Source organism: Falco peregrinus, chromosome 3 (genome assembly GCF_023634155.1).
Source record: "Falco peregrinus isolate bFalPer1 chromosome 3, bFalPer1.pri, whole genome shotgun sequence".
Lineage (NCBI taxonomy): Eukaryota > Metazoa > Chordata > Aves > Falconiformes > Falconidae > Falco > Falco peregrinus.
In genome coordinates, this window is record NC_073723.1 from 113,381,037 (window position 1) to 113,664,097 (window position 283,061).

The 283,061-nt window shown below is 40.5% G+C and overlaps 9 protein-coding genes and 1 long non-coding RNA gene across 37 annotated transcripts; 3 read left to right on the plus strand and 7 right to left on the minus strand.

Annotated features, from left to right (window-relative positions):
- Positions 1 to 349: 349 nt before the first annotated feature.
- PEX14 (peroxisomal biogenesis factor 14) lies at positions 350 to 80,641 on the minus strand. Its single transcript, XM_055798874.1, has 9 exons — positions 80,093 to 80,641; positions 73,007 to 73,054; positions 43,000 to 43,084; positions 18,696 to 18,818; positions 11,716 to 11,801; positions 9,027 to 9,129; positions 7,660 to 7,757; positions 4,375 to 4,466; positions 350 to 2,172 (listed from the first exon to the last, which is right to left on the minus strand). Exons 1-9 carry the CDS (start codon positions 80,126 to 80,128, stop codon positions 1,707 to 1,709), a joined length of 1,137 nt encoding a protein of 378 aa, XP_055654849.1. The 5' UTR covers positions 80,129 to 80,641; the 3' UTR covers positions 350 to 1,706.
- Positions 80,642 to 80,914: 273 nt separating this feature from the next.
- Positions 80,915 to 84,610, plus strand: DFFA (DNA fragmentation factor subunit alpha). Its single transcript, XM_055798876.1, has 6 exons — positions 80,915 to 81,074; positions 81,332 to 81,493; positions 81,609 to 81,739; positions 82,200 to 82,389; positions 82,782 to 82,936; positions 83,657 to 84,610. Exons 1-6 carry the CDS (start codon positions 80,978 to 80,980, stop codon positions 83,858 to 83,860), a joined length of 939 nt encoding a protein of 312 aa, XP_055654851.1. The 5' UTR covers positions 80,915 to 80,977; the 3' UTR covers positions 83,861 to 84,610.
- Positions 84,611 to 88,671: 4,061 nt separating this feature from the next.
- CENPS (centromere protein S) lies at positions 88,672 to 92,449 on the minus strand. Its single transcript, XM_005237823.3, has 5 exons — positions 92,275 to 92,449; positions 91,898 to 92,021; positions 91,512 to 91,545; positions 90,211 to 90,277; positions 88,672 to 89,233 (listed from the first exon to the last, which is right to left on the minus strand). Exons 1-5 carry the CDS (start codon positions 92,311 to 92,313, stop codon positions 89,078 to 89,080), a joined length of 420 nt encoding a protein of 139 aa, XP_005237880.1. The 5' UTR covers positions 92,314 to 92,449; the 3' UTR covers positions 88,672 to 89,077.
- A 1,757-nt stretch (positions 92,450 to 94,206) lies between these two features.
- Positions 94,207 to 106,285, minus strand: PGD (phosphogluconate dehydrogenase). The gene is made up of 13 exons (XM_055798873.1): positions 106,157 to 106,285; positions 105,608 to 105,683; positions 104,989 to 105,168; positions 104,790 to 104,855; positions 103,537 to 103,655; positions 102,114 to 102,183; positions 101,627 to 101,761; positions 100,688 to 100,877; positions 97,926 to 98,056; positions 97,301 to 97,434; positions 96,847 to 96,946; positions 95,193 to 95,315; positions 94,207 to 94,495 (listed from the first exon to the last, which is right to left on the minus strand). Exons 1-13 carry the CDS (start codon positions 106,162 to 106,164, stop codon positions 94,376 to 94,378), a joined length of 1,452 nt encoding a protein of 483 aa, XP_055654848.1. The 5' UTR covers positions 106,165 to 106,285; the 3' UTR covers positions 94,207 to 94,375.
- A 1,100-nt stretch (positions 106,286 to 107,385) lies between these two features.
- On the minus strand, positions 107,386 to 204,249 carry KIF1B (kinesin family member 1B). Of its 21 annotated transcripts, none has more exons than XM_055798855.1 (51): positions 203,923 to 204,249; positions 198,347 to 198,534; positions 181,754 to 181,830; positions 179,583 to 179,762; positions 177,439 to 177,504; positions 175,383 to 175,561; positions 174,580 to 174,691; positions 173,460 to 173,537; positions 173,151 to 173,216; positions 172,360 to 172,377; positions 170,760 to 170,835; positions 170,379 to 170,457; positions 169,703 to 169,845; positions 168,511 to 168,552; positions 165,903 to 166,036; positions 164,728 to 164,807; positions 163,264 to 163,339; positions 160,297 to 160,376; positions 158,789 to 158,895; positions 158,225 to 158,308; positions 156,469 to 156,649; positions 155,979 to 156,051; positions 143,328 to 143,418; positions 142,410 to 142,558; positions 141,656 to 141,834; positions 140,542 to 140,679; positions 139,532 to 139,780; positions 133,986 to 134,104; positions 132,113 to 132,198; positions 131,840 to 131,969; positions 131,354 to 131,513; positions 130,625 to 130,715; positions 129,926 to 130,044; positions 129,024 to 129,079; positions 128,305 to 128,505; positions 126,220 to 126,328; positions 125,534 to 125,600; positions 124,030 to 124,114; positions 123,662 to 123,767; positions 122,156 to 122,182; positions 119,252 to 119,366; positions 118,554 to 118,687; positions 117,973 to 118,034; positions 117,125 to 117,270; positions 116,512 to 116,751; positions 116,043 to 116,114; positions 115,312 to 115,433; positions 114,364 to 114,513; positions 113,674 to 113,866; positions 112,931 to 113,049; positions 107,386 to 112,124 (listed from the first exon to the last, which is right to left on the minus strand). In XM_055798855.1, the coding sequence occupies exons 2-51, from the start codon at positions 198,450 to 198,452 to the stop codon at positions 112,082 to 112,084; spliced, it is 5,595 nt and encodes a 1,864-aa protein (XP_055654830.1). In that variant the 5' UTR covers positions 198,453 to 198,534; positions 203,923 to 204,249; the 3' UTR covers positions 107,386 to 112,081. The 21 variants fall into 21 exon arrangements, with proteins under 21 accessions (XP_055654830.1, XP_055654826.1, XP_055654827.1 ...); XM_055798851.1 differs by having other exon boundaries at positions 165,903 to 166,114; XM_055798852.1 differs by lacking the exon at positions 172,360 to 172,377 and having other exon boundaries at positions 165,903 to 166,114.
- Positions 204,250 to 208,974: 4,725 nt separating this feature from the next.
- On the minus strand, positions 208,975 to 249,608 carry UBE4B (ubiquitination factor E4B). 5 transcript variants are annotated; one of them, XM_055800650.1, is made up of 29 exons: positions 249,355 to 249,608; positions 243,702 to 243,888; positions 239,059 to 239,194; positions 238,431 to 238,518; positions 235,923 to 236,067; positions 234,882 to 235,110; positions 234,012 to 234,422; positions 233,026 to 233,139; positions 229,712 to 229,853; positions 229,113 to 229,213; positions 227,883 to 227,997; positions 225,929 to 226,012; positions 224,303 to 224,359; positions 223,813 to 223,929; positions 223,603 to 223,701; positions 223,009 to 223,122; positions 221,842 to 222,040; positions 221,468 to 221,606; positions 219,210 to 219,309; positions 218,354 to 218,481; positions 217,916 to 218,014; positions 216,869 to 217,104; positions 216,016 to 216,142; positions 215,573 to 215,717; positions 214,373 to 214,507; positions 213,795 to 213,986; positions 211,327 to 211,501; positions 210,692 to 210,838; positions 208,975 to 210,275 (listed from the first exon to the last, which is right to left on the minus strand). In XM_055800650.1, exons 1-29 carry the CDS (start codon positions 249,376 to 249,378, stop codon positions 210,214 to 210,216), a joined length of 4,047 nt encoding a protein of 1,348 aa, XP_055656625.1. In that variant the 5' UTR covers positions 249,379 to 249,608; the 3' UTR covers positions 208,975 to 210,213. The 5 variants fall into 5 exon arrangements, with proteins under 5 accessions (XP_055656625.1, XP_055656623.1, XP_055656624.1 ...); XM_055800648.1 differs by lacking the exon at positions 233,026 to 233,139 and having other exon boundaries at positions 249,355 to 249,607; XM_055800649.1 differs by lacking the exons at positions 233,026 to 233,139; positions 234,012 to 234,422 and having other exon boundaries at positions 249,355 to 249,604.
- Positions 249,609 to 249,925: 317 nt separating this feature from the next.
- Positions 249,926 to 266,456, plus strand: LOC114012274 (uncharacterized). The gene is made up of 3 exons (XR_008746649.1): positions 249,926 to 250,007; positions 253,055 to 253,126; positions 266,364 to 266,456. It is a non-coding gene; the product is annotated as an uncharacterized LOC114012274 (long non-coding RNA).
- Positions 253,478 to 257,167, minus strand: RBP7 (retinol binding protein 7). Its single transcript, XM_005237826.4, has 4 exons — positions 257,043 to 257,167; positions 254,407 to 254,585; positions 254,041 to 254,142; positions 253,478 to 253,713 (listed from the first exon to the last, which is right to left on the minus strand). The coding sequence occupies exons 1-4, from the start codon at positions 257,113 to 257,115 to the stop codon at positions 253,663 to 253,665; spliced, it is 405 nt and encodes a 134-aa protein (XP_005237883.1). The 5' UTR covers positions 257,116 to 257,167; the 3' UTR covers positions 253,478 to 253,662.
- Positions 260,759 to 268,544, minus strand: NMNAT1 (nicotinamide nucleotide adenylyltransferase 1). Of its 2 annotated transcripts, none has more exons than XM_055800652.1 (5): positions 268,395 to 268,544; positions 264,969 to 265,143; positions 264,360 to 264,543; positions 263,530 to 263,675; positions 260,759 to 262,235 (listed from the first exon to the last, which is right to left on the minus strand). In XM_055800652.1, exons 2-5 carry the CDS (start codon positions 265,090 to 265,092, stop codon positions 261,835 to 261,837), a joined length of 855 nt encoding a protein of 284 aa, XP_055656627.1. In that variant the 5' UTR covers positions 265,093 to 265,143; positions 268,395 to 268,544; the 3' UTR covers positions 260,759 to 261,834. The 2 variants fall into 2 exon arrangements, with proteins under 2 accessions (XP_055656627.1, XP_055656628.1); XM_055800653.1 differs by lacking the exon at positions 268,395 to 268,544 and adding an exon at positions 268,057 to 268,170.
- Positions 268,063 to 276,704, plus strand: LZIC (leucine zipper and CTNNBIP1 domain containing). Of its 3 annotated transcripts, none has more exons than XM_055800654.1 (7): positions 268,063 to 268,177; positions 268,743 to 268,885; positions 269,975 to 270,110; positions 271,188 to 271,286; positions 271,959 to 272,054; positions 273,840 to 273,921; positions 275,368 to 276,704. In XM_055800654.1, the coding sequence occupies exons 2-7, from the start codon at positions 268,785 to 268,787 to the stop codon at positions 275,424 to 275,426; spliced, it is 573 nt and encodes a 190-aa protein (XP_055656629.1). In that variant the 5' UTR covers positions 268,063 to 268,177; positions 268,743 to 268,784; the 3' UTR covers positions 275,427 to 276,704. The 3 variants fall into 3 exon arrangements, with proteins under 3 accessions (XP_055656629.1, XP_055656630.1, XP_013154974.1); XM_055800655.1 differs by lacking the exon at positions 268,063 to 268,177 and adding an exon at positions 268,336 to 268,360; XM_013299520.3 differs by lacking the exon at positions 268,063 to 268,177 and having other exon boundaries at positions 269,932 to 270,110.
- The last annotated feature ends 6,357 nt before the right edge of the window (positions 276,705 to 283,061 follow it).

A 283,061-nucleotide genomic window follows, 5' to 3' on the forward strand; every position in this document is an offset into this window, starting at 1 on the left:
AGGAGCGGGCGCTGCATTCCTCACCCAGGAGAGCCTCCTGCTGGGAACGAAGGAACCGGAATAGCTGCATTTTACTCACTGTATATAGATCCATCTCACCTTCTGCAACATCAGAGGAAACCGAGCACTACAGTGCTGCTGGAGCTACGCGCATGCACCTGGTATTGCACTACGCCATCCTCTACACTGCCTCCTGCTGACAGAACCTAGTATTGGAGCAGTCAGAAAATCAACCATAAATGTCCATCAGAAAACATTTTATAAGGACTCAATTTCTGGAATAGTTCCTTTTCATGCCTGCATGCATATTTCCTCCCCAAAATAAGAGCCACAGTAATCCAGTAATAGCTTGGTGTTAAATAGTGGTAACTCATATTTATTACAATTATATACAATCATATTTTATATTTGAAATCTATACATGATCACACGGACGAGCACACTTGCTTGGTGAGGACAGTGAGACTCAGTTGTTACAAGAATTGCTCTGCTAAGAGGCTCTGATGCAGTGAATAATATAATTGGATACCACCATTTTACCAGCTGAGAACACAATGCTGCAAATGAGAGGTCTCAAAATTCACCGATTTAATTTGTGTATAGCCCAATGAGGGGGAAAAAGGCTGAACTGGGCAAGAAGGGCCAGTGGCTAACCTCAAAACTGGAACCGTTCTCTGTTCTGTAAAGACTGCTTTGCTGATCACCAGGTAGGTGCAGGTCTCAGCTGATCATTTAAGATGGGTTTTCTCCTCATTTAGGGAGAAAAACAGGCTAAAAAACATTGCAAAGATTCAGAATTAACCAACTATTTCAGCATCTGATATCACCTCGTTCATTCATTCAGGGCAGCTACAAATAAAATGTAAGATGTCAAGAACTGATGTGAACTCCTTGTCTTTGGAGGAGGAAGGGTAGTAACTGGGATGAGTGGACTCAACTTCTTTTAAAGCCGTCTTTTACTGGGGAGCAATCAGTAACAAAGCCACTTGTTCCCATGGATTTTACTGTGGGCATGAAACCTGGACTTGGTCCCTAGCAAGAGGCCACTTGGATGAGCATGTGGGGTGGAAATAGTGTTCTTTGGACCCCACAGAAATTTACTGGTTTTAGATGCTAGGTAGTTTCAGTAATTTGAAGCTTGATATAAGGCTTGGAAGAGCCAAGACTGAGATCTGGTGAGGAATTCAGGGTTAAAACCTTCTTTTTTTGGCAACAGAATATCAAGTAATTTGAGAAATAAAACAGAGGGTTATTTTGGGAAACAGAGAATCAGAAGCCTTATGTGGGGATTAAAGGCTTCTGAAATCAAAGAGCTCGGGACAGACTGGTTTCTGAAACTGGACAGGACTCTAGGATGCAGCAAAGAGGCTGACTGTTTCAGCAGTGATAGTGTTTTTGTAAGAGGGCTTATTCTGTAGCTGTGGTGCATGGTAAGGCGATTGGTCTTCCAGCCTAGGCAATGACCCCAGCTCATGGGGAGAAGGTGGGTCTGGGAGGGGAGAAGAAGCCACTGCAACACTGCAAAGCCCTGTGGTGAAACAGGACCCACCTTGTTCACTGGGCAATCATGACCCTGCTCAAGGTCAATCATGGGAAAATCACTGGAGGGGATGGTGGCACCTCTCTCCACAAAATGGGAGAGGCGCCAGGGACAGTGCAGGAGGCTAGGGAAGATGTACAGCAGCAGCAGCAGAAGTCAGAGTGCCTTAGTCAATCTCATTCTCGTTGCTGGCTCCCTCAGGTCTTCGTAGCTTTTCCACCTGCTCATTAATCTGACCATCCCCTCCTCGCCGGTCCTCAGTCTGGACACCCAGACATTCCTCCTCATCCACATGGCTAACATCATCATCCTCATCGTCCTCTTCCTCCTCTTCATTCCTTTTGGTTTCTCTTTTCTCCTCCTCACCCTGCACTTCCATCCGCACTTGACTCTTGACGTCGATCACTGCCTTGTTGCCCTCCTCTGTGCTCAGCAGATGGCAGCTGACTTTCGAACCCTCGGGGCTATGGCTCTCCTTGACTGGTGATGATGTGGTCGACTCATTGCTGACAGGTGAGATGTCACTGCTGCTGTTATGGTTGGCAACAACAGGGTTGGAGGGTGAGCTCGGCTTCACTGGGATCTGCCATGACGGGATCTTAGGAGCCGAAGGGGAGGGAGGGAACTGCCTCCTTGGGGGAGGGGAAGAAGGGAAGAAAAGGAGAGAAAGGGGCTTTTATTAAAAACACTGAGGGGTTATCATTAGAGAGAACGGTATTTGCCCTGGGGAAGTCATGTAAGGGAAGACTGAAATTGCAAGGCTCCTTTGCCATAAATGAACAAAACCAAGGCCACTTCACTTCTTCAGCCAGAATCTCAAAGTGCTTTACAAGCACTCAGTTAATCGAGCCTGCACACAAGGAAAATACCACAGCTGGGCAACCTGAAGTACTAAAATGATCTGGTTTGGCCAATTTCACAGAGTAAGTTAGCACTCTGAAATGCTGCCTGTGGAAAGACATGGTGTCCCTTTATAAAACAATCACTAATTAATTGGTAAAGAAAATTCCCACCGGAGCAAGCAGTCAGACACACCAGGTCCTTGTGCCTCAGCCAAGGAATTTCACCACCTGGCTTTCACCTCCACTGTGATACACAGCTATTGCATTCCGGCTCTCTACAGTCCAGGGCCTATCTCCCAGTCCCAGCATGCACTTTACATGTTTGGGCCAGGTCCTGGCTGCTGCAAACTAGTTCAGCTTCTCTGACTTGAATGGAGTCATTACTTGCTTGCACCAGCTGAGAAAGCTGGCTGCTCTGTCCTCAGGTCCCTTCCAGGCGGGCTTTAAGGATCTGACAGTGGCAGTGGCCCAGCCCTAACAGGAGAATCCAAGTACCAAACAGGACAAATGAAAGTGCCGTGGGGAGCACTGGTGCCCTCAGAAAGTCATCAATCATGAAGAGCAAAGGAAAAAAGCACGTCTGACCTAGTACTCCCTCTGCATACCCTGCTTGTGTATGTGAAAAGTGGAGTATGAAGAGGTATCAGATCAAGCTCTGGAAAGGACGTTGTGTGGCTGGGAGTCCTTGTGCCCCTCAGGCGAGCTGGCTAGTGCCATGGACAAGACCAGAGCCGGTGAAAGCCGGCTGCTGTCCTACAGCAGGTACTCAACCCAGCAAATTACGTTTCCTTAGACTGAACTAGGAACAGTAGTTGCTCTCACCTCCCTCTTCCTGCTGCTAGCACCAGCCATCAAAGAACTCTGCTGATCTAACCCCCACCTCCTGTGAGTGCAATAAGCTAATGTCTGCATTATTCAACCAGTATCATAAATGCAATCAACAAGTTCAATCTGGAGACTGAGGCTTTCTTGGCTCCGGTGTTGCTGCTGCCTCCTCACTGCAGAAAGATTTGCCTTTTTGTTAAAAAAAACACCCCCACAGAAAGTTTTCTTTACTTCCAAAAAGCACTTACCCTCAACTGCAACCTTCCTACTGCTGAAGAGGTGTCATTAAGTAATGCTCTCTCCCCAGCAGGAATGCTAGTAGGACCCAATTTAACAGACAATAACTTAAAACATGTCCTCAGTCCTTCAAAGCTTTCTACTGTGACTCCTGGGAGTAATGGGAGGTGTAGCAAGAATTTAAAAGGATGTTAAAGACTTCTGAAAAGCCTGCTTGCTGAGATCCAGAACATGTCCAAGCCAATCTTAGATACTTGAAGTCCATCTCTTAGGAAAAAGACGACTCGAGACTTAGTTACATGTAGGAGGCAAGGGAGTTTGAATATCAGAGTGAAAGGATCAATAGCTGAAAAGCTAGATAAAGTCTTAAGTAATATACTTGGAAAAAAATGAACTTCCTCAAGAACTGAGATCTGATCTCTGTTCTTAGGACTGTCCCACAGACTGGGTTTTATATCACCTCATTTCAGACATCTACACATTATAAGATGTCTATACCTGACCTAGCTAAGAGAGAGAGAAACAGGCTATGCTGAAGTGTGGTTCTTTTCATCCTGGTTATGCCCTAACCATGAACAGGTCAGCTGAACTCTCTCTGTGACAGAATACAGGTGCAGAGGCAGTCAATACCTCAAACTAGGCGAGAGGCATCCTGACTGTGGTGAATGACAGAGGATTCCTCTATCGTAAACAAAAATGAAAAATCTTATTAACTACCCAAAGCAGTCTGTGATTTTAAAGCAAGTTTGAAAAGCATTTTGAGACCTGCAAATAGAAAGTGACAGTGACATGCAAAGTGTTGTTATTATTAAAATAGCAATAACAGGGTATAGAGCTAGCTCCTGTTGGAAATGCCTTTCCATGACTGAGAGAATCCCAGAAAGCAACCCTTTCCCCACACAATAATCTGTTCACATATTCCACCCATACCGGTTCAGAAGAAGTCCTTTTAATGAGTAGATCTCAGATTTCAATTCATTAATATTCTGCGACTCCAGAATCCAATTGGTGGAAGTTGTGGCCTAGAACATTAAAAAGACAACATAAAGATCCAAGTATGAACTGGGAGATAGTACACAAATGTAACTTTTTTCTGTTATCCTTCTCCTCCTCGCATCTGGGAATCTCAAGCCCTGGGGATAACACATGTAAGATCTATCATCCAAAATCTCGCAGATCTGAGCAAAACAACGTGCACAGTAAAGAAGGACCTGAATGGATCCCCATGATGATCAGAGATAATAATTGTCTCAAGGCGGCAAGACTATTCAAACATTTGCTTTCTGTTTGGGGGACTAATTAATGTTGTCTCCAACATACCATGCACAACCATTGCTGAAGCATCTCAAGGGGACATTTCTTTTTCGATTAGAAGGAGGCCAGCACTTAGAAGAAAGTTAGTCTACATAAGATGTTTTCCACTAACATATCAGATGGAGACCAACACACAGAGAGGTAAACTAAATCCTTTGACACTGACCTAATGAATGATTTCTAGAGAAGAACTAGAACTAGGATCCTGAAAGGCAGTGCCAGCTGCACTGAATCAGGTCCTTTACTCTTCTTTCCTGTGACTGCACTTAGCTGAGGCAACAGATTCAAGTATTTTATATTAAAAACTTTGTTCATTTCTCCTACATCATGAAATAAAGAACCTACCACCTGCACTCTGTGGTGTTTAGAGGTGGGCTGATAAATCAATGCTTGAAAGTCACAAAACTTTCCCCTACTAGATCAGAAGAATTAGAGCTATACTTGGGCTACCAGATTGTATCTCCAGGGAGCAGCTGGACTGGGCACTGTCTCTCGAATATTTCAAAGTATTGAATGCAATTTGGCGGGGGAAGATGGTAACTCACCCACAGAAGCCTGGCGCAGCTGCTGTCGGCACTGTATCACAATTGGTATGGGATATCAGGCAAAATTAGAGGAAGAACATCCGAGAAGAACATGCTGCAGATAATACTTTTGGCAGTCTTTCTTTTAACCCTTTTGGGAATTTGAGAAATGGGAGGAACGTTCTGAAAGAAGTATCATGGCCTATGGTTACCCCATCCTATCACTCTAGTGACTCCTGTAGAGATGGGCTGAATATGGGACCAAAGAACACTCATGTCTAGCACTTCCCATAGTAATTTCTGCTAAAAGCCATCAGGAATGAACCCATTTGTGCGCACCGCTCCAGAGATACTACTAATAAATCCCCTGTCAAAGGAAGCCACAAAACTCCTCCTCAGCAGTTCCTACTAAATGTAGGCAGAACTGGTTGTTCCTACTCATTCTTTAAACAGACTTCAGCTAGTGCTGAGTAACCCCGAACACCTTCACAGCCGGCGCTCCTCAGAGTGACTTCTGGGCTGTGAACCCAGTGAGCTGGGAGAGGCTCAGTCTGTAGTAGCTGTGATATACACAGATGCGTCCCCTTGGGATTCACACTCCCAGCCCTCAGACAGCAAGAATCCAGGAGCCACTGTTCTGGCTTTCCAAGACCTTGAAAGCTACAGCAGCACATTAACAAGGGAGTGATTTCCACTCACTGGCCTGCAAAGGACTCAAATTTCCAAAACACATATGGTGCCAGATGCCTAGGATTCGGAAATAAAATCTGACATCTGGGGCTTTTTAGCCAGTCTCTTTAAAAAACATTTGTAGAAAATTCAAGCCTTGAATTTTTATGTACATTTTTTAATTACTTAAAGTCCCTCTTTTTAATTTTTTACAGCATGCCAGTAGGAGTTTGAAAAGCAGATATAAAAACTTACATTACAGCTGAGAAAACACAGCTTTTATTCTTTGGTTTGTGGGGTTGCCCAAGTTTTTCTTTGTACACATGAGGTTTAGATATCCTAACAATGTGTGCTACCATTTCAGTGCAGGGGGTAGAGAGGGGGGAGGAAAAAATTCTTCAAGACTCTCTAAACCACCAAGTCTCTTATGCCCTTTTTCCTTCTTAAAGCTCAACATGTGGTCTTAATCTTAACACTTAAGACCTGAAAACAGTTTTCCAATTTCCGGACTGGCTCCAGGCCACTGACAGGCCACAGTTCCCAAGGAAAATTGAAGTAGAGTGTTGTGACCATAAACTGACTTTCATGGTTGGGTTTACAGCTGTGCCACTGAGGGATTCCTACTGTACAGCGCGCACACCACAGAGCCAGCTGTGGCCCACCAGTTACACACCATCAAAGGGTTTGTATGAGACTAAAGTATAGGTAAGGGGAGAAGACAACAGTTCGTGCTATATGTAAAAGACTGTAAGTACAATCTAAGGGATTTTACACTAAAAAGAAAAATCTCTCCTTGTACAGAGAATACCACAAGACAACTGGACCCTGAATAATCACAAGTTTGTCAGTAAAAGCAAGGCTTCATCTCTGTGTGACTGGTTCAAATCCATCCCACCTCACCTGTAACCACCACTTACTGACTGATAGAACGCTTAGGCCAAAGGCTGCAAAGTACTTTGGAGATGAAAAGCACTGACTCTCATGGCCAGAAAGAAAATCAATTTTGGTTAAAAGTGGTTACTTGTAGTTACACAACACAAACTAGTCAGAACTGATGGTTTTATTGCCAGGGTCAAGTCAGGAGTGAAGAGGAATGGGCCACTGTGCACCACTAATGTGGTTGTGATGAGGCCAGCTGTTACATCAAGATGACCAAAAACATTGAAACAAGAAACCACATAGTAAGAATGTTTGGCCTAGATCGGAACAAGTGACTCAAATAGAGTATTTCCAAGTGTGTGTTTGGCTGAACAGGATTAAGTGATTGTTTTGACAATGTACAATGGTACAGGAAAAATATAAACATGTAAAATTACATACGACACACAAATAAAACATCTGCACAACTGCCCTTTACTGCTTTTGGTCAGCGGACTAACAGCACAAGCCTTTCATCTCAAATGCAATGCAGAAGATACCAGAGCTGAGAACAGGTCTGAGGCCTCAGGCATACAGGCTGCACACAAAGCGATGTAGCAAAGCCCTCTCAGAAGTCAGATACATTTCACTGAGTACCCAGTTAATATCCAGTGCTTTAAACAGACTGCCTATGGAGAAGTTAGGTGCAGAGACACCGGCTGGGGATATCACAGAGCTGAAGGTTGGATTGTGAACCTAATAAGGTGCTGTCCATCTGCCCACAAAAGAAGCCATGCATGTTCCGAAGAAAATAGCGATGTTCTAAAGGTGAAGTGTTGGAAGTGGATACCTTAGAAGCAGCCAGTTCTTGGGTGAGCTCCTGGATTTTCTGCTGTTGCTGGATTAGCAGTTCCTGGACAGCTGCTAAAGTTGTCTGTAACTGAGTCACTGTGAGGGAAAAAGCAGGAGAGCGTGTTAAACTCGGATACATGCACATATCCGCACTCACACACGCCCTTCCTGCTGTCTAGCTACAAAGATGCCTCTATTCCTACTATATTTAATTTATCTACACCCGCCTGCTCACTTTAATCCATATGATTTATCTGCACTATGGGTAATCTACCTGCACTGCATCTAACCTCCAGTATTTCTAGTTTATCTTTCCATTGTATAGATGTCTATAGCCCACAGTATATCCGTCCAAAACCTCTCCCTTCTAATTATATTGGTTTATGATTTGTACATCTCCCTGAACTTACACAATGTTTGTATCATTTATCTATCTTGGGCCTCACGCAGGCAAACACCAGGGCTAGCTCCAATCTGGGAAGATGCTGGTCTCAGGATTGACCTCAGGATATCATGAGAAATGAAAAATGTTTTTTTGCTCACCCTCCACTAAAAAGTGTAATTAGCATCCTCCCACTCTCAACCCACCAGCTCCTTCAACCCCAACATCTTTAACAAACTTACTGCTGAAAATCACACTTTTTTCCATCCTGCCAACTGAATATACTTTGCACTTTTCCCTTTTCACATTTCAATAGAATGTCCTGTACTCCCCCCTCCTACACCCCAGCAAACATTGAAGAACTTCTGCTGGACTCCAACTCCAGCTGTAGAACTTTTTCTGCTTTTAGTACTTTATCCAAAGCTTCCAGGCGGTAAACAAGCTGATAAAATAAAATTAAAAACTCTATTGCTGTGACAGGTAACAGCTAATCCAGACCATCATTAGGGCATCAGGTAATGAACAGACACCCTATAGAGTCAATAACAGAGAAGGTGGCTAAGGTCAGGAAGGCACAGTAATTACAGACTCTCCTGACCCTTCCTTGGATTTTCAGATGGAAGGTGGGGGGAAAACACTAAAAAAAAGCCCCTGAAAACATCAGAGAAGCAGAAATTAAAAATGAACTTTACAGCCCTCCGAAAGGCTGTCATTTTATTCCCCTTATTAATATTCTGAGGTTGGGAGCCTTTCCGTAAAAACATAATTAATTGAGGCCGCGCCGACAGTAAACAAGCAATTTCAAATTAAACCGAAATGACGGCGGCTTCATTTGCAAATGTGAACAGATTCTCAGAGCAGATAAATGAAGTCACCACATAAAGTGGAGATGGAGGGAAAGAAAAGGGTGGGGGTCTTGGCAGAATGGAGGATACAGGGAGAAAGGCTTTGAGGGGTGAATTGATGGAGTCATTAATCTTTACCTGTCTGTGTCACACTGCCACTCATCTCAGAAATGTTTGACTCAATCCTCTGAAGTTGCTTCCTGTCTTCTTTGCCTCCCATGATGAGAGGAAGCAGGTATTTCTGCATGGAGTACAGAAACTTTTTTAGGAAAATAGGGATATGCAAAGCTGTCTTTCTAACCTACCTGAAACATCCTCAAAGCCCACCACCCAAACCTCAGCCTTTATCACAGAGCCAGTGACCATTTACCCACACATCTGGCTGAGAAAAGAAATTCGCTCTACAGTTAAGTGTTAAAAGAAGTTGCAGAAGAGAAGATATGAGTTCTGTGGTTTCATTTTTGGGGGTCTTAAAAACCAGTGCCTAACTCCATTTAAGGTTTCCTGGGCCCAGCTTTCAGTCCAGAGAAACATCCATCACACACAGAGTACAACGTCAGACCTTCACACTGACGTGTCACAACATCTGAGCTACATGCACAAGGCAAGAAATGCAGAAGTGGGAAGAAGAGGAGAACGGCCCAGGAAAGGCCAGAGGAAGCACAAGCTGAGGAATAAGGGGTATTATAAAAACCTTCTGAACCTTGGCAGGGGAAGGATTACAAGTCATGGAGGGGAAAGTGGAGATCTGAAGCACAGGGAGAAGAAAGGAAATGGAGCCGTTAACAACAGTAGGAGAGAACTAAGAAACCAGGGCTAAAGGAAGTGAGAACCAAGCTAGTATAGGATGGGAAGCACTTCAGTGACACCTGTACACAGTCACGAAATCCACCTCACTCTGCCCTTGCAGAGGATGGACTGGATGTAATAGGTCACAATGCTCCTCTAACTAGCACAGACCCTTCCGCAGCACTGCTCCTACGAACTGAACATGCACTTTAACAAGGGCACATCCAAGCACAACATGGCAGGTGAAAAAAAAGTGAGAGAAGGATGGTCTAGGGTGTGGCAACAGCCCTAGTAATGCCTATCAATTCTTTTTCATCCTGGCTTTTGATCCATGTACACCCACTGCAGGGGCATATATACTGGATGGTTCCTGAGACAGAGCTGATTATCCAAACTGACATGCATGGGACAGCCTTCTTTTACACTTAATAGCACTGGTTTAAGATTTCTGTGTTGCTGTACACAGCTCTTACCCTCACAAAGCACATGTGCACGTACCTATTTACACCCAGACATTCTGAAAAGCAAGTAGCTTTTGATGACTTTCACAGAAGTTCTCTATTATCTTCACAGAACACACATGGACAGCTATGTTGCATCCTAGTATCCTATCTTTCTTATATATCATATTTTTTTTTTATTTACTGCTTGCAAACTCCCTCAAAATCCCATGAAGGGCAGAGGGAACTTATCAACTGTTTCCTAAGATGCCCTAAGAGACCCAAAAGAATATGGGTCTCTGCTAGGCACATAATATGCCTTATGATGTTTGGACAGAAAGCAGAGCAAGTTCTGTAAACAAAGAATACAACAGTAGGATATATTAACAGCATCAGTGACATTATGCCAAAAAATTTATGTAAATCATCAAAAAGTGTTAGATGTGTGTCATTTACTAACAGCAATATGTTCAGGTCTGCAAGGCCCAGCAGCTGTTGTCTGAACATCTCTCTGGACACTTACCAGCTCCACCATTCTTTGCAAGAATGAAAAGATCAGTAAGGTTAGCAACACTAGTTTAATATAAAAACATAGGGAACATGTATCTCAATAAAAAGCCATTCTCTTTAAGTCATGTAAATTGCAGAGATGGAACGTGTTGCTTAATCTGGCCTCTCTCTCTTAGCCTGAGACCCAGAAAATTAATGACAGGATAAGCAAAGTAGTTTTAAACTAGGAGGCTAACAATTTTACTTGTAAAACAGATTTTACTAAACAAGGCAGTAACTGTTACAGAACAAACAAATGTGAAAACCATCAACCTCTTGCTAAGTCTTCACCTCTGTCCCTTTTTCAAAAATAAACCACAACTTCTACTGGACCAAAGCTCTTTACACTCTGCTGTGTTGACCTGAACCACTTATGTCTTTCTATGTAGCCACAGAACATGATTATTTACCAAAGACACCTAATGTCACTCACCACACTGCTGGAAAGCAAATCCAGAGTGAAAGAATATGTTCAACTGGAGAAACATCGCACAAGAAATAAGAAGGGGCTGCTGTCTCTGCAATGCACAGACAGACAGACACACACATGCCTGACCTTGTTCTAAGCACACTGGAGCAGAACTACAGGATGTATGGCAGACCTGGAAACTAGCACCTTCTTTCTGATATTCTGATCAGTCAAAAAAGATTCTTTTCTACCCACAGTGCAGGATTACCAGTGGACCAATCATTAGTCTGAGGCTATGACAGCAATGCTGGCAGAATGCCCTTACTGAACTGTGCTCAGTTTCCCCAATTTAAAAAAATTCCAAAACATATACATGATGAAAATGACCTTGTTTCTAGCAGTTTGAGATCCATTGCCAAAACCCAGCAGTTTGAGACTCACTGCTAAAAACTAGTTTTGCTTGCTTGCCACTTTTTGACTCTGCATTTTCATGTTGTCCACATTTCTCAAATATACCAGTGGCTGTGCCAGTAAGAACAGAGATGCTTTGCCAACTTGAAACCAACACGATCATTTGGACACAAGCAGCATAACATTGTTCTCTCAGAGTACCGTGTAAGAGTAGTATGGGAGATACTACCTTGTAGAGCTGGTGGAATCCAAAGGCAATTCCTGCCATTATGATAGCCAAAGCCCCATAATCTCGCCATCTGGAGCCAGGTGGACCTAAAGGCCAAAATCAAGAAACAACCATAGTCAGAACTGCAGCTGACAACATTTTCATACACCCATTTTGTCAGAGGAAGGAACAATGAACAATGCCAGTTCTGCTGTTTCTTAGCAGACATCGATTTACTGAGCAAGGGGCATTAAGATGCTGGTAGTACCTCAGGTACAGCGTGCAGTCTTCTGGCCCTAGGACACTGAAACATCTGTCCCAACCTCTAGCACTGACACTGCCTTGCACAAAGTGTCCAAGGGAGACAAATCAAAATGTTTTGCCCTACTCTTTCCTTGCAGAAGACACTCTGAACCCTACTGCACTTTCCCCAGATAACTGTCTGTGGTGTTAGTACTAGCTAAGGTTAACTCATAACTTGAATACCTATTGTTCTCCGCTGTCATAATTTTTGAAAATGGGGAAAGAGCCAGAAACCCAGAGGAATGCAGCAAAATAGAAAGAAGGAAGTGTTTTGAGAAAGAAATCTGTCAGGGCAATAAATGGGTTTATGAACACTGTCAGCAATTATAGACCATTTCAATAAGGAAGGATCCAGTGTCTTTCAACCCTGCGTTATGAATAGAGACCAAAGCACACAAACACAAGACAGCAAATATGCAATTAAATATCTACAGAGAGAGGTAAAGAAGTAGATAAAAGCTTGAGATATTTAAGACATAATTCTGCACAGAAGCTTAGAGCCTCCACAGCGCAAAGCAAAGACATAGTATGCTCTGCTCCTTCAAGCAGAATCAGAAGACACCTGTAGTTTTCCACCAGCTTTATCCTTTCACCTCCCTCGCAGTTTCCTTAATGAATCTTGTACTGCCCCCGGTTTTCTTTAATAATAAAGAGGATGCAGAGTGATCTTTCCTAAAGTTCAGTGGCAGGATGTGGGCAGAACTGATGAGGTGGAGGCCGGTGCACAAACTCCAAACAGACAGAACCAAATCTGCATGTGACCTACAATGTCTTGGAAATTCATTCTGTTCTCCAAACTTTCAATTCAGGTTTTCAAAGGGAGGCTTAACTAACTCAAATGGCTGGAAGCGTGTCTCCTTTCTGCTTTGCTCACCTACTGCCATTTTTCCTGTTGCTGAGACCTTCTACAAGCATTGCATTGCAAGAGTTATTCCTAATCCTAGCCCTCAGGCTCTACAGACAGGCACTGACTCTCAAACGCTGGCACTCATCACTTCTTGCTACATTTTACGACACAACTCCTCAAATTATCCACTGGCTAGAAATCTGAACAAATTAAAGCAGCTCTGTCAGAATTGGTGAATAGTGTCACCAGGAGTATTTTGGCTTGCTGCAGTTGCAGTTTTGGAGCTTAGGCACATGATCAAATTATCATAACTTTTTAACTTAATGAGTTAACACACATCAGCTAAGCTGCAGTAACTGGCTGTGTACATGTCAGGATTTAAAATGATCTCTGACTAATCTTGCTGCAAACCCCAGTCATTCATCGCACCTTCCCCTCCTCACCCTGCTCCCACCGTCATCTCTGGTCTCTGAAGTCTCTTGGTTGTCCAGTTTCTGCCCTGAACTTCTGACTAACACATCCTTCTATGACAACGTAACTCACACCAGGCTGAGCTGCCTATTGTAAGGGGTTAATTCATCTCAGAGGGTCTGTGGGTCCAGCTGTGCCCAGCCCATGGCAGCCTGTGACTGGCTGTCCCCAACTACCTCCCAGCTGGGGTGACCTCTGAGTCGACAGAAGAAACACCTGTAGGACCCTGTCCGCTTTGCCCTCTCACCTCACTCATCTCTCCCCTCCGTTCCTGTAATGCTCGAGCTAAGAACATTTTATTGCCCCCTGGTTTTCATTATTAATGAAAAGGGACCAGAATGATCTTTCCTAAAGTTCAGAGAGTCTATAAAGACAAGAAGCTGAAATGCCATTTTACTCATTTTAGAGATGTGTGAAATAATTCTGTCTTGTGGCAAAAAAAAGTGAGGCGGGTAGAGAGGGAAAGTGAGTGAGTGAGGGATGCAGTAAAGGCTCTGCATTGACCACATCAACTTTACAATGTTATGAAGAATGTCACAGCTCTACCTAAAACCCACACTCAATCTTCCTTTTTCTCTGCAATGCTCTAATCTATCATGTGGGGTGGAAAGGGGGTTAGAAGTTTCTCAGTTGTAACCTCAGTGCTCACACCGACTTCTTTGCATATCCTCAATTTCTTCCCTTGTAAAACCAGACCAAAATTCAGAGAAAGTGAAAAAGCACCAATAGCCCAGTTACTCTTCAGTTTAGACACCGGGGAAGCAACAAACCATTCTATGTAAGAGACCCTCAAAAGGCAAATGGAAGGGATACAGACATCTTCTCCAGCTGTAACTCTGCATTTTATGTAAGTATATTTAATTTTTGCAGCAGCAACTGTAAATTGCACTGCCAGAGTAAAAACACTTACTATTTTTAAGATCCCCATTCATCTCAGAATTAACTTTCCTGACATCAATTAATTAGGCCTTATGCATCCACTAAGGTCAGACTCACTAGTATCCACAATTAAAACTGTAGAAACCGAGGCTGGAAGAAGTGATTTTCCAGGAGCAAACAGTGAACCCATGGAAAGAAGTTGGGGGGCGGGGGGACAGCAGAAAGAGTTTGGATTCTAGTTACCATTTCTAATTGTAAGAGGAAACAGTCTGTATTCCACAGCCTCCCACATTATGAACACCGGAGTGGGAGAAGAAGATCCAAATGGCAAGAAAAACAGTCACTGGAGCTGATTTTTAAGCAGGTGTAAAATCTTCACAAAACCCCGTAAATGGAGACCGTAAATACCATGGGGAAGAACACAGACAATACCTGGATGATAAGCATGCATCTTTGCACACCTTGCTCAAAAACTCCCCTGAGTTTGCCTGTAATTATAGGGGTTAGAAAGGTAAAAAAAAAAATAAACCCAATTAATCATTTAAATATTTAAAGTCAGATTTTTGTCCTCACTGCTGGATTAGTATATTTCATAACGCCAACAGCTGACAGCCCTGGTTTTTTACTGGGGGTTCATTTTAGAGCATGTTTAAACTAGTCAGATTGAGTGATGCTTCCAGCAACTAATCGCATGTCAAATAAAAGATATTTTATGTAATAAATTACTGCTACAAGTAATTCAAATGTCATTTATCAGTTTTATTATCAGTCAGGCAAAGTCTTGTTTCTCTATATTAATCAAATTCAAGCTTTTTTTAAGCTTTTTTTTTTAAAGCAGTTTTGACACCTCTTGGCAAAAGTACAAACTGGAGGGAAGGAATTACTCCTCCAGAACAGGAGGAGAAACAGTAGAGATGGTACTGAGCTAAAATACAGTGCACAGAAACTTAATTCCTGTCTCTTTCGCCCAAAAGTTATTATTGTTTCTCTTAAACCAAACCCAGGAGTTCAGCATTCAAGAAAAGAACTATGCTACTCTGAAGGCTTAGAAGTATGTTTCTTTCTCGTTAACTCTTCATGAATAAGGAAGTACTTACATAGGTAACAGCTATTTCCAACAAAACATTAGAACCTTAAGTAATACCTATACTAGCAGTTTAATTTGTACAAAAGGAAGTATTTAGGTGGCATGAATTATTTCCTGCAGCTTCAAAAATCAGAACAGACTGAGTTTACAACAGCAGGAGATCAGGCAGGTAAAATCAAAAAGTGTGCACAGGATTTATTGCTCTGACTCACTAAAGTGGACATCTTACTCTAGTGTTGCCGCCCAGATCACCAACTCAGCTGTTTACTTCATTCCTGCTGAATAAACTCTTGAGATGGTTCTGAAGCCATCCTGAACTTCTGTACTCACAACCCACTGTTTTAACGTAATTTTTAAACATTAAGTGGCAACACCTTGCGGGGAGGGAGGACAGAGAGAAATTAGGTTTCTTAAGACACTAGCCACTGCTTTTCAGCACAGTACCCTCCTCAACTGTTTCTCCTTTTTGCTCTGTGCGGGGTAATTATCTTCCTCTAGTTTTGTGATTCTGTATAGAGGTGTCAAAAAAACCCAACTTAAAAAGAGTCAAAGATATCAAGCACAAAGTGTTTCACAGTCTTCGAGACCTAAACTCCAGCAGATTGGATGCTGCTTCATAAGAAACTCAGGTGTCTTCTTTGGGAAAGGCAAATATAGCTCATAGTCTTTTTCAGTATAAGCTCTTCCAATACGAGTTGTTCCCATCAACTAGTCAACTTACAGCTTCAGCAGTTTACCTATCTCATTAGTCCTTTAGTACTTTTGAACTTCAAACCTTGAAGCATTCCAACACTAGCATCATGAATACTCTGTAAGAAGATGAGCATAACGGATAGAAAAAGTAGTATCTGTCATTCTCTGTACGTGACAACCCCTGACAAACCTGTGAAAGATAAATTGACTTAGTAAACTATCAGAGAAACAACTGTCCTGGAGCAGATTTGGACCAATTCAGAAATAATCATTACAGGATTAGCATCCAACTGATGAAATAACCTACAGCAAACAAGGCACCTTGAAAGCGCACTGAGCCTTCGCACAGTCTCATCCATCAGCTCTAGAGAAATTCACATATTCTTTTTGCAGTTCTGATACCATGAGGACACAAAGATGGTTAACAACATAATTAACAACACCAGAACTACACCAGTCAAGGACTAGAACAGGGCACAGACAACAACTAATCAAAACAAATACTTTGGTCAAAGGAATACCGTGTATATTTAGCTATTTATTCTCTTTATACATCTATTTAAAGGTTACGCTTAAATAGGTCTAAAAAGAACAGCTAGAGAGGGGAGGAACAATACCTAATGAACGTATTGTCATCATTTCCCTAATTTTGGAGGCTGCTAAAATGGACTTGCTCACAGGCAAAAGCTTTTGGTTGAAATTATTTAAAAAGCACCCACCAGATCACCAGGCTAGAGCACCAGTTTACAATTACAACCCCTACAGCTTTACATTGGTGGTATTTTTATTCAGCTTTGGTTTCTGAGCATTACAGAGTGGTACTTTCAGACTTCTCCTTGGAGCTGTTACTGGGATCACTTTTATGTTTAAATATTAGTTAAGAGTCTTAACTAGTAAGAAAAAATTGGGAGCTGGTGCTTTGAGGAAAGCCAAAATAGTAAAAGGAAAAAAAACCCAAACAGTAATAAAGCTGCAAGGGTGAACAGTGATGACAACGTTTTCCAGTCTGAATCCCATACTTCTTTCCTGCCCTACTCATATTAGTGGAACACTATAAGGGAGGATTAACTCTTCCAATTTGGGTTGTCATAAGGGTTAGCTGAATAAGCAATGAATAGCACTACGAGGGATCTAGCACTGTTTCTTCGGCAAGAGAGCAAATTTTGCTTTTCTGGCATTTTCTGTGAACTACAGCAGGCAGGTATTAGCCCAGGAGGCAGAATTCAGTCCTGGAGTTCACCAGCACACCAAACACAACAGTCTGAAATGTTGCGGTTCTGAGCCCAACTTCATCACAAATGCTTTTCTTCCCACACTGTGCCAAACCAGAGTATTTAAAAACTCAGAAAGCAAGTCTAGTATTTTCTATAGCAATAGCAAAACTACGTCATAAACTAATAAACACAGCCCTAAGTGGACTGTTACATCAGTCAGTATCTGACCGAGAGCTGTTTAGGAGCAATATCAAAATCCTATTCTTAATACTTGGCAGGTAAGTGAAGTGATTTTCAAACTGCCACACACACATGTGAGCTGAACAGCTTTTTTTGATGGATTTTTAATGGTGTGTACTTTGGTTTTTATTGTTTGGAGCTTAGATACTTTTTTGCGAGGTTTGTTTTAAAATGCAAATACATATGTAAATTTTGAGTCTACACAGATTATGTTGGGACTTTAAAAATTCTTTGAGAGTGTACTTTGTACACAAAATCATACAATCACATCCACACAGTCTACACAGAATTTCTGTTGTCACCCTCAGATTATTTAAGATTGGAGAGAGAAAGCCTGTTAAAATTAAGGACACATATTAACAGTTTATTATTATTTGTAACCTGACAGCGCTCTTAAAACTCATTCAAACTGGGGGTCCATTGAGCCAGACCTTCAACTCACACAGAGTAAGTAACAGACTAAGTCCTGCAGACCTTGTATTCTAGCTTGCTGTTTGTGCTGAAAATACACCTCTTTCAAGTAACTGCTCAAGGCATTAACAGAGTTCAAGGAGCATCTGGATGACACTCTTAGTCATATGGTTTAGTTTTAAGTAGTCCTGCGAGGAGCAGTGAGTTGGACTCCATGATGCTTATGGGTCCCTTCCAACCCGAGACATTTTATGATTCTGTGAACTGATCAGTTGCCTGACTAGTTAAGAAAGTAAGTCCTCTAACTAAAAAACTAAACTCTGTGATGCTGTCCAACAGTTTCTTGAACAGAGTCTACCATTGCAATAACTAAAGACGTAATAGTGTTGCACTTTTATAATACCTTCTATCCAAGAATCTATCAGCTCTATCATGTATTAGCGAACTAAATATTAGAAAACCCTACTGATGAAGGGAAGCATGACCTGACATTTTAGAAGGGAAGACTTAGTCCTGAGTTGACTAAATGCTTTTTTCAGGTCCTTACAGTGGGTCAGAATCTAATTCGTATTGACTGTACACCTTCAGGTCAAGAGGTGTCACAAGCTAGTACTTACAATGTTTGTTTGTAGATGATGATTGATTGTTTGTATCTCATTTTCCTTGCATAGTATGATCTTGTTACAAGCATCAACAACCATGAAGTGCATTCAAAAGTAGCACTTGGTGTCCAATTCTGACAAAGTATGGCGTTAGCCGAATTAAAATCTAGGATCTGGCACAGAAATCTGTGAAAGTGCTGCAGAAATCACTGCAGAAAGCAACAGGACCAGATGTTTTTCAAAGTATTACTTACTGTACACCACAGGATGAGAGGGCTGAGTTGGCACCAGCTGTGTAGAAGGACCCGGGGACTGTGGCTCATCGGTGCTTGTGCCCGACTGCTGGAAAGCCAGGTCAATTTCTTCATCTGTCAGGCCTGGGGGAGCAGAGGAAATGAAATCAGTTTAGCACCTTTACCCACTTGATGCACGCATAATTAAATTCTGAAGCCAGGCAGAACCCTTTCAAGCTGCAAAGAATTTTGGCAATGACTTGAGCAGTAATGCCTCCCCAATTTTGGATTCACTGGAATGTCTCCCTCTCTCTTTCTCTGTTGCAATTTAACCTTAAGCGACAGAATATTAGCCTCAACGCTGCTTCCAAATGTGGCTCATTCAATTTCCTTAATTTATCCTTGAGTTTATTGCTGCTTTTGAAGTAGCTTTCTATTGCAATTCTCCATTCTTCCCCCGAAAAAAAGATACCATCAACTGCAAATGTGGCTCATTTTAATCTGTAATGGTGTAAAAAAAAAAAAGAGGGGAAAAAACTAACAATAATGCATGAAAACAGACAGGGAAACAAAAAACTAATTATTGGGTTAGACGACTAATTAGTCTAGATCGTTTCCGAAGACGGGAATAATTTGCTTTATTTTATGACAAATGCAGAAATAAAAAGAAAAAATCAGGACTGACTGTGATTAGTATGAATGGGACACAGAATGTAAGGAGGAAATAAAACTATAACAAAACAGATCAAAACAAGGCCAAGCCCAAACTTTCAGCTTAGCATTGCCCCGGCCTATTGCTGCATGATTAGATTGCCCTAGGGCAGCCTGGATTTTATTTCACGCAGAGCTGTAGTAACACTGCACACATGGTACATGTTGGTGCAGTCACTCCTGCCATCAGGAAATGCCAGGATGACCATCTGCAATTGGCCACAACATACGGAAAGGATTTGGCCAACATGGGGGAAAAGCAAAGCAGCTAAAGGATTCACGATGACCAGCATCTGTGAAGAAGGAAGCACAGCTGGATTGTTTTTTCCAACAGAAGAAAACAACCTCTAGAAAAAGAATTTAGTCCTCAGATGGCCACCATGCTGTGGGGCCTGGACAGCTCTGCATCATTTATTATGTTATTCTCCTGCACAGAGGCAGACAAAACCCAGTGTCCCTGCTATGAGGAACACGTGAAGTGACCCAGCACCTTTAACTATACATGCAGCACATATGCAACAGCATTCAGAAAGGCTGGAAGCGAGAATACAGATTTAAGGAAAGAGATCTAGAAAAGACAGACCACTTGATCCTCACACAGTTGTTGTAGGGACTGAGCACAGTGAGGAAAATGGTATGAATGTGACAGCAGTGGGAGAAAAACGGGGCATGCTTTCTCTCCATCCCCTCTACTCCAGATCCATGCTGGTAGATGAAATTCCTGAAACTTAATCCTTTAAAACACTCAGCTTTTTAACATTACAGAGAGATACAATAAAGACAATGGCCAGGCTTCTGGGTGTATTACCCAAGTTTCAATAAATTTGTTCAGGATCTTAAACTTCACTGCATACTGGGGGTCTAGACAGAATAATCTGCAGCACAAACAATATTGCCAGAAATATATATATACACAAGTCTGCCTCAGAAGTGTTATTTAATATCATAAAGCACTAACACAGTGTTTCTGGTATTCACAAGGCTTTATAACTATTAACGGGTCTTCTCCCTATTCCTTTGAGTACATGAGATACTGTGAGCTCCTGTGAGATAGTGTTCTATCTACTCTACAGTGCAGATACTGATGCACAGAGAAGTTAGGTAATTTTTCTACTGTAACAGAATATTGTCAGTGTCAGTATCAGAAATCTGAATTTCCTGATCTCTGGTCCTGCAATCTGAACAAATCACTCCTTTACTTGCATGTGATGCATGCCTCAAATAGTAAGGAACCAAAACCACACATAACAGTATGGAACAAGACTTGCAGTCAGAGTAATAAAAGGCACATGACACAACTCAGCCTACTGCTCTAGTCAAAAAAAACCAGTATTTATGGTGTCTAATCCATGTTAAAAGCAAAGTCCTAATCAGAAAGAAACCATTTTAGCCAGCTCCTGATTATCCAATGTTGGAGAAAGCATAAACAGATGCCAGCACTGCAGGTCACTAGCAACTATGGAATGTCATAAAGATGGAGACAACATTAGCTGCTGGGTGCAAATGTGGCTCCCAGTAGAGCAGGGTATTTTGTTCTGTTTCCATGCAAAGATAGCAAATCTGATAATATTTAACATTCTGAAATGTATAGAAGTTATGGAGGATCCTTACCTCATTCCACAAAAAGAGCAGGAACCAATGCTTATTGTTTCCTAACCATACTGCCCCTTCTATTCTCATCTTGCTTGAGAAAAAAAACAACTTAAAGCCTTTTGCAGTTAAAATGCACTTCGGGGACTATTCTGGTCTTGCCAACTAGGCACACTCAGGTATCACTGTTTCCATTAAAACCTTGCTGTACTGTGAACAAAAAGGTGATGTGAATGACAGAGTCATGAGAAACCTTTCACATTTGAATTCCTGGCCTGAATCCTGTGCAAAGTAGTGCAAATTAAAATTGTTATTACTTCCCTGGACTATTCTGCTGCCTTGCGAAGTGGTCTCGTTCATGGTACTAGTAGCATTACACAAAAGAACACCACAACTAACACCCCTTCTTAATTATCAGAGCAGAACACTGGGAGTGCCATCACCTCAGAACACCTCCTTTTTATTCTTCTGGACAAGATGTTTTTAAGGCACTGTCATCTTGGCCTCCCAAGCATCGAGGGAATAATCTCCAGGAGCCAATTCCTTAAGCACATATTTGGAATAAATCTGCACTGCAACTAGTCATCTGTGGATTCAGAAATACACCTCTCTTCATAGTTGTCATTTCTCAGACACAGTAACAAAAATACACAAGATATTCTAAGACTGTCCTCAGGCAATTAGAAACTAACTCATCAAAATTCCCTTTGGACGGAATTTTTTTCATATTCACCACCTACACACATGTATGCACACCGTACGAGTTTTCCACGCCCCAAATTATTCAACCGTGATATATTAATTGCATAGAAAAGTGGGCATTTCTAAACCAGATCAAAGTGTCATCTGTTCAATATCTCACCTTGCTTTATTTTACCACAGTCCTTCTGTCACCACATTATATAAAAAAGTATCCATGGTCCATTCATTGTTCTAATCTAGCAGGATGTTGGTAATCCAAAAATAATACCTTTTCCCTTGGATGAAAAAGCAGTGCCATGAAAACTGGAGCTTTGTGTCGAATATAACTCTCTAAGAGGTATGTGTCAAGAAAATCACCTCAGTTTAACAGAATTGCTCTAAATCCACTTTCTCAACACTTCAGAAAACAAATATTTTAGTTTATCTGGAGTTGCAGCAAGATCAAGACCATACAGAATGCAAAAGGTTAAAAGGAACAATAAAGGAAACTGCCAATTGTAAGTGAATTATATTTGGCTTTGAAAGCTGAGCCATGGCTATATTATAAAAGGCATCTCTTTGCGTTGTTTACCATCACCCTGACTAATGCAGACCTTTTTTTTTGTTTTAAATAATCTCATGCAAATTAGACACACACTTCCTTCCAGTTGATTGCTATCTGCAAGGAATAATCTAACCACAGAGGGTACTGAGCAAGGACTGAGCTGAGGAGAAGGATGTGAGGAAACTGTCTTCATAGCCCTACAGAATGCAAACCTATTCCCTTCCCCCAGCCATCCATTTCATTCCTCCACAGCACCACAGCCATTGCAAAGAATTAGTCATAATTTTCACAAAGCCTTAAAATTTCCTTTCAGGCTTCAGGGTGCTGATTTGAATAATCTAGCACCCATGACTGTTTTACACTTGAAGGTTCTTGCTGACCCTCTCCTGTGATTGTCACTGCTGCCATTCAATTTTCAGGGATTGCTCAGCCTCTGTAAATTGTAGTTAAACACAGAATCAGAGCAAGTCAGAGAATAAAATAGGTTGTCACATGCATCTCTTGGTGCCTGTACCTCAGGTGTTGTATAAAAAACTCCTTCGCCCAAGAACTTTAAGACCTGACTGTCTGTTTAGGCACTTCTATATAATATCAACTATTATTTAATATAAGGACCTCATGTACATCCAAATGCTGTTCCTCTTACAACCACTCTGAAGTAGAGGAGCACTTAGAGGAGTACTGTTACCCGTATTTCAGAGATGAGGAAGAAGTGAGACATACAGGTATGAGAAGTGCTCCAAGGTCAAAACCAAACCTCTGACAGTCTGAAAAACAAATTCAGATGTGAGCCCCAATCTATAGTTTTACCAAAAACCCATTCTTCTCTATTTTCTGGAAACACAGTAGCAATAATTGCAATGCAAAACCCTTGCATGAGCTTAACAAGATGAGCCACTAAGTTTTTCCTTCTCCTTCTCTGACACAGGCTCTGACATTCCAGTGACAACTCTTTTCCCTATCCCATCCACTGAGTATATCGTATACTTAACTATATTCTTCCTTGTGTTGCTCAATCCAGTAATTAATGCAAGATTTTCACAATCTGAAGGCAACATTAGTTTTAGGGAGAAAATTTCTGGTTAGGAAGAAATTAAGAATTCTGCCGTAATAGGGAAAGGTGGTGGAAAGAATTAAGTTACTTTTGTGGGTTTCCAAAGCCAGCTTTATTACCACTCTGACAGACCACCCTGAAGCAATCATCACACCTATCCTTTTGCAGGGACAAAAGGCAGGGGAGGGGTGCAGGGCGGCGTGGTATCTACTGTTGTTTTTCTCAGACATGCACACACTTTCCATGAAGAAGAAAACACAACAGGACAGGACAACTTGTTTAGCTACAACAAACTATAAGGCTACCCAAAATTAGAGCGTGGTATTATATGACTAAAAGGAAGATCTACGGGTAGACACCCTGATATGACATTACACTCCTGTTCCTGGAAGCCACTGAGTCAACTCTGCTCAGAAAGAACATGGCCACATTTTAAAAGAATCATCGTAAAAACCTTCTGGGATCTGATCCAGACTAACGGTTCCACCTGTTCCGTCAGTTACACACAGTGCTGGGTGATTCTTTCATCAAATGTTTGTCCTATATCCTACTCTGTGCTTAGCTGAACACACTGCAAAAAGGTCAGAAAGGCACAGTCTCCTGATCCATTTTCTTTCCCATGTCTTAGTTCATAAAGCATTTATAAGGCTGAGACCAACCCAAAGTTTTAACAAAACCTATGGTCTCAGAAACATCACTCTGATTTTTTTTACCCTTCATTTACATTAATACACACTATTTTAATGTAAACATCCTGCTGCTGGACTTCCAGCTCAAACTTTGTGTAAAGGAACCCAAACATCAAAGGCAAACTGACTAGCCTCAACTGTCAGGCCGAAAAATGCAAAGTAAAAGTAATTTGATAAGCTACTGAAAGAGCTTTGAATTCTTACAGCTTTATTTATCTACGAGACTGTTAATTATGTAATTGCAATCTTTAAGAAACATTATATACTTTAACCCATCAGGGTGACTAAGCAGCAATCAGAACGGATAAAGGTGCTCTAACCTCCCGTTGCACGGCACTAGAATAAGTAAGGGAAACCTGTCTGACAGCACAATGCTAACTACGAATTACAGTGAGGCAACCAGGAAGGAAAAGGTTAAAATAAAAAGTATTTTGGCATAACAAATGTAAATAAATAAATAAATCTGGCAGCAGTTTCTCTTCCTGGGCAAGCTTTTTGGAGTCTATAATAAAATGAAGTGTAATGGAGGAGAGGAGGGCAATGTCAGAGGGTGAGGGTTTGGGAGAGAGGTTGTTAAGTATCTCCCTCTCCTCAGCTGTGTTTACTCCATTTACAGGACCCCAGGTGATTGATAGACAGACAAAAGAAAAGCAAGCAGATAGCAACCCCCCTCTGGGAGCATCAGTAGAGGGGATAACTCCTGACACCATCTAGAGCCCCAAACTCTCCTTAGCCACTTGTAATTAAAAAGACAGAGCAAGATATGCAAACCAGAGAAAAAGTAAAAGAGGGATTTTTTTTTTATTTATTATTAACATTTTGTTGGAACAGTAGAGTGCAATAAGGACTCTCAGAGCCGTTAAAAGTCGTCGGGTGACCTGCAGACCCCTATTTCCCAGAGCCTTGTATAAAATTGAATTTTTTAAACATAAATTACACGTAATGACGACACTGTAAAAACTAACAGTAATGGAAAGCTGTGCTGTATTTCATTAGCCTGTATTATTCCGTGCCACCTGATCCAGCCGGGCCTTGTTTATGAGTTAGTGTGTTAGCAGATGCCGATGGAAGCATTTGCTTCGACCTTGCTCTTCTCATTGGGGCATGAAATTACGACGGCAGCACCTTGATATTACAGCCATAAATACAGTAAACTGCAAATTTAAGCCAACGGCTCCTATTGTCTCTGAACATAAAGCTGATCGGTATTTATTTAAAAGGAGAACGAAAAAAAATATTATATATCACCTTGTTTATGGGTCCAGTGTCCCCCCCCTTCCCCTAATCTGCCTTATTCACTTGGTTAAATACTAAACAAACAAACTAAATCCTCCCTATTTTCTACTGATTAAATATTCTTATGAAATGAGTATTGTCTTCAGAAAACTGGATCAAAGTATTTTCACTCTGCATAAGAAAGGGCAAGCAACTTGCTTAGCATGTCTTGGAATGCAAAAAACAGGAACAAGTACCACAACTTTTCTTCCCCATTTTCTATATATGAGAAGTTCAAAATGTAAAATGAAAGAGTTGCTTCTGGTCACTCATTCAGGTTTGTGTGTAACACATAGTAGGTGTGTGTACCTGAGACAGAGAAAGAGAAATATGTTTCCTTAGAGTTGTTTTCTATTTAAAAATATCTCCCTTGTTAATACTATTTCAAAACAAGGAGGAAAGATACAGAAAAAAAAATTTGCAGTGATATTAATGGGAGGGGAAAAAAAGCAGAGGATTCTTTCTCTAAGGCAGCAAACAGCAGGGAGAATGCCTCATTCTCCTATGGGCATTTTGGGTAAATACCCCCATTCACTGACAACATACCCACTAAAATGTATTAGAGGGGGGGGAAAATCAAACACAAAGGCGAAAGGACATTGTAATATCACAAAGTATATCACAGCATAAATCACAGCATTGTAAGTCAGCGCAAAATGTATTTCACTGGTAGTTTCAAGGCAGGGAAAATACAGTTTCACTTGTAGTAAGAGAGGTCAGGTCTCCCTCTTCTAATGTAAAGTAAGCTCCTTGCTTCTATGAAGTATGGTATCTCTGTTCCACATAGGAGACAAGGAAGGGGTATCTTAAGTAAAAGCTCCCAATACTAAGTTATATGTTTCAGGGGCCAAAGCACTAAGAGCAGAATACAAGGAACATCATGCAGGACAAAATGGCTGGGTAATGGGACTCGGACTCAGGATCCTGAAATGCAAAAGTCCTGCTAGATGCAGCGCTATCACAGCCTTAACGGGATTTGGACACCTCATTTCTCAATTAATCTACAACAAATCTTCAGGTAGCAGACAGCATAATTCAACACGCATAATTTCTGCTTCACAAAAAGTTCAAATTAGAAAAAAGGCTGACAGCAACATGACTCTAAAACCAACAAGACGTGTCCAGAAGTCCTCAGTAACCTGAATTACAGCACCAGAAGTTTTATTACAAAGCCCAGTTAAATTCCTACACAACAAGCATAGGCAAAAACACAGCAAAAATTCAGTCCTGGGTGCCTTCTTCTGAAGACCTGTGTACTGCAGAGTTATTCTAAGAATACCATGATCAGCAAAAAAGACGGAAGAAACAAGTCTTTCTGTAACATAAATAAAAATATCTCCTTCTAAAAACAGGAGGAAATTGTATTTTATCATCATCTGTGGGTTTTATTTTTAGTTCTCTTGCCTTCAGTTTTTCCTTTCTATTTTCATTCAAGCAGAAGAACAGTACCTGATGGAAAACCTCCTTAGCATGGACAATGGTAGAGTAAGTCCACCTGAGGATCATTCCATCCACTAGGGGTGAAAAGGCAACACATGTGACTAAGCTGGAAGCCAATGTTGTAACACGGGAACACAAGACATCCTATTCAGCCAGTACATGATGTGAAAACACTACACAGAGAACAAAAACCTCTGCATATTTGAAAGGATTTAAAATTAATGTCTATGCCAGGATCTCTAAAATTAAGACTCTATGCCAGGATGCCAATTCTAATGCAGTTTATCAGGAATAGAACATAACCAGGGCTCTGACATTTGTTTAAAAGAAGCCCATATAGGGCAGAAAATCCAGATAATGGAAGAGACACTATTCTAGTAACCATAGTGCTGTCATAATTTGTTACCACAGCTGACAACCTTCCTATGAATAAGACTATGCATTCAGAGAAAACCAGTATTAGATACACTAAACAGGTAAGTTTCCAAGCACACCCAACCTGTTATCTGCAAATGCTTGCTGTTACTCCTTCAAAGAAACAAGTCTCATGGTGACGTTTCCTGATCCTCATTACTTGTATTATAATACTCTTTAGAGACCCCAAAAGGCATTCACTGTGCAGGTATTGTGCCAGGTACTGTGCAGAAAAAGAGCAGAAGGCAGTCAGACCCAAAGCATTCAACAGTCTATGTCAAGGAAAGAAAAACACTGCATACACAAATGAATTAACTTACCCAGGGCAAACATCAGGTCTATGAAATTCCCCTTCCATTAAATTGGGAACTAAAACAAAAATCATTCTATAAAGGTGAAAGGCTATTAATTTCTTCTCCAAGTTCATTTCCAGAAGTAGAAGAGTTTGGTACACAGCACTTCAAAAACCTAGAAACTAAACTTCATTACCAAAACTTACCACAAATTTTAAAAACAGCAGTGTCAGAAAACATTTGTGCTTCAGATCATTTACTTTGCGTGGAAGAGAAATACTTCGTTAAGCAGCTTGTTGAGCAAGAGTAACAAAATGATTGGCCTTTGGCTACTCTTTGATCTGTGATATTATCTTCAGGAGCTTCTAAGGAGAAAGCTGGAGGTTGTCTTAAATTCAGGTGAGGTAAACACTCGCTATACACTGGCTATATAAGAGGTTTGGTTTTGATCTACCTTCGGAACTCTGTGTTAAGCTGCATTTTCAACAACTTGAACCAGCACATCACAAGAATTCCATCACTGAAGTAGAAGGAGCTGGCCTGGAGGATCTGCAGTCATCCAGACACCTGGGACTCCAAGCCCTCCTTGGTCAGTGCAGCAGAGGAGCGCCTGCGCCAGGGCCGTTCAGTGGCACGGCCCAAGTACAGTCCACGTTCCATCTGACCTAGCAGCCTGGCCCTAATGTGGAATTCCTGCAGGTTAGAAGTCACTGCTGATCTGTTGTTACTGGACTAGGCTGGCCTGCAATTCAGAACCAGCCTCTCCTTCCCCCCAGCTCTGCATTCAAAAGAAAGGAATTGTGTAAAACAGCAGCAATTTCAAGCCATTTTAAGGAATTCTTTAACCAAATTTCTTAGAGTATCTGGAAGGATGACTTTGTTTTATATATAAGAATGAGAAAGTCTGTCCTGATGCACCATTCCCAGTTCCCTATATTACTCTGGAATTACTGATTGCCCCAAACACACTACCAAGAGCATGTGGATTATTTTCTACACTAGAAACACCTGTCAGAGAGTAGCCTCTGCAGACTAAGATTAACTGTAATCTAAAGAGCAATTTGCCTCAATGTCATTCCTCTTTTACTTTCAAAACTTTGAACTTTAGAAAGGAAGAAAAGAAACCTGTTAGTCCAGACTTATCACACGAAAAAAAAACATATAAAATGTATACTAAATGAAGTTTTAGTGTTTGAAGAACGCACAGAACAGAACATCGAATATGCAGTACAACAGTGCATACTGTACACTCTCTCAGGAAGTTGCTATAAGGAGCGTGGAAAACAGTCACTACAGCTGCATGTTTCTAAAAAAAAGCAAAAATACATGCAAGTATGGTGCAAAAATATAAGGAAACGTAAAGAAGTCAACACTGGGTGAAGGAGCCACGAACGCATGAGTAAGTCCTTTTCCTGACAGCTATTTTCTCACAACCTTATGGCATGTTTTTGCTCCTCTAACCTGGTTTCTTAAAGTGGAATCGATGTTAGACACCTAGGAGTCAGGTACCCATACTGAGAAGATAAGCTCAATTAAGAAAAATACATCTAAATACTAGGTATTTGATTACTATAGTACAAATGTTTCAGGTAAATCTGGTTTGCACTTCCCCCAGAAAGACAGAGACGCTAATACACTATTATAAAAAGACATGTCAGCAAGTATTCATTACAGATTATAAATCACCCTCGTTCTTCTTTCGTTTTAGAGAAATTTTTTTACATGCCATTAAAATATTGTTTGCTGAATGCTACTACAAAGCTAGCCACCTGTAAAATTAAAGGCTGATGCTGCCAATAAGTGTTGAAATACCTTCTGTTTAAAAGGCAAACCTACTTTGTAATTTTTAACACAACTGTATAAATATTTCTCCACCCACCCTTCACAATTTTGTTGGTTACATCGCGTCCACTTAGACAACAACCATCTATGTCATCACACAGGATGTTAATCTTGGGTGGAGAAGAAAGAAACAATAGCAAACGAACTTTTAAGAAACCAAGATTACACATTCAAGCATGGTCCTTCGTGATAAAAGAAGAGCTAAGACAAAAACATTAGGGGACAAGTCAACAAAATAGCAGAAGTTTCAAAAGATCATTTTTCATCTTTTGGTTTGTTTATTGTTAATTTTTTCTCCCCATGTGCCTTCAACAGGTCTTCAGAGTTCTGGAGAAAATTAAAGGAGTCTGGATTAAATGCCCAAAGGACGACTAATGCTAACAATACTAAAAATAACGAGGTTAAGTGGTGGAAAAACTGTGGTGACCACACACAGAGAACTGGAGTGGTAAGGTAGGAAAGGAGTTTCATCATTGCTCCCTCGGGACATGCACAGAACATACTAACTGCTTCTAGTTCTCTAGGGTTCCGATTACCATGCCAAACACACCTCCAGAGTTTCCTTATTAGTATAATAAAAAGCCTTTACACATTTGTGTTCTATTCCCAGCCTTGCTATTGACCTTGTGTAGGTCATTTAACCTCCATCTGCCTCAGTTTCTACATCTGTAAAACAGGAATATTATTACACAATATCCTTTGTGAAATGTTTGAGACTGACACAATTATCACATACAAAGACTAACTGACAGTTTTGAGAAGCTATACCTACATCATATGCATTTGAGCTAGGTAAGGCTTTTACAATAAATGATTTATTCAAGTAACAAGTTTGTCCTTTTTCTTTTCTGGTGCTTGCAGATCATCTTTGGAAATATTTACAGATTTCTCACTCTCACCAAAGTACACAAGGACTCAAATTCATGTTTTGCTTTGACTGGGTGCTAAAACACATGGCATTTCTCTGGTCTCCTTTCAGCCAAGTGTTGCCCTCAAAATCCAGTCACTGGGATTGAATGTTCAAAATGGAAATACTAAAATATCTTTTTTTTTTAACACTGTCTGCTGTCTTCTGGAGCCTCACAAAAGCTCCAGCCCAGGAGTTAAAATGGGAGCGGCTACACAGAATTCACACAGAAACGGCAGTGAAGATTAAGAAACATTTATGGGCATGTTCCTGCAACGTAACGCAAGTCAGATCAGTAGGTGAGGCAGCTGAAGCAGCTGAAAAACTTGCTACTAGCACGAACTCATACTGTATGAGGATAGCTCTTGCGAGTTCCAGGACTAGGAAATATCCCCTAAACAAAGGAATTGCCTCACAGATAAAAAGGGAGTGAATAAAAATGGGAAGATATTCCCTTCTGGGCACTATATAAGAACGTGTCTCCTTTCTGAGGATGCTCCTCATCAGCACCACTACACAGGGTTGCTCAAAGAGCCTTTTGCAGAGTCGGGGTCAATGATGAAGGGCCAAGGATGCACTTTGCAGATCCCTCTCTCCATGTAATTTTGCACACTACAGTCTTGAAGCACAGAAATCATGTCAGGCACAGGCAGAACACTGTTGCAGGGGAAGCAACTGTTTGATGTGCTGTGCAAGGGGTAGGTCTCTGAGCAGCAGCTTTGCCCTTGGTCCCCCAGGGATGACAAAGCCCCCACATTCCTGACTGCCAAGTCCAGCAACCAGACAGAACAACTTACCCTTTACAGTCACTGCAGCAGATAAAGCTCACCCAAAAGGGCTTTGATTCTTTTCTTCCCCGATTTCCTCCCTGGTTTTCTTTTACTGCCACTCCTGTCTGTCTCAGGTGGCCTAGCGTGAAAAAAAGCTCTCCTTTTATGATGCAATATCTGGGACCAGGTGAGGCCCTGACTCTGCAGATAACCTAATAAATGGGCAAGAGCAGCTTGTGTTCTTACTGACAGTGCACGTGCTAGTTAATACCAACCTCCAGGGTATTCTCAGTAAACACACAGCCATCCCTAGCTTCTAAGATACACACACACACACAGAGGCACTTGCTTTACCCTACACTGAACTCACACCTCACAAACAAATTATTTAACTACTCTATCCCCCAAGGAAGACAGTGATCATTTCAAATGCAGCTCCCTGCTCGTCTCTCACATACACGCAACGGCCTGATAGGTTAAATGCTGCCATTTAATTACAGTAATGGAACCTGCTATTTTTTGGTTCCCTTGAATCCTCTCTCGCTCTCTTTTTTAAACACATAGAGTCATCTTTTAAACATGTATTTTACATTTCTGAGTTTAACAGCTGCATTCTCCTGGTTACTTGAAGAGCAGGAGGAATGATATTCTGATATGCTTCTCTGTACCTCTGAGCAACTAGCCTTTTAAATACTACCTAACAAGGAAGACAGGCTGGGGGAGATGCTCTAGAAGGGATACATGCTAACACTGCAGAGGCCAATCTGCCCCTTCATCTACTTAGATGGTTTGTGTTGATTTTATTGAACAAAACTTAAGTTTAACCTCTCCCACCCTTCCAAAGCAGCTGGGGCCTGGAGAGGATAAACACAAAAATGCTTTGAGCAATTTTACTGAAAATGCTATAAACATCAACACATCACCTTCACAGTATGGTTATATCTATTTTTATTTTTATATATATATATATATATGACTGGGAGTTAGAATTATCTCAGATCTAACTGTTCTTACTATACCTGACTCAGCTTCTCCATCTAAAATGGGGATGGTATTTCCTCTGTTACCCACTGAAATTCAGAGTTTGCAAACTGTTCGTAGAATGTAAAGGTCTAACAAAGAAGAGAAAATGTAATCAGAAATACATTAAATTAATCTTACAATCTTGCCATTCTACAAAAGATGTCACAAGCTTAGTAAGTTAATATTTGCAGACTACTTTGAATATCCAAATTGGTATAGAAATATGGGATATATGTTTGTTAAATTCTTGCGCATGCTGCAAAACCCTTTTTTTCTTGAGTGATTTCAGGAAGAGGGCTGTAGGTGGCCACAGACTAGATGGTTTTAAGGTTAGTTATTAGTGAAGGAGGACACGCAACACCGTATTACATGAGTAGCACAATAACTATTTGTGGATTTTACACTTTGTATCACATGGCAATTAGAAGAAGTACAGAAGTAAAGCCTAAGTACCTCCAAGCCAAAATAAATTCCAACTTATGCTAAGGCCACAACACTCCTAGAAAAATACCCATATTACACCTGTCCTCAGCTTTATTTATCCTCTGAATCTGAAAAGCTTATTTATTTGTTCCATGGCAGCTGGCTCACAATCAGCCAGCCAGCCATGCAGGGATATTGCCCATCTTCATTCTCTGGTACAGATATCCACTGGTGTCTCTTAAGGATGGAATCTTAAAAGGTGAGGCAAGGCAGAGACAAAGACAAATTTAATTTTATCACCATAAAAAGGGACATTTCCACATGGGCAGCAAGGACATGAATATCATGTGTATGCGGGGGCGGGGGGATTATAAACGCATTTTTGGCGAAATTCAATAAAGCTGATTCCACTGCATAAGGTCAGCAATTTACTTTTAAAAAATGATATGATTGCAACTTTTAATATAACCCATGTATTTGCTGCAAGATGCTCTAGAAGATTGTGTAATGTAACCACCCGACCTCTCCACAGGAGCAGAGATCACCCCATTTACCCTTTATTGTCTTGCTAAAAGCAGTGCACATTTGCACGGTATGACAAAGTCAACAGCTTTTACTTCAGAGAGCCTCAGATTTCATTGAGAATGAATTCTCTGCTCTGCTCCTAGGGGAGCGGAGTCTCGCCTGGACTAGGTTCCATCAGAAAGAAAAACTAAATTCCCCTTTTAGCTAAGGAAAGAATGATTGCACTCCAGATTAAAATCAAGAGGGAACAGTGTGTAGCAGAAAAGCAAACAGTAGGATTTCATGTTCATGGGTACCCAAGACATAGTTTTAAACCGAGCAGAAATGTTGTCTAAGAGAACCTAGAGAATTATCTCGTACAGGAACTTATTTTATCTTTCCTAGCAGGAAAGTATCATCAAGTCTGAGATGGATTTCAGCAGAAGAGCAACACCGATTATTCTAATTACACTCCTTGTTTTAGCCCCAAGAGAGAAAGCTGTCTCTTTAGACTTAAAATACCAGGCTCATTCACTGAGCAAATCAGGAACTGAATTCCTTTACTTGCTCCAGGAAGACTGTGGGGAAACCCTGGGCTGGATGACCATGAAGAGCAAATTCCTTCTATCACAAAAATATTTTATACAAATGAACATAAGATTCCCTTCAACTGTCTCAAGGTGAATCTTGCTTCAAAGGTCAGAGCTGCAGGGCTGGATTAGGATTGCACGCAATCTGCCTGAGCCTTGACATTGTGACATTCTAAAGTTTGTAGCTCTCCCATACACAGCTGACAGAAGTAAATTCTCAACCTCTCTGCAAGTGTGGATTTTACTGCAGCAAGCAGCTTCAAAAATCACACGCTGTAGCACCAAGAACTCTGAAACAAGCATATCAAAGCAGTTTATAAACATAACTAACATAAATCTTACTAAGTCCATAATGCAAAAGTGGTAATTAACCCCATTTTACAGATGGGCAAGCTGAGAATGAGTAACTTGCCCAAAGCCAAGCAAGCAGTCATATCTCAGATCTCCAATGCCTGCTCTTAGATTGTAAATACAGAAGTGACTTTCTTTTGGCACTCCACGTTTACTTTCACTTGAAATCATGATAAATAAGTTACTAAAATTAGAAGTCAGACTTAGGGCCTGGGACTTTTTTGCCCATCACTGAGGCTAACAATTTCAGGACGCAGAATATAACTGCCTACTTTAGCACTGTCTTCTAGAACAGACTTCAACTCACTCTGCTGTAATCATACTGGTTTTTCAATGCTACCAAGAATGGAAATATTATTTTGACAGTAAACAAGGCAGATATGACTCAAAACACACTCAGTGAGCAATAGGAGTTAATTTTGCAAAGCCATTTTTAACAGCTCTTTTACATTACATAGTTACTGTCAGACGGCCAAGTGGAGAGACATCATTAAACCCATGACATTCCAATTATTTGTTAAAATTAAGCTTACAACCAATATTTCGTAGCATGCACAACTTCCTGGGCACTAAACCAGTCTGTTCAATTTATCAATAATTTCCAAGCTACAAAAACATGGCAAAGGTGATTATGGACTCTTCGCTGAAATACTGAGGAATTTCTGTGGCCCAATGGAAACAGGAGATGTAGCAGACTGTTCACCCAATATACTCTAAATGAATCACCTCTCTTGTTCAGTGGAGTACAGATCGAAATGGTTCAAGATCACTATGGGTTGGGTTGAAGTGAGAATATTACCGCTAATGTGACTTGTATCCTCCATTACAGAACATATATATAGCAGTTAGAGGGTGTAAAATTTGAGAGTTGCTTCCTCAGTCTTCTTCACAAGATCATTAAACATCAAAGGGGTGCCTCTTGTGATACAATTTCTCAACACTTCACACAGAAACCAAAGAGAAAGTCACTGAGATTTTCATGTTTTTAACATTAAATAGCAGATCTTGTATCAAAGCCCTTTAAAATAATCTTGCTTAAACCAACACACTGTCCTTCTGTATTCCATGACTTTTCTTCTGCTCCCTTTAAATGGGCCCAAGTAGGACTTTTTCCCTCATGCTCAGAAACGTACTGAGTAGTCTAGAGTATTCAAGCCAAATGTGCAAGTACAAAACACTGCATGATGACAAGCTTGTTGGAACTATCCAGTAACAACGATACATTTTCCTGCTGGTGAAAAGCACTTCTATGAGAGAATTCTTTAGTTCCAAGCAGAGCTCATCAGCAAACTTCTAGGACAAATACAGAAAGTCTTTCTTCAAAAACCCCCAAAATGTTCTGGAAAAAAGTAATGATTTCAAAACAAACAAAAAAATTTCCAAATATTTTCACTGTAATATTATGGTACATATCATAATACTTCTCAATCTCTTTTAATATCAGTTACAATATTAAAGACTCCGGTCCAATCAATACAGACTGATCTGGGCTATAATATTTCATTTTTTCAAAAAAATCTGTGATTTTAAATGTTAATCACTATCTAATATAGAAACAAATTTCCAAATCTCAGAATTTCCAGTGGAATGGAAATGTATTGTTCAACCTAGTTTCTAGATACCACTGAGCTATAAAAAAAACCCTGTTATAAAACAATGAAATGTACACCGAGTACAATGTTATTCTAAAATAACAAACTCACTTGGAAGTAGTTTCTATCTAACACACACACACACACACTTTTCTTAAGCATCTGGCTATTACAAATATAAAAAGGTAGGAAAAAGAAAGCATTGCCTGCCTTTGTACACTGCATCACTTGGCTAGTTATGCCTAAACTAGTGTCAGGTGTTTTTCTGCCCTCTCGTGAATTACTAGTGACAGGGACAAGAGTCAAAGATGAGATATGAACTGATTTTTCCACGTGGACAGGGACTAGATAGATTACGTTTTCCAAACCTCCTTCCAAATCTTGTGGAATGATAGTGAAGGCTTTCTATCAACTATAAAGATTTTCTTCTAAAAACCCTGACAACCCCAAACGATAGCCATATCTGATTCTCCAGGTTGTCATAAGGTTGATCGGTTTTTTGCGTTTTGTTAGTGCTAATGCTGCAGGTCCCTTCTTGCCAAAGAAGCTAAGAAAAATCCGTGAAGTTTATGACAAGTTCAAATATCACAAACAGTGGTAAAATTGATGGGGGGGAAAAGTCAGCATGATGAATAGGCTGGTACTGAACAGTAAGTGACAGATATGCAGACGGAAGACTGGCAGGACAGGGAGACATCTCCTTCACAGCACATGGATAGGGATTCTCAATAATTTTCAGGAAGAAAAAAGAAAGCAACTAATGCAAAATACAGAAATGTGGAACTAATTTCTGGATTGTGACCACATCTATTCTTCTGGATTCTAAGGCTCCAGCAGTGAAAATCTTCCCTGTATGCTGAACATTATCAGCACTGGGCAAACACAGCAGAGCCAAAAACGGATGTGACTACTGATAACGCTGATTCAGATAGGAACTGCTGTGAGTTTGTTAGCAACAGAAGCATTCATTCTCGCACTCTTCATTTTTCAGATCCCTAATAAATTTCTTGGGAGACAACTAGATTTCCCCATTCATGCAGGGTTGTATTGACCCAAAGCTTGGATGGGAGGCCCCAAAAGAACAAACTGGTTGCATGAACGGTTTTAGGACATACTTTTCTTTAACCTAAGCAAAACATTATAAGGCACATTAGCTGTCTTGCAGTCATAAACAGAGGCCTAAGCATCTTTGGTAATTAAATATCCCATAGTGCTTTTCAAGAATCTTGGTAAATTTTTTACTCAGTAATTACAGTCTGTATCCCTAAAGCTCCCTCTCCCTGCAAGATCACTTAGGTAAAGTATTCTTCATTTCCTCTCCTAAAAACCACGTAGTGATGTTAAGCCACTGATGTCCTCTGCCTCAGAGGTGGATGTTTTTTAGTGGAAAGCACAGTGAGATCTAGATAACCCTATACACACCATCAACCATTCTCCATGCAAATAGCTGCAAAGTTTCAATAGTTAATGGGTACAATGTGCTCTAAGATCCTCAGATGAAAAGTGTTATGAAAATGTAGAATGCATGGACTTACGTTTAACCTGTACAGTCATTTCTGCAAGTCTACACAAGCTGTTAGACTGACTTTATGCCACCTGAACACCTGTTGCAAGCTTCCTTATTAATCAGAAAGCACACCCTCCCTGGTTCTACCTAAGGCAGTGAACTTTCTCTTGTGTGTTAAACTAATCTGTTCAAGGTGCTTAATCACAGAATCATAGAGTTTTGGTTGGAAGGGACCTTAAGGATCATCTAGTTCCAATCCCCTGCCATGGGCAGGGACACCTTCCACTACAGCAGGTTGCTCCAAGCCCTGTCCAACCTGGCCTTGAACACTTCCAGGGATGGGGCATCCACAGCTTCTCTGGACAACCTGTGCCAGTGCCTCACCACTCTCATAGTGAAGAATTTGATAACATACTAAGAATATTCTTGCAAAAACCTGGGAAGAAGGAGGAACAGGGGAACACTGGGAGTGACTGTGTTTGTCTTCCCAAGCAACTTTTATGCATGATGGAGCCCTGCTTTCCTGGAGATGGCTAAACACCCGCCTGGGTGGGAAGGGGTGAATGAATTCCTTTGCTCGCATGCATGGCTTCTGCTTTACCTGTTAAACTGTCTTTATCTCAGCCCACAAGTTCTCTCACTTTTACCCTTCCAATTCTCTTCCCATCCCACTGGGGGCAGAAGGGGGATGTGTGTGAGAGCAAGCGGCTGTGTGGTGCTTAGCTGCCAGCTGGGGTTAAACCACTCCAGAAAAGCAGGGCTTCTTCCCCCAGCTTTATAGGCTGAGCATGATGTCATATGGTATGGAATATCCCTTCGGGGTCGGGGTCAGCTGTCCTGCTTGTGTCCCCTCCCAGCTTCTTGTGCTCCCACAGCCCTCTCACTGGTGGGGTGCTGTGAGAAGCAGAAAAGGCCTTGACTCTGTGCAAGCACTGCTCAGCAGTAACTAAAACATCTCTGTATTATCAATACTGTTTTCAGTACAAATCCAGACCACAGCCCCATACCAGCTACTGTGAAGAATAGTAACCCTATCCCAGCCAAAACCAGCACAACAGTGAAATCTTCACTCCTTTTCTTCACCATCCCTTAAATCCATATCCTGTCAGCAAGGTTGAGAAGGGCAAGTCATCTAGCATTCCTTGAATAGTCTACATTCTTGGCCCAATCACACATTCATGTATCAAACACGGTCATATCTAGAAAAGCATAAGGCTTGGAGGGCCACAGCAGTTTGGCTCAAATAGGTATTTTGACAGCATAGGTTACTAGCTATATTTTTTGTACAAGTTGTCGCTGGACTCTATTGGCTTGCATTGTATTCTCTTCTCAAGGAAAAGCTTTGTAAAAACTGTTCAAGCTTCACTGAGACATGTTAAAGAATTAATTACAAAGTAAAGCTGAAGGAGAAAATTAATTTTGGAAACACAAGAGGTTACTTTTCTTTTCCTCCCTTTTCTGGAAGTGGGGGAGGAAAGGCAGTTATTTTCATCTTCATGCTGGGGGCAGGAGTTGGGAGCTGTCCAGTCGATAACCTGGCCATCAGAACAAGGTTTGTAATTAAAAGGTCAGTGACCTGGAAAGCCAGGGCCTCACTCTCAGGGCTTCTGAGTAATGATGGCGCTATTAAATTAAGACTGTTATGAAATCAATGCTAAAAAAGCTTTCATGGTAACGAGATTCCATTCAAGGACATGCAAACTGCCTCATGAAATGGACTTAAATTATAAAAAAGAAAAGTAATAAAAGAGGGTTAAATTGAAATCTGCTGAAGAGTTTAGTTTCTTTAAAGCCCTCCGGCAGTGGGCTGTGCCCCCTTGTCTCGGGTCCTTAAGGTGATCCACTTGGGTTTCTTTAGCCAAGGAGAAAAGCCAGGGGTTCAACTTCCACGAATGCAGACTACCGAAAGAGGAAGAAAATTATGTCAGTTTTCTACTGGAGATTCTAGGGATGACAATATTTGTTTCCAGAGAATCAAGTGTCTTTCAGCTTTGATTGTGGAGGGGTGTGTACAATTAAATAATTCATTCATCTCTTCAGAAATCACCATAGCCTGGCATCTTGACACCGGCAAAATTTTCTGGAACTCTGATGAGCTGCAGAATACTGCACAAGTCCTACAGGAAAACCTTGTGCAGTAACTCATTCCTACCAGACAGAGTAATGAAATAGGTTAGTAGATACAACACGTAAAAGAGCAACGCTTCCCACTACCTCCAACTCATCTCACCAAGCAAGAGTGTGACTGCATTTGGAAGCATGCAGCCCCTTATGTTGCATATATATATATGAAAGACTGATCCAGACAGTGTATCTTCTGAAGACTGTCCAACCTTCTGGGTGGACATTTTCCCAACATAACAATTACACATTTACTTGCCCTAATGCACTTCTGTTCTCCCATCACCATTATTTCTGAGCTCCTCATATGCTTATGTCTGTTTCCACAGTCACACTCTGGGAAGGCATTACTGTACTTGTTATACAGATGAAGACAACTAGCAACTAAGAAAAAAGTTCTTCATCCAAGATTACACAGTAAGTTTGTAACCTAGCAGTTTTTCTCTTCCCTGCCCCAAAAGACTAGTACCCTGAAAAAAGAGTTCCACATGTACAGTGCACTTCTACCCTTTTTCTCTATCTTGCCAGAAGTTACAGATTCAGAGTACGCAAGATTAACAACAAGCCACATGAGTTACTGGATGGGTAACTGAACAGTACAGGACATCTGAAGCACACCAGTTAGATGACAGACACATTTCCACAAGGGTTTAAACCCCACATGCTGTCTAATTATTCCCAAGGCGCCGCTGATTCTGTGGCATGTCATCAGCAGAATCAGCGAGTTGGACAAAAAACAAACAGCATCTTTTTTTCCTTTCTTTTCTCTGATACTCTGAGGGGAAACAGCTGTTTTTCCCTTCATCTGAAGAAGTTCATGATAAAAAGGAGGAAATGTCATAAATTACACAAAATGCCAGTGTAAGCTTCAAAGAAAATGATAAATGATTCTAATAACTTCATGTTTCTCATTAATGCCTCTGTATTTGGGAGTTTAAAACTGCTTAAGACAACAGAGAAATCTCATCCAACTTCTGAAAGACCTTTTACAAATCCAGGACACCCTCACTCTCCCAACTGTCATCAACACTATCACCCCGTGTTCTGGAGAGCGCAGTTCAGCAAACCCCTGACCTGCAAGTAACCAGGAAAGCCTACTTTCAGCCTCTGCAACTACTGTTTCACAAGAAACCAAACACTGTCCAGTTCATGATCCTGCATAAACTTTAATTTCTCACTGCACTGAAATGTATTGAACAAAATCCAGTTCCTGTATTAAATAATAATAAACTGAAAAAAAATGTTATTGGCCTTTTTTAGGAAGAAGATACTTATAAAAAAAAAGAAAAAAAATATAATTCAAGGTGGAACCATCTCTGCAAGTCTCAGAAGTGAAATTTCTTAGGCAAAGTCAGGATTGCAGGACCTGAAAGCTCAGCCACAGCTAATGCTCCAGTCCTATCCCTGCAGCCTACGCAGGCTGTAGCTGGGGTAGTGGAAGGCTCCCACAGGGGTAAAGCGCCTGGTCTTTTCCCACTGCATTCCCAGACACACGGTGATCCACTGCAGGAGTTTTTAACCAGACTTAATGGGGAGTCATACATCTCTCCTGTACAGTTCCACCAAAGTAACTACAAAAGACAAGTCCATACATGGTTCAACTACGTATAGATAGGAAAACTCCACTGAAATTCTTCCAGGGTCCATAAAAAGATCTTCCTACTCCAATTTCTGTTTGAAGAAACGTGGATCAGAATAACTGTGGAAAAAAATACAAGGGTACCTCTGCATTATTTCCTACAAAGATAATTTTAAAAGAGATTCTTGTAACTGAAATGGTTTCTCTACAGAAAATGCTTTTTTGACTGGCAGTGAGGACTTCTCTACCAGACAGCCTAACTATCTGTAAACCGGGGATGCACACTGTCCTGGGGATGACAATGACTGTATATTAGAGAACAGGGGAACAGCCTACCAACCTGTGCAATCCTTCACTTACCCAGGACTAAACTAGCCACATCTACATTTCAGGAATGGCTGCCTCCATCTGCTAGAGCACACAGGTACCATGACAGTACGTACCTTCTGCTCTCCAGCACGGAACAGAGGTCATGTTGTAAGCTCAGTGGTCAGATCCCATATGGACATATCTCCAGTGACTGCTGGCTAGAGGCACTACCGGACCCTGCTCCCTCCTATCTCCTACTGTTAAGTTTTCAAACAAACAATTAGCACAAAGGGAAGGAGGGCTAATTAACAAACAGGAACAAACAAACAGCTCTGCCAAACCATTTCTGCTCTTTAGTAATTATTAGCCAAGTAATTCATAAGAAGTATTAGTCGGGCCACAGTTTCTCTGTGCCTCCATCTCCCCACCCTTGCTCTTCTCCCAGTCAGGGATTTATTAAAATTAAACAGATTAGATGAAGCTCCTGATACTAAAAACTGTTCAGTGAAGCCTGCGGTGGGGAAGTGCAGAACAAACACCAGAGACATTTGTCTCTAAATTGCTCTAAATACCTTCTGCAAATGAAATTCTAACCCAGCTGTGTTGAGAGAGAAAATGAGGAATAACTGGTCATTGTCAGCACAGAAGAAGATCAGGCAGTTATAATATTGCACGATATACTGGGGGCTAAGGATCTCTCGGCAACAATAGATTTTGTATCAGGTTACCCCGGGTAATCAGCACAGCTTTTAGGCTCAGCTTTCCCTTGCTTCATTGCTTCAATGATAGAGTAGAAATCCCCAAGCTTTTATGATTAATTACTCCCCATAGGTCCACATATTTCAAGGAAAAACTCATGCAGCACAGCGGCCAACAGTCTCCAAATTTTAATGCCATCTTGATGGCAGGGCACGGCAAGCAACATACCTATGTGACTGGAATGTTCTCTAATTGGCACTAGGACAAGCAGTGAGAGGATCACACAAAATGATGCGCCCATGAAGTACTTGTGATGACATCATTGCTAAAACACAAGACTGTCATTGCCTTCTAGGTCCTTTGCTATTCAAAATGAGCAAAGTGGTGCATATATTTGGACCCTCCATCTCATGACGTCAGGTCTCAGGCGTCTCCAATAAACATTTCATAATCCCAAACAGAATAATTTATATTTCATAGGCTTCCCTACTTTTCAAAATTCAAGATCTTTAGCTATCAAATTTGATGTACCCTGAAGTACTTAGGACTTCAACGTATAAATGGGTCGCTCCCCTCTGAAGTTTGGAGTTTGTATTTTCAGTATCATTCCATCTGCTTAATGTGCTCCATAGTGCACGTAATTAACTCCGAGGTAAGGCTGTCATTATTTACATCTTGCGGTAAGGATCTAAGCAATATGGTCCTGGGAGGGTAGCATAATATGGAGTGAACTTCACCTGAAATGCACTGTAAGTTGTGGACTAAAAACTTCAGAAAGAAAAAGAACAAAAGATAGATTCACTGTGAGTCAGAAAGTAAAATAAATCCTTAGTAGGCAATGGCCAAACTATGTTCCATCTGTCTAAGATGATATAGGATCTGTCAGGATCTGTTCTATCCTTGCTATAGAAAAGGGCTAAACTCAGTCAGTAGTTTACCATTTCAATCTGAAAGTCAGGCTGCTCCCAAGCGTGACCTTAACCTGACCTTGTTTACTTTCACCAAGTCCTTTGCCCTTCATTCCTCTCTCTCACTCTCTTCAGAAACATTCGACCTTTTCACCTAGGTGGTGGTCACTCTAAAGCCGTTGTCACTAAGGTTAGAACTGACCAACTAGTCCACAACTCTAAATTCATTGCAAAAAAGATATGATAATAGTTAACCCACAAACTTCCAATGTGTCTTCTGTGTTCTGTAACTCCACATCTGGTGCCAATATTGCTCTAGTCAGTTTGGAAGAAAAGAGACTGATATTTCTTACAAAAGTCAATTTTTTTTTAAGACAGACTGCTTGCCTTGGCCTTAACATACAGTCTTCTATAGCAACACATTTTGGCTTTACACTAACTCAAGCTCCCTCATTATCACTGAGACTACAATCTTAAAGAGTCCATACCTTTCTTCTTCAGAAATGCTCTTCTGGTTGCAAGAGGACTTTGGCGGACTCGTGGATTCTGTAAAAACTTCACTGCTGTCACAATCTGATGAGGGTAGGAGGATTGGAGAAACAGAAGAGAGAAAAGATCCGTGTTAGGAATGGTCAGATTCCTATTTTACATTATGCATTCTGTACTGCAAAGTAAGGCATTGCATCCAACACATGGAGATGATCTGGAGCTGACACCGATCCAACTTTTAGAAACAGTTCAATCAAAGTTTGTGGCTCAACTTTAATCAGAAAGCACAATTATGGTATTCTAACGTAGGAGTTTCTTGTTGAATTACTCTTGGAGCATCTCAACCTGTACAAAGAACTCCATTAAGATTCCTAGGGGTTTCTGTCATTTATACTGTGATCTTCTCACTTAATTTGGCTCCTGTAGTTGAAAGCAACCTTGAGACAATGCACATGATCTGTAACAGTAGACTCACTAGCAAGAACGCTTCCTTTCTATCTTACTTAGAAATCCCTGCAAATTCTAAGAGATTAAGGCCTTTTCTGCCAATATTCTCATTTACCGAAAGCCATAAATAAACTTCAGCTTGCAATGACTGGAAAGAAGCAACTTCACATGTTTTGGATCACATAACAAAAATATCAAAAAAGTCACTTTTCATGACATAAATAGGCAGGTGAGTAGTTAAATTTATGTTCCATACCGGCAGAAATCAGAGATTACTTTTGTCTTCTAAAGACTTCTTCATCTTTCTACATCCTTCTTTAACGTGACAGTGCACTTAAAACCAACCACTTAGTCGAACAAAGGGTAAAGCATGGCATAACACTCAATGGCATCAATGACAATGGCACTAGTTTTTTACACTTCCATTTAGTACCAATGAAAGGTACTTGTTTTTTTTCTTTGTATGGTAGGCCAACTTTCCACACGCTCTCCTCTACTATTGCACACATTATTGCATGTTCCTGCACTAGTGATTCACTTTACTTTTACACAAAGACACAAAGACATCTGTTCTGATTGTGAAGTTAGCAGCACTTAGGAGATGGACACATCCATGTGAACTAGTGGAAGAGATTACTTCCCTCCTCTAGGGCCAAAAACAACCACGCATATGCATGGAAGAGGTTTTTCTCCCCAGACAGTGGCATAAACCTTCTCCTAAAATGGTGGTATATGCTAGACCTATGTTAGGTAGGTCTTGAAGAGTTTACCTTAAAATATGGTTTCTGGAATTCGGTTCCAAAAAGCTCTTCAAAACTTTTCACAGCCAAAAAAGAAGGGGGAAAATAGCACCACTACTGAAATCACCAAGTTTCACTTTATGTTTGAATCAAACCCTTCGAATATGCATTTCTGGTCAGAGAGCAAAGTTCTGATGGGTTTAATGGCACTTTCAATGTACTCCTCAGTGCATTCCATCAATGGTTTTTTTCTTTTAAATTGCATCTCTTATTTCTTTAAATACATTAATCAGCCTAGTGTAGGCAAAACGGATCCATTGGACAATGCAATAAACATGAATTATCATCTATCCAACACGCATAATGGCTTAAAAATACATAATAGCAGGTGTAGTTTAAATGATTAGTTATTACACCTGTGGTGGGTCTGATTCAATTGGGGAAAATCATCTTTAATAGGTTAAAAGGTTTAGATCACCAGGCTTCCCTTAAAGTGGCTGTAGAGAGGGTATGATGGAGTACGCTGTCATTACTAATTCATTTAAGAAAAACATGGGGGATACAGCAAAGAACAGCATAAATGAGCGAATCCAATTTAAACATCAGGTAAAGCAGAAAACACCTTTTAAAAAAGCATGATAAATGAATTTGGAAGAGAGATGAAATTGACATATTTATTTTAACGGGAATTTGACAAAGTCCCAGCACACTTCAAAGTTGGGAGGATAAAATGAATGGGGTATTTTTAATTCTTCTCCTTTTCTTATTTTCCTTCATTTTTTCCCTTAAGTTTACATTCAGTAATTTTGAACCATAAAATACTATAGCAAAATGCCCCACATAAAGTACACTTCGGCTTCATTTATGTGCACTTGATCTGTCTCCAGCTGAAATGCAGGTGACAGGCAAATCACAGATTTAAACTGTGCTGATATTGCTATGCCAGATGCAGAAATATAAAGCGCCCAAACTAATAACCTTAAGATAATATGCTGAATAAGAAAGATGCCCAAATGAGCAGACCAACAGATATGTGAACATATCAAAACCACTTTCCTTCTAACAATAATTACTTGTTTGTTTCTTCAGAAACTCCTCAACACTCCCTCCCACATTTAGTGAGCTACAGACACAGACACAAACGGCTCTGCAGACCTGAAATTCTGCAGGCTCTCGTATTTAATTATCAGGTTTTAAGCATTAAAAAACCTGTAAGAAATAAGCAGTATTTTTCATTTTGCTATTTCAGTCATAACCCTGTGAACATTTTATTGATTCTAACCCTTTATTAAAACTTATTTTTGCCTTGTAAAAATGTAAACATTTCAGTAGTAATTTTCACTCCAAAATAAACTTCTGTTTTATCTCTCCCCTGCATCACTTCCTCCATTATTCACAACATTTTTAATCTAGAAACAAAGTAAAATTACAAGCAACAACAGACTTCATAAAACAGAATCCTGGACATTATTCCTCTTCCCAATAATCCATGTTTCTCATATTTGTGTTTGCATTTACCTCTGAATATTCCTCCTATAGGCTCAGCCGAAATGCCTTCATTTTTATAATTCATCTTGTATACATGAGCAACTTACGAAGCAATTTTGGCCATGTCAAAATGCCAATATTTTCAACAAACATACACAAGAACTTTCCTACCTTCTATGGATCGTTTTCTTTGCACAAACAAGGGCAACTGCAGCGTCCATAATTTAAACAACAGAAAAAGGAGGAGGAAGATGAGAAGACTTTGCAGTCCTGTGTATAGCCAAAAAAATCATGCAGCAAATAGCACTCTGACTCAGCTGCTAACATTGTTCCATACTATTTCTGTATCGTTTGTAACTGTTCTCCAAATTTTCATAGTATTAGGACACTGCCAAATAACGTGCATTGTATCACTACTTTGATTCTTAAGATTGTCAGCACACGCTGGCCAGCAAACTAGTTTTATCTAGGGGATCAGGTACATCACACTCATCATGAAAGACAGCATACTTGGCTTTTAAAAGTCAGTCAGTTCCACCAATTTGCTATCCCACCACCACTTCTCCTGCAGCGATACAATACACAAAGATGTATTTCTGACTGGGTGGTGATGGGTAGAATCCTGCAGCAGGTCCTGTCCTACAGTTTGATTTTCTAATCAGAAGATGAATATAACTATTCATGGATTATATTTGTGTCTGGCCAAATTACATAAATTCAGGCCAAATATTATGCTTCAATGTCAAAGATATAAAACAGAGACAGGAACTTTATTGCAGATGTTGTGGGAGTGCAGCAAGCTGGCAAAATTCTGGGCCAAAGCACAGCACTGACATTATAGCCAAGGTCCCTCATTCCTAATTTCCCTCCCGTTTATGTTAATGGGGAAGGTAGAGCCAGCTTTATTTCTTATTATGCTCAAAGCTGCAGAGTTTCCAATGAAGCAATCTAAGCTACTTTTATCAGTTACTGGTATTAGAAAAATAAACCATGAAATTTAAAATACTGTGACAAATGCTCACTTCCTAAGTCTCAAAAAACCCCCAAACCCAATCAATTAACAAAAATGTAAAAGAAAATGACCTTCACCAATAAAAGTTCCACAGGATTTGGTGGCAGGGTTCCATGTGGAAAACAGAATCAAAAGGCACCAGGAGCACAGCCCATAAGAGCTCTAATAGATTTCCTAATACTGGGAACCCTCGGTAGGTTATTACTAAACAGCATTTGTTGATAGACTGAGACTTTGAGATGACCTGTGATGTAAAGGTTGGGTCTGAATTATACGTTGCAAGGGATGGTATTTTGTCTTTCTGAGTGGATCTGTATCTGTTTAAATGCAACACTTCTTTTCATTAAGCAGAGGCGGCACAGGCCATGAACTATGCACAGACAGTTTACATTACATGTGCGGAAGCAATCAACACTGGCAATATACATGACGTATGTAAAAGAAGTTGGAATTAATTTTTTTCCAGTGTATTAAAAAATAATAATATGGCAGTATCAACAAACAGTCAACCTATTTCAGCCAGAGCAGAAGGCCACAGCTATAGGGCAAATGGAACTGATCAATATATTAGCCTACAGCAACACCCCCTCAGTGTACGGCTGTATGTTTGCAAGGCTCAGAAGATTAAATTGTCTGTGAAAGGTTTCTGCACTCCTACTCTAAAGGAGATACCCAGAATCCTGTTAACAAGCATCAGGCTAAAGCCAACTTACATTTTAACAAGGGCTGACTTAAAAGCCTGGCACTGCAATGAACAAGAAACCCCCTTCTAACAGAAATGCTGCATTTTAGTGAGAAATCAGTGCTCTGCCAGGACTAACTTGACAAATATGGTTATTGGTGGCACAGGGAAATAGTTGCAAAGCAGCTGTTAATCAGGGAAACACATCATAGAACGCTGATGCTAGCACTCGCAAAAAAATGCAAGGGGCTAATTATGAAGCCATATATCTCACTAAAGAGGCACTGTTCCTTGAGATTCTAAGCATAGCTCTCTGAGTCGGGGTCCTGGGACACTACGTACACAATGTTCTCTAACACAAGTCTCCTTCTCCCAGGACAAACCTTTTCCCAGTTCAGTGTTCTGGGCCACAGGATTCTTATGAAATTCTTCTTTCACAGAAACTGCTTGTTATTTCTAAAGAAATTACCTGCCGATCAGTCAGGAGACAGGAAAGCTCCTATGGTTTCATTGACATTTGTATGAAACCATACAGAACCCCAAAAATTATTTCTGTTGTGAGAGAACCTGGACACATACAAAGTGTGGTAGATCTCAAAGTCAGATGAAGAAAAGTTTAAAAATGCAGTAACAACAATTTAAAAAACCCTCATGTAAAACAGAGCAAAGAAAAAAATACAATTTAAAGCAAGATTCAAAGGAGTCAAAATGAGAAAAGGACAAAAGCAAGGAAGAAACAAGCATCAAACCTTATCTGAGATTAGAACCCAGAACTTAAGGAACACAGAAGCATAACCAAAAAATGGTTATACAAGCTCAAAAGGAAAAAAAATCCCAGGTGCCTGGAAACTCAGACAACAGAGTTCCATGAACGACATGTAACTCAAAATAATCGATGTCAACAGCAACCAGGTGAAAGGTAAGAAAGCAAACCTTAGCCATGTATTTATCACCCAGTTTTCACTAGCAAGGCTCCCGATGGCACAGAGGGGTGAAGGCTCGGGGCAGGCGGATTTCTGCACAGGCAGCCAAGGGAAGCCAGGGCTGCGCCAAGCCAGAGGCAGCACAGAGCCAGAGCCAGTGCCAGTGCTGAGCCAGTGCCAGCGCCGAGCCAGCACAGAGCCAAAGACGACAGCGCAGAGCCAGTGCCAGCGCCGAGCCAGCGCCAGCGCAGAGCCAGCGCCAGCGCAGAGCCAGCGCCAGCGCCGAGCCAGCGCAGAGCCAGAGCCAGCGCAGAGCCAGAGCCAGCGCAGAGCCAGAGCCAGCGCAGAGCCAGAGCCAGCGCAGAGCCAGAGCCAGCGCCAGCGCCGAGCCAGAGCCAGCGCCGAGCCAGAGCCAGCGCAGAGCCAGCGCTCCCCCTGCCGAGACCCGCCGCGGGCCCGCACGGAGAGGCAGGCTTCACCCACCGGCGGAGCCCAAATTAAGTGTTTTCACTCAGTGGAAATGAAATGTTTTGCAAGATGAAACAGAAAGAAAATTGAGGTTTTAGGTAATTACTAGTTGGCATTTACATATCACAGGCTGGTTCAACACCTATTCATTTTCCTCTTTTATTTTCAATTTTTTAAAATTGCTCATTAAAATGAACACATGACAGGGACAGGGGGAAAAATTACTCTTCCTCTTTTTCCTGAGGACTACAAAATCCAGATCTACTTTAAATACATTTATCTATAATTATCACATACAAAAAAGCCTTACTTAATTTACATTAATAGGGTGACCCAAAAAAAAAAAATTGATAAAAGCCAGAAAAAATCCAAGCCAAGCTGTCTTCCTGTCACCTTGTTGTGCCTACTTAGTTCCAGGGACAGCCTCCACGGAGCCAGGACCCCTGCCACTCCCTACACATGCTGGAATGAGCAGAAATGAAGAGGCTGAAAAATCTTCAGCATACACTGCTATCCTATTCCCACTCATTTCACCCACCAGTTTAGCTACAGAGGCATGCTTTCAGATGCGTTCTTTCCCTTCGACATACTTCTCCCTCATTTCTTCTACTATTCTCACTATAAAGCAGTGGCTCCATATAGTCCCTATTCTCAACTTCTTTGTTCCAGCAGCCACTTCTCACTTCCTCCAGCTGTTCATAAAGGCGTGACCTTTCCACCTTCTTTATTCACACAGAACCAGTCTTTCCTCACGTAACCTTACCATTTCCAGGGATCCTGATCTGCAGCTCGAATCAGACTTACAGGCTGTCTTAGCTTGGTGGCCTCTCCATTCAGATTCCCATTGTTCAGTTAAATAAATATTTTCTATGCAAAGCCCTTAATTTTCCTGTGTCCTTCAGCTTTTTTTAATTTTAACCTTGTGAAAGTCTTATTTAACCCCACAATGCATTCTAGGATACAATTTGTATGAAAAATGCTATATAAAATAAAGTTTTATTGTATCATATGTTAAGGACATAAAACATCCCTGATAGAAGTGTACAGTAGCTGACATGATAGACTAATATATTTTAAGGTCTATTGTGTAAATATGTATTTAGGGAATTCTAAAGCATGGTATTATTGACCCAAGTCTCTCTTAAAACACATTGATATATGGAGTAAAAGCCCTTATGAAAAGTAGCAACTTCGTCTGTGTAGTAGTCACCTTTCAAAGTGAAATATCTCTGCCATCTTCAGTTTTTTCTGATTCAATTTAAAACATAGTGGACATGTTGACAAAATTCCCGTCTTTTTAAAAGGAATAATATACAAGTAATACTTATATGCATACAACTACGAAGAACAAGAAACTTTTAAACAAGCTTTAAAAGAAACACATGATAACTATTTTTATAGACAGAGAAAATGTGCTATCTACGTATTTATTTGAGGAAGAGATACACCTTCAAATGAGACTTCGCACACATTTAACACAATGCAAACCTGCAGGCAAGTGAAAAATGCTGGAAAAACATAAGAAATATGAGCAGAAGAACAAACTAAATGTATTAAACTGATAGTGCAACCATAATAAACTTTAACCAATGAGTAGCATGAACCTTTTTTTCTAGAGTTCAAAAATGTTAACTTTTAAAGATATAATCTCACTTTCAAAGGAAAAACAAACTTTACAAATCCCCTTCTTGTACTTCTGCCTAAGCTTAAGTTGCAAGCTGCCTATAATCACCACTACCACCAAAGAAGGTATTGCAGCAAGATGAGCAAGGTGGGGGCGCGGGGGACACACACTAATATTTGCAATCCAACTGGCAGCAAATTATTTGAAGTTCTGTTTACATAAAAACAGCAACAACCTCAGCACTGAATGTACTGTATCGTTGTGGATAATATATGGACTAAAAGGTCAGTGTCTCATGCAAGTAGGTAAGGTATCTAGCTTTCAAGTATGGCTGAAGCCAGTGTGCCATGATAAGGTTAACAAACCGATTCAACAGGACCTAAGAAAGATGCCAGAGAGAAGGTAAAGGGTCAAAACTTATTAAGGAGAATTTTATTTTTATAACTTTTCATGACAGTACCCAATTTATACGTCTTGTTTCTCCCTTCTTATAGAAGGAGGCTTAGGGATCACTGAGGCTCTGTGCTGTAAAATTAATGCAAGCGTCAAGCTTTTGAGCTGAATCACTCCAAAGGAATGTAATGACTCAGTGTCCAAGATGCTCACTACAGCAGAACTAAGATCATTCCATGGCTCCACAACTAAAAAAAAAGTTCATGATACAGCTTCCAGGGGAGTGGATGGCAGCACTTCCGCTCTTACCTTTTTAACTCCTCTCTCCATATTGCCATTACTAAAGAGTTAAAATACAACAGCTTTTGAAAGAAATCTCTTTTACCCTATTATCTTCACATGTGTGGAACATAAAAAACAATGAAGCTGTAATTTATTACATTTTCATTCTTTTAACTACAGGGCAGACAAGGACTGCTGGAGGTTCATTCACATGCTAGGGAGCTAGAAGATGACGTAAGGATAGGAAGTCCGTGTCACATCTAACAATTGTGCCTGAGTACTTAAAATCACTACTGAATGGCAGACTCCAGAAAGCTAAATCAATCAAAGAGATGCACCAGAGCAGGATCATTGTTCAGACTTACTTAGATCCTTCTAATTCCACAGTCAAGGGATTGGAAAATAGTAGTAATACAATGGTTTAGATTGAGTGCAAGAGGATCAAAAGTAGAACCCATCTGTGGAAGATGCTATAAAGATGTTTCAGACTGAAATGACTGAAACTGACAGGAAAAATCAGCAATCTATTATTCCTTGAACTTGCTATTTCAAGAACATTTAACGGAATTCTTAATCCATGGGAAATGTAGATTAGAAAGCGAGGGTTTTCCTTGCAGCAATAAAACCCCAAACAATTAGGACTGAAGTCAGGGGGCTATGATGGCATTATTACATGGAAGATCTGAATGATAGAATGAATAAGGAGGTACTGGAGGAAACTGCTTGGATCACCAGAACCTAACAAACAAAAGGTTAATGCTGGAAACAATTTAAGAAGCTGGAAATCGTGACAGGTGCACAATAAATCATGCAAACCACAGCAGTTGGCAAACAATAGCAAAAGAAGGACTTCGAACACTGGAAGACCTTTATATAAATTTAGTGTTTTACTTAGAGCTCTTTGGGACAAGAATCGTCCTTTTACTCTGTATTTGCACGGTGCCTGGTGCTGGTCTGCAACTGGCCTCCTAGACATTTATTACAACACAAATAATAATAAAGACTGAGCAGACCATGCACTTTGTTCCTGCTGTTAATTGCCCCATTAAGGGAAAAACTATGTAAGGGGCAAGAAATCTGATTGGCCAGAGCTGCTTAGTCTGTGGGGACTGCAAGTGGAATAATTTTATAGATTTGAAAGCAGCTGCGTCCCTTGTCTTTGTCCAGTTCTCAACAGGAAGAAGCTCGCATCACAGAATTTCTCCTTCATATGTAGGAACTTGCATGAACAGCCTCAAAAGCAACTGGGCTTCCCTGCAAATTCTTAGGATGCTTCCTCTACAATAGCAGTGAAACCCAATATAAGGGTAAACACACGGAACATACCCTCTGTATCTGTCCATACCATAAATGTTCTGCAAGCAGTGGGTCCACTTCATTTTCCCCTGGAGTCAGTTTGGCATTTTTCATGGATGTTATATTCACTACTTAAAGAAACAAAGCATATAGGTGTCGGGACAAATTCAGGATGCTGCTCAACCAATACAGCACTGTATGTACCAAAAAATCGCATGTACTGATCACCAGCTCCTCTCTGTTGAAACACTTGAGTAAGATCCCACCATTCTAAACTGAGTCAGAATGTCCAAGAGAATTACTTCTACAGAGAATTTTACTCAAGCCAAAGTGTTCCTGCCTAGTTTCTACACAGAAATTTGGGTCCACACGAGGAAGGCCTACAAAATCAGAGAAGGTTCAAAATGGCACTTTTACTGGTTTTTGTTCTCCTTAAACTTTGGCATAGCCAGCACATGTCAGGGACTATTATAATTATACCCTTTAAATGCTGAAAAATTAATAAACAATTACTCACTTCAGGAAAAAAAAAAAAAGAAAGCAGCCATTTCCTTGACAAATACCACAGAAAGCATCAACAATCTCTTTGAAATCTGGGTCCATACCACAGCAAGGGATTAACACCAATGTAAGAATGGCCATTGTTGCTCCGGAGAACTGGCACAACCAAAAGCTTGAGCCTGTAATGTTGCAGTTTTCTTAAGAATCTGCACCTGATCCATTGGAGCTACAACACATTTATCTATCTTTGAAACAGAAGAAAGTAGATGGACTCTTTAATGCTGCTTTGGCCCAAGTACAGGCTGTTCGATCAATTTCTACTAAGCTACAAAGTCCAAAATCGGGGGTAAGTGTTTGAAATGCGCTAGTTTCAAACCTGCTAGGCCAAAAAGGGCTTCCACACTGCCTTTGTGGCTGGAAACTAAGGGTGGCCTCTGCTGTGGTAGGAAGTCAAGCTCAGCTTCCCAGGAAACCATGAGAATGGTGAAAAACACAAGCTTTCCGGAACAAATAGGTGAGACAGCAAACGTGTGAGACCTTGATAAATTCTTACTGAAATTTATTTGCAGCATAAATCTTGACTAAAATCTGCCATTCAATTAGTTCTTTCCTAAAATATTGGCAAGTTCTATATTAACTTCCTTGAGAATCCAGAGGGAACTCAGTTGCACTTGCACTGAAAGGCTTCCAATTTTCTTTAAAAAATTAAATAAAGTTAAATAAAACCCACATATCTCTTTTTAAGCAGACCCATGCTACTCAGTCTTCTCCCCACCTCCAATCAATGGTAACCCAATTCAAATGCCTTACAGCTCTGTCTGAGAACTAGTGGAGAGATCAACGCTTTTTATCTTAAGGATTATGGATCACTATTTGGCTGACTAACATACCCAGCAGCCCATCAGAAATACCACAAAGGGCACAGTGTTTCTCCTTCCACCCCTCAGACTTGAGAAAGCAGCATATAAAACTTCACCCCTTCATTTGCAGTTCTTAGCCTGCCTGCCTTGTTTCATACTCTAAACATACCAAGATTTATTAACCTTTACAGTAAAAACAAATAAAATAATGATGAAGTAAAAACACAGTGATGTAAGGGCTGCAGCTAGCACCGTTTATCTGTGGAAATCCAATTAGTGCTCAAGTGGCAGAGATACCTGGAAAAGTGCTCACAATCAAATAAAAAAAAGATACAAAAACATTAACCTGATGGCTAAAAACTCCACATTTAAACATTTAAAGTAATAAAGGTGCTTTTATTGAGTATTTTCTATATTTCATTAGGTCCCAAATTGACGAGGAGCCCTAGAGATGCATTTCCTGGGCTTTTGGATCCTTAGACCAAACGCCTGCCTTTGTTATTGTTGTAAAAAACAAAAAAGAAAGAGTGTTTTTTGCTAGAATGGCAAACTTCTTTCTCCAGTAGCAACTACAGCAACAATTGCATAGGCAGGAAATGCTGAGAAGCCTATGAAGATATACTTCGATCTGACACGTTCATTCTGTACTTACCATGATGTGAGCAGAGATGTTGTCTGAATTACTTTTGCATGTAAGAGTATCTGGATTTACCTCTATTATTGTGCTCTACCAGAAATTCTTCTCTCAAAGCCATCACCTCCTGTCCCTTGGCTGGGAAAGTGACCATATTGATGAGACAGTTGCTAGAAAGTCAAGTACCTGCTATACACCTTGACGGTCTCAGAAAAGAAGATGGGAACTGAATAAATAATGAGATTAGCTGAACCCCTTGCAGTAAGGCCTGCTTACAAGACTTAAAGAAAAAGCATGCAGTACAATGTCGCTGCTCTATCTTTCCAGATATGGTGACCTGGCTGCTTTTTGTCAGCATTAAATTAACTTAAAATTTATTAAAAGAGAAATCAGGGGAGAGTCACTGTCAATGAACAGAAGACCAAACTTCGGAGTAAAAATTTTCTTCATTTCTCTAAAACCACAGAACAGGAGACAATAATACTTCATAAGTTTGGGAACATCTAATAGAACCCTACCCACTGGTTTGCTTCCAGCAACATGTTACACTTGCTTCTACTATCAATTTATGCATGCTGCTCTTAAGCTTTACACACAGGAGTTGAACATACACATTCAGAATAAACTGCATTAAATGCAAAACAAAATGCACTTAATTTCCATTCCAAGGTCAAATAACCGAGTTAAAAAAAGCAAACTTCCTTGAACTATACAGAAAGTACATTTGTATTTATATTACTGATTTTTTTATTTTGTATTTTGTCCATCTATTTTTAAAAGTCCAAAAGTCTTTACTACCCTCCTAGGGAGATTTCATGACAGATCACTGTCAGGATTTCTACCTAATGCTAACCTTTAACTTCCTTTTTTTTGTAATATGAATCCACTGCTCAGAAATAAATTTAAGACCTAAGAATGAACAGCTTGGATTGTACCGGATACCAGAAAAATAGTTATTTCCTGACTTCACTCTTTCATTGGGCTGCTATTCACACTCATGTGTTCTGAACTGACTGGCCCTATGTGTGGTATTCTCTTTCTGCAGAGAATATTCATGAATTAGCTTTTAGATGCCAAAGAGTACAACTTGTCTTCAGGGAACAATTTTTTCGTCTCTTTAACTTTTGTGCTTGGTATGTAGCAAATGATAAACAGGAATGTGATACCTAGAATTCGCACACTGAAATGTAAAATGTTTAAAATAAAAAATTATGGGGAAAAAAATCCTGTATCAAACAGATTCAACATAGTAATGTTTAGATTCCCCTCCTCTCTGTCCCCTGTAATCAACAGTGATGAGTACTGGGTAAGAATCAGTGGTGAGAGACCTCCTGCTCCTGTCTGGAGTATAAAGAGTCCTGGTTTATTATTCTGCATTTGCATGTGGCAGCAAATGTGTAAATGTTTTAATAATACAAAAATCCCAATAGAGTGGTGGAGGAGGATATGAAAGAAAGAAATACAAGGACATTTACTTTCTTGAGAGTGAGATAGAAAGGAAAAGAGAGAAAGAAGATGACATGATAAGGGACAAAGCAAGCTTTCTGGGGTATATCTGGAAAAAGCTAGAAGAGAAATCATTAGGAAGTCCATAGTGCATCTACAGTGATACAGTGTGGATCAATTCATTTAACACTGCCCTGTACATTTACAGAAAAGTACTTTTGATATAATAAAGGCTCATAAACACACAGAAATTGGGTTAGACCTGTTTCGAATTCCTGCCAAACAATGGTTCAGAAAAATGAAGCTCTATTTTAATTAGCTCGACTCAAGAGTGATTTGATAACAGCAGATGCTGTCTGGATGCTTTCAGCTTGATGGGCTCCACATACATGAACTTAGGAGTGGCTTTGATGCAATTAGATATCTCTCTCTCCTTTAACATGTGTTAAGCTGAACCAACGGCTCGTGTCTATTTAACATCTTGAACTAGGAGGATATTGACACTCTTCCTCACTCTTCTCCAAGTGAGTGGAGCTAAAGCAAAGAGAAGGCAGCTCATTTGGGGCTTATCCATTCAGTTTCAACTTGAGGACAGAAAGGACAGGGCACCAATATACTACTGTCAACATAATATTAAGGTCTTAACATTAGATCTGTTTCTACCACAAACCACATTTCCTGGCATGTAATTTTTACAGGATTGGTTAGTACCAGTCAAAAAAATTGCTGCTTCAACTTATGTCTTCTTCTGTAAAAACAACAGGGACTCAGTAATAATTCCATACATCCCTTTCAGTCCTATATTCCCAGGAGATACTCCTTACACACACTGTACCATTAGAGTAGCTTCCATTCAGCCACGGTACAGCTCTCCCACCTACTGCCTACCATTTTCTTTCAGAAACAACTTCACCTGTTCCTGGAAATATTTGTGCATTGACATCTTAAGAGAACCCTTTGCCTTTCTAAAGTGATCTACCTACCTCACTCTGTAGCCATCAAGTACAAGCATTTGCTAAAGGACACATGCAACATAGGAGCTGCTTTAATGCATCAGGGACAAGGCTAATAGGAGGTCTTGATTTGTTAATTATCTGTCAGTTTGTCACAGCTGGGCTGCAAGGAGTGGGTGAGGGGGAATTTTTCTGCTTGGTTCTTTCTCTAAATGCTGAATTAGGCTGTCAAAACCTTCATCCCACCACAAGAGGCTGTGAAAAGAAGAGCCAGACTACCCTTTTCTTCCTCCTTTTCCCAGCAGGATATGTTGCTTCACATGTCCTACCCTCCCCACCATGTCTACGGAAATGTATATGGCATATCTACAATGACCTTCACACCATCACACCATGCCCAGTTTAGTCAAGGGACATTAGCAGACCTGAGCATGATAAATCAGAGAGGAAATCCCAGTGCCAGGGGAGCATGCAGGAGGCACTTATTCTGCAAGGAGTCCTAAAGTTGCTACCTGCTTGAATCAGCAGTTCCAGAGCGGGATTTTGGAAGGCAGAAAGCTTGGCCCCAGTGAGAGCAGACAGATAAATATACATGGAGTTATAAAGAGGTGGAGTAGTGGCAAGATTCCCTTTCTTTTTACATCTCTGCCCCACATAATCCTCTACGTAGAGGAAAAAGTTCAGGCTGTGAAATGGGATAAAGCATGGAATACTACCATGGAGACAAAGCTAGAAAAGCAGAAAGCAGGCCGAGATGTAGCAGTAGAATTTACTACAAATGCTAACACCTCTTAAATCCAGCTAAATGTTGCCATTAAGCCATGAGAGCCTAGGGAGATCCCCACCTGCTCCTCTGTTCTCCCTGCAGGCCACGTCCAGAGCATCCCACCTCTCAAGCCCTCTCCTCAGCAGGCCCTGGATTATGAAAAATCCCCTGCAGGAGCTTCCCACATGCAACAGACACACCCCTTTTCTACCACCAGCGATGCTTCTCCTTTCACGTGTGGGAGGCTCAAAATTTATTCCAGGTACACAGGGGTACTGCCCGCTTGAGATGGGAAAATTGAGGGCATTCAGCTCTGGCTTTGTACAGGTGATCAGAAGCTATAAAGTCACCTGAACTGGAGAAAAAAAAACCACCATAAGCATTCCCCTAGTCCGCTACAACATATATCTAAAAAAAAAAAAGTGGTGGGGGTGGGGCTAGTGTCTCAAGTTAACAGTTGGGGTTTTACACTTAGGACAGCCAAGGAGCACATATGTATACAGTTGGTACACAAATCAAATTCTCAAAGCAGTTTTCTTCTGTGGACCATCTTCTGTAGTTTGACAAAACTGGTGCTTTTCACCTTTTGACCTAGAATCCCCTAGAACTAGCATTTCATTTCCTAGTGTGATCCACCTACCAGTACAGTACCTCAGCTGTAAGGGTAGAACAAGAGCTACAATCTCCTTGCCTCATTAGTTAGATCTAAGCACTAAAGCAAATGATACATTTTTGCACAGACAGTCCTACCTTCCCCAAATGGGGCCTACTGAGAAATCCACTGGGGACAAAATAACTGTCTTCATCATTCCTCAGGTAAAGTTACCAGATCCATTTTGGGCAACATTTGCAGAGCTTTTCCCTGGGAAACAAGATTTGCTAAAGCACTGCTTCTCAAAACTCCATGCAAACTTGACTCCCTTTTGCACTCACTCATCTGTTGTGGTGGCTCATCCCACATTCCTCAGCTGAGATGGCAGCAAGTTCCTTCAGGAAAATGAGAGTTACTGGAATAAATGCTAACTCTTCAAACTAGGAGGAACAGAACTCCTGAAAGCAATTACAAGTAGAAAGCTGTTTACTGGCTAGTGACTTTGTGACTTCCTTTGAAGCCTTTTGCATCCCTTTGGGGGTTATAACCTAAGTTTGAGAAACACTGCTTTAAGGAACTTAACTATCAAGAGACATTGCATTGGTAAGGACAATATGATGACACAGCATTGTTCCGCACCCCACACCTACATAAGAGTTTAGAAGCAATTTCCCAGCAGGTCCTGGTGGCCTCAGCCCCTTTGCCTTCAAAAGCTCTGCCCTACGGTGATACAGACTCATGGGTGTTGAGATGCTGCTTGAGATAAAGACCCAGTAGAATCGGTAATACCACTAATGCAGCAGTCAGCATTAATTATTCCAAACTACTATAGGGCAAGGCCTGTGTCTCTTAAAACATCTGTCTCTCAATCTTCTGGTCTTTAATAAAATCACCCTCCCAGCCATAGGGTGTAACTGGAATTGTACATACGCATGTGCATGCAAAAACATAAATGCATAGGGAGAGATTCAGGTCCTCATTAAAAAATGGAATAAATAAGAATTCACCAAGGAATTCTGCCAGAGTCTGATTTCCAGATCTGGTTTTGCTGCATTCTTGCCCACAGCTTGCAGAGTTCTGGGTGCCTCCCTATCCTTTTCCAGCTGCGCAGTCCTCTTCAAATTCAGACTTCTTGCACCTATAATTACTAGGTGCCCTGTGCCAGGCTCCTTTAATTAACCAACCCAACTCTTCTCCCTTTGGGATCAGACTAAGCTCTTTTTTATTAGTTCCATCAGTATTTAGGCCTAAGCAGGATACCTTATACCACTTTGTGAGTGGGACTGTAGGGTGCAAATGACCTCCAAAGCACCTGCCTGCAGAAGAGGCAAAGAAAGCAAGACTATGAACCACAGAGAAAAGGCATGAGGGGTTGATACACCACCAGCAAAAATGACACAATTCAAAATCCTCAGGAAAAGCCTGGCATGAGAGGGACCTCGGTGTGCCAGTTAGGTGCTACTGCAGTGCTGAAGGTGCTTCAATCCAAAAAGCAGAGGCAAGCACAGAATAAAATCCCTTACATGCCAGTGCGCCAGAGCCAACCTTGTGATTTTTAGGGCTCCAAGAAAAAGCTGAGCATTCCTGGAAAGCACTATTTCCCCAAGCCTCACTGTCTCCAACTGACACTCTTACCAACAGCTAGGATGGAGTCTGAATGACAGGTCCATGCGATGCCCTAGAAGAAGAGGATTCCCATTCCACCATTTGTACTTAAGACTCCATGTTCCTTTCTCCCAGGACAACAGCTAGATCGGAGTCCACACAGTGCCCAAACAGTTCATCTTCCTAATCTGCATGGTACCATGGAACCTCTTGCAGGCAGTTTCTTTAGCATTTAATGGTGTTTTACCTTTAGCCAAGACACTTTCATTCTCTGAAGCTGTTTCAACTAACTTCTAGACAAACTGCAGCACACATGCAAAAAAGAAACGGCAAAATGCACACTGGCCTTTTCTGGACCATGAGATGTTTTGTATGTAGTGTTCATGCATATGGTGAAGAGACAATGGGAGGTGAAAAGCGAAAGAGCTGGCTAATGTCCTGGGATTTCTCAGGACAGGCGGTCACTCTAGTTGCACAGCTTGACTTCCCCAGAGAGTTTTCTCAAGGAGAAACCAGCCATCGATCTTGGGACACACAACTTCCAGGACCGTTCCTTATCTCAGAACAGCTTCTGCCACGAATTCCTGAATGCGCTTTAATGTTTAAATTATTAAATGCATTAATGTATTTACATTATTCAAGTCTTACGTGCATTTTTCTAAGATAATTTATGTATAAGAGCTTGAATGTCCATGACTGTTAATGTCTACAACCCTTCCTGTTCATTATTGATTCTGGAAGGGGAAAAAAAAGGCAGTGTTTTAATGCCTTATTTTTAATGTATTAAGAGTCTGAATAAGTGCATTCTCTTTTTTCTTTTGTAATTTCATAATTTAAGTAGTGCATTTATTAAACTGACACAGTATGAATTGTGGTGAAGTCTGGCACAGGTCCATGCTGCCAATGCAGCCCAAGCGACCATCATGCTACTCTGCAAATCAAGTACAAGCTCAGCTCCTCTTACTCCAGCTTCTACTCCCTACCTGAAATCAAAAGGGACAGGGACTACCAAGAAGTCTTTTTAAAATACAGTTTCTTTGCTATTTACATGGCTTTTCTCTGTCATCTCTATTTTAAGTTGGTGAAAGTTTTCTTATGCTATTGATGAGCTGTTTTAAAACAAACTTGTTTTTTCAATGAGCTCTGACACGCACACTACAGTTAAAAAATTTCTACAGTACTTTTTAAGCCCACTAGCGCCAAAGCTCTTCAAAAACCTAAACTGAATATAATTTTCTTATTTCTACACTACAGTTGTGCACATCATAAAACCAAAAATTTGCCTACAGCTTAATGTTCACAGGCAAATTATCTACAGGGATCAAGTCACTTTCACTGTTGAACCACAGTCACTTCTAGAGCAGAATGCAACAGCTATTCAGCAGTAGCTGGCCACCTTGCATGCCAGTTTGGGACCAGAACACTGTAATAGGCAACAGAAACTGCAAAAAAAAAACAGCTAACACACAATAGATCTACTACCTCTGCTCACTCCACCCACGCATAAGTGGTGTTGTATGGACATGCACTTTATATATAAATTATGTGTAAATGGCTTACATGTTTATAGCCAAAAATACTACTTTCAAAGTCCAGTTTTTACTGCCAGACAAATCCACTGCCAGCTGAGCCTACACAGAGCAACAGTGACACCCGATGGCTTTCAGCTTAACCTTCAGACATGCGCTCCCTGCAAGGAGAATCCAGGGGCTCCGTTTCCTCTCTCAGTGCGGTAGCCCCAACTCAAATCACCTATCAGAACAACTCATCAAGAAGCTGAACTGCAGAGAGATAAAACTTGCTGTATGTAGGCACTGTATGTAATTAAGAGTGTGTGCATAAGTTTCACAGTGCATTCTGCATAATTACAGCCTTGCCTGGCACAGTTGCCAGTGCGAGCATGAACATACACGCACACACATAATGTATGCACAATATTGTGCATATGGACTTGGGAAAAGACAGAGAACAGTGAAAGTTGCTGGCTGTTGTTTTAAGAGCTGACTCTGCCATTTCTAAGGTTAAGTTTGTGTTTTTTTGCTACTCATTACCATTCTTTAACTGTTACAATTTATATCAGCATATAATGTTAAATAATTACAGGGAGCGGAGCTCACTCTAGCGAGGATATAAATGCGCTGTGGGATTCTACAGATTTAAACAAATAACACTCACAGCAGGGGGTGAGCAGATGAATTAGCATTAATATCCTGCCTGGGAGATCCCAGTGCAGTGTTATGGCTTAAATACAGATCTTTTCTGTAACAGTCAATATGACAGCTACTAGCAATACAGCCCGGCACATTCACTAGTCAATATAGCAGCTGCAGCTAAAAGAATGCCCTTGTAATAATCTATACAGCAGCCAGTTAAAATAAATAACTTCCCTTTAACAGTCTATATAGCAGCCAACTGCATTAAAACCTTCCCTTTTAAGGTCTATACAATAGTCAGCTAAATGGAAAAATTGGCATCCTTCTTGGCAGCTTCAGAGAGAAGCCAAGCATCAAATGGCCTAGAGACTGAATTCTCCTCTCATCTCTCAGGGGATGAGGGGGGTCCCTTCCATATCATGCTCGTGGGGAATCCTGCAATACTGCTATTACAGCTTGCAGTTTAATTTTTTGAGATGATTTAAGCCTCCAAAGCCATCAATTCACTGTCTTTCACAAGGAATTACATTCACTTTAAAAAATAAAGACCAAAACCTATTTCTTTCCTGATCAGAATAACTGATCAGGCAGACCACAGCTGTCCAGGAGTAGCCAGCACATACATCTGTACTTCCTCAGAGTAAAAGCACTATGCTTTTCCTGTCACCTTTACCATTTGAGAGATGCCCCATCTCAGTCTAAAAGCAGAACCTGAACTTGAACTCTCTGTTTTACATCAGTGGCTTCTTTTTTGCTCTCTAACAAGAAGCAACAGGCTGAGGTAGGCTAGGAGTCTACCTCCCTTGGACTATACCCCAGCACATCATTTTGCAATAGTAATTGCAAAAGGCCATAATATAAATCATAACAGAAATGGTTATAAAGCATCCAAATCTGAAAACTGAACTGTAGGAAAATCCATGACCACAATGAATTCTGTCATAAGGCCACTACATAATGTTTTTATATATGCAGGGTCAAATTCTGATCTCGCATACGTAGACTTTATACTGGTATACATCTGTTCTTCTGTGATGGACTGATGTAGATTTACACTGCAAACTAACTGACCTGCAAAACAAACCTGTAGAACTTCAACTAAGTAAAACAATGCTTCTTGAGGCAAATTAGAAAGTAAAACACAGAAAACTCATAAAGCACTTAATACTGAGCTTATAGTTTACAAACTGTTGTACAAGCAGTAATAAATCTCTAGAAAACTAAATGTGTAGCTATTTTCATATTTTCCATACTGCCGAGAGATTTTATTGACAGGGGATTCTGCCACTAAAATAATACATTTGCTAGCTTCTTATAAAAGAGATAGATGACTATTTTGTTAGAAAATGGAATGATAAAGCAGGAACGGCATTTATTCTTTAAAACTCCACAAATGAAAAACATCTGCCTGCTTTCTTTTTAAGAAATCTGTCCCTTTGGGTATATATTAAAAAACATAAACATAAACCAGGGGCCTACAATCCCACCAGATGTTTGGCACCTGGAGCCTTTTCAAGTAATTGATCAAGAAAATAAATATTTTCTCAGGTAACAGGAAAAACTTATCTCTAAAATCTTTCACATTGTCAATGCTTTAATTTATTTTATCTCAGATTTTAAGGGAAGACTGCAGCTACAAACACATTCCAGCTTATAGCCTCCCAAATTAAAAATAAATACACACCACCCCTACTGCAGAAGTCATGGTTTGAAGCTTTGACCATATTTTGCAAAATGACAGTTATTAAAAACAACAAACATGCATCACAGTGAGTCATCTGGTTTCCAACTTCTGAGTCAAAAGGGGCTGATTCCACACAAACTGAAACCTGGCGCTCTGACTACTTGCATGTTTAACGATTTGTATCTCTGCACCACAGCTTCAGAACAGGATGTGGAAGAAAAGAATGAAAAGGAGATGGAAGAAAGGGGAGGGGAGGGGAAGAGAAAAAAACCACTTCTTTACTGGTCCCAGTGTCATTGCAAATAAAGACCATGTCAAGATTTAAACCATAATAATGGAAAGGCTATAAAGGTCTCTGCTATAATGTTTCCTCTGATATTCCCTTTCATAAATGCTCTCTTTATGTTGCATGCTTTGCAATAATACATGTAATGTTTGTGAACTAGCCCCGCTGGGGAAGCTGTATCATATGAAGCTTCACAGAATACAACATTACAAGCTAAACAATTCATTTACCAGTTTCTCAACTTCTGTTAGCTGCACCTATCTTCTTCAAGAGAATGCAACAAACATAAGGAGACAAGTAATCTAAAGCAACCTCCAAATATGTTTAGCTGGAAACAGATCTGTATGTACCAACACATGGACGTGCAGTATGGAGTTACCTCTTCCTCCAATGCAATACCTTTCTGCATAAGACTAAAAGCCTCTTCCCAGATCCTACATGTATAAGCAAGATCCCCAAACTTGTTCACATCTATGCCAATCGGATCAATAGCATCCCGAGCTTCCCCTTGGCAGAGACAGTGAAGAACATCAGTGCCAAAAGTATCTGCACAGTAGATCCCTGACAGCCTCCTGACAGCAGTGCATAATATATGTGCAGGGGGTACTGGCTGCAACACCTCTTTCATTTTGCACGTGCATAGCAAGACCCACTCACTTCAGGTAACACACTCAGCTGCACAGAGCTCAGCCCTGCCTTCCAAAAGGAAGGACCATCAGCAGCCAGAGGCACCTGCATGCCTGGCAAGAGAAGCTTGCAGAGGAGCACCGCCTCTCTAAGAATTTAAGGTCAGGCTGAAATCCCATAGGGCTTTACTACTGAATTGCACTGAGCACTGAACACCACTACTTTGAAGCATACTGGGTGCTCGGCAGCTGACCACTAGAGTGAGAACCAAGCTCATCTTTATGGGATTGTAGCAACCTGATGTTGAAAAGGGTGGTGTCAAAAATATGGGGGGGTGGGGGGGTGGGGTGTGTAGCTCGTCTCACTCTTGACTGTAATTCTCAATCACTGCACAGAAAGTATTTATATCCTGTTGGCAGCATGTGTAACCAATGTGACTCTTCGTGTCAGAGCTGTCAATTACGGGCTTGACTTATGAGGAAAGATTAAATGAGCTAAATATGTAGAGCTTGGCTAAGAGACCAGGATGGGGGTGGGGGAAAGCAGAAATGATGTGATAACTGTCTGCAAACATCTGAAGGGTGCAGATGCTTAAGGAGGAAAGGAATCACTTAGGGTGGCACACAAAACAAACAGGAGAAGCAAGCTGGAAGGAAGACACAGGAAATTCTCACTGTACAGCAAAGAAACTCCACTCCAGCAAGATGTACTCTGCTGTAGAATTGTATCCCAAGGAATACTATCATTCAGGCCATTCACATGCTTGACAAAACACTAGGAAGTTGACAGCAGCAGAAAATCCTGCTCTGATCAAAAGACAAAACAGATCATGTAAAAAAGTGGGGCATATTGTGAGTGTGGCTGATGATACGAAGCACTCCCTCTTGCTTCTCTCCAGCTGTAAAATCCCTTTACTAAAAACCTATGCATAATTCCATTGTTGCTTTTCCAGAAATGCAAAATTGTCAAAGTAGTAGTGGTGTGTTATGGGATTACAACTGGGAAGAGGACATGGTCTGTAAAATTATAACATGGAGAAAAGCTATGTAAATACACATACAGAACCAAAATAACAACAACAAAAAAACAGCAATTAAGATGTTCAGAAGGATTTGCAGTGTAAGTGACACAGGGAGAAATACAAGAAACATGAAAAGCAGGGCAAGTCTCTTCCCCAGGTAAACTGGTTAGGAACTCCAAATCCAAGAATTATACCAACTCTCAACCTCCTAGTTTGGCAAATATTGGCTCTAAGGTTGCTGGCACTGGAAGTATCTGAAGGATGTATTTCTGTCCATCAAATTTGGGGAAAGTTCTTTCAAGCTCTTCAATAAGCCATTCTGCCCTTTGTGCCCCAGCTACCTTACTTAAGACGCAACATATCCTTTGCTCTGAGGCACCGCAAAGATGCCATAGACATTGCAATTTTTTTCTTACAGCATGATCTCCCTGGAGGAAACCAAGAAGTGAAGGAAGTTAGCACATGTAGGCAGTTAGAATCACTTGTAAGAATTACTAGATGTCACTAGACTCTTTTTGATTGCCGTAACAACAACACAGTCAACATCTAGACACAGGTGAAAGGAGTCCAGCTGTTCAGTGATATCAGAGGTAGGAGAGGAATTAAGAATCTCTGGCAACACTTTCCAGATTAGGGATTTAATAATGTGGAGTCAAGAGGCACTCCGAAGAACAAGTCTCCTGCATAAAGTTACTTGAAGAAACTAGAAAGGCAGACACTTCTGTAAAGTTCTTAAGCTGGCCCCTCCTCTCCCTAAGCAGAAATAACTGTGGGCAATTGCTGCCCTCTATAAGTTGTTCTGCACATAGCATATGTTCCACACACGTGCAGCTGAAATGATACTATTATGTCACCTTGATCACATAACCCATCATTACCAACGTGCACACTGTGCAGGCACCTCTCTGCTGTGTGCCATCACCTGTCTGAAATTAATAGGGACCCTCTCCAACAGCTGGGATGCACACAGCAAAGCACTCTCAATCTTTCTGAACAGGCAAAGAGCTGGGCTGTCAGCCCATACAGGACAGCCAGCTGACAGCAAAGCAAGCCATGATCTGTGAAAAATTGTTTGTAGGTGTAGCAGGTTTAGACCTCCAAAACACCATGTAAACATAAACAAAAAAATTAATTTCTCTCAAAGGGAAAATATTAAGCAAAGTATTTCCTAAACATGTGCCGGCGTTTTTTTTCAAAGTCACAAAGCACTGTAGCTTCCATTTTACCTTCAGTGAGAGATCTGGGATCTCTGGAAGGCAAATCATACCTAACATTAAAAAAGATTCTACCCTGACTCCTAGAGCTCTAATCTCCTTGCACATTTTGTGAAGCACAACCTAGAGAGTTACAACTATTTCAAAACCTTCTTAAGTCTTCTGACCAATAATATTGCATTGTCTGAAAAGCAAGTAGGAATGGCTTTCAGAGCTCTCTTACGCACAAGTGCACAGAAAAGATTATAAGCTGCTAACTCACCACATTGTTAGTAACAGAAAATGACTGTACCTGTCCTAGTTGTTAAGCTGGCTCTAAAGTGTCGTTTAACCTGTAAGCTCTTAGGGACAGGCAAAGCCATTATTACATTTTGTACAGTCTGGTAGGGTCTCTACCCGCTACTACAAGTTTCTAACTTTCATACATGAACATATAAAGCTGCAACAGAAGTTATATCCCAAACTGTTATAGCCCACCCTCTTTTAAAATTGGGGTTTAAAGGAATTCCCAGAAAACTTTCCCATTGACCTCAGATGGGCAATTTAACTTGACATGGCAGTGCTCCTTTAACCACGTGCACTAAGTAAATTTGTACCTGCGTGCTTTGCACATGTTAACATACTTGTCTAAATCAACAGAGTAAAAGGAATTGACAGATTAAGCAAGTACATTTTGCATGAACAAGAAAGTAAGTCAATGAACACACAGAAGTAAGAGACAAAACCACGCAAAACCCTAATAATCCCAAACTTATCAGAAGGTCAAACACAAGAAGAGGTCTGCTTAGTCAATAACAGAATTCTCTTTCCAGCAAATCAAAAGATACTGTGCTAGGCAGCCACTCATCTCTGGCTCCCTGTTCATGGCCCAATAAAACCAAAATCCGCACAGCAGTTGCCCTCCACACCCTGATGGAATTATTGTCCAGCTCTGAGAATCCACAGCAACACATTCAGGACCTCCCCAAACAAGCTGAAGCATTATCACCCGCTAAGGTTACTGCCCATATGGGAGGGCACAGAGCTGATAGCCTCTTTCTCGCCTGCTGACAGTGGTAAATTATCCTGACTAATGTTTCGCTGGGGGCTGTAAGTTAGTTGCCTACTGACTCTGGCTGTCTGGAAAACCCCTCTGGATAGATGTACTTTTAGAGAATCATTCAGTGTAGGCCACCATTCCGACAGACAGAAAATCTGTACAGTAAACAGGTAGAAATCTTGTCTTAAACAATATAGGGTGGAAAAATGGAAAACAAAAGTGTAATGGGGAGTGTCCATCCAGTACACTCCAGTCCATCACATAATTTCTGGAAACAAAAGTCCTTATGAAAGAAAAAAGACATTTTTCTACAGATCTAGACTAGGACTTCTGAACTTTAAAAGAAAGGATAAGGATACTACATGGTGCCTCTTGCATAAGAATGTGTTCCAGAACACAAAGTATGAATTTTTCAGTGAAAATACTGTTCTTGTCTTCATTTCAAACAACAATTTGAGGCAAATGAGAATCTTCTAAAAATTCCGACATCTCTCATTCTCTGTAAGGTTTGATAGGGCAGAAAGTGTGCCTACTACTTCCTAAGAAGAGGGACACGGGCTCTCATGTGTCCAAAGACTTGTTAATAAAAACTGGATTCTGAGTGCTCTCAAAGTAACATTAGCCCCAAGAAGCTCTCTCAAATCTTATGACATAGTTCTGTAACCTTTGCTCATTCCCACTCAGGGTTTTGTTGACATGGTTAAAGACAACCATGTTGTTAGTGTTAGGCTCCATCAACTTCTAATTACACCAGTTAGAGCTAAAAAAAAGTCGTCAAACTTAAAATCTCAATTGCAAAGCTCCTTCCTCAGAAGCCTAAATTAAATTCTCTTTAACCACAGTCTACATAAGAGGAAGCTTAACACAAGAGATGAGGTTTAAAAGGAGGCCACAGAACAGAGGATCTAATAATTCTATTGTCTGTCACTGAATGCCAAGCACCCAAATCCAGGCAGCAGAGAGAAGGGGAAGTAACTGTCCAGTTTCAGTTTCAATAGTTTTAACCATTATAAACACATATCCTAAATGTAACTGGTTTACTTCCAAGGAAACCTAGCAACTAAATACAAAAGATGTAGAGGAACTAAATATGCCCACAACCAAGCCCCAGTCATGGCTTCTATTTGAGATCTCAACTGATGGCTCAGGAAAGCAAAGCCAGACGCAAACACCAAATGTGCTCAGCACAGACATACCAACTGATGTGACTTCGTGCTGGTGGATATGCAATGGATATGAAAATGTCAAGTCTCTTAATTGCTCTCATTTTTTTTCATTATTCCTTGATTATCAGGAAAGTAGTCAAAACCAGAAAAAGGATGAACTGAAGAAGTAGCAGTATACAATAATCAGTTCTAAAAATGTAACGTGCAAGGCTAGAGGCTTTTCCAAAGACATAAATGGGGCAGAATGAAGCCCCTGAAAAAGAACTTACCTCATTACCCAGGCCAACAGACCAAGTCTCACATCTATGCCACCAACTTGCTGGATGAACCTGTCTAAAAAGTTAACCTGTATATCTCAACCAACTTTTCTAGAAAATGAAGATAAAACAGATATATTCCCTAAACACAACAATTAATGTCTGCAGCGTACCCTATGATGTTTGCACAAAAAGAGGTGTTAAAAAGTATCCTGATCATTATGATGACCCTTAAAAATTTGAAAATCAGTTTACCAAAGGGGAAAAGCCATGAGGGCTCTGGCACATCCCAACAAACTACATTAACTGCTATAGAGGCAGCAGTAATTCCTGTCACTTTGTCCCATTCAACAGCCTGTAAAAAAGGGAATAAAATGTCCGTATTTCAGTGCTAACTGCTACAAGAACAGAAAGAAATGGCACATGCTAAAAATAAAAGAAAAGTTAAATAATCCTGTTCCTCTTACTACAATCCAGGGATTTTGTAACTTAGTGAGAAATCCAGAGAGTGTTTTACATTTACAACCAGTACTTTCGTATTTACAACTAGTACTTCTTCCAGATATAAAGCACCAGCAAGGGAATGAGTATGTTTTGTGGCATGAAACAAACAAATGAGTAAGCAGCATGTGGAAAAGCCTCACTTGTAAGCTCTGCTTCCTTAGGTTCTTCCTACAACCCAGGCTCATGTTAAGAGGCTCTCATATGTATAACCTTCACAGCTGTACTGCAAGCAGATTCGGCAGGAAGCAAGGAGCAACAGCAAACATATTCAAGCTCTTGAAAACATGTCAAAAGCAGCACAGTATAGTTAAAAAGCTACAACATGCTGCTAGAGAGAGACAAAACAAGCTAAAAAGAGTAGAAAAAAGATGACGTAATTACACTGAAGAGAGAAATTAGACCAAAGAACTAAATATTCAAGAAGAAAAGGGGATTTTCTAATGCTTTGACCTCACAGAAACGGTTTTGTCCTATGTAGTTACATCCTTTGCACAGCCCAGGACCTTGCTTTGAATGGCTACAAAAAGACAAACCTATTCCAATTCCACAAGTGTTCGGAGGCTTATCAGAGGTGGCTGCACATACAAGCAGAAAGGGATGCAGCAGTGTTCACTGATAAGCTGGACTCAAGGAGAAGCTGATCCCACACTGACGATGACAAACGTGGCTGTAAACAGCAGCAGAGCGAGATGCTGACACTCTGCTAACACAAGGTTACACTTCCCACTATGGAGCTAGATGGCAAATTTTAATGGGCCAAAACCGACAGGTAGGGAAATGAGTGTCCGCTCTCTGCTGCAAAAATTATAGCTTTTCCCATCCCCCTTCAACTCACTCTCCACAGTACTACAACTCAATGACCTCTTACTAATGAGTATTTTTCAGTTGGGACAGTTTATTGTAAGAACACTGGATAACTCAAGGGATTAATGCATGGACGTGGAGACCCTTATCTCCAGTTTAGTAGTTCAAAACATCAGAAGTGGGTTGTGGGCTGAAGAAAGAGCAATTAGGAGTATGACATGAGCTTGCACGGCTCTGTTCTGAAGGCCTCAGTAAGGCCATAAACCTTAGCAAGGTGTGCTCTAAAGACCCAAAATGCATTACACAATATGATGTCAGACTGCTTCTGCTACATGATCTGGCATGACCATGCTGAAGCCTTCTGCAGACAACTAGAAACCATTGCTTCTGCTGGATTCCTGTTGAAAGCAGCAGGCTGAAGGCATACAGAGTATACAGAAAGAGCAGAAAGTATTTAGCACCTTGCATGATACGGTGCCCATTAGAATCACAAATGCAATATAAAGACAGTTTGAGTCTATAATGACATCTGCTGATACAATGCAAGATGTTTTAATTCTATGGCTTTCTCATATCAGTGGTGTGTGTAACAGTTCTATGTTCTAAACAGGTCTCCCAGTATTGTCAAGCACTAAGTACTTTCAGTCACCAATTAGGTCAAAAAAGTTGAGGGGGCACAGAGAAGAATTTGGTCATGACAGTCTCTTCTCCCTCCTCTGGATTCTCTAAGTCTTCAACTGTTTAACACCAGATTTGAAGTCACCAACGATATGCCTGAGCACATGGCTTTCCCATACAGAGCCATTTGCTGGATTCATGGCACAGTTTGTTCTGGTGTTTCTGTAAACTTTTTTATGACATGGCACCATGTGCCAACAAGTCTGCTTTATGGACCGAGATACTACATACATTAGAAGGCAGTATGCATGATCCTAGCTACAGAGAAGCCATAGCAGTGTGGTGGAAGTTAGGTCATCTGGCTCACAGAACTAAACTGCTCATTTAATAAGACTTCTACAGACACTCAGCTGGAAGCAATAATGACTCCTCAACAAACGTGACAAAGACTGTGAGAGTTTAATATAAAAAAAAACCAAAAAGCAATTAATGAAAATAAAAGGAGAAAACCTCCACCTTTCAAAGATCTCTAATTAGCTCACGTGCTAGACACACCATTGTGAGAGTAAAGTTTATGTAAGTGTATAAATATTTTTATGTGGTAGGAATACACACCTATAGAGAAAGACACACAACCGCTATGTGCTTCCTCTAAGCAACTCTTCAGTCGCTTATACAGTAAGAAATTAATTAGGTCAAAGGTAATGTTAGAATCTGCCTTGAGAAAGAGAACAAACTGTTGACCAGCATAATCTGCTGCCTGCTATGACATTCCAGGGCGGGGGGGGGGGGGGAACACACACCAACCCCCCCAAAACTAAACTACCTAATCCATTACAAAGCACACGGCATCAGTAACAACTTCAGGTAATCTCATGTACAGATGTCCACGCAATTAAGGGATGGCACAGCATTACTACACTAGAGAGATTTTCACTTCAGAGCTTAACAGAATTCAGGCACAGCACCTTCATTAGAAACATTTTACTGACCCTTCCCAGGTCACAGTCCTTACTCACATCTCTCTCCTTTAAAAATCATCTCTTGGGTTCTCCAGATAAGAGTTACAAGGTAAAAATACTTCGATGCGGTCAGTGCCACACCATTATGGAAAATACTTGAGTCTTCTCGCTGCAAACACTTGTATTCACTATGACCACTGAATGAAAGCCAGAGAAGAAATTAAAGTAGATTTATATGTTTAGGACAATAAACATGGCCTAAGAATTTTGGAAAGGTTTTGACTGAGTTATAGATGGCTGAAGAGGGAGGAAAACGAGACGAAGGTTGTAAAAAAACCCCACCCAAACCCATGCTGCAGCTCCAGAGAGTGGTAGCTAACTTCCTGCTCTGTGTCACCATAAAAAAGAAAACAGAACAGGGTTCTCTTAGTTATCTTCAGATGCAAAAATTCCCAGAGCTCTTTCCAAAATGGTTCTAGAGTGAAAACATTGGATCACATGCACTGCCAGCTGCCAGACACTTCTAAGCTCACTCTGAGTGCATCTGAACAAAAAGACAACTTGGATGAGGTCTTTGAGCAGCAGAGGGGTTTTTTTATTAGACAATAGCACTAAGAATCTCAGTTTAAATTATGCTGCACAGGTCTTTCTTCAGACTACTAAATAAGCACTGATCAAAAGCATACATTGCACACACTTAGGACAGGCAGTCCATGCTCAAGGACAGCTCAGTGGCCTAGATGACCTATGTCTAACCCCAGAAATACAGGAGGTTACAGCTACAGGTCAGAATTCAGAGGTCAACAGCAGGGCAACATAAGGTAGTTTACACCTTTTTCACCAAGCATGAGCTCCTTAGAAAAGCAAGACAATGGATGCAAAATGATGCCACAAAGAGAACAACTCATGTATGTTATATTATCAGCAAGAAATTATATGCTGCTTCTTGAAGAACTTACCAGTGGCTCCCGAGATGCTGCATTTTCAGTGGCAGGGCAGGAGCCAGCCTGTAAAATGAAAAGAAGAGTGAGGTTACATTGCCACCCGATGGACACAACTAGAAATACTTAGGATTTGGCAGACATACTTCTGCTATCGGCAGCAATTCTGTGATGGACTGAAGACAAAAAAGGTTAGAATCACAGAAAAAAAAATTAGTTCCAGCAGTTCCCATTTAAAACAACAGAATCCATAGAATCTTCAGAACTTGCTTTAGGTAGCCAGCAGTTAAGAGCCAGAGAGACTACTGTGAGAGATGTCATGAAAGAAATGTTCACCCCAACTCAAATTCTGAAATACCTGGCATAGTGAACCAACAGGGCATGAAACTGGGAGTCCCTCTGCTAAACTCTTGGTTGCAACCCTTGTCACATTGCATGGTATAAGACAGGACATTTTCATCATGTATGAAATGATAATAATTTACTGGTCTCAAAGGGACCTGATGAGTCCTCGACATCTGCAAGGAATTGTGCAATACTAAAGGGAAGAAATGCTGCAGAAGCCCAAAGTACTGCTATTGATGTAGATGCAAAAGTACCTCACTCCGATTCCATGGTTCACTTTTTCCTCTCTAGAAGGACTAAACCTAATTTGACACCCAGTTTCTCCCACTTCCGTGATCCAGTAAAGCACCCTTTGTCTTCTGCACTATTCTTCTAAAGATTTCCAAACAACTATGACTTAATGCCAGTAACCATCCTTGTTTCCTACACATAATGAAGAGACATAGTTGAAGGGCAGATGCTGAACACCTCACCTTGCACACTAGGAAAGGGTGGTACACGGGAGGAAAGCAACTGTTTGTTTCAAGCAGGACAGCAAGCCAAAGGCTGGACTGGACTTAAAAATTCAGGAGCTACCACTCTCCAGGCTCACCTGAAGTTTTGCTCATATTCACTCACTCATCAAGAACAGGCATAACACTTTAGCATAGTCCCGTGTTTTACAGAATTACTCTCTGGGCTTCCTTCACCGCCAAAAACCAGCAGTCTGATTTCTGTGTAACTAGCATGTATCAGCTCTCCCAAGGTAGAGACACCTAAGTGTTACCATACAATAAACTTATCTTGGTCAACCAGCTACTTTCAAATGGGAGTCACAAGATGTTAAGATGGTCTAAACCATATTGCCCTTCACTGCATGTTTTTTTTATCTTAGCAGAGGTGACACATACTGGTTACCTCAACGGTAAAAAAAAAAATATGCAGTTTTATTAGTAATGAAGACAAGTTTTAAGGCTCAGCTAGAGAAAAAGGATCTTATTCACTGAGTATAGGGAAAGATAAAACTCCCAAGTGATAGATAGCATCAAGGTCCCTAAGTGACTTTTCATTCTCCAATTCTATTAAACACTTCTATGCAACATACCACACCCTCGAAGTACCTCAAGACATTTTTTTCCCCGCATCTACAAAATATGCAAGCAAAAAAATATAGCTACAAGTAAGTATTCACCACAAGAGGGTGCCAGAAACTCAAATATACTGCAACCGGACTGCCTCCATGCAGCAGCAGCACCGCCAGGCCCGGCCGATCTCACACCCAGGCAGTGACTCTCCAGAGAAGCCCCTAGCCTCTTCCTGTCCAGTCACCACCATTTTTGTAACTCCAATATATATATACGCAAAAATTCCAGCCACTAAGAATTCACCTGACATAACCACTGCAAATATCAGCTTCAACACCATACTGGAAGCCACACTGCCCAGTTGGTCTGTAGCGGGGACAACGCTATGTCATACCAAGAAAAGGGCACTTCTCTCTTCAGCCTTGTCACTGGCTTCCCATTTTTATACGCATAGTTTATCTGCTTTCAAATCCTTTATAGCTGGATGAAGGAAAAATAAGAGCAATTTCAAGATCCACCCACTCCAACAAAAATATGAAAAACATGTAAGAATCAACACAAGAATATGGCTTGCTTGATTTATTAATAAGTTAACTGAACTTGTTTAGGTTGTGGATAAACTTATTTGGTGCATATCTCTACTTCTTGAGTCAAATCCCAGGACTAACACAGGTATCTTACTACAGCTAGTACTCTAAAATACTGGGGCCTGATTCATAGCACGCTGAAGTCAAAGAAAAGATTCTCATCAGATTCAGTTAGCACAGGGTCAGGATGGCTTAGAAGAGGCAGACAAGAAGAGCACAGATAAAACTCCTGTTGAGAACTTCAAAAAAGTACCTATAGCTGTTAACTACTATTTCCATGGAATTGTACCATCAAGCCACTTGTGTTAGGTGTTGAGTTTTCTAAGAATGTATGTATTTCACTGTTCTGTAGCATGTTTCAAGGAATATTCACAGCATTTTAACTACTTAAGCTGACTTTGCAAAGAGAAAAACTACAGAAGCATGGTGCAAACAGTAAAAAGTCACAAAGGCACAAAGAAAGAAAGAAACCACCACAGAATTCACCTCAGAAAATTCCCAGAGCATCCTAAGTACTAGGGCTTGTATGTTCTTGCCCTAAGGAGCTGCACTAGTATGTACGGACTGTCACTCCACACAGAATTTGTCCAACCCGGGAAAATGACCGATGGAAGATTTGAAAAGCAGCCTAGGTTACTGCAAGAAAACATGTGTTATATTGTCAGGTAAGAGAGTCTTTGTCCTGAAGACAAATAAGCAAAAATTCTGACGTTTTTGTAGATGATATATGAGTTGGATAATTTATGGTGCTTCGACTGCATTGTCCAAAGATGCCAACATTTTACATGAGATCTGCATTTTCCTTCCAGCAAGATTTCCAAGTACAAAGCACACTATAACAGCAAAAGAACTAGTCTTATAGGGTACGGGACAGTAACCCTTTAGAACATGTTAGCTCCAAGACAAGTCAAGGAAGATTGATTGCATCCTTTCCTCACAACAGCTGTTCAACAGCCTGTATTTAAGGAAAACAATGGGCATCACAGTCCAGAGACCATTTATCTTCAACATAAAAATCATCCTTCAAGGCAGAGAATCCAGTGGCTTAACAGGCAAGAGCTCAGGCAAGTGAGGGGAGGAATTTCCCTATATATTGACTAACAATGCAACTAGGGAATTAAGTCTCTGGAGCAACAAATCAGGCATCTTTCAGCATCTTTGAAATTTGCTTTAACTCCTTACATGAAAAAACACAGCTAGGTGGCAGACTACAATCCAAAGTGGGCATAATGAAGCTTTAGAAAGAAAAGTAAGATTCAGACTTTAGTACTCTGCCTGTTTCCCCACTAAACCACATATAAGAACATCACCAAGTACAGATGATATTGGAACAAAAATGCATTCTGTTCACCTTATCATCTCTCCCTTCTCAGTCTCTTACATTAAACTTAGATGTAGTCTGTTTTTAGCATAGTAACCCTTCCAGTGTTATGAAACAAATAAAAGAATCCCACATACAGAACCCATTCTGCTTATCCCACCTCAATGGCGGTGCTGCCATTTTGGTACCAAGTCCAATTCAGCCATTGCCTTTAACAGTTTCAAGCCTTTTATGACTCACGCAGACCAGCTACATACCAACCTCCAGGCTACAGAATTCTCAGCTTCTGCACGTAATCGTACAGATAATTAGGTATCATTTTGTGCCCCAAACTAAGCAGCTTCAAAAAATTTAGACATATTTATTTAAACTAACAACACTACTGCCAATTAACGTTAAAGAATTTCAATCTCTCACACTACTGGGATTTACAGTTAAACGGAATGCTGGAGGGCTGGGTTGCTGCTGGCTGGCTGAGCCAAGAAGACTCACCAAATACACTGCCAAAGTATTCAGCATCAAAGAAATACCGAAAGCCAAGAAAAATAAAAAATCCGTTATTCTGTTCACAGGCTATTCCATCACCTTGCTCTTCCCTTTCTTTTACTATAAGGAACAGTAACAAAGAGTGAGATCTTTTCTTCCATTTATTTTTTAATATAGACCTTGCTCATGGTACCAAGGAACATAACTTCTAAACAAAACCAAGTATTTCAAAATCTCTGGTAGAAATGTTCATTGCCCTTAGAATACAATTCTATCTATGTAAATGATTTCATTTGGGCTGCAGCACTCCCTCCTCCCCACAATCCTTAGGGCAATATATTAATTCAAAAGAATCAGAAAATTAAACAAAGAAAAAAAGATAATAAGCCAAAAGATATCTGATACTCCCTTTTCAGAATCTAAACTGACTAGATTTCTAATCGAAAACATGATAGGGCCCAAACATTAACATGTTAAGCAAGGCAGTGCTACCACTCACAGCCTTACGGTGAATGCTTGGCAGTAAAAAACATCATCAGTGGTAGACTGTAAATATTCTGTAAAATTCTCTAAACTTTTAGTGTGCAATGGGGACAACCTTTTACACGCATTGATACAGCACCAAAACTGCAATGGCTGCCTAAGAAAGGTGTCATTTACATTCTGCTAAACTAATAAAGATACTTTAATTGTTTTGTTTTATTCCAAAATTGTCCCCTTAAGAATTATCTACTGTGCTATATATTCTTCAATTACTACACCCCCTTGCTCCAGCCAAAGCTGCAAGTTGCTCTCAAATCCCGTCCAAGCCAACAGAATTTGAGAGCAATGAACACTGCTCAGCTAGAGTTCTGGATGAGGAATGTGCAACTAGTCTAAGACACACACTAGAGGGTGAAGATGGGGGTATCTGTCAGCAGCAGCCACCGATAGCCAGAACGACCTTCTGTCTCCACACAAGCACACAACGCGCAGAAGGAGGAAAGTTAATACAGAAGAAGGACTGCTCTGGATGTGTGAGTAGAGGGGGTAGATGTTTGTGTGGTCACCCTTTAGCTGAACTTGAGCACTAAAGGCAGACCCCCAGAGCTGCCCTTTAAACAAACTCTGCCACTAATGAAGTCATGACAGGCCAGGAGCCAAAAGGGGTGCAACCATTTTGCTGTTGCCGGAAAATCCAACATGTCTACGTACAACATGACAGAATCCAGCACAGGAACAGTTAATTGACCATTTTCACCCACAGTGGCTTCAGACCACCTCCCGCCTCATTAGAGCTGACACAAAATAGTCTCTCTGTGGTGAAAAATTAACTTTGTGGCCTGGGTATTCTGCCTTATCTCAGATTCTTCCTGATCTAGAAATTAACTCCAAGCATTAACTTGGATTATGTTAAAAATCACAAGCATTAACTGCACTACGTTCTTTACAGACAATACCTGGAAAACTCTCCACATTACACGTAAGGTAAGAGTTACTGCTCCCATTTTTCACTATGGAGACAGTGACAGAGTGACTTTCCTCATGTCCCTAATTTTAAAACCCAGGGGATGCTCTGGCTACACACAAGACTTTTAACTTTCCAAACATCAAACCTTCTTTTGAGGTAAAGCTACACTAAATAAATGTTAAAAAAAAAAGGGGAGGGGGGGGGGCAATGGGAGGATACTACATCTGAACTCAAGAGAACTTCAAAGTTTCTCAGGCAACCACATTTGCCAATTAACCTGATTTCTTTCTCAGAAACCTCTAGTCAACTGCCTTGCAGACTGACTGCTCAAGCGGCTTATGGATCAGTTGCAGGTTGTTTCAGGTTTCCTCATTCTGAAAGCATGAGGAATGGATTGTAATGCCTGCACCTCAAACTATGGCTGATGAAAGCACATGGCTGAGGCACAACCGCCCAGCAAGCTGAGTGTGAGTTTGGTAACTTGGCCTTTCATAACCTAGGAGGAGATCTGGTTAGTCAAGAGTATGAATTTTATGGAATTGATTTCTATTTCAGTTTTGTTCAACAACGTTCCCTACAAACTCAGCCCCCTCAGTCCAGAATAAAAGGTTCAACAGGGAGATTCACAGTGATCTAGTCAAATGCGGGCAGATTTGAATGATAGCATACCAAAGCGTGTCAGTGGCAGACTTTGCTGTTTCCTAACCTCTTGCTGAAACAGCCAGGCCTTTCATCTCCTGCAGACTGCAGGATGGCCCTCTGTGCCCACCTAAAGGATTTTATAAAACTCCTGCTTGGGAGTCTGTCCGAGATACAGGTAAGGTGAGAGAGCTGCCAGGAGGTCCCTAAACTTGAGCTAGGTGGAGTTTGCAATTAAATACAAGTTACCCTGGATCGTGAGCAGGCCAGTGAAGGGAAACCTATGCTGCATACAACTACCTCATAGTTCCATTTTTCCCTTTGGCTCCCCCATTCATTTCAGCTCCCAGTTTAAAAACATTTTAAGCTTTCAGTATGTGTCTTGAGCACACACTCAAGCCAGCACTTACATTTATTTTACCCTCCCCATTCAGTTTTTGACAACGCTTTCACTACATCCACCATTGCTTTGCCCTTTCACGCTGCTGCTTCGAGGACCTTCCCCCCTCGCAGTGGCGAGGCAGAAACATTTCTAACTGGTACTCCACCTCACCTCGAAATCCAGCCGCCCCCTGCCCTCTGGCTGCACTGCCCCCCCCCCACGCTCAAGAGCTTTACTGAGCTCCAGACTGACCCCCAGGATGGAAGCGCGCCTGCAGCCCGGGCCCGGCAGTCAGCACCCCGGCAAGAGTGGCTGCGGAGGGGCGGCCCGCACCAGCCCCCGCCGCCGCGCGGGGCAGGCAGCCAAGCGGCGGACCCGCGCCCCGGGAGGAGAGGCTGCGCCCGGGGCTGCTCAGGGGGGCGGCCTGCGTCCCCCCCGCCAGCCGGCCGTGAGGAGGCGCCGCCGGGCAGCGGCCCTTGACTCCCTCTCCCGCGCCCAGGGCCGCCCGCGGACGGGGGAGCGCGGCGCGCAGCCCAGAGGCCGCCGCCGCCGCCTCACAGGGCCGGTGCTGCCGCCCGGGCGCCCGGGCCCCCGCAGCCAGAGGCCCCGCGGCGGCGGCGACCGTTACGACAGGTGCGGGGGCGGCACAGGGAGCGGGGCGTGCGCGGGGAGGCGGGGAGGGCAGAAGACAGGAGGGACAGGAGGGACAGGCGCGGTGCCCTCCCGTCGCCCCCCCGCCCGCTTCCCCGCGGCAGCAGCGGCCTCACCCCATCCCAGCCCGGCCCCGCCGCCCGCACCGCTTCTCTCGGCAGAGCGCCGGCCCCGTTTACCTGGCCGGGCTGCTCCGTTTGCTCCGAAGCGGCCATCTTCCCAGGCCCAGCTAATCCATCCCCGCCCAACCGATGGAACGCCCTCGCCGCCGTTCCCCCGCGTGGCCCCACCGGCTCGCACTGCAGGCAGAACGAGTCGAACGCCGGCGCACCGATGAGCCCCGCGGGGACCCACTGCCGCCGTGAATCCCCGGCCTCTGCGGCCCCCACCGCCGGGACGGGAGCCAGCGGGTGGGGCGACTCGGGGCAGGCGTGAGGACGGCACGCCTGGGACTGCGAGACCGTGTGGGCCGCAGCGTCCTGCCCAGCCTGGCCAGCCGGGCCATTGACAAAACCGGCGCCGCTCTGGGCGGCGCGGCAGAGCCCGCCGTGCGCGGCCTCGGCGCGTAACCATGGATACGGCACCGCGCATTGCTGTCGCGCTACTGCGGCTGCCGGGGCCTGCCCGGGGGCACAAACAACGGCAGGCCCCGCTCTCAGCCGCCCGAGGGGCGCCCTTCGCTTGGCAGCGCGGGGGCTCGCGCCCCGGTACTGATACACGCCGCGGCGGCGTTATCACGTGCCCGGGCTTTTTCTGCTTATGCTACAACTGCGCCGCACCTATACGGGAGGGCCACGGGCAGCACAGCGGTCTGCGCGGGGCTGGGCGCTCTGCAGACGCCCAGGAGCGCTCCTCTGCCATGCTTGGCACGCGATCCAGCCGCTGCCGAGGCTGACGGGATTTGCCGCGGACTCACGTTACAACGGCCCGGCAGCGGCCGGGGGGCGGGCCCGGCAGAGCGGTGACGAGCGGCGAGGCCCCCGGCCGCTCCCCCTCCCGGCGGCCCGTCTCGGCCCCGCCTCCCCGCGCGGCCCGTCCCGGCGAGCCCCGCGCCGCCCGCCGCCATGGCCGTGCCGCTGAAGCGCTGCCTGGTGCGGCGGCGAGACGGGCGGCAGCAGCACGGCGTGGCGGCCTCCTGCCTACGGGAGCTGCGCGACAAGGGTGAGGGGAGGCTGCCCGCGCTGTGCGGCGGGCCGGGGCCCGGGTGGCGGCTGCCGCGGGCGGAGGCGTGGGAACGGCACCGCACCGCGCCTTCAGCGGGCTGCGCGGCTGGACGGGGGGCGGTGCGGGCGCAGCGCGGCCCCGGCCCCTGCCCCCTGGTCCCGGCTGCTGCGGGTCGCGGGTCGCCTGTGGTGGGCGCGGCACCCGGGCGGCGCCTACCTCGCTGCGTTCTGTTACGTATTTTTTCTGTTCTGCAGCTAGTGGCGTTCTGGCTATTGACAAGGCCAGGGAGCCCATCACCCTGGTCCTGGCAGAGGACGGCACCATTGTGGATGACGAAGATTACTTTTTGTGTTTGCCGCCTAACACCAAGTTTGTGGCGCTGGCCAAGAATGAGAAATGGTCTGGCAAAAGCTTAGGTACTGTGTGGATGAGGGAGCAGGGAAGGGGAGGGCGTCTGCAACACACCTGGTGACATTAGGCTGTCTCAGGTGGATGAGGAATGACCCACAAAACTGATGGCTCTTGTGTCAGATAGCGGAACAGCCTGGCTCTCGGAGCCTGCAGATGAAGTGGACAGTGGCACAGAGAAGTGGAAGCAGTTGGCCAGGCAACTGAAGGATGACCTGTCTAATATCATCTTGATGTCTGAAGAAGATCTCCAGGTACAGCAGGGAAACCTCTAATTCATACCGTTGGTAGTTTCCATAGCTGATGGATTTGAGCGTCTGGCAGCTTAACGCCTTGTATGTGGCGAGGCATGGCAACAGCTGCCTCTTGTCCCCCTGCAGCACACAGCTTCCCAGGTGCCAGGCTATCTGCTTTCATTTTTTTCATTTTCCCGTGCACCCTTACGAAGTTGTACTTTGATTGCCAGGAGTTAAAGGATTTCGTTAAAAATGCACATAATTTGACACCTTCCTGGATGCTTTTGGCTTCTGGCTGGTGGAGTGCCACTACAGCCTCTCATAACTAGGCTGGCTTGCTATGACAAGAAACCTTGTGAAACAAGCTGGGTTTCATGAAGGTGGAGGCTCTGTTGTTCAGGTGGCTCGCTGTTTGTTCTGTAATCAGTGTAACGGAATGAGTTAGTCTGTGTAACAGGAGCACTCCCATTTTTTAAAGGTGCTTATTGATGTACCACGTTCAGACCTGGCAGAAGAACTTGCCCAAAGTCACACCAAAATCCAAGTATTGCAGGGCACCCTGCAGCAGGTGCTGGACAGGCGAGAAGAAGAACGCCAGTCAAGACAACTCCTGGAACTCTACCTAGAGGCCTTGAAAAACGAAGACCATATCTTAAGCAAAGTCGCAGGTAGGGAGCATTAGGATGCTAGAGAAGGAGCTTATCAGAGATGTCTGAAATAGTTGAGTGGAATAAGCAAGGCAGAGTGAAGGACTGGAGTGAGTCACTTGCTTAGCAGCTGTTAATGTGGATGTAATAGCTGGCATTGCATAAGAATTCTCTGACTGGGTGAGACCCAGAGTCCTCTCACTGCTGTGTCACATTTTTCACAAGGCCTGAAAGTAGAATACTGGGGGAAAAGCTTAAATCATATTGTCATCCTTAACATTATGGATTTCTTAAGTCAGAGAATGCACATAGATCAAATGCGTATTTTATTAATCTCAAAATGGTCAAGCAATCCGGGCCACTTTTCCTGTCCTGTGTTTGTCACGGGCTGTAGTGATTCTGCTACTTTTCAGAATCCGAGACTGTACCAAGAAAGGAGATGGATGTGGTTGACACAGGTACAAGCAGTATAGGCACTTCAGCCAAAACAGTGCTCAGTGACCAGATCCTTGCTGCCCTGAAAGAGAAGCCTGCACCAGAGCTCTGCTTGGACAGTCAAGATCTAGAGGTAGGTGAGAATGACATAACCATATTCTGGCAAATCTCTCCCTCTGGAGAGAGAGGTTACAGGGGAAGCTGTCCTTGCTTCTGGAGGTGCTAATGTCAATATATCTCAGTCTCAAAAGTGGGGAGCTTTCATCTGTTTCTTTTCCTCAGTAACACTGCCCCCTGCTTGGAGCTCTGAGTACTCCCAAGTACTCTAGTCCAACCTCAGAAAAGCCACAAATATAATTTTGATCTCTGCCAAATCACTGTCAGCCAGTGCTTCACACAGCCAACTTAGCAGCAAGGGGATTTTTTGTACGCAGATGCATCTAGCTGTATTTCCTATATACATCCCAAGTCAAAATTAAAACTCATTATTTTGGAAAAACAGTGTAAATAAGCCCATAGCTTGGAAAAGAAATTCTCTGTAAACCTTAACCATTAGAAAGTGTATTCTTTCTAAGGCTATGAACTTGCTACTCTTGCTTTTCCCTGCTGTAGAAAGTACATAACTGCTTTCTATTCCTTTGAATGTCTGAGTATAGCTTCAAGCTCTAGGTGTTGGTAGAATATTGAAAATCCACTAGCCCACAGGATAGATGATGAAAGCTGGGAACATCTTCAATACCAAACGGCCCGTACTAAACAGGTGTCTCATTATGGGTGTTCTTAATGTGGGCAGAGGGGTCAGTGGTGGAGGAGCATCAGTAGCAGAGACTGTTAGAAATCTGTCTTGCTACAGCTGGTCTTGAAAGAAGACGCACAAGCCCTGGCCTCGGCTCTGAGATGGGACAAGCAGAAAGCTGAAGCGCTGCAGCAAGCCTGTGATCAGGAGCTCTCCAGGCGTCTACAGCAAGTGCAGACTTTGCATTCCCTGAGGAGCATGTCAAAGGGCAAGAAAACGCTACCCTGGGGAGACTGGCTTAGTTCAAAACGCAAAAAATAAGACTGTAGTGCTGCTTGCAATTTGAGTTGAATGCAAAAGAAAAAACAATACAAGCAAAGGTATATGCTGGGAGCCGTAGTTTGCTGGTCATACTGTGGTCTGGCTATAGAGAACTAAAATCTGGACATTGTCCTGAGGCTTAAAATCCTGTGATGATTCAAAATCATGTGTAACAAAAAGGATTTTGACTTTTTGCGGAATACTAGAACAATGGTATTGCTAAACACAGCATGTAGGGATTCAGCTTTGAATGCCTGGTTGGGAGCCAGAAGCTTCTATCTGATAATGATGGATCTACCTTCTGAAGCCCCAGGCAGTTTGCTTACTTTGTCCTCCCATTTTGCATGTGAAGGATGGAAGACCTCTGGAGGACGCTTTGAGGCACAGTTCATGAACAGGGCAGAGGGGTTAGCCAGCTGCTGTCTGGCTTTAAGCTCCAGCCTGGGGTCTAGGAACTTGAATTCTTATGCCGATTTAATCAGTTAAAGTAAATTCAAAGTCCCATCAACTTCTGTGCTTTTTCTGTAAGGAACTCTAGCCTCTTGGGTGCCGTGTAAGCACTAAGTTGTAAAATACAGCAAAAGTGGAAATACTTGCTTTCTAAGGCTGTGGGGAGAAGACTTGTATTTGGCCTGTCTGTATTACTCTCCTAATCATTAGTGTAGTATCATGATGCTTTTGTATTAACTGGCTTATTTTTAAATGTGTTGAAGTCATCTTTTCTAATACCATTAAAACCTTTTTACCTTACTGTTGGGACTAGGCTTGATATTTCCACCACCTGCTATGATTAAAGAATGTGCTGGTAAGTACCGTATTACCTTAAAGATAGAGGAAGAAGAAATTAAATACAGAAGTACTCTATATTTAACCTGTTCAAAGTATTTAGGTAGAATGCATATTTGTACTGGTTGCACTGCACCAGAACTCTCACCTGGCACAATCTCTTCTTCCCTTGTGAGAACAGAAGATGTGTATGAAAAAAATCTGAAAAGTGAGCTGAAACTCCTGAGACGGTTTTAGTAGGTGCCAGTGTTTTCTAATATCATGCAAAACCCTCTGATTTAACATGACCTTAAATGGCACGGGATGCCAACTGATCGGTATTCCTACAGCAGGCATTCAGATGAATGCACTGCATGGAGACATTCTGGTTGAATTACGGCACACAAAGTTAGACTGCCAGTGTAACTAATAAATATTAAGAACAGTTTAGTGCCTTTGAGCAGGTAAGCAAAAATACTGGGTGTAACTGCAGATGAACCTACCCATATGGGAATTGACTGGCTTTAGGGGGGAAGCTTGCAGGCAACTTTTTGGTCCATCGGTTTTGCTAGGGCAAGTAATTGCTTCTTAGAACATACACTTCTGCCTTGCAACATTATAGGCCATGGCAGGTAAAACAGTTTCCTGCTGCTTTAAATAGCTACTTATTACAAGCTTTTTATGTTCAGGTCTTTCTGAAATAGCATACATGTCTGTGCATTAACAGAATTTTTGAAGGACACTCTATTGCACTCAAAGCTAATTATGCTGGCTACCAATTGAGATAGCACGCATTGAGCAGACCAGCTGTCAGCAAGCTTTTTATGTGAGCTTATGTCTCAGCTTGCGGTTACTGTTCCCTCCATTGTAAGCCAGTTTTTCAGTCTTGCTCAAAGCTGCAATGCTTTTGCTTTTTTCAAGCTCAGCTTGGCAATGGAAATCCTACTCCTCAAGCTGTACAAAGAGGAAAGAAGGGTTTTACCTGTGGCTTTTCCACATCTACTTAATATAGCAGATAGCATAATTACTTCTATCCTGTGTTATTAAGAATATTTAACTCACCTAATTCCAGGCAAACTCTGACATGGAGTTACAGGGACCGTGCTGATCGTTGTTGTTAGGAAGGCAGTGGTGGTCCTTCCAGTCTAGCCTTAAGGAAAAAAACAAATGCAGGGTTTTCATTGCTGCTTTTTCCTCTTTTATCAAGGTTAGAGCCCTTTAGTTGTCTGTAAATTATTAAATGTTGCAGTTCTTATGTTACAGAATTCAATTTGTCAACTGGACCTAGCCCAGTATGATTTAAAACTGTTACTTTTGTCTTAAGTGTTCTGTTCTAATAGAACAAAAAATTTTAACAAATCAGATTTTCATAATCTGATAGGAGCTGCAGTTTTACTCTATCCTAAAGCTGAGCTGGCAGTTTAATAGTAATATTGACTATTATTTGCAAAAAGAGCAGGTATGTAATACTTAACTCTCTTTAAAGCTCAGAAGTTTCCATGAAGAATACGCAGCAATTAACTACTGGCTAAGAGACTTCAATGCTGCATATCACCTTGTAATTTCTATCAAAAATCCTTTTTGTTTTATGTTTTGGGGTTTTTTTATTTATAGACTATGTATTGCTTCTTGGATCTCTCTTAATAGCACAATAAAAAATGAAAACTGCTAGAACATCTCCATTTAATGAGATTTTTAAATTTTACAGTTACCTGTAAAAATTGATCTTTTTTTTACCGTAGACTTTACTATAGATCTTTAGATCATTACATTGGGAAAGTTGGTTCATAACTAGAATTCCCTGTTGGTGATAACAAGGAGATGCTGCCAGACAGAGTATTTCCACAGCAAATAATGAGAAAGCTTTTCAGTAAACTGTCTTTAGCCTTTAGCCAGCACCTTCTGTATTGTATACCATTAGTGTATGTGTATTTGGAGGCGAAGTTACAGGAGATTTAATATGAGGACAAGTGAGAACATCAGAGCTAACAAACTTGAAGACATGATCTCTCTTCCTGTGATGCTGGGCGTAATGACCTCAAAAAAAAACCCCACCAACAAACAGCTGTGTAACAAACATCCACTAGGCCTTCCTCTTGAAAGATAGTTACTATGTTTTCAAAATGCTTGATGCTTTTAAAGGCCAAGGAGTCCTGTGAAATAAATACCAATTTTCTACTCAAGAAAGGAATAGGATGAACAATAGAAGCAACTACAATAGAACTATGCATGTCTTAGTAACCAGATCCCTACAGAAGTTGCTTCTTCAGAGACAGAAGTGGATAAGAGCAAAAGATACTCGATCATATTTTGCTTATATTACCTACGCAAGTCAGGAGAAACCATCCACCTAAAACATGCTCTGTAATCTAATTTAACCTTAAACTAGATGTACATTTTGTAGACATGAAGTATCTTTGATTCACTTGAGCTTATTTAAGCTGCACAGACACTTTTAACTATGCAAAAATTAGCATTTCCTTGATTTTATTCCTGTAGTACTTAAGAAGCTGTAACTTTTGAACAGGATGACTGACCTGCCTATGATTCATAAAGATAGATTTTGTATAGGTGTTCAAGAGGGAAGGACACACTATGAAAGGTCTAAAACACAGCCAGAAGATGTGTGAAAACCTGGGGTGGCTGCCATGACGTTTTTCAGGGTAAAACTTTTAGAACATCAAAGCCTTGAGTTAAAGTCTTCATCATTAATACATTCAAGTAGACAAAACTACCTTGTAACAGATTCCTTCTTCAGCAACAGATTTGCCATGAATGAGTATCCTCAGTTAATGATCTTCAGCACTGCATTAGTGATTCTTCCCTTAAAGTACCAAGAAAAACCTTTTGTATCTCCTGTGGGATTGGGTTGATAACCAGGGCATATTAATGTAAATAAAGGCTCTTTATTTACATTAATACATGAACTTCAAGAAAGCAAGTAATGTATAGCAGCATTAAAACAATTAAAAAAATAAAAATTAACAAACAAACAAACCAACCAAAACCACAACTCAACCCAACTAAACCAACCAACCAAAAAAACCTAAACCCAAAACCTATATGAAAACTGAATAATGTAAGCACTGGTATGCCAAGAGGATTTACTTCCTGTTGATTACAAAATTACTGGTTTATTACCTACCTAGCCTATATCAGTCAGTAGAATTCTAAAAGATATCTCATCCCTGGAAGTGGAACAGGTTGGGATAGGGGAAAGGGAGGGTATTTAAGTGTCATTGTGTCAGATTTTCTGTATAGAGCCAGACACAAAGATTCGTGCCATTCCTATTTTCCTCTATGCAGTAGCACTTGATCGATATTGGATAGTTACAGCCTACAAAAGGCATAGGTTTTCCCCCCTATCCACTACTGCTTAACAGCTCAAATACAGAGCAAGAATAAAAGAGACCACATGTAAGCAGTCCAGAGCATTATTCTTTTTCTGTTGTGTCATGTATAGCTGAGTGACTCTACTCTAGAAAGTGCACTCTTTCGAGAGAAGGGCTTTAAACAAGGAGCAAGGCTACACCGGTAAGTTCTCAAGGGTGATAAAAAATGCTGTCATCTGGTACCTTCTTTATCTTGGGGTAGTATTTACGGTACAAGTCTTACTAAAATTAGAACCTGATGATTTTAAACTTGGTTTTGGGGAATTGCCCCAAGCTGTATCCTTCAAGGAGGAACAAGTGGCTTCAAGGAAGAGCTTGTCTCATGAGTCAAGGGCTGAGCAAGAAAAACAGTGCTTGAGTCTTTCCTCTCTTGCTGCCTATTTAAGACTATCCTTGGCAAGCATATTCTTGCTTGATAAAGTTTGCCCATGCAGTAGCTTCAACAGTCTTCTCATTTCACTTGGCTGTATCTGTCTAAATAGCTCGGGACTTGAAATCTGCTTCATTTGAATCAACAGCATTTGGTAAGCCTCTTTCAGTGCAGCAGAGGGCAACGGCGATGCATTTCTGACCACCACCCCAGAGCCATGTTACTATAGTAAAATCAGAAATGTAATGCAACTTGGTGAAAGCAAAGATTGTACACCAGCAGTGTCACAGGTGAAAAACGGCACAAAACTTTTAATTGTCAAGACAGTGAGAAATATGGCTATTAAAACAAAAATGGAAGGAAGAAGGAAGTCAGACTAGGAAGGTGTTGCACATACTGAGGTAACATGGTCAGTGAAAGTGTTCTGCTTTAAACTCTTTATTTGAAGAATTTTCTTTTTAATAACAGCAACATACCTTTTTGTGAGCAATTAAGGCATTTTGGCTGTAAGCTTTACTTAATTCTGGCAGGCTTTTCATTTTTGGAACAAAAAAAATTTAACTAATGTTCACCTAAAAACCTAAAGATTCATTACTGTTACTAACCTGCAAGAGGAATCTCTAATAGACTAACTTCAGTTCCTCTATGAGAGTAAGAGAAAATGACCAGAAACTTTACTTGAAAGGTAAATCATGCCATGTTGGAATCTTCACTTTCATTCACAGCTGCTTCTTGTTCCCCAGGAGTTTTCCCTCCCTTAGCTGCACTGGACTTCTTTTTCTTCTTCTCCTTTTGCTCCATGTTACTTGATGCAAGCTCTTCACTCTTCTGGGTGATATACTTTAGCTGAGAACAATAAACTAATCGGTCATCTACTGAGGAACTTCATGTGAAATTAGAGAGAAACATTTAAGAGACATTAACAGGGCAAATTCTTACTACAAAAAAGATGACAGACACTCCAAAAAGGCTTGACAAACATCAATTAGTTTTAATTCTTGCACAAAGCTCTCAGTCTAAGCTGAATATCCTCGGATACTGAAATGCCCTGGCGAGACTAGGATTTATAAATTATGTTACATCCATCTCTACTGCTGAGACAGCAATGTTAGCAGGTACTCAGAGCTGTAGTTTGCAGAGATACTATGTAAGTACAGAAATATTGCAAGACTACTCTGCACCCACTTGACGTAAGAGCACACAATAGTTAGGAACATAAAATTCAGCTCCAGCGTTTACTGTGCCTTCTCAGACAAGTTCACACTGCGTATTTCAAATCTCATGGAAGGAAAAAATCTCACATAAAATTAAAATTATTATTATGCATGGAAGCATTTACAGGTATGTTGTAACAGACCAGTGAATTTAAGTCTGAACATCATACAGATCAGCACGTGAGAGAATACAGTAACGTGAATTATCCCTGTATTAATGTTGGGAGACTTAGCACCTCAAGGTATTCCTGACCTTAGGCTAAAACAAAGGAACACAACATCAAGAAAAAACAGAATCATTTACTTCCAAGACTGCCAATGCTGTAATGTGTCTGTTTATTGCTCTTTCGTACTTGGAACCCCAGCAACCCTGCTGCAACCAGAACACTGCTGCTTGCAATCAGATCTGCATTCCCACACTGAAGCAGTGTCATGAAGCAAAATAAGACGAAAATTTAAAAATCACTGGGTTGTACCCATCCATCATCAATAAGCTAGTGAAATTACTGAAGCAACAGTCGCTTCATCTATAGCCTTCACTCAAATGCTCTTAGGAATTAACCAATTGATTTAAGAATGTTGCAAGACAGAATATACAGTGAATCTTACCAAAGAATTGCTCCTTCTAGCCAAAAGCTTCACATCTTCTGTAGTGACTGTGCTTCGTTTAGCATGCCTGCATAAAATTAAAGAAATACCGCTTAATGGGTTTGCCAACATTAGTTGTAAAAGGCTATGCAGCATCTAATTAAGAACACTAACTAAATGGGCTTAATAGGGACCCAGTAAACCAAACATGCCTAACTTTTCCAACTGTAATGCACAAAAACCTTTTTTACAAATTTGTGCATGTATATCTAAATTTCCACACTTCTTTGTGAAAACCCTAGAATTTCAACAACCAGAACTTTAAGCACCACTGTTCCATTCCCTTTTAATTGCCAGTAGGTCACTGTGTTAAGCTCTGACTCCTTAAAACATTCCTTTACCTCCTTGGAGCAACCACATGAAACACAGGCATGCTAGTAAGCATCTGTCACTCCCAAACCATCCAGTACTGCTAGGTATCAACACATTTAACAACTATATTGTGGTGGGTTGACCTTGGCTAGATGCCAGGTGGCCACCAAGCCGCTCTATCACTCCTTTCCTTAGAACAGGGGGGGGAAGAAAATAGGATTGAAAAAACCCTCATGCGTCAAGATAAAGGCAGTTTAACAAAGCAATGGCAAAAGGCTCACACACAGAAGCAAAGGAAAACAAAATACGTTATTCTATACTTCCCATCAGCAGGCCGTGTTCGGCCACTTCCCAGACACCAGGACTTCAGTATGTGTAGAAGTTGTTCCAGAAGACAAACATTATACATAACGAATGCCCCCCTATTCCTCCTCCTTTCTCTTTGCTTTTCTATCTGAGCAGACGTCATACAGTATGGAATATCCCGTTGGTCACTTTGGGTCAGCTGTCCTGGTTATGTCCCCTCCCAAGATCTTGCCCACCCCCAGCCTACAGGTGAAGGGGGGAAGCGTTGGAGAGACAGCCTGGATGCTGCAATCACTGCTCAGGAGTAGCCAAAACACTGCTGCGTTATCACCACCTTTCTAGCTACCAACACAAGCACATCCTTGTGAGGGCTGCTATGGGGCTCTGCCAGACCCAATACAGTCATTAATCTAAACAATCACTTGTACCACATAAATGAACTTCCAAGATCGGGGAGAACCTGCAGGGGAGTATGTTTCCTAACTTCACAGCCACTACTTAATCAGCCAACAGAATCCTTTAAAACTTGAATTACAAGACATATTTTAAAGATTATCTAGTTATTGCAGCTGAACACACACACACACACACACACACACAAACAAAAAAAAGCCTTTGTAAGAACTGAGCGTTACAATACCTACCTTGCAAACATTTCAAGGTCTTTTGCGAAGTTGTCTGGAGAAGACACAAAGACATCACATATTTTAAAATGCTGAGTAGGAAGAGATATATTGCAGTTCTAGCTGTCACAAATGTGTGACCGTAAACTATCCAAGTTCATTAGGAGAAGGGACCACAACTTGTTATTATGTGCCACTTGCACAGGCAGGTGGCCCACACAGTATTTCCACACACATTTAAATACTTTTCCGAGGTCTGAAAAAGCAAATCACTATTTCTTGTACTTTTAAAAGGTGTAACAGAAGAAACAAGCACCAGTGATACCTAGTTCTAGTGGTATCTTTTTAAAGTATCATTCCTGTGGCAACTACTCTTGAACAAATAGATAGAATGCAAACTTCTGTACCGCACTGCCTGAAGGTGATCTCTGAAATAGCTGCAATGGTTTGTTTGGTGAATTGCACATCTTTGTCTTCTGCCACATCCTGACACAAGCAGCCAACCGTGTAGTGAACTGCAGCCTTCAGCCTCTGAAAGGAGCCAAGGCAGCGAGAGTTCAGGTCTCTGCAGACTGATATGTTAGCTCTTGCATAAATCGTCAAAAAGGACCCAACATAAGCAGCCGTTTACGGACCCAAACACACCCCGCAACACCACGTTTATAACTCAGGGCCACATACCCCCTCACACACCCCCGCCATGGCTCCATCTTGTCCCGGGCGAGCCCCATCCTGCTGGCGCTGGGGACCCGGGGAGGAGGCGGAGACGCCAACGTCGTCGTACCTGAGTGAGCAGGAGCCGCTCCTCCTCCGTCGCCTCCATGGGGCGGGCTCCCCTCAGGGCCGCGGGCTCCCCTCAGGGCCGCGATCCCCCCTCAGGGCCGCGGGCTCCCGTCAGGCGCGCGATCCCAGCCGCCAGCCCAGTTTCCCGCCCAGCGCGGCGGGGCGGGGCCGCACCGCCGCCATGTCGGGAGCCGCCCCGCGGAGGGCCGGTTCCCGCCCCGAGGGAGAGCCGAGCCCGCCCAGCGGGCAGAGGAGGCGGCCGCCGCCGCCCCGCCTTGTTGCCGAACAGCGGCGCTTTGCAAAGGATTTTCTCCGGCGAGGAAAGGCAGGTGCCCAGGCAGGGACGGACCGGCAGCGGGCGGGCTGCGGGCGCCGCGCACTAACCGGCGTGGCGCGGCTGTCGGCAGCGATTCACGACACCCGGCCTGTTCAGACGCCCTGCGAGGTACCTGCACCACCGGATCGTCCCCGTCAGGAGTTAATCGTGCCCGGCAGAGATCAGACACCAGCCAGCTGGTGCCCGTGGGGCAGGGCCAAGCGTACGAGGTGCCACAGGGCTGAGTGCCGGGCCCCGCCCGCGGGGCACGGCCACAGGCACCGCCACAGGCTGGGGGCAGAGGGGCTGGGGAGCTGCCGGCGGGGGCTAGCTGGCCGCCCGGGTATGGGCCAGCAGGGTGCCCAGGTGGCCAAGAAGGCCAGCAGCATCCGGGCTTGTAGCAGAAACAGTGTGGCCAGCAGGACCGGGGCGGTGACCGGCCCCCTGTGCTCGGCCCAGGTGAGGCCGCACCTCGAATCCTGGGTTCAGGTTTGGCCCCTCACTGCAAGAAGGACGTTGGGGGCTGGAGTGGGGGACTGGGCACCAGTCTGATGGGGAGCGGAGGGGGGGTTCAACCTGGAGAGGAGGGGGCTCGGGGGGGGACCCCTCACTCTACAGCTCCCAGAGAGGAGGCTGGGGACAGGTGGGGTCAGTCTCCTCTCCCAAGAAGTGACAGGACAAGTGGAAACAGCCGCATGTTGCACCAGGGGAGGTTTCATGTTCATCACCCTCCAGTTATCAGTATTGCCTGCAATTTGTCACACATTTATTTTATAGAATTCCTAAATCTTACAACATAATCTGCAGAAAAGTTGCTTTAAACGCAAAGCAATCTTTTGGTAATTATACAGATACCCAACTAGGTAGCTGCCCTAACAGAAATAAATGGGGAAAAAAACACCCAGAAAAACTGGTGCACAGCACAAAATGTAACACTTGAGAGGTTCTGAGAAAAGCAGAAAAAAAGCTACAGGCACCCAGGTGAATTTTCAGAAATCCTAAAGATGACTGGCAGTGGGATTGCAGGAAGAGGATCTCAAACAGGGCCAACTTTGCATGCTAACGCAGGTATTTTTAATTGCCCCATGGAAAGAAGAGGCAAAGAAGCAGGGAGATTTGGGGAAAATAGTGCAGGTGCACAGCTAAGCCAACAGTTTATGCCAGAGCTTAAAACTACAAACAACACTTAGAGGAAGAACAGCTTGGTGACAGGAATATCCATCTTGACACCCTCTAAGCTGCATTCAAGTTTCTTCTCCATGATCCATCCCACCCTTCACACTTTCACAGAAAACAAACAGAGCTCACAGTGTGAAAGACTGCAGGTCAACACCCAGGAATTAATCTTTAAGCGCCAAGCTACTGCCTGTTATGAATAAATAGCAGAAACAAAAAAAAAGGCCCTTACCTCCCTGGAATCTTAGGCAGTGTTACTGTGCCATCTCCATTCTCCATTTTAGCAATTACTGAAACGCAGTCATCTCTATCTTGATCCCTATAAGTTTATGCACTATAATACAATAAAAATATTATCATTATAAAATGTATTCTATTAAATACTGCACAAAGACATTTTAGCCGGTTTTGCCCAACAGCAGTGGAAAGAAAACACTTCAATGCGTTCATAAGCAAATTTATTTAGCTTTCTTATAATATATATAAGTATACCCACAAGTTATTACAAAAGTGTCCAAACACAAGTTCTAGCACAGTACAGTAAAAAGTGGTATTCTAGGAGGAATATCTGAGATCTACAGTATCTTGGCTTCAAGAGGAAATATTTCCATTAGACATTGTAGGCAGAAGAGGACACATTTCCTCCATGGCCTGTCCAGTTAGTATGGATAAATACACCTGGCTTTGATAATAATTCATATGTATGTGCACCGAAGTAATCACGCTGAGCCTAGAATAAAAACAGACACACAAAATAGACACATGAATATCACAGTCATACGAGTACTAGAAGTTGCACCTACTGATACTTGACTATAGGAATTCTAGAAGTAAGATCCGACTCCGATATTATAACATTCAAACTTATTTTCTCATTATTAGCAAAACCACTGCAATTAAACACTTACTAATATCTAGTAATCTCAAAAACAAGTATTATTTCTGCTAGGTAGTAATCTCAAAAACAAGTATTATTTCTGCTAGGTAGTAATCTCAAAAACAAGTATTATTTCTGCTAGGTAGTAATCTCAAAAACAAGTATTATTTCTGCTAGGTAGTAATCTCAAAAACAAGTATTATTTCTGCTAGGTAGTAATCTCAAAAACAAGTATACATCCAAAGGTTCAAAGATACCTACTTCTTTATAAACTGTTTTGATTCAAAGATATCTTACCCTTGGTTTACAGATGGAGTAGTAACACTGTCATACCCATATCTCTGATGTTCTTTATCCAGGTATCTCATAGTATTTTATTGCTGTGAGTTTCAGGTTTAATAGAATTATGTTAGGCAGTCTATGCCTTTATCTTTACAGTGTTGGAGTGATTAGGACATATTGCCATTAGGGCCTTTAGACCAGTATTTAAGTAACAACATGATGGTATTTCAGTAGGCAGAAGACTGGCTACACTATTTCAGGCACCTACCTGAAGCAGGTTAGCTGGTAATATTTCATGCCTGTATCCATCATAAAAAGAAAGTGCTGTAGTGAAGCAGGGCATAGGGATACCAATCTGTATTCCAGTACTGATCACATGTCGCCAAGAGTCCTGGAAGAAAGGAAAGGGAGTGGGGGGGAACACAGAGAAGAAAGAAAGAAACTAATCAGTGCTTGCTCAGAGGTATGGGCAGGCATATGAACTATTCTAGTCTAACAGGACGTGCTATTTCACGTTATATGAAATCTATTGACCAAGTCTGAGCAAATGCAGCAGTAGATTCCTGATTTTACATAAATGAGGTTGATCCAAAAAAATGGCAAGTAAGATAGAGTTAACAAACAGGACATTAAGTGTGCAAACATATACTTCACGTGCAGTCAAACCACAGCCTCGAGCAAGGATGCTATTCTTTCATATAAACATAATCAGTGCATCCCAAAAACATGAACACAGTGGGGAACATGCTGAGGAAACACTGAGGCACTTTTAGGACCCCTAATCAAGCACAGTACAAAGCTCGCCAAAGGGCATAGCAGGTCAGCACAACACTTCAAAGACATGTGGGTAATCCCCGTTTCAACTGTACATCTGATTTAGTAACCTGCATGGAATACTCAGCTTCAGTTAAAAGAATTATTAATGATGAAACTACTTCTTTGTTGGTCAGATAATGTGATTTTAGTTCTGCCTGTCAACTCCATCCAAAAATCAGGACACTGTTTGAACAGACCTAGGTCAAACAAACAGCAGGTCTGGAACACTTACTTTGGTGCTCCTGCAAACAGTGGTAATAGAACAGAGCTTTGCACTCTGTACAGCTTAAGTCCAAATGCACAGTAGGCACAAGATGCAGGGCAGTGATGAGAATGTTCACAGAGGCTAGACATTTTTTCCTCATGTCACAATTCTTCTGAATGGCTAGATCTCTGCCTAAGGCTCTTCCGTAATACTAAAATGGAAACCTCCTAACAGCAGCTTGGCTAGCATCGGAGAGAAGAACCACGACACAACAAGGACTCTGTGTTTGTTTGTATTATCTTTAGGTCAACAGTACAAATATACCTTGCAACATTACATGAGATCTCAGTTCATCACTTGATGTATCTGGATGCTGATTTATAAGGCAGCGCTTCAGTGCTGCAACCCCCTTTTTTTCCTTCATTTAGAACTACCGTTCTCCAACTTGCTGATGAAACGGAGGCAAGAAGCATTTTTTCAAGAACAGGATGCTAACCCTGGTGTCTGGCAGAATTCTAGTTTGGACCTCAGCATAGCCTGCCTCATCACAGTAACTTTCTTGTTCAATTTCAGCCAACTCCAACTATGCAGTCTTACAGGATCAGGATGGGAAAAAACCCGATATGTTCTACTAAAGAAGGGTACCTTGAAGCCATAGATGATGAATTCCTGCACCCATACCTTATATGCGTACAGATATACATACACAATCCCAAAGAGCTTAAGGATTGTTTAGAAATCTTTTAGATTAAGGATGCTGTATAAATCAGTTTCAAGGGTGTTCTCTGCCTTTTCATTTTTCAGTCTAAATAGACCTGTAAAGGTAACTCCTAAGAAAGCAGCTGAGTAAGTCCAGACTGTAAACTATTGCTTTTATGTTCTCCCTTCCTTGGAAACTCACCTGGCAGTTTTCAACAGCTGTCTTAAAGAAATCATCCAACAGCAAATTCTGGAGCTCAGGGTTTCGATCAAAAGCATCTTTGATTTTTCCCAGGAACACACTAGGCAGAACACATGTAAACCAGGAATAAAATTTCAAAGCTTCCAACAAAGGCCCAGAACAAAAAACTTACAGTGCCAAAATTTGATTCAGCCAGACTCACATTCCAAACATTGAGAAAAATGCAAACAAAACAAAGACCAAAGAAAATCTGCAGTAGCTAAGCCACCAGAAAATTGGCTTCATCTGGTGACCTTTAGTGCTGTCTACAGAAACAGCATCTCAGTATCTTAACAGCAGATTGACTCCATAAATTTTCCAAGAGAGACTCTAGACCTGTCAGTCTAGAACTGCATAAACTAAATTGCCTGCTTTTCTCCCCTCCGCACCTAAGTTACCTCATTATCTTAATTACCTTCTGATGATGCAGCCTCCCCTCCACATCAGTGCAATGCCACCATAATTCAGTGTCCAGCCAAATTCTTTGGCTGCTTGTCTCAGCAGCATGAAGCCTTGAGCATATGAGATAATCTTGGAAGCATACAGGGCCTAGAAAAAAACAAATTCACATTCCCAGTGAAGTCCTACAAAGCTGAATGAGAAACTTCAGTGTCTGCATGCTCTGTTTAGTCCACATCTCATCAGGGATGAATACAGTAGGCACATCTCTGCTATTTGAGAACCAAAATATCCTTTCTAATTTTTGGAAAGTCTGGTCTCAACAGAAAGAGTTCAAGAGCTATTACCCCCACTACAGAGTGTTGAGGAGCGAAAAAGTAAGCTCCTCTGCATGAATTCTGACCTCCTGCACCCCAGCTAGTTGTCGCTGCCCACTGTGCCTTTGACTTGAATTCCTTCTTTGGTCAGGAAAGGAACTGGTCGCACTATGCTCGTGGACATCACTAGACAATGCACAATGGGACAGCCGAACCACTTGTCATGAAGTGTAAACACAGAAGCTCTTCGCCAGGGTTTCACCATCCAAAACCTGCTTTGATACACAGCTTGAATAGAGCACCCTGGCAAGCAGAGTGACTCACCTTGCGTATGTCCTCCAGAAAGGCCTTCTTGTTCCCACTGAATTGGGTCATTTTAGGCCCATCCAGCAGCTTACTGGCCTGTACTCTCTCGTCCTTGAGGGAAGACAGGCACCGTGCAAACACAGCTTCACCTTTAAGTATGGCAGGAAAGGGGAGATAATTAGAAAGTTCAGCATCGCTGTAAAGGCCCGAGATACTTGTCCTCAAGCACTCAATGAGCACGTCACTGAATGATGAACCACATACACAGCGAAACAGAGTCACACAGGAAGAGAGGTGTGCAAATGAATTATTTTAACAGCATTACTGAGGGACCAAACTGCCTGTCAGCATAACCAGTGGGTAAATATTGACTAATACAGCTTTCAAACAATGAAGAAAACAAGCCACAAGTCATCCACATGAAAGTTTATCTTTGGGAAACTTCAACAGCCCTTAGTTTTAAGAATTTACTTTAAAATCTCCTCTGATCTACAAAAAGACAGACAGCGCTGCATGACAGTCTAGGGACAGGCAAGGTTGAAGACTTCACTCAGTACTGTATCATGTTTTGAAGATAAAAAGCTGCTGCATAAATGCCAAGTGACATTAACTAAACGTGCTTTGAAATACACACATGCAAAATAAGAGCAATTAAAATCAAGAATAAATTCAGCAGGTTAACTTATAAGAGGAAATAAGTTTTACAAATCTGGTAGGCCTGTAACACTGGTATTCAGAAGCCCATAATGAAGTTTTATAACATCACTGAGCAGGTTACTAAATGTCATTTGCCAGGGCTAGGGAGTTAGCCAAGTAGCTCCTGAAGAGAAATCCCTTGATCTGGCTCAGTCAATTCCTAATCATGGTGGTTTAAGCTGTACTTACTTGCAATTGAAGACAGTATTGTTAATGGTAAAAAAAAAAAACCAAAACCAAATCAACGCCACACTCAAACAAAACAGTTTCCAGGGTCTGATGGAAGGTAAGTAATCACGTTTATTATAGTCTTCATACTGAACTTTTCTTCCACCTTTTAAGTGAGTCATGAATTACCAAAAAAAAACCCCACACCCCTCAAAACAAACTAACCAAAACCAAGATGAATGAGTAATGTTTTCACAAGATCCTGAATCTTCCCTGCAGTTCGATTAATAGATTGTTATCAAAATCAGAACTGCCTCCTCTCCATTTCTGCAAAAACTTCCTTCTGCACCGGGGAAGAGAAGGGGGGGGGGGGGGGGGGGGGGGGGGAAATGAGGAAAAAGCAGGAGCAGCGTGACTTGCTTTTACAAGCAGAAGTCTGCAAGTCATGCTTCTGCAGTAAAACCACATGCACAGCAACTGCCCTATGAACAGCCAAGTTTGCACAAGGGCTATTGCACATACTTCCTTATTAACACATCATTACCTAACACCACTCCCCTGGCACTGCAGAGGCCTAATTAGGGAGGGTTTCCTCCACCCTTAATCTTCGCAAGAACCCCAAACGGGAGAATATTAACAGCACAAGCGAGAAACACACTCTCAAGCCTAGAACTGAAAGACTATAGCTGTAGTAGAACATTAAAACCATTTACAAAACCTGTTTTGTAAAAATACATTGTTGAAATGCAGCTATATTTCTCTGATAGCTGTCACTGCAGTTACTCTTTCACCCTACTGAATACAGTTTTTCTTATCTTCTATTACAACACGACTCAACCAGCCAAGGCAAAGGAAATAGAGGTAGAGAAAGCATGAAAATTAAAGCCAATTTGAGAGCAAAGAACCTGTTGAGTCACCTTACTTACTCGGTGGGAAAGTCTACATTGGACCTGTGGTAAGAGAGCACTCTAAATGCGTTGCAGATGTATTACAACTCCTATGTCACACTTCCATTCAAAAGCCAGGCTAGATAAAAGGGTAAGCACCCAGACTGTTAGGTCTGTAGGTGAGCTGGTAAATTCTCACACGTTAGGGATACAATTCAAAGCAATTACAAAATACATGTCCATCACCTTAGTTTGGTTTTGGGTCAGCAGCCTTATTAGCCACAAAACAAAAGCCAGCAGTAGTCCGGAGTGCATGAAGAAACACCACAATTAACTGTTGTATTGGAAAAACAGCAACCATCATCCTAGGGTGGTGGTCTGCTGCTAGCCTCAAAAAAAAAAAAAAAAAAATCTGTCTGTGCTCCTCAACCCATAATACAGTCCAACCCTCGTGTTTCTGTTTAGTCACACCAATGCTGGGGCTAGCCAAGTTATAACAAAACACCAAAATAGAAGACTTAGATACCTGAAAAATAATCCTTATGCCTTCAGAGAAGTCTAAGTACTTATCAAGCAATGGTCAAGCAACAAGGTTTTCAGAGTGTCCTGCCCCAACTTTTTTCTTTTTTTTTTAATATTTCTAAGACTATGATGTGATTTGGAGTAGCAGATAAGGTGGAGTATTACTGAGAGGAGCTGACATTAATTTCATCAATCTAGTGTGACACTTCTAGCACTGCACTTACATTCACCTGTCACCGAGTCATCACCAGCACTATGAAGATACCACGGACGAAGGCATGATAACACTACTGCCAACATTTGAGAAACAAGGTAAAAACCAAGCCCAGCAAGAAAAACAGTAACGGCTCTCATGGGCAGAAAGACTGCAATGGCTACACCTAGAAAAGCCTCTTCGAGCCAAGCCCTAGCGTGGGCTTATTTCTGAGATTATCCGTTACCGTGCTCCTTACTGTGATGTGGTACATGCCAGCAGGAAAGACGAGGCCAGATCAAAGAACCAGTTACCTATGAGTGTGACGGGGACCCCATATTCCAGGGCAGAAATGGCTGTCCACTTTCCTGTGCCTTTTTGTCCCGCGCTGTCCTTGATCTTTGGGAGGAGGTATTTTCCATCGCTGTCTTTGAATTTGAGGATATTGGCTGTGATTTCGATCAGGAAAGAGTCTAACTCTGTTTTATTCCATTCCTGAAATACCTGGAAAAGGAGAAAAAAGCATATATATATATATATATATACACACACATATATGTACACACACTGATTTACTATGTATCTCAACCGATTTACTGATGTATGTGTACACAGACATACATATATATATATACATACAAAAAGGGGGTCATACTATCTCAGTTACTGGTTATTGGCACCCTGTCACATCTACCAACAATTTCAGCGCTGCTGGAAGGCCATTGTGCAGGAGCCCTGCACTGGAAGGAGCACAGCTCAGAGTCGGAGCCGAGAGCACCCATCTCCAAGCAGGAAGGCAGAGGCATAGCCCGTCCTGCTGCCTATCATCACAGGCACTGAAGGCTGGAAACAGAACTGCCATTTCAAGACACATCATACTTATTTGACTTGCTTCAACAAGGACTTTGCAAGATTTGCCAGCTTGATTATAACATTCGATGTTTTACTAGCTTTTTTCAGGCAAGATCATTCACTTCTCTCTACAAGAAGCTGCTCCCTGGGGAGAAACCAGCCATAGAATGGGAGATTTTAGACAACATTCAGGTGTACATGCTTGCTGCTCCCCGCCTCATTTAAAGCTCAGGAATATCGTGCTCTGCCCTTGGTAGAAGGCACATCAGAAAATTTAACTTCATGACGTACAAGCAGCTTTACCTTCAACCTCATGATGTACAAACAGCCCAGCTGCCTCCTTCAATGGCAGACACAGCCACTTGGCTCAGGAAGGCAAGACACCAAAAATGACAGATCACCTTTGACATCTCCTCATGCTCCATGCCCACCACATCTTTCATCAGGTGATAGGCCTCACAGATCAGCTGCATGTCTCCATATTCAATCCCATTGTGCACCATCTTCACAAAGTGTCCAGCACCTTCATCTCCTACCTGTCAGGGAATATCCAAAAATGGCATTGGCAACAGCACTGCCACCACTTCCAGTGTTTAATACCTGCCTATAGCTTCCTCCTGCCTAAAAAAACCCCATTACTAGCTGAAAACACTGTGGGTCACAGTTCCATTTAGCTCCCCCAGCACATGATCCAGCCAAAGAGCTTTTCCCTTCTGTTGTATGGGCTAAGTTACCAGAGATGGCAGATTTGAAGTGAATGCAGCCAGACAGAAAATCAACCCAGTGTCGCTGGCCTTATTAAGGACAAACGTGCATGAGTTTCAGCAACCAAACTATCTTAGCCTGGATCTAACCACAAGTTAAGGTCAGTATCAGATTAATATTTACCCAGTCACAACAAGGTTCCCCAGATCCCACTTTAGCAGCAATGCTTTGAAATATGGTCTTGATGTGGGGCCTGTGGGGAGAAATAATACGCCTCAGCAGATAGGCAGAGGTCACAAACACCACACGAAAAAAAGAAAAAACAACAAAAAAAATCCACCAGTATGATTCATCCTTCTGTAACCTGCCAAAAAGCAGTTCGGTGTGAGGGAATCCTGGTAGGTTGATAACCTACCACACAGCGATGTCAAATAAAACGTATGCTCTTCCCAGAACAAGACACTGTTCGCAAGAAATGAGGACAACCCAATGTCACACTTGCAACACTGTGCAACAAGCTTAATATACCTAAAGGAACCCAAATTTCTCTATTTTATTCTCTATATTCTCTATTTTAGAAATGGAGAAATAGAGAGGCAGGTTATGATACAGGCTCATACTCATTAAAGGATTAGTGGTGGAATTGGAACAAAATCCCATTCTGTTCTATAGCCGCAAGAAAAATCCAGGGTGATCTGGTGGAATAGAGGGAAGGAGGAAAGAAACTCCACAAATGCAAGTGAGGATACAGTTATCTGCATTACTGCAGGAAGCAGGAGCTTTTGTCATTGCCAGGCTCCTCAAGCGTACTGAATTGCTTAGCCAACAGGACAGCGTTACAGAATGTCGAGTTTGGAGCAGCACTGGGAAAGGAGCATGGGTGGCACACGGGCCGCAGGTGCTGTGAAAAGGGCGGGGGACAAAGTTCAGGTAAGGGTGGCAAATAGAAGCTGTCTTTACTGAGCTGCTTATGGCAAAAAAATTATCAGACAGCAGATTACTGTGATGTTGTTTCTGGCTTTGCGCTGTCAAATTTGACCAGGCAGATGTTCACAGGGAGGAAGTTTAATATGAACATTGATAGACAGACCTTTACAGTAACATGAGTGCAGAAGAGCACAACAGCATGGCAGAAACTTGAAAAAAATCATGTATTTAATAGCCAGTACAAACACATACTGAGGGCTCTTTTTATGGTGTCTATCACTGCAGGGATATTTGCTGCTGCCTGTTTCATGGTTAACAGCTTTCCAAGTGCATAGGGCCTCAAAAGAAAAATCATAATCAATAAACAGTACTTGTTTAAAATTTAAGCAAACTTCCTTTCTCCCCTGGCACACATTTCTCCCTTCAGATCTGTGCAGGTCCTACTTTCACCTGTGAATTTCTGGAAGAAAAACGTGCCTTTGTTTTGCCTGCTATGGAAGCTCAGCACTGCCCCATGGGCCCAGCTAGGTTGAGAAATCTTGAGCCTTGAGGAAGTGAAATGGCAACATATCTTATTCTCTCCACACCCACGTCCTCCTCCTCCCCTCCTTCGGCTCTCAACGTGAATAGAAGATGCTTGTTACAGATCATATCGAAGAATATTCTAGCTCATGCTTACCAGGCTTCTTTAGCTCCTCCTGGCATGAGTGAAGGACCGTATCTGGCACCCTCCTCTCCACCACTAACACCACTTCCAACAAATAAGATGCCCTTTTCCCGTAGCTCCTTACAACGTCTCTGGAACAAAAAGCAGAGCAGCATTATTTAATTTCTTTTAATGCCAGAGCCCTACAAACAAAGGTTAGAAATTTAGAGCTAAAATTAGGTTTCAGTGCTGCTCTGGACATGCTAGAAGAGACAACCTCAGAGGAAGTTTGTACATGCACCAAAGTGAACATTAGGAAACGTGCAGTTGCTTTGACATGGGTCCCTGCAAAACAGACATGCTGAGAAAACAAAGTCCTTGGAAGCACCGAATAGAAAAGAGCAGCACTGAGGCTGGAAAAGGCTTGGAATTAAGTATCAGGTGATACATGCTGTGTGCAAAGATGTGGGGGAGGCAGATTAGGCCCGAGGTGGAGTTGCCGAGTTCATTGCAGAGTGAAGGTGCAAGCATGAACAACTGTAAGAGCAACTAATTCCCTCTGAGTGGGAGAGGAGCACAGGCTGAGAACCTTAAGGGAAGCTGCAAGCTCCCCAAGTATTAATCCTTATTTAATACCTGTTTTTTACTCTGGCATAGCCAACTCACTCATCCAAAATCAGGATGCCAAAGCAGAAAGACTAATATCGGCACCCCTTCTAAGATTCAGAAGTACCAATCTGAATGCAGTATTTTCACAGAACCATCCCAGATACGCTAACGGAACTCCTTTAACTTCTATAGGTCAGCCCTATTGCAAGCTTTTTTTGTTGCGGGTTTGTTTGGTGTTGTTTTTTTTAAAAACAGATAATTACTCTGCTGTTCTCGTTACTGAGACAGCCAAACCAGCAGTTCTGTCTTACAGGCTTTTCCTGTGGTCATGTAGGATTGAGATAAAACAACAACTCTACAAATATCTTCAGATTTTCAAATCTCCCTGAAAGCACCTTAAGATTGTAACAGGAAATTGTCTAAAGACCATCACTCTTTAAAAGATCTCAATAAAAATATTCTTTGATGATTCGAGCAACTTCTATAAAAATATACTTACATAACAGTCCTTAACTACTGTAACAATTGCATTTTAATAGGCTGCATGATCTGGTTTTGTAGAGATCCTTCCCCAAGCAGGGGGGAGATGGCATCTTATCAGCTGACTATTCTGATGATCAGAGGAGACAGAATCATGTGTATTTCATTCATCCACTTCAGGCAGAAAACAGACTTACCGTGGTATCTCTGTACTCGGAATTCCCACCATCAATTATGATGTCTCCAGTCTCCAACAACGGCACCTGCAAAAAAATAAACTGGCAGTTTGGTTTTATCCATGCATTCCAAACCTCATTAGTGATGAATAATTGAGATCTTCTAAACATAACTTCTCCAAAAAGACAAAAGGAATCACAGATAGAATATTTGCCTCACCAATTTATTGATGAAGTCATCCACTGCACTGCCAGCCTTCACCAGCAAGATAACGCGACGGGGCTTCTTTAAGTGGGAGACCATCTCTTCCAGGCTGTGAGCACCAATCACTTTGGTTCCCTTGGCTTCACTGGCCAGAAAGTCATCCACTTTGGAAACTGTCCTGTTAAAAGCACAAACCTGGGGGAGCAAAAAAAACACGTTAACAAAAGCTGCCGACAGAGCAGTTACTTTAGCTTGGAGTAGAAATTAAGTAAGGTTCAACGCTACGTGCTCTCCCACTTCCACCTTCCCTAAAGACACAAAGCTGGGATGAACCTGCAGCATGTCCCTGCACGTGCCTTGGGAACCTGCGGGTCGTGGCCAAGCCCTAAGCAAGCTTCAGGGAAAAACCCTACGTAACTAACAGGCCAGGCGGCCGGCTGAGCGCGGCACGCACCGCGGGGCTGCTCTGGGAGAGGGACAAGGGGCAGCCTCGGTTGTGACTGAAAGGAGAAGCGATACCCGTTAGACCGATACTCATTAGACCGTCACAAGGGAAAGGAAACCCCCAAACCCCGTAAAGTGCTTGGCTCCAGCCCCAGGCGCTAGTGGCTCCTGAACACCGTCCTGCCCTTACCACGAAGCCATGGTCGTTCATGTTCAGGATCAGGTTCTGGCCCATCACGGCCAGTCCGATCAGAGCGATGTCAGCCCTGCAAGGCGGGAGAGAAGCGAGCGGTGAGCGGCTGCGGCGGCTCCGTGCTGGGGCAGCCCACCCCTCCGCGGGGCTGGGCAGGGCGCTCCGCCGGCTGCCCGCGCCCCGGGGCGGCCCCGCACGCACAGCCGCGCCCCGGCTCGGCGGCAGCTGGCCCAGCCGCCCGGCACCGGGAGGCGAGTGCGCACGACACCCGGCCCGGGCGCCGCCAAGCGCGTCCCTGGTGGACCCAGCTCAGCCACGGCCCCACCGCCGCGGCGCGGGCTGCCCGGCACCGGGACGTGCCGCCGAGGGCTGCCGTGCGAGGGCCGCGCCGCGCCCCGCCGCGGGTGCCGGGCAGGGCGAACTCCCCGCTGCCGGGCCCGGCCGCCGCGCGCCCCCCCCCCCCCCGAGCCCACCGCCTTCCCCCGCCGCGGGCCGCCCGCGCAGCGCAGCTGGGCCCCGCGCCCCCCGCCCGCCCCCGGCGCTCACTGGGCCATGGCGGCGCTGGCGGCGGCGGAGCTCGGCCTGCAGCGCGCGCCGGATAGCCCCTCAGCCGCGCGGCCGGGGCGCGCCCATTGGCTGTTCCGGCAGGCTCCGCCCCCCGCCCATGGGCCGATGGCGGGAGCGCCCCGCCCCCTTAAAGGGGCCGCGCTCGGCGCGAGCCCGTAGAACGGCGGCCGGCAGCGGCCCCTTCGTCCGCCCTGCCTCGGTCAGCGGGTCGGCGCCGCCAGGCCAGCTGTGGACGCGGCCCGGGGGCGCCAGGCCCCCGTCCGTCTTCGGGGCATCCTAGAATGCGGCCGGAGGAAAACTGAGGAAGCTCGCGTCAGCGTCGAGACTAAATGAGGCTCCAGAGAAGCTGGCTCGCTTCATGCCGCCGCTCCTCGACAGTCGGTCCACCATCGCGACAGGCCAACGCCTGGGCGCGTTGTCCCCGCTCAGGGCACGCTGCGAGCACGCGGCCGCCGAGCCCCGGGGCGTGGGGCAGGGGCTGCAGGAAGGTGACCGCAGCCGGGCAGCGCCTCGCGGCAGCGCCAGCGGGGGGGCAGGGGCCACCCGGGGCAGTCGTTACCCAGGTGCGACCGGAAAACTATCGGGGACGGGCGACAGCAGCCAGAAGCCGGCAGGGCACCCGCGGCCGCTTCCCCCGTAAGACCAGATGTCGCCAGCAGCCTGACAAACGTCTGCCATGGCGCAGCGCTTCGGGGGCAGGAGCCGTGTCGGACAGCAAGCAGCGGCCCCCGCCCGCGGGACCGGGATGCTTTGGGAAGGCCCCGACCGGCTTCCCCCCCGTGACTGGTAACACTACAAAGCTCTGCCTGCAGACGGGGAGGAGGCGCAGGGACTCCCTGGCACATCCTTCTCCACAGAGCTGGTGCCTCACACTCCGCAGTTACCTGCCGTGGTTTGATTTCACACGCTTCCTCTCATTTTTAACAGCCACACCCCGATAAGCCAGTGTTTACTGGCAGCTCTACGACAACCTTATTTTATCTTTCATAAAAAGAATCTTTTGAAAGCACCCAGAAACTACTTCTAAATGCTGTGTAACATAAAGGGAAAAGGGTGAGGAAGGAGAGGAAGGGCAGAAGGGCCTCTCATCTTCCTCAAGAACAGCTGAGGCAAATTTCACAAAAGAGTAAGCTTATTCAGGACAGGTTTTGAAAACAAGTGATCATTATAAGGTCCCAGTAATTAAATCATAATAAAAGGAGTACGTGTTGTATCTGCTAATGCACTGGTTGGGTTGTACCTTTATTGTTTCACCTCGTTCACTAACAATTCAGTGGTGCAAGGTTACCATACACAGTTAGATACCTGCATTGCACACCTAAGGCTATACAGCAAATGGATCAGAATTAGTACAAATACATGAACTATATTTACATTTTGTATACTCAAGCTCCAAATATCGGATATATTTACAAAATAAAATAAGAAAACGAAAACCTGAAATTAATGTACAGTGTTGCTGATACACTCCTTTGCTGGGATGAAGTCAGTTTGCAAAGAGATTTGTTCAAGAAGGCCACTTATACAGCATATACCTTGTATACTTAGTGTACAGACAGATTGAACAGGGAGATGGGGACCGCAATTAAAAAAGTATGTATTTCAGTGCAACAGCATGTCTAACGTCCCAATTCAAGAACCTTAATCAACTACACGTGAAGTAAGAACAAGCGGAGTGGAAAATTAAGAACTGATCCTGGGAAGCGCTGATCTTTTGAGACTCCCTCTGCCTCTAGTCCCTGGTTTCAAGGCGAGCCAGAGGTACTGGGTGCTGCTCAGGATCAGGCCATTAACATGGCAACATGAAGAACCGAAGACCTGGGAGCTCCGTACCCTCGGTTTTCTGAATACACAGCTGAGCCCGGCAATTTAAAAACTGTTCCAAATAACATTGGACACATCCATCTGGTTAGTGTTGGACTAGTTTTGATTTCAAATACTTAGAACGCATAAATGGCCTTCTGAACAAAAAAGTCAATCCTGTTCTTGAACAGCTGATGTTTTTAAACAAGGAAGCACAAAATTAATACATTCCTGCTACATACAGTACAGTTCAGACCACACATTGGGGTTAACAACTACAATGGAGAGATGCAATGCATACATGTCAGAGACCCACTTAACGTACATTCCGCCAACTGTTCCAGAGCAGCACCGTTATCCTTCCTCCAGCAGCAGGGTAACAGCTGCATCTCCAACAAAAACACCCACCACGGTATAAACTAACACAAACTAAGGCTGCGCGAGAGTACCAGGAAGATGCGTATGCATAGGCAGTATTAGTTGACTGTATAGTACCAATGGGTGTTATACCAAAGCTAATCCTCTTATCTAATGTGCAATTAATTACAGATGTATAAATATACAATACATTACATAAAAATAAATCCCTGTAAATTAGATAACAAGCAGCAAAAAGTAAAGTCTTTGCTTTGAAATACCTTTTTGCTAATCAGTAATAAGGACTATAATATAATAAGGACCGACCAAAAAAAAAAAAACCAAACCCCACCCTTTCTCAGTCTGGAAATAACATTCCCTTCCCTTCTGCATCCCAGAATACAGGAATCTTCTTTAAAAAGGTACTTAAAGTGCATTTCTAAAATACAGTATAGGAAGTTTAGTTTAGTTTTAAAATATCCAGGAACCTCCAAGACCAACAACATAATTTTCAACGGACAAAAAAGATCATTTGCTCCTTCCTTTCAGCGAGGAACATAAAAACCCAAGCTATGGCACAGCTTCGCACTGACTCTCTCCAAGGAATGCCTGTCAAATTTACTACCAGTGCTTGTGCTCGGCGGGCTGGCAGGCCCACAGCACCGTGCCTCGTCTCCAGCGGCCGCGTCCCCAGAGCTGTCTGACTCCAGGACTGCACACACACGCAGCGAGTAACCAGGAGCGGGTTTTTCAATGTCAAGAGGAGGCAGCTTATCACATTTTCCCCTGCTTGCTTTCTGTTGCTAAAAAGAGATTTCTAACATGTTGGGCTAGATCAAAAAAAAGCTTTACAGTGAATGGAAATCCACTTGGTTATCCTTTTAAAGAAACCTTGAATTTATTTCAGTCCAGTTTTAAGCAGGGAAACCGATGTCTCAAAGTAGGCTTCAGTAATTGGTGAAAAACTGTAACTGTGTGCCCTTGTGCCAGACCTGCAAACAGTAACATGCCCATTTGAACTCCACACAACAGCAACCTGTTTTGTCAAAGATTATGCAGCTTTAAGAGATACCGATGCTTGAAAACAGGATTTTGCTCTTCTGACGATCTGTTATCCACCTAGACACCAAATCATCAGAAGCTGCTCGGAGTCTTTAGATAGAAGAGCAACATTTACGCAACACGGCTGTAACACTTCCAGCTCTGAATAAAATAAGCATCTGTCTCTTCCTACTTTTAAAGGAAGATCCCTTAATCATGTTTTTATGCAATGCCTATATCCCCTTAGTCAATTTTCTGGCTTATCCAAAGCAAAGACTTAGCAAACTAGTTTTCTTCTAGTTAAAAAAAGAAAAAGATAAAAATTAAAATGCTCTCAGTGTGTTACAAAATGCCTCCACCTAAATTGCTACGTCTCCTCAAACTGGTTCCACTTTCATTACAAACAGTGGTGATGGCAGCAACAACTTAGTGCTTGAAATAGGTAATTCTTGAGATCAGCTTAACTCCAGCTTGAGGAGCCCTCCTGCAGCACTAGCAGTCTTACTTATCCACACACTGGAAGTGCATTATCATCCATTGCATAACAAAAGGAACATTACCACTGTATTAAGTCACACACAATTAAACACGACAAAACCAGAAAGAAGAAAAAAAAAAAAACCACCAAAAGAACATTGCCATTACGCTCCCGGGTCCCCAGGATGCTCCCTCACTTTGGATTCCAGTTCTGAAATAAACCAGAGGACCACAGGAGATCGCATGAGCACGTGCTTTAGCTTCAGTACTATTGCAAAATATATAAAGGTATGTCCTAGCAAGTGTCAGACTCCATCTCCCTGCTCCTTCACCAACTGTGCTTTTAGGAGGCCTCATTATGCATTGCACTTTGGAGAACAAAAACCCCATAAAGCTAAAAAACTGCTCAGCTGATGCCAGTCCCACGCGCACTTTTGGCCACAGAATTTCCAATGTGTGACGTGACCTGCTGATGGAGCCAAATCAAACTGACTCTCTTGAGCTGGAGTGTGCCCAGATGTGGGACCGTCACAGCGGAGCGAAGCCCTTGTACCTCTCCCTTGAGGCGGAACGCAGGCTAACACCCCCGCGTGCTCCCCAGGCCCACAGCCAGCCCTCTCGGTGCCCAAGGCAAGGCAACAAACCGTAGCACAGCAGCCCGAAGCACAGCCAAAGGAAAAAGAACCACCACCCCCTCCCCAGCCTCCCTGAACCTAACCAAGGGAGAGGAGCTCACTGCTCAGAACAAAAATTCATCCTGCTTTCCCTTCGCAGGGCAAGGACCAAAACTTCAGCCACAAGGAGAACTACACCGGAGGTCAAGAACCAACACCACCCAGCTCATCTCCAAGCCGCCAACTATTCCACCCCACCAACCAGGACCAGAGTCCACTTGATACATCCTCCAGGAAGGATTAATTCTGAACTTAAAACTAACTGGGGGGTTTTAGCTGATGAAAATTGTAGCAGAGAAATCAGGAAACATTCAAAAGTTATTCCAGAAGAAGTGAAAACGTCCTGCTGTTCCCTGGAGAACACTGCAAGTGCAAGGCCTGGGGAGTGTTCTGCAGACAGAGGATGCTTTCCCCACCAACAGATGGGGTGTCACCGGCGTGCTGCAGAGCGGGGGTGGACACACGAAGGTAGAGCAGCCTATCCTGACGTACCGATGACAGCTGTCAGTCTCTTCCACTAGAGGCGAGAACTGCGCCCATAGGAGCTGGGGGTCAGGACTAAAAGCGGAATGAGGAGACGCTGCCCTCCTGCGCTGATCTCCCGAAGGAGCTCTGGGGAACGGCCACACTTCTGTTTCCCTGTAATGACACTCTCCATCTGCCAAACACAAGGCTGAGCATCTAGAACTTCAGGGACTGTACCTAACATTTCAGCGATGTGGTTTATGTTTCCTCACATCAGCACGAGTTCCGTCTCCCCAGCTCAGTTCAGAGGTGGAGCAGGGAGTGTCAGTGCTTCGGGAAAGAGTTAAAGCCAAGCACTGTGCACCCGCAACCCCACAGCAAGAGTTTTAAGACAGATTATTCCAGCCAGCCGTTCTCAGTTTGGTCCCTACCTTTTTCCAGCTCATGCCTTAGCCTGTTGGACCCTGCAAACTCAAAAACTTGCACCAAGTCCAAAACTCAGTCTGCCCAGATAGATTTGTCCAATATCAGCTTTCCACAGAGTTTAAATTAGAGGCTGGATCCAGAAAGCCTGAGGAGCTATTGCAGTTCCTGTCTGGGTAATGTCTACATAGGAGAAGTTATCTTTCCCTGGCATTAGAACTTTGCCCTGAGGGAACCAACGACTACTGCCAAGTCACAAATCGAATGAAAAACCTGCAGCAGTCTAGACAGACAACAATGGACAGTGGGACAGACACCAAAAGGTCAGTTGAAATGGGAAAACAATTGTTATAAGAAAAAAAAAAACCACACTTTTTTTTCTTCTTTTTAGTCGTGCATAATCACTCGGGGGTTTTTTGATATTTTTTTTTCTTTCTTTTTGTCTGGCCACATGCTACTAGTACGATTCTCAGTACAAGTGAAAAGAAACAAGGTAGGGTTAGAATGCCTAGAAAATGTGCTGAAGGAGTTGGGAAGGTAGGGGATGTTAAGCCACAGGATTACATACAAGAGAAACTGTCAAGAATCACAAAGAGAAAATGAGAGGTAACACTTAGTCTATCAGAAGGTGAGTGAGGAGAACAGATGAGAACATTACATGGACTCAGTACTTCAGCTGGCCCGTGCGTCTTCGAGCCAGTTTTGACCTGTGCAAGAGAGAAGTAGAAAAATATTTGTTGAATTCAGGAAGTTTATTTTTCTTCCCTCCCCACAGTTTGTCCACTTTTTTTTTTTTTAAATCCTTTCATATAGTCCTAGTTTACTCCATATGCTTAGAAAGGAAAATGTATCAAGGGCTGAAATGAGAAAGACTTCTCACTCTCCTGCTGTGCTCCTTTAAAGGAAGATGGGATCTTTTAAGGACTGCATTGTGACAGTATTATTTGATGCTCTATAGTAATAGCTTAGCTTTTAATTTATTTTTTTTTTTATTGAAAGGAAGAGCTACCGTAGCATAGTAAGACAGAGTAGAAGACAGTAGTAGAGTAGGAAGATAGCAAGTAGGGGATGTCTGTGACCTGTGTTAAAGGGAAGGCTTCTAGAGAAGTTTGAAGAAGGGAAGGAAATGAGAACTTCTACTCCAGCTCACCATCAACACAATGAAAAGGCAGTCCAGACCCGTCTGCACAGAGGTAGCAAGAAGCTTTATAAATTTGTAAAACAGCAATACAAGAAAACCATTTTGCAGCCTCCAAAGGTAGTGCTACATGAAGCATACCACACATGTTCAAACTGGATACGTTTGTTAAGAACGTCACAAGCCAGTGCAACAGGCGCTGCATGCCCTGAAATATGGGGCTTGTTCAATTTTCTATTTTTTCTTGTTGTGCGCCCTTGTCCCTCCTTCATTTCACCTGTCTTGTCAAATTCTTCGAACAAGATTAAATTCTGTGACAAACTATCGCACTACCTTTATGCTTTGCACATTGCCCACCCATGATCTGTCTCTCACCGTATCGTGCCAGCAAGAAGTGGATTGAAGGCATATAACCAGTCATTCATGTCTTTGTCGTTGATGGCCTGCAGCAGGACCCCACGATGCTTCGTGCATACACCAAACGTGTTGGGTGTCTGGAACATGAAGGACAATTTAAAATGCTGAAGCCTCCAAGCACAGATGCTGATGCACACTCCCTCCGTGAGGAAGAATTTGCTGCGTCACATTCCTAAAAACCACCAGACCTAAGGTCTTTCATTTAAGCTCCACTGCTCATTTCCAGGATAACATTAGACGGTCAAAAGGGACGTCTTTTACAAAATACAGTTTTAACTCACAAGTGTGGACTTTAACCAGTAAAGTTAACCTGATTCCTTGCAGGATGTTTGTGTGTGTTGGGTTTGTTGTTTGTGTAAAAAAAAAAACAAAAAAAAACCCCACAAAACAAAACACACAACCCCAAAACACCACACAAAAAGGAAACTGCAAAAACCAAACACACAGGGTGGTGGTACCCACACATGCTCACTAAAGCAAACATGCAGTGTCACAGCAGTCTCAGTCTCTTGTACAGCTGCATCCAAAACATAAGAAACCCTGAACAAACTGGCGACCTTGTGGGCGGAGCCATCAGATGCCAGCCATCCTCCAAGACAAAGACATCTCTGACCAGAGATGATGCACAGGATGGTATGGGTGCACTACTACCTGCAGTGATCCTGTTCTGTGGGTAAATAAACAACAGATCTCAGACTGACCTTTACCATTGCCTGTTGATCCTCGCTGTATTCCACCTGAGCTGTGGATAAGTTTATGAGTCCTCTTTCTACAGGATCTTTGTCACTGTTGTAAATAAAAACATAGGGACGGCGAACCACCACAAAGTGCTTGGCCCAGGAGCTGGAAAGTGGCTCCTTGAAATGGAGATATCCTTTCTTTGAGACCACAGAGCTGGAAAACAAACCAAAACAAACCCACAAATAAACAGGAATACACTGTCCCCTAAATAAGGCACCCAGGTATCCGTATTAGCTGCAAAACACTGCATAAGATTCTTGGTCCATAGCGTGTTTTGTGCGTAACAGTATTATGAAAAAGTTCTCCCACAAGCAAGCTGAATTTTGTCTTCAAGAACAACGCAAAAGTCTGATGAAAAGGACCCACAAAGATGTCTACGACAGTGAACTTCAGCAACAGTTTTGATGGTAACAGGTATGTTTAGGTCAATGGAAATCCTGTTCATTAAGTGGATGTGGGGAATGAGTGTTGCAGAGATCAAATGCCAACATGACCTCCATCAGTCCTGCCTCCATTACACAGGACTCTGCATTTCTGCAATCACCCGTTTCATTTACCTTCCTCAAACGAGGCAAAAGAAACTACAAGTGCCAGGCAGTCCCCATGACAGCTCTCAGGAAGCCAGGATCACACAACAGTAGAAAACTTACCCTGGTCTGATTTCCTCAATATCAGGAACAAGGTTTAGAAATTCATTCTTTCCAGCTCTGGCAAGACAGGAAGTTTCTACCGCAGGAATTAGCTGGAACTGTTCCACCTCATGACAGGGACTGGAGGCACGAGAATTTGCTTCTGGTGTCCTAAAAAAAAAAAAAAAAAAAAATAAAAAGGGAGAAAGAAAAGTAAGTCACAACAAACCAACTGAATGTGACAATGGACTTGAAAGTGCATTTACAGCCTTGCCTGTCTCACAGGTTTCATCCTCCAGTCTAGGTTGTTTTGTATGACACTGGGATGCTTTTGTACGCTATTGAATAGCATTTCCCTTGAAATCTATGGAACAAAACTTGTAACTGCTAGTAGGTTTTTTCCCCACTACTTGTCCCTTGTTTCTCTTGCCAAACACTGTCACAACACAGAAATACATCTTACTATGGTTTGATGTAAAATGTACTACTACATTGGCACGCCTCCTCTCAGGGATGTCAAACTGAGAAGGTACAAGTTACATTATCTTTCATTAAGTAGTTTTTCCAAATGTCATCAAAAATATTTTCTAGAGATACAGCTGAGAACGATAAACAGGGATTACTGGCCAAACTGATTTATTTTGGGTTGTTATTAGTAGATAATGTTTTTTAACAGAACTGAAAAAACCTTGTGGACGCTACACACTGACGATGCACTGGTCACTGGAACGACAAGCTGACTGCTTTCAGCAAAAAGCGAAAAAATACACAACACTTCAAAAGAACAAAATGGGGGAAAACAATTGTACCGAGTATTTGTAGAGAATAAGGCAGGGAAGCCATACAGAGAAATATCTGAAAGTAGGGAAAGGGAATAAAGGGGGAGAAAAATATGCAATCAGGAAATACAGGAAAGAGATTGTGAAGCACCGAGAAGTAACGTTTTTCTATTAACACCCTATTACTTACTTCTGATCAACTGAATTGCATCTTGAATCCACAAGAGAAGGGCAGGTAGATGAGGGCGTGAGGGTAGCACTGCTGAAACTCGACACAGACGGGTCGCGCCCAATGGGGGAAATATCTGACAGCTACAAGGACAAACAGGCAAGGTGTCACAGAGGCGGTTCTTCTGCAGCTGGTGTCCCGTCCCGGGCAGCACACAGCATTCAGCCTGCGGGAGGCTCAGATAATTCCTATCAGTGTTCCTATCAGCCATTTCTCTGCTCCAAATTTTTGGACATAATCATCATAAACCCACCTGGGGGTGAAAATACAAGGGCACTTCTATAGACACCACTTGTTGTTAACCTCCTACACTTCTGATGGTTCACATCCTGACTTCCTCAATAGAGTATTAGATTACACAGTTGCAACTTAGTGACTCCTGTGCCTACAGTCAGAATTTCTAAAAGAGCCAGTTTACCCTTTTACACAGGGCAAGCGTACACAGAAGGTGGGAGCACTTCCAGTCTGCTAATGAACTAGAAGCTATGCTACAGTCCAAGTTCACACCATTTCTAATTCCTGCACCAGTCTACAGAACCTGATGCTGACTAGCCAAATGCCTCCAATAGACTGAAAATAACAAATTAACAGGAAGTGTTTTGTCTCTTCATACTATCAACAGATTCCACAGACCACAAATACACTGCTGTTGTACTACAAATATAGCGTATTATATTGTATGAAATATTTACCTTACAATCACTGATGCTGTTGTACACCTGGTTAAATTCCCGATTGAAAGTATGAGTAAGAAGCTGCAGACACTGAGGGACACGGACAAACGAAAAAACAACACAGAGAAAAATTTTACATTTAGATTGTCAGGGAAATTTGAACATATGAGGCAATTTGTCAAGACATATTGAGCAGCTCAGGAAAGAACAAACAAATTCTAAGCTGCTGTGAAAAATCCCAGAAGGGAATAATCACTTCCAAAGCTTCATTTACAGAATTACTAATGAAGGGGAATGAGGTACAGCCATAGCACAAACCCAGCCACCAGCACGGGCTAGTGAGAATGGATTATTTCATTATAAAGCATACTAAAACGAAACTCATGCAACACTGGATATTCGCCATGCTATCTGAAAAGCTCATCATGAATCTTTAACCGTTTTTGGCACCTCAGTTTAGGCCCGTGATGCTTTTCCCATGTTATACCTTGGTGGCCAGCTCTTTCTCCCGATCCACCAGGCTCTCTATATCTGCCGAGTCATAGCCACTGCTCTCACTGGGTGTCACAGCACTCTCGAACGTTGTAGTCGAGATCTGGGAGGAAATGCTGGTGGAGGTACTGAGGGTTCCACTGCTCAAACTGGGAGACAGTGAGTCACTCAGGGACTTGGGGATGCTGTCACCAAGCTTTTCACGAAGCAGAAGGAAATGTCGGGTTTTTTCCACCTAGCAAGAAAAGAAATGAGTATCATCTGCTCCAGGATGTTGCCTGCTTTACAGGCACTGAATTCTTACGCATTCTTTTAAGATTCATACACTGAGCATTCTCCCCAGGTAAGTGAGTTTGCAATGGCACAAGAAGTAGAATCTGCCTTTGTTGAACACACTGAGATTCTGAGCTGAAGGTTCCATGCAGCAGCCAGCCACACACCTGCCACCTTACCTTCTCTGTTGGAGAATTTAATTATATCTCGACTTTGAGAACAAACTCCAATCCGGGAACTCATTCAGCTCAGAAGGTCTCGCAGAGGGTAGACTAAAGGCAAATTCAAAGGTACAGTTATGCTTTTTCTTTCACTTCCCCGATTTCTTTACTCACCTCATGCAGCAGCTCCAGTTTCTCCAATTCCCACTGATGCTCGAGAATGAGGCTGTCACCCCTGGGCCTCCAACCTGCCAGGTTCTCTTCTCCTCGCACATATGCCACAGATGTATCCAGGACTTTCCTCCTCCTCCTCTGCATTCCTAAGCAGTTAAAAAAAAAACAACATAAGATACGTTAAAAATACAGCCAGAGGCTTAGCACTAAGAAACACTTAACAATTGGCAAGCTGTGAAGTACCAACCCGTCTGTTTGGCTGGAAATACACAAGGCAATGATTTCATTGACAGAAATCACACATTCCAAAGATGTGATTTAGTCCAGCTTTCTTACTTGATTCAGATACTTTCCATTGACCACGATATAATGCAAACTCCTGTTCAGTCTAATTCAACACAGGAACTTCAATTGCTAGTTCTTAGAGGAAAAATACACTGATACCACACAATCTACATTCCTTCCAAGTTACCAAGTTTGCATCAGATAGCAGCAGTATCTTCAAAAGACCAAGAGAAAACTGCATTGATGCAAAACCAAGTCTCAGCTGTGTTAGTCATAGGCCATGTATTATGCAACCTAAGTCTATGACAAAGGTCTACGTTTTCTGACATACCAGGAAACTGAAGTTTTCAGTGAATCCTTGGTTCACCACTGGTGAACACAGACCCAAGTTGAAAGTAAAAGCTTGCCTAAGTTTTTTAAGCAATAGCAATGTGCCACTGTTCCCATGAAACACAGGAAACTCTTCCCACCAGGACAGAAGATCCACAGAATCACTCTCTTCCACCTACGAAATTTTCTGCAATGTTTCATATTTATCACTTGAACACCCAGTCACTGCTTACCTGGACTTCCTGTGTCTGCCATTTTGCATAAACTTAGTTCATAGATCCCGGTCACTCGATTGCTGTTCACAAGAAACCAGAGGGAAAAAGAAAAACCTATTATCTTCAAAAATTGTGTGCATTAGCTTTAGTAAACCGGTCCCCAAATTAGAAGTTCAAGTATAGTTCTTAGTTAGAACTACATCTGAATTCTAATCTTGACAGAAAATAACCAGGAGAGACTGCAAGATCTCTAAAAATGGCTTTTCCCCCATGTTCCCCCTCACCCCCCTCATCAGATTCAGAGAGCAGCTGCTGCAGTAAATTCCAGGTCGAGATCAGGGTTGTCTATGTGCAAGTCTGAACAATGGATCTCTCTTCCCAACCGTTCAGTCAGAAGGCCGGAAAAACGATTAGTAAAGAGAAAAGCCACCAGAGTTTTACTGAAATAAATGCAACAAAGAATGCTCAAAACCAGACTGGAGAACTGTAGGTAGACTTTCAAGGAAGAAATAAAGAAAACTAAGCTACATTCTCCCCATGCCCTCTAAGAGAGAAAGTATATGCCGACATAAAACTTCAATACCAAAACTGGAACTTACGAATCTGGAGATTTGGAGTAGCCACTGCCAAAGAGATTGCGTAGTGATCGCGGTGGGGAGATCTTGGCATCTCTTGAGTAAAAGACCATACAAACATCCTTTGTTATAACAGCAGGCTGGATGCAGTGGTCAAGCTAAGAGAAAAAACCAATAATGAATGACTGGCTGCAGACAACTATACCAAGTTATACTGCTTCCCTCTTGTGGGGGGACAGCTTTTTGAAATTTATTCTTATTTGGGTCTTTGGTGGAGGTTTTTCACATGTGTTTCTGTGAAAGAGAACGGTCAAATTTCTCAATGCATCTTATGGGTGAATTGTACTATACAAAAGAACAGTGACTTGCACGCAAAGCCAAGAGCTAGGCCAGCATTTGTAAGATAAGCAGGACTTACACAGCAACGTTCACTGATTTCAGTGGATTTTCAGATACAAAAATAGACAAAACGAGGCACAGAAAAGGAGATCACCAGTTTCGCTTCACATTTGGTACAAGGCAGTAATACCTTGACATCAAGATGCTAACTGTGAATTAATTTTTCCACCCTGTTCTCAGAAAATTAATAAAGACTTTCACTGGCTTCAGGATTCAAAATCATTTAGTCCGGTAAGTATCTTGGCTACATACTGTCTGCTGTCTCAAAATAACTCAAGTTATACTCGAGTCCACAAGCAAAAAGAAAGGCACAGGTCTCTAACCTCCAGGTAAGCAGAAAGGGTCATATATATCTTCTCTCCATACGGTGTCACTCGATTGAGGAGAAGGGAGTTATGCAAGGAGCTATCCCAAACTGCTTCAAACCGATAGAAAGTCCTGAAAAAAAATACAGTAAGAGCTCCTCTGCATCCCTCTTAGCCCTCAGTGTACAGCATCTTTTTCTTGACATCATCCACTACAACTCTCAGCGGCTTAGATAACAAATAAAAAGCAAAAGCAAAGACCTTCTTTTCTTTCCCAAGATCACTTACTTCTACCCTCAAATACCATGGCATAAGAGAACATTGCCTGTTATGAAAAAAGACTCATGTAACAGAGTCAAAAGTAAATACAGAACAGAACAAAAGCTGTCTTAACACTACAGGGAAGTCAGCACTACAGAACAGTGTTTCTAAACAGTAGAATTCCTTTCTATTGCTCCAGGTGCAATTCAGCCCAGTTGGACCTCCAGAGTGCATGGCAAGGTTCTTTTCTATAAGCACCGCTCATTCTACACCATGTTTTAGGACTAATGTATAGCAACAAAACAGATCCCTCTAACACTGAGTCTTACAAATCCAGCAGCTTCTGATAGCAACCCTACCTATCAATCATTGTAATTTAAGTCCTATATTCAAGCGACAAAGATTTCCTTCTATGCCCTTACTAGCTTCAAGTAAAAACTTGCAGATCTAACACAAACTTTTGTAAGAAATTTCTTCAGTTTGGTACATGGAATGAAAGGAGCTGAAGCTTCCACAGCTCTACCCCCGCAATCAAGAAAGTTCATCTGTTAACTAAAAAAAAACCACCTAAAAAAGTGAGAGACAGCATCATACACAGGACAGCTAAATCATTAGACCCTTGAGTCACCATGACACTCTCCCCTCTTGTAACAGCAGCTTAGGGAAACGACCTCTCTCCTTTCTCACAGGCAAAGACCGATTTCACGTAGGCTCCTCTGGAAAGAAGTCCTATACCCTTAGTGAGGAATACAGCACACTTCTCTACACTGATAACAAAAAGATGATACCATTTCTTCATCACCTCTATAAAATTTCCCTCCCAAATCCCCTTGCCACTGAGGTTTTCCATCCTATTTTGAGTCCAAATGATGTGGTACTAAAAGCAAGAAAGTGTGTCATGTGTATTAATTTTTTATAATGTTATATCTCCAAAGAGCTTCTGCACTAATGCCCAAGGCCAACTCAGAAAAATGGAAAATGAAACCAAAGACAAACGACAAAAAGTAGGGTGGGGGTGAAAGAAAGAAATAACAATAACGAAAACCAACCAAAAAACCATCACAAACAGCCCAAGAGCAGACATATCAGAAACCAAGATCCCAAACAGAGTTCCCAAGAAACCCCTTCTCCTGATACCAGTTGCATAATTCTGAGCTAATACATTGAGACACCATGAACTGCGCAGTCAAGTAGTGTAATTTGAGAGTATTGCTAAATACTGTTTCCATTGGAAGTAGCACATTTAAGAATCTTATTACTTCTACATGTCCTGCTTCTATTAAAAATGCTACAGAGAAAAATATTCTGAAGGCGAAGTAATTGGTAGCTGCCAAAGCACTGTAACAGAATCATCCTTATTTGGGTGAGGTTAGGCAAGCAGCACAGGTTGTCCTCTAACCCTTTACAAATCTGTGTTGAGTCCCTTATGTTTAGTCTTTCATCATGTCTTAGGTATGGGATCAATTTTTTTAGCAAGCTCCAGATCTACTCTCTGGGTGGAAGAAAATGTGGTAAACTGGCTCTTCACCGATGCAAGAGCCGGCATACCTGGCCCCTGAATCAGCTCGCCACCATTTGCCAACCAGGACTTCTCATCACAAAGAGAGAATACAGATATAGATGTTCATCAGCAAAATGATGACTTTTTCATGAACACAAAGTTGAAGTACAGTTGAAATACAGTTACTCTACTGGATTTTGTCTAGCCAGGGAGTTAAACACAGAGTCTGGCCTAGTCCAAACCAGAACTTGCTAGAATAGTTACAGAGGCGGACAAAAAAAACCAGGAGTGAGCAAACTTCTTTCAGCATAGCTAATAGCACAAGGAGGGAAATGGAGTGCAGAACAAGCGAAGCATGAAAAACAGGAGAAACAGGTTAAAAGCACCAACGTGTAGTTGGGACTGATTTTTAAGTGGATTTTAGTATTAGTGAGAGGTGGTGAACCGAGAGCACTGAAGACTTAAAGTTTGCTCTTTTTCAAAGAGGCAAACCACAGAAAGCAGAGTGCAAATTGTCCCAGACTGTGCCGCCAGCACACCTGGCCATGCCCCGGTCTGGAAGGTGAAGGAGTCCAGTCCCAGCAGCTACTGCACCTCTGCGTCTCTGCACACTGGTGAAGTAAGTAGTAGCAACCACATGGTTAAATTTCAGATGCAAATCCAACCTAAGAACAGAGGTTGGATGCCAGTCACATGGCTGCCACTGCTTTTTGTTCAGTGCAATTCAGAGCTGGAATTTCAAGTAACCTAATCATTCAGTCCTTGACTTGGTACTTCAAACATGGCAAGCATTACAGAGTCAGAGGCAGTAAGAAATTCCAAATTTAGTTCTTTGATACAGAACGAAGGAAGAAAATAGCAAGGGCTACAAATAGGGACTACATTCTCATGGCACATTTTTAGAATCAGAAAGACGGAACCAAGAAGGCTATTTCTTACACGTGAAGGGAAGTTTACCTTCTCAAGTCCCACACTGAATTGTACCCGAATAAACCCCTGACACAAAGGAGGAGGAGGAGGAATACCACTTCTGCAAGAGCAAAGAGGTGTGCTAACAAAATTCAGTAAAAGCTAAAAGGGAAGTGGGGGCAAGACAAATGGGACATAAAGATTCTTGAAAATAGAATGCTTTATGTACAAAGGAAGCAACCAGAAAATACCTAGGCATATCCTTATCAAGAAAGAGCCTGTAAAAACATAGAAAGAGCTTCAGTTAGTGCAGCCAAAAGCAGAACAGAAAAGCAACAGCTGAGAGGAACAGAACAAGTAGACTTAAAAAAAACCCAAAACACACAACACACCAACCAGAAAACAGGTCTGCAGACAATGAGCAAATGTAAGACACATCCTTTACCAGGGATTCACTTCCAATTCACCACCCTGCCACGCACTCATCCCACAGCTTAAACCTTGGCATTCTGGCAAGAGGTGGTCAACAGCTTTACTTTACTTCACTCACACTAATCCTTCATCCAAGTGGCCAACCTAATAGAAACTGTAGAGCTATACAGGAATTTCAAGAAATTCCTGTACAACATAAAGTATAGGACCTTCCAACTTCAAATACAATAGTAATCAGACTGGAAACTAGCAGCAATCCCCTTACATCCCAGTTATACCGACCCATTAATTCAAACACACTAACACACCCACTTCTCAGTGGGAGGCAGAGTAACTGCCAAAGCCCTGTCCCTGCGCCTGCCGCAGACACGAGGTGGCAGGAAGGATTCAGCAGGCAGAAGCAGCGTCCTGGATCCACCTTTAATATCGCCGTGGTATTCAAAGTCCAAGCCTCTAACAGAAGGAAGAGGCCATTTCAGCGCCTGGGATACCGCCTCCAGCATTCAGCAGCTGCAGCAGAGATGGGCTCCAAAACAACCCCTCCGGAAACACTCATTCATAGTTAAATTTCCGAGATATTCCTGCTTTGCACCAGCTAAACAGAGCCATGGAGCGGTCAAGTGACTTGGCTGATGTCAGAGCAGGGAGAGGCTGTGCCGGCAATGCAGCATTCTGCTTCGCTGCCCTTTTGTTGCAGACGCTGAAGCAAAACAATGCAGAATCCGCCTGATCTGTACAGCAATGCACCCTAATGAGGCGGCGCACACAGCCCCAAACCTCTCAGACAGGGGCCCGGCCGCTGCAGCAACCAGTTCCACGGAACAGACACCCCCTTCTTAGGGCCGGAGTCCATCTGTATAAACCCACAAACCATTAAGTTCAATTTACAAAGCATGGCTCTTGCTTAAACTGTCACATGCTTGTTCCAGGAATAATATAGGTATGTACACATCCATAAATATATCCCCCGAGACTGCCCTTGTACTTCAATGCTGTATTCTAGCAACAAACTTTGATGTCAGTAGAAAAAGTTCTGGGTTAAATTCCAAGACTCCCTTAAGCTGTTCCCTTCTGTCCTCCCTTTTTGGTGCTTACACATGGAAAGTAATTCAAATGCATTATCAAGAAATCCTCCATGTAGACCAATGGGCTTCACCTTTAGCAAGAGTTCATGGTAACATTGATTCTCGATCTGTATGCCCTGTGCCCACAGAGTTCTACATTTAACAATCAGCAATATTCCCAGCTTTCCAAACATCCTGCCAGTATCTCAGAAGTCAAAGAAATTTCAGATTCCTCCTAGAGTGCTCACTTCACTCACTTACCTATTGGAGCTGTGAGAGGACTTCAGGTATTTTGCAGAAATAATATTCAAAGACAAAATAGCATCCACAGCAGCTTCATCTACCTCTGGTTTATTTCTTATACGCCCTGAAAAAGGTAGAAGGGGGAGTCAACTAAAATTAAACTTGAAACACAGAATGAATGTGTTTTCCCAAATATAATTTCAGACTATATGATTAACAAGCAGCTTTAAGTGTAAGTTGCACAACTTCAGTTTTTCCTCTGGATATTTTTCAAAATTCTCCCCTCACAGCCAATATTCATAAAGATGTCAGAATCCAATACAAAAAGAAATTACCGTTAGTACTTTTTCTTCCTTACACAGCAACATGCAAAACAATACACTCACCGACAACCAGCTCTCGCACATCTTTCCAGTGCAACTCACTGCCCTTCTCATGGATAATGGTGACTGTGATTCTACGCTGGATTCCCTGGTAGAATTCAAAACCAAAACATTGGTGAAGCATTCCCCACCAACACACATACTCTAACATCATTATTTTGCAATTATACTGCAAAAATGAAGCAAATAAGATCATTTAAATTAGTCTGAAACTGTGAACAAGCACCTATGTTTCAGGACCCTAAAACTGACTTAAGAGAAACATTACACTCTCCTAAGTAACAGAATTTACAGTTCTCCCTCCTCATTCCACAAAGGCAGAGGATTTAACCTAAAATTGTCCTTAAACTGTTGATACACTCTCAAAGAAGGTATGTATGGTCCCTGGGATGTATCAGTTGACCACAAAACCAAGCAAATCCTTGAGTAATGTGTTCTTATGTACTTATACGTTACATTAAAGTGTATATACCAAAACAGAACATATATACCAAAAGAAGTTACTAGAAAAGAGAAACTACTCATGCAGATATTCTCCTCCTTTGTCACATGTATCTGTTATGAGCCAAAATATTGTAAAACTCTGTAATAGCTGGAAAGAAGGTACAACTGTAGAATAGAAGTAAACACCACATCTAAAAAAGAAAAATTCCCAAGTGTTGGTTGCAACAGGTTTCACTCTTCAAAACGTAGAGGACAACTATCCAGGGAGAAGGTGCTTTGCATGCAACTGTTTCCAAAGAAGCTGATAAACATTTGCCTGCATTGTGGACTTGGCAATGGAACTACACAGGTTAGAATTACTCTGGTTTGAACTGGGAGTAACTGCTGAGCACATTAGTAAATCTAGAACTGAGCAACATTATTTTTTTTTTAAAAGGAAATTATTAGAATACGATTATTATTCCTAAGCTATACGGACTGTTCCTATCATTTTAAGAAAGAGGAAATGCAAGTCAAAGTAAACTCCATGGAAAAGAACTGAGAATTTGAGAGTAGAAGAAAACCATAACAAACTTATAAACAATATTTAACTGAGATTTATCTTTAGAATCTAGCTAAAGACAAATTATTATTAAGGATTATTACAGGCATTTAAAATGCACAGAGACACAGTCATTTTGTAGACTTGTCTCACAGCCACATGCAGTGAGAAAGAACCAACGAAAGCTGAGTCCACAAGATCCTTCTGGGTCCTTGGTAGAGATGCTGGAGAACACTAAAGGCACAAATCTGGTTCCAAAGGTTCCTGCTTTTTGAAAAGCTTTCATCTTTCATGAGTGGGATGCACACTGATAAGGAAACAGCAATACACTAGGGGCCAAACATACTCTCTTCGTAGCCCAAAGCTAACAGACTAAGTACAGACTGAAGGATGGCTGACCCTACAGCTATCATTAGACAGCTGCGTAGGAAAGGAAGGGACATGGAAGATGCAAAATCCAGCCATTAGCATTCTAACCCCCCACAGAGATGAAACTTGCTGCTCTACAGCCTTCATTAGTACCTGGTGAAGGAGGAACGTCCCCTGGCAGGGCAAGCCTCCAGTGTGGTCCACAATAGCAGGAATATACCTGTGTGAGAGAGTGAAATCAAGAGGCAGGAAAGATATACTAGTACAGTGACTGCCAACAGTTACCTCTCCATATAGTACCTGAAGAAATGAGTGCTTCTGCTGACTCCCAGACTAGACTCTTTAATCACCAGAGCATCAGTAAAATACAGAAGTATCATACACTGCACTTCCAGTACTTCTGGAAAACTCTGTGGAACTCGCTTCTCAATATAATCCCTAAAACTTGTCAGGGAAAAACCTTCTGTGTAGCAGAGGTGAACATAAAACAGGACCTGGTAGATGACTTCTGGAGCATAAAATCTCTAGTGACCCAAAGAATCTAAACTCATTGCCTGCATCGGGTAAGTTTTCCCAGTGCCTGTTCAGCTGGTGTGCACGGGCTTTCAAAATGGAAAGATTACTTGAAGCGTGAAAGAAATGTCATTTTATCTCTTCAGCCCTTTCCAGTGGGGACAACCAATGTCACCAGAATTTACACCCGATCACTACAGACCACCCAGGCCACTGCCCAATAACGACTGCTGAACATCAGCCTGGTCTGACCAGAACAAAGGGCAAAAGATCAGACTCCCATAAATGACTCTTCTTAAAACATAAAGGATTAATACTGGACTTACTCCCCTGTCGGCTCCAATTCGCTGATTTCAAACCACACAAGGAGGTCGTATTTGCTCACACTCTGGCCCAAGCTGGGTTTGCTCATAGTATTTAGTTTTGTAGCTGGCACTTAAAAATAAAAAGAAAGAGGAAAAGGAATGGTTTACAAAGACTGAACAAGTAAAGCTTACCCTAGGGCTCACAGAAACAAGTCATTTCAGTGATCCTACGTATTCTATGTACATACGCAGACAACATCTTTTTCCATGAAAATTATGTTGCTTACAGCAATCATTTCTCAAAGTGTTGTTTTTTTAAAATGTAAGTTACTAGATGAAAAGAAAAAAAACCAACACAAATAAAAAACCAAAACTGTATCCAAAAAAACTTGTAAAAATATGCAGTCTCTCTAGATCCACAGAAAAAGTTTCCACAAATAAGCCATGAAGTAACTGACGTACAACAGTTTGTGATTTGGAATTACTTAGGTCTGTTCTTCTACAACATTACTCACCAATAAAGTACATTTCCCCCCCCATACACAAGGTGGGGGGAAGAATGGGGGGGGAGGGGGGGAGGGGGGGAAGAGGAACTTAAAACTTCAGTCTTTGCTTCTTCATGTTACAAATGCTAGTCTCCTGAACCACTTTAGATAATATGTAAAAAGGCTGAACAAGACTTATTCCAGAGCCATAATCCTGCCAAGATATGTTTCTGGGCTCCTTACATTTTAGTATTAGTGACTACTACTGGCCAGATCCTCTCTAATTCCTTTCATACAAATGTAGGGATAAACCATGTTAAAAAAAATAACAGGGTAACTGAAATCTAGAAATAATCCGATATCCATTCACATATACTTAGATCGGATCTTTTAGCTATCATTACATGACCTCTCTTATCTACTCATTCATTTAATTTTTGTGAAAGGGAATATTTTAAAAGCCTAGTTCCTGTGTACTCTGACAGGTATTTTTGTAACTCTGCAATTGATTTTCCTTTTTTTTTTTTCCTTTCACATACTAACTTTATTGTTTTTATTAAGCCAAATAATTATTCTCCCTTCTAGCCCCTCCAGCCCCATTCTTCCCTTGCTCAAGTATTCTTCTAGGTTCTCTGATCTTCACACCTCTGTGTATCCTTCAGCCTCCACCACAACTTAATCTCCAGTGCAGCGGAAGGGCTTAACAGTCCCCAGTCAAGAAAAAGTCCTTATACGTGTGCCTGTGCAGTCTCTTTTGGAAAAAAAAAAAAGTGAATTCTGCTTCTTCTCTGGGTAAAAATCGCAGCTACCTCAGATGGACAGATTTATAACAGACAAGAATCTGTTATTTACAGCACTACAACTCCATCACACCAGGCAGCAAGCTTCTGTGTCATCATTTACTCCTCCCTTTCATTACTCAGGGCACTCACTCTCTTACATGCATATCACATCACATAGCTGCACATGAATTCATTACAGCTGGACTTAAAGCGAGAGGTACATCAAAGACAAGTCAATCAAGTTTATTGCTAAGCAGAGCAACCCAAAAGATTCAGAAGAGAAAAACAACAGAAAGACACATTTAACTAAACACGAAAGCCAGTTCTAAAGGTTCTCATGGACTTGCTCTGGCAGAATTAATAACCAACGAGTTGTCTTTTTTGTGTGTTTGTTTTAAATAAAACCAAATAAAAATGTAAACGAGGAACGGCAATGTTAGTAGGAGAAAAAACCACCACAACATGATGAGCAAAAAGGAAACCTATATGGAACACAGCAGAATGTTTCTCTACATAGCTGTTTTTTCATGTGCAGCATCTCTCATCCCAGTATCAGAAACCTATGTACAGAACACACCAAAAAAAATATCAAGAGGTCCAGGAAGTTTCAAGGAATAGATCCAGCGACACAGAAAAATCTGCAATACCTAGCACTGGAGTTCATAGACTATATGGTTCTCTCTAGAATAGCCCTAAACTTAAGCACAGCATCACCTTCCATGACTGCAGTCATGGCTGTTTCTAGTCCCAAGAACGTTACATGATAAAGGAAAACGGAATTCTGCAGCACATGTTGGAACTACTTCTACATCTACTACAGATCAAGTTTGGCTACTAACCATCTCGTTTAGGAGCCCGCTCACTCTGACAACTGGGAATAGGCAGAAAGAGAAAAGGTGGCAGCTGGTCAGCTCCATCCTGGAAAGCAGCCACAGCAGAGGATGCAAGCACGTTGGCATGCTCGGATAGCGTGTTCAGCACATGCACGTTTACATAGCCAGACATAAGATACCTAATCAATTCAATTTTTCTTTCATGGTCTGCAAAGGGAATGGAACACACACAAAAAAAGGATGTAGAAATGGGCAGGTGAGAGAAAGCTGGAGGAGGCGGAAATTAATAGGTGAAATGGAAAAAAACCACAGGAGTTCAGCATGCATTATTACAATTAAGCAAAGAAAAAAAAAGGATCATTTCAACAAGACTGACTCACTAAAGAAGAATGTTGAGAGAGCAAAAAGATGAAGCAGTTAATGAATAAGCAAATTTCCAGTCAAGTGCTCAGTAAGCACATAAAGAGCCCTAGCCAGAGCTGATGGAATATGGTGAACACCTAAGGAATGAAGTTCTACCCTTTAGTGAACCAAGAAGCACTTCCTGCAAACAGAGGTTGAAAAGAACACAAACAAAAGGAAGACTGCCAGCAAAGACAGACTAATGCCCTTCACAACATCCACTCCACTGCATTTCTTGGTGTCCTGAATAGCTTATGAATACGCTACAACCTTCACTTTCGGTAGCAGACATGTGATGTACTGAATCAGAGAACTGTTCTCACCTGGCTTTGAGAGTGGCATAGGGGGAGGAAAGAATCTTCGGGAAGGCTGTGGAGGACTACAGAGAAATGAAAAGAGTTATCAGTATAGAGGCAGCTAATCATGAAAAATATATACAGATACACAAAGATGCATCTATGTACACACGCACTCGTAGAGTCCCTCCACCCATTTTTGTCTCTAAAAATATCCTCACAATCGCATGAAGACAGGTAAATACCACCTGTCAGGAAAACAAGTGGAGTCAGCACACTCCTCAGACTAACCTATGTCCTTTCTCTATCTTAATTAATCCTACCTGTCAGTAATAAAAACAATAAATTTAAAAAAAAATTACAATTTCCAACTGCTCTACCCCCATTCTGCACTGAAAATTTAAGTAGACTACAGACATTTCCCAAAATAACTTAAAAGAAAGAAACGAGTCTTAGCTGACATTTCCTCTTAAAACCAGCATGTGCTTCAATAGCCTCTTCCCTTATAGCTATGAAGATGATGACAACTAGGGGCCCTTTCCCTGATTCCAAAAATTCAAATGCTCAGGCATGACTATGTCAAGGCATTGCATCTTGGGAGCACTGGTGAGGTTTACCCAGAACTCACCAAGACCACTGCTGAAATTCTGAGTACAATGTTCTATCACCACAGTGTTTGTAGCATGGATGCAACTGTATTGGCCAAACAGCTTTCCATGTTTGAGAAGGCAAAGCAATTCCATCACTCACTAACAAAACATACTGCACTGGGCAAAAAGGTGCCTGCCAGCACTCTGACCTTGCTCAGGAATCCTAGTCGTGAGGGTGTGACTATATAATTTCAGGAGTATGAGAAAGTACTGCCTGAACTGCAGAGCTAACTCGAGCGTGATTGCAGGCAGCCTTCATGCCAGAGCAGCGAACAATACCTGTTGAGATCCTGTCCCTGCAGATGGAGAGGATGTTGCTGATAATGCCCAAAGACTTCAAACACAATAGGCTTTGTTTTGATGTACTCCACAAACGATTCTGTCACTTCAACAGCAATCTATTAAGCAAAGTAAGAAAGAAAATGAGACTTGCAAAAAAGAAATCTAAGCGTGAATTTTAGGAGTTTGTATTTTTCATATGGTTTAATGCCACTCACAGTAAAAGTAATTGCATTCCTTTTTGATTTAGGCATTAATTCTACTCTCTAATACAGGAGAAAATGAAAACCTCAACATCAGGCATTTAAGCTGGAGGTGACTGCACGTAACCAAAGGATTACACAGACCATAAGAACAGTATGTTCAGTTCATCTGAGATCAAGAACACTGCTATTCACACATATTTTATTTCCTGAATTCTAGACTGCTTTTATTAAATACCATGGAAAGGCAACAGAATTCAAAGGCATGAAGTAGAGGTGAAACAGCAGAGTTAAATCTGCCACACAGAACCATTCTGCATTCTGTTCTCCACTGGGCACCATATCAGTCACCTGATCACTCCTCCTACTGCCTGTTCTTAATCATTCCCCTTGTCCCCCTTATCCCCATACACCTCTCTTGAGATTAACAAGAAGGATACACACAACTCCCCAGTGCTAAAACAGGCACTTACTATTCCTGTAAAGTTTTACTTACATTCTGAACATGGTAAAACCCAAGGGGAGTCCCTCGACCATTGTTTTTGAGAGGTTCTGTTGAGAAAGCTTCATCATGTCGATGTAAAAAGCTTTAAAAAAAGCAAAAACAAAACAACAAAAAATAAAACAAAAATAAACCACTACAGAACAGTTTAGCAAAGATTGCTGTGCTGTGAACCCAACACTGAAAGGAAACCCATTAATTTATTCTGTTAGAACTTTGCAGGGAGTTGAGTGATGACTTAAAGCCAGGAATACCCTAGCCTCTGGGAGCACAATTCCTGTACTTGTTTTATGTCTTTATTACTCCCATTTTTTCTTCTTTCTTATGAAACTAAGACAAAGAACCCTTTTACTTAAGAGCTACTGATATACTCAAGGGTCATGTAGCTTTCATTGCAATTGAGCATATGTACAATCCAATATTGTAGTTTTCACACTAAAAGCCATTATCAAGCAAAAACTTAAAAGATACATACAAAATAGTAACTTAAGAGTCCACTCTGACTCTTGATTCCCTTCTGCAAAACTATTCCTTAACACCACGCTAACACAAAGCGGGTACTGCTCGTATAAGGAATTCCAGTAACTGACAAGGCACTTTTCTCTGCTATACCACACTGCCACTCATTTGAAAAGCTCTCAATCAGACCCTCCATTGCCCACTATTATTTGCACTCTCTATCAAACCATTAATTGCCTAATGTAAATAAGGATAAATTCTTACTTGAACTGGCAGAAAATATCTGCGTATTCAGGAAGGATGCCACTGGCCTGCAGCACTGTCACACGAAAGGTAAACACACTACCCAGTTTCAAGTGATCACCAATTTCCTCGGTGAATCCTTCCATAGTCATCTTTCCATCCAAAGTGGCTGACTTCAAGTCTTAGGGAAACACAAACATCCCACATGAAATCATTTGTTCTTTTTCTTCTTTTCTTTTCTTAAAAATATTCCTTCAGGCAACAGTTTAGTCACATAATATTGCGGGTTTTTTCTTTTGAGCCCAAATTATTTGCTGATAGTCAAAAGATACAAATACCTGGGAACAGTTTTTCTGCACAGTTCCTCAAATTAAGAACTCCAGCATCTATGGTATGCAACCCATCGGTTACACCTTTCTGTACCTATCATATTCTTGAAGGACACTTAGAATCCCTATCACTGATTTCCCTTAAGTTCCCCAGAGCTACTACCTATCTCTTACTTACCTAGCTCATTCATTCTGTTGATCTCCTCCGGAGGAGTGGTAACCTCTGAATTCTGTCCTTGCCCTTCCACAATTCTTAATTCTTCCAAAGACAGTCCAGACCGAGTCATCGTAACTGAAGAAAAATCACTCTGAAAAATTAAATGAGGTAGCATGTAACAGATTCCTGCAGTTTCCAGTTTTGCCATCCCCTTCTTCCCCCACAACACTTATTTATTTAGAAACAGAAACTACTGCACTCAAAGAAACCTAACTCAATTTTAAGACTTCTTACCTTATCAAAATATTCATTGTCAAATGAAATTTTAGCTGTGCCAGACTGTCGAATACCAGATCCATAATCTGGGGCTTCTTCATCAGCTAAAAAAAAAAAAGAAAAAGGAAAAAAAATTATGGGGAGGAGAGCGAAAAACCCTCTGATTTCTAAATGGAAATTCTGATTACAATGAAAACCAGTCCATAAAGCAGAAGAGGCCTGGTTCCAGTCATCCAGCAACAGAGTAGAGTAAGTGCTGGAAAAAGTCACAGCAGAAATCTATCCGTCATGGACTTGAGTGGTAAACCAACAAGACAAATTTTGAAGTTTCATCATGAATAAACTTTAGAGAATTTTGAATGCAAAACAACCGAGTACTCATTTTGATTATTTATTTACTCTTGATTATTATACCCAAGGTAAATTAACATACCATAACAACCCACATAAATTCATTTAAACTGCCATCTAAAATTCTGTAGCCATAAACTAAGCAGTAACACTAACAAAGCTTCACAAGTACACGCTGTAAATTTGAAGGTGGTTCAGTCTGCACAATCTGTCCATTTAACCCCCTCCTCTTTGTGGAGAGTAACAACAAGGCCTGGTTAAACGCCAGATATTTCTTCCACAGTAAATGCATGCTCGCAGAAAAAAAGATTCAGAATGAGTTCCAAAGCTTCACTTAGGGACCAAATAATGCCACGGCCCTTTTTCAAGAGATATCCCCCGTTCAATTTCTATTAGCCACGGTGTATTCCATTTATTTGGGTGGATGAATAGAATATTTATTTGGAAATATTTGGCCAGTGCCAAGGAGACCAAACCAAACTAGAAATGAGACTTCTGTACAGGTTAAAGCAGATTTTATTTCACTTGTTTAAGTCCCTGCCAGAGTGATTCTTACACATCTTCAGAGTCTGAGATTTCATTATACGTTCCCATGGAGAGTGAAACTTCCAGGGTTACCCTATCTAAACAAAAAAGAGATGTTGGCAGTTAGCCACTGCTAGAAAGGACAAAACATGAAAAGTATCTGTGCTCTCACCAGGATGGGTAAGACATGGCTAACCACCAACAGTATAACTCAACTGGCTCATCTCATATGGGAAAAGCATAAAAATATTAGCAGCTGACTAGCGGACTGCAGTTAAACTCTGCATGCCTACAAAGGTAGTTCAAAACTGGATGAGGCAGCTACCGTCCCCCATCTATCTACCCTTTTCTTCGGAAAAACTGACAATCCTTAGCGATGAAATAGTATGTTAAAGCAGCTTCCAAGTCTCAACACATTTTAGCGTGGCAACAAAAAGGAAAACTGCTCTGATTTCTGTTTATAGTACACCAAAAACTGTCAGTCCAGGAAATTCTACACATGCTCTTCAGTCAGACAATGGAGGAGCACATTATTTAAAAAGATAGTTTGAGAAGAGCAAACACTTGGTACGTTTAACTTGTCTGCAAGTCATCACAACTACCAAACTTGCAAATACCTTTGTCCGCTCTTAATTCTTGGTGCCAGAAACAAAAAAAACTTTGCTTTATTTTTAGTTTTTATACTGACTGACACTAGTTAGCCCTTTCACTATCTTAAAAAGCAGTGTTGCATTAGCTGCCAAGTATAAACTTCAGTGGTCAATGCCATCATTTTAAAACCTTCTGATCAGTAGCATCATTTCAAGATTTATTCATGCTTGGTCCACACGATTCATGCCAATGAAAAAATTTCAAAGACAAGTCAATAATAAAGAACAGGCACTATTTGCAACACTGCATTATTCAGATTTGACTATAAGAGAGAATGGTTTGATTTGTTTGCCTGTTTTCTTAAAGCTGCAGCTACTTACAGTGTACCAAACAATTGCAGTGTAAAGCTCTCAGAGTATCTCACCTGCTATAGCTTGCACTGCTACTCGCAGAAATCCTCGTACTTCTCCCTTCTCACTAACAACAGCCACTCTGTGAATAAGAGGCACCGGGTACAGTAGATTGCTCAGGTATACAAACGCCCTGGTAACAGGAAGGAAAGAAAACACAAACAGCATTAGGCAATCGTCTGCAAAACCAGACTGCAGTATTTGGTTGGCTAATGGGACACGCAAATCTTCAGTCTACTTTACTCCACCTATTAGACCTGCACTGTGGTCATGTATCCATCTTGTCCACACAGGGCTCTGCAGCAGTGTCAAAGCCAAGTGAAGCCACAAAATGCACCATTATCAGAGTATACTAGAGACACAGGGCTGACATTAGTGAGTTATAAAACATATGAAGGAGACAATTTAAGATGATGGCTTTATAGAAAGTAACTTCAGGTGCACTACAGTTGCAAATGGAGCTGTTAGCAAGATGGTAGAAGTCTACTAAGGAGCTACTGATTATAAAGAATTGTTTGAGTCTTCCACCACATGAGTGTAGTTAGAAGTGATAAATTAAAAGGGAATTGATCTACTGTGTTCACACACCCTCAAATGTTGTAGTGACCACATAAAAACCACTCTTCAAACCAGATGGACTGTTTTCTCTCTTCTATGTTCATTTGATAACACTGTATACAGACTAATCAGGAATCCCCAATAAACCGTAAGTCACCTCTTAGGTTTCTTGGAAGATTCAATGAGTAGTCTTCACAGCTAAATATCTTTAGGAATGTTCTATTCATTTCTTGAAAAAAACCCAAACCAACAACAAAACCAACAAAACACCGCAACAGTACTCTAACAGCAATCACTTAGAAAGTACAGTTCACAACAGGAAAAGCAGCGTTTAGGCCCAGTACTGGATGATCCTGCCATACACTAACTTTTAAAGTTATATACAAGCAGGGTCTATTTTGGAACAGTAAGTTAACAAGTTTTATTGTACAGATTTTTAATTAAGAGTTAGACTAAAATTAAGTTATTTTATGTTTCTGCAATGAATTGCAGAAGTTCTTAGAACTTCAGTGAGATTAGCTTGAGCAAAATCTTATACGTTGGGAAGCCTAACAAGTCAGGAGAAGAATGGCTCTCAAGAAGAGGAAAAAAAGGAATGCTTTATTTATTGAGCTGTTTCAGAATTTTCAAAAGAGTACTGAGACACACAGAAGTTTAACCAATAGTTTTACCAGTCATTAAAGCGACTAACCAATTATGTATGTAATTTTTATAAATTTATGCATATTTAATTATACTAAACACCGGTCATTTGTTTAACTGGATTTCCTTCTTGCAGTCCTTTTTATTATTAAGTATATTTTATATAATTTTATATAATATATATTATAATAGATATTTATAATATATTATATAATAGAAATATATATATTCTCAATATATATTATTAAGTATAAATAATTCCTTGAATTTATAACTGTTACTGTTTAATATTTGTAGGGAAAGTCCTGCGTGACACGAGGGCCGAGACAGAAATGCAACATTCGCTGCCTCTGTCTGGAGATATTAGCTGTAGAACTTGTTCTGTGAACACAGGGAGACTGATCCAAACTGAATTCCTTGACACACAGCTAAGGACCAAAGTTTAAAAAGTAAGTATTTCTCCTTGGGTTCACATGCCCGTTCCCAGAATGAATGAATTGCCTTGAAATGGCAAGGTAGTCAAACAGGTGTCAGTTATGAGCAGAAGAGACAAAAATGATGCTACTAAAGACCAAAGTGATGACAAAATGCAATAGAGAACAGAATGATTAATAAGGCTATCCAAGTAGCAAAACAAAAACATTAAGAAAACAGTACAAGAACAACAAAAAAAACCCAACAAAACTGCAACATAACACTTGACTAAGATTAGGATCTAATTCCTTTCAGTCTGCTCCAAAGTGAGGTAAGCACTGATAAAGCAAGGGAAGGGAGAAGAGACTACATTTAAGTAACAAAATGGGAAGTTTTAGTATTTTTTTTTCTCTAAAACCACATTTTCATTTTTAGCTTTCAAATTTCAGGTGGTGCTCATTTGAGAAAGCAGCATCCCACCATACAAGAGAACAGTCACTCATAAACTGGAATTGTTCACTTGGACTGGACCAGAGATGGAGTTCAGGAAGGTATGGAGTCATATGCTCAACACTAAAAACACACGCAGTTTGAAAACCACATTTCAAGCTAGGGTGAACAGACATTTTTCCCCCAACAGAAAGGAATCTAAATAGCCTCGCACTGGTATGTACACAGTAAGAGACAGCTTCACTAAGTAGAAGAGGCAGTCATTACGGAAGCTTTCCTACTTCAAAGCCAAACTAGTGAAAAGTGAAAGCATTACCTGTATGAAAAATAAAAATATATTTTTATTTGCATGGCTAAAGTCCTGAAGCTGCTGTTCAATATATGACAGCCAAAGCATTCAGTTTTATTAGCAAATACAATTTTGTGACCTTGGTAAAATAACCATCCCAAAGAAAAAAAAAAAAAAAAAGTATTTCTCAACTTCCTTAACTTCCTTCCACTCAGTCGCTTAGGTCACTGGAATGATTTTAACTTAGAGAAAGAAAAGCAATAATACAGAAAGTTTTAAGCTTCCTGTTTGGTGACGAAAATGCTGGATCTCTTCTGTAGAATGGAGAGCAATGGCACATTTGCTGTACAAAGAAAAGAACTGGTTTATGCAGCAATACTGCCTTCCAGTGCCATTCCACCTGCTTCATTACAAGACAGTACCAAGTCAGGAGTGGATGAAATCTTAAGGTTATCCTCCTCTTTCCACATCTGGGAGGACTCCCACTCCCCAAACACCCCGTATGCAAGTGTCCCCTGCACCTTAGCCCAGCAGACTGAAAGAGGGGGAGCTATATTAGCAGAAAGATTGGTGAGGTAAAACGGCATACTCAACAAAACTAGAAATTAAATTTAACAAACAATATTTTTAAAAAATCAAAACAAAAACAACAGAACTTGGAATGATGACAGATATTTTTTAAACACACAGATCAATTCAAGATGTAAATAAAATACCCCATAGTCCTCTCCCACCTCCCCTAAAAACATAGCAAATGCTTGATATGTCAACACCATTAAATAGAATCAGCCTTAAAAACAGCCCAGCATGCCAGAAGAGATGGCTAAAGGGACCAGCTCTTTTTTTTTTTTCTTTCTTTAATAGTTATAGTATAAATAAAAGACAGTCACAGCACAAAGAGAGAGAGAAAAAAAAATACTGTGATGTCCAAGGAGTTGGATAACTACAGGATCAATTTCTCCTTCTCTCCTTAGTGACCTGAACTCATTATTGCTGATGACACACATCCTCCCCCGCAAAATTATTTTATCTTTGTCCTACACATTCCACAACATATAAAACAGTACACAGAAGTGTTAAGGTATTTGGGTTTTGTTATAAATTGAACACTACCTTGGGCTCAAGACAGTATTTATGTAGTGTCACAAGTATCAAAAGGTATTTTCATCTGTTCAAAAGTAGAATTCTCATGCCGGATAACACTGAAGAATCAAAGTAATTTCTACTCGGTGGTGCTAAACCATCTAACAGCTTTCTGCTGACAGAATCAGCACAATAGCAGAACAGAACCATAAAAGAATAGAAACCAACAACTGGGAAAAAGTCGTTCAGCTGTCTACTCCGAGATAATACAAACCAAGTTTCATTCCTCAATACAATTTACAACCCAAGCTGATTTTCTTACTATGTGCAGCTTACATGGCTCAGGGTAGTACCCTTAACTGCTGCAGCTTCATGTATCTGCCTAGAGACAGAGCTCAGTATTCTTTTTAATACATGGAAATGGGAAGCAAGTTGTGTAATTGCCAGGAAGCACGACTGTTTCCATTATGCACTGTATTTGCTCAGCTTGTGCTTCCTGAAGAGTCTGTGAAATGAAGATGAATAGCTCAACTTTTTCCCAAGGACTGAAGGTCTCACTCTGAAAGAACATGCACCACAGGAGAATGTGCTGAGTATGCCAGCACCATTACAAGAAAGCAGTCCTAGCTGTTGCAAAAAGATCACATATGCTTTAACTAGCTGACAACCACTTTAAGTCAGTTAAGACAGCTTTCCCAAACTGACTGTTATAGATCAGATTAACCTGAAAGAATTTGATTTTCTAAAACACATTATCGGACATTGCACATGAGGACACAAATTCAGAGATCAAAGAGGACTCATGCAATTTCTTGCATCTTTATAACTGTAATTTTTTGTTTCAAAGACCAGATCAAAGAAGTGCCAAGTTTTAATCACAGCTTGTAAACAGGTCTACTGAAGACAAAGAATGAGGTCACACAGCACAGCTAAACTGATCTAAAAGCTTGACAAAACACTGACAAACTCAGTCCCTCATTTTCACAAATAATGCAACCAAGTTTCCTGCATTTGAGGAAACTGTCAAAAGATCCCACCTTCCTGGGCATGGAAGTCTTCCCTGCTTACAGTCACAGGAAAGGATGAAGTCAAGCTCCAGTCCATTCTTTGTTGCTCCTCCCTTCCACCAGCCATGGAGTCTTACCCCCTCTTTTGTACAATGTCTGTGGTAACCACCTCTGTTACTGCTTTAACAAGTAAATTGCCTTACAGAGCAATCAAATAAACATAACTGGGGGAGTAAGAGCAGAAGAGAGGGGTCACAAAAGTCACTGAAAATCTTTCTGTTTCTGGTCATAGGTAACATGTCTGAGCAAGGCTATCTGTGAAGCAGCAGCACAAAGTACTACATCTTTCTGATGCAACTTGCTGTCCTTAGGGTCTACACCAAAAACTGGTATCTGATAATGCCTTAATCATATCTACATTGGAAAAATAGATAATATTCCAAAATACGTTAAGCAAACTTGTTTCAGCAGTTCAAGTGTAGTGCACGGGGAAATTGCTGATAAAAGACCACCAGCCAGTGAATTTTAATGAAGATGACCTTCCACTACGTAATACTTCCTACTGAGTATCATACATAATCCAAGAAGCCAAATCATCTCAAAGAATGCTCTTTTCCTCATACAGAAAGGATCATTCTTCTTTCTCCTCATGCCATTTTTTCCTCTTAAAACACAGAGGATGTTAGATGAGTTTTCAGAAAATGGATTTATTAGACTGGACTGAAAGACCCTCCACTATACTCTGAGATTCTCTTCTATGGGAAAAAGTCACATACTATAATATCGCCTTGGTGATCTTGCAATGGCTAAATACAGCATTCTATAAATAATGCTTAAATACTGTACATAAGCAAACCCACATTCATTCTGTGTTGTGACAGCTAAGTTACCTTGAAAGAGATTTACTCACATTGTCACATTAAGTGTTATTTTCCCGATTATTATTTAGGTCTTCCTGGCCTTAGACACAGGAATTTAAACTTAATGTTAAACCACACCCATTCTCTGGCAATTCCAGTTTACATATATAGATATTCTATGCAGCACAAGGCAAAGCCATTGCAGTCTACAGCAAGAGCTGGTCCCTTTTGGCCATTCTCACAGTAACCTCACCAACCTTCCCACTAAAATGAACCAAGGGGATCGGTCGTAAAACGGGTCGCGCCCATCATTGAAGAGGTCTGATCCCTCCTCAGTTCCAACGTCGGAGCCAGTATCATCCACAAAGGCCTCATCATCAAAGTCCTCCATCTCATCCTGCTGTTCATCAGCCAGTTCAGTGATGTCGGAGTCAGCCGTGGAGAAAGTGGGGGAGGGCGTGCGATCAGCAAGACGCTCATTCACGCAGCCATGGAATATGGGGGAGCTAGATATCAGTTAACGGAATACCAATTAACAGAGTGAGGGGAAAGAAGAATGCTTCATTTAACAGCCGTCTGTTGCCATCAGCAGAGACCACCTGAACAACAAGCAAAGGCTTCAAACTGCTATCTGGACTGCAATGAAACGTAAGGGAAAGGATTGCTAACAAAGGAAAAAAGCATCCTTGGACTGAGCAGAAAATAAATAAAAAATAAATATAAACATGGCTGAACATACAGATATTGAGAGCACATCCATTTAACAAAGCTACAAATCTTGTTTACAACACAACATTTTTGTAACTGAAGATACTGTAAAGGTGCAGCTGACATGAGGACATATTAAAGAAACCCATCAGATAGTAGGTATTTCCATAGAGTATGACCAGACTATTCGAACCACACATGTAAGCGAGGCCCTGGGCCGCTCTTCCCCTCAGTTTCCAGTGTTCTTCATGTTCTCAGAGCCCTACTCCAGTGACTTTAGACAGAACTTAGCTAGCTACATTTTTTTTAAATAAGCTTATTATAACTTACCAAGTGTTCAGTCAAATCAGATTCTACAATGTTACACCAGAACTGGCAACATTCTAAAGAGCATTTTCTGCTCTTTGCTGTATTTTATGTCTATCAGAAATCCCTGAAAGACAACACACACAGCTAACACTAGTGGCCATACAGTTTATAACCACATTAAAAGTTCAAAGCTCATCCAGAACTGACAAAAGTTACCAATGCACCAGTGGCTGAGATTGTCATCACATACCTTCCAACAAGCTTGAACCAATGAAAGCGATCATAAAAGGGGTCACTGCCTGTCATTGTGTTTTCACTCTCATCCTGTGTATTAGAAGCTACTTCCCCAGCTCTGTCATACATTTCACGCATCAGGTCCAACCTCTGCCTGTGCAGAAGAAAGCAGGATTAAAAAAAACTTAATAAAGAACGAGTCATAAAAAAGCAGAGAACACAAAGTGGGGTACACTTATTTCACCTACATCAAATTACAAACAGGAGAGGGCGGATAAAGACCAGAGAAGTCTGTACCACTAAGTCTGGTGCTGTACTAGTTCTCCGACATGCTAGGGATTCTGGGAAAACCCACTATGCGTGAGGCAAGGTCACTGCAGAAACTTAGATAAACGTCAGATTTCATTCAAACTTCTACATATTCTTCTCCCACATCTAATCCTGACATAATGTTGTTGTTGAGTAATTTATGCAGGTTTTCTGCATGCCACTCCAGAAACATTGTCATTTTGATTCAAAATTTAACTGATGCCATTAAAGACTTTTATTTATTTCATGGAAGAAAACAAGTGTTTCATAATGCAAAATAGTTTGTCTAGAAGTTATTAGTGGACAAAAGTTACTCAGTCAGTATTTAGCGAATGTGGAAAAGACAAGTGTCTTTTGCCTATTTGGAAGAATATCATGAAAATCTGGATTACAGGCAGAATTTGTGTAACTTCCATTGAAATAGAATCTTCTTTATTTAAGCTTTTTATTGTAAATTATGCCCTATAGTACCAAGTTACATAAAAGCAGGCGGCAAGGAAACTATTGCAGTGAAAGGAATGTGAAAAAAATGAATGCAGAGAGATGAGCTCTGATGAGCCTTATTAGATTTAAAAGATAAAAATCTAACCTCAAGTTACAAAAATTAAATGCGGAAGTGAGGTAAGATCCTGGAAAACAAATGTACTTGCTTAAACAATCTAGAAAACTGTTATTTAAAACATACCACACTGTCCAGAAAGTTGGCATTTGGGAAGACAGAATAAAACCAAGTACAACAGAGAATAAACAGCAAAGGGTGAAATTTTTCAGTGAAGTTGCTTGGATATAATGAAGTTTGTTCTCCAGTAACATTAACATACTTGAGTTTTTCTAAGGACCAGTAATGTGTTGCTCCATTCTTCAGATCCTGAACTTCCACAGCTACCACTGTACGAGGGAAAGGCCTATTGTCCCGGGTCTTCTCCAACTCGGTGGGCAAAAGCTCTGGTGGCAGTGGTGAGTAAAGCGTGTCTGTCAGCAGGACAAATTGGAACTGCACCTGAATGGGAAAAGAAAAGATACTAAACCAGCATCACAAAGGGAACACACACCTAACATAAGGCAACATATGAAGCCAGTTTGACTTTCACCTCTGTGAAGAGATTCAGGGTTTTTTTAAGTCACTTTTTTTTTTTTTCTTTTTGGTCTCAAAATGGCATAAAGCATATGTTTCAGCTGGGTACAGATTTCTTGCCTTTCTTGTCACAGCCTGCAGAGGTGTGGAAAACTATAGACCTAGCACATCCTGCAGCATGCACTTCTGGAAAGATGAATGACCACTTAAAAGTTAAAAGCAAAAAGGAAAAGACAGGGCCCTGGGCAGATGTACCTGAATGTACGTGTACAATATTGACAGGAACAGCATAAGGGAAATGAAGAGAAGAATGTATCACCCAGATTTGCATAGGATGTTCGTTCAGCCAAAAGTCTGAACTAGACTCACGATTTTCCCAAACTAGTAAGCAAGAAACATAACTTTAATGACTACAAGTAACTCCTGAGTGTTTGAAGCAGGATGATACAGTAAAAGTTGATGAGTCAGAAAATACAAGAAGCTACTCTGCATGTCCCTACCTTCTTCTTTAACTCTACGCTGATTGCATTGGCTTCTTTCAGATACACAGCATTTCCCCAGAGCTGGTCCCTCAGTGAAGTAAATTGGTGAAATTTCCACTTTCTGAAAGCCCACTGTGCGAGTTCACACTCGTGTCTTGTCCAGGGCACTAGGAAGAGCAAAGAAACAGAAATGAAATGCTGTGGCTTCTTCCCTAGACAATCACATGCAGTTCACTAACTGTGTCATCAAGTTCTCAACACCTTTTCTGGAAGAGAAGAACAGAAAGCAAAACCCTGCATTTTTATTATTCAGTGAGCAAAAAGTGAAGTCAAACTTCCTCACCACTAGCAATGAAGATACAATGATCAAGTAAGGAGATCTGGAACAGCAAAAGCCAAATAAATTCTACTCCTGTTACTTTAAATTAGTTAACAATTATTACAGCCAAATGCTGAAACAGTGGAATGAAACCAAGTATCGTGGGAATAATAAACTGTATCTACTGTCCAGAAATGGGGTTATACTGCCACATCACAGCATGAGTTCTAAGAATTCCTACCAAGGAGAAAAAAGAAACTTTGAAGTCAAAACAAGGAAACAAAGGCAAAAGTATTATTTTGGTTTAAGACATCTGAACTCTGTTAGTGCCAAAAAGAAATCAATTCCTTTGGATTCAAGAGTACCAAATCAAAGCTCATAGTTAAACTAATCTAGTTTGTGCATCAATTGAATCTGGGGATGCATATCTGCTGTTGATGTGGAGCTTATTCTACGAATAGGTATTTTACATCTTTACGCTGTGAAGATCACAAGTCAGGAAGTTATGAAATATTTTGCGTTTTCCAAAGTGAGTTTTCTACCTACTGCAAGAGATGCTGTAGCAACTGCTCCTTTAAGCTTGGCTTTATCCAAATTATTTTTAGCTTCAAACTCACCTTCTTCCTCCTCCTCCTCCTCTGTTGTTTCAGCTGCCAAGGATCGTGTCTCTACCTGCTTCTGTAAGGCCTGCAGTTTACTCTCATAGTCCTGTGGGGAGAGAGAAGATACCGTGTAGGAGGACAGACAAAAGCAAGGAGAACAGTTAAGAAAGATTAACGCCTCAGATGGAATGACAGACAGAGAACAAATACATCAAGACATTTCCATTAAAGCTCAGAGGTCACATACCAACATGTATTGGTTTTGCACAATCTGTCCTTGAAAAGTGAGAAGACAGAGGCCAACACAATTAAGACAGTAGTGTTTTTTAAAATTGTCAGCTATACATGCTCATATTATCTGTAAGAGGGAAAGGTTTAGGAATTATTTTTTAAGTAAATTTTTGCTAAAAACTGGAAAAAGGGGATTTTTTGGGGGGAACCTGCTTGCTGCTTTCAGGTAGGTAGGAAAGAGGCAGAAATAGAGAAAAGCACAGAAATAAACTTTAAATGGGAGAATTATTCACCTTCATTTTCTCAGACAGAAGGATTAACAGCACTACTGATTTGCCTTTTGATAAAAAAAAAAATAATCAAGATTTTCCTCTTTGAATGTAAGTACCACTCTCTCACATGTGTATTTAACATATCAGAAGATGACAAAAAAGCCACCACCCTGGCAAGTGGGCAGAGAAGTTGTGCAGAGGTTTCCCCACAAGAAGCACTTCAAGGACACCTTCTGATGTAAGAGCATATTCTTCCTGTTCAGCATAATTTTGCCTTGAAATAAATGCTACTAAGACTTAATGGTCCTTTTATTATTTGCCGGTAAACGAAATACAAATTCAAGATATTTAGAACAGACACAGTCTCTGTGCTCCTAGTCTCAGAGCCTACCTCACTACTCTATTTTATTTTTTCTTTTAAGATAATCCTTTGGTATATATTACACAAATTAAAACTGGCTTCTCAAGATTTTTATACAACAGTTGCAACAACAATTCACTGTTACAGAGTTCTTAAGGAGAATTCTTGAAGCCACTTATCTTGTACTCCAACCTTCTCTCTTCCACAGTTTCAAATCCTAAAATTGTTCTCCAATGCACTGTTTGCAGTAATGCATTCTGAAATCTAACAGCTCTAGAAGGAAACCTTTATGCTTTCTTTTAAGCATCCCATCTAAACAGCCACAATACTTTGGTTTTGTACAGCAAGTATAGTACCTAACATTGCCACAATGTGATAGCACCAAATTTAACACAAGTTCAGTCAGAACAGTGTCTGGAAAGGAGATAAACATGAAATACATTATTTTAAGTTTACAAGTAATGTTTCCTGGAAGTAGCATGTAAAAACAGCAGCTGTGCTCTTAGAAAGTGCAGGATTTTCAACACCCAGGACCTTTAGGGAAGGGGGAAAAAAAAAAAGGAACTATTAAAGATATATGGTCTTTGTATGAGGGCTGTGTTTTAATTTTCTGATTCCCTCTTGAAATGTTATTTGGCTAAAATGCTCTTTCTTCAACTGTGTCTGCTCCATTCACTCTTAAGATAGCTACATACTCACAGTGTAAGTAAATCTTAGCTCACAGCAAAAGAACTACAGACAAAATATACATACATCCTTCCTTTTGATATTCCTTCTGAAATTCTTAATGATTCACCAAAAAAACTATTCTAGACTCCATGAGGAGTTTCAGACTTATCTACAGTTCTTCAACACCCAGCATACTATGAGCAATTCATTAACATAAAGGTACTCTCTCTGATATTTTTCCTCTATGTCCATCTAGACAATGCTATTATCTTTTAAAGCAAGATAAAACAGGTCAGATGCGAAGTGACAAAACCAAGCTTCTCTTATTTGCAAAGAAGGGCAAAATAATTTATTTTTCTGTAGTTTGAAGCCGATAATCTGAGGATGTCAATTTGAACAGCCAGATTGTAGAAATGAAAAGCTCTTCAAGTAGTGTTTAAGTAGAATCTTTGATCAGATTCTTTTGGAGAAACTGAGAAGCTGCAGGGGGAATGGTCAAAAATCAGGAGCAGTCCACTGTCAAAATTCTACTTCCAGCATGAAAAACCCAGGCACATTAAATTCATTCAAACACAAAGACTTGCTTCTTGTCTTCTCTATTTTCAGACTTGTGAGCCAACTGTATCTTCTGTACATTTAAATACATAGATAAATAAATGCTCAATATAAGCAGACACTTTTTATTGACTCCACACTAACAAACATTACTTTTAAAACTAAATAAAAAGAGTTGAAGTTTGTTTTCCCGTATCAAAAAAGCAGCAGGTACCATCTCCCTAAGCAGAAAAACAGGACTAAATTGCCTCCAGGCACTTGATACTATGGTAGCATTTTAAAATAATTGGCACTGAACAACAGATGAAGGATGAATTTCAGGTTGGTTCACACAGAAGTGCACTGACTGCACTGTAAAGGGGTTGGTCTGCTCTACCAAGGACTGGTCAGCTCTCCATGTAAACATTTCCAGATCCGATTAGTGGTAACACACACATAATCGTTAGTACCAAGGTAAAGGTGCCTCAACTGCTAGAAAAGAAAAAAAAAAACCACCACCAACCAACCCTGCATCTAGAAGCTGCTCTGAAGGTCCATGTCCCAGCCTCCCTGGAACACAATGCATACTGTTGTACAGCTTCAAACTGATTGATATCATTAGCTCCACAAATGTGGAAAAAAGGATATGTAAAGTTTATTTTGCCCAGGGGCATGGAAATATCTGAAGCTACAAACAAACAAACGTAAAAAAACAACAAATAAACAAAAAAAACACCACCACACCCACCCCCCCCCAAAAACCAATGTTTTTGTTAACAAAAAAAACACCACCACACACACCCAAAAAAAACCCAACACCCCCCCCATATCATACTCTCGGATCAGACTAGGCTAAGCTTTTCAACACCAGGATGGACCAGCTTCTTAAGCAGAACACTGTATCATAACAAGTTAGATTCTATCTACATGTTGTCTGCAAAGGTACTGCAGTGTGTGATCCTCTCCTGGATTTGAGGTATACAAAAAAGTCAGTTTCTTTTGTCTTCAATGAGCAAACAAATAAGAACAGCCAGCACTGTATTTTCTTCCAGAATTTAAACAAATAGCATACAAGATGGTACGATGGGAAAGCACTGAAGAGTATGGCTTGTATTCCTTTGTGCTACAAAAAAGCTTTTTTTAAAAAATAAAAATAAAAATTTTAAATAAGGTACGTGACAGTAGACACACAAATCTGTGTAGGCTGCTTTTCACTTAACAGCAGAAAAATCAGGGTGGACAAACTTACAACAATCAGACTGAGGAACTATTAATGAAACCTTTTGAACATTGATAGAACAATACCAACCCCAACAAAAAAAAAAAAAAAAAAATCAGGACAAGCCTGCAATCAAATTTCATTTCCATTTCACTGAGACAAGTCTGACACTTACAAGAGTATTTCATAGTTTATTGAAAGAGCACTTGTTACAATACAAACCAGTTCTGCTTTTCACAAGGCAGATGCTTGCTCTTAAGACAATCCAAATCTTGTTTTTTCTTAAACAATGGACAGATCTGAAAATCCCATTTAAATCAAAGGCAGCTCACTGATTTCTTTACAGTACAAATGGGTACACAGCATGGATTTCTCATGTGGCAGCTCTTGAAGTGGTTCAATGGGAAGTATCCAAGTCAAAATTTCAACATATAAAGAATAAATTTCAACATATAAAGGATAAAGGACAAATAGTGAAGGAGATACTGAAACTAAGCTGAATGTACTGATAAAAATAGCATCCTCTAATTTGACAGACCCCTAAACTCAAATTGCTTGAGAAAGTATGTTGAAGTCAATCAGAGGAGCGTTAGTGGCATGCATTTCCCCCCACCCCCCTCCCCAAATCCACATGTCCCTAGTGAACCCTAAAGGTTATTTAAGAAATCATCACTAAGGCACAGGTGGATACAAGCCAGCTGTCAAAGCACACAGCACATCAGCACTTAGCAATGGCAATTAAGCTTACTAGAACAGCACTCCCATCATGGATGCCTCGTTTCCATTAACCTGAAAGCCTTTTCACACAATCTTCCATGGAAGCAGCTGTACTACTGTTCATTAGCTCCATTAATACAAAATCTGCAGTGAGAGGTGTGTGTACTTCCAAATAGTGCAAGAGGATCATAAATTTCTCACATTGCTCCCCTTATCAGATGAGGCACTGCAATCAATATTCAAGTTTTAAAGTGGGCAATTATTTTCACAGGAGCTTCATCCTCCCCCCCCAGTTTCATTTCTGTAATACCCTCCCAAAAGCCAGGAAGAAAGCTGCTTCCTCTGAGCTGGTTGGACTCACATTTTGACACTGACTATCCTTTTGGGTTTTTTGTCGAATCATACAACAACAGAATAGGCAGGGTTGTTTTTCTAGTGCTGCACTAAAACAGCAGGGTAAGACAGATTGATGGCGACCTACTGTTCACCATCATCACCACCACCACAGGCATTTACAGATACTTCTTCTCAGATTCTGAAGCCGAAATAAGTTGGCAAAAACTTTTTAGTGTCTAGTATTAAAATGTCAAGCAGCAGGAGCTTTAATCTCATGTCAGTACATGTAGTTGCACAGACTTAAAATTACTCCATGCTCAATCATGTGGTGATTTTACAAAGGCAGCCAAAATCCTCAACAAAAATAGGACACAAGATAAAACTGGTTTGGTCTTCTCTCATGACCTATGCCATGCAGACTAACTCTGCTCGGCTCACTGATTCCCACAGAATTGAGAGGATTTTCACGAGCATACATTTTTAAGAGAGACCAAGCCTTTCCGATGATATGAAAGAACTCATTACTCGACATGCATAAAAACAAAGTGTAATGCAGTACTAAAACAGGATTCTAAAATAAAGGCAACAGCAAAATATTATTTTCAGCCCAAAACTAATTTTGCAATTCTGACTCAAGCTCAAAGAAAGTATTGCTCATCTACCAAGGCTTCTTTTCTTTAAGAATAAAGACATTTTTGGACATGATGCTTTATTTCCTTCATTCAAGTAGGCCAAAGCATGACACAAATGCACGTTACAAAGCTATATTTGGACACAAAATTAAACCTGCCAAAATACAAAATAAAAGTCCCAAGTGATGGAACCAGCTCATTCTTTTTGGACAGTTAGAGGACTGACGTTTTATCTCCTACATCAGAGGGCCATTATGCTATCAGTAACATGTGTAGAGACTTAAGGGTTGACACTTGATTAATCAATATTGAAATGCTGCATGGCTGCCACATAATGTGTGTTGCAACCAGCACCTACATCACACACAGCTGGGGGGGGAAGGTGGGGGGGGGGCAGTAGGACAGGAAAAACAAGATGGAAAGTAAGCTTGAGGCACTTCCTACTCACCTACAGCTAGGCTGACACACACAGAAATACAAATTACCAGTAGGTCTTACATTTTATCAAAAAATAAGCAACCTCAAGTAAATGAAGGATACTTGTGCAAAACAGCACAAATCATTTCACTGTACAGGCACACTGCAAAGTGGACCTATCTTACCAAGTGTGGTACAGTGGCCAATTTTGTTTCTAAAAATCATATTCAAGTTTTAAATTTAAAAGCAATATTAAGTCCTCAAAGCTTTAGATCAGCACATACTTAAGTCCACAGATTTTCAGAAGTGCGTGCAATTTTGTCTTGCACTTTAACAAACTCAGAAAGTATATAATTATAAATGGGACTCTCCAACTGAGATAAAACCCCAAGGTTATGAAGCCTATTCCTTAATCAGTAGTTCTTCTGTAATTTGTCTGAAACAGTCTGAAGTAGGGATTGCAAGCATTTGTTTTATGGCACATCACCTGCAAGTATACACCTCTTCAGATCAAAACAGATACTAAAATTTTGAAGTCTCATTTTGAATGTGGGGAAAAGGAAAATGAATCCTATCTTCTGCTCAAAATGACCTTCTTTATTAAAGAAGTCTTGAAACAGGGGCTTAATCCAAGATCAGAGGCACTAACATGAGGTATCACATTAAGATGAAACAGTTAAATTCCCCTATCTTTGTGAATTCAGCCAATTCACAACGGTTATCTGTAAGTCTTCATAAGAATAACTATTTCAATAACATCTCCCAGACTCATGCCCAAGAAAGCTGAAAACTTAATAAAAAAAAATTGCTTTTTGAGGCTTCTTCCTGCACCAGTGTCAAAAAATCCTAGTTCCTTTTTACACAATCTCTGTATAATAATTAAAAACTATTATGTTGAGAGAGACAATGGGAATTAGAAAAACTTATTTCCAACATACTGTTTCAGCAACATATATATATTCTGAAATAAAATTCCATTCAGGCAGGTTTAACTGTCACAGCAATTTCATACCAGTAACTATGAACTTAGGCTGAAGGAGAAAAGACAACTACTTGGAGAGTAGGTCTGTTATGACCCAATGCTCTTCTTAATTTCTCTATAAAAAAAAAGCCACATATCTTGTCAGCCCACAACTTTTGGTTTAAAGATTATTGTAACTATTAAGAATTTTAGCTGAGTGGAAAATAACTGTTCTGAAGAGCCAGATCAATTTTAAAACAGATGGTCAGTTTCCTTATTGCTAAGAAAAAGCTCACAAGAAACATTCAATGCTATAACTAAATTCCTCTTTTGATTGTCTACATAGATCATGGGAGGCAGGTAGCATTTTGTAAGTTCCAGACAATATTTTCAGCATTAGAAAAATATTCAAGACACACAAAAAAAACCTGGTAAATGAGCTAGCAGGGAAGTTCGCCCCTCCACATCCCTCCCTCCAAGTCTTCTAGTCTATGAAAAAAGTTCTTACAATTTTACAGAATGTTCTTCCAATCAATGTTGTTAAAACCGCAACAAGTCACATGCAAACTGAACGGGCTGAAGGGCCAGTACCTTGTGTCTGTATGTTCAATTATTCAAGTTCTACCTGGCCAAACAAAACCCAAGACATAAGCAAAGCCAATCCTGGCTGTTTCTCAGTGATAAGCCAGAATTGCCCCTGCTTCCCTCCTCCCCCAGACTACTCTTGGCCAACTACTCATACTGTAGTTTCTCTGCCCGCTTTGAGGTTAGGTGCTGAGAATTGGCGCCTCATCCGTGGGGGCGTCACAAACTGGTTATAGTGGTTAAGCCGGTCCGTCTGTTTTGGGTGGGAGTTAGCTGTATTGCCTTCTGCACTGCCTCCATTGTTCTGATTGCAGTAAGGTTGCCGGTGCTGGTGGATGTGGCGTTTTTGCTGGAAAGTCTGCAGGTCCGGATTCTGCTGCCCGCTGTACGAGTGCAATGATTCAGATGAGCCTGATGTCTGACGCCGTAAGCTTTTCTGAGAGCCATTATTGAGAGAATTGCTTCTCCAGCGCAACTGAGGCGATGGCTGCTGCTGACTGCTAGGCTGTGACTGTGTGTTTAACTGCTGCCTGTTAATTTTGATATTATCTTGATTCCTCTGGGGGCCATAAAGATTCCAGAGCTGCTGAGGGTCTTTAGAAGCAGCTCTACTTTCTTTTTCTTTGTTTTCATCTTTGTTCTTATCATCTTCTTTTGGAATTCTAACCTCAATAACTTCATCTTCTGTGATAATGATATGGGTGCCCGGACTCCACGAGTTCCTATGTTTGGGATTGCTTTTGAAAGGAAAGCGGGGCTTGCGATTTTCAGGCGGAATAAACCTGTGAGGCATATTTTGTCGACGAAGTTGTTTTGCTATTTCCTGCTGCTGCAGATTTTTAAATCTAATCTGTTCTTGCCTCATCCAACGTAATCGCCCACGTCTGAAAGCTGGATCACCTGCCATTAACTGAGAAACACGCTCTTCTTTAGCAAGATCATCGTTCTCACTTCTTTTTAAGTCATCTGTGGGCTTTTTATCCACATCCACTACACTGGCAGAGTTTGGAGGCTTAGCATTGGCTAAGGTCGACTGAGCTTTCTCTGGAGACCCTATCAGAGGTAAAACCTTCTCCATTTTCAGCATCTTATTTCTAAGAACTTTTATCTCCTCGTCCTTCATGTTGTTCTGTTTCTTCACTTCTTGCAAGATATCTTCCAATTTATCTATATGCACCTTAAGGTCATCCACATCAGTTACTCCTTTACCATTGGCCATAATATCTTCAATTTTCTCATCTCCAACTCCTACTGTATCCCAGACATCACGAGCAACAGCTCGCCAAGATTCACGCTCATTTGGATCCTTTTTCCCATACATGGCACAAAGCTCTTTCATTTTAACAATGGCCAGAGCCTCAATCTCCTGCCTAGTGTGCCTGAAGTCATTGAGTGCTACCTCATAGCATATCTCTTTCACAGCCTGAATCTTTAAGTCTGAGATGGTAACCCATTTGGAGTCTTTGCTAAGGCGTCGACGTTGGGGTATCTGGTACATTTTAATAGGCTCTCGTTTCTTCCCACTGCTGGGGAGGCCACACTTTTTTACAATGGTTTGGAGCTTGCTGGGGGGCAGCTTCTCTCTCAAGGAGGTGATCAGTCTCCAACTCTCCTCACACGATCTCTTGTCCGAATCATCCCCACTATCAGAGTCTGCATCCTTTGGAAAAACAAAAATCAAGAAGTGGCCCCAAAATAACCAAAATTAAAATTGTAAGAAAACGGAAAAGCTAAACAAGAAGTAGCAGGCAAAGAAAACTAAATAAAAAAAAAATCAAAATAGAACAAGTGATAAGGAAGTCCCTGAAGACTGAGTGTTAGGACATTAAAATGTATCTTCAAGAGGCATGGACTGTCAAAATTGGAGCTCTTCACTAAATTAAGATTAACATTATATTTATAAGCCTTATTATCTCAAAACAGCAGATAATCTAAACTCTTCCCTCCCAATCCCTTCCAAAAAATCTTTAAAAAGATCAACTAAAAGCAAGTTCCTGATTTAAAAAATGAAAAACCAAATGTAACCTGCACTTCACACATGCTACAAAGACATGCAAATCCCCGCCACACACATTTGCCTTGGTGACTGCTGTTGCTTCTTTCAGCAAATCCTCCCCACGTAGGTGAACACAACAGCCATCATAGAAGATCTCATGAGCAGCCAGAGTAAGTCGGGTTAACACTGGTTAGTAACGTTGCACGTGGTTGCAGGAATGCTCAAGTTTAGAATCCACTTCACTACAATAGCAGCCAGAGAAGTGTTAGACGATAAGAAAAAAATGAAACAGAAGCAGCCGAAAGGTTCAATGTTAAAAGGACTGTAAGTGCCACTACGACAGGTGAAGACAGTGGTTCATACTCCAAGACTTGCTACAAGCTAAAAGGATATCCAGAATCAGAGTTTCAGAGGTGGGCTGTGGTTTGTTTTTGGGGTTTTTTCCCCCCCATTTGTCACCTTGTTGCTTAGTTTAAAGAAAAAGAGGCATTAATAGTCTTGTCTGTCCGAAGAATGAGTTTCAGAAGAATGCTGCAGTAATGACTTTTTTTTTTAATTGTTTTAGTATGAATTCTCTATTTGATATCCTTGATTTGTCCTCTTCTCAAACCCTAGAGCCTGGAGCTTCCACACACTTGCTAAGAGTTATGCGTGTTTTGCTTCTTCATTACAAGTTTTCCACCTTTTGCTAAATGATTTTTAATGAGCAGTGCTTCAGGTTTCCATATGCTAGGAATGTTTGTTCAGGTATACTGCCACCAGAAGTTAAGAACAACCATTATTGCTTACTGCAACCAGGAACTAAAGTCAGACTACTTTTCTTTAAAGGATTATTAAGTTAAGATGTCTCTTTAACAAATAAAAAGTCCTATGTATTACTGTCATCCAAACATCTTCAATAAAACACAGCAGTCTGTCTCTAATGAACCCCTACCTAACACCCTTATTTTTCACATAAAGAACTATAATACATGAGAAATCAGGAACCGTAACAGCCAGTTACTCTAAAACCAAAGGAAACCCAGGTCATTGACTTAGAACCACAGGCTCCTAGACTTAAGACTTCGGGTAGAAGACCACAAAGAACAGGGAATACAATATAATTTGTTTTGGGAATGATAAAAGGGAGTAAAAGAAATACTGTTCTGCCCTATGGTCAACAAGCTCCATAGCCTAAGAGTCATATTATCTGAGCTTCTTGTGACCTTATGTATTTCTAATATTTAAAAATAGCACTAGCGAATCAACTTTTCCTAGTTTAGGTCAAAAATATAAGCAAAACATTGTTTAGAAACAGAATATAAACTCTCTGAGTTTACAGCTGACAAAATTTGTGGCCTAAGGAAGCAGCGTCTAGCAAACTGCATATTGCAGTGGAAACAGAAGATGCCCAGGAGGAAGACACTGTACAATCTACACATTCAAGGTTACATCCAGAAAGGCAAAACACGACCTACTCAAACATTGCCACAAATTCCACAGGATTATTCTTATAGGTTACAAAATTACCATATTACTACTTATGGGTAAAGCAGGTTTTGTGGATAAAAAGCTGATTAAGAGACACTATGTGGTCGTTGCTCTATGTGCACTCAGAGGTTAACCAGACCAATTATATAGGTATATACCCACATTCTAATAGCAAGTGGTCACTGCAAACGCATTATGACCAAGAAAATCAGGAAGATAATTTTAGCTCTATTAAACACATTTTCACATTCAATCTGTAAAATGGAAAATTATTATTTCTACTCCCTAGTAATACTAGCAAGGCAAATATATATTAGCTGGAAATTTGGGGGGACAAGAGCTGTTATTTATCTTTTTTGTATAGCACATCTGACAAATAAACACTCAAATTGGTGGGAATCTCAGCACAAAACCAAAACCACAAGGTTAACTGGATTAGCCAGCTTCTTATAGCCAAGATTATACTCCAATTTAGAACAAGAATAATATTTATATTTCAATATCAGTCTGAAACAGCAGTAAGTTAGAAAACCTGATATTGGAGCTGGATATCACAGCAACACAAAAATTTTTAAGGTATACAAGCTGAAATGCATCCCCAGACTTCCCAGTCATTATTCAACTATTGTTCTATGAATGCATTAATTCTGTCCATTCCAGACTGTGTACAGTGACATAGAAACGACAAAGTGCATCAAGAAGTTTTGCTGTCATCTGAAATATTTTTATTAATCATTGCAATAAGCAGGATACTGCTTAACTGACCAATGATCTCGTGTGCTATGATCCCTTACAACTAGGAAAGGTGTCCTTCAGGAATAACACTGGTAATGCATATAGGATAGTCTTCCACTTTTGTCCACTAACTGAAATCAGCAAAACCAAGCCAAAACAAGCTTAAAGAAATCAGCAACCTTATTACAGTATTAAACAACCTACTATCTAAAGAACCTTCCCTTATTCTTAGGTATATGGGGAAACAAATTCCCTTCGCAACTCTTTCGTAAGTGCAGCCTTATTTATTTGAAGCAGCTCCCCAGACAGCCAATTCTCACGTCTTTAATTCATACAATAGCTTGGCTTATGCCTATCAGCTAAAATTTAAGGGACGGAATTCCCATTACTTGCATCTCCCTTTGACACGTAGCCAAAACTACTCTCCATCCAAGAAATTAGTCCCTTGCAATGAAATAATCAGAGGTGCAGAAGTCTCAGTGTGTAATATAAATAAAATTTTAAAACTATGTAGCTTCTACCTATAGAAGTCACAGTACTTTGCTCCATTCTGGTTTTGGGAAAAGGGGAAGGGCTTTACAGTTTAAAACCCAGCATGCATTTAACCCACAGTTTTCAGTGATCTCAAACTCATATTACAAACAAATGAATCACAATTCTGAAATTTTTATTAGAATTCAGGTACAACTATGTTTATGTTCTGATGAAAAAAACCAACATGTAGTTAAAGCAGAATCAGGAGACTCCGGTTTCTTAAGGAAATCTAGATTTTCATTCCTGGGCTTGGTCTTGTGTTTAAAATTCACAGGGTGCTTGAAGACTGCATACATTTCTATTTGTAATGCACTTCAGAAGATAGTTGTTGTGAGAAGACTGAAGTCTTCCTATATCAAACTTAATTTATCAGACTTCCTATTTAAGAAATAGGTGGTATGGTGGAATTCTCATTGCTCTGAATGAATTAACATTCCCTCTGCACACTGCTTCCTAGTCAGAACCCCACTATCAGCATGTGTACCATTAAGACCCTTACAAGGAACTCCATGCAGGGGAAGGGAGAAGGGTTAAAACATGCACAATGCAGCAACATTTTTAGACATCATTCAAAAAAATAAACCTAGTGTATCAATGTTCTAGGAACCTCTTTGGCAGCACAAAATTAGTATGTTCTGGTGATCCAAGACAAAAATAAAGGCAAACATCCCAAGAAGTAGCTGTTTAGACTACTGAAAAGGAACTTCAAAAAAACCAGAGCATAGAAATGCCCTTCTTTCAGGTTAAGTTGCCAGAAAACGAACCTGTCCCAACAAAAACTGATAAAAGCTACTTCATTGTCAATTACAATCTCTGAATTAACACGAAGGAGCTCACTTACACTGACAATAATTTACTGTAGAGACAAAGTATTTGAAAGCAAAGGGAGAACTGCATTGTGCAGACAACCCAAGCAGGTTTCCTAAACTTTCAGATAAGCAAGGACAGGAATTACTGTTTGCTGAAGGTATAGTTAATCTGAAGTAAGGACACGTACCAGCCTTTGCTGCTCCAACAAGAGATCAGCTTCCTCCTTCTCTTTCTTATATAAAATCTCCATTTCTTGTAATCTGAAGATGAACAAAAGAAAAAAAAAAAGTAGTCAAAAGAGGTCGTTATTGTCACAATGGCATTACTCTACACACACAGCCCACTGAACTACAGCTACAAGGATAAAAGTCATTCCACTTAAAAGGAACCGTTATTTGTCTGTTATAGTACTACAGAACTGAAACTTCCTTTAAGTTTCAGTTTAGTCCTTCACCCAAATGTGCACAGGGTTAGTGGCAGGTTCTTACCTGTGATTTTTAAAGGAGCTAGAGAACTGAAACACTGAAATAAAATAACGAGGAAGCTTTCTGAACTGTCAGAACAGGTAGCAGAGATGCTATGTGGCAGAACCTAAGTTTAGGTTTGCACGGACACCAGCCAAATAACCAACATTTGCCGCCTCCTTGTTTCAGATTGAAATCGAGTTATTTTGTTACCTTTTCTCCATCTCCTGCTTCATGTCAATGCCCTGCTTCTCCAGAAGCTCCCTCTGAGCAAATGTCCAGTCAACTGGCTCAGAGGGAGTCTCAGCTGATGGTGTTTTCTCTCTTTCTGCTCGTGCTTGCTCTGGATGGTTGAATCTGAAGACGTGATTTTTACCCATGATGATACGATTTCCTAAAACATAGGAACAGAAGGTAAGTCTTTCAGGTAAGTATTCCAAAGCCATTGAAAAACATCACTAAATTATTCGTCCTATCTATCCTCTTGGGTGACAGCATAAGAAAAGATTGCCCTGTAAGGATTTCTGTGTACATTGAAGTTACTAGGTGTCAAGAAAAAAACAAAAGAATGCCTGGTTTGTAAAGGACAAGACGCTGCTGATAAGAAGCAGTGCTCACAAAGGACATCATCGTCCCAGCAGAGTTTATAAAAAATAAAAGGACAAACTTGGAGACTGACCAACAGTGGCAGTGAATAAAACATCACTAAATCCCATTCCTCTCCTCCAGTGACAGAACATGAGCAAAAGCCACTTCAGCAAAATTTTCAGCTTGGAAAAGCCTAACTTCAAACACTGGAATGCATGGTGCTTACTTTTCTTTAAGATATGGTTTACATGTATTGGTTTTATTGGAGTCCTAATCAGTGGGATTTTACACCTTCTTTTACACTCATGTAAAAAGAGCTGAGGAAATCTCATATTAAGTCTTTTAGATAAATCCTAGAGATATCAAATGTCCACAAGGCCTGAAACATGTGCGTGATGGAAGACAGTAAAATGCCTCTGCTCTTCCAGAGAATATATTAATGTAGTTAACATTTTAAAAAGACATTCCAGTAAAAATAGACCAAAGTAACCAAAACTGTCCTTATAAATATATTACTAAAATATAGACTCTTAAAGATGTCAGAGACTATGTCTATATTCTTCTAGTAACTCAATCATGTAGATGCAGGGGGAAAAATAAAAAAACCCAACATCTACTTCAAGACAAAGTAATTACTAAATGATAAAAGTCATGCTATTTAATATGAGCCATATGCAGGCACAGAACAGCAAAGCCTGTTCCTCCTTCATTGTCCAGACTTGTGCTGAAGTCAGTACACTTGCTTCCATGAAAATGCTCACTTATAACTTGACACAAATGACTCAGGAGGTGGGGTTTTTTTGTTTGGTTTGTTACCAGTAGAAAAGTGGGGGAGGGCCACAAAAAGCATGATATCTTGAAAGAGATAGGTTAAACCCCGTAATTTAGGGAAGTCTCTCCCTCCTCTAAATCTTCCCCCACATGTCTTTTTAAAGGAATGTAGGGGACTGAGTGGGAAATCTAATGAGAGCAAAGAGAATCTGTTGTATTCCCGCAGAGGGTCATATCTAAGCTTTGCCAGGAAACCAGGAATTTTCCATCAGCAACTGGCAGTCTGTCTGCTCTGTCTCACTGAGACTGCCAAGGGCAATAGGCTTGGGCAAGAATGTATTTGAATAATATCAGGGTAAGCAGAAGGACAAGCAGGATGCTGTGTGGCGGTGCATATTTAAGTACACATACAGCTAGTGCAGGAAAGAATGAAAGAAAATTAACTGCTGTCAATACAAAAATGGTACCAACTTCTGTTTAAAAGCTATGCTCCAAAAAAGTAACACTGCTGTCCTTGAACAGCACCCAGCATTCTCTACATATGATGCAAATATCACATATGGACAATTCTTAGGTACAGAGTCTACCAAAAAATCCTAACAATTCTTACCTGAGCGCAACTGCACAGGCTGCACAACCCTCTTGCCATTAACATAAGTCTCTGATCGTTCACAAGGCTCCAAAGTAACAATAACTATGAAGAAAACAAACAACATGGATGAATGAGACTTTAGAGAGCACAGTATAGAAACAGAAGTGTGCAGACCCTACAGGCCTCTCATTTTCTGCCTATCTTCCTACTAACACCAAAACAAGATACAAATGAACCGCTCCTTGATGCCATGGCTAAAACAGAAATAACGCCCCACAAGAAGAATCAATACTACTGACAACTCCAGATATTGCAGCTGGAAATTATTAATGTTTTTTCTGTTTGAATTTTCATGTTTGTAGTTAACGAAGATCAGAACTTAACTCTTATACTGACTGCAGCAATTGAAGCTAAATCTAAATCTAAATCACTTAAATCTAATTTTCTTCGCCTAAGACTCAAAAAACCCAGCGAGTCAAAGATGATTGTTTCCTTGAGGTAAGAGAAACTTACAAATACCAAGCCAACTATTAAGTAAGAGGGGAAAGATTCAACAATACTTTGCTAGAAGTAGGTTTTTACCTTCACCATTGTTGTTCCTCTCACTTCGAAAGATACAGTGTTCTTCTTTGATATGAGCCCCACTCAGTACAATGTCTTGCCTTCGCTCAGCGTCAGCCTGGCCAACCCTGGGTCCAAGAGAAGATATTTCAAGAGCAAATCAGACACTTCCTACAACCCTCAGAAATACCCTGGAAAATGGTCTACACTATTAAAACCATCCTTCAAGTTCAAAGGGTAGAAATAGCACTTTGCATTGCAGAAAACTTACCAGATGCACCATAAATTGGAGGATAACTGCTTGACAAAAGAAAAGAGATGTTTCCTCTCTCTTAAAACATATAATTTAAAGAGAGAACTGAAATGTTAAAACACCTTCGGATTTAATGTGTTTCCTTGTCTCTTGTGTACCCCCTTCTCCCTTTAGCAAAGGCACACAGAAGGAAAAAAAAAACCACAAAACTAACAGGAACTTCCAGTGGTGCATTTCAGCTGGCATACAGTGATCGTGCCTTCCGATAATCACCATCTGCACTTTAACAAAGCAGTAAAAATGGCTCGGGAGACTCTTGCTGACTAACATGATGCCACAAGCAGTTTCATCCAGCTTCCAGACAGTGAGAGGCTAGGAGTATCCCTGGAGCTTGAAGATTTATGTCCATTCCAAACTCAAATATTTGAGGAACTCTAGATACGGACAACTTAGTTTTCAATCCTAATGTTTATGAACTTCTTGCTCTACTTATTACTCTATACATTTCTGCTGTCCACTAGCTAGGCTCAAAATTTAAAATGGTTTCTTAAGCCCTAAGCTATTCTATTGATTGTTCTGCACTGAATTCTCTACAAGTTTGATATTCTTTTCAGTGGGTCCAATGCATATTAGAGTAGTACCATACAGCAGCACCTGTCTGTGTACTCTTCCCCATCTGTTCCCAAAGAATATACAAACTAAGCAACCAAACATGGCTTAGTGCTCCAAAGATAACAAAAATCACCTCTATTCTTCCAGAAGTCTTGAAACAAGTTTTGGAATAAAATCCATTTTAAATTCCAAATCTGGCTATTAAATTTAGTCTCATACATGTGAATACAGAGTATGTTAACTGTGCAGAGGCAAAGATAAGAGTTTATTTTAAAAATTAAGTGAATGCTCATCCATATTCTAGTTGCTTTTATCAAGTTTTCAATCCTCCACCCACCAGAATCTCAAAGGTATTTTCAGGAAGTTTTATTATTTTTGGTTTGCGGTATCTTAGAAAAGATATCATGCTTTCTTTTATTGCCCAAGTGTACTAACGAACTTGTTATAAAGCTAAGTGACTGCACCCATTACTCTGAAAGCAAAAAATCAACTTAAAAGAAAAAGCGTTTATGTACTTTTTTCCACCTACGACAATCTCATGCTTTGTTTGTACCTGCAAGCTGAATAGTTCAATGCACAGTTACTTAATCTCACGGTGTCTCCAGCATGGGGTTTTAAGCAAGCAAAGAAGCAGACCTCAGAGTGTATTAACACCAATCCTCACCTAGTAATACCATCTTTGATGTAGTAAAGCAGACATTCAGACATGAGAGGATCTTCATTAAGGTTTACAAGATGAGGAGTCTAAAAGAACAAAAAGGAAAGTTAATTAAGAACGGAAGACCTATTTTCAGGCTTCTTCCCACAGCTGTGGAAGATGCACATTAATCCAGCAGCCTTGCTACGTATCTTGAGGTTATGCCATAATGCATTTTTTCAAATATAACCTCTTGCGGTACTGAAGAGCATAAAAAAGGAACAGCAGAAATAGAGCCCAGATTGCTTAGTTATCTGAAATATCAATTGAGGGAATAAAGGCTTCAGCTGGAAAAAAAACCAAACACCACAATTCCTTGTAAAGTCTCTGTAAATTTGTTAAGGGAAGTCCAACAGCAGAAAGAAACAGTAAAATTTTTAAACTGATGGGGAATCGACTTTGACTTTTCTTGGGCAAAACAGGTGTGATGCTCATTTGGCAAAGTCCATTAACATCCAAAGAAAATCTAAAACTACTAGCATTCTTCAATACAAACAGCTAAAAAGCTCTCCATCTAAAGTTCTTCTAAATTCAAATCCACTACAATTACTAAACCAACCTTCTTTGGTGAAAAAACCCCACTGGAATCAGCAAACAAGTCACAAGGCCTTGGTGTGAAAACCTAGCCAGTGAGATCACAGTAAGCACAAATACAAAAGAAAAGGCAAAAAAGGTTAAACAGAATTAAAGAAGAAAGATGATAAAAGAGATGTAAAACTTAGTAAGCAACTTGTCCCTTTGTTAACCTCAAACAGAATAAATTCAACAAAAGGAAATAAATTTGACTAAGATTCCTTGGGAACATTGCTTCCATCCATTTATTATAGCTCCAAAAGGTTTACTTCAGAGAGATGTTAACAGCACTCAGTTTACAGAAGCACAAAAACTACTGGATGTTAAAAATGAAATCTGTCTTTGAATGAAGAAGTCTAATTGTCAATTGCCCAACAAAGATGTAACTACGAAGACAGAAAAGGGGAAAGAACAAGACACCTTTTTCACCCCTGAAAAGATAGGGGCCACCTAAAACTGCAGCTAAGGGTGTCCCATGCCATCATCACTATTCACTGCATTCAAATCAACACTGGGAGCTGTATAAAGCTTTTAAATCAAGAGAAAACTGGTAAGAAACTAAATCCTATAGTCAACTACTGTAACACCACTATGACTTGCACCACTTGGACACTCTGAAAATACTGCTGTACCCTATACAAACGTTTCAGCATCCAAATTCGTTTATCACACTAAATTAAAGTCTGAATGGGTCTTTCACAGGCAGAGATTTTTGTAAGAAATAAAGCTCAACAACTTGAAAAATAATGCTAGCAAAACCGACTGTTCACTCATTCTATTATTCATACACAAAGAGTTATATCTTCAACTTTCTCCTGTCCGCATTTCTCAAGCACGAGCTGAAGGACTTGCCCTGCTCCCATCTTTGATGACAGCACCAGCAATTACATTTCCACAAACCATTTAAGAAGTTTCCTGCCAAAAGCAAAACTGGTAGATACAGCAACAACTGCACAATGTCGTACCTTTTAATTTGTAAAGTAGGCAAAATATACCTTACAGAGTTCAATTTACAGCTCAGTGGGTAAAAACACAATGCTGTCCTAGTAGCATACAGTTAGATTATATATTGGTACTTCAGAAGTGTAAAGTCTTTATAAAAAAGATTTCAAATTTGCTATCTACGTCTCAGGTTTTCACAACAGCAGCCACAGTTACTAGAAGGAGAACTAATGAAACTCAAGTGCAAGGATAGTAAGAAACAGAAGCAGAAAGGACTAGGTCAAGAGTTTTACTTCTCCTAATAAATCCTATATGGGTAAAAATAAATACTATCTATTACCAACACAACTACTTAATCCAGATGGCATTTATACACGAACCTGATCAGCTGAAAATGCACCAAAAGAGTCATCAAAAAGAGCTGAGGGCCTCTGAGGGAAAATCTAAAAGGAGATTAGGATCCATAACAAAAGGACATGTAAAGAACACTCAACAAATTGCCGTCTTTACAAACCTTAGGCACTTCTGGAGTTGATAACAAAACCAAACCAGACTTCTACCTACTGCAAACATAACAGTTTAACACTACTTTAAGCAAAGGATTAAATATTTTAATCAGTTCTGCTGTCCCATGTTTCTGTACAATGCCTCTAGATAGGTCCCCATTTAACCTTAAATCAGGTTTGTTACATGCTTGCACATAGAAGTTTCAGGCTAAAATATTACCCTGTGCTCCTTGTTCAAAGATTTTTGAGATACAAGTACATTGTTCTCCTTGTACTTCTTCAATAATTCTGCTTTAACTGCATAGATAGCTTCTTTACCAATTTATCATTTTATATTTACAGCACTGATTTATGACCTTTTCCTGCATAGTCCTGCTTCTTTCAACTTTCAGAAAATAGAAGTATTGATATATCCTGAAAGAAATATTCCCCTGCATCCCGTGTTCAGTGGTTCATTAGATAACAACCCCTTTTTCCAACAGCAAAAAGGATTAACAAAAAAATTCAGGGAAAAGCATCTAAACAAGACGTCAAACTTCTGTGAGAATCTTAATGAGGAGTAGGTAGAGTACCTGAAGGTCACACACAGATACTGCTGAAAACAGCAACAACAATTTATGAGGCAGCATTTCTGAGCTGCTAACGAAACAACAATATGCAAGGAGCTACAAAAAAAATGGGCAATAATCCTTAGATGTAATGTATTTTGATAGATTCTAACAATAAAGCCATTTCCAAAAAGACACTGTAAGAAGAACTTACTACTAGGGGTCCAAACCTCACTTATGTTGTTACGTATCTTACATGAACACAAGCCCTTGTATGAATGGTAGCTCCTCATCACCCTTTCCTCCCAGGTCCACCAGCCTTTTGAAGACATTACGCAACTGTTACTCTTTTTTTTTTTCCTTACCTTTTTAGGTGAGAAGACTCCCAGTGTTCCTCCATCTTCCCGAATGGCAACTCCCATTTCTGCCAACAATGCCTCCCTGAGAGAGAAAAGGTATGCATTATATTTTGAGCTTCTCAGACAAAATTAGAGAAAATCTTAGAAAAAAAAAATAGACCTTAGTCTAATGAAAGCCATGTAATATAATACATTAGACTTTCAAGAAGCCTATCAACTGACCATACAGCCAGGACTTTCACCACCTCATAACACAACAGGGCAAGTTTCTAAACTTTAGTCCTAGAACTTACAGACCTGCGCAACAGCAAGAATTTTTACAGAGATTTAACAGCATTTTAGTGCAATAACCTATCACAAGGTAAGTACATTTTAAGACATTACATTCGTTGCTTCTTTAAGGAAGGTTAAAGTCTGTTCTAAATTTAAAAATTTCATTTAGTTAAGAGGAGCTACTACTATCCACTAATTTACAAAGACTTAACTGGCTCTTCCTGATCCAATATAAAAAGTACTTTCTCCTTCTTAAGACATAAAAAGGATTCTATTGGGTCAAACTCTTCATGTAATACAGTTTCTTGGCTTTGACAAAACACAACAGTGGCACCAACACAGAAGAGTAAGAACGTGGCAAACACTATGCTATTTTCCCCAAAGTATTTTCACAGTCCCCCAGTTTCTTCCTAAAGAATTCCCATAATTAACGATTCCATTTCTTTTAAACAGCTATCCAAAATGTTGGGGTTTTGATGTTTTCTCCTCTGTTTTTCTTTTTAATTCAACTCCTATCATCATCAACATAACGTAGTGAAGACTTTCACAGCTTACCTATGTATTGCGAGAACTTCCTATTGTTTCAAATCACCCGACAGCCTTAAAGTCCCTTAGCTCTGTCAGTGAATAATCTATCTCGATCCACTTTCTTCATACACCTCTCACTGGTTTTACAGACTCAGTCACACTGTTTCTAGGCAAGTATGTTCCACTTACGTATTCTGCAAGCTTTTAATATTCTAGTAAGTAATGCTCTGTTTGGCTGCACTCACTTTCTGACAATTATTAAGCATCTCGCTCTAGAACACAATTCAACCAAAGCTGAAAGGTAAAGCTGCTTTGTAATTTTAGATACTCCAACACTAAAAACTCAAATCTTTTCTGCTCAACTTTAGGGCCAAAATTTTTGGAATATAAGAGAATGGTGGAAAGGGGAAGAAAGAGACGAGGACTCCATGCTGCTCTGCAGCAGAAGCCAATGCAGCAGGTTAAGATTTTACCAGAATTACAACAGTACACTTTAACTGTAGGAAATACAGGAAAGAATACAGCTTCCTCTCAGCATTGCCCCTACTGTTTATATAATGCATAGGTAAACAGAATTGTCACTGAGCACTATTCTGCTGTTCCATCGATTCAGAACAGAGTAACGTTCTCAGTTTTCCACACTTCTCCATTTTCTGGACACCATCCGACCTTTCCATCCTAATGGCCTCAGTTTTCCTCAGCTTCTCCTCCCATGTTTCATTCAGCTCTGCAATGATCTTCTCAGATTCCTGTGTGAAAATCCCAGAAGCTGTTTTACAATTCTCCTCAAAGTTCTTTACATAATACACAAAACAATGAAAGTCTGTGCTCAGTTCTAGGCCTCAAATTAAGTTTGGATATAAAACGTACTCTTAGCTCTTCAAAACTAAGTTGTCCTCCTTAATTTCTCCAAGGGTAAACAGCCTTGATGGCAAGCTGAGAAAAGATTACTTTTTATCTAACCACAGTCAGACTTTAATTTGAACACCTAAATTTTTTTCTTTTGCTATTTTTTTAAAATCTGATTTACAGACATCATTCAGTAACTAGATGCCAAGGAACTGCAGAGGCCACACTTACTTCCATGGCAACAGAGGGTTTCCAATAGGAAAGGGATTTGCAGTGTGTGTTCCAGCCCATTCCAATCCCTGTAGCAGTGTGTCTCATGGATAAGACATGAGAATGAAGCAGAGATTCGACACTGCCAGCTCTCCCCACTCATCCACCCATGGAAATTGGGAGGGGGGCTTTCATAAAAATCAAGAAATACTTCACTGTAATGCACTTTTGATGCAGTTCAATCCTATGCAGTATTGGGATAAGGCCGCTATTGTCTGGATAAAGCATGCTATTCTGTGTGCTTCACATTTTAATCTGTGGGGGCTGGGCAAATACAACAGTGGCAGGATTATTCTTCCTCCTTTTTTCAACTTTGGGATAATGTGGTTTTCTGAAAGCTGAATGCATTTGCCAGTCAGATTTTGTCCACACTAGTGCTGACCAGGCCTCCTGAAGTCTATACTTATGACCAAATTTTCTGCAATTACCACTGCATCAGAGAACCTGTAAACAACAATCACGATTTTCATTTATAATTTCCTTGTAGCTCCAGGCTACAATTAAACCTAAATAATCCTAACAGGAAAGGCTGTGCATGAACACAGTTTCTAGCCCACAACACAGTTAAGTGCCCTTTTCAAGGTGCCGAGGAGATTTTCAACAACTTCTTATATATGCAGTGTGCTACTGTTTCTCTCTGTGAAGTAAAGTTCTCCTGGGTTCACTGCTATTTAGCCTTGGAAAAGACCAAAAAAATGGCCCCCTTAATCTACAGCAAGACCTACCTTCAAACGCTCAATTGCCTCTTCTCCTCCAGGTGTTGACATGATTCTTTCCTGTATACTGGACACAGATGTTAAGCCCACCTGACTACTGAGAGAGCAGGAGGATGGAGATGCAGTGAGGGACCCCATGGAGGCTGTGGAAAAATTGCCAGGACGTTGATTCTCGGAGGCTAGCAAGTATCTATGTTTATTGTTCTGAAAATCTTTCAAATCTGGGAGAGAGACACACAGACAGAGGGAAGGCAGAAAGATGGGAAAAAGGAAAATAGGAAGAGGGAAGAAAGAGGAAGAAGGAAAGGAAGGAAATACCAGCATAAGAGGAAAGCATTTAAGCAGCAACAAGACAAGTTTTGTAATTTTTTAGATGGCAGTTCCGAAACAAATCTTTTAATATTAGTATCTATAACATAACAATAACTCATTTCAGACCCTGAGGATTACTAGTTGCATCATAAACCATCTTCATAAAAAATGCCTGAAAAAATAAATTACACACTTGCCAAAAATAAACCATCTTATTCCTAACTGAACACTGAAATGAGCCCCACGGAGCTCAGATGAGGAGCAGATTCCGTTCCTCATGAGATTAGTGACATTTTGGGCTAAAGTCTGAATAGACACCAACCCTTTACACTCAGAAAAACATTCTCTTCCAGGCTCCTTTAATCTAAAATGATGAAGTAAATCTTTATTACAACACTGGTTCTGCTGACGAGCCACCCAGACCACACAAACAAAGAACTACTCCTCTGAATTCTCACAGGAGTGTATGTGAATCACCTGTCAGTCCATGACAGGGAGAGGAGAACACAAGTTCGCAGAAACATTATTATGTTACTTCTTGACCCTCCTTATCTGAAAAATGGAAATCTAAAGATACCTGACCAGTGGAAAAGGTGATAGGTGGTGCTCATACTGCAGAAGGTGCCTGAAAGCTTTTTGGTCTTAATTTAGATGAGGAAGGCCTTCAAAAGCCCCAGAATTTAATAAGGCAGCTTTTGTAGCCTGAAAATCTGGAGGCCTGAAAGATGCCTCCTTCAAAGACAGAAAACAAGAAAAATGTGCATGAATGATTTAAGAACAAATATCCAAAGGTAATTTATTTTAATCTTACTTAGCTTCTCAGATACGTCTGTAAACCATATCCTTGGAATAAGCGCACAAAAAAATCTTACATGGAATTAGACAATTAAGTAGCTCAGTATTAATGATTTTTATAGTTTTAAATTCTATTTCTAAAATAAATCCTTTAAAATAAGCATCCTTATGAAAGAACCAAGTCAAATCAGACCTTGCAAGTTATAAACAAGGGCTTCACACTTACAAAAATGAGATGCTCACCCAGACATTGCATAAATTTCCATGTCCTCCTACATCTCCTCTACTCTTATCCTGAACAATTCTGCTATTGTCAGCCTTATGCCCTAGTTCACTCCACATTCAGCCTGCTGTTTCAGCCTCGTGAAACTGATGATTGCATCAAGTCAGTTTGAAAACCACCATCTGCAAATCCAGGAAGCAGGGGTGGGAGTTTAACAGACGAAAAGCAGGTTAAGGAAAGGGAATGCCATCGGGATGAGGAAGGCAGGCATGACAGAGCAGGGAAGATGAAGTCTCCAAAGGCCAAGACGCATGCAGTCCTGAAGATAAAGGACGTGGTGCTTGCAATAGCTTTCGCAGTTGCTGTGACCACGGAGAACCAAAGCCCTCAGCATCATGCACGCTTTTCCTGGAGGCTGCAGCTTTCACACAGATGATATATGCACACGCTGGAAGCAGCATCAGAATGTAAGACAAGGCCAGAATGAGTCTTTACACCACCAGTAGTTTTAATTTTAGGAAATTTCAGACAGATCTCTTCCAGTTGATATTGTTTGAGCAAGGGTGAAGACGACTGACTGAAAGAATTTTAAAAGTCTAGCAACCCAAAATTTACATAGAATACATTTCTCTTGCAACAGACTACATATATTTCCCTTTCATAAAAGCACACAGTAGAACAGAAATAAAATGCTGTTTGCTGACTGCTTTCAACCCTATGAAGTTAATAATCTACAACCAAGTATTTGAGCTCAAATGAGACCGTCAGCAGTATAGGATGTTCAACTTTTTTTTTTTTTTAAGAAACTATACAAAATAAAACTCAAGCCTCTCCAGGAGGAACTGATAACATTTCACCTTGAGTTAATCAATTACGACATTTAAAACAAATACTTTTAGCTGAAAAAGAGATATTAAAATGCCAGGAAGCTAGGTGACCGGAAGCTGTTTCATTTGAATAACTTGAGAAAGGTTCGAGAACAAGATTTTCTAGTTCAACTCTAAATGGCTGGCTGTCATGAAAACAGACTAAAGAACTTCCACTATCCCTTCTATATTCCGCCAGAAAGGAAGAATGAACGTATGTTGCATTTTAAACTTTGCACTTTTTTTTGACTGCCAACTCAGTCTAAGGAACCGTGGTTAAGCTAGTTTCCATGAAACTGCACTGCATTCCACAGTGAGTGTTCTGTCTGGGATTTCCCTGTGAGAAATGCTGGCATGCAAAGCTCAGTTAAAAGCTGACCCAGAGAAAGCAGGTTAAACAAGAGAACCACACAATACACACATTTGCCTCCACTTCCAGAGTATTCATCTCCCATTGGATCAACTGAAAGGAAGCAGGAGGGAAAATACAAGAAGGATCAAAATTGAAGGTTCACTAGCGACATAGGAAGGGAAGAGAAAACTACTTGATGTTTAAAGAAACAAAAGCACAATTTTCAGTAACACAGTTTTTTCAGTTTTGATTTAGAACCAAAAAACAGACTGTACCAAGCATAAAAACACTTGTATTTCATTGCCTTCTGGCCCCATTCTCTTGAAAACAAGTAAATAAAAAGGTAAATACATACTACACATCTTTAAATTGTCTGTGACTAAGTCAGAACTTCTGCTTCACAGGCAAATAAGTTCTGACAAATCAGAAACTGGTGCAATTTTTTTTTTTTTTTAAGTCCAAGAATCTTTTAATTCACTGGAATACACTCTGTTTTTATAGGCATTTGCTTCACTAGGAATTAAATCATTGTTCATATTATAGAAGAAAGTACCAGCTAAAATTTTAGTTTATTTGCTTTATTTAGAATGAGGACAAAGTAATCAGGCACAAGTGTGTTCTGGTGCTTTAAGAGGTTGCTGGCAAAGCAAATCAGTACAATACTGCTCTGCCAAACTAACTCAAAATCTCGCCCCAAAAGAATTCATTATTTATTCACAGGCAGCTGTTTCATGGCTAGTTATTTTGAAGTGACAAATGGTTTGTCACTCAGGACATTTTCTAACAGGAATTAGCCGTTGTTTTCTTTCTGAGCAAGGACAGCACTGAAGTCAGGTATCAACAAATAACCTTAACCCCTTAACGAGGAGGAAAAGATGCTTTCTTTCTCAGTATGAAATTAAGCTTCTATACCTCAACTATCCTTTTACTGGCAGCTAGCCAAAAAGTCCTCCATAACTCAGCAGGGCAACTCCTGAATGTGTAAGTTCTATTACACAAAATCATTTCTACAGTAACAGAAAACTCAATCCCCACGTCTTCCCTTGAGAGTTTGAAGGTGGTCTGTCAAGTCTACAGACAATCCTAAGGATGCATTGTTTAAAGACAGAAGAGGCTACTATTTTTAAAAACATGTTCAAAATTTAATATCAGCACCTACATTTAACTTCCATGTTTTTAACCGCTTCCGCTCACAGGCCCAGCTCTCCCTCCTCTATAAAAGACACCAACCTCAAGATGATAGTCTGTTTAATCCACTTACTGTCAATAATATCTCCCAGCCCTTGAGCACGCAGGAGATCCTTAAGCCTTGTCACCTCCTCCTTCAGTTCACGCACGAGCTTGGCATTGGGATCTTCATTGATAACAGCATTGCATTTAATCTGTTTTGCACGATCAGCATATCTGGAAACAGACAAAACATTGAAACCTTACAACGAACATGTAAGCGCTTATATGGAACACAGCAATATAGGAGATGTTTAGCTTGCAAGTGTACATCAGAAGAGAATTCTGGATTACAGTCAATTATGCATTTGAATTCATATTTAATACAGGGTATTGCTGCTAAAAAGACAAGTCCTATTCAATATGGATTAACAGTATGTACAACAGACAACATTTTTTTTTTCTTTATTCAGTGCTTTGAAACCTCAGCTTAGCTAACATGCTCGGCTTAGGGACCACAGTAGAAAAAACATAGGAACACAAGAAGATTAGTTTGATTTTTCAAGTTTAGAATCAGCAATAAATCACTAGCTCCCTATTCATATATAATAGATTGGTTTTCCTCTTTCAAAATAATCGAGTTCTTGCCAGCACAGAGTCGTCTTCCCCACAGATTTTCTCAGAGTATGAAAACCCAAAGGTTTGAAGGATAGAATACAGCCATTTGAGCTAACAGCTATCCATATCCATCTCAGATAAAAAGACAGTACCTTAAAGTGCTCAAAGTTTCATCATAGTTTATGTCTGCTGGACTCAAAGCAGCAACCATTGCAGTTCTGGAGTTACCGCCTATAACAAACAGGCAAGATTTTAGACGGAACTAGAATGCACAGTCTAGGCTCTAACTACTTACTAAATATCAGCATTTTCACAAAATTATAGAATTCAACTATATTCTACCTTACTGAGAAATATTCAAAAAATCATAGGAAAGAGAGCTGTAACTTTAACAAAAGATGGAACTATTTGACTCAGATTTGACTATTAAAATTATTTAACTTAACATTTGATACAAATTTAAGAGAGTCAAAAGCAGTCAGAGAATTTAGTGATAATTTCTTTCCATACTGGCATAGGCAAGTCAGACATACCTAGATTTTCTCGAAGAAGCCATGTTAGTACAGAATCCCTGTATGGTATAAAGTCTGTCTTCTTCTTTTTTTTACTCTACAAAGAAAGAACACACTACTAAGAAACAGACACCAAATGGAAAATTAATACTTAAAACATAAAAATCATAGTATAGGTACTAAAAGAACCATGACAAGCATACACATAAGCTATCTAAACAGAGGGGTGGCCCGTGGTTGTACAAGTGGTTACTGAGTTTGATATTAGGTAGCATGCAAAATATTCAGCTATCTAAACAGATGATGATAAGCAGTCCAGAGAACTCCCTTGACACACTATGTCCAGAAAGTGTATTCTGTGTATGAAGAATATCTTCCTGACAATTAAATTCTGTGTTTTAACACCATTGCAAGTGAATTTAAGAAGTAAACCTTACTCATTCAAAGGAAGATTCACTTTTCCTTTGTTAGAAAAGTTATGGCTTTTTAGAGCAGTCAAAGGTCTATTTACAGGAGATTGCACAGCTACAGAGATACAGGTACACACGTAAAAGGACAACTACCCAATCTTCCTGGGCTTCTGTAAGCAGTTATTAGGAAACTTGAGGATGGAAGAGATGAAAGTACTTTCACGCTGAAATTAGAAGTATGAGTAGAAAGGAGGTGGTTTAGGGGTTTGTTTTGGTGGTTTTATTTTGGGTTGTTTTGGTTTTTTTCTTTTAAAAAAAGGACAAAAATATTACAGAGACTACTCAAACTGAAGCACAAGGCCACAAGATGTGTGTCCAAGTATTTAAGTACTTCATCGCAAAATCAGTAGTGATCAATGAGGAACTTCCACAAAAGAGAAGATGGCCTTCTGAGCACCTTTGGTAGACTTCCCTCCAAATTTCATTAAAAAGGCTTTGTCTGGCTTATTTGGTCTAAAAGAAACAATTAATTTCTAAAGCTCTGTAACAGAACGTGAATCTTTGGTCATTCATTTACTTACACAAATAGGAGGCAAACACGTTGCTTTGAGAGATGTCAAAAGTCTAATTCCACACAACATTCAATACATGGCTTTGCAATAAAAGGCCTGATTATAATTTGTGTGAAACTCTTCTTAACACTCAAAAGGTGCTTAAAATGTGAGCATTGGTCTTGGAACAGTTCTATTGCCCCTTGCCAAAGGTAAGTAACCTTACAATGGATGAGAAAAATTACTAAGGGCAGGTAAACACCAGATATTAAAGCTGGAAACTAGAATTGACTATTAAATCCATCACATGAGGTAAAGAAAAAAGCATGGAGAGCAGAAACACGAAAGCAGAGACAAAGTTATCCATACTAAAAGTAAATATTCCTCATGTAAGTCACCAAATCAGGAGCAGGAATGTAATAAAAGAATATTCCTAAATACGCACCTAAATGTGTACTTTTCATTCATTTATCCCCAATCTTATAACATTTTAAAAATTTTAGTATGGGTAATTCTAAGGCTTCAAGACTAATTTATAGTCACAGGAACTTCTCAAAGATCTGACATAAAAGGTCCCTGTTCTTTGATTCCAAAATGAAGAGAATAAAATCTTACGCTCAAGCAAAAAAAAGACACCATCCCCTACTACTCAGACCATACCTTGTTAGTGCAGTTATCCTAAGTTGAAAGCATTAAAGAAAGAGGAAGGAGATACAAAATGAGCTTCTTAAAAGAGCTTTATATATAAATTCCATCTTAACCTGGACAGCATTTTCTTTTCTTGAGGAGCCCAATAAATGAGAACAGTTTTCATGGGAAAAAAACCCTAAAAAGCATGTAAGTATATTCAACCTATCCAAGCTGTTGAAAACTCATTTAACTCACTTTTAAAAGGAGCAGTAATAATTTACTTGTTTTTTTTAAATAGCAGTTGAGTGTAGAAAGGAAAAGACAAAGTACTTTTCTAAACGTACAATATTATGTTTGGATCAACAGATGCTCACTCAACTCAACACCTAAGTCTTGCCATTGCAAAAAAAGCCAGTGATAATCAAATTATTACATGGGTACTTCTAAAATTTTGTAACAACAAAACTGCAGTTAGCTTTCTAAAGTTATTCTTTCAGATAAAAATAAAAATTACTGCTCTGCAGAACTAAAAGCTTGCTACCTGAACGCATCTTGTACACAAATGCAGGCTTCTTTTGCATGGCTTCTTCACAGCTAAATAAACCAATGCTTCAGTCTAATGACACATGAAGTTTCTACCAAGCTGCATGCCATTCACAGAATACTATCCGCACTACTCATTTATCAAAATACACACAGCTAATTTGGCTAAGAATGCTAGGCCAAGAACAGTGAAAGATTCTGCTGTACTCCGTGGGTTTTACTGTCTCAGTTTTACTAGCTATGGAAAGGTTGTTACAAGAAGTAAATGCTGTACTTACCACTTCGGCCAATGCTGATATAACTTTGCCCAGAGTTGTAAGAGACTTGTTTATATTTGCTCCTTCCTGTGAAAACATAATCCAATATTATACAGCAATTAAAATTGTTCAAACGAACCTCTGTAGACTAAATGAGCCAAATGTGACACCCATCATCAGACGGGAAAAAAAGCGCCTTCAGTTATGCCATTATTTTTTCCATACTTACAATACCAATCCTTTCTTTTCCTATCATTTTTCAAGTAATGGCTCCACATGATGCTTGCACACCCACTTCCCTTTCTTTACCCTACATCAATGGCCCAATACCTTTAATCGGGTTCCTTTGGCACCAGTTGAATCGGCTCGCTCACTGCCAGCTAAATCCACAAGACTAATCTTGCTGACCTGTAGAGCAAAAGCACATTAACAATGAGAACTAATTCTTGGTGAACGAGAGCAAGAACAAAATTTCAAAGAATTCTATGGCATGAGATGAATTCTACTGTCTAAAAAAAAAAAAAAAAAAAAAATCACTGTACTGTGCTTAAAACTACAGTCAAACAGCATTTTCACAAGCTATTAGCTTGATACTGTTACCTTATGGATAAGAAGTGTCTGGGATTATGCACTGTTTTAAGTAGCACTATGCTGTACCCAAAAAGACAGTGAGATCTCACATGATCAGACCAAAACAGAAGTAAAAAAAAAATCGTTACTGCTACAGACCACACAAGAATCTCAAAGGAAAAGAAAAACTCATGTTTCATCCTGACTCTAGTGCCAGCAATAAAGCACTGGCGTATCAAAAGCTACAGAGTCCATGTCCATTAACAGTAACTTTAGAGGGTCTTATCATTTGGTGGGTAGGTGTCTTCAACACAAATTTTTTCAGATCTGTCCACAGTAGTCAGTTCAGAAACATGAACATTACCTGAGTTTCATCTACCATTGCATGCAGAGCCTGTATTGCAGAGTAATAAAAGCCAGAAAACTGTTCCATACTAAACAGGGTACCTCCTTTTAACATGAAAATTCCAGAAAGTGCCTAAATCTTACTCATCCCAATCCCTGTGCCCAAAGGAAAGAACTAACAAGGCAAACATTTTGCACTGACAAGCAAAACCACAGAAAGTTCTGGGAAGACGACTGGGGAAGGCTAACTTATTTCATACATCCTTCCCCACAGAACCTAGTCCTTACAGCTGTATTTTCCTCACATCTATATATTCTCCTCCTGCACATATTCCCCATTTAGTTGTTTTTTAGACTACAATCAAACAAAATTCCATAGAAAAATAAAAGGGCTCCATCAAGGCACAAAGCAATTCACCCTTATACAGAACACCAGAAAAAACATTTAATTCTCATTTTCTTGTCATACTGCCAATAAGTTATTACAGGGAAGATTTATGAAAAACAGTTGGAAAGCCACTTATCTGTAACATACCTTCTCTGTAGAAAGATCAGTTTCTGTGTCATGTTTCTTCTGAGTAAAGACAATTGTAAACACAGCATGAGAGCGGCTGCTGGTTTCATTCATGTTGGTAGCTGCCACAGTCCTAAAATATGAAGAGATACAGACATGTTTAGAGAACAGTAGCCTCTCTGCTGCAAGCACAACTACCTGCAAGGCTGCATGCAGCTGTAGAGGAATGACACCAAGAGACTGTACAGTTGATGCTCTGCCCTGTAACCGAGACCAGGCCATACCAAATACCATTAAGAAACCCCTTGATTTTTCACTCCTGGATTAGTCCCACCTTCATCACAGTTTGAACAGAGCTTTCTCGATCTGTGTACTCAATCTACCTTACACCCAAGAAAACATGAGCAGCCTTTATGTCAATCTTTCCCACACGTTGTTAAAAGAAGCCTACAGCTGACACGTAAACGACTACTAATGAACCAGAACCTAAAGCTAGAATGCCAACTTTAGTCCTGAACCACTTGAATGAATAAGGAGACTGTGATGATACAGTACACAAAGGCAGGAACAAAAGCCAGCAGAATTATTCACATACTTAATCTCAAGCCACTACAAGCTTTAAATATCTATACAGTGATTTGCAGCACTATTTCACCACACAAATCAATTTCAGTCTTAATAGCATTGAACAGTGCATAGTGCAACAATATCCCTCATGTGAAATGAGTTTTTAAGAAAGCATCACAAAAGGTATTTTAAATTTGCTGCTATATGCCATATATCCCAACTGAGATAAAAATATGTAACACACTACCATCACTAACCTGGCTTTGTTCCCGGCATCCATGAGGTCTGCAATGTCTGTATAAGATGTGACTGCTAACTTGGACAAATCTTCCACATATGGTCCAAGCAGAGGATGTTCTCGCACCCGCAAATTCCCTTTGTTCTTCGGGTTCAACAAGTCTCTGACTCTCTCACAGTAAATCTCCATGTAACTCACCTGAAAACAGGAATTTGCATGGACAATTTAGTGCTTTGCAGCATTTTAGAGTGCCACTGGTGCTAACTCCCTCAGTCCACTACAAGAAAGCTGTAGGCGGGCATCTCCATTCATGTAACAGCTTGACACAATGGCAGAAAGGAAAAGGAGTCACTAGTCTCACACATCAGATCTCCCACATATGCTGCAGACCTTGGATCCATGTATAGGTGTCTCAACCATTTCAAAAAACATTGGTGTTTAATTAAATATTAAACATGAGTTCACAATCATCTTAACAGCTTTAATATGACACAGCAGAAAAAGTATCTTTCTAAAGAGGCAAAGAAGACAGGTGGTAAAAGGAGTCTGCTTACAAGGAATCTCTTATGAACTTCCAAAGCAAACTTAAGCAAAAAAGTTTAATTTCTTTGTATGCAGAAACAACTTTTGATTCTGAGCTGTATCCACATCTTGCTGTATTCCTGACTCATCAGTACAATTATTCAAAGCACACTAATCTTAAATCTGAGCCCTTTGAAATAAATTATAAAGCTTAGATTTGTCATGGCACTATGCTCATCCTGATCCAACAGCAGCTGCAGCAGTCCAGATAGTAAATATTAAAAGAGACAGTAAGTTACTCACTTTCATTCTGTGGATTACAGATGTAAGCAACAGCCTTAGAAATTTAGAGATTGAAGATCTCTTTTTGTGTAAGTGCAATGCAGAAAAATGAATTCTACATCCAAAACAGATCATAATACACTATTTATACATTTCCATCACTACTTCTGTCTAACTGCCTCCCTTCTTTGCTTTTTTTGTCAGATGCTCATTCTTTTGGAGAGATGATTTCTCTCTCACATGCACAAATCTATGCTTAGAGACATAATCAGGACCATAAACAAGTACCAAATAGAAAAAATATCATGAAAATGTTAGAATATTCGCACTCACAATCGTAAATGCGATACTCCCATGGTATTCAAGCATTAATTCATCAAATGTTAATAAAATACAAATAAGTGAAGTGTTAAAATGGATTGATTCAAAGCCTAATAGTTTTCCAGTTCTGTAACTTAGAAAATAGTAATGATAGGAGTTCACATTTATTAATAGCAATCACATTTGACTTCCACCACTTTTGGTCTTCCTTTCTTTCAAAGCCTGCAACATACTTGCATGTGAGACTATTAAAACTGATTGGGGAGGGCGGTGGAGCACACAGGTGGTAGACAACACTACTGTAGAAGAAAGGAAATACCATTTCTGCAAAGTGGCTGCTTTTATTTTTATTTTGGAGCAGAACAGGAAGACAGGAAAAGAAACGGTGGTGTACAACAGCATATGAAAATGACTTTCTAAACACAAAACAACCTAAGGATAATAATTAAGAAAAATTAAGTACTGACAAATTTCTTATGTATGCACAACTTAAACATTTTTTTTCTGTAAACCAACCTTACTAACAGATGTCAGGTAAGACTCCATGACTAAGCTATTCTAGACAATTCCTGTAGAGAAACAAGGTATAAATTATGACTGTTCTAATTGGCAAGAAATACGTAATTTTCCATCCAGCAGTCAAAACAAAAAGTTAATCTACAAATTCATCTTCAGGTTTTTCAGCCCATCACTTCTTTCAGAACTGCTACACAGGGCGGGGGGGGGGGGGGGGGGGGGGGGGGGAAGTGTCCCAGAAATGTTTTATTACATTTGGCTAAAACATAAAACAGCAAAAAGACACAACGCCAAAAAACCCCAACACCCACACACAACAAGAAACCCCACACACAATCAAAAATCACCATCTTAATGCAACATCAAGAACGCAGCAACTAAGCTCAGTTTGATGTTCAACACACAGATATTCTTTGATCCCTCACCATACTCACCTCTACGGAATATGACATTTCTTCATTGCTGTTGTCATTGATTTTCTCAAACAGTTCTTCGCATAGCTAGAACGGGATTAAAGCCAAGTCAGAAATTAATCTTTACCGAGTAGTAACAAGTACCACGATATGTCATTAAACTGGCTTCAGAGCGAGGGCAGGGGAAGAAAAAAACCCCATTACATCAACCACATACACCCTCACTGGGAAATTCTACATCACCATCATTCAACCTTGTTTTATAGACGACCTGAACAATTGTTCTAGGTTTACTATTCTGTACTATAAAATTAGAAAAAGCCCTTAACTGAAACTGGAAATAGTAATTTTAGAAAGGAATGATGAAAATCTTTAGTCCTGTCCTAGCCTCATAAAAACAACAGCCTGTTTATTCAGTGTGTTGAAGTTCCAAAATCCAGATTCAAATCAGCAGGCAGAAATTATTTCAAAATTTGTTAGCAGTATTTTTGTGTGAAGGATACTTTAACTACCAGTGGTCTACTTCTCTCAATAATGCTTGTCTAGAAGTAACAGAGACCCAAAATTAAGATTATAAAAGAGGAAGAAATGAACAGTGGGCAAGCCATGAATATACATCTGGAGATTAAAATGAAAAGCATGGGTACAGAGAGGAATAATTGTAAAAAGAGGTTTCTGGAACACATATCTACAAGCCACTGTATGAAAAATGAACAGATAATGAAGAATATAAGCAATTTTGAAAGTATACACTCTAAAGTATTCAGTCAACACATGGTTTAAGTACCATAAAGTGTCACACTAGGTTGGCAAACAGGGAACTTGGCCAATGCATAAGAATTTAATGTCAACAACCTATACTACTTGGAACATGATTGTGCTGTACCTTCTGTGTATGAGACAAGAAAGACAACAGATTCAACAACCTCTCCCTGAACAGATAATTCATTTTGTACTTTATGGGCAGGCCTCCCAGTGAAACTGGAAGGAAAAGTTTTTGTTTTAAAACTGTAGTAGATTACAGGAGCATTATTCAATTGGGAGCAGGGGTCAGGAAAATGTTTAATTCTTATGTATTTGAAGTTTCAGAAAAAACAAATAGAAGTATCCCCATCACAACAAAAAAATTTAGCACAAAGCTGTTGTCACAGATTTTCAGTTCATTTCACTTATTACATCGTTACTTTGTATTACTGTAATAACACCAAAATGCTTAGGTATAACAATTCTGTCCTTCATCACATTAGTTCTTTCAACATTATTTTAAGCTGATCACCAGAACACTTGCAACCTATTTCAGCACATATGCCCATGCCATTAACGGAGAACAGCGCTCCGTGTCATCTATTTCATACCTGTGGCACAGGGCCAATGTCTACTGCAGACCTGCAGCAGAATGAGGACTCAAGCTGTTCAGCATTTTTTTTTATTAAGACTGAAACCCTGCCTCAGATTTCTATTTTGAGAATGGAGGAACACACTGTCTTCCAACAAACTTGGTCCACTGTCAGTGCCTACACACTGAGGAAGGCCTGCACATAGAACAAGTGCCACACAACCAACAGCTACAGAATGCTAAATTCATGGTGACAAACTTCTGCCAGCCAGAATTTCTTGTGTGGGTATCTCAACTTCTTCAAATTTCATGGCAAATGTCAAAAGAAATTTCAGAGAAGGAAATAACACTGGGCTGTGCTCAGTTGCCCTATTTTTCCCAATTTTTTCATTTTGATGAGCTTAATTTCTTACAAAGATATATTATTCAGTTTGTACCCTTGGGAAACTTATCACTACAAAAAGTTCCTGACATATTCATCAGTAATACCACCTTGTATTCAGTAGGAATTCAAAAAGTGCTTAAGTGCTATCCTAGCTAAAGTCAGAGAAGGGGACAAGAAACCCAGTGACTAAGACGTCTTGATTTACTAGTTTGCTGGGGAAGTGGAGAAACTGGACGTACAAAAAAAAATATACAGATTGTACAGTACAATTTAAAAAAAGTCACAGCAGGAAAATTACTAAAAATGCTTTTTTTCCCCCAGTATCCTTTCACTTCAGAAGTAAGCTGTGGTTCTCTTGTTAACCATTATTGCAATATAAAAAAAGCATATCCACAAGCACGTGCCGGAACATGCTATAAAAAACCCAAACGGGTTCTGCTCTACCTGGGGGATTATGCCTGCTTGGCTCTCCTCCTGCTTGCCCATCATTGTGTAGGATTTCCCAGCTCCAGTTTGTCCATAGGCAAAAATGCATACATTGTAGCCCTCAAAGGCATGCAGTAACATCTCCTTCCCAATATCATTGTACACGCGGCTCTGAGATGCAAAGCAGGGATCTTCAGGCTGAAAAGACATGAAAGCGGCACAAATATAGTCTTATCCTATCATTCAAGATCACCAACAAATGTCATTCAGGGTGTTTGGGAGGAGGGAGTCAAAGGGAGAAAATCTCAAGTAGAGTTCAGAAAGTCAATGCAAACAAATAAAGGACTGGAAGCTACAGAAATCCCACAGTGGCTGGTCTTGACAAGGGGTCTGAAGGGTAGCAGGGGCAAGAAAACCAAAGTTGCTCACATTTATTTTGTTTCCTTTTTTTAAGATTAAAAGAGTAAACAAATCATTAACATGACCAATTTTTTCTTGCAGCTGATTCTACTGTCTAATAATCCAGGTTTCGATTTACAACTTCCGGTGACTACAAAATCTTTATGTCTGTCAATACATATTTCGAATTAGCAAGTACCTGAACTGGTCAAGGAATCTATCAGAACATTTTTCTATGGCTAAATACAAGGTTAGCAATATAACATTAAAAAAAAAGGTACTTTAAAGCAATTTAGCCCAGTGATAAAATAAACAACACTCTACTGCAGATGCACCCTATGACAGAAATCTGTATATGGATAAAGCAAGTGACCACCTCCAAACACTCAACTGAAAAGTTTGTTACATTTTGAGAAGAGGCACTGCTGCACATGCAGTGGAAAAAAATAACCACAAGTTATTGATGTCAAAAAGAATACACTTGCCAGATCTCAAGGCAAATACACAACTTGTACAAAACAAAACTTCATGAATAATTCTCCATTTTTTAGGTAGTGCATTTCAGGTACTCGGGCACTGTACCGATCAGACTCCAACATCCAGTCATGAGAGGCAATCCAAGATGCAGCTCCAGGAATGGTACAGAATACAAAAATGCTGAGAGAAAGCTGGATTCAGGGTATATGCTCTTTTTTCTGATGTCCTCTCTTGATCATTTAGGCAAGTCCTTAGTAAATACACTTGAAAAAGTTATAATACTAACGATTATCTATGCAGATGTTTTAAGTTGCACAATGTAGTAGAGATTGCATAGATAACATGCTACTGAAACTTAATTTTGTAAGGAGTATGTCACTACATTGTATGTGACTACATTATTCTTGATCTATCATTCTCTCTTCCTGAAGCGTCAGATTTTAACATTACTTGCTCTTGAAATCAGGACAGATATAGCTGTGCTAACATTCTAATGTCGGGATCAAGGTTTTATCAGACCACTTTCTTTCCTGCTAGTTTTCAGGAATTACGTTCATAATGTTCCTCTGACTGATCCTGTAATCTACTTGCACAGGTGCTCTGGAAGATTCGGTAAATGAGCTATAACAATCCAAGTTTTTCCATCATGAAAACAACCTCATTGGCTACAGATTTGCTCAGAAATATTAATTCTTATTTGCACCATCCCAGTAACTAAAATTAATCTTAGAGAAACACATTATCCTTTCTTTCTATATCTTTTGAGAAAATAAGGCAGGGGAGGGGTAGATGGCAGAACACCACAGTTCTGCTGCAAAACAATTACTGGAAGTCAGCAAGTCCTTAGCACCAATTCGCAAGAGGGTGGGGCAGAGATGCTAGATGAGAGTTTATTGCTTTTCCAGCTATCAGAAACACGTATCACTACTCTGTCTTTTCCAAATCTGCCAAGGGAATCCACACCACATTTCTCCTTGATCTATAAGAACTCTAACAACTTTCACTTGTCTAAGAACAAAACTGAATTAACTGTGGTTCACAGCCATCCTTAAAATATTTAGAACAGAACACTGTTGGAGAATACTTTTCAGTAGTCTTTCAAATATTTACAACTTGTTATTGAACTCCAGGATCTTTTCTTTCTGCTCTCCCCCAAACAGGAAAAGACTACATACAATGACAAGCTTTTAACCTGAAAGAGGGTGAGAGACACAGTGCAGAAACATCTCACAAGGATCACATGAACAGAAGAGAACGCAGTTAGTGTCAAGCCAGTCAACAAAAAAAAACAGTTTTTTTGTAAAAGAACTTACCGATGTGTGGGACCAGTAAGAGTAGTCAAAGCTGAAGGACTTTGGTGCTTCCTTAGGATTCTTTGGGTTGATAATACCTACAAGAAATAACATTCAAACTCAGCTAACTCAACATTTAGGAGCATTATTAATGAGCTTGCTGACCCTCAACTTAACATGTGAATCTGAGTATTCACAGAGTTGCCACATTGCACAGGAGTAATAAGATTGAAGGAATAGATGCACAGCTTCCTAACACAATGTTTCTGTAGGCCTTATTTCAAATAAATCAAGGGGGGGGGAAATCCTAGAAGGAATGCTGCTGCTAAACAAAATTCTTCTGTTGGACAGAAAACCAGAAGCAGGTCAACCTGGTCCCCTGCCTTTTAGAATGGTACAGGCTTTTATCAGTTGAGGGGTATTAGCAAGGAAGACAATCTGAAGCACAAGGAGTTCAAGAATCCCTGGAGATTTCACAGCCGCACAACTCAAGTCTGTTTTGACATACATGTTACACAGAACAAGAGCTCATTGCAGAAGGATTTGCTTTAAGAAGCTTAGTATTTTCAGGGCATGGAAGAAGATAAAAAAAAAGCTGGATCTATAGACATTTCAGAGATTGTCTGCGCAGTTTATTTCAATGCTCTTTTATATGCACAAAGCCTACAGACAGATTTTTATTAGGGCTGACATTAACTGAACCAACCAAATAACTGGTAAATGTTCTTAAAGCATACAGCCACTGAATCCCGTAGTGACCCCCGACCAACTTGTGTACTTTCTCTCTCTGGAACTTCTGTATAATATACAATGCCCCTATGACGAAATTCACACACGCACACACAAAAAAAAAAGCCAGAATGAAAAAATGCTTGTGTGTAGTTCCTATGTGATAGCCTTTAAATCCCTGACTTAAGATCAAAAAGCTGATCTCCAACTGCCTTTTCAGCTCTTGCAATCCTTGACTTCATTTTCTTTCCAAGGCATTCATACCTAAGAATCTAAGAACCTTCAGTGAGTTAGTCACTGAACACTTTACAAATACCAGAATAAACGTGCTTTTTAAAAAACCCTTTTTTCTCTTCATCTGTAAATTTTATGCTCTTTTCCTTTTCTCACATCCTCTAATTCTTTCAATATCTGACCCACAGATGTGCATTCCCCACAATTAACAAAAGCTCTTCCAAATACCTTTCAGGTTGTTGGTTTTGGTTTGGTCATTTGTTTTGGGTTTTGGTTTTGGGGTTGGTTGGGGTTGTTTGTTTGTTTGTGGTCGTCGTCCCCCCCCCCCAGCAACAAAACAGCTTCCTATAACCTTTGCTGGGGGCTGGGGAGGACGGGACCGACAGACAGGTAGTACAGAACAGATTCAGCTGTCATTTTAACGGCATATGGAATGTCTGTTGTTTCTGTATTCCAGTGAGGGTTCTGCTCTTGCTGCAGAAATGAATCTCTACTGCTTTCTTCTTTTCAGTACTACAGCACTGGAAATACTTAAATCTATTCTTTCCAGCAGCTGTTTTCAACACCATCTGTGTAAGGACAGACCGTAAAAAGGCATACTCTTGAGTATATCAGAATTAGATAAACCACCTTGGATTTACACACACCTATTTCCATCTAAACCAGCAACTTGCCTCTGGGAGCGATACACAGATTATGGTACGTGCAAACAAAATCCATAGAAAAAAAAAGCTATACAAAGGTGGTGACAGTTTTCCTGGGGATGATTTACATCCTGGTATCAGTCATTCTAAACAAAGGATGCTTATTTCTCACATATTTGTGCCAGTTAGACTATGCTTTGGGAGATGGAGGCTTTTCCTTTCCTTTCTGCAATAAATAAGACTTCTAACACCCACATCTCTTATTATTTCAAACACGAACTTAACATCACGTTGCACCGAAGTCTCTGAAAATGTCGTTAGAGAATCCCTACTAAAATTAAATCACTCTTCTACCAGATGCTGTGTCCCTGAGCAGGGCTGTTGTCCAAAATCACAATGTGGAGGAAAGATCACTGTCTGGATTGCAAATAGCAACAGTTGCTACACTATTTCTTGTGGCCAACTCCATCTCATTTGGATGCACCTTGAGCTGACATTCTTGCTTATAAAAGCTGAGAGACATGCAAAGCCAATGAATAATATGCCTTGCACCAGTACAGTATCAAATGGCAAAAGTGCTTGTGGCTTTGGAGAGCAACATGGGTATCAACACATAACAAACTGGTAAGCTAAGCAATCATATATGGCTTTAGTTTCCTTTGCTGGTTTTAACCAAACAGCAGTACATCTACAGCATGCTATTAAACCAGTTCTAAAGTGCATAACAAACTCCAGAGAACAACCCCCCTGCCCCAAATCTGAATGAGCTCTCTCCTTCCAGTGTATTACAGACTGCTACAATTCAACAAATCCTCGTTTCTTATTCAATTACTTAACATCAAGCTCTGAAAGGTAAGGAAGAAGTAATGCCTTGTACCTGAAGCTCCTACCCAAAAAAGCAGTACAAATAAAAACCAAGCTCCACATCAGTTCAAAGTAACAACCTTTGGGGGCGAACATTATTTTCTTCAGTTGTTTTGGGTTATAATGTCAAGGGAAAGCCATCTAACCATTGAAAGCAGAAAAAAAGCAGCAATAAACAGAACCCATTCCTAGGTACTGTATAACACATTTTTTTTCAGGTATCTACTTCGAATTGTATTGTCGGCATCTCTCCTGACAATATAGATTCTGCTGCTTAATCTCAACAGCAAACCTTTGTAAGCCAAATTTTTGATAATAGTCACATGAGAGGAGTCACGGCATTGGTTACCCAAATGTCACATTGATGCCGTTTTATTTGAAGGTGCAAATGCCATCAGAAAGAGCACTTCAATCTCGCTTATCTACCTCGTGGCACAATTGATTTGTCTCAGAATCAACAGTGAAGTAGCAAGTATCCATAACTTATTCTCTTCCATTTTTATATTGTTGTCTATAAGCAAAACGGACATTTCTCTTGGCCAAGGCAAAGCTGCACTTGGTCTCTCCAAGGAAACAATTTAATTGCCTTCTAAGATTCTGCTGTGTCAGAAACAGAAAACAGAACAAGTAGCATAAATTTCAGTATTATACAAAACTAGGTTTGATGTGAAAATACATGCTTCCCATTAACTGTTTTTTAAAACACCCTAAAAATCTCTAGGAAGTCTACCACTTCCAAAAAGAAAGCAAAGAAGCCAAACATTTAACCGAAAGAATAGCCAATTTTTCCACTAAGCTCACTAGACATAAAGGTACATTGAACACCCATGAAAGACAAGATCTCTAGCTATGCAATAGGCTTGGTGTTTCGAAAGGCATTACAAGCTTGCCATTATAGTTTCATCCTACTTGCTTCAAGCTTAAATTTGATCCACCACACTTGTGATGTTCAGGCACCACGATTTGCGCAAGTGGTTCCACTCTGCCCCACTTTTCTTTTTTAAAAAAGACATATTATTATTTTCTCAGACAGGCTTTCCTTCGCGCCTTCACACAAAGTTCCATGTCCAGGTCACTATTTTGAAAACTACTTTCTAGGATGCATGGTTTTTGTAAAGCATATCTTCAGAATCATATCAGGAAAGATATTATTAACGTGCAAGAAGGCAGCTCTGTCAGAGGTTGGGAATGCAGCTGCCTGGCCAAAACCTTCCACTGCAGCAGGAACGGGTAAGAGGAAACCTCTCCTGGCTGCCAGAAAATCTGCATGCTATCCCTCACTAGCGTGATCCAGTCACCGGCTTTTCACTCAGCTTCTAATCCAAGCCTGAAGTCTGTTTATGCCCATTCTTGTTCCTTACACAGAGTCTTACATCCTCCCGTTTCAGAATCACTGGTTTAACCGAATTCTCAGTCTGTCTACAAATAAGTCCAGCAGAGCTGGCTGAATTAAGAAAATGTAAGATTACAACCTCAACAGATTTCAACTGGACTGAAACCCTCTTCATTTGGAACACTGAGCACCAAGTAAGTAGCTATCAGCATCAGTCATGTCTCACTGGGTCTGAGTTTGAACCAAGCGATCAGATATACAATAATGTGAGAAAAGACACCTGAAAGATGACAGTGAGGCAGCTAAGAAACCCGGAATTCAAGTGGAAGTAACTGACCTAACTTGAAGGTCTAATGCACCAAGCATCATCTTTGGAAGGACCAGCAAATCCATGAAATCTAGCTGCTTTTAAAAGGAAACTAAAGGATATTTCTGAAGAAATTGAAAGGCTTCTTACAGTACAGGTAAGCTTTATCCTAAATTCATACACAAAATTGGAAAAAAAGGAATGATCATGAAGAAATTAGAGTGGAGTAGGCAACACTGATTTTATGTACCATGTTATTCAGCAAGCTGTGTTTTCACCTGGAAAAGGAAACAAGTAGAATTTTAAAGAAAGGACTATTTCCAGTGTCTCCAATATTGCTTTTCAGTTGTTTTGTTTGTTTTTTAAATCATGCAAGGCTAAGATGAATTGTACTAGTGAATCATGAAATAGGTCGTCATCTATCTCCTCTCACCATAGCAGACTCATGGTATGGTAGCAAGCTAATGTTTTAATTACAGAGCCTCAGGAAACGAGAACAGCAATGAGGCAGACAATCACAGCAGGAACACATTAATGGCCTTTTTATCTTACAGAATAAATTTGGTTATCTGCTGTTTCAAAGGTCCAGTGTGGCAATTAACTCTTCTGTTTGCAAACTGACACTAAAGCTTTGTGCTGCAGCTACAATTAGTTACCATCAGCATGGCACCGTAGCAACTTTGAATGTTGGAGCTAGTCTAAGCAGCCAGTTTCTGAGAAACTCAATCCCTTTTTCAGGCCCCTTGCTTCACCAAGAGCCAACTTCTTAGGTCATGTGGAATCTTTCAGCTTTCCACAAGTTAAGTATTCTGCAACAGACGGGATATTTTACAAAGTCACCATCTCCTATACCGTTGCTACTGAAAAGGGTTACATGCATTAACTCAAACGTGGAAAGGGTGAAAAAGTTGAAGATACTATTTTCTGACTGCAGCGTCTAAAACACTCTTCTGGGATCAAAGGAGCAACCACAATTTGGGTTAATGTCCACCATTTACCTTTGGAACAGAAGGCTGATTAAAAGGCATGAGAACATGAATGCTTTAAAAATACACTCTACAAATTGTTAATTTGGGTGAGGGAGATAAATGCCCATATTATTCCTTTTCTTTACATAAATTACCAATTACCAGAAAATTTTAATAATATGCTTCACCTTAAGGCATAATATGTATATCCATTTTCTATCTTTGTAAGCAAACAGACTAAATAGAATGTGTGAACAGCTATGCAGCATTACCATTTTATTTGAAGCTGTGTATTTAACACCCACTGCCATCCCAGCCTAGAGACACAGCTTGCATTTTAAAAGCTTATTTCTCCTTACGGTTCTACAGCAAGTCATACAGAGCTGCTGTATGCCATCTGAGGTGTCTCTAAAGCAGCAGTCATCCATATATTCCCTGAAGCTCAAGTTCTTTAAACAATTCTTTTTAGTTGCTTAGTTGTTTAAGTTCAGTGGTGGTTTTCTGATACCTGTAACTACAAACATATGAGTTTTACATATCACTGACCAACAGTTTCAAAACAAATGTCTTCACACCAAACAATCTAAAATTTCCTATCATTATGAAGACCCACGTACTTTAACTAATTAGTGTACAGGACAAGTATATAGAAGGAGCAGTACAACCTAATAAAAGATAAGGAGAAAACAGGAGCACAATTAATGAAGGAACTATAATTTTAGATGTGCTGTATCAACAGTAAGAAAATAATCTACACATAACATTTAGATTTTAACATGCATTTACTTAAACAAGCAACTTCATTTCTTGGCATAAGGTACTTCCACAGTCCATCCTACTTCTTCCTTAATTAACATTTTTCATACCATTCACCATCTGCTTTATCAGCTAGCACAAAAATAACATACACTTTCAACCTTTCAAATCTATGAGATCAAATTCATTGCTAGTTTTTACTTTTCGCAAAAACTGTTACCAAACTTTTAAAATAACACTTCACTATTGAAACAGCACCCATGTATTTTGTGATCTGTATTATTTTGCATATTTAAACTTTTTTGCCTTACAATCCAATCTTGATTTGTTGAAGCTCAAATTCAAAAAGCAGACCTCAAATATGTTATTTATTTTACAATTATAACCTGAGTATGGAACACAACAGAGAGGTGATGCAAAGTTATAGTCTTCTAGGACACTTCTGGAAGCAGTGCTCTGTCTTCTCACCCCTTCCTAAACATATACATAAACACATTCCCACTTCAAGCCTTCATTTCTGGACTTACACTTCCACTCCCAATTAAAACTAACCAAGTCAACAGAGAGTGTGAAACCTACAGAGAAAGAGCTGGGGGGGGGGGGGGGGGGGGGGGGGGGGGGGGGCGGGGGCGGGGCAAGCAAACTTATACAAGAACAGCCCCCTCATTCCATTCCCATCTATCCAGCCACATCAATATTTTTGCAGACAAAAAGAATGTCCAAAACTACTTCTTAACCACTTAAATGTCATGTCAGATTACAACACTGAATTCACAGTCCAAAACTCATCTGTTTCCATCCCAGTCAGCACTGCTCCTCAGCACGTTACAGATTTTGCAGGTTAGAAATTATCTGCAGTTCAGTATCTGGAGATGCAAGCAATTCTTCCTAATAAGCTCTTGGAATATAGAGACAAGAGCACAAAGCACACAGCAAGTAAGAATTTGAATTTACTCTTTTATCCCTCATTGCATTTAAAGTCAAGTCACTAGATTCAATAGCTCCACCTCTCTCTGTTAGCGATGAGAGTCGTGTTACAGGGCATTTTGCCACTAGACATGCCACATATTAGTCACTGTAGGGTGCTCCAGTGAGGAACTGACTAACTGCAGTTTGCCCTTCAGACAAACACCAGCAGACAGAATTAACTTGGGCTAAATCCTGGGATTAGCTGATACACAGTCTGCGCTGGAGGGAGGTGACAGACTAATAGATTAATATTAAAAAAAAAACAAAACACCAAAACAAAACAACCCCAAAAACCCTATTGAATGCCAATCAGAAATGAAACCCAATAATGCTGTAAGTCAGGTATGGAACTAGAGAAACTAAGCTTCCATCATTTGTTCAATACAGCCTGCTTTCTGTTGTTTACATCTTCCATTCCCATCCATACTGCTACCACATCTGTCAATGCTGAAGACACAAAGCCTCTTTAATTTCTATGTATGAAATAAAATTAGGTTTCATCTCACAAGAGGCTTCACATCAGCCTCAATAATTCTCCCAGTGGTAGCAGTAACCTACACAGAGTACACGTTCCTACCAAACGCCAACTTACTAAGAGGTAATAGCTAGTAAAAAAAGGCACTGTGCTGTCTTCACTTTTCTTCTCATTAATCATTGGTAAAGGAACAGAAAGAAGATTTCAAAAAACATGCGAGTCTAGACAGAACTTAGAAAGGGCTAACATTCAGGGAAACAAATACCAAGTAATTTATTTCTGTGCCTTCTTCAAATTATTTGAATCAATGTAAGCAGTAGTTTCATTTTATGATGTCTGAATAATCAGTTCAACCAATATAAAAGATCTGGGGCTTTCAGAATTGACTCCACAAGACCAAATTAACATTAAATATACAGTCTCTTAAAAAGCATGGGTATGGAAAATAAATCTGCACCATCTGTAGACTGGAACGACAACAATGAGACTATGTTCCTTACCAAGAGCAGGGTGGAGCAGGCATTCTTTATTTGTTGGAATGTGAATAACACCCCAAAGACACGTTTAATACAGGCTTCTTTCCTAGGCATACGTTGCAATCAGATATATGGCTATACTGTTTTTATAAGAGAGACTTTCAGGGTTGTTATTATAAGAGATAAATTAAGGGAAATGGACACTTCCAGCTTGTAAAGCAGTGCTTGCTTTTCAAAGCATTGTTTGCATTTTTCAAATCATTAAAAGGGAAGGAAACCAAGTAGAAGCTAAGAACAGCTCCTTTGGAATTCAACCGGATTCTCTCCCTACTGTGGAATTTCAACCCTGTACTGGGAGAAAGGTTGGATGGGGGAGGGAGTTAGGCTCAACAGCACCAGAGCAAGGTAAATGCTTGCTCACAGAAGCTGCTAGAAAACCACTCTCATCCTCAGCTGCTCTTACAGATCCAAGTGCTATAAATACCATCTCTTCAGCTGGTGTTCTTGGAGAACAGCATGCCAGCAGGCTTTGCACCAAGTGAGAGCTAGTCGAACCATACTGTTCTACCTATCAAAAACCTGAACTAAAACCATTCCAAAACTTCCATTGTCAACTGGTTACCTGAAAATGGTCTATTGCAAAATATGCTTATCAGGTCTATGTATGCAAGGCTAAGTATGTACGGCTAAGCACTCTGAGTTGAGATGAATTCTTTCCTCACATTTTCTGTTTCAAGGCAAATAAAACATTATCTCCCTCCACCCCCTGCTTTTATGTGACTACATCTCCAAGAGCCAACAGCCTTCTCCAAGGGCCATTTTGACCTTCAGACACATGCCAACACTACATTAAGAGAACATCATGTAGCACTGGAATCCTGGGGAGTCAGTTCTGCCAGCCTCAGTATGTTAAAGGATTCATGTAGTGAAAATACCCAATTCTTACAGTAGTTCCCATTGACAATTTGCATTTTCTTTACTTCCACTTGCATACTGAAAGGTGTCACATTATTTAAACATTTCTTAAAAAGAATCAGCTCTAAAGCCCTAGTTCTACATGAGCAGGCACTAATTCTGAAGGGGCAGCATTTCTGTTTACTCACCACTGACAGAAAACTTCTCTGGGTTCATTAGTAATATTATCTCTCAACTGCAGTTCTGTACTAACTTCATAACAGTTTTTTTAAACTTAGTCCACCTGCTTTTAACATTACCCAGAACATTCTAGCCATCCCATGGTCTTGCTCCAGGCCCACTACTTGTCCATTAAACAAAAATTAATAAATGATAAAAATCATTAAATATTCATGTTCTCCCACTGCCCTGAAGTAATCTTCCAAATAGATTTTTTTCCCCCTTTTTTTTTTTAAGCATGCAGAATTAACACTTCTCAAGTTATTTTGATACAACCATGAGAAAGGCTTTAGGAGGAAAACCAAGCACCTAGAAAAACTCAGGTTTTTTCTTCTCCAAAAAAGTATTCAAGGCTTGTAACAAAACATATCAACAGTCAATAGTGTAGGGCATTCAGAGCCAGCGATTAAGACAGACTTATGGACAAGCAACAGAAATCCCTAACCCTGCACAACATTGAGCTCTGATGTTCATGTATAGAGTCTTTGCTTGTTGCCTGTATCCAGCGTTACCTGTTACCCACCTTATGACTCCCACTCCTAGAATGACCCAGTACTATTAGAAAAACACTGGAGAAGCAAAACAAACTCCCCATGAAATTCCACTACTGGAGCACCTATTTAAAGAGAACAGCAATTGTCTCCATTTTCTCTTAGAGACAAACTTGCATTTAAGCCTTCTGTCACCTGTTACAGGACTTGCAACAAATAATGTAATTGGTAACAGCACAGTCAGGAGATGAAGTTGGGCGACCTCTACTATTGTGACTTCTTTCACTTCTCTTTCAAACCAGTTTCCAATTCACCCACCCTCCACACAACACACAATTTATCCTCCCATAAAAGAGCCTGTTTTGATAACACGTCTACCACCAATGCAATGTACTATTAACATATTGGACAAGCATTCATTTAGTTTTAACCCCAGTTATGAGGATTTACAGACCAGAGAATCAGGGCAGGGGTTAAGTGACTTTCCTCCAGTGCTGTTTATTTCCCCAAGACAACCTCATCATGCAAGATACAAGCATAAAAAAAAAAAAATAAGAACAAGCTGTTTGCAGAAAAAACACTACACAAGACATCCTTCTAGAACCAATGCTTTTTGTCAGGCACAAATCATTAGAAATGGAGTAAGACTTTTATGTATCTAAAACTCTGCATTTTCAGAAGACAGATGGAGAGTTTGAGATTACCTACAAAAATGAATCCACCTATTCTATACTTCCATTGAAAATGTCTTACATAATAACTTAACCTTTTTTTATGCTCCTGATGAGACAACTACAATGTACTCTTTAACTTGCCTTTAACATATAAAAATAGGTAAAGCTATATAAATTCCCATTACTTTACAGTCTACATGTACACAGTACTAGTCTAAATTAAAAAGTTTCTTGTAAGGACTTATCAGCAATTTAGACCAAATTGTTTCTATGATACAAGTTCCTTTGTGAAACTATCCAAACTATGCTTACAGAATACTACTACAGAAAAAAACAAAACCAAACTTATTCTCCTGAAGGCATACACATACACAATAAGGTTTCTCTTCTATTCGGTGTGTCTTTTCATTACTGAAGCAGTTAAAAATTAGGTCAGAAAGAAAAAGTTCAGGAAACCATACTTCTTTCCCCCCTTTAGGTTTGAGCTTCTTTGAAAGAGGTTACTAAGTTTTAGAGCCACATAACAACAAAAAAGGCAAAAATTAACAATATACCCATCAATGTATACCAATAAAGTACTGCCTGAATTACTGATGAAGTTACCTTGCTCTATGAACCTCTCAATACTTTTGACTTTTGTATTATTTTTCAAATATCAGCAATTTTAGTATTATATTTCAAATATCAATAGACAAACACACCATAAATCAATAGCCTTTTAAGTTAAGGCCTGCTTTCCCACCCATTTTTATTTTGTTCCAGAACAATCACATAAAGCAGGACACATCTTAGAAGGAAAAAAACCAAAACCACCAACCAAAAAAAACCACAAACAGAAAAGGAATTCAAATTGGATGATACTCTATGAACTTTTTTTTTTTTTAATTTAAATACTGAGGTTTAGATCAGAGCTTTATAAACCTTAGAGAGAAAAAAACCAACCAACCATTAGAAGAAAAATACTTTTTTCCTCAACAAATTAACTCCAGAACACCTTCTGAAGTTTTGCCGATGCCAAGGATGCCTGCCTGAGAACCTAACTGCCATGTGTCTACAGCAGCAGCTGTGACTATTGTTACTGGCAGATGGGACCGCTCCACTGTGCCTGTTTTCATTAAACATCCAATACCTTAAACAGTCCACAAAACAATCCTCCAACATTACCAAGCCACAGAGACTATCACTGAGTTAAAATCCAAATAGGTAATTTTCAGTCCTAACCTGAGGATCCAGTTGCACTCATATCTTTCAAGATAACCTAGACTGTGCAGGCACATTTCTACATTAATATGGTTCATGGCAAAAACCAGAACATACAACAATCTCAGGTGAACAAGAATTTCCGAATTTTCGTTTTACTCTGTCACTGGCACCCACAAGATGCTGAAACCTATCTATACTCACCTAGTGCACAATTAATGTAACATCAATTGCAGAAGACATATTCCAAGTAGGATACTTTATTTCTCTCCTTCATTAATTCAGTTTTCTACACATTTACTTAGCTCTTTAAGAGTAAGCTAGTGAATATCTAAATGCTGTCTTGTAGCTACTAGCTTGAACTTCTGCTTTATTTTCATATGGTTTTATTTATGCATTATTTATTTACATACAGAATTATCAAATCACTTCCACACAAAACAAACCGCCCAAACAAGGAAAAAAAAAAAAACCACCAGAAAAACCACAACACTAGGGAAGTCTTTAGGCATAGAATAGCTTAGCTTTTTGTTTCAATAATCCAAGACAGCAGCTGCCAGCATTGTTTTTATTTCTTACATTTTGAAATCTGATACAAGAATGATACAAAATCTACTGACACACAAAATGCTCTTAAGTCTATAGTTCACCTTCATCTCATGTTATTACACAGCAGAATCTTTTTCCTACTCATCACAAAAACAGTAACTAATTAAGTGGACAGGCAATAAGTAATTAATACATTGTGGGTAAGATATTGTTGTAAGTCATTCCAAACAAAAAAGTGAAAAAGCAGGAGTTAAAGACAAAACATATTTGACCAAGATATACTGCTGACCATGATCTATCTGTTCTTGAATTATTCATTTCAAAAAGCTGCTTGTGAGTTTGACCCAGAGCATGATAAACCACCTACCCAGTAATTTAAAGAAAATATTAAAGCAGATGAATTTTCACATTTATATAAAGACTGGAAAAATTAAACACAGTTATCTCAAAGACAAAAGTATTCTTTCTGAACTTTACATGTTTCAACAATAGGTGAGGTTTTATCAATAAACCACCACTGCAAAAAACAACTTAAAGGTCCACCGAATATGCCAAATATGAAACAGGCAGCATCAAGCTAACATAGTGAGGACTGCTGACAGAGGGATCACCCTAGGGAATTAATTACCAATATGAAAAGCCCTCAGAGCCCACTGATGTTTCCCTTCTCTCACCAGGAACCCTGGCACTGCTGACTACACTACAGGCAATGCTACAAGCACAACTATACCGTGCTTAGGCCTGAATAGGTACGTGCGCCTGAGACTTACGGGCTTATGTTCATATCTACTAGCGACCTCTGTATAACAGACAATATAGATATGCTCATAAGAAGATAACTCCAAAAGAAAACAAAGCATTTAGGTCAGTTGAACCCACTTAGCTAGCAGATGCTTTTGGAAACAATCTTATGTTCTGTAATATCATATCTAAGTGATAATAATAAAAAAAAATAATGGTCATCTTTATAATCCTACTCAGTTACAGTAGGTTTTTGATTAGTGATTTGATGGTGACATTACCTTTTCTTTGGAAAGCATTTTGCATTTCCAAATTAACTGAAGTAGTAAGATTTTGCAGCTTCTAACTTCTCCTGTCTTTAAGAATTCCTCTGTTATCATCTATTTTCCTACCCCCGCTTCTCCAGTTTCCACTGAAGAGCTTTTGGCAGTATCATTCAAATGGATACCATCTGCAATTAGATATGATCTGAGCAGCACAGGCTTTCTGCCAAAATACCAGCCCCTTAATGCAGTCAGCACACGTGACTTCAGCTGGACTGCAGAATTTCATTTTTGCAATATATTTTAAAAACATAAAGACTGACAATTCTTATAGTGCAAGCTAGTGTATTACTGCAGATCAATACCTTTGCAACCATAAAGTGGAAAAAAATTTTTTGTCTTGTCATCTTAGTATAGTAGCAAAAAAAAAAAAAGAAAAAAGATACACAAACAGTATGTTTCAAGTACCAATTTCAATATTCCCATATTTTGCATCCTTCTGACAAAAACAGAAGTCCTAATTACTCAAAATAAGTGCCATTAACATTGAGAGCTAAAAACCTTTGTAAGAACTCCCATTTTCCTGAGATTAAAGACTTATATAAAACTGTATTCAGCTACACTGTCATTTTTTAAACACTGAGAAATGAGAAAGATGGAGATCTACTATGGATCTTGATTAAAGGTCTTGATCTTCTACAAGGAAATGACATAAAAGCCAGATAGGATAACAAGTTAATTCTGTAGAAGACCTCAAGCCCACAACAAAATTACACTTGTTTTGCTTCTAAGGCAAAGTTAAACTCAATAACAAAACTGAGAATAAGCTTTCTAACCCAGGAGGATGCACCGATTTGCTGGCAAGCCCACCATGAATGACAGGCAATCTCAAAAGCTGTAAACAGCCAAATTCACACAAAAGCAGACAAACAAAAGCAGCGTGTCCGGCAGCAACCCTGGTGACATTCTGATTTCAAGAATATACCCTATTATGGATGTCAAAACACACTCCTTTTTTCATACATTCAATTAAAAAAAACATAAATGGAGCACACCTGTGATAGACTTCATTAACTGTATCTCTATAGTATTTTCCTTAAAATAATGCGAAGCACCTAGCCCCAGTTTAACTAGGATGTAGTCTCTGCCTGTATCAGCCAATTCATTTACAGAACAGACTTGGGACAAATTTATAAACTCGGGACCCACAAAAGATTTGTAGAACAGCTTGGCCAATCAATGCTTAAAGAAGTAAAGTTTAAGTAACAGTCAAAAGCCCTTCTTAGCTACCAGACTTCACACTGTCTCATCAATCCTGTCCATCACAATAGTCCATTAGGCTAAATTCCAAGACAAGGGAACTGTTAACTGTCTTGAAGGCTTAAAATAGTCACTACTCAAGATATCACTAGCCTCTTGGATTTGCCTCCTTTCAACTTGACTAGTGTTCAAATGAAAAAATAACCTTCTCAGAAGCAAGGTATGTTAAGCCTTGATCATTTCACCAACACTTTTGAAAGTATGAAGCAGAACCTCCATAGGCTAGAATTACTACTGAACTCCCTTTATTTTGAAATTGCTGCAACAGGCACAAGAGTCAAATACATTGTCACTTTGTGTAGTCGGCTTTTAGTCAACAACCTCAGACATTAATAATGAGTTAAATAATGCTAACTGTGAGCTGCAAAGACTGAGGGATCATGAAAAAGAATCCTGACAGAAACAGCAACAGCACTCAGCCCCCAAACCTAACACGTAGCCTAAAAGCACACCAGAACAACTTCAACTTGAAGTTATGTGCATCAACTTCATTAGGAAGATTCTTTGGAGAAAAGACTTCCGCTCAGGTTTTTTCCCCACCAAAAAATTCCTTATTCATATATTTTATTAGATGATCTTCTTCCACTCAACAAGTAAAATTACCCCTGTCTGCTGCTTCCTTCTGTATTTCTCCTCTAAGAGAGAAATACAGGGGGAAAATAGCCCACAGATTGTAAAAACATGTAACTGATGATTCCTTTCCCAGTCTGTAATGGCCCCTGATGACTTAAACCTGACCATCTGTCATATCACCCTTCTTGTATCAGAGCCACAGGACTCAAATAGAAGGCTACAGATTAGAACATTTCCAGAGCACAAAATAAAGCCAAAGCTGTGAAGAAACTTCCAACTAGGTAAGTCTGGTAACATTTTTCTCCTTTTGAAAGCTGATGCAGTTCCTTAAAAACACACCTTTGTAGTGCAGCCCTAGCATTCAGTAACAGAACCAATGTCTTTTGACACTGGTCAAGAAAAGGAACCACATTTCAAACTCAGACAGCTTGCCAGAGATTCACTGGTCACCTTTGTCACTGTACCACAAACAAGCAGCTTCCACAGGCTCCTGGAGTTCAAAAATCTTAAGCATCTAAAATTACTGCTGTCATGTCATGACAGCAGCAAGAAAACCTATTACAGTGGCACCAGTAGTGCTGTTGTAGTTCACAGCTTGGTGGCATTTCTGTAACAAATGCCATCTAATGAAGTCTATAGTTCTTTCATTCTGCACTGGTTTGGTCTGAAAGTTGGCAGGCAATGGTGGGATACAAGCACCTGTTTCTACATGAGATGATTTCTAAACATCCCTCCGCACCAAATTAAGTGTAAGTTTTGAGATCAAACTAAAACAAGTTTCTTTGGGCAATATTCCACATAAGGTCTGAAGATAAGAATTTACTGCACTGAAAAGCAAGCTCTCTTCTGTATGATGCCTCTCTTCCAATGAAACCATAAATACTGTATATAATTTAAGTGACCACAATCAGGACTTAAATTCCTTTGCAGAAGCAGGCTGAAGTACAAGCTTGACTAAAAAAAAAAAATTAATATGGAGGAGCTTGTATGAAACTTCCTTTGTATTAACAAGCATAAGTAAATACTCAAGTAATTGACAGCAAAGTAACTCTGTGTTCTTGGAACCTTATTTCCTATAGCTATATAGACAAGATGACTCTACTTGATTACCTAACAGTGAAAAACTACTGTAACAGCAGCAGTTTATAGGTAGAGCTATTAGTCAACACATGAGCAATGATGCTGCAGCAAATGGCATCAATACTGTCTTTACCTTAAGAAGCAGGTAAAAAATAAAACTAAAAAAATAAAATAAAAATCAATAAATGGTGTGCCCATACTCATTTTCTCATAAAAGAGTCTTCTCCTCCAAACTACACCCACAACAGTTAAGAACCCTAACAGTTCTAATGGGTTAGAAAATGAGATGATTTTATGTAGTTTGCTATTGTGACATTGTTTAGACATCTGATCTATAAAGCATAAAACATCCTTTTCTCCTCAACTTTCTCACTCAAATTATGCTCCTCAACAAAGGCACAGAGTGCAGAATAAGCACACCAAGAACTAAAGCACCAGGCCCAAGCAGGAGTTACACCACAACAATTCGCATGTGGTGGTCTGCAATGTCTCACTGTATCTATCAGTCTACACGATATTCGCACACACTTAATAAAGTTAAAAGAAAATTTTCACCTTGGTATTACAATCTTTCTGTAGAATTCTCAAGTCATCAGAAGCAAACACCATAAACTGCATCAAAATCAAAATACTCATCATTCAGTCAAAATTTTTATTCAAATTCAGAGACCACCCAGTATGCAACAACAGCCTCAGAAGAGAAGATTCCCTAAAAGAGTAATTCTATATAATATAATGGGCACGTGTTCAGTTTACTCTGACAAAAAGAAGAGTGTTAAGCAGGAAGGGAGAGGCGAGAGAAAGACTCCCTTAGGAGATTAAAAAAAAACTTACTGGTTGAGTTGCCTTGCATCTGGATGATACATTTGGATTCTTTGCTGGTTTCTCGAGAATTGAAGGGCCGGACCCGAACAGCCACCTTCACTGAAGCCCCCGACATTCTGGTTGCTTGTATTACAGTCAAGAAATTGAAAGCGAAGGGATCAAGAGTGTTTCAGGTTAATCCTTCTTGTTGGTGTTTTCTGAAGAGAAAAATATAATTTAGTTATTTACAGCTATTGCGTTAAAGACGTTGATACAATTAGGGAGGTTCAAAGTTGTTTGATTACTTCAATTTCTGCTCTGCAATCACCCCCACCCCACCCACCTCCCTGAAGGCTGTCACTTCAAAGACAGAACTGGAAATACACTTAACAGCACCAGTACACTGTCTCCTTAGTCACTTCTGTCACCTGAAGCAGCTTTTTTGAAGTGTACAAACATATTTGTTTTCATTACTTGGTTTTCCTCCCAGAAGGTAGGGATACCAATACCAAAATGAAGACCTGGTTGCAACATGTGTTAGGCTTAACCTAACAAAAGTTAATTTTAGCAGTAAAGATACAGCTACTTAGATTTCAGCATGAGGTAGCTAACCGTATACTACATATCTAGGTTCTCTAGCTGTCAACCCTTGCTGTCACAACACATTAGCAATAACATTAACACAAGCGTGATGGGCCATATCACACTGACTTTCAATACACACACCATTCCAGAGAAAAAGGTGTATCCAACAATTTTAAAGAACCCTTTGCATTCCTGGGAAATTCCTCTTCACAAAGGAAATAAAAACTCATTTCCTACTCTATATCTAGTGATTAAAGGACACAGCACTCTAAGGAAGAAGAGGAATTAAAGATTATTGCCTTCAGGGTAAATATTACTACCTATCTTCAGAAAATGTTCACTAGTAAATTCATCTTCATTATCAAAATACTTGTTCAAATCCTACTGCATCCAAACGATGAAGCACTTGAGTTAGCAGGAAACTATTCCAAATACCCACAATCCAAACTTCAAGACAGATCTGAGACACTATTGAAACATAGGGTTAATAAAGATTGGTTCAATTGCATTGTCCTCAAGGAACTTTTTCCATTAGAACAAAGTTTTTCACTTGGTCTACAAGTAAGCAGTTTAACTACTGTCACAGGAGTCAGTACTGAAGCTAAAGATGCTCAAAAAGCAGTGAGATTCAAAGAAAAAAGCCATCCAGGTCTAGTAAAAAGCTACCACCCTTAGCCAGGAAAACCTCCACAGCACAGACCCTCAGAACCTGGAAGACTATACTGAGAACAAGATGACATGGTTGATTTATCCTTGTATTTTAAACACCTGCTACGGCCACTGCTGAAGACTAGATGAATCTCTGGTCTGACTCAATGCAGTCATTTCTATCTTGAATCTGAGGTAATGTGGGCCGAACTCTACCATGCACAAGTCACTATGCATGGGCCAGAAATCTTAACATCATCTTTTCTGGTTAGCTACACACCACGTATCTAATGAAATGCTCTTTCCATGGTTGTAATCACAGTGCCACAAAAATACAAAACTACTAGCAGATCTCAAGTAGCAGCATTTCAGCTCTAAATTAAGTTCTACAGCTGGTAAAATTACTTATACATGCTTAATTCAGGTTATGACACAACTTCACACAGTACAAGAAGTTCTTAATAAAACTGCATTACTTCATTAATGCCATCCCATGGTAAAAGGCAGACACTCAACTACTCCAGGTAGAAGTAATTTAAAGTGTTCCTTATTTTAGAGGGTACGCAAAGCATCCCATCAGACCAGAAGAATAGGAATGCCTTTATGAACAAGCCAACTGAATTTCAATGTCAGTGGTACAGAAAACTGCTAGAATAATGATTCATGAGACAGCCACATCGTCAACTTCAGGTTACTATAGGATTTTAAGAAATTTCACTAAAAACTTAAACACATAATAGAGCAAAGAAGTAATGGGAATAAATTTGCATGCTCTTCAAAGTTTAATGGAGATTCTGGGTTGTTTTAGAGGACTGCTTTACTCACTCTTGCCAAGAAGTGCCTGCTTTTATATAACAAAGTGTATCAAACACGCAGCTTCATTATAAACCTTCTTCTTTAGTATCTGCTGTGCGGAATTTCTGCTCTCCCTTCTTAGCATGACCCTTGCATAAGTACCTGTGCCCTCCCATGAAAGCTAAGTGACCAGACTAATCCTGATACATCCCAGACATACTACTTAACTGACCCTGAATACTGCTACTAGAAAACAGGAATGTTACTGTATATGGCCACTAAACATTCTGTTTCTGAGTGCAAAAATCTGTTATTATCAAGTTCATAGTAACACAGTTTATAACTTGTCAGATTGCAAAAAAAGTTAAGTCAGTGGAATTTCATAGGGTGTAGCACATCACAGAAGCTCTAACTGACAGTGGCTTAGTGGTTCTCATCTTTCTTTTCCTCATCTAGACATATTAATGTGCAAATCATAGTTTTGTCAACTTTCCACAAGGACCAATGAATACAGGTTAGGCCATTAATGACAGGGATTTTTTAATATTTTTTTAAGAAAACAAAAATACAACCAATGTGTTCTTATAATATTATTTATGAAACAGAGAGCTCATTTTCCCTTCTTACTGAAGAGTCCCACAAAGAAAAATTTTTTTTCTGATGTTTTCACAGAAATACCTCTCAGAACACTACATTAATTTCTGCAGGTAACTAGTATATCTAGGACACTGGCAAACAGAAGATGGAGTGAAAGAATCATCTACTTAAAAAAAAATAAGTAATTCCTGAGTACCTCTGAACATCATATTCACAAGATTAAAACATGAAAAGCACATCGCCAGTCTCCATGTGTACTAGCTATAAATGATAGCCTTCTTTAAGACATAGCTGTGAAAATACTCTTACAAAACAGATCACAAAATCACCAACTACAGCATAAAAATTTAACTGCTAGATTTTTGCGATTACAAACTTTTCCAAACTCTTAACTTTTGCGCTCAAAGAAAATCGGATGTGGAGCAATTTTAAATCTCATTCATTCTCAACTATGCTATTTTTCATAGCTGAAGTAAGCAAAATGCCTAATTGTAGTTGCACACGGATTTTAGATGTTTTGAATATAGTCTCACTATGCAAGATTTAATTTTCATTAATAAGAAAATTAACCAAAACAAATATATCTTTCCAATCCATAAGTTTTTGGGGTCTTGAAGGATTTTCCCGCCCCCCACTCATCAGTAATTTTAACTGGTTGGAACATTTTAGAAAGGTAGTATTGCCCTCATCATACAGAACAATAAAATAAAGTGAGACCAAGTTGCATAGCTTCACAGATAATAAACTGCAAGTAATTTTTCAGGGTTCACATTTCCAGTAGTATCAGTTACTACTACAAAACACTGTCTATAGAGTGGTAAGAGGAGATGTAACTTGCAACAGAGCAAAACAAAATGTGCAATACAGTCTGTGGTACAGATTTGGTCAAACAATCTTTAAAAAGAAAAAAAAAACCACCCTGTATTTTATATTTTCATTATATACTTACTTAGAAGGCTGCCATCCATGCTAGAATGAATCATTCTGCTAACGTCCTGGAAAGAATCTACTAGCTATGTATCTTTCAACGTTTAGTCCGTATGATTCCAATCAGGAACCAAGTAAAGAAGGGAACTGCATGCTTGGGTCTTTGACATGGTATACCACTGGCTCTAAAACAGGTGGTGGATAATATTTGAGTTGTTTAGTGAGCTCCATCAGCACAAAAGCAAATCCTACATATTAATTTCACACTTATTTTAAACTGTTATTAAAAGATATCCACCATCCACCCTGCGAGTCACACAGTAAGGCTCAATATTAAAGCATGTCATTAAACAATCTAAGTATCTTGTCTGTTTTCTGTTATTCAAGCTGACAAATCCAATGATATTGGTCAACCACCCTTCACAATCTTAAAGCACTTGTAACTGGATTTGGACTTTCACACAAACATTTAAGGAAACAAACTCTTCCTTGGATCCTTGGATGTATTTGAAAGTTCTGACAAACCAGTTTTTAAGCAAGGTCAAAACACAGAGCATACTGCTGTTTTTTGAAATAAAGTTACAAGCAGAGTAGGGATTACGATGCAAATTATTATTTATATATTCAGAGAAATTGCAACAAGTCCAAAGCAGTTACAAAAATAACATCCAGAATCCATATCTCTACAGTGAAATAAAAAAAAAGAAGAAAAGAAAAAACCACCACCACACATCACAAATGAAGAAGCATCACTTTTATTTAATGTAGCCAGCCTTGCATTGTGTTTGCATAGGTATGCCTACCAGAGGATATGCTAACTTTTACACAAAAAAAATTGCTTGTAACTTAATCGGTACAACAACTCTAAAGAAAGAAAATGAACAAGGGGTAGAGATTAGTATATGGAAAGTTAGCAAAACAGCTGTTAGGAGCAGCAGGGATTTATGAACGAGAGGACCCCAGCAAATCCAATTTTAGGTCCTCGACTACGGATCTGGTAGTGATGACAGTCTGATATATCAGCTGAACTCATACACTTCCAATTGCTATCTTTGTACTAAGTGAAGATGCCAGATAAAACAGTGGTGCAGAACTTGGCGCGGCACTGAAAACCTGATCGTATAAGCATATGGCTAGTTACCAACATGCCAATGTACTGGATTGTGCCATGACAAAAAGAACTGAGCTAAGAAGGAACTGGAAGTGAAGAGAAATATACTTTAAAATTTAGTGGGAACAGATTTTAAGCTTCAGAGAACAGATACGAACCCACCATCTGCTTCTGGTGAATTCTAGTTCTCCAACCTCAATTTAATACCCATATTCTGCCAATGACCCCAAAACTACCAGGCCTGTCATCCCGTCTCCTGACGCCTGCCTCCTGACTCCGCTCACAGAGGATTGTCAGATCATCATCTCAACATGGCTGCCTCAGTAATTGTTCTGTACTGAATCCAGGGACAGAGCCACTACCCACAGGTCCACAGAAAACACCCTGAAAACCACAATCCTTTCGAATTCTTGCGTCTTGCAGCTGGCTGAGGCACTGTGCCTCTCTCCTGGACAAGCAATTACCGCCTCCACCTCATCTGAGCTAGAAAAGAGAGAAAGGACGGCGAAACGCGGCGAAATTCGCGACCCACGCAGCGGACGGGATTCGGACGAGGAAAAGGACGGGAAACGGCCGCACCGCCATAGCTCGCAACGCCTGGGGGAAAGGGGAAGGGAGCGTCCCAGGGGACAAGTATATACATCGGGCAAATGAGGAGGAAAGGCCGAGTCAGGCCCCACGCCCTTGTACCACTGCCCTGACAGCTCCGGGCCACCCCGGCCAGCCAGCACTGCTTGCTGCCCCCGCCACCTCCCAGGCCCCATCCCACCCGCGGCGCCCCCCTCCCCCCTCGCCGAGCAGCTGCGCAAACCGGCAGCCCCCGCCTTCCCCCACCGCATTACGGCATCCACCCCACCCCCGCCCCGGCTGCCAGCCGGCCCGGTCACCGCCCCCCGGCCCCCAGCGCCGGGCCGAGCTGCTCCAACGCAGACCACCCCCTCACCTGGGGACGCGCGGGGGTATCCGCAGGACGCGGGCGGTGCGGGGCCGCCGACGCTGTCAGCAGCTGGGGAAGGCGGCGGGGCCAGGGAGGCAGCGCAGCGCGGGGCGGAGCGGAGAGAAGAGTGCGGCCATCCCCATCACGCTTCGCCGCCCCCACCAAGACTGGGAGACCCCCCCCCGCCGCCAGGAAGGGAGCGACAAAGGCGAGGGAGGGCAGAAACGGGGAGGGAGGAAAGGAAAAGACAGCCCGCGCCAGGCAGAACGAGCGTAGCGCGCCGCTCCCCTCAGCGCCGCTCCCACACTGACAGGATCGCGGTGCCCCGTGCCCAAGCCCGCCCTCAGGGAGGGGGGGACGCCAGTCCCTCCAATAGCTGCGCGCCGGTGCTCCCGTCTCCCTGGATTCCACCAATCGCCAGGCGCAGAATCGGCGCGTGCCCGCCTCCCGCCGTGCCAATCACAGGCTGCCACAGCCGCGCACCAATCACAGCTCGAAAATGCCCGTCCGCAATGACGAGCCTCACTCCTCCCGCTGAGTCAATCCCTCCGCCGAGCCTCGGTGACAGAGTGAGTCGGCTCTGCTCCATCCCCAGCCAATCAGAGCTCGGGATGGAGGCCGGGTCGCCCCTCTTTCAACCTATAACGAGCGGCGTAACCACCTCGCCGCTGGGCCTTAGCGTGTGCGTGCGCGGCGCAGGCCAGCCCGCCGCGCGTCCGTGCCGAGGGAGTGAGTGAAATCGAGCATTTGTGACTAAAAAATTCTCTCAGTGTACGCGGCTGGTCGGCGCCCCCGACTGGGGGAGCCCGTGCGCGTAGCTAGGCCTGCTTGCCGAGCCGCGGCGGCCGAAGTAGCGAAACCGTTAGCTCCCAGTGGAATTCCGGGTCCTAAACAAGGCCTGACGGTGGTCGTCCAGAGGGGAGGGATTTACTTTCCCTCCCCCCGCTCCAAAAGGTTATTTGAGCAGCTTATTTTTTGTAGATCTCACAATATAAGTGATTGCATTAGTCAATGGTGGTGTATTAACTCCTGCAATTTCAGTAATTTCACACAAAGTAAAAATGGTGTGGCAATAACATCAGCTCTAAAGTTCCTCCTTTCCATTAGTACTTTGATAATTCCTACTGCTAGAAACAGGGTTGTCTTTAAGTTTATAAGCATTTTAAAATAATAATCCATGAAATGCTTGAATTACGTATTTTCCATAGATGCACCATCATAAACAAATTGGATTTAAGCTGTTGAGAACATTTGGGACCTGAGATTTCAAGGTTTATTTCTGTTCACAGGCCCCTGACTATTAACTACATTAATCTTCACTGAGTCTCTCACGTTCCCCATCAATTTCAGGTTTTGGTGAGAATGAGATATTTATTACTTAGTTAAGTGAAAAGTGGCTTTTCTCCCTAACCCATCTCACTAAATGCACCGCATCAGCAGCTGTGTCGATGGATGCAAAAGCTTAACAATACATGCTTGAACTGTGGTGGGTAGCGAAATCCTGCCACAGAACCAACAATGTAAAAATAGGTGCCTTTCTTATGTCCTAGAAAATACCGTTATTTGAATTTTGGAAGAGTTCCCATTGATGGGACATGTGATTCAGGGATGTTTTTAGTGTGGTATAACTGTGCTAACTTCTATCTAGGGCCATGCAGAATTAGGTCAGCTATAATTTCTCTGGAGAAAAAAAAACAACAAAAAACCCACCTCAAAAACCAAAACCAGTTTCAAAAATCTCTGTAAACTGTCAGAATACTGGGTGTGTGCTGTAGTCCTTCAGAGTAACAGACAATGTGATTAATTTTGCTTCAGCAAAGTTGGTGTAGAGTCTCTTCAGAACAATAGTTCCTGCATCACTGTCTTATGTCCAGACTTGGAGAGTACTCAGATAGGATAGATCCAGTATGTTCATTCAGTTGCTTGCTTACAGTCTCTTGAAAAATCTGGAAATGTCCAGAGAAAGTCTGGTTAAGTATTAAGGATGAAAATGGTCAAGGGTATGTGACATACCCTGCATAGCATCACGGAGGTCACTCACTGCAACAGGAGACAAGAGGAAAATTCCCCTTTAAATATCCACATATGGAGTTGAAAAGTGGTCAAGTATTAAAGCAGTCATCTAGCTGGTTGTGATGCCTTTTTAATTATATAACTTAAGCATTTTATCTCCATTTAATTAGACTAGCCTTCTCAATACCATTTTTGAAAGTCAGGTCTCCTTAGGTAATTTATAATTAACTTACTAAAAAATGTACTGAAGTGCAATTCTACTGCAATGTTCTACCAGTGATTTCTCTGTAAAGAAATGTGTCCATTCCCTTATAGGAAAGGGACCCGTCTTACTCCTTTTGTATGTTTCTGATCAATACCATGTAACCCCACAAAACAGCAGAAACAGATTCAACTCCCTGCAAGCACGTGTGCATTTAAAACTAGAATTTAGTCATTTCTTTTCAAGAAAATATTCACATAATGAAGGTCTCTAGCACAATAAACATGTCCTTGAGCATTAGTATACCAGAATGAAAGGAAGTAGTAGTACTGTGAAAAAAAATTTTAAAAACACTTCTTGCATTTATATGGTACAAATAAATACAGCTGGTTATCAGATCACTGAAATACACTACCTGAAATTGGGAAGCCTGTTTAAATACAGGGGAGAGGGTAGGTTTAAGCTAAGCGATAATGATGACTGCTACATTGTAGTGCAGTGCTCCTAGGGACTGTTAAGAGTCAATCTGCTGCTGGCTAAAGCAGCATCCTCATCCTGCTATTAACAGAATTAGGCTGTCCTTGCTGCCAGCAGGGAATAGTTGACAGGGATGTAAATTGTGCTATTACATAAGTGTAGATTGTGATATAATAGAATCAATTGTACTGAATTGTATTGCTGTAACATCAGCACTTGCCCTAGTAAATGCTCTAGTTGCATTCCTAGAGGGCAAGAAGAGACCAACAATACAATCTTGTGACTTCAAATTTTCAAAGAAAAGCACATTTTGCAACATTTATGTAAATTAGTCATTCCTAGGATGAACAAGTCACAGCTGAAAGCCATTCAGATTATCTGCAGATACATGTCAATGTCAAAGATAATTTGATCAATTGATAATTTCTGTGATCTTTTAATATAAAGTCTCTATTGTAATAAAGTTACAGTTGGATTGGACACTTTAGTGGAGGGAAGGGAAATCACAAAAATCAGCAGGTAATGTTTTTGTATGAATTTAACTGTCACACAACTGATATGCTTTTATGGGAGGTTTATTCTTAATCCAATACTAACTTCAGCTTTCCTTTTCAGTTACTCAAATGTCCACTACCCACTGAAAGACAGGGTTTTGAATCACTTTTGTACCAAGATGACAGCAATATAATGGCACTTTCAGTTGCTTGTATTAAAATACATTTCATAATTCTGCCCATGAACAATGAATTCAGGAGAGTGTTTGTCTGAATTCACACCTTTGAAATACTTGACACTAGTTCTCCAGATAAAATTGTTTTAGCCACTTAATGTTAGCCTTCATGTCTTCTGTAATACCTGCATTGATACATTTTCAAATGATAAATGTATACCATAATTAGACAAAACAGTTCAGTAATGCACTTAGCTATTTATATTCCTCAGGTCAAAGTCTGATATGATGGCAGAATAAAAAATTCAGTTTCTGTCTTAATACATCCTACACCAAATGTAAATATTTCTATTTCCCCATCAGTCAAGGTTAAGGGAAACATCTTCAGTTTGTTCAAACAAGTCTTCCAGTTGGTACAATGGAATAAAAAGAAAATTTAAAAAAATAGGATTTTCATTTTATAGTTGTATTAAAGAGCTAGTTCCATACAGATTTTCTGGTAAAACGTTTACAGTCACAACTCTTTGATACTAGTTATAACACTTCAAATGTGAGACATCAAGAACTATTAGAGAACAGCAGACCTCAGGCCCTGTACAGGCTACACTTAAGCAGCCAGCTTTTTTTCATTTAAGGATGGATTATTTCTGCTTGTGCTCTTCTCATTTTATAACATTGCTCACTGATTCCACAGCATCCTTATTTACAGAAGGTGGTGGTGTGTCTTATTTGCGACAGCTGAAGAAAATCAGAAGAAAGCATTTCTTCCATCATTTCAATACATGCATAGTCTGTCAAGAAAAGTAAAAGCTGTTTGATATTAACTTGCAAAAACAAAACCAAACCATAATGTGAAACCATAGCAGTTTAATCCTCCCCCAGTAAAAAAAAAAAAACCAAACCAAAAAACACACTGCTGAACAGCTGTCCTCCATCATATGAAGCATAAGTTCTGTGATGTTTCTAGAGATTTCACACTATTACCCTTAAAAGTAAGGTGAAACATTTCAGAGTTCTTCTTCATGTAGAGAGTAATTACCTCTTCACTAAAAAAAAGAAAGCACACCTAGAAAGTTATAGCTCCCTGCGTGCCCTTCTAACACATTCAGAAACCATGACAGATGTGGATGGCGAATGCCAGCTTGCAGATAAAAGCATAGCAGACTTCAGAAGGGGATTTGAATTTATGGAAGGAGTGAGTGAAGGGTTAAGGAACTATTAAACCAGTCACACAAGCTCCTCTGTTCCAACAGTCCATGCATGCACAAACTTTGGAATCTTCCTTCCACCCCTGGAGAACACACACACACACTCTCTCTCTCTCTCTCTGCAGGGGGGAAACACAAACAAAAAAACACCCAAAAAAACCCAAACCCCAAACCCACTACCTCTTCACATTTTAATTTCGAATTACTTGCACATCTCAAAGGTCAGCACTGGATTATATATAACCTAGCCAAAACTCCCCCTGGAGCCTGCACCAACTGTCACGTAGCTATGAATAGGTACAAGAGTCACCCACTTGGGAACATTCAGTAGTTTGAAATATTACTGCTATCTGTGTGCACAGGAATTTTTCACATAATGTACTACCTCTAAATCTGAAATCACTGTCAGCAAACCTTAACAAAGGCGCCCAACAATTTGTATTTTCTATACTTTACTGACACACTTAAAGGAAAGACAAAAGGAAACATTTTGTGTGAGTGTGTATCATTTATTGTAGTTCAAGAGAGGAACTGAACAGAAGACACAGCGAAAAACAAATAAAAGAACAACCTTTTTTCAGACTTAATTTTAAAACACTGGTTTCAAATCCTTTTTAAAAAGGAAATTCAAGTATCATATGCAGGGGGCAGTAATACAAAAATGTTTGTGAATATTTTTTTTTTTTTTCTTAAAAATGTAATTCTACATTTCCTGCACCCTTTCTGCTTTGGTAAGGCCAAGCCATGGATACAAATTGGTATGCAACATAAAAAAAATGACCCCTGCCCAAAACTGCAGCCTCTAAGAATAAAAGGATCTGCTCTCTGCAGACAAGCTCTAATGGCTCAGAACTGTCATTTAGCATATATCATATCTGCAGCATTGAAAGAATGAATTTTAATTTTTAAATAGTCACTGAAATCCTGGTATTCCCAAGCATCTCTTTCATGGCAGCTGTTTTAACATAGTCCTACCTCAAGGCTTTTCAAAAATACCAGAGCATCTAGATAAACACAAAGAAAAGGGACATTCCAAAGAAGAGGAATTAAAATCCATGTGTGAAGGCTTTGCATTTTTTAGATTATCCTTGTGTCTAACACCAATTAAAAACCAAATATGCAAATATGTGTAATATAAAAAATACGATCCCGAGATTAACACTTTGTTGCAGGCACAGTTATCGCACAGAATATGTTCTTTTGAGGGCAGGGGAATGATTTTGTTTTTCACAGGGATTTTTTTTTTTTGCATTACAAAAAAAAAGTCAGCAGTGCAGGTTTGATGGGTGGAAGAGAAAGAAGGGAGGGAAAGAGGAAGAAAAGTTACTTTAGCAGCAAAACGTCCAAGGTTCTAACCACAATCAAATTAACGGATATCTGGCTGTAAAAAATAAGGTTGAAGGGATGCTGCCCTGATCCATTCATTTCTGCTAAAATAATTCAGCTGTAAAAACTCCAAAACGTGACATATTGAAGGACAGTTTTGTAACATAAGCAACTTCCTAGCTTGTCCTCCATGTTATTGACCATCATTATCACTTAAATATATGTACAAGAATTAAGCCGCTTTTCTCCTTGTCCACATGCTTCTGGTCACTACAGCAAGTCAGTGCCAGTGGGCGTGCTAATCCCATCAACAGCTTTCAAAGTGTATCTGCTCCACTATTACCAGAACAGCCCACGCCCTTTTCTTCCCATTGGTGTTGGCGTGCACTGCAAGGGAATTTTTAATGGTCAGCATTCTGCTTGTCTCTCATCCAGGCTTGGATTTGCTCTTTAAGTTCTGGCACTAATAGTGTAAAAAAGAGAAAAAAGAATTATTAACTTGCAGTTAAATTACTGAGTAATACTACTATAAGAAAGCTCTTAATGACCAACAGCAATTTATTTTCTAGAAACCCGATCAGGAATATCTAACTACTATTTTCTTCTCTATCAGTGTATTTTCTGAACAGCTTTGAGTAAATGAATGACTCATTTACCCACCATAGTAACTTCCTTCAGTTCAGTGGTTATGAAGGCAAGTGTGTGGGGCTTTTTCCCACATAGAAAGGGAAGGGAGAAAGAATGAACTTTTCTGTGCAAGCTGAGATGAACGAACCTCTACTGTGGCCTCAACGCTATCTTCTGTAAATATACAGAACAAGCTGCACACAAATCGCTTCCCCCAGTCAACAGTTCCGTTGCTGACTGTTAAATGCCTACCTGGTTCCAGCATATTTTCTGTCAGCGTCTGACGATTGAAAGGATCAGTGGAAGAATTCAACAGATGCCTCAGTATGATTGACCTGTCCATAATAGTTCCGGATGGCAACCTCACAGGATCAGTCATCAGAGTGTCCATAAGTGGATCTGAGGGCACAAGGGTCTCCTCATTAAACCAAGGACAACAGCTACAGATTTTATCTGCATACAAAACCACAGTGCAGAACTGATATTCAGGGTCCCCAACCAGGTATATTGCTGAAGTTACGGAAAATGGTAAAATGAGCAGCAGACTCTGGCTTTTATACTGCTTTTCCCTTTCTGAATTGGGACTAAGCATTAGCTAATTTTCACCCTATTTTCAGATTTTGGGTGGTTTTGTTTGTTTGGTTTTTTTCTGTTTTAAAAGTACACATAAGCAAAACATGGATAGGAAATGGACAGCACAATCCCAGGGAAAAAACAAAGAAACTGAGCTCTCTATGTTTACTTAACTATTTAATTGAAATAGAGCAGGATGCAAGGCTTCATAAACAATACATAATTGTTATTAATACATACTAATTTAAAATCAAAGTAACAAAACGAATTCCTCTTCTCCAAAAAGAACTCAGTATTTTGAAAACTCAACTTGCCTCTAAATTCATCTGGAGCATCGCTGTAATCAATTTCTGCGCGGGCATTCTTGGCAACAATTTCCTCCACTTTCTCTGCCAGCAGTTTGAATTTCTCTATTGCTATGGTTGACTTGATTCCAGCCTTTCTCATCTTTGAGATAACCTCCTCAAAGAGCTCTTTACTGTAGGACCTCTACAAGCAAAGCATTCAAAAGAAAACTTTGCTGAGTTGTTGTATCCTTATGTGCCATAAAATTTCTAAAGATCTTTTAATGCGTTTTTAAGACTTCAGAAAGATGGATCAATAAAACCTCAACATTACATCAGACAAAAGTAGTACGAAGATAACATTTCATCTAGGACCAAAATGTCAACTTTGGGAGAGATTTATGGGTTTTGTACGGGTCATCACTACTGTAGAACTGTTCAGAACAAAAAAAAAAAAAGTATCATCACCTCATGTAATAAGTAAGAAACTCAGAGAGACTGACTATAATTATTAGGACTGTTCTTAAGACAAAACATCTTGTCTTGCTGCTCCTGTCTGTATTCTTGTTCTTACAAGTCTTGGGTGAAAATACAGCATAAAATGAAGAGGTATATTTGATTCTTAACTTCTCTGATAACGTGCAAGGCAGTACTAGGAAAGAAGTGATTCTTTCTCCTAATCCAAACAAAAAACCAAAAAAACACCCTACTCCATGATGTTGCAAATACAGTAAGGCAACTCAGAGGGAGCTAATACTTGCTGGAAGCTTGCCAACTGGTACAACTACACAGTATGAAAGAGACCAAATGCACATCCTGTAGTTTCAACTGAAGCAAGCATTGCTTTCATGTAAAAAAAAAATAAAAAGTTAGGCAGGGACTTCTGAAAGCTGCTTATGGTACATGGCATAATGCACAATGCCATGTTTTGATATAAGGCTTTTAATAAACATTGTTATTTACACTGCAGTGCAAAGTTGAATTAAATGACAAAACAAAACACACCAAGTCTCTCAGATTTCTATTTTCCTTAGGGATTTTAAACATTTCAACACAGCCCTACTTCTTTCCATCCACACTACATTCCACTAAGAAATACTACTCGCTACTTAGGACACACAGTGCCCACCCAAACTCCTTTCTAGTCCAAAGAGAACAACCATGGCAATACGCCCGGGGCTTTATAAATGTTTTCAGATTCATTCTAATACGTGCTAGGATTTGCAAATGGGAGCTGTATCAAAATGCTTTAGCGAGACCCTGCCATGATCAAGCAACTTTTTGTTTGTTTTGGTTTGTTGGGTTTTTTTTCTCCTAATACCAGTAGCCATTAACCAACTGTGCTTATCCTTGGTGTTTTTTTCCTGTCATTGACAGTTTCCAAGATACTATTCAACACGCTACCACCACCATTTTTCATGAAGGGCCACTTTGTTAATTAAGCTTTATTCCAGTTTCCACACCAGAAGGCTTCTTTCTTTTTAATCCCTCTGTCAGTACCGTGCATTTTGCCATGGCTGCTATTGGTGAATGAATGATGGATAACATCCTCACTTTTTTTTTTTTTAATATATACACACACACACACACTGAACAGCAGAAAAAAACCCCACACTGCATGCTCGTTATACACATGCAAACACATAAGGTCTGTTTCAGAAGTGTTAACCAATATTATCTGCAATTATCAGAACTTAAATAATTCAGAAAAAAGATCATGAGTCACTCTGATACCTCTGCTTCACTAGACATGCAAAAGTCAGCTTCCACTAGAATTTCAAGTAGCCACTGAGAATATTTTTTTTCTGTAGATTTTGAAAAAGTTTGTATTGTAAGACACAGACAGATGTGATTCAGTAGTTTGTCAGCTTTACAAAAACCAGACATGAGGGATAGCTTATCTACCTTAAGAATTAACTTCTGCTCTGAGTACTACCATGAGGAGTTCAAAGGTGTCTTTGTCCCATATATGCTGTGTTTTGCCGCTTTATTACACAGTCAATTAGTAAAGTGATATAAAGGGAATACAGTTTGGAAACTGTTAGACTAGAGAATGATCTTTGGACTGTTAGATGAGGCTCACACTCAGTCCCACCTCTGCCCATTTCACAAGTTCTTGATGAAGAAGGGGGAGGGACTCAAAACTCTTCAGTATGCCTCAGTTTTACCACTTGCAAAATTAGGACAACGTACTTCTCCAAGTTTACAGTGCAGCTGTAGCTAAAAAGCATCTAATGCTCAGGAAATTTCCTAGATGTGTGAAGTGCTATAGATACTTATCTGTCTATAGGCTTGCAAAACACTTGGAAAACATACCCATCTACAAAGGGCAGACAATATGAACAGAGATGATCTGCTGAAAGAAAACTTATCACAAGCATATGTGATGGAAACTGGGTGGCAGCATACAGGTAAGATGAAACTCTTCCAGAGTATTCTGCAAAGTCCTGTGTCCACAGTGTTTTTGCCCTTCCCCCTCTCATCTTTTTGGAGCTCACCTGATCATCAGCAATTGCTTTAGCAAAGCGAGCACAATCTAGCTGTAGATAAATGTCAGTCAGTTGGTCCAACAGCTTCTTTGGTTCAAACCCGTATTTCTCAGGGTTTTCAACTTTCAGGTCACGGCACTTGGGGCCACACAGTTGCTGTAAGTTAAAGTTCAACATAGCAGCCAATCGTGGTCCAAGTTCCTACAAGACCAAAGTAAAACATAGATGACAGCATGAAGGCAATGATAAAGAAGTTTATCACTAGATTTGCATACAGAAAGATCACGAAATATTAACTAATAAAATTATCATTTTGTAGGCTTGCAGGAAGCATTTTTTCTCTATGCATGCTTCTGATTTAGAAAAACAATATCATGCAAACAGCTTCTGTCTAGAAGCATCACACTATCTCAGTGACTCAGGCAGTGCTCTTAGCATCAAGTAACTTCAACAGCAATTAGATTTCAGTGAGTGGGAGAAAGGGGAGGAGAGTGGAAACAAAGGGCTACCAAACATTTCCAAGTTATTATCCAACAGCAGAGGTGTTAGAGAAGCTAGAAAACAAGTTCATTCTGAGCAGGACTTACAGGTCTGAGAAAAGGCTTTTGAACCTGCTTGGTAAGGATATGGAACATATCAACAGTTTCTGTTGCCAGAGCAAGATATGAACGAGACACACGCTCATCCTGAGCTAGCTGTGATTGCCGAGCCTGTTGCTGATCCTAGAAAATAAACAGCCAGTGGTTACAAGTCCACAGAATTTCCTACATCATCAGCAATCAAAACCTTAACAGCGATAATGCTAACATGATCTAGACAGACAAAAGAACAGACAGCAATTTAAATCCAGATGAAATACATTTTTTTAAGGTACAGCTTGCTTTTACTACCCAATATGAAAGCCTGCACCAATTTTCCAGAATTCTGCAACACTAAAATAATGAATGCAAATGATATCACAGGACTTCATGGTTATCAAGTCTGTTTACATCCTGCAACTGCTCCTCACAGCTGCAAAACTGGGTTATGCTTCCTTTCCATCCAAATGCCAATACTTCAAAACCAGCCTGGGATCTGAGAGTCAAGTTAAGTTCTCTAATTTATGCACCATCATAAGTCATAAACATTCCACACTGGAACAATCTGTAGATGATGTACCAGCTCATTTTGTCACTACAGTAATGGCTTTACCCTGCTAATAGGCACAAACAGGAAGAAAGGCTTCAGAAGAGCAAACCAGAATAAGTTAAACAAGATCATTATAGCTTTTCTTTTCAAGCTTTTTTTTTTTTTTTTAAATCAGTAATCTTAAAATAGAAATACTTGACATGGATGGCTCAACACAAACAATCATTGTTTAATCAGGTTAAGGTCTGAGGTGTAGGACTGTCTGCATCGAATCTACGCAGAATCAATGCATTAACAAAATAAAAGCTTCTATTCCTTGACATCAATTCAACTGGCGAGCATCTTCCAAAACCTCCTTCGGGAAGGTTTAAGTCTCAATTTCTGCCCTTAGAATTACATGCAGAGTAATTTAAAACTTGATACTATTTCCATTTCGCACCACATTCTTTGCCAGCCACAACATAGCTACGCAGAATGATGTTTTTTGCAGAACGTCATCCAGAGTGACCACGGCCATACCGGCAGCAAGAAAAAGCATTGAGAACTGCTTCTCACAAGCAGTTCTTTGTTGCTGCCCCTTATTAAAAAGTTTTTTTAATGGTCTTGTATTAAAAATTTAAAAATAAGTAAAGGGCACTTTGAAAAACAGCTCTGTTCACCCTGGGCAGCAGGTCCCATTGTTCTTTATTCTTCATCTCCTCTTGCACTTCATGGATACGTTTTAGGGACTCCAGACTCTCATCCAGCAAGAAAGTGGTGTCATTTATCAGCATGTTGATGTAGCGAACAAACTGCTTCCCAGAGCTGAAAACATCGAAACACAGTTATCACGGCAGAGTAGATGGGTGTGCAGACCAGACTGCAATCCCAGCAACACTCCTTCTGCACTGTATATTTCAAGTAATGATCCCATTCCCCAAGCCAAGTTGATGGTGGTGTCCAGAGCTCACTTTAGATACATTCCAGTTCTACTGGAAGGGGTTGCCATTTAAAATACAATGGAAAGCAGCATCACCCATTCCCAATGGTAATGACCTCCTCGGGTCATTGTCTGAGCGGCCTGCATGACAGTAAGCAGCGCTATATACAATTTCTTACTCACTTGAACTCTTCCATAAATGTACCATGGTGAGCTATATTCTGCCAGAGGCTTTTGAAAATGGTGCTAATGTGATAGCGGATCGTAAACTTGTCATAGAATTCGCTAGTGGCTCCAGTATGTTCAACATCTGAAAAGAAAACAGATACCAGAGCTGGAATCAAACAAAACTCTTTCCCCACCAGGACTGCCCTGCAACACGCTACATCTCTCCCCTACTGCCTCCAATAGCATGGGCTTCAAGCACCAAGCTTCCCATTCAGAAGTCTCCATCTTAATCCTCATTAAAAGAAGCAGCACAGTCCATGTTCTAATCCAGAACTAACCTCACTGCTGAGGAAAAACCCTGGAAAACAAAACACTGCTCTTCATCTCACAGCCTAAAATTTCACTAATAGGAACTCTAGGAACACTACAAAAATAGTTCTTTCTATGAGTGCAAACCCCTTTTGAAACATCTGAATCTACAGGACTAGCAAAACCACAGTCAGAAGTTTTAAAATCCCAATATTCCTACTCCCTTACAAAGCAAAGAAAAAAACTTCCAGTCTGGAATCTAAACAGGACAAAAACCATGGCCAGAATCTACAGCGCTAGAGTTGTTGGTGCACAGCAGCTTGTGGAAATGCTAGAATTCTCAAAGTTCCATGTAATGCCATTATTTCCCCTGATTCCTGAGTACAAAGCCTCACCTTTACAAGACCCAAGATCAAGATCTACCTGGGTTTTAGGTGGGTTTCTTGGTTTTAGGGGTTTTTTTGTTTGTTTGTTTGAAAGGTTACAACTAACACAGCCTTTTGTCTTGTAACACTCATTGCTTACTGTACACTCAATGAGCTATAGCTGAAGCACTTACCTGTGTAAAACTTCATCAAGGAGGGAACTAACAATTTAGTGGAGAGAGGATGATTCTCAATCATTTCAAAGAACTTTTGTGTCCGGGGCTGAACAGCTGGATTTGTCATGAACATCACTTCCACCAGCTTGGCTACTAAATAAGGATTTCGGATGTAGTTCTGGTTGCACAGCATCACAACAAGGAACATCACTATGTCCTGAGTACAGGGCTCATAAAGCACCTGAGGAGCATATCTGAGAAGAGGTGGATAAGCAAAACAAAATGAAAAACCCCAACCTCATGTTGTCTACAGAAGATTTACCACATATACAGCAAGTAAGTTCAGATCACTAATTAGCAACCCATAAAGTACAGTCATTGTATCACAATTTCCCATCTTTCTCTACAGAAACTAGATTCTTACTCTTCCAAAAGGTTTTGCCTCCTGTTCGCTTGAAGCTGAATTTTAGTGTGAAAAACTATCATATTCTTTTCTTGGGTATACTAGCAAATTTTCTATGAAGTACCACTATAACAGCACCTCAGGAAGGCAAAAGCAAACATCTCATCATGCAACACAGTGAAGCCTGAATGTGAGGGCAAATGTTCAGCAAGAAAGTGACCAGCTTCAGAACTCGCATTACATCTGAGTAGTATTCATGCCCATCTAAACTGCTAAAACACAAATGCATTTCATCACAGAAAATTCATAAATGGGGGAATTTTCTACTTATTAAGCTACAACTTTAAAAAAAATATTCTTTTAGTGATAATTTAACATAATGAGATCAAAAGTCTCACTCCAAACCACAAAGAAAATTCTCGCAGGGAGGGAGCCAAAAAACCCTCAACTTTCTTCCAAGAAAAAAATCTGATTAGAAGGGACTCTGGAGCTCACCTAGGCATTGTATGTACTTCGTTGCCTACCAATGCCATAATCTTATGGGTGCTATTAAAAAACAGACTAAGCTAAGAAACTACTTTCACACCCTAAATTTATGTGCATGCCACCTGTTATGGGGGTAAGTGGCAGTACAAATTTCCTTTAGATATAACTTTACTTACTGTACAATAAAAAATAAAAATTCAGCAACATCTTCCACGTAAAACTCCGGCAATGCTGCAAATACCTTCGGAACTTCAGGAGTTAAAGGCAATTTAATGCTGTAAAATAAGAGACAACAAACAGGACAGTAAAATAGCAGGGTGAAGTAGAAAGTGTCACAAGCTTTCTTACGGAATTCTCCTATGGGAGTGTTTTACAAGAGTTCTGAAACTGAATTTTTAGAAATTCATGCCAGTACTTCAAGTGTACTAAAACATACCCAAGGGCTGCTCCCTACCCCCATAACTGAACCTTAAACTATGTACGTCATTGACAAAGTAACAATCACATAAGAAAGCAGACACTAAAAAAATTTTAAAATTTAAGTTCTATAACTGGTATCTAACGTGATCTGAAATATATTTGATACAATTTACAGAGATAATCCTCACACTCACTTGGGATAGCCAGGGTCAAGAATGCGAAGCATCAGCTGTATCACCATGCCATAGAAATTCAGGCATCTCCTGAGAAAGTTTTCATCCAGCAAACCAGCATCTGCACAAGCCTTGCACCTCACTAGTTTCTGCAGAACACACATACAAAAACTAATCCAGGGCAAGACAACATAAAAGGAAGGTCAAGCCTATCCAAGCTAGTCAATATATCTGTGAATTATGACAACTATACAATGGTGTCTTAAAATATGCTCTTATTTGAAGAAAATGGGGCGCTTAAGCCCTAATATATCAAGAAAATCACACACACAATTCAGAGCTGCAGGGACAGAGGAGCCTTTTAAAAGCTTTATGGGAACAACAAAAGAAACAGAGATAACAGAAGTGATCAAAAGATTGATACAGCTCAGAAATTTGTGCCCATTTATACTAGAGAAACTTAAGCAGGACAGACCTTCAAAAGAGGGGACACCAGCATACTTATCTTTGCAAGAAATACACATGAGATTAGAGACTTGAGAGTTGCATCTCCATCCTGGGCATGGAATGTGCACACACAACTACCCCTGAACAAATCACAATCCCTTTGCTTGTTCTCTCTCCCATAAAACCAGTATTTTCTTCTTTCTGAGTAATGCTACCCAAGTTAATCTTGGTGCTACTTTGACTTTTAAAGTCACCATTAATACATTATAACACAACTACCATTTAGTGCAGTACTCACATGGTTCATAGATTTAAAATCACTGTTTCCAAGAATCATCAGTAGGAAGTTGCATTTACACATTAAGACACAAAGTAAACATACAGAGAGGTTGACAAAGGCATTTAATTGAGAACTGAATCACTTACAAACCTTAAGCTGTGTCTTGCAACGTTTCAGCATTTCTCTATGCCTGGTAGCCAGAGGAGAATCCTTCCATTGATTTTCATTGTTCTTCAAATCTTCAACAGTCCTGAAAACCATATGCAATGATTGGTTATCATGACAGAGGGGATATGTACTGCCATCTACAAGGCATTTAACCTACTTATCTGCTAAATACCAAGGAAATATTGAGAAGTGGGGAAAAAAGCTAATCATTTTCATACAAGTTACCCATCATCATAACAAGAAAAATAAATTGCTTTTGTAAATACAGACTGAACATCTGCACAGTGTGCATTCAAAGGCACTACATACACCAGCTCAAGCCTACACGGCTGCCAGATGAACAGAACACTGAAAAAAAAATATTTATCCACTCTATTAAATAGCATTTGCCTTTTTTCACACTGAAGTCTGCAGTCACTCTAAAGGAAGGTTAAAAGTATGTCATTAACCCCAAAAATAACCCTAACACAAGGAAGGGTTGTCCAGTTAAAGAGATATTTAGACATATAATTCATTTTCTAATATCAGAAAGGAAAATGAAAATCGGTTAAGGAAGAAAGAGGTGGCTAACAACAGGACTTGTTAGAAACACCTTCCCTTTCCCAAGAAATCTGCAGGTCTGCATCCTGTCTGTCTTCCCACTTTCCACTGCTGTGAATGAGCATTTGCAGTTTTGTTCTACCCTTCTCATTCTCCACTCCCCATAAAATTCAGGTTTGCAGAGGAGTACAATATATGAATATTCTATAGTCTCCCCATCAGCATAAGGGCCAGTAAATCCAGGTGGTTGATGTTACTTCCCTTCCCTTCCTCATCTTCTCACTCTGACCTACAGAATAGAACACACACCATTTACATTAAAAAAATCCTACATATTGCCATATCATAATGCTTTTTAGGAAGGGTAGCTGATTAGAACAAAACTCAATATACTGAACTATATGAATACTGACCCTTTTCATCCCCCTTTAAACACAAATTCTATTCCACATCAACCTCTGCCTGTAGCAGAAAAGTAAATAGTGTAATGTCTTTATTACCAACATCTAATTACATTGCCCAGTGTTGCAAGCAACCAGGCAATTCATGGAAAATGCTGAACACTAAGCTGCTATTGATCTCAGTAAAAGCCAAGAACTCTTCACTCAGTACCATTAGATCAGGATTGCTGCATAAGCAACTCCTTTGTGACAATTCTAAATAAGGAAAGAGAAGCAATTCCTTTTCCAAGCCAAAGGTATGGCTTATTTACAAGTAATCCACAGGCTGTTTATATGAAAATATTTCTCTCATTGAAATATACTGACTCTTCCTGCTCCGCTCTCTGGAGCTTCCCAGGTTCTTGGCCTGCATGTGCTTTAAAAAGTTAAAGATGAAATCACAACGAATGCAATCCAAAAATCGTGTAATGGGCTCATGAATTACTGCCAATGCAATGAGTGCAATTATAAACAATGGAAAATAGTGATGATACAATAATCTGTTCTAATTTTAACAGAGTATTCTTCGAGGTTTAGCAACTATAAAAGTCTATTTGAATTTATGCAAAGAGAAATGGAAAAGAGCAGTGTTGTCATGTCAACAACTTAACTTTTTAAAGTAATTTTTTAAATGGTAAACCACGTGCTGAATTACATGTACATCAACAATATTAAGAGTTTACTGCTGAAGGCTTCCCTCCCCCTGCCCCTAGAGTACAAGTTATCCCACCTCAGAAGCCAAGGGGGAAAAGGTAAGTATCTTCTCGGACATACAAAACAGCTCAGGCACAACTAGCAAGGCCTTGTTTCTGAAATCACAAGTCATCTACAATGACATGATTATCAGGAGATCCTAAGGCACTGATGTCCACACACCATCAACCACACCACAGATGAAGTTAACATAAACAGCGTTAAGTAATGTCATGAATCCTAAAATGCTCTGAAGACAGTTGAATTATCTTTTAAATAAAATGGACTCCTCACCACTTTGAGCCGCCTTTGCACAACCAATATCCTCCATCCCACTATTATCAGAATCCCTGGTTCTAGCCACAGTCCCTCAACACAAGGAAAAATCCATAAGGGCCAAAAGCAGCAGTTTGAGAAATAGTTAAGATAGTCTATACTCGGGAACAGTTCCACCCAAGTTATTATTCTAATGTCATTAAGTTGATAGGACTTGCCATCATGGTGAGAAGAGCACATTGCCAGGATGCTAGGACTATCAGATGCACTAGATAATTAACAACTTCTAACCTGTTGAGCTCCCTGATGGCCCGCAGTCTACGTATGTACCGACGGCAGCTTGGCAGGATTGAGAGATGATGGGCATGCAGGGTTAAGAAGAAACATTCTGTTGGGAATTTCGGCTCAGAAAATGGAGACGGATCCCTGCCTAGAAAACAAACCAAGAGAAGAAGTATATATGAATAAATTAAAAAATTAACTGCCTTAGCTAGGGGCAAGACCTTGAACTTAACTGTCTTTAAAACAAGAGAAACAGCATCAAAAAAAAAAAAGCATTCAGGAACAGAAGAATTATTTGCTGGAATCACTTACTTCCACGTACCTCCAGTATCAAAAAGGGAAGGTATAGTAAATGCGCAACATAGCTCAATCAGAATACTCACAAAGTTCAGCAATCCAGGCTGTAACATCCTCCATTGTTGCTTTCACTCTGGTCTCATCTGTTGGGAGGTCAATACGACACCTGGGATGAAATATGTACATGGGATCAACAGTTTCCAGCTTTATCTTCGTACTTAGTTGCTGTAGTACCCATAGGAAGTTGAGCATAAAGCCATCTGTAGATACCAAACGATCATCTGTCTGTGGGGTAAGAAAGTCAACAGTTGGAGACATAAGCGTGTAAGTACAAGGGTATTTTTTGCTGTTTCAACAGTATTTAACAAAATTATGCAAGTTCAAGAAAAGGGAGAAATCATGAAGAATGCGGATGTGTAGGGAGACCTTTGTGATAACAGGAAGATCACTTTTTTTTACCTTTCTCTGTGGTTCAAGCAGTCATTCTCAAGAACATTAAACAAAAATACAAACAGAAGAAGATGACCTAAGAAATTAAAACGATTTGAAAGGGCCTCTTTCAAGAATGATTTGCCACAGAGACAGACAGCAACAGAAAAGTTTCAAATAGTTGCTGAGCTTCAATTCATAATTTTTATCTTAAATGTAAAGTTTCTATTTCTTCTTCTCTGGAATTTCACACAAGTATTCCTAGTAACAGTTCCAAATGTTTCCTTTTGAAAAGAGGACTTAAATACAACAATAATGCAAACTTCAGTTGTTCAGGATTCACACACTGATTTTTGTCGCAGGAAGCGAGTGCAATGCATAAATTAAACAATGGCAAAACAACATCCCTGTTGTCTCACTGGAACTGTGTCAGTTTCTATCTGCATTACGCCTTTTACAGAAGCCACACAAAGTCTAGCAACTTAGCAGCTGGGAAATAAGTTTTTTTAAACCTAGATGATTGGAATGAAGCTCCCATAGATTTGAGGGGGGGGTGGGGCAAGAATGGCTGTTAATGAACTGACATGTCAGTACTAAGAGAAGAAAAAACATGAATAGATCAAATAGGTAAAACAATTTCTGAAATGGGAAAAATATTCAAAGACGTAATAACTGATGACCGGGCTTTTTGCCTGCTGTAGCAGGCATTTAAAATTCTGTTGTCCTCCATTGAAGAGTCACGTTGCACAAGCCATCTAGTGCGATTTGTGCACTGACTAGATCCATGCATGACAGGAAGAGCATTCCCCTTCCCCTTTATTTACCTGCATTTGTGCCTTTTTCATGTTGGCGTTGACAACAGCTGCCATGTAATTGAGAGCGGCTTCTCGAGTTTCACCATTCAGTAAAATACTATGTAGAATCTTGAACAGCTCTTGCTGGAATTTCAAGGAAACATTCTGTCAGGTTGCATATACTTCTCAACATCACATTCCTGCTTTCTGTTGCTCCGTATTTTTTATGTTCTACAAATTCCACAAAACTAACTACAACTTCTGTTATGGTCTTGTTGCAAATTTTAAATGCATATAATAGTTACGACATTAGTTACAGAAAAGATGTATTCAGAAGATCAGCCAAACACACACACTACTAATCCAACAAATATTTTTTTAATCGTCCTTTAACATAAACTATAACCCATGACTAACTGTTTTGATATTTTCTGAATTGGCTTACAGCCTTAAGAGAAATATTTGTAGCACTATTTTTTTTTTTGCTAATTCCCTTCAGCCATATCCTAATAGATCTGTTGTTTAACACAAGCTATTTTTTTTAGATTATATTCTTCATCTATGCCAAGACCAAAAACCCCACAATATTTTGCTTTTATTTTCTCCAAATATGAGAAAACTTACCCTTGCTAATTCCAGGTAATGTTGCAAAGACTGGCTAACAACCCGGGTGTTTTCAAGAGTAATGGCAGGTCCTGAGAAGTACTTTTCAACTACTTTGTTCTGAAATTAGAATGAATATTGGCAAATGTATTGAACATATTGGGGAAGGGGAAAAAACCCAAACAAAAAGACCCCACCATGCAACTATCAACATCCTTCTTTAACACTTACGTCATCTTCAGCAAAGACAGAGAGACTGAAGAAGGCTCCTAGATAGGAAAGTCTTTGCAGCTCTCTTCCTGCACCTGTGCTTAAAGATTTAGGCAACCACAAGGGCAAAGAGACAACCTAGAAAACAGGAGAAATAGCAAGTTAGTTAAAGCTGCCACAGCAGCCATACTACTTCCTCTGCACTGTCACCTTTCAGTGTTTGCCATACACCCTCAATTCTTCAACATTCTGTCATGCTCACAACTAAATGGAAACATCTCATCGATATTTCAGCAATCTAAGCAAGTCTCGTTTGTCCCAGTTCTCCTGAATCCTCAGGGAGGACTCCCTTTACCGGTTTACTGTTTAGCATGAGATACTACAGTAACCCCTGTTGATACTGTTCTTCAGAACTCTAAAAGTGGATCATAAGAAACCAAAGTTACATGGGTCTTTTAACTTGGGGGGTATGTGTGTATGTGTGTGTGTGTGTCAGACTGCATACACTTACCAAACTGCACATAGGGTGTGTTTTCCCAAACTTGATTTCACAAAGTTCACATAGTGCCTATAAAGAAACCCCAAGAACAATTAATTTTGTGGGTAATTCTTAAGTAACCTGCCTGCAAATAACAAGCTTAAGGTGAATAGCTGAAAGAGGCAAACCTTTTTCCCTTAATCAGTGGAAAAACTTCCACCTTCTACAATGGTGAGGACGTCCAAACAGAGCTAGAGTGCACCCTGCTCCAATTTTAGATTTTACATCTGTTCCAAGTTGTCTCAAAAAAGTTAACATGTCTCACAGGATAGCAAATTATTGCACTTATTTCACAAATTAGCTGTGCAAATTGTTTGTTCAGAACATAACAATGCCTTTGCTGGACTCCTGAACTGCCACATGAAAGTCAGTAACAATAATAAATAGAGCAATTGTTCTATACATACACCAAGGCCTTTGTCTTTTGAATCAGAGTGGAAAAATGTCAGATGAACACAGAAGCCAGAAACAAAGAATCCTATCCAAGATCTCTAACTCACTTTCAACTGCAGCATAGAAAAAAGAAAGCAGTTATAATATATGATTCTGAAAACACAGTAATACTGCAGGCTGTCACATATCCCACTTCTCCTGTATAATGTTTTCATTCTTCAATTATACTATATAGCTACTAACTACTATTCCAGCCTTTTGTTGCACATTGTGCCAACTACAAGACGTTCAAAATGGGGTATAATTTTCAAGAAGCTGTTACTTGTAGGCAACAGTCAAATTTGTAACAGTTCGCAATTTACATTGGAGGGAGTAACAGAAGAGGAGGAAAACACAGAACCAGCAAAAATTGTTATTTTTGCAAAAGTACCAGAGTAACTTAGTCAATTTGATTTGTAGCACCCCAGTCCACCTAATTTCCTGAGGTACAAATTAAACTTGAAATGTAACAGCCTTTTTGGGCGTCATATGCCGAAGACCATAAAATTTGAAGGTGTCAGCTGACGGTGCTCAATTTAGCTGAGAATTTAGCTTGGTCTTTTGTGGCCAAGCATGCTTTTCAGAAGACTTTTTTTGTTTTGTCAATAAAAGCAAGAGGAGGGATGCAGATCTAGGACTAAAGTACGCTCTAAAAACCCCCACAAACAACTAAAAATAAAACTCTCAACGTTTCAGCCAGGGAACTTTACAACGTTTTTCTACAGTAAATACTCACCAACTCAAATCATTTTGGGTTTAAAATAGATTTTAGTTTCCCACATACAGAAGTGAGTCTAAACACTGGCATGGATATCGGACCTTATCTCCCAGACTTAAACTGGGAGCAGCTCAGCAGGATTTTTTAACCATCCACAGCGTTGTAGCTAGTATGCATCATGAAACCCATTTGATTAATCTTATGAAAAGTAATATATATATAAACATTTGGATATCCCACTATACAGATGCTGTACATTACACTTTAGATATTATTTAATGGTCTTTTACACATCTCACACTTCACATTAAGCTTCCAACATAGAGTTTTATAGTAATCCACTAATCAAAGAAATCCCCAAAACACTGAAGAACATTTTATCTTGTATAGAATATGCATAAGTTATCATTAATCATAAATAAATGCTTCTAGAAATGAACAGTCCTTACCATAAGGGGGTATTTAAAATTGTCACTATCAAGGGAGCACTCTTTGGAAGCTACAGCCAAGCCTTGTAAGATGGGAATAAAGATCTGTAAAAAACAAAGGTAGATTACTTTGTTCAAAAATAGGAAGCAATCAAACGACACTATTGCTGTACACAGCGTGAAGTGCCTGTTCATTCTTCAAATACTGCGAGTTACGCAGAAGAAAAATTAAGACCTTTTATTTAAATTTATATCAGTTAGGTCTAAAGGCTTAAACCCAACTTGTTTGATACAGAGTGAGTGACGTATTGACTTGATGCCTGGGCATAATGACTTAAGAACTTCTTTCCAAGCACTTGTATGTATTTTTCCTAATCGTGTTCTAACTTGTTTCCAGACAGTTACTTTGCAAACCAAAAAGCCCCAGAGACATGGGTATCTAGATTTGGACCCAAAGCTAACGGATACAAGCTGGGGCTGACAAATCGTAAGGTCAGCATGCTGACAAATACCAGGTGGTGTTCCGTCAGGTTGTCTGCACGTGGAAGCACACACACATTACGTACAGCATCGCTGCAGATACTGTATGCATGTGTGCAAGCACATGTATCATATACACCAACAAGAGCACAAGTTCTGTAGAGAACTCCAACAACTTGGTTGCCCAAATGGGTAATCATGTATTTGCCTACACAGTTGGCGTAATAATATAGCTTTAAGTTTGCATCTCATGTCAGCAAGTTGGTTTTGTGCTGTTAAGTTGAACTGTGGTAAGAGTAAAGATAATAAGCAGCAGTCAAGAACTGTTACAAAAGAGGAAGTGACATGACAGGAACTTATTAATCAAAAGTAATTACACCTGATCAGCAAGTTCCAATCACACACATCTGACAACTATACCCTCACGAAATAAACTCTTACAGAAATTTTACAACAGGAGGTCCCACTGAATTTTAAGTATATTGCATTGCTTCTATCAAGAGACAAAAATATTACTGAATTATATTACATGAAAAGACTATAATGAGGTTGTTGTCTGCTTCAGCTAGAGGAATAGTTCTCTCCTCCAGGGCAGGTAACGTTTAACACTTCCTATAACCACTTTTTCACAGTCTTAAATGTACTTTCAGTTGCATGAACCTCTACTAAAAGGTGTCCAGACAGAAATACAAATTATTAAAAGATACTTGCACTACAAAAAAATTAACCAATGTCAGGTTTTTTAAAATTGGAAGGCTCAAATGTCATTCTGAAGGCCCCTTCACAGCTAAGTCACATAATACTGCAGGAGTGCTAATTAGAGATAATCACAACCTTACTGATCTGCTTTAACTTTATACAGGCTAGAAGCAGTTTGGTAGCTTTGTGTCTTAATCACTACCATCAGTTCCAATTTTTTATCACCTCAGTGAACTACTCTGACACACAGAATAAACCATCTAATGTTTATCAGTCATCTCCTCTGTAAAATATGAAGACTTAATGGACTAGGATTTGTAAAATGCTCTTAGCACTTCAGATGCAAACTATTAAAAATTGCAAAGAAGTATAAAGTATAAAGACAGCAAAACCAATAAATCTTTCTGAGTATGATTATAGAGGATTGCTGTATTACACACACATTTTTAGGTTATTTCATAGAGAAGCACAGAAGGATGAAAACCCAAGATCAATCCCATAATACATGCCTGCATGTTCTGTGCAGTTCACTTCAACATTACGTAAATGTATGCTGCTTGTTAACAGAGGCACTTTTAGTAATTAGAACCAGCAAACAATGAAAATTGGTCTTTTTCACAAAATGCTAAATGAATTTAAAAAGAACAAACTGCAACTGTTTAACACGTTGCTAGCCCCTGAAGTAACAGATACAGAACCGTGACATGCAGAATAAACCTCTCTAAATCCACCCTCCTGTATATTGCAAGTAGCAGAATTGTACAATATAACATTTATTTTTTTACCTATACCTTACCTGTTTGAACACCTCCTCATCCTGGTAAGTTGTTCTCACCAATTCCTGGATGAAGCCAAATGGGAGGTTCCTACACAGCATATATGGTACCAGCAAAGACTGCTGCTGCAATGACCTTTATTTGTATTTTAAAAAAACAAAAATCCAAAACTACTGATTATTTGCATAGTATTTGCAGAAGTGTCACAGTAATCACATTTAAGGATGTGCCAAGAAAGCACATTATCAATATGTAGACACACCTACTCCTTTCAGAAGTAACTAACCTTGTCTTCTCAAGTTACTTGTGGAAAGGTTATTCTGAAACAGACTGTGCTGCCAACATCACACCTTAGTTTAATGAGGCTGGAAAAAAATAACAGCTTCTGTGTAGTATTTGGTTCTCCCCTCTACTCCTCTCCAATAAAAAAAACCCTTTGTTAAACTCAGCTAGTGAAGGAACAACATTTTTTTATGTTTGTTTTTCCAGATTAAGAGCAGAGCATAACATTAGTCTTTTCTGAATTAATACAGTAATTACTTTTAACTGCTCCCTCAGATCTTTTTAAAAGTATCTTTTCCCTTATTATATATATAAAACTTACTCTGATGTCAACATTGATTCATGTAAAGACAAAACAAATCTCAAAGCATAGTGGAAAACTGGTGCACCTTTGAAGATTACAGAAGTATCATTTGGAAACACAAATATAAAATTATGCAGATTTTAATAAATCACATATTTTTTTTTAAAATTACCATTCCAACTAAACAGGCTGCTAGTTAACCGCACTTGAAATCTGAGAGTTGTGACGTAGCTAGAATGTCTACACACAGATTTACGTTACCAAATCTGTTATGGTAACCTCTCTGAAGTAAACAAGTGCTATGGCACTTCAGCAGGTTTTGCTACTGTTTTGATAAGACTGTTTCTCAGATGCAGCTCTACTCATTACTGACTTTCACAGGAGCAGTGCCCCAACAATCTGCAAGTAGAACAGTTTTTGCTTGAGGTAAGGCAAAAAACAGCTTGGTTAACTCAAATCCTCCACTTAATCTGTTCAAATTAACCTGGATGATTTTACTCAAACACAATCAGAAAACACAAATTGCTCTCCACCAACATATCAGTGGGAAAAACAGCCTCCCATGGTAAAGCAATAAACTACTTCTGGCACGTAAATTTATCCTGCTCCAACAAAAAAATCCCAGAGCAGTCTAACTTTCGTGATAAACATCAGCTTTATTTACCTTGGTTGTGTTAAGGATCCCTGTAGCACCAAAGCAGCATGTGAAATGCATTGTGATCGGATGTTGCTCAGTAACTGGCTAACTGTTGGCTGGCTACACATCTGATAAAAATAACTTTATTTTAATACAAACTGGAAGTGTTCAGAGACAGAACAGACAGGAAATATGATAGTATTCTTTATTCATGCAGTGTGAGTATAATGTGCAAACTAAGAGTAGTACTACTCCAGCTAAAAACCTTTCAGATTATATATAAATAGTGTTGATTATTTGGTTTTTCCCCAGAGACAAGAGATTAAAGCACAATATAGAATGCTGATAGGGAGCTGGTTTCACAAAAGTATGTTTTACATGGAATGAACTTGGGTAAAACGCAGTAAACCAAAAGGAGAAGGACAGTTTCTAACAGTGCTTAGAGATGCAAAACAGATGTGATTCAAATATGAATTAATAACAGTCAAATGGACCTTATAAACTCTATACATCTATTTCTACAATGAAGCCATCAAGAAACAACTATCAATTTTCACCAACTTTCCCCACTAAATAGTAAAAGGAGTGTCTGTGACAGCACTGATAACTACTCAACGGAAGTATACCTTTGGTGCTTTTCTCTCCTCTATCCCAACTCTGTCAAAACACTCAATGAGGTAGTTCAGCATCTCTGTCTCCTTACAATTTTCAATGGTGAAGTGGTCACTGCAGGAATCTGAAACACTTGAGCTGCCAGAGCCTCCCATACTTTAAAACACACAAGAAGAAGAAACAAAGCATTAGGAGCAGTTCTTCACTTGTGCACAATCAAACAATTCATGAGCTCTTGACTTCCTCTGCCAGTTTTCTGAAGACTCCATCCCATCACACACGGCTCAATAGTTAAGAACATTTTGTGATCTATGGAGAGCTCTCCATTTAACAGTTTGACCAACTCTGGAAGTTCAGCTGTACTGTAACATGACTGTAGAATCAGTTATCTTATTAAAGGAGTAAGTATCTGAAAGACAGCAATGAGGTGCACGACTAATGGGAATCCAGAAATCTTGTTCTCACATGGCCACACTGTAAATGAACAGCCTTTAAGTTGTACCCGATATCAAAACTGTTCAGATGCTCACAGCATCACACCACTTCCATGCCACAGTCTCGGCACACAGCATCGGCAACAGCAGATCCTTCACCAGCGGCGTTACGGCTAGCCAACCCATGGAGGGCAAGATGCCCTCGCTGCAGGGAAGAGACCTTAGCTGACAGACAAGGCTACAGACAACAACTTTATAAGTTCTAAGGAAGCAGAATAAACAAAACAGGAGGCAATACATCAAAGCAACTGCTGCTTTTAAAATTTCCACATTAAAGATCATTTAACTTCAACTCGGCTCATTTCAATTCCCTTACAGTAAAATATGCCATTTCATTAAGTAGCACAGCCTCAGGGTGGAGGTGAGGGAGAACACTGCTATTGTAAACAGAAAAACTAAATCCACAAAACCAAACCATGCTTGAGACAAGAGAGAAATTTAATACAAAAGTGAGAACAGACCCCACAACTCTCAATCTCAGACTTGTTATCTCAACAGAATTCTTCTCTAACAGCTAATTAAAAACAAAATCCTCATTTTACAGAAAGGAATTAAGACAAGACATATTCACTTTATGTAAATGGAATTTAAAAAGTAGCAATTACGTGGATGGTCTGCTGCTATTCCTCAAAGTCTGTGTACAGTCAGGGTGGATTTAAATGAAGACCAGTTTAAGCCCCAGATCTTAAACTGGAAAAGAAAGAGTATTTGTTTCCTTAAATGCAGCTTTTTTGAAAACACATTTACAACTATAAACTGTGTCAAAACTGGAATTTCCTTTAAACTATAAGATAATTTACATTTTAATAATAGAGCTGCACTATTATGCAAGCTTTATAGTCCAACCAATAGATCAGGGAAAGGTTATTACTGCTAAGCATCTGGTAGCTCAGCACGTTAAGAAACATAACTTCTAATAGCAGCAATTCCTTTTTGCAGAGGTTTTTTTTTCAGTTATTCAATTAAAAATAACCCATGTAAAACAGCTCTATTAAAACAATACTCAATAACCATGAAATCACACACATTTTCTTTTCTGTAGTCTTTTAAATTTCTTGACTTCTCATATTCAGCTTAAAAGTTACCCTTTTAAGAACCCTAATTTATGTTAAAAAAATCCGACTACTTCTATACTTAGTCATTCTGTTAATGATTTCACTGCAGCACTAACTGAAATCATTCTAATGCAAAGCTCATACATCCTTCATATACATATTGAATGCCTTGTTATTTTCAGAATGCAAGTTGTTGCATAAATATACAGTCACTGTGTTTATAATTTAACAAACATCTTACTGCTGTCTGTAGAATGCCAGGACATGAACTAAGACTCCAGAAGCACAGCAGGCTCAGAAATCCTTACCAACTCAATCTAACATTTGGATTAAAATGCCAACAGGATAAAAATGAAACAGTGGGCAAAAATAATCCTAAACTTCATGTACACAAAAACCCCTAAACCTATGTTACCAACTTCACTCTCCTGAAATTAGACTGGAAGGGAAAAGGGGAGATGCTACTTGAAAGGTCTTCTAGTCAACAGTCTGATTTTAGCCATAGCATCCCAATGTACCACTGGAACAATCACAGATGGGAAAGTTAGAGGGAGAAAGACCACCTCACACCAAGTCTTTCTGGGCATTCCCTGACATCACAAGATACTTCCTGAATTCTTGAACTAGCTCAGTTTTAGAAGGCTTGAGCAGTTAGATTTCCCCAACTTTTGCTTTAACTAAAATGCTTCAAAGAGGACTGAAATTCTTGAAGGAACTCTTTTCCTCCCAGTTGTTCAACATACACACAGTCTTACTCAGAACTACCATCAATCATAGCCAGGGGACTGAACGCTCACAGAAAGTGTTCAAGATACTAGCAAGACTACAGAAGTACAGTTTTTCACAAAAGCCTTCCTATAATACATGTTTTCTATAAAAGCCATTTATTCCTTTCTCCAATTTGGGTTAATACAAAAGAACAAGGCATTTCTTTGGGAAAACATTTCTGTATCAGCCAAGACATTACAGCATCACTCCGCAATGGAATGTAAAACTAGAGAAGATCCTACCCTGCGTTTACATTTCCAAATGCTTTTTTCCCCCCTTGGCATATCCAATGTTGTACGGGGGGTTCTGCACAGCTATCCAGCTAGTTTCAAAACAGAACTCACCCATATAAAGTCTCATTTTGTTTTCATATATCTTAATGTCACACAAATGAAAGGGCTTTGCTGTAAGATTTGTAAGTCTCCGTTTTACAGTAAAATATTCTGCTCTTCCCCCTCCATTCTTGGCTCTTCCAACTACATCAGCCTCTACTACTTACGATGTCAAAGGAAAAGTTTAAACTTTCAGGTCTCTTTACAGGCTAGATGGCCTCAGCTGCCAAGCAGCAATGAATCTTCAACAGAATCATACTGTTTGCATGAGCTGGCTATTTGCCACATCTTTTTCTACAACCTTTGTCCTCATTTTCCAGTTTTTGATAGGAAAACATGCACATGATGTAATACTGGGTTTATAATTATAATCATGGGTGAATAATAGTCCTTCTACTCACACAGTCAATGATGAGTTCCACTGAAACACCATTTCAGAAACTATGCTCATTAAACCTAAAAGGCAGTATGATTAACATTTACTTTATCTTAGTCATCTCTTCAAAAAAGAGCCAACTAGCATTCATTATACGTGTTTATATGCCATCTTAAAACCCCATCCAAGTTATGTCCTTGGCTTTAGTAATTTCCCAAGTTACTCTGAAGAACACTTGACACTACACAGACTGTTAGTTCCTAAGCAACCAAACATGCAGGTTACGTTCTCTTTCTCCAATACCTGGACCCAAACTGGACACAAGAAAAATCATCATCTTCATTTTCTTCATCACTACTGTCCTCAGACACATCAGAAACGGCAAGAAGAAGGAGGGAGAAAGGGTTGTCGTATATACTACCACAACAAAAATGAAAAAGGCCATCAGATTTTTTTAAGGCAAAAGAAAAAGAGAATGGTAGCTTTTCAAGTCTGCCAAAAATCATCTTCTCTAAACATGCAGACAACTGATAATTCCATGTTAGTAAAACCAAGACTATACTAACATGCTCTGTTACACTACTACAAGTTAGTCACGCATCAAAACACCGCAAGTTCACAAACTGAAAATTTTAAAAGAATTTTTGATAAACCTAACAAAAATTACAGCTAAAGTGGGAATTATTAGACATGACCAAATAGTAGGTATTACAATTCCAAGCTACTGAACTTCCAAGTAATGGTCTCAAAACCTTGCACGCTCGTTTCTCCCTCCTGCAGGGACTAGGGATTCCAGGAGCAGCCAACGAAGATAATGCAGTAGTACTTGGCATGGCACGGTGAAATAGGCTAATCTGTAATTTAAATCTACGCACTAGGGAATCAAAGCTAACACAGTCCAGCAAGTAGCAGCTCTCAACAAATTAACTAAAGTCCTACTCAGAAAACTGATTTCAAAGCAGGAGGTCTGTTTGGTTTACCACCCAGCAGTAGCAACTGAACAGAAAGCTAATAGTTTCACTGGAACAGATATAAGAGGAGGAAATTCAAACAATATTGCTACCTTTAAAGTAATTACATTACATCTCAAATGCTCACAGAAGCAGGTTTAACATTTTGGCAAAGGCAGCTTGTTAGCAAGTCAATGTATTAGCACAAACCAAAACACAGAAATCAACTCAGGGTAAGTAGGGTAAGCTCAGCACAAACATAAGTTCTTTCAAATTGCACGATTATGCCACACCCTGCACAGCACACATTAAACACACTCTTTTGCTCTTGTGAAATACCTAGAAGGAATCCTGTTCAGTAAAGAAGAACGCCTGCGCAAGGTACTGGGTGAAGCAGTAAACAAAGGTGGACCCACTGCTGTGGGTCTCTGTCTGGATGTGATGACTGGCATGGCTGGAGGGCTAGCAGCCATGGCTGGAGGACTTGGTGAACTAGATGGGATGGAAATATTCAAGGAACGTGGGATGGAAGAAGCTGAAAAGCCTCCAGAATGGGCAACGGTGTATGGCCGGTACCTCGGAGAAGCAGACTGCATCCAAGAAGGGCTTGTTGCTGTGAGGTGAGAGCTGACAGTAATGGAAGGCACAGATGCAGTGGCAACTGAACTGGCTGGTGGGGTAAGAGATGAACCAGTCATTGGTACATAGCTTGTGAAATTGGTAGTAGGAGCTGGACTAGTCCCATAGAGACTAAACCAGTTACAGGGGAAAAAAGAAAAAAAAAAAGCAACAATTTAGGATATGCAGAAAAAGGGTGAAAAAGAAAAAATGAGCAAGAGAAGCCCTTGCCCTTCTGATGACTCTTCAGCAATAATTCTGCAGCTCACACACATTACTCCTTTTTACTGTTGTTTAATAAAACTATGTCACAGTCTACACACTTTTAAAGAGTCATAGCCTTCACTGACACAATTTAGGGATACTTCTCAGAAGGAACCAGCTACATGGCTTTAACCTATCAAATACACTTACAACCATGGCAAAGCAATAAAAAATGGTGACATGGAGGGTCCTTCACATGAAAAAAGAGTGAAGATCTTCAAAAATCTATTCTATTTACTGTTCTTGGGACATTTCTACACCCCTCTCTCTTCTAGTCTACAAAGAATATTCAAGTGAAATCAGTATTCAGTTATAATCAGAAGTCACCTGGATAACGAACTGGAACCAAAGGAGCCCACGTTACAGAACACAGGGCTGTTCCCAGGGTTAGAGCCCATGTTTAACATCAGGCTTCTGTCAGGAGACCGGGCAGCGGCAGCAATCGGTTGCGATGTAGCCGTCAGGCTAGCAAAGGGGTTTTCATCCCTTGACTGGGTGGACATCATCAGCACTTCCATCAAAATCTGCCCAATCAAGTCCTTAAAATCTGAAAACACTGTTAAGAATAAGAGAGTTAGTATCCTCAGCTACTGTCTTCATCTGCACATGGTCTGAGATTTCAACTAAAAAGGACAGTAATTTACTGCTGTGATTTAAGTGCTGCTTTTGGCAAAACCAACAGACATGTCTATCACTGTCTATATTAACTAGGTTCTGGAATTACAGCTGCACAAAAATATAACTTTTATGGGAAGTACAAAAGATCATAGATGACCTAATGTTGTTATTGTTGATTATTAAAGTTGTCTTGTCCGTCCCTCTCATGTTTTCCCACCTGCTGTCGAGTTAGGCAAGTTGTATCATAAAGAAAGGGAAAAAAAACCCCATGCATGCACCCCCACATCCCCCATGCATGCCTACACATAAAATAACAATTTTGATTTTGGTTACATCTTGTAGCAGACATAGGAAATATAATTTGTTATATAAAAAACCAGGAATGTTTAGCTTATCGAATTAACTGCTAAATGTCTATTATGATGAAAGACAACCCATTAGTTCAGTAAAGGTTTCTAAAAAAAAAGTAAATACAGCAACACTGCAATATCAGTACACTAGTTTGACAACAGAAAACCTAACCAACAAGAGCAGAGCGACTGACTACAACGCGAACTACAACCAATCTGTCCATGCTCCTTTTTGGGGATTCCATTTCCTGCTACATCTGCTGACAGCAGATGCTGAAATCAAGCAAAGACCTCAAGTGGGTGACTAAAGCATTGTAGCAAAGGGAGAAAAAGCTGACAGTAGGGAACACTCCACCCAACCGAAACAATCTCTACCAATGGTGACGGTTCATATACCTACCCTCCTTTGGGTTCTGCTTAAACTGGGCAGAGAGTGAATTCAGGAAGATAACATCTCTGTCTCGGTCCTTCCAAGAGACTCTGAAGATCTTACAGACCAGCTGTAAAGCTTGCTCCTCAGATACTTCAGACCCAGACAGAGGTTCCTTGGTTGGGGGAGTTAAAAAAATAAAAATCAACTTATTTGCAATCGTTAGTCAAGACACAATCAGATGCAGGTCTTCTTTAAACAGCTTCCAACTAACTCTTAATGCCAGATTTTGTGTACTTATGAAGGCCTATAGATATATTTGTGAAAATCTATTTGGAAAGACCCCAAACAAACACAAGAGATGCAGAAAAGATGTAGCAGAAATACACAAATCCCATAGGGAGCAAATTCCCAAAACACATTTGAAAACAGTATACCAAGAAAAAAAAAATTAACCAAGATACTTCTGCTTTAAGGAATTATTTGGGGATTTCATTATGCCCAGGTATTTTAAGAGTTTCTTGTAGAATTGAAAGCACAGGAAGGAGCGAGCTTCCCCACATCTCTTCTGCTTTCTTTTCTTTGCCCAAGATAAAGACATCTTTCACTTGAATGAAGTCAGGACAGGACAAAAGACTCAAGAATTTGCCTTTGTTCCCCTTTCTTCCAAAAAAGGAAGATCACGTAAACTGTGCTCAAACTGAAAAACTAGTTTCTCTAAAAAGAATGCTACCATATACTATAGATACTATACAGTGGTAGCAAAGGCTGCAGGGGAGCACTCTTGCAATCCCAAGGCAGCTTTAAGCACGCACCTGAAAACATGGTGGAATACAGAAAAATGAAACTCAAGTAATTACCCCTGCAATGTGAGGAGAGGTAGCATTGAAAAACACTCTGTAACATTCATGACAAGCCAGCAACATAACTCTGTCCTGCCCTATGCTCTTCTACCAATACTGTAAAAACAACATAACACACAGAACAGACAATTCAGCTGCAGAGAATTTCAAAGATGGGGAAGTTTTAGCTTCAAGGTGATTTTTCTCCCAGAGTTCTCCTGCAAGAGTTGTAGAGATTTACAAGACAAAAAAAAAAAAAAAAAAAAATATTCTGACAGTTGACTAATACAACTGCACACTGTACTGCTATGTATCATACTTCTTGAGATAGTAATACTCTTTTTCCTTTAGAAAAAATAAGTCAATGAGGAAGAACAAAATGCAGACTGAAAAAAAAAAAAAAAAAAAAAAAAAAAAAAGGTTGCCACTAAAAAGCTCCCTTTCTTCCTTTAATTTGAGACCTCATAATAGCCACCAGGTAAGCCTAGATCTACCAGAGATTTCCAGCAACTACCAGCACTATACCCTTTTCAAAAGCTTTCCTTCAAACCATTTAATAAACCATAAATTTTGGCACATTCATATATTTTTATTGACTTAATGACTCTAGTATTATTCTACTGTTTTCAAGTACTTCTGCTCATTTCTGCAAAGAAGGCTTATTATTGACATCATCTTCAGTGCAGATAACCAGGCAAAAAAAAAATTTGCCCATAAATGAAGACTACGCTGTCTCCTATCCACTTAACATTTTGGTATCTCCAAATGAGTAAGTGGAACTGAACCAAGTTTGCAAAGCTTTATTTTACTTTCCACTGCTCTCCCCCTCCCCTCTGCTTCAAGACTGTCCTTGATTCCAAGCTATTTATTGCACAGTAGCACAATACAAGCTGCCCGACTGCAGCTAGGAATTGGCTGGAAAGGATTCTGCAGCGGGGTCACTGCTACGTGGCTTTAAGCCAGGCTTTTACCAACTGACCTTATTACTGACAGTGCAGGAATAAACAAAGACATCTAATGAGCACTGCAAGAACTGTAGAAACTTCTCTCCACTACAGTGTCATCCCATTTCTTTATGGCTGTATTTCACGTGAGCCTTAAAATCAAATGACACTGAGGACAACTTCAGGAGTGAGTTAGAGCTCTACACTTGCTTGCTTGCTTCTTCTACTTTAAAGGGTTCTACCACCTGTTTAAACCTTGAAAGCCAAATATTATTTATTTTTCTTATAATATCATTTAGAAAACCTTATTACATAGCATTATGCCAGCATATGTAACACCTGAAGCAATGCTTTGTTAGGAGATGTCTAAATGCTATACAATACAAATAAGCCGCAACAATCTTCAGTGTGTTAAGAAATATTTCTTCAGGTCTACTGCGCATTAAGAAAACACACCTGGGCATCAACACATCACTGCTGTAGGATGTATAACAAAAACATTTTCTTCGGAGTTTGCAAATATCATTGATAAATCAATTTGAGACAACTGAAACGCAGCTTTGATATTGGAAGTTTTAACTTTTCCTTCCCACAAATTTTTATGAGGAAATTAGTGAAGAAATGGTTCGCAGATGACATGAGAGCTAGTTCCATCCTCTCAAAAGCATGTATTCAAAGTAGAGACGTAACTGAACTCACTGTAAGCTAAAGCTTCGTATTACTGCTCCATCCAGCCAACACAAAACACTAACCTTATCCGTCAGACTCCTTTTCTCTCTGCGATCGCTCTCATCAACCTCCATGTTTTCAATTCCTGAATCCACATCTACCTGGGACATACTGTAAGTGGAAATAAGAGAAGCCCATTAACTTGTAGAAAGCTGCAGCCAGTCCTCTGTAAGATGCTGACTGAAAGAATGTCACCTTAAGTAGAAGCGGCAGAGGAAAACCAACTCAACAGAAACAGCCATATGTACAAACAGCAATTAAAATCACCAGCTGATAAATGCTTCTCATATTACATTGAGTTCAAGAAACACAATTCTAAATTTCTTCAGCAGGCAATACAAACTATACAGCCATCACATCCCAAAAGCTTTTCTTTTTTAAACAGAGTAGCTGAATTGTCCCCCACCAGAAACACTCATCACAATGTCTAAGACAATGCTTTGTGTCTTTTATCACTTTAGGTCAGGAATTCCCATTAAAACTAGACTAGACCATTGTAACGCTTTTTCTAAAGTGGGTCATTTTTAAGCATTAAACCCTATTGCATTAACACAGCTGGTAGTGAGAAGTGGCCGAGTATTTTCCTGTGTAAGTTGTTTTGATGATTAGCATTGTGCAATATTTGCCAGCTTATACAAGCTGCATTTTTACCTTTTCTCACAGGAGACACTATCAATATCCATGCTCTGAGATCGAGAGAGAGACTGAGATTGTGTTTCAAGGCTGTTAGATGGAGAACTGCTGAGTGAACTCACTCCTTCGCTGCTCTGGCTTCGGTGGGCTACTCCTAGAGAAAAGGCACCACCAAGATTACTACTAGAGAGATGAGAGAGCACTACACAATTATTTGGATAGAAAAGGAGAAGAAATACTGCTTTTCAAGACAGCTCTTAAGCATTCTCAGTAATGCATTAGGAAATAAACGTTACTAATATCCACATTTGACTACAAATAATCACATTTTCTACCTGCCCTTGCAGCAACAATACAGGAATGCTTACCTGCATTACAAGGCAGAAGACGGAACTGAATTTGCATCCATGAAGTGCTCAGAGATTCACTGCCATTAAAAAAACCACTAGCAAAATTACCTCTTTTAAGATTGCTCTGTGCACTACCTTAAGACTTTGTCAAAGCCCCACTAAAGCCTGTCCCATCAGAACAGGGCTTCACACTGGGTCATTAGAATGGCGTTAACTTGGGTGAGGATACAGAACAAGCTAATGTGAGCGGTGCCATCTTCCACAAAACCTCCCACAATTTATTCTGATATTACCTGTACTTTTCCCTCGCCACAGGGATAAAGTAAGCATCCAAGAAGTCCTAACAACATGCACCAAGTGGAACACCAACAAATGGAGACTGATGTAACGGCCCTGGAGCAGGGCTGATAAGCATCAGGGTATGAACAGATGGATTCACTTTGCAACAAAGACTTCTTCAGAGAAGTAGTAGATACTAGTGTGATAGGAAAAAAGTTATATGCATAATTCCAAACAATGCAGAAAAAGCCTTCCATCCAGTAACACAGCAAGTTGAATGAGTTCTGAAAGCACCTAAACAGAGAGGGCTTTTAAGTGTAGTAGTCTATTCCTAAAGTTTGTGCCTAGTGACACTGGTTTATAATAAATAGCATTACTTGCAAGCTGCAACTGTAGTTTTATCAATATCAGGTATTTGCATATCACTAAACAGACTTCTTGAAGGGAGAGAAAAAAGGTATTATTCACCTGCCTGTTTAAAAAGAAAGCAGCAGTGAATTTCACTCCTTTTAGCTCTTCTGCCTACAGTTTACTAAGACATTCCCCAAACAGTATTAGGTTTCAGGTGAGAAGTGTAAAACCTGAATGACAGCCTATTTTTGAATTCCAGCACTGGCTGCACTGCAGTGTTACTACTGTCAAGTGCAAGTTTGTCCCACGTTTATGGTGGCAACACATTCTGAAGTTAACAGTGGGGGCAGCAAAACAGAACAAATCAGGATTATGCTCTCTGACACAAGCTGTTTGTTTTTGCGCACCCTTCCCAAAGCTTCCCTAGGTCTTGAAACAATTCATTTTTACAGGAACAAAACTGCAGAAGGCAGGAAAAAACCATTTAAAAGACAGCTTGCTGAAAAACGAGATACTCGGCATAGGAGGCCAGAAAAGTCATGTCATTCTACTGCTCTGAAACTCCTATTTTACTTCCCTGGGTACAAAACCAGTTTATATTTAACTCCTTATATTACGCTGGAAATCACACATCACAAAATATTTACTACATGTTAGGTTTTACGGAGTTTTGTTGAAAGCTTCTACGCTTTGGTTAGTAACTTCAGGGCTGTATCTAGGTATTATCATTCATTTGTAAACAACATTCAAACACCATCGTTCAGCCCATTAGGTTTCCAGCATATTTCAGTATCAGTATTAAGTATCTGCAAAAGATTTCACCCAGGAAGCAGAAAAATGTCAAGGAAAACTCCATTTCAGTTCTAAATGGCCATTTCCTCTAGTCCTGGAATTTTAGTGATGTGTAGTACAGCTTTGACACTGAAACCCCTTGCACAAGGTACAGGCCAAAAGCTTAGTACAGTTTCTCCACAAAACCAAGGATACAGAAATATTAAGTATAGCATCTGAACAAAGCAAAGCTGCTCAGGTCAGTCAGGTTAAATAAAAGCAATTGTCAAAAGCAGAACTGCTTGGTGATGCAGCTTCCCTAGAGAGAACACCCAGCAGAACCAGGCTGCCCATGGCAGGGGAAGGCTGCCTTCAGCAGGGCACCCAGCACGCGGGAGGTCAGGTCAGGCAGTCCCGGTACAGCCTGGTTTTCCTTCAGTACCTCATCAACCACAACTGGGCAGCCTTCCTTGAGTCCTCCCTCTCCTCCTCCCCCTTCCCAAAGAAAAAGCTAGCTAAGGCAGTGGATAAAGAGACCAGAGCAAACACGGCTTTACCCGAGTGGAGAACTGCCTTGTTCTACATTTCCTTGGGGTCTTACTCCCACTGCCAGGAAAACATACTGTAACAGTTACACTGCAGCGCTCGTAAGCAAACTCAAGCAAACTGTCCTACCTACCACCTTTTCCGGGATTTAGTTGCATCTGTACTTTGCTGAATCAGGTATACAGTAAAAATTACCTGACGTGAAGTTCCACTTTGCCTTAAAAAAAAAAAAACCAAACAAACAAAAAACCAAACAGATAGACAACAGCATAGAGATGTGCAAAAATTATGAAGACCGCATACCCAGTGTGTGTGGCTGTCACTGATACAATCTCTTCAGGCTCCCCGAAGTATTTTCAAAACACATACAAAGTAAGGATCGTATTTCTCACTAAATTCGTGCGTAAGCCTGATCTCACCATGACGTGCAACTTCTTATAAAAATGGATGCTTACAAGGACATTATTCTGCTGGGACTGCTCTCTGTATGTCCAAATGAATTAAAATCCTCTGCAGTCATTTTAGGCTACTGCTCAAATGAACTCCTGCAAACCACACAGTGTTAGCCAAGTCTTCATTTATGCTAAATAAATACAGCAGAAAACATTGTGAATGGTTTTTTTCCTGATCTATTCCCCAACTTAACTCTATCTCTTACCCTGGTGTGAGAGACTCGCATTATTAAACTGCTGCAATGAATGGCAAACACTATACAGACCAGATAACTTCTGCTTCTGGTCATCAACCACCTTTGTATGGTTCGGTACTGTCCAGTGCAGACAGATGAATTCTTAAACGCAGAAGTCTCTAAGGTCTTCGCCATGTGACCACTTCAAACCATGATAAACCGGTCTGCCAATACGCAAACATACAGGTGCATGCTTCCACACCTCCTTCTCTGTCGGCATTATTGTGGATACAGCTGTGCAGTGAGATGGACCAAGACCCCATCTATTTGAAAACCAACCATTTATTTTTCCTAGGTTAGTTTTCATCTGGATTAAGTCCATGACCCAACTCACCACACAGTTGCTATGGTCAGCAGAGGGAGAGGCAGTGAGAAATGCTCCTTTCAGCAGGAGTCAGGCGCAAGACAGATTAAAACAGTCACATAACCACAGACTGAGCAAACACAGTAAGTGAACTCTGCACTTCTCTTAAAAAAAAAAGAAAAAAGTCACGTTTGCTTCTGGGTCACTGTTTATAACCATGAGCACAATACAGAGTATTAAATTCCAGCCGCAATGAGCTTTTCTGAGGAAATGTTTTTGACAGCTTTTCTCTGTCCTGCTTTGGATACAAGGCAACAAAATAAGCAGGAAGGAGTCACTTCTAGGTGTTTCAAAACAGCGCTGTAATTAAAGATTTACGCCTGTAAATTACTGTACTTGCAAAAGGGAAAAAATAAAATTTCAGAAAGCAAACAGGTAAACATGAAGAATTCTGCATGCTTATCAAGGAGCACTGAAAAAAAAAATTCTATCAAATTACAACCTGTTCAAAACAATCATCACATTTGTTTTGAGATTGGTTTTGTGAACCTCTTGGCTTAGTAACACAACAAGCAAAACAATTTAAATTTTCATACAAAAGATCACAATAACTGGAAAATATGCCGATTTGTTCTGATTTCCAAGATAGCCAATTTTAAATCAAAATTACTTTTTTTTTTAGGTCAAAGTGTTATTATATATCAAGAATATTGTCTTTGCCTCTCTATAGAGGAACTCTCCCAACTTTCCATGCCTTCTCTATTTGTCTGATTTGAATAGATGGGGCATTATTTGTGTCATCTGAAACAAACACCATTTGTACATACCCTACTTGCATTCACTCCTGTGAACAGTGAAATTTGCAAATACAAAGGAGAAAGCAAATACTTTATTCTTACCTTGACAATGCACAGTAGTAGTCACAGCCTACTATTTTCAATTGTGCCAAATGCTAGCAATTAAAGGTCAAAAATGAACTTGGGACTGATTGATAAAATGTACCCAGAAACCGATCAATAAAAACTGTGTCGCAAGACTGAAAAGCGTTTTTCCCTGTCTCCTTCACAGATTGGCTTTCTTTTCTGTAATATTAAACTGTATTACGAATGTCTTCAAGCTTTGGTAACACACCTTTTAAATGTCAGTAGTTTACTTCTACCTGGAAAACAATTGTATCTAACTTTATTATCTGGGAAAGGAAAACAGCCAGTACTTTAATTCACCATTTCAAAATGCTTCTTTCTGAAATTTATTTTTAGTTAACAGCAACAATAACACCAATAAGAGCATCCATATCCTAACGGTGAGGAGTTGCATGACAGCTTTCAGCAGACATACGACAATAATCTCTGTCACCGACACGCCAGCCTACCTGATGCACCAATTGGAGAGGTAGCTGGGGTCATGCTATGGACATTTAGGCCTAGACTATGGGATGGCCCGGGGGCTGGTGCTACTACAGGTGGTCCTGGCGGCGTCTCTCTCTGTGGCGACGTAAGCGGCGTAGTGGGTTGGGAAGATGGTCCACCAGCCAACCGAGCAAGCCGCCTTCGACGAATCTGCACAAAGGAAATAAAATAACAACAAATAAATAAACTTGCTTGCACGTACATATGGGCACGCACTCTGTGGTTGCCCTTTGGCCCTCCTGCCAGCGCAGGTGTTCACTCCTGCCAAACTGCAAACATAGCGGCTTTACTCGATAACCAGCTAAGCACAGCCCAGTCTTACTGCCACTTCTCTAAGGCAACACCAAGGTACCCCTGATGTTTAAATTTTATGTATGCATTTCCTGCCTTGGAAAACCGTTTGCACTGGAGAATACAGCATCTGTCCCTCCAACAGCTCTGTAAGACACGTTTAACATTTACCGCTGAGCAATTTCAAAACCTTTAACACTCCTCCCCATTTATTTTGGCATTTGCTAAAACAAACTGCATTAATCTGATAAAAGGGACAATATGAACATGACCTTTGCCTTAATTTCACACCATATGAAACTAATAAAAACACCCACACTAAAGAAGATCCAGCTGAAAGATATTAAGAGGACCACTCTGCAAGCTAATCTGAAACAGACCTGCAGCAATAAAAGCGTACAACTCGCCTGCCGGACAGAAGCACCTTGAGAAGTACAGACATCCTCTCATCTTCCACAGACATTCCACCATACAGAATTTAAAACACCATTTTTCATGTTGCTAGTAAGACAGAGAAGCATCTGACTTCAAAATCCAACTTCAGAAAGCTGTTATGAACCTATTTATTAGATGTAGTATGTGACCATATCACATTAATATTCTACATGAGAAACAAATGGACAAAATAAAACCCATAAATTACAAGTGGTTCAAGTGAAACCTGAGGCCCAAATGGAAAACAGGAAAGAAAACATTTATTATCACAGGCTGTCTCAGAGGATCTGTTCCCAAAGCTTACTCCTTCACCTCGAAATAGGCCCAGTACAAAATAAAAGTATCATATTTGAGAGTGGCCACTCCCTGCAAAAATAAGCAATTCATGTTATTCCCTCTTTGCGTGATGACACTTAAGCATCGCATCCAATGTACCAGTTTTCATTTCTGCTCATAATCCTAAAGAACTGCCAAGCAAGTGAAAAAGCGAACAAAAGATTTGTGTCAAGTCAATGTCTACACCACGTTACCATCGTCGTTAACGGCCCCCAAAACCTACTCCAACAGGAAAAACAGATCAAATCAAATCAGACTTCAAAAATGAGGGAAAACAGTGTCTGGAACTGCATCACCCTCCATGACAGGTGTCACTACATGAACGTGGAAGGCAGTTAGGAATACTTTTTTTTTCAATCAAGACACACAAAAAAAAAAGGCTACGATTAGAATGTCTTAATCCCTTGTCAAGCAAAACAGGGGAGCTTCTTGCATAGATTAATTGTTTAGCTTTGCCCTAAGTAGAAGCTGTATATATTAGGATCTCCAAATAGTTTATTTGGGTTTTTAATTCTTAATTTTTCTCCACTTCTATTTCCCACCTTAATTTTTCAGCTGTTGTTTACCTGAAAAACCCACAGAACTGCCGCACCGCTCTGAGGCACACCGGCCAGACGCCAGGGACGTGGCCCCATAGCACTTCTCCCAAATGAATCCAAATGAAGTGCTCAAGCTCAAAGCTACACCAAAAAGATTATCAGTAAAACCACCCAGCTGAATTGAAATCTCTTTGAATTAGGAAACTGAATTAAAGTTTTAAAAGCTGCTTCCTTACTGTTCAACTGATCAATAACCAACTTTTTCGGATAAAGGAATGGCAGGGAGGAATGGAGGAAAAAAATACAAATACATGCACAAACAGCTCATATATGCAGAAGTAGCTGAGGGAGAAAGATGAAGATTAACTACATAAAAACCAAGAAAAACAAATGCAATATGAAACTTTTCCACAATTGTTCATATTCATTCTTGCTGTCTAGTTCCATGTCTGATGTTAGGAAGGAAATACGCAAGGAAAAAAGGCATAGACAATAATCAATGTATTTATCAATGTATTGTCAAATACAGTCAAACGTCGATTACTCAGACAAGGTCATATCCCTTAGAAGGTACGAATTGCACAAAACCTCTCTTCATCATCGCCCAGTTTCACGCAGATCACCGAGGTCCCTTGTGCCCCTCAGCACTCCTTCACCTACAGTGCTAGGCCAGATCAACGCCGAAGGTGCATCAAAACCAACTCAGTCACCACTGCTGAAACATGAGGACATCGGACAAGCTTTCTGCCTTGCCTTTGTCACTCTTAGCCCACCAGCCACCCATCCTTCCCAGGGACCAACCCCCCGGGGTTGCAGCCTGCCCTGAAAAAAGTTCCAAAAAGGGCACGGAACCAAGAACCTGCACAGACACCATGCTGCTTCTAGATAAGGCATTGCGGTTAAAACTAATACAAGGTTTTCCCTGCCCCTTTAAGTATGATAGGCAAGTTATACTTATCTTCCTTACTGCTGAACAAATTGACATTAAAACAAAAACAAACTGTGAATATTTTTTCCACCGAACGAGACAGCCTTCACAACAGAGGGTACATTCAGCAGTGGTTAAGGAGCAGGTTTGGTTCTTGGGTATCCTGAATTCTCACAGTCCTCTAGGTTTACGTAAAATCACCACAGAAATTTGAAAATTGATCTGAACATTAACAAGTTTTAAGTAAGAGAGGAAAAAAGGGGAGAAAAAAAGACGTTATGCTAGAAAGGCAGACGTGCACGCTGAAACAGACGTTTGAGAACACAGCATAGCACCAGCACACGCACTCTACCCATCCAGTTAATTCCCTCAGCACCTTCAGACTAGAGAGCGGAGGCTTCACGCCCAGGGCATGAGAGAGGCCATCGGAAGCCGCGGCTTGTTTGCCCAACACTGGGCACAGCAGAGCCCCAACCTGTTGCCTTCACGTAACACAAATCACACATTAGTGTGCGGGAGTTCACAGTGACCTGGCTCTCGTTTCAGACTGGATGACTCTCCAAATCACCATGAGGAAACACATAGCTGGTTTGGTGGGTTTTTTTGTGTGAATATTTTCCTAGGAAATTTTAGGGTACCTCAGTAATACCCAACCCTTGATTTCAGCAATAAGTACTTGCAATAGGACATATGACACAGCTATCACGTATCATTACGTTACCTAAGAGTGACAAGTTACTTGGTACTAATGAGCACACAGGCTACAGAACAAACAATGCTCAGCTTCCTTACAGAGCGCAACTCCATAATATACAGCTTAAAAGCTTAATTAAAAAACAATGTGCTTTTTCCATTCTACCAATCAGATGTACTTTTTTTTATTAGCACGGTTTTTGCTGGACACACCTAGACTACGTCTTTGAATAGTAGTTTTCAGAAACATTTTTGATCTTACTGGATGTCTTAAAAGCTGTTAGCTGGACACACAACAAACAATGTAAAAATAGCACCCTGTTAAAGGCTGTTAACTGATACTTTAATTTTGCAGCAGGACGATAAAGGTACAACCAGGAGGACTAGTCCCTCAGGCTCACACACTCTCAGTTAAAAAATAAAATCTGTATCAACATCTGCTTTAGTGGCAACTGCTTACTGAGACTCTAAGGCAATTTTTTATTCTCCCATATCATACATGAGTTCCAAATCTGTACAATAAAGAGTAATTTGCTTGGATAGCTTTATTTTTCTTGTATTCATTAAAGCATGTTGAATTGGTTTAAGAAATGCTTCATTTTCTGGTGACGCTAGTCATGTTCTATGCTCAGAAAACACTATTCTAAACACCTTGTAAATGTTAAAAGATAGTAAGTTCACATCATTCTTCCCCATTTTTGTCTCTGCGTCTCTTTTCGAGTTACAATCTGTTAATGTTACAGTTAATTTTGGTTCAATATAAGAAAATCATACAATCTACAAGAGGCTCACAATTAATTTAAGCTTCAGTTAAGTGGGGGTTTACCTTCAGTCACTGCCAGATAAGAAAGTCTGAATCAGACAGAAGTTGCACATAATGTATTTTAGACAACTATTTCTCCATATAGTCCACTTCTGATTCAGGGTCCACCGCACCAAGTAACAGTAAAGTGGAGACTTGCAGGAATACAAAAATAGACTTGCCTCTGACTTTTCAATGAGCGATCTATCAACAATAGAAAGCGACAGCGTGACTCTCTCAAAATGATATAAGATTGTCTCAAGCAATCATCTAAAAGACCAGTCAGCTTTGGCCCTAGCTGACCTGTCCTAGGAAGACCTGAAAAAATTTGAGTCACTCGAGACAAACATTTTGCCAGAAAAGGCAATGAGTCCCTACTGGAGAACTCATTTTCTGCAGCTTGTTCCACAATGCAGTGCTTTTGATGATGTCGGTAATTGGCTGAAGCAGTGACACAAGCAAGCTTACACAGGTCAAATAATTCTGAAATTAATCATAAAACACCTCACAACCAGAGGTAGTTTAACCATCAGAAGCATTGTGTATAAACAAAGTACTCAATGAAATACACCTGTAAAATCAGCGATCCCTTTTCACAGCAGAAATGAAAGCAGCAGCGTCCCACCCCACACTCCCCAGCATGGGAATTGCGCTCCTTTTCTCAATGCTTCAGTAGAGTGCGAGGACCCTCAGCAAGTGAATAGCATGAGGTGTTTCCTCCTGACTCCCACTGCAACATTGCAGGATTGCTAAATCACGACACACAACATAACCAGGAACATCTCAACTTTCTGGAAACAAATGTGAGTGACAACAGCTGACACCTTGTTCTGCAATCCCACCTGAAGAGATGCTACAGAACAAAAATAACTTCTTTTGATGCTCCCTAGAGTATAAGCACATCCATGAGCCTACACTGCAGCTGGTCCGGTGCGATACACGTTATCTGTGTGCGATGCACGTTATACGTGTGCGATATGCTGTAACATGAAAATGGTATTTCAAACAGGTAAGAGAAAACGTTAGGTTGAGCGTGACCTGGGCATTCCGCTGGGGGAGCGGGAAGCTCCCTGCATCCCAGTCACTGCCACAACAAAACTCATCTGAGAGCGATCCAATACGTGAGCAAAGCAGAAGACCTCGGTCTGCACTAAACCCAAACCCCAACACAGACAAACAAGAAGCCGCCACCCTTTAGAACGGGAGAGAGAAGACACCGGCTGCGCTCTCGCTGTCCCGCGCCAGATGGGTGCCCACCGCGACCCCTGGGCGAGAGCAGCAGAGGCCGCAGGAGCGATCCGCAGGGACCCCGGTAAGGCTCCAGGCAGGCCCGGCACCAAACCCGGGACCCCCGGCCCCCCCCGGGCGGCGGCGCCTTGCCCGGCTCCGCCAAACGGGGCTGCTCGGGAGCACGCGCCGTGCTGGGCAGCGCCCCCGGCCGAAGCCCCCGGCCGCGAGGGCCGAGGGGGCTGGGGCCGGGCCGCGCTCCTGCCGCACCGGGAGCCCCCCGCGGCGGGCACAGGCCCCGGGCAGCCCGCCCACCCCCGCCCCGCGGCACAGCCGCCCCCAGGCCCCGCGGCCCGCAGGCTCACCTCGTCCGCGCTCAGCTCCTCCATCGCCTTCCTCTTAATGGTGGACGGCGGGAGGGCGCCTTCCCCCGCCCCGCCGCGGGGCAGCTCCGAGGACGCGCTCTGCGGTCGCCTCTGCGCCCCGGCGCGCCTCACAAGGGCATCTCCGGGGCGGCCGCGCCGCGCCTCGCCCGCCGGCAGCCGGCCCCGCCGCCGCCGCCGCCGCCCCTGGCCCGCTCCGCGCCGCCCGCCGCCGTGGCCCAGGGGGAGCCACCCCCCGGCTGCCCCGGCCCGCCCGCGCCCCTCAACCTCGGCCCCCGCCCGCGCCGCGGCCCCTGCCCCGCGCAGAGATTATTCATCAAAACAAGAGGGCGGCGGCGGCCATCTTGGGGCGGGATCACGTGAGGTCGCCGGGCGCCGCGGAGGGAGCCGGGCATGCCGGGCCCCGCGCCGCGCCGGCCAATGGCAGCGCGGGGAGGCGGCGCGCGGCAGGGGCGGGCCCGGGCCCGGCCGCCCGTCGTGGCGGCGGGGGAGGGGCGGCCCGCGGGGGCCATGGCAACGGGGGCGGGGCCGGGGCTGCGAGGGGCGGCAGCGGGCCCGGGCGAAGGGCGGATAGGAGCGGGTTGGCCGGTGGCGGGTGTGTTCCTGCTTGCGTGGAGGCGGGACCAGTGCTGCAGGTACGGGTCTCACTGCTGCAGCTGGGCTGCTGAAGCGTCCCCGGTTTCCCGGGGCCGTACGTGCTTCGCTCCCTGACGGTGTTCGCCCGCCTCCCTGACCGAGCGGTTTCTGTGTAACCGCGGCGGTCTGTGAGGTACCGAGGGACAGCGAAGGCGCCAAGCCCCCAGCGAGCGCTGGGCCTTAGCCTTTGCTAGGTGTAGTTTCAACCCAAGGTATTTTTCTCCCTTTCTTCTGTAAAAACACAAGCTTTTTTGCACTAGATCTTTCATTACACCACTAAATATATTTTTGTGAAAGATAATGATCTTTTCCTCCTTTTTTACCTCACACTCAAAATGAAACTCCAGTAAGAAACAGCTAGGGTCTGTGTTGACTGTAAGCAGATGTTCACTAGCAACTCTGCCTGTTTGATTGGTTGTAATGCACGTAGCTGACAAAAGGATTTTGAGAAGTTGCTCTTTCGGAAGAGAATTAAAAAAAAACGGAAAAAAAAATGGGTGGCAGGGTGGGGAGTTGCATCAGCAGCTTTTTTGCCCCTGGATGAGCAGAACCTCCGACTCAGGTTTGAGTCAGGTGTGAAGAGCTCCATAGGAGGGAAGAGCAGCAGGGTGTTAGGTGGGAAGCAAACTGGTCTGTGTGAGCAAAGGGTAGAATTAAGACATATTTCCATAAGCACTGCAAATAATTATAAAGCAATAACATCGGTTGGGGTGGGTTTTTTTTGTTTTCATGTGTATTTGAGGCAGATAGGATGTTTGATCTTGTGTTTCACTATACATCTTCTTTAATGTACTATAGTGATGTAAAGGTGTTTGAACAGAAACAATGTTTTTGGTGACTTAACCAAGGTGCCCAGAATGGGAAACAAATTATTTTATAAATAATTGGATCACATAATTGCTGGTCTTTTTGTAGAATGCATTCTATTGTTACCTTTATTTTTTAGCTTTTGTTTCATTTTGTGTTTCTTTATCTTCTTGGGATTATGTTTCATTTTGTTGTTTTTTTCCAGCAGACTTGGGGCTATAAACAAAGTTGGGGCTATAAAAAAAGCACAGGCTTATGTGATTTCATTTGCTGGTTTCTTCTTATGCTAAAATGTTGGCTTGTTCCATATTACATAGTCATTGCACAGAATAGCATGCAAGAAAATTATTAGGAGGCTACACACAAATGTATGTCTTAAAAGCCTTTGAGTAAAAGTTAGTAACCTTAAAGGTACTGCTGATGATACCAGGGGAAAGTGTTACATGCTGTTTAGAAGTACTCTGTGTAAGTCTGTCAGAAAGACCAACTTTTAGAAACAATAATAACAAGCTAATACAACGCCTTACATTTTTATCTATGACTTTTATAACTTTTCTTTTTTCATATCATCATTAGAGAAAGTATTTGAGAGTTTGTGAATCCTGGCTGTTCTTTTGGTTTTTCATTGTCTACTTGAACTATTGTAGAACCCAGAAGGCAACACATTTCTTCTATTCACCTAATTATAAAGTACTTTCACATGCAGCTGGCATACCTTAAAAACATTATAATGCACCTGGTCTGCAGTTGCACTAAAAAAGCCTCAGAGGCTGGTTTATGAAAAAGTTTCACCATCAAAGCAGTAGTGCAAGATAATTGGTCTGAAACACCTTTGAGTGCTTCTCTGGGGAGGTTTGTTGTTGTCCTTCAGTTCTGTAGTTCAAGTACGTATCTTCCTGGCAAAGGCTACCTCAAAGTCCCTGTCTGTCCTTGTCCCCCGGCTTCCAGAACATGTGACTGCTCCCTTTCTATTTCATCTTTTCATCATGCATTCCAAAATGTTTAAATTGTATTTTGTGAAAGCATGTGAATAGGTTACCATATAAATGAAATTAGGATAAGCAGTTTTGGGACTAGTAGCTTCTCTCATCCTCAAGATCTCCAAAGCATCCTCAAGCAAGTTCTGCATCACATTATCTGCTTTCAGATTGGCAATTTGAAGGAGGAAAGTAGCAATAAGAAAAGTAGTATCACTGCTGATAATAACCCTTCTATATTTCTAACAGTAAGGACTTAGTAATGCATTATTACACCTCTAGTCACACAGGTTTCCAAGCATCAGGTTTTCCTGGTTTCTACTTGGACCCTTTCTTCGTACTCACAGAGTTCTTAAGGTCACCATTGCCTTTCTGTATTGCTTCTCATGCATATCTTATGGAGCGCACAGCCTAAAAGCTGTGGGGGTTGAGACTAACTGCAATATTTAACGCTTTAATTACTGGTGTTAGGAACCTCTACAATTTAAATAAAGATGCAGTACGTTCCAGAGGTGCCATCTAGTGGAACAGCAAAGTCTGCGTGGTTGTTGCTGTGTATTGCTGAGATGTGACAGAGCAGGTCTGCTGCATGGATTTGTTATTTATATTATAATAACATGGTAATAGTAATTTTGTTTTCAAATAAATGAAAACTTATCAGTTCCAGAAGGAAGACACTGTCAGGATCCATAAACACCAGGCATTTTACTGCCAGTGCCCCAAATTTCCCTAACCGTCTAAAAAATAATAGTTCTTTTCTTCATGATTTGGCAACTACCTTAAATTTACATAGGCCTGTAGTAATTGTAAGGAGTATGCCCTCCACACTTCAACAAATTTTGTCTGCCTCTGGTGGCAGCTTTAAGAATTTAGAACTGACACCAAGTATCAGAAGGGTAGTGCTACTAATGTTTTTAAATGTCATTGGTTACGTTAGAATTTTTTTCCTCAGAGAAAGTAATTAAGTTACTAAGATTAAGCTAGATTAATCACACTCTCTTTCCACTAGCAATAAGATACCTGCAATATTAGTGTTACCAACAATAGGCAGCAACTCATTTCACATGTAGCTACCAAGCTGATCTGACCACTTCCATGTGTTTACAGGAGACAGAATAAAACTTACTTCTGTATTCAAGATTACACAAGGTCAAAAAGAAAATCATTTAACCTAAATGAATAAATGTATGCAAATAAATCTTAAGTGAAGAAGCATTGTTTTCACTCTGTATATGTGCTTATAGTGTTCAGTTATTTTGCAGACTGGAATCTACATGGATTACTCTGACCCATCTTCACTGTTCTGGGATTTGATCACAGGCTCGTTTCCTCTGGTAAGCTGAACTTAATTTTATTTTTGAGAACAAAGCAGCTGTGGTGCAATATAGGACCTTACATTACACATTTAAGATACAAGTGGAGTTAACTAGTAGTCTGCATCTTAAAGGGAAGCATTTTGAATAATAAATCTGTATCCTTTGTAGTCATCTTCACTTCTCTGCCATCATTCCTCCTCTGTTTTGTTTGATGTTGGCATGCCCCTTTAGAAAAGCCACCTTTTCTTGGTTTGAATTACAGTTGGTTAATTAGAGACCCAAACCATATCACCTATGTTTTGGGTTGGGTTTTTTTTCCCCATCCAAAAAGACATTCAGAAGTCAGGTACTTAAGACTGGTTTAAGGCATTTATTAGCAAAAATCAGATCTTTAACACTGGCAACAGCAGACTTATTTCCTGAGCCAGAAACATCAGCCCATTTAGGTTAATAGGTGCAAGGAATCAGTTCTTGTCCGTACAGCCATCACTGGACATGAAGATGTGTAGTCCTAGTATATAGCTGTCTCTCCATGTAGGAACTAGTACACATACTCAAGCTCTCTTGAAGACCTGTTTACATACTTGATTCTCACAACGAAGCTCCTACCAAAAATAAAACCAGACAGAAATATAAATGTTTATAGTAATCAAAGGAACAGCTTCTAAAGGTGAACACAAATCCCTTGCCATGACTAGTGACCACCACTGTGCCACCATGCTAAGTTATGCTTAACATTCTGAATTTAACTATATGTTACAGTGAAACAATGAAGTTGTTCCAGGTAAACTAAAATCAAAGTATCACGTACTCACCATGTACCATTCCGTTACAAATACTACAGAACTAGAAGATGACTTGTGCACGCCATGACCGCGTTATAGATCTTATTTTTGTCAGAGACCAAATTAGTAGAAACCTGAAGTAAATACCAGGTGGAGGTCATCTCCTTCAAGCCAGTGAGTCCAGCCCCTGTTCTTTTTCTCTCCAGTCTGGATACAGACAAGTCTGTCATTTTCCCAGGTAACTAGGCTCTGTGAAAGAGGAAACAAAAAAGTGTATCTGTAGGTCTTGGTCTCAGTTCTGCGGTATACTCATAGACAATGTCCTTTTTTCTTGGATAAAAGGGACGTAAATACTGCTCCTGAGGGAAAGTGAGACTCTTTGTCCACCTTGGGCTCCTACCTCTGCATTGCATTACAAGTAGTGTTCTTGGAACAATTTCAGCTCAAGTAGCTGGACTGATCATGGCATCTTAATTTTGTCACAGCCTCTTCATTTTATATATTCAGCCTTACCTTGCATTTTCTGTTATCCAGGCCTTTATTATCTTCTTCAAACTCTTCTCCAACTTTGAACTGAAGCAAATAATCTCTGAATGTGCTAGTGGTATGGATATAAAATGAATCACCATCTTGTTTGATCACTTTCTGAGGCTTCAGCATTTTTGCTATCTTGCGTGTTGCAAAGTCAATACCTTGGACAGGAGGCAAAAAGGTCAGAGTTGTATTTATCACCAGCCATTTTGACAGCCAGGACTTAACCTTTTTTTGCCACTAGAAGCATTTCTTAGATAGCGTGACCTGCTATGCACAGTTTTGTTGCTTGGTTGGGTTTTTGCTTTTTTTTGTTGTTGTGAGGGGTTTTTTTGTTTAAAGCTGTATTGTTACAATGACGCAGTCACATTTTGTACATTTTACTCTTTGGAAACCAGTTTACTCTGTTGTTACCCAATTCCTATGCAAGATTTCTAAGACTTTGAATCAGAAGAATTCTTCTAACATTTGGGGAGAGTTGGTTTGCCCCCCACAGACACCCCAGGCTTGATCTCAGATTTACCCCCTGCTTAGCTAGAGGGTATAGTTAAGGGCTGTCCTCATCCTTTGTCAGAGGAAAGGCATGATGTAAATTCACAAGAAATCTTTGCACACTCTACCTTAAAAAGGGTAAAATGAAGGGCAGTCCTAAAATGAATTACTTGGGCTTGTTTTCAGGACATGCCACTTAGACTTTTTAAGTGCACCTAGAAAATGTCACACCTGTCAAAAGATTTCCTGGTTATCTGTAATGATCAGTCACCTGTAACAGAATCCTTGTGTTCTTGGTAATACTGAGCTAAAGTGCTTGTAGGTTTTTTCTATTTGTCTAACAAATGTTTGTTTCATTAAAGGAATGGGCCTTTGGCAGGCAACTGGATTACATTGCATCCCAATAGTATGCTCAGAGTTAGGGTTTCAGGAAGGGGAATGGGTAAAATGGGAAGCTGTGTCTTAATTTAGTAGTTTTCATCACCTAGATTAAAACTGACATTTCATAGGACTGCTAGAAGTTTCTCTCTTTGTGCAGGCTGGGCTTGTGATCTTCTTAACAGGGTGCGTTCAGCGACCATGTGTTGAACCATCTGGCTCACGCAGGCTGTGTTTGAAGTGGGACGTCGTTACTGTATGCATTAAAGAAGTGCCAGAATCTGTCAGTCATGTTTTTACAGGGTTACCAGTTTATTTTAGCATAGAGTACTGGCAACAGCCACACACATTAAGCCTTAACATGGTCATAAAAATGTTTAAATATAAACTACTTACAAATCTACTTTTTAGAGGTAGGTATTAAAGTGAAGGAGGGACTAGGCTTGGAATAGCTATGTCCTTATCCATAATCCTCTAGTTACTCAGCTGGTCGGATATTAGCCTCCTCACTCTACCTACCCTGGCAGAAAAGTTTTTCATTCTAGCTCTAACAATATTGATTTCAGTCCTTGTTTTTTTCAGGATACTGGCAACCAAGCAGGAATAATTAAAGATGGGTTGTAAATCATCAACAGGATTCTTTGCCTTTACTTCTAATAAGGTCCCCCAATTACATTCTGAAAACAAAGTACATTTTTCACAAGATTGGTAATTGCATTTCACTAAAGAAGCCCTTTACTTAGTTCGACAATGTTTATTATCAGGGAACAATCAGAATCTCTATTCCATTTGAAGACAACACATTAAGAGTTTATTACTTTGTATTCAGACAGAGGAATAAATTCTCATTATGGAAGCACCCTTTCTTTTTTTCTAATTGCTAACACAGTGGGATTAGAAATAGAGAAGAGTTCTTTCACCATGTTAAAGACACCAGCTAGACAATTGAAGTAGGTCACCCAGCGTCGCCCAGCATAGATAACAGCCAGAAAACAGATTTCATTCTAGTTGTGTATACAATAACCAGCAAGGGACACTGGTGGTCATTAGTTTACGTAAGTCAAAAAGGTCGAAAGGGGTAGGAGAGGCAGGGAGAAGAGAAGACAGCACACAAGGTTGCCTGCTGTTGCAGTCTGCAGTGAGCTTTGTACAAGAAGCTAATAAAGTACCAATAACTTCCTTAGTTCCCCATAAAAGCACCGTTAATCTCTCTCTATAAAACATCTGAGCAAGGTAAGAGGTTTGCTTCAAGCACTGCAGGAAAGGGACAATTAGAGAGACTTATCAACAAGTCACAGCAATGAGAGAAGTATTTTGTAAGCTGTTTAAAGATAAATGACACCAAGCTAACCAACTGCCTGGAAGTGGAAAATACCCAAGTGCTTTTTTGTTGTTGTTGTTCCTTGGCATTTAATTAACTGTAGATGTAGGTTCTTGTATGTGCTCAAAAGCAAGAGAAATTGAGTGGACAGGGCAAACTCTTCCCTGGCTCTGTTGAAAGCTGTTAAAAATTCCACTGTTAATAATTATTAGGCTGAGAAATTCCTGAGAGCTGCAATGACACTTGGGTAACATGCTAAAGTATAGTTAATGCTGGCTGTTTATCAATAAGCAAAGATCCTTCCATTGTTTTGCAGAGGAAAAAAAAAACCTCAGCAGTATCTAGGTATTAGAACTCAGACTGTTAAAATTCAGGAAGACCCTTACAGGGGAAGGGATGAAGGATAGAACTGGGTATTTTCACCTACCTAAGGCCACCATGTAACCTTCAAAGTTGTCATTGCTGAAAAGGATCCAGGTTCCACTGAAATCCACAGGCATTGCCAGACTGTGGATGGAAGTTGCAGTCAACCTCTGACCAAAAAGCAAAATGAAGGAGTGGTTGTCTAACCAGGCTTTATATAAGGAAGACTGTGGGTGGGATCACATCCCGGAGCCTTTCTGATGGAGGGGAAGGGTACTCTTGCTGGCCCAATAGGTGAGAGGGTATTTGTAGATCAGCTTCTGTTGTGTTGGAGGGAAAAGTTCACAGTTTCTGAAATCTTTTTGTGGAGCAAATGTTAACAGCCCAGGAGTCACAATGCGAATGAAAAACTGGTTTAAACTGTGTCCATCTTGTATGCATTAAAGGGAATCATGGTCAGATGTCATTACTAAAATTCACTGCATGTTTATTAGATCTGTGGCTTTATGCTCTGAAATCTACCTATTTGTAGAAAAGGTGATCTACCCGTGGTAAATACATGCTATATTTGAACAGGCAGGGATTGACTTAAACTGTGGATGGTATAATATCAGCACATTTTAAAGCAGTACCTATGACACAGTGATAGAGATAAGTGTTCTATCTTGTTGGTTTATGTCTGGAGCAAATAGTAGGCAACATCACTGTCTAGTGGTTGTAGCAGAAAAATGAAAGACAAAGCTTGTTTGTGTATGTTATTCCCTGATGTGACTCTTAACCCTGCTCTGCTATGCCACAGTTTAACTATTTGTGTTCTGGTTTCTTTAATGCTGTTAGTTGTGTCCTAGTTAAATGAACATACATGTACAAGATTCTTTATTTTCTCAGATGCCTTACCAGCCAGAAAGTTTGTGTAACAGATGGGCTTGAAACAGCAGATCCAGAGGCCTGAGCTCTGCTCCCAGTTCTGCAACTCTGTATTAGTCAGTTTTCTTAGATGGGAAAGAGGACAAATACCTGTTCTTGCAATCCACTTTCAACTCCTAAAAATGGCCAATAATAAATTCAAAAAATACCCTAGTGTATACAGAAGACATAGCTCCCCACTTCATTTTTTACTCTTGACACATACAGTAAAGGAGAGATGATACAGAAGTTATTCCCATTGATGCTTTATTAGATGCTATGCATTGTGGCAGAGCATATAGGGAGTAGAGCACCAGATGCAGCAGGCAAGTTTCAATGTTGGACTTTTATCTTCGCCTAAGAAGTGAAAGAAATCTCTTAAGTGATGACTCAGCAATGTGTTTTAAAAAGTGAATAAAGAACGCTTGACTTCAAAGAGAAAGAGTATATAAGGAACTTGGAAGTAAGATTTTATTGGAAGATACGTGACTCTCCAATCTTTTCCAATTCCTCCATATGTGGCTACTTTTTGTAAACTGTATGCCTTAATGTCACAATTTACTAAGGGAGAAAAATGAATTTCATAATCCTGGACAACTAGACACTCTAGAATTGCTACGTACAGGAGAGCTAGATAACTTTCTACCTCAGTTTCCTCATCAATAAAATGGGGAAAACAATCAATCCCGAAGTCACAGGCATGTTTTGAGCATTAGCTTGATCACACATTTGAAGTGGTCAGATGGAACAGTAATGAGCACCATAATGAAGGTTATATTAAAAGAAAAACCTGAAATTGATGGGCAAGGGAAGTCTTATCTGTGTTGCTACCATAGTAAAAATGGAATTTGGTGTTCTGAATCTTGAATGAGGACACTCACCTATGGCTACTACATTTATCTGTTTACTGACTTGGGTTAGGCTGAATTAAAAAGACAGTATTTTGCAGAGAGAATTAAGCTTCCCTGAACTTTAGCTACATTTTTGGAGCTGACAGTTTGACCTGTATGACTCACAGAATCGGGCGAGTAGGAAATTAGGACGTCAAAGCTTGTTTCCTGTTTGCAGATGGATATTGTTCTCTAACCTGTACTAAACTAGGAATGGCACAGGGAAATGCAAATTAATGCTTCCCCTGGTCTCAAATAGTAACATTTCACCCATAATTTGTTATTACGATGTTATGGTAGTAAAGCACTGTTGCAATACTGACTGTTCCAAGTAAAGAGAAGTCGGTACTTGGATAAATCCTGTGTAAAAAGCCTGGATATTACATTTTAACTAAAAATTAAGATTATGCAAACTCTCTGGGATGTGGTGCTGCTTTCTGTAAATCAGTACTTAACTAACCAAGACTTATAAAGGGTACTAGGGTTACTATTTCAAGGCTCAGCTGAAGAATTGCCTATGGAACTTTTTGTTAGAACTGCTGAGTGCACTGGCCACATCCTATGATGTTTCATTTCTTTCTCCCTTACAAATTCCCAATTTTCTTTTTCTGGAAATAATTTTTTTCTATTTCTATCTTAATTGCTGTGCAGCACTGAGCATCTAACACATTCCATTATGGATATGGCCTTGTTACAGAAGTAGATGAAGTGTTAAAACTAGTAAAAGAAAAGATCCATATTCAGCAGTTAGTGTAATCTTTGAACAATGTTCTGTTTTGTATAGACATAACTGTACTGACATCACTCTACCTACTTCAAAATCACGGTCATCAGGCATCAGATTTCGCTAATAACAGATGACTCAAATTAGCATGTTACATGCAGTCTGTTTTATTGAAAGACCCACCACACATAACTACATTAAAACCTAGTGAAATACAACTGTTTAAAGAACAAAGCTTTATAAAACCTCCTATTGAATTTGCAGTTTCTCTAGAATTACACAAACTGCACCAACACACACCAGCATCATTATTTAAAGTGCAGTTTTGCTCCGAAAAGTGACCACATAAAAATAGGGTGCTTTCCCATTAGAAGAATCTGCTCTGTTTATTCAGAAGCACACAGGCTGACTTGGTTGCTGAAAAGAATTCTTGTCAGTCATAAGACAGACAGCAAGCAAAACAGATCTTGTTCTTTCCTGTGCATCATCAGTAACACAGTTATCTTCAATCAGCTATGGCAATTTGATTGCTAAGGTGTCACAGGGGGCATAATTTATCCTTGGGTACCTGTATTACTATTGATGATGAATGAACTCAGCCTCATTATCAAAGGACAGTAAGCTTGCCTGTACTCCAGGGGGGGAAGTGGCAAACCAAGCACATGTGATACAGGAATCAAGAAAAAAAAAAATAACAACCTAAGGATCCTTGATGCTATTTTCTGTCACAATGCAGTTACAGATGCACTTTGAAGTTGTGCCTTGATTTGACTACACTAATCTTGTAGATTCTCTGTAGATAGTCACATTCATAGGCTGGAACTAGTAGAACACAGAGTTTTAGTATGGTAATTGCAGATTTTCATGTGGGGCTCCAAGTTTGCTTGCCTGATGCTATCTCCACTGTGGGTTACAGGTTGTCCCAACAGCATCACCATTTCCCTGCTGGATTTTATATGAGCCTTGCAGGCCCTAGGGCCACTCATGATGTTCTGTGTTTGGCTTCTGGCTTTCAGGCTCCCCCTAAGCTCCTAGGGAAGCTCAGACCTCTGCCTCGGCTCTTTGGGGATCTTCTGCCCAGGGAAGGATGACAGGCTGTCACAGGTATGATCCTGGAACTTGTCCCAGGTTCTAGACTTGCCCAACAGCATCTAGGCTTCCTACCCTGAAAGTCTCATGTTCTGCTGGATTTGTTGATCTGAAAAATGTGAACAGAGTCATCTCATGGAGATCGTACAAAAAGGCTGTTGATCCATTAGGTAGCATCTTGGAAACACTGACATTTTTAATAAGGCATGTGATCCAGACAAAAATAGGATGACGGCAAATATAGGGAGGTAGAGTTCTATCTCATGACATTCACAGTGCCTCTAGTTTATATTCAGATAATACAGACAATATACCATTAGACTGAAACCCAAGTTTCTAGCAATGGAAAACATTTCACTGATGTACAGTCTTAATATCCTACCATTTCTTCTCAACTCCAGTTACAGAAAACAATTCTGCTATACACATTTGTGTGAAATATTTTTTTGGCTCAGAAGTAAAAGCTCATTCATCACTTGAAATAAAGGGACAACTGTCTGAGAATCAGTGCAATGATACTATTAATTTATATCCATTAAATCAATGGCTCTAAACCAGTTTTCTGAAGTAGGTCTGTCCTTCCACGTGAAACAGCGCTGAGCTTAATGTACAGTTCTGGAAACATGACTTGCAAAGTAAAGCACAAGGCATTTCTGGGAGCAAATTGCATGATGGCAGACAAACAGGCTGCATATTTGAAAGGCAGGGGGCTCAAAGCATGGTATATCTACCACCACTTCACTTAGGAATAAATTTTTCCCTTCTAGGACAGAGCTAAATAATTTCTCTGAGGTGCACAACATGTTGGCAAATAAAAAAAAAGTTATATAGGCTTACTATCAGTAAGTGGTACATTTTGAAATTAAATTACTTTGTTAAGACACTGCAAGTAAAAATATTTGTGTTAGTATTTTATAAATAGCAGAGCAGTCTGAGTGAAAACTAATCAGAACCCTTTTGTTTGTTAATTTGTAATTCTCATATGCAAGTGTGAATTCTTATACTTAGTTCACTGCACTGTGACAAAATGTTTAAATGTGAAAATCTTATTGAGTTTAAAAAAAGACTGTGTAGGTCCAATTATTAAGTGCAAACCTCAACAGCAATTAGGTATGTACTAAAGCCACAGAATTAGCCCACTATCTACTTTAAAAAAAGACAAACAGAACCCCCAATCCCTAAACTTGACATTTTCTGGTACTGAACTAGCTTTTTTTCACAGCTGAAAGTGAGTTGTATAGTGCCTCTTAGTTCTTGGAATCACTTGCATGTTTCTGTAAGGGAGCCAAGATAACCCCAGCATTCCTGTCTTCACTCTCTAGACTATACAGATTGTTTTTTTCTATGTATGCTTGAACTACATCAGGTACCAGGTAACGAATGCTGTGGCCCCTCCGCAGTGCTCTTCTAATCTTGGTGGATGAAATGTCATTTGTGATCCATTCTTCCACAAGGTGAATGTTGTTCTTATGTTTCCACAAAATATCAGATTCATAGATGAATTTCTGAACGCTGTTTCCAGCCCTACTTATGCATACAAGGCCATGATTTTCCACAATTTCAGTGATGTCCTCCAGCTTCCACAGATTGGGGATCCCAAATGATTCCAGCATGTCACTTCCACAAAGCAGTTTAACCTGTGGGACACCTTAAAAAGAAAAATAAGTGAGCAACAGGACTTGGTTTAGGCCACTAGATTTCAGCTAACTTGATGGGGGCGTTTAATTTCTAGGCTACCTCAGTGTATCTTTGGTTAAGATGAGACAATGGAATGAAATAAAAGATTCAGAGTATAGAGTTTATAATTAGTAGTCTCAATACAGGAGTTCTCTGAAAAAAGGTTATGGGATTCTTTTCCTTCAAAAGGACTGGAAAATAAACTCTCTTATGCTTATTTAGCCTTGGGCTGAATCAATCACTATGATGATCAAAGTGAAAGAAAATATAGAGAAAATTCCAGAATAGGTAAGTATAAAAGGATACCGTAATGCTTGTAAAACTTTTATCTGATATTCCATAGAACTACAGAAGAGGCGCTAACTTTCACAGGACAGGGGGCATAGGGGATTATGTAAAAGGGAAGAAAATATGACTGAGAAAACCCCAACCCATAGACTAGGTGACCTGACTTCAGGGGGACTCTGTTCCGTACTATGTTTTAGAGGGAATCTAGAGAAGCACGTTGACAGAAACTGCTTTAAAGTAATGGAAGCAAAACAGACTGCTATAGATTTGCAGCTTCCAGTAATGTCACAGGGTGGTAGGAATATAGTAAAACACCTGTCAACACAATACGAAAAAAACCTGCCTGATGCTGTTTGTCTTTTCTTTGAAAGCATTTTCATTAAACAGCTATCAATTAAACAGTAGAATTTGGAAAGGTTCAAGGGAAGAAGTCAGAGAGAAGTCAAGATTTCCTAATATAAAGGATTAAGATGGTCGTTATGCAAGGCCGTTCAAATATTGTACAAGTATGTGTAACTGTACACGTCAAGCTAAAGAACTAAAATTAACATCTAAAAGCAGTATGCCAAATAAATGCTACCTAAAATTACAAGGCCAAACTGTTGTATAAAGTTTAAATTACAATTTTAAATGATCCTGTACCCAGATAAATTTTGAATTTCAGGTCTTAATCCTGTCCTTTCTTCAGAAAATTATGATCCAAAATTCTCAGCTGTAACTGCAGTTTAGCAAAGTTCTGTAGCTAAACAGATGGCTTAGACCTTTCGAATTTCTATTACCTTGACTATTTTTCATGTCCTATATATTTTACCCTTACAGTCATCTTGTTACGAAGCTTTATGCTGTGGGATCTAAGGGAATAAACTTACTCAGTGAAATCAGAACCAAGAACTAGCATAAAAAAAAGTTACTCATCAGTGCAATTCCCTGGAAATAGCAAGTATTGTTTAAGCAGTAAATTTGCAAACAGACTTAACTTTTTACATCTGGACTCTGATTTTTCTTTTTAATGGGGTCATGCCTATTTGGTTCCTGCTTCCTCTTCCGTCCTGGCTTTGTTAAAGGTATAGCATTCTGCAGACTGTTGGTGGGATCAGGGGATAAAAGCTTTTGATGATGGTACCTGCAAAACAGACGTATTTTAGGTATTTTAAACATGTTGGAGAATACAGAGAAGAGTATGGCCTAATAAATAATCTATCAGTACTTCCTCCTGCAGTACATTGGCAGACATTCATCCAGGAACTGATCTGCTGGAAAAGGGACTTATGAAACCTGGGTCATAAGATATTCAAAGTGCAAAGATGTCAAAGCAACAACTACCAGGTTGATTTGATGGGGTTTTTTTAATAAAAAATTGTTTTAAAAAGAACCACCTCAGTGAAGTAGCAGTGACCGAAAGTAAAAACCATAAAACTTAAAAGATTCTCCTTCAGACAGTTCTCATGCCAGCCTTTGAATACACGAATGGGCAGCACAGCACCCTCGGAATCAAATGAGGGAACCGCGTGCAGTGTGCCTACCCTATACTAGTCTCTTGCCATTCCTTGTGAATACCTTCTCAGCATAAAAACTGACTAAAGCCTAAGAAAACATGTATCTTAAAAACTGTTCACAGGCTTATTTTTTGTACATTTATGGTAGACTCTTTCATTTACAATGCTCATATAAATAGTACTTCTGAATTCACTGAGTCTATTCGTATGATTTGAGGTTAGCCTGTTATTATTCTAATTTGTTAGAGCTAACGTCATTCCTTATCCTTCTATAGGTTCTTGAGACTTTTTAGAGTTTGGCTGAAGAATACCTTAAAACTTTTAGTGTTTCCAACCACTCACTCTGGCTGCTTTCCCAGTCATCAACTTCTACCCAATCTGAGTTTTTTGTAGCTAGTTTTGCCATAGTTACTCGGTGATATGCACTGATCAGACCTTTCTTCTTATATGCATCGCCTACTGGTGAAATTATTCCTTTGACTACTTTGTATTTTCCTGTGGAAAAAACACATCACACAAGAACATGAGAAGTGGTTGAGCAGATGTTACTTCCACTGTATTGTATTTAAACTATTACATAATCATTATTCACTGCAATCTCTAAGAACCAGCCCAGTGGAAAAGTACAGTACACTTCTGCCATTGTGCAAGGTAAAGATCTAGTAAGATACATTAGAAAGACTACAAAACTCACGCTTTAGCTCATTAGAATCAGTAATAAGCAACACATATATAAGACTGTTCTCTCACATATTTGGCCTGCGTGATTTTGTATGATACATACATGTGTGCTAGCTTCAATATCTAATTAGTATTTCCAAAAAGATCTGTCACTGTCAAACAGGCATTCATATACACAACGTATTCACCTTAATTCTAGTTATCAGAGCTGTTCTGAATTATATAAATTATCACCCTACCTGTTTCATCGAAGTAGTCTTTAGCCAGCTCAAATAGCCTTAGATGCATGTTGGTAATGGGATTGAAGGACCCACAGGCCAGCAGTACTACTTCAGTCTTCTTATCAGGTTCTTCCATAGCCATTCCTTGCAGCTACAGAGCCAAGTGGAGAATGTTGGTGCTCATTACCAGCCACTGCAAGAAGAGATGAGATCAAAAAGTAGTTAACACTTATCTGTTCTGCCAATAAGCAGATTTTAAGGTAAAATTAAACAGTGTATTTTCCCTCCATCAACATCGAGCCTGTGATTGTTCATGTGACCCTGCATTTTTAAGAGATTAAACCTACTACCTCTAGTTCTTTCTGCTTATCTCTGGATAGAGGGATAGGAGCAAGGAGCTGAGACAACGGTGGCATTACATTGCAGAAAGGAGGATAATTCTGTGGGCTTCAGAAATCAAGGATGTAGAGAAAAGTGAGCATGCTAGGAAGAAAACATATGTAATAAATAAGTGAACCCAAATTTGCCTTGCCCACATATTATCACAGTGGCTGCAATTTCCTCCTAGATGCAAGAGGAAACATCTTTAAAAATGGAATCACTGAAAACAAGCTGCTTGCCTGAAGAGAGGACAGTGTACTGCCCATTCTGAAGAAAAGCAGCTCATGCAGAAAAACTTCATGAGGAGAGATTATTTGTCCTAATTGCAGGACAAACTTTGTTAGAACAGTGCAGGTTTTTTAAGATGTCAGCCAACTGCCAAGAGACACATCTGCAGGGAACTTTCTTAACTTCCTTACTTCTAGTGCTTGCAGGGGGGAATAGAATATCCTATGACAGTTCCCAGTGCTGCTACTATAAACTGCAGTGAATCTATACAGCAAAATCTATAAAATTACCATTATATTTTATGAAATTCTGGAGGAGAGGAGGGGTAACATTTCTTCATTTGGGATTTATTTACATTTTACATGCTTTTGGTATGTGGGAAGGGAGTACTATGGACTAAATGTGAAATCTACTTTGTGTTGCAGAAAGTAAGTGGTAGGTATACTAGTGGAACAGATGACAGAAGAATAGTGAATAAAAAAAAGTTCAGTAAAAGCTGCAATACCGATTATTATTTTTTTTCTTTTTTAAAAATACAACAGCGCTGTTCCAGTTTTGAACTTTACTTTCAGAAAGCTGCTTAACAGTTGCTGAAAATAAGGAAATGTCACTACTCTTTCATTTCTCCTCACACTGCATGGATTTTTTTTTTTTTCTCAGTGTTCTTTTCTTTCATGAGAACATTCTGGCTTGGCAAGATGGTTTCCCTTAGCAAATGAAAACTGGAATATGTTATGGGCCATTCTTCTGCTGTGTTTGAGACATCTGTGTCTAGCACTGAATAGTCTGCCATTGTTTCTACAGCAACATCACTGGAAAGATCCCACAAGGTCACCCTCGGATTCTGTCTCCTTTACAAAGAAGCTGAGTGAACTTTGCAGTCGCCACAGCGGTGAGGTATCACAGCTAAACCTTAACAGCTACTATGTACTAACATCAAATAGCCCTTGAATAAAAAGAAGTCGTCCAAGGCTTCACATCTTGCAAGTGTTAGTACTTTTCTGTGCTTTCAAGAGTTTCACAAACTTTTAAAATATTCTTTATTACTGCAGAGTAGTTCAGCATTTGAAGGGTTTGGTGTTAACTTGGAATGCAGTCTTCACAAGGGCATCAGCTAGAAGAGTTACTATGGGAACAGGCAAGGAAAGGAGTTAGACTTGCCTTTGTAATTCATAAAGCCCTACTTTCTAAAGAAAGTGGCTCATGCTGCAAATTTGAAAAGGGCTGATTTTTTCCTTTTTTAAAAAAAAAGCAAGGGCAAAATTAATAGTAAATTTTAAGATTAAAATATATAGGGCCTTTTCTGGAGTTAGTCAAATGTCCTTCATGCTGCTAGCTAGTCTTACAATCTTCAGAAACAGGCAATTATTGCATCATAAACTCACCTTGTAGTGCTTCATATCTGCATAGAAATTGAGAATATAGATGTAATAATTTGCACATACCCTCAGTTTCCTAATTTGTATCGACATCCTCTGCCTATCGCTGTTTTCACAGAAAAAAAAGCTGCATGGTTGATGGGGAGAGCAGAGGAAATGACAGAGGCATCATGACACGAGTACCTTTGCTGTTATGCCATCCCTGTAACCAACACAGCACCATCAGGGCCAGGATCTATTTTGTATGAAATGACCTTCATAGAGCTCCAACTTTTTGGGAAAGGCTATAAAACTTGCAAATCCCAGGAGAGAAAAAGACAGCTGGATTCCAGTGATGAGTGAAGCCCAGACACTGCCCGAGCTGTGGGTACACAGAGATATACCTATTCTCACTGTATAATAATGTAAGTAAGTTTTGATGAATTATCTGTAATTTGGCACTGCCTGACACAGCTCTATTGCAGTTCAACCACAAGGTCCAAACTAGCAGCCCAGCTCCTACTATACAGAGATGAAGATCTGCATGCAGGTGTTCAGTTTTACAAAACTGAGCAGTCTTAAAATAATTAGTGCTATCTTATGCCAAATCCTAAATGAAATAATAGTAACGCCTCTCTACAGAGACTTAAGATGGAGAAACAAAGTAAAGTGGCCTTCACTCACATTCTCTCTAAGAATGGGACATCCTGGATCATTTTCCCTTCTTCTTCAGAAGGAAAAATGAGGTGCCCCGTGATGTACTCCTTTATGTAGATGCTTATATATAATCTCTTCGTGCTTATACCTGATCTTACCGGTGTTTAGTGTGTACTACTTGCAGTCCAGCTAGCGCTCAGCTGGATTTGGCATGCATTCGCAGCAAGAAAAATCGGGTACGCCTACAGCAGGTTTTGGGGTGGCTCTGGAAACCAACCCGCGCTCCTGCGGGTAAGCAGCTGCGGCCCCTCGCTGAAACTGCCGGGAACGCCACACAGCAGACCTGCAGCGCGCAGGCCGCAGGCAGCCCTGGCACGCTCGGCCCGCGCTCGGCCCGCACGCGGCCCCGCCGCCGCCGCCCCCGCCCGCCAGGCCCCGCCGCCGCCCGCCAGGCCCCGCCGCGCCCCGCCGCCCGCGCTTACCGCCGGGGCCGCCCGCCAGCCGCGCGCGGAGGGGCCCGCGCTCCCATTGGCCCGGCCGCGCCGGAAGCGGCGCCCGGCGGAGGCGGCCGCTGCCCCTGGGCTCCCGTAGCGGCCTGCCCGGGTGAGGCGGCGCGGCCTGCGCGGTGGGCGGCTCTGCCCGCGGGGGCCAGCCGCGGGGAGGGGGGGAGCGCTGGGGGTGCCCGCGGCCCCGCTGCCCCTGCCCGGTGCCGCTCTCGCACCCTTGCGGCGGGGCGGCTGGCGGCTATGCCGGCGGCTGCGGGGGGGCGTGGGGTGCCCGCAGCCGGTGGGTGTCGAAGGTGTCGGTGTGTTTCGGGCACCTGTCTCCGGGTGGGAGCTCCTCAGCAGCCCCCCGAGGGGCCCTGGAGGGGCAGACACGGCTGTTCCCTGTAGCGGGGCCTCCGTATTTCAGCGGGCGCTGCTGGGGGCGAAGCCTGCCGGGCCGTACGTGCTGGGGCTGCTGGAGTGGCTGCCTCGCGAGCCGCGTCGTGCCGCCGGGGCAAGCGCTGTGGAGCAGCCGCACGGTTCCGTGCCCGCTGCGCGGATTTCCGAGTGTTGCCATCAGCCGTGCCATCGTCAGCATAACGCATTATTTTCTTGATACTTGGAGTGTTTTAAAGTAAGTCCCAAGCTGCTGACACACAACAATAAAATGTTCTTTCTCCTAGGAATGTCACATAACAACTGAAAATTTCGTGTGGAAACAGAAAATGGCTTCAAGAGGAACAACAGAGACCAGTAAACTGAAACAAAACTTGGAAGAACAGTTGGATAGGTTAATGCAGCAGCTTCAAGATCTGGATGAATGCAGGTAATAAAAATAGATGCTTTCTGCTTACGTGGTAGTGTTTTCCTTAAGTGGTTGGCAGAAGAAAGTGGTACCTTTCAAATATCTGTCGGGGTTTCTGTTTTACTTTATGTTTTTTAAACTAGATAGGATGTTTGTGTTAGATATTTAAAAATTGTCTTTAAAAAAACTTTTTATTAAGATCGTTCTATTATCTTCTTGAGGAAAAGGCAGACAGAAATACTCTTACTGTTTTGAAGTTCTGTACTTCATTGGGATTTTTTAACTTAAGAGCTGTTCACAGAATTCACAACTTTCATATGGGCTTTTTTAACAGCAGTTACCAAATAGCTTTTGCTTCTGTTTTGTTTTGTCTTGCAACTGTGGATGTTTGGATTTGGGGTTTGGTTTGGTTTTTTGTAGTTTGTCTAACATTTTCACATGGGTTTTTTATATGATTTTGTGTTAGGTTTTTGTGGGCTAATAAAATTTAAGATAGACAATTACCAGAAAAAAGGATTTTTTTTCTATTTTAGTATTTGTACTTAACTTCTCGTGTGGTCTTAGATACTTTCTTTGACTGTAATTCTAACTTTTCCAAGTAGTATGTTTTTTTTTCAAGAACAGCTATACCTGCTAAGGGTTGATAGTGCCGTTCTTTGAGTTGGGCAAGGTTTAGACAGCAGGATCAGTTGAAGATCCTGAATAACTTGGTGGTTTCTGGGTGAGGAGGTAGAGTTCTCAGATAATTTCACTCATTGCAACTTTGAGCAAAACTATCTCTCTGCATGTTTTTATTGAGATCCAAAATACACTTTTATATATTGCACCAAGTGTCGAGTATCTCATAGTTGTCAGGGCCTTTTTAATGTAAGCGACTTCATACAAACAACACAAGTGCATGGGTGGCTAGGAGGTAGTGTAAAACCAGGAAAACTACACATTAGATTAATAACAGCTAACAGGGCTAGAGCAGAGTAAACTGAGGCGATGCGAATGTTTTTATTGCTGTCTGAGGAAGCATGCTTCATGGTATTCCCTGATGTTCTTTTCTCCATGATATATCTCAGGTTTAATCCTATCAATTAATGTATCTTACTGGATCCCCTTTAGAGAGGAACTAGATGCGGATGAGTATGAAGAGACCAAAAAAGAAACTCTAGAACAACTGAGGGAGTTCAATGACTCTCTGAAGAAGATTATGTCTGGAGATATGACTTTGGTGGATGAGCTCAGCGGGATGCAACTGGTAAGGATGATGTGTGACTAGAAATAGTTCACGTTCTACCTGGACTCAGTGAAGAGAATAGTTACAAGTGGTTCGTTATAATTTTTAGGCAGGCATGTGTTGGAAGCTAGATAGATTATCTATCTAATGTTTTTATTATTTAATATATGTGTACATATAAAGACCTGGTTAGGTCTCTTCATTTTAAAAGGAAAAGAAATGTTGAGGCATTATAACCATAACATTGTAGAAGAAACTGTGGGAAATTGCAGGGACTAGATATATCGGATCCTTAATATTAGAAATAGTACAAATTAATATAAAAGGTGTGAGGGATGATCCAGGGCAATATATATATCATGAGAAATAAAAGTTCATGCCTGTTTGTTAGAAAGCATAAAGATAGCATTTCCTGTGTCCTTACTGCTGGTTTGCATTTGAGAGTCACACCAGTCCAGAGGAAAAGGCTGTAGGAGTGACTGTGTAACTTGTAAGTTCTGTAGTGAATTGGTCTTATTTTATGCTGAGTTCCAAACTTTTGACCTATTTTCTCTTTTCAAATGTTTAATTTAGAGCATGATTTGTTCCAAGTTTTAGGGTTTTGTTTCCAGAGAGATCTTGGATTTGTCCAAACATGATTAAATCTCACCACAGTTATAATAGCTTTGGTACTCCATACAGGGTTTTGAATAACAGTAGGAGGTTTGCCTCATCATTACTTACATTCTGTTTCCCTTTAGAAGAGCTGTAATCATCAGTGTGGGCATTAAAACTGCAAAAGATAGCATAGCACATCCACTTGTGATTTGCTAATACCAGGAAGACATTGGAAATTATTAGAAATTAAGACCTGGACTGTAATGAAAAGTTTCACAGCTCTTTTGCAGTGTAGTTGCACTAGTTAGTGGATTTTTCAAGCTATGCATAAAATTAATTTTTTTTTTCCATCTCACTTCCATGGTTATACAAAAAAAGAAAAGCTCTGTAGCAGATAATGCAGAGGACTCTAATGATGGTTTCCAGCCTTCAATAATCTTTGTCATTCATCTATAACTTGAGACGCCATTAGTTTTGGACATTCTTGCTCTTTCCTTGTAGGCAATACAAGCAGCCATCAGCCAAGCATTCAAAACTCCGGAAGTAATTAGAATGTTTGCAAAGAAACAACCAAGGCAATTGAGGACAAGGCTGGCAGAGGTAAAGGTTTCTGTTTTACTGTAAAAACTGTTCATTTGAGCTAGACTGATGTAAATATGTAATGATCGCAAGGAGAGCACCAAGTGTTTTAGAAAACTTGGTGCAGCGTCATAAGGAGATAGAGAAGTTCTGTTTCAGAATTTGGTGTTAAATGTTTATTGAGGTAATGGGAACAACGATGTGTATTTCTGGAATTATATTCTGTCTTACTGCTTCAAAACAAAAATGGGATTAACAGATAATGAACTAACTGCAAATAGAAAATCTGAAGAGTATGAATATGTACTTGTGCTGGGGCTGGAGAGTGCACTTGATGTTTCGGAGGTCTAGCCTGAACTTGAGGTCCAGATAAAGTGAAATGAAGTCTGATTCCTCCATGTATCAGTGGTATGTGAATACATAGTTTTGAATGAAGAGCAGTCTTTGATTAAAAGGTTTCAAGTTTGGAGAAAACAAGAATGCTAAGGTTAGGTGCAAAAAATATTTGCAGAACGTTCAGAAAAACTTCACAGCTATCTTTTAAATTATAGGTAGCTTCGTCCCTTATTTCTGTGGGTACCTTGCTAACTGATGGATGGTATTTTTAGGCTGTTGCATTTCTCATGCTGTTGTGTTGAGTGAAACTAACGGGAAGCTTATAAATCCTGACTTATTTTCCCCCTTGGTATACAGATGGATCGAGACTTAATGATTGGGAAGTTGGAACGAAACCTGTACACACAGCAGAAAGTGGAAATCCTGACTGCCCTCAGAAAGCTTGATGAGAAGGTAAGGTGTTGATGTGATAGGTAGGTGTGTAGAGATTTCAGTCTGTTGAAGAGGAATTTGAAATCATTCAAGAAATTACAACTTCTGTTTATCAGCAAATGATAAAATGCATCTTGCTTTTGTAGTACATAAATGTCCTTCCATTTTCATGCTCAGCTTTCTGAAGCACTCACTACTGAACACATATCAAATAGTATTGTACGTTTATATAAGGTTATTTCTACTTTAAAATGCTCTCTGCGGTGGGTCATGTGAATGAATCACATATAAGCTGATATGAGTATGGTATTTATAAAAGCTACAAAATAATTCTTTTACTGGCTAACTACCACTGCTGTACCTGGCAGGAACTATCCAGGGCTTTTGACATACGCTGAGCTTTACTTAGGTTTGTATTAGTGATAATACACCTCTTGGTGTAAGATAAATAAATTGGAGAGGTGAGTGATAAACCAATTGTTTCCCCAATGAGTCCATCAGTGGCAGAAGAGTCCCTGGGTTTTACCACTAGAGGGAGGAAGCGAAGTTGTTATTTTTGTGGCTGGTATATGAAGAAAATGGGTTCCTGTGGATCTCTGTACTTAGATGTCCTTAGGAAATGAAGGATTATAATGGAAAGGATCAAATGCAGTACTTAAAGGAGTTTTATTCCAAGTAGATGACGTGAGCAAATGCTTTCCTTCAAAATATTTTTATTGCTTGACTGTCAGAGAAAAAAGTATTTTGGAAATAGGTTAAAAGGCTAGTTAAGATTGTGAACTGCATGCATGAAGATACCCTGGCATGAGTTCCTTGCATCACTTCAGACAAGCCACTTTACCACATTTTGATGTAATCTCTTTATCTTTTAAAATGATCAGTAACCTACTTCACTGAGGACTGCTAGGGTAGTAGTTTTACATCTGTACTGAATGTGAAAAATTGTAAATGTTACCTGTTTGTCTGCACAATACTGCAGAATGTTGAGTAGTTAGATGCTTGCTTATGAAGCACAGAAAAGGCAGGTAATTTAATACTTTTTCCTTCATTCCAACATAATTCTGAATGCCTGTACCTAATTTTTATATTTTTAATAAATAAACTGACACAAACACTGTGGACAGTGTGACACACTTAGGCTTTGATTTAATAAGGATATATATCTGAGGCTACTTAAATGAGCAAGTTTTAACTTGGAATATCTGAACCTCCCAAATGTAGGTTACTAGTTCATTATTGTAAATACTTTATGGGCATCTGTCACAAGGCATCGGAGCACATAGTAAAAGCAAAACATACATGTGCAAAGAGAACCGTTTCTAGGTCACTGACTCTTAACGTGGTCAGAAGCTGGTAGTGACTGCATATTTTTGCTTTCCTCAGCTGATGATAGGAAGTGAGCTTTGATCCTCATTGCTGTATTGACTACATGACAAAAAAAGTAATTGACATCCTTTGCATAATTTTGGTACAGAGGTACAGTGTGACCGTTTAATCAAAAATTGTCACTGGAGATCAGCTTGAAACTTAGTGCTGCATGTAGAAGCATGTCTGACGTTGCATTTGCTGTCCTTCCTGACAGGAACCATTGAGGAAAAAAAACTCAGTGGTAGGGGAGTAGCTTGCATTTTTACTTTGGCTTTTAAAATGTTAGGTAACAGTGCTGCTTAAAAACTTCAAATTGATGTAACCTGTCATAGTTCATGTATATGCCCATGTAGACAGTGGGGATTACAGTGGTGGGAATATGCACACAAAGTTAAGGTACTGAGTTCATAGTTGGTGGCCTTTTTTTTTTTTTTTTAGCTCACTGCAGATGATGAGACATTCTTGTCAACAAATGCTGGTACAGCTCTGAGCCAGTTTGAGAGAGTCTCAACTGACCTTGGTAAGTTTTCCTTCTCGTACCTTCCAATTTCTTTGCCTCATTGAACAATGACTGAGAGGAATACTTGTGATTCCCCTATGAAAGAGAAAATTCAAACAAAAGATTTATGCCATTAAACTTGGTGTACATTTTTCTGTTTTATTAACAATGAAACTCTGATACACTATCTACAAGAAAAAAGTAAGGCAGCAGATCCAGTGCCAAATGTCCATAAAATGCCAAGTGTTGCCCTTAATGCTGAAGGCTTGAATGGTCTGCCTCAAGCAGAGATGCTGCTCTTAGTTAAATACAGATCTTTTTTGCATTAATGACTCTCTTAAGGAGAGCCTTCTCCTTTGCTTGATGCAGAGAATTCAGCAATTATTGGCATGTTGTCAAAATGGAGCTTCAAAGCACTGTTCTTGCCATAATGGTGTCATAACTAATCATATTTACAAGACCAAAAGCTTAGGTATAATATGCATTAAATAAACACAACAGTTCATTCTAGCATTACAGTTAGAACTGTGATGAAAGAACTATGAATGGCAGGAATGTGCCAGACTAGGTCAGAGTACAAATAAACTGTCTCTGTGACCTACCTTTCAGTACCGCTCTTCCTGAGAGTGTAAGAACCCTTTTTGTTCAGAAGGGTACTTCATTAGAAGCTCTGCGTGTGTGTGGTGGGTTGACCTTGGCTGGACACCAAGTGCCCACCAAGCCGCTCTCTCTCAGTCCCCCTCCTCAGCAGGACAGGAGGAGAAAATAGAACTAAAAACTCATGGGTCAAAATAAAGGCAGTTCAATAAAGAAAAGCAAAGACTGTGCACAGAAGCAAAGGAAAACAAAAAGATGTATTCTCTGCTTCCCATCAGCAGGCGATGTCCAGCCCACTGTCTGGGAAGTAGGGCCTCAGCAGATGTAGCGGTTCCTTTGGAAGACAAATGCCTTAATAACTAATTCCTCACCTGCTCCTTTCTCCTGGCTTTTATTGCTGAGCATGGTGTCATGGTATGGGCTGTCCCTCTGGTCAGTTTGGGTCAGCTGGTTGAGTCACAGCAGGTCCTGGCTATGTCCCCTTCCAGCATCTTGCCCACCCCAAGCCTACAGGCCTTTGGGGACAAGACAGCCTCCATGCTGTGCCAGCACTGCTCAGCAGTAGCCAGAACAGGGGTGTGTCACCAGCGCTCTTCTAGCTACTGATGCGAAGCACAGCACTAGGAGAGCTGCTGTAGGGAAAGTTAACTGCATGCCAGCCAGGCCCAGTGCAACATGGCTGGTTTCAGACCTGTCAAGCCAGTATGTCTCCTTTTTTTTTTTTTTTTTTTAATTAGCTCAAGCGTTCTGCTTTTCACAAGGTAGGTTTGATTTTTATTTTTTTTTCCATCTCAAATATTTTGCTGGATTCTGTATACAAGGGCATTTGCAATTTCTACTAATACTGACAATGTTTTTCTCCCCTCATAGGATCAGGAGACAAAGTCTTTGCTCTAGCAAGTTTTGAAGTAGAAAAGGCGAAGCAATGAAGAGGTGCGTGAGGCTTGTGTCTCTCCAGTTATCAGCAGCATTGGACTTCTCATAGTGCATTTGTTTTTGATATGTTGAAAAAAAGAAAAGCAAAAAATACCCCAACAAACAAACCCTAAATCTCTTGGGTTCTTAACCAGAAGATATGAAGTAAACAGCCTTAAGTGCACTTTGGAACCTTGGTGTCTGTACTCCTTAGTAATACGAGTTCTGAGGCTGAACACTAAGTGGTACTCTAAAAACAAAAGCACGGTATGACTGTCTTGGGAAAGGATCGGCTATTTTGAACTTACCTAAATGTGTATTTCTCTAACTATTAAAACATAATCTTTTTGCATGTGGTTGTAGCAAGCAGATCTTTCTCAGGAGCAGTCCTAATGAGTGGAGCGGTTTTTTGGGTGATTCTTCACATTGCTCTCAAGTTGTCTTAATTTTTGTCTGGACTCCCTACTAAGTAGTTTATAGTAGGAATGCATTGAAGCTTTGAAAAATTGACGTAGTTTATTTGAAATGCCATCTTTCTACAAACTGTTTGCAGAAGGACCAAAATGAGTCTGTGTGCTGATCATTGGCCCTTAGCTGCTTGTTTGCTGTGTGTGTGAATGGGCACCATTGTGTCCCAGCCTTGACTGACAAACAATGGAAGCCCTGTAGGGAGGCTTCTGGAGTAATTTAACCTTGCATATTGAAATGGCAGGGAATTGCTAGGAAATGGCAATGAGAAGCCCTGTCTGTGACCTCTTACTTCAGCTCTGGGTGTATATCTACATGCTACCATTATTTCCCAGTATTTCTGAGAGAGCACAAAATAGCTTGCAAGTAGAAACAAGTTTCAAAAGGGGTGAAAAGCTCTCATTACATGATCGGTGCAAGTGTTGCTCGTCTATTTATCAGATGGTGGTCTTGTGGAGAGGGGAGGGTCTGTGCCTCCACTGCGAAGTTAGAATCCTGAATAATTTCAGGGTGTAGGAGGATTTATAATCTCATTTTGTTGAATTTTTAGCTCCTGAGTGTGGAGAAACTACTTGGGACTCTAGATGTGTGTTTAACTTCCTGAGAAACTATTTTTTGTAAAATCAATATTGGGTATCTTCAGTTCTTAAAGTAGTGACTGCTTCACACTGTAATTCAGTAGGTGTTAGCATTTTGTCTGAGCTAATTGGAAGCCTGTATTTCACTGAAACTTTTTTAGCTTGAGAAATGTGCATTTCAGATCTGCTCTACCCTTGGTATATATTCAGGTGTTGATCTAATGATATTGGCACCCCCCCCCCCCCCCCCCCCAAAAAAAAAGGCATTTCTTAATTGAATTTCATACTTGTTCCCCTTCTTATTTTACTACCAGCTAGAGAAAAGGGGAAAAGTAAACAACTTCTAGATGTAAAAAAAAGGTGAGGGTGCAGCATTAAATAAAACCCCACCTTCATGCAAAAAAAATATAATTTCCATCTATTTCTGTGCAAAAATAGTTCAAACATTAGCAGTTTTGGGTCCTTTGGACTATATGTTTTAATAGGGAGTTAGCACTTCCTTTCTTTGCAGAGCTTCAGAAGTGGAGGAAGCGTTATGAAATCTCATTGGCAGAAGAAGCATTTGGCTGTGAGTGTGTTGATGTGCTATTATTATCTGGCACCCCTCAGAGAAAGTGTGACTTGCCAATCACAGATGCAGTTCGTTCCCCTTCCTGTAAGATGGAGCAGAAATGTATCAACAGAGGGAAGCTACCATTTTGCTGCTTGAACTCCACAAATTATCTAAGTAATAATTTATTTTTCCTTAAATGAGGGCGAAGTACATAGCCAAATGCTGCAGTGGTTTATGCTAACTCTTCAGCAAATGACTCTATAAAGAGGTTAAAGAGAGATCTGTACCTTTATTGCTGAGGGGATAGGTATATCTTCATGGCAAACAGATTTTGTGATGGTTTTAGTGATTTGCTATTTTTTTGACAATGTGCTTATTTAGGTTTTCAGTGTGTTTCTGAACTGATTTGTGAAGTGTGATAACTGCCATCACAGTAAATCTGTTGCTGGAAAGAAAAGGATGGTCATAACACTGGAAAGATCTGAAGAATTCCTAGGAGAAAAGTGATCTTATTTCTATCTTGTTAGTGCTTTGAATTATAAAAATTAAGAAATACATGTACTAAAAGGATGATAGTGAATTATTTTAGAATTAGTAATGATTTATAAACCCACTTTTAAACCCAAATGTTGGGTAGATTCAGTTCCAGTTTATGGTGGCATGGCTGGTTTTGGCAACTGGAGTTGGACCTGCGTTTGTCAGCAGTGAAGGTGACCCACTGTTTTGAGGAATCCTGTGTTTAATTGGAGTGGAACGTGTGTGTTTTACCTATCTCGTATACAAATATCTAGCTGGACTTGAGTTTCTGTAAGAACTGCCATTAAATTTAGTGAGTGGAGTGGAAATAATCTTAAATTTGGGTAGCCTGTTGCAATGTTAATCTCAGTGTCACACAGTGGTCACTTAGAGACAAAGTGGGTAGCACAGACTACAAACAGACAATTAACATGATTGGTTGTAATTTATATTGCACTTATAAGGCATAAATACCCTATAAATAGTTTGTTTAATTGTAAACTAGGACTGGAGTAAATGAGAAAATGTGGGGTTTAGAATTTATTTTGCTTGAATAGGTATCCTTTTGAAATACAGTATTTCAGAAATTAAAGGGTACACAGTATAGAAAGCATAATTTATGTCTTTCACTGATGGAAGTTTTTTCCTTTTTTTTTCTTTAAGAAGCTCTTATTTAGATGGAGTCTTTTGTCCATTATATCAGAACTATTTTCCTGTCTGGGGCAGTATTATGTTCTCAGCTTTATAGCTGAGAGCAGCTTATTAAAAGGTGTTATTAGACAGTCTAAAATTATTGAAAACAAAACAGTCCATGGGGACTGTAGCTGCTGCCTTTTCCTTTCTGCTCATTACTGGTGCTAAGTAACTCTTCTCCCTCCACACCCCTCAACCTGCTTGCGGCATTAATATGTAAATTAAATCTCTTAGCGCTCCCACAGATCACAGTAAGTTTACAGTGCAATGATATGTAAATGTTTTTCTTTGGAGTTTGAGAGGTTCCAGGAAAAACTTTTTTTTTTTTAATTGATTAGCAAAAATTTCTGGATTTTTTTCAAAGTTTCTGTACTGCAGGCAGTTGTAAAATTCTTATTAAACTGATCCTTGACTGAATATCTTTTTAATGTTGTGCTCCTTCTGCTTTTGAAAAGATCTCTCGTGATTTAGATACACAAAGGTGAGCTTGAGATCAATCACCAGTATTGTTGCAAGATTCGCATGGCAGGTCAGACTTCCCTTTGCAGAAGTTGTGAAGGGTCAGAAAGCATAGCTCTAACCAGAGGCTAGGTATGTCCTGCAAAATGCCCTGACTACAAAGGTTATTTAACAAGGAAACTGTTGCCAATGTGAAACATTCATATGTTGACCCTAGCAAGTAGTTACTTAATGCTTGAAGTGGTTAGATTAATTTCACAGACATAATTGGTGTGCTGTGCTAAATGTTTTGCCAAATAATCCTGGGACGTACCACCATAGGTATCTCAAATGTTTCTGCAGGGGCTGGAAAAAAGTCCATAATCTATTTATTATAATAATAATTTCCTCCAATAAAAAATGGTAACAAAAGAACAACTCCTAAATGAAAGTATGGTTTTGTCATTTAACATACAAGTTTGTGATGTTCAAGTTCCATTCTCAGTTCAGCATTAGACCCAGGCAGGTCAGTTATTCTCTATACATCTTTCGTTCCTGGAGTGAAATACAGATTATGATACTTGAATATCGAGTGCTGTGAAGTTGTTATTGATCATACCTGGCTTTGAAGATTAAAAGTGCTTTGTTTTTTGTTTATCGTTTTACAATCCTCATTTCAGAAGTAAAGTACAGTAGCTTTAAGCACATCGTCAAAGTTGCCCAGAGTTCTTTGTGGCCATATATAACCTCCCTTTTTTTAATCTTCTTTGTCTATAGGATGAATCTAGTGATTGTAGTGATCTAAAAGAAAAAAAACGTTAGAAAGAAAACTGAAGCTTCAAACACTCTGTCTCTCTTTCTTCTGTCTTTGTCTCCTTGTATTATTTCTCTCCTTTGATCTTGAATGGAAAAGTAGCAAGTTACCTTTGTCTTAAAGGAAAAATACAAGATTTCTTAAGAGATCCCTTAGTTTGTCATGTTACCTTGCCTGTTAAAATCAAATTCATTTTGATAGAGAGTTCTGTATTAATGATAACCCTACTGACCAGGCATTTAAGGCTGTATCTTTAGTGGCTGAAGTGGTAGGCAAATTAAATATAACTATTTGGTTTTGCTTCCAGTATGGCTGTTCCCTTCTTATATAAGGGCAGATAGAATTTTTACATAGTAAAGAAATAAAAGGCAGCAGGCATGTTTTAGTTTCCCCACTTCCATAATTTTAAAATTATCTTCACTGAGTTCTGGGGAAGACACTTCTATTAGGAAAGTAAACTTATTTCAATTCTGTCTGCTTAGCTACCCACGAGAGGGTAATAGGAGTACTCATATTGGAGTTTTTCTTTAGGAGTCATGGCAAATGTGACACCTTGTCTTGCTATGGGGTTGTAGGGGGTTTTAACTATACCTTAATATAGGGGTTTACACCTGTGAGACAGGAGGATAATTACTGGAGTTCGTGGCCCAAGATTTCTCTCCCATAACTTTTAAACATCAAAAATTACCACCTCTAGTCAAATGGGAGCTGCTGATGTTCAGAGCATCTGAAAAGGTGGCCTAAAGTATCTGATACTCTGACAGGATAAATAAAAAAGTTTCAGAATAAGTAACCTCTAAAATAAGGTCTTAAAAGAGGAAATACAGACATAAGTTTAGTGGATGTAACTATATGTAAGGCATTGCTGTATTGTGCACTGAAGTATCCACTGTAATTTGACATGCCAATGTGTTAATGATCTATTTAATAGCAGATTTCTTTTTAAAACAAGTTCTAATCATGGACATCTCTTTTTATGTTGCTATTGTAATAATTTGCTGCTTGATAATGTTTAGGATCATGTTATCAACACGTCTTCAAAAATGGGTTGGTAATGATTGCAGATGTACTGAAAAGCGTCAGGCAGAACCACCTGCAGATCCTGTGGACAGAAGCGTTAATGTTTGGGTAAATAGCTTTTCTCGTGATTGTCCAGTTAATGTCCTTCTAAATTGCAGATTGAAATTAGGTTCTGTAATGTTGTAAAAGTGTGCTTTGAAATTTTAAAATGCCAGATTTAATCTGGGAATGCTCTGCTTTTCAGTTGAATATGTGGCCAAGAAGGTTACTTACTGTACAAACTAAGTCTAGATTAACAAAAAAAAAGACTGTCATAGCCTTTTTTACACTAAAGGGCTCTTTTGTTCATCCCTCTAAAATATCTGCATACCTCCTCACTGCAGAGTCTGTAGAAACCTTAAATACTTAAACTAGGGCAGCTAAAATATTTCTTTAGTTTTCTAGTATATTCTCTATAACCTATGCAAGTTGTGCTCGCCACTAGTCATGGAAATTTCAGCTGACAGCTGTGACCCTACATTGTTTATTACAGCATCCGAGTACGCAAAGAGTCGATTGGTTGAACTGCATTTATTTTTTTCAGGAAACACTGTACGGTGTCTGTATCAGAGCATGATTTTGATGGATTGGAATTGTCGAGTAAGTCTGAAATATAAAAGATTACAGAAAGAAAAAAGGTTACCAAACTAAAACCAGTTCCCTCACTGGGTACCGTACACATCTTAGAGAGAAACAGTTTTCATTACTGTTGCATATGGTTAAACTGGACAGATAATGAAAGCAGGGCTTGTGTGTACAGATGCTGCTGGAAGCCCTGAATGAGAGGGAGATGCCAACAGGTACAGAGGGACTTGGAGGGTGGAGGCAGCTGGATTGTAACGGAGTCCTAAATGAATTTGAGAGCTGATTAAGAAGGAGTTGGAGATCAGAGAAGGAACGAGTGAATTGAGACACTTAGTTTCTAAGTCAAGCAGGGATTCAGATGAGAGGGTTTCATGAAGTTTTGGCTTACTAGAACAAACAGCAGCCTCATTAAACAGAAGAGATTAGAAGTTATTGAAAAGAAAAATCCCTTTAATCTGTTAGATTTTTACAAAATAACATGCCATCTTCATACAATACTTGTACAAATATTAGAAAGACTTAAGCTTTCAACAGTTAAACCTCTTCACATTCCCCTGATGATGATAAGCTGTATTCTTACCATTTTGTGGTTGGGGCAAGTGAGGTGGTGATTGGTAAGATAATAATTTGATCGAATGCGGTGCACTTGCATCTTGTGTTTACTTTTTGAAGGTCTCTGTGTTCCTGTGAGACATGAACAATCTTCTACTAAAGCTGTTGTGGAACTGGAGGTTAATAGGTCTCTAGAGCATCCACATTTTATGATGATACAGGTGACTACTATAATGCAAAGTGTCACCTTGCCAGATAGCTAAACATCACAATAAGCTTGATGGTAGCAAACTGAGGTGGGGCAGAAGCTGATTTGGACTCAGTGTTTTAAGAAAATAAATCTAAAAATTCTTCAACGGTAGAGGATGCCTTATACTATCTCTCTGCTAAAACCCTTTCTTAATAAATGCAGGATGTTAAATTGATGCTAGATATGATTGCATTGCACTGTTACACAGTCAGCCAGCTAAATAGGAACAGGAGAGCTAGACAATACTTAGTCATAAAATGGTGTTTTGCCCATGATGTTATCAGTAAGAAAATTCATACTATTGCAAAGATGCAAATGATGGCTTAATTATACACTCCTACTACCATAAGATGCTTTTAGATCTTTCCCTCAGACTCATGTACTGTGCTAATTAAGAGTAATCCGACTGGAGGATCCCAGAGCAATGCTGCTGCATATTTTTTCCAGCTTATGCTGGAGCTCTTATGTTCTTTTCTTAAATAATTAATGATCATTACTGCCTGCTGTGCTGTGGATATGTGCTAGTGATCTCAGATCCCAGCATATTTGCACCATTCCTGTTCCTGTCAGCAGCTTGGTTTTGCTCTTTGCAGAGGCTTTCATGTTAAGACCTTCATTAACTGGCGGTGGGGTGTGGATTTCAGTGGCACTGGGCTTTCATGTCAGTAAGTTGCAAGCTGTTCGTTACTGTGACTCTTTTTATGCAGTTAAGTTAAATACAGAGTAAAAAGAACAGGTGCTTTTTAGTAAATGACACTTAGTACACAAAGCATTTTTATCTTCCGGGGTTTTATACATGCCTCGCTGGCCCCACCGGTGGGTGCGCTGGGTGAGCAGTGTTGCTGTTAAGCCCGGTGGGAAACCGAGCTGCAGGTCCTGATGGAGCAGGAGCGGTGAACCTTCCATGGCTTCTGTCTATTACAATTTGATAAATTTTTTTTTCTTTAAATTTGTAATGTTTTAAATTAATTTCTCTGTGTTCACTGCGGGTTTACTCTGCTCCAGCCTGTCTAGGGGGAGGATTACATTATTTTGGAGTGCTTGCATGGCCAGGTGAGTGCCCGTTCTGGGGGGCTCTCGGAAGACGGGCTTCCCTGGGTTTGCGGATTTGGCTTAAATTGCGCTGGCGGGGGTCGTGCAGCG

Coding starts and splice junctions, on each gene's coding strand:
- RBP7 (XM_005237826.4), bottom strand. CDS start 257,115: ATGCCTGTGGATTTCAGTGGAACCTGGATCCTTTTCAGCAATGACAAC. Junction 254,586..257,042: donor AGGTTACATGGTGGCCTTAG/GTAGGTGAAAAT, acceptor CTCCTGTCCAAG/GTATTGACTTTGCAACACGC. Junction 253,714..254,040: donor AAGGAGATGACCTCCACCTG/GTATTTACTTCA, acceptor TATTTTTGGTAG/GAGCTTCGTTGTGAGAATCA.
- CENPS (XM_005237823.3), bottom strand. CDS start 92,313: ATGGAGGCGACGGAGGAGGAGCGGCTCCTGCTCACTCAG. Junction 90,278..91,511: donor GACCTTGAAATGTTTGCAAG/GTAGGTATTGTA, acceptor AATTTTATGCAG/GCATGCTAAACGAAGCACAG. Junction 89,234..90,210: donor CTAGAAGGAGCAATTCTTTG/GTAAGATTCACT, acceptor TATTGTTCTCAG/CTAAAGTATATCACCCAGAA.
- PEX14 (XM_055798874.1), bottom strand. CDS start 80,128: ATGGCCGCTTCGGAGCAAACGGAGCAGCCCGGCCAG. Junction 7,758..9,026: donor TGGCAGTGTGACACAGACAG/GTAAAGATTAAT, acceptor TTTCCCTCACAG/TGACTCAGTTACAGACAACT. Junction 4,467..7,659: donor AAGAACTGGCTGCTTCTAAG/GTATCCACTTCC, acceptor TTAATGTTCTAG/GCCACAACTTCCACCAATTG.
- PGD (XM_055798873.1), bottom strand. Junction 105,169..105,607: donor TGAACGACCATGGCTTCGTG/GTAAGGGCAGGA, acceptor TTGCTCCCCCAG/GTTTGTGCTTTTAACAGGAC. Junction 103,656..104,789: donor CCGAGTACAGAGATACCACG/GTAAGTCTGTTT, acceptor TTTTTGTTCCAG/AGACGTTGTAAGGAGCTACG.
- NMNAT1 (XM_055800652.1), bottom strand. CDS start 265,092: ATGGCTATGGAAGAACCTGATAAGAAGACTGAAGTAGTACTGCTGGCC. Junction 264,544..264,968: donor AGACTACTTCGATGAAACAG/GTAGGGTGATAA, acceptor TTTTTTCCACAG/GAAAATACAAAGTAGTCAAA. Junction 262,236..263,529: donor TCAGAGTCCAGATGTAAAAA/GTTAAGTCTGTT, acceptor TTTCTTTTTAAG/GTGTCCCACAGGTTAAACTG.
- DFFA (XM_055798876.1), top strand. CDS start 80,978: ATGGCCGTGCCGCTGAAGCGCTGCCTGGTGCGGCGGCGAGACGGGCGG. Junction 81,075..81,331: donor ACGGGAGCTGCGCGACAAGG/GTGAGGGGAGGC, acceptor TCTGTTCTGCAG/CTAGTGGCGTTCTGGCTATT. Junction 81,740..82,199: donor TGTCTGAAGAAGATCTCCAG/GTACAGCAGGGA, acceptor CATTTTTTAAAG/GTGCTTATTGATGTACCACG.
- KIF1B (XM_055798851.1), bottom strand. CDS start 198,452: ATGTCGGGGGCTTCAGTGAAGGTGGCTGTTCGGGTCCGGCCCTTCAAT. Junction 170,458..170,759: donor GCTTCTTCGAGAAAATCTAG/GTATGTCTGACT, acceptor TGTTTGTTATAG/GCGGTAACTCCAGAACTGCA. Junction 142,559..143,327: donor GGAGGAGGAGGAGGAAGAAG/GTGAGTTTGAAG, acceptor TGCTCTTCCTAG/TGCCCTGGACAAGACACGAG.
- LZIC (XM_055800654.1), top strand. CDS start 268,785: ATGGCTTCAAGAGGAACAACAGAGACCAGTAAACTGAAACAAAACTTG. Junction 271,287..271,958: donor TGAGGACAAGGCTGGCAGAG/GTAAAGGTTTCT, acceptor CTTGGTATACAG/ATGGATCGAGACTTAATGAT. Junction 273,922..275,367: donor GAGAGTCTCAACTGACCTTG/GTAAGTTTTCCT, acceptor CTCCCCTCATAG/GATCAGGAGACAAAGTCTTT.
- UBE4B (XM_055800650.1), bottom strand. CDS start 249,378: ATGGAGGAGCTGAGCGCGGACGAG. Junction 226,013..227,882: donor ATGAGGAGGTGTTCAAACAG/GTAAGGTATAGG, acceptor TGTTTTTTACAG/ATCTTTATTCCCATCTTACA. Junction 221,607..221,841: donor AGCCTGGATTGCTGAACTTT/GTGAGTATTCTG, acceptor TTTGTTTTCTAG/GCAGGGATCCGTCTCCATTT.